The 288,358-nt window shown below is 42.3% G+C and overlaps 3 protein-coding genes, 2 non-coding genes and 1 pseudogene across 6 annotated transcripts; 2 read left to right on the top strand and 4 right to left on the bottom strand.

Moving 5' to 3' along the window:
• Positions 1 to 37,471: 37,471 nt before the first annotated feature.
• LOC102282079 (adenylyl cyclase-associated protein 1 pseudogene) lies at positions 37,472 to 39,330 on the top strand (annotated as a pseudogene).
• Positions 39,331 to 88,248: 48,918 nt separating this feature from the next.
• GTF2F2 (general transcription factor IIF subunit 2) lies at positions 88,249 to 226,517 on the top strand. The gene is made up of 8 exons (XM_070380272.1): positions 88,249 to 88,498; positions 102,711 to 102,784; positions 111,279 to 111,297; positions 112,492 to 112,636; positions 160,806 to 160,887; positions 200,714 to 200,813; positions 210,081 to 210,224; positions 223,252 to 226,517. Exons 1-8 carry the CDS (start codon positions 88,433 to 88,435, stop codon positions 223,369 to 223,371), a joined length of 750 nt encoding a protein of 249 aa, XP_070236373.1. The 5' UTR covers positions 88,249 to 88,432; the 3' UTR covers positions 223,372 to 226,517.
• KCTD4 (potassium channel tetramerization domain containing 4) lies at positions 145,379 to 146,200 on the bottom strand. The gene has a single exon (XM_005896751.3). The coding sequence runs from the start codon at positions 146,156 to 146,158 to the stop codon at positions 145,379 to 145,381; it is 780 nt and encodes a 259-aa protein (XP_005896813.1). The 5' UTR covers positions 146,159 to 146,200.
• A 50,457-nt stretch (positions 226,518 to 276,974) lies between the features above and the next one.
• On the bottom strand, positions 276,975 to 277,101 carry LOC138990306 (small nucleolar RNA SNORA31). Its single transcript, XR_011466417.1, has one exon. It is a non-coding gene; the product is annotated as a small nucleolar RNA SNORA31 (small nucleolar RNA).
• Positions 277,102 to 277,326: 225 nt separating this feature from the next.
• TPT1 (tumor protein, translationally-controlled 1) lies at positions 277,327 to 281,431 on the bottom strand. Of its 2 annotated transcripts, XR_011466277.1 has the most exons (7): positions 281,272 to 281,431; positions 280,963 to 281,036; positions 280,210 to 280,400; positions 279,745 to 279,850; positions 278,848 to 278,964; positions 277,900 to 278,079; positions 277,327 to 277,811 (listed from the first exon to the last, which is right to left on the bottom strand). XR_011466277.1 is itself a non-coding variant. In XM_070380273.1 (6 exons), the coding sequence occupies exons 1-6, from the start codon at positions 281,297 to 281,299 to the stop codon at positions 278,077 to 278,079; spliced, it is 519 nt and encodes a 172-aa protein (XP_070236374.1). In that variant the 5' UTR covers positions 281,300 to 281,431; the 3' UTR covers positions 277,865 to 278,076. The 2 variants fall into 2 exon arrangements, 1 of the variants encoding a protein (XP_070236374.1); XM_070380273.1 differs by lacking the exon at positions 277,327 to 277,811 and having other exon boundaries at positions 277,865 to 278,079.
• On the bottom strand, positions 278,150 to 278,281 carry LOC138990305 (small nucleolar RNA SNORA31). Its single transcript, XR_011466416.1, has one exon. It is a non-coding gene; the product is annotated as a small nucleolar RNA SNORA31 (small nucleolar RNA).
• Positions 281,432 to 288,358: the final 6,927 nt, after the last annotated feature.

Consider the following 288,358-nt stretch of genomic DNA (forward strand, 5'->3'; position numbering starts at 1 on the left):
GTGAGATTACTGAAGGGGAAGCTAGGGAAGAGATCAGGTCATCTTGTTAATTACTTAGTTTTCATTTCTACTACTTTGACCTATGGGAAGAACAGGTTAGGCAGAGTATTGTGTGATCAAAAGATTTGAAAGATGTGCTAGGGGCAGAGATGAGCAGAGCATAGGGGTGCCTGGTTTAAGGTTAGTGACAAGACAAAAGAGGCCTCCTGCAGAGAGTTCTTTCCTATCTAAAGCTGCTTACAGCCTGACCACACGTTCCAAAACCCTGAAGCATTAGTTCCGTGGTGTTTGAAGAATCGCACCAGCATGGTGGTGTACAGTGAGAAATATAATCAGGATTGGTCCCTGAATCAGTAGATACTAGGAAGTCCAGGGAACTGCACTTACCCCGGTTTTAGAAGCTAAATGGAGCCTTACAGAAGACAGTGGCTCTTGGTCATGTCATAAACATCACATAGGAATTGGCCTGATGGATCCTGACACCAAAGGTCTACCTTACTGGCCTTCGAGAATTCTCTATAAACATGTCTGTGTTCATGCCTTAGACCCTTGCGCTGTATGGTGAGTTTAAGACCTTGCTCTGTATGGTCTAAGAAAACCTGTATGAAACTTCGCTAATAATGGTCATCAGTTATCAGAATATTAGTCCATTGAACTCCTGTCTATATTACCAAATTGCCATTATTTAAATAGAGCTGTCTGGGATTTTTGTTTTTGTTTTCTCAGAATTTGTTATAAATTATTGTTCCTTTCCTCCTCTTAGGCCTAATTATTGAGGATTATATGCATCCTTTTTAAGAGCTAAATAGCACCAGATTAATTCAACAGATATCAGTTGATAGCAATTAATCTTTAGAATTCCAGGACATGACAGAATGTTTTCATTTAAGCACTGGAGAATACAGTTAGATCTGTGCCTTAATTTGTAATCCTTGAACCATCTCCATCAGAGTCACCTAGGGAGCTTGTTTAAATGCAGATTCCCAAAGCCACCTCTACTGAAGGGGAACCTGAGGTTAAAGTCAGAAGTCTCCATTTTTAACAATTATCTCTAATGAGTCTTTGTCAAGTTTGAGAATCACTGCACTTATTATGTATGTCCCTGTAAACCTTCCCCTCTCCCTGATACAGTCACTTTCCTATATTAAATATTCTTTAAAACATAATCATTTTATGTTACATGGCTATAATCACCAGTACTGATAATACTTGCATTATGAAGAGTGGAATATCATTTCGACTGAGTAAATTGATGCTTAAACATTTTCATTCTTCAAATATCTTTACCAGCCAGCTGCTGCAGGGTTTAAGATTATACTATCAATGGGAATTCAGTTTCATTAGATTTTGTGTAATCTTGGACACCTTTGAAAATGAGAAAGTCCCTGGGAGCAATAGTTAGGTTATAAGAACTCTGTCCTTGGCTGCCTAGGGGGCCCAGGAGATCACTGAACACCCTGGCAGTACAGAACGTTGAGAGGGTAAGTGGGCTCAGCAGGATGCTAAGGATGAAATTCAGAGTGGGTGCCTTGTGACTATTTTCCTCAGGGGAATTAGTGAATGTTATTGAAGTACTTTGAGGTCTTAGGTAACTGCTTTGGCAACTTAAGTATTATTTTAACTAAGCTAGCCAGGTTACATTTAGCTATCAATTTCTGCTTTGCTAATAAAAGAGAGCTATAGATAAAAGAATGGCAACCAGCAAAGGTACGTGATTACTTTAAGCCTGAAAAATGTCAAGAACCTATGCTAGAATATTGGAAAGCATTCTGAAGCTCATTTTCAAGTCTCTCTAATCACCTCCTTTCCACTGTGCGGCCTTTTATAGAACTTCCATTCCGTTTCCTCAGGATGGGTTGATGTTGGCCGATCAGGTCATATGATCAGGTATTCAGTACTAAAATTTTCCCTTTATATAATCAGTCCTCTGAGATAAAAATTAGCTTGTTCCTTTTATCACTGGACACAAAAGCAGAAATGGAGCTGCCAATGTATATAACTTAAGATGATTTTTATCTTTTTGAGTAATGGCTGAAAGCAACGTGTCTTGCTCCCCTGAGAGTACATAATACTTTAATACCTCAGCCACACACAACACGCTCTAAGAAAGCAATTCATTAACCTAAGCTTGCTACTTCTGACAGCAGGTTCTATGAAACTGGCCCAAAAAATCAATCTAGAAATTGTGGCCATTTTTCAGTCTTCATGTTAACTAGATATTTTATGGTCTTTTAAATTAGTCCTTTTTTCTTTCCAACAGCCTTATACACTGGTAATAAAAATTGTCATAGTTGGAAAATGAGACTCTTAGAGTTAAAAATGTTTGCCAGTCAAACGTGTTTGTCAATAAAGACAAGCGTTGACAAATGTGTTTGTCAACCCCATCAGCTTGTGTTAGTTGACCCACTCGTTATACGGTGGTGCTTCTAAGATAATAATGTGAAAAGATGGGTTCAGAGAATTTCCTTTTACCAGCTAATCATAAAGAGCTTTTTTTTAAAAAAAAAAATCACATTTATATTCTTGTTAATTAGTGCGTATCAATACCCAGAAGGACTGCATCTTCAGTTCAGCATTTATCAGAACTGAGTAATACCTGCGTTTAGGGGAATGAGGAGTGGTAGTTGAACAAGCATGATGTGGACCAGTTTAGACAACAAAAACCTCTGGGTCCGTGTGTTTGAAGCTTCAGCGTTCATCAGAATCCCCTGAGAGCTCATTAAAAATATAGACGCCCTAGCATCATTGCCGGAGATTTTGGTTGGAGCTCAGGCATCTATTTTTGACAAGCTTCCCAAGCAGTTCTAACGCACTTCAAAGACTGGTTTGGTCCAAAGATGGCACATTAAGATTTCTAGAATCAAAAACGTCAGCTTGCTGTCGTGCTGTGGCCACTGAGCCTCTTGACTCAAAGGACAGACAACAGGACTTCCCTGGTGGTCCAGTGGTTAAGAATCCATCTTGCGATGTGGGGAATGCAAGTTTGATCCCTGGTCAGGGAACTAGGATCCCACAGGCTGTGGAGTAACTAAGCCAAATAAATGAGTAGTGATGATGATGAGGAGAGAGGTAGAAGGCAGGACTCATTTCCCAGCCTCCCCTGCTGCTGGAGCACAAGTGTGTGTGTGTGTGTGTCTTGGGCTCTGCCAATTAGGGGCACCCACGTAGGATCCGGACTCCAAGAAGAGAAAAGTCAAAAGTAAAAAGGCACGTGTTCCCAGAATGATCTTATGCTGGTGGGGGCTAGATAGCCTGACATGTTGGAGGCCTGTGATGTGGTATGAAGCGGTGGAGACACTGGAGCGTCGCAGTGAGATTGGACATATCCCTGGTTATATAGCGTCTGGACCTACATAAACTGGCCAGATATGTTATTTTGTTTGCAACTAAGAGCTCTGAGTAACACAAGGGCATTATGCTCTGCTAGTTAAGAGCATAAATTTTGGAAACAACAACTTGAAATCAAATCCTGGCCTTGTAACTTGAGAAAGTTTAACTGTAAACTTGAGAAAGTTTCTTAAACTATCTCAGCTGTAATTTGTCTTAAAATAGGGGACACTGATAACTCCAATACTTCAGCCACCTGATGTGAAGAACTGACTCATTGGAAAAGACCCTGATGCTGGGAAAGATTGAAGGCAGGAGGAGAAGGGGACAACAGAGGATGAGATGGTTGGATGGCATCACCGATTCAATGGACATGGGTTTGAGCAAGCTCCAGGAGTTGGTGATGGGCAGGGAAGCCTGGCGTGCTGCAGTCCATGGAGTCGCAAAGAGTTGGACGCAACTGAGCGACTGAACTCAACTGCACTGATAACCTCACAGGTGTCGCTAGTGTAAAGAACCCTCTGCCAATGCAGGATACATAAGAGACATGGGTTCAATCCCTAGGTCGGGAAGATCTCCTGGAGGAGGGCATGGCAATGCACTCCAGTATTCTTGCCTGGAGAATCCCCAAGGACAGAGGAGCCTGGTGGGCTACAGTCTATAGGGTTGCAGAGTTGGACACGACTGAAGCGACTTAGCACACACACGCACACCTCACAGAGTGTTATGAGAATTACATGAGAAGACAGATCTAAACAATTAGCACAAAATCCAACGATAAATGATGGTTATCATTATTCCTGGATAATAGCCCTAGTCATTCCTTAGGACCTCAGAAAATTCCTACATTTATCAGGAGTCTTGGCAGCAAGTGAGAGAAACTTTAATTCAAACTGGCTTAGGCAAAAAATAAATAAACAATTTATTCACTCATGTAATGAAAAGTTCAGAAGGTAGCTGGGCTTGAGGTACGACTGGATGTGGACACCCAGGTCACGTCAGCAGGATTCTGTCCCTGTCCCTCAGCCTGCTTCCCTTGCGTGGACTTCATCTTTAGGTGGGCTGAGGTGTTGACACAGATAGCACCCCCTCTAAACTGGCAACCTCAGTTCAGTTCCGTCGCTCAGTCATGTCCAACTCTTTGCGACCCCATGGACCGCAGCACGCCAGGCTTCCCTGTCCATCACCTGCCAGCTTAGCAATGAATAAAAAAAAATCCTCTTTCCTACTAGTTCCAGCCAATAATTCCCAAGGACTGATGCTAATTGGCTCTAGGGATCAATTTTGGTCACTTGTTTACCCCTGAATCAATCATATATTGTCAGGAGGTCAGTCACCCAGTAGCCCAGGCTGGTGCACATTTCCACCTATGAAACCAAAGGGTGAGTTAAACCTGATCTAAACCACAGAGGCTGAGAACTTCTGAGAACGTGTGAGGGTAGTTCCCTAAAAGAAAGTGAAAGTGCTATAACTGGCGATGAGATAACCCATGCCACAGAGCACAGTATCCATATTGATTCATTTCCTTGTACAGTGGCAACCAACACAACCTTGTATAGCAATTATACTCCAGTTTTTTAAAAAAACTGATGCTTGCAATAGCCATCTTATTTTTTATTCTCACTAATTCATTAATAAGAAGATCAATTTTCTGTTTACCAAAATGGGATATCACTCATCTACCCATCTATTCACCTGTGTTCACCATCGTGAATCCCTCTTCATTAGGTGTCTGTTTTTTTCAGTTCCCGTGGTTATGAGTTTTTTGTGGGGGCTAAAGAGTAAGAGCAAGCACACACTGACCTGCTTCAGAGATGACTTAGCCTGGGTAGGTTCTGCCCAGTCAGTCAGCACTGCTTATCCCCTCTTTACTGGCATCCGTGAAATCTGGCATCAAGAAGTACATTTAGCACAAAGAAGATAAGAAATATATGGCTGTCACAGTTTATTCACCACATTCTGCTGCTGCATATAAACCCCAGTACAATTCCAAATGATTGATCTAGCCCTTCCATTTACAAACAAGGCAAGAAAAAAGATGAGAAGGCAATGAAAAAATGTGAGGAATTGCCACCCTCAACCCAAGTGAGAAAGCTTGCCTGACGTTGCCAATTTATCATGTACCTTGATAGAAGGCATCCAATATCTGAGGCAGCCCTTGAAAGAGGTTAGCCAAAGCTGGGGCCCCAGACTTCCAAATCACCAAACTAGAGGAAAGCAGGAAGGGAAATAGGAGTTGCTCAGATTTCTCTCTTGAGCATCTGGAGAGCTGTGTCTGGAGTGTCACCTCAGAGTGTGACCTTATTTAGAAGAAGGGTCTTTGTGGATACAATTACATGAAGGATCTCAAGATGAGATCAGATGGTCCCTACATCCAATGACCAGTGTCCTTAGAAGAGAAAGAGTGATTTAAGACAGCAAGACACATTGAGAGGAAGGTTACAAGAAGATGGAGACAGAGACTGAAGTTATGTTGCCACAAGCCAAGGAGCTCTACAAGCTGCTAGAAGCTGGAAGAGGCCAGGAAAAACTGTCCCCTGGAGCCTTCTGACTCCTTGATTTTAGACTTCTGGCCTATGCAATTTGGGGAGACGAATTCTAAGTTGCCAAGTCTGGTAGTTTTTTGGCAGCAGCAACTAGGAAACTAATATAACAAGATAGGGGGCTTCGCTGGTGGTCCAGTGGTTAAGAATCCACCTTGCAGTGCAGGGGACATGGGTTTGATCCCTGGTTGGGGAACTAAGATCCAACCTGCTGGGTATGTTGGATCAACTAACCCCATGTGCCACAACTAAAGAGTCATGTGAAGCAATGAAAGATCCCACGAGCCACAGCTAAGACCTGACACAGCTAAATAAATTTTTAAAAAAAAGGAGAAACAAATTTGCCTTCACATCCTCAAGCCCAAGGTGAAGCCTAGTGTTAGCAGCTTCTCAGCAGCCCTCATTGGTTGAGGGCCTGGTGGTCAGTTGATTTGTCAGTTGCACTAAAGATGCTGGCCTCTGATATTGATGGCTCCCTAAGAGAAATTGGAGGGACTGTTAGAAAAGAAAATGAATTCTGGGCAGGTAAAAATTTGAAAAAATGAAAAACACCACAGTTAATAAAAGGCCTGATATGAAATAGTCAAATATGGATTTTTAAAAAAATAAGTGTTGTCAAATGAAGGTAGTTCGTTAATAAATTGCTGTTTAAAATTAGCAAGTGGATATGTTGCCATAGTGCTGCTGGCCTCCCATACATGGCAGTTAGATCATGTGTAAATGTGTCATTCTAAAGAGACAAAAGGTGGAGTATTTTTCCTTACATGGGTAACTATTTCCAAATAGTTTTGTTTGTACTGCCTCACAAGCAGTTAAGCTTCAGTGTGGGCAGTAATGACGTTAATTTAGGCGATAATAATACAGATTATAGTTATTAGAATATGAGCTTTGAGTTCTCAGTTATAAGGCAGAAAAGGGTTCAGGACTCATTCAGACCAACTCAGTGCGTAGTTATAGCCCCCAAAGCTAGTAGAGTATTGGATCATATAAGAGAGAAAAGAAATACAAGGGAAATAGTTGTACTGCTCCCTGTTCTAGTTTCTATAACTCAAGGAAAGACATAATAGAGAAGCAGGAAGTCTACAGAAGAATTGTATTGATGAAGTCCTGTGAACAAATATTTTTTGAGCTCCCACAATGTTGGAGCCCCTGTTCTTAGGATGCAAAAATGATTAAGACGTGGTCCTCAACTTCACAGCCTAAAGAGAGAGAGAGACAGAAATAGCCATGATAACGCAGCTCGCCAAATACAAGACAGAGATACACGGAGAACACCAGGAGATCACAGAGGCCAGCTGGACCCACAGGGCGGAGCTGAGAGCAAAGCAGACAGAGGGCAACACGGGCGCTCAGGCAGTGATGGTGCTGCTGCGTGTGTTCAGGAGCGAGAGGGCCCGGTCTGAAAGGCAAGACAGTGGAGGGGAGACGTGCGGAACTAAGGGGAAATGATCTCGCTGAAAGGCTGGAGCTGGAGGATGGTGGGGACTTGCCTGGTGGTCCAGTGACTCAGGCCTCACACTCCCAATGCTGGGAGTTTGATCCCTGGTCCGGGAACTAGGTCCCACATGCTGCAGCTAGGACCCAGCACAGCCAAATAAATTAATAAAAGGATGATGAACAGGGATTAGCCGGGGATGAAGAGGAAGAGAAATCCACACCCTCTGAAAGTGGGGAGGAGGAAACGAGGGTGGTTATGGGTATCAGTAGGTTTTAGGTAAAGTTCAGAAGGATAAGGAAGATTATTCCTGGCATACTCAATTTGCTGAAATTGAAGTTTGTGTTTTTTTAACCTTGGGCTGTGTTGAGAATGTGATGAACACTCTGGACATTTTATCTCTTAAAAATGCACATTACCCAGATTCTTACCTAGAATTTATTTTCCCAGCCTTCGAATTCCAACCATGAGCTCTGGAGAGAGAAGCTGCACTCCACCCAGAAGAGACCGGTCATTTGCTGAGAGGAAGGGGTCAGGGGCTTGCAGATTTGGAATCAACCCTGAGGGCAAGGGAGATACCCCTACTCAGAAACCAGCAAAAGATGAGTTGTAGCCTTGATCCAGGTTGGGATCAAGTTAAGAGAAGTGGAATCCCAGGAGGAAACACAAGCGATGAATACACATTTCAGGGCTTCCCTGGTGGTCTAATGGTTAAGAATCTGCCTGTCCATTGAAACATGTAAAATATCATGTATGAAACGAGATGCCAGTCCAGATTCAATGCACGATACTGGATGCTTGGGGCTGGTGCACTGGGACGACCCAGAGGGATGGTATGGGGAGGGAGGAGGGAGGAGGGTTCAGGATGGGGAACACATGTATACCTGTGGTGGATTCATTTTGGTATTTGGCAAAACTAATACAATTATGTAAAGTTTAAAAATAAAATAAAATTAATTTTAAAAAAAAAAAAAAAAGAATCTGCCTGTCAATGCAGGGGATGTGGGTTCGATCCCTGGTCCTGGAAGATCCCACATGCCGAGGAACAACTAAGCCCCTGTGCCGCAACTACGGAAGCCCGCGCGCTCAGAGCCTGTGCTCCACAACCAGAGAAACCTCCGCAATGAGACCCAAGCAACACAACCTCCCCGCCACAACTAGAGCAAGCCCTTGTGCAGCAATGAAGACCCCGTGCAGCCAAAAATAAATTAAAAAAATCTTGAAAAACACATTCCAGACTGAGTGGGAAGGAAGAGAGGCCATGAGGAGACTGACAAGCTGGAGGGGGTGCTCTGTGAGCTGGAAAGGAAGCCAGCACGCACTCCCCTGCCAGAAGTGGGCACACCGTCAGCTCTTTGGAGTTGCTCTAAATTGCCCTGATTCCCCTCTCGGCCCATTTGTGATTCCACTGAACGTCTGCACCGCCTGCTTCTCCCTCCACATACAAACTTGCTCAAGCCTCTCCCATAATTGAAAGCAAAACAACAGCAATGAGGATTTCCTGGAGGTCTACTGGTTAAGACTCCGCCTTCCAGTGCTGTGGGAGTGGGTTCAATCCCTGGTTGGGGTGGGGGAGGTGAGACTAAGATCCCATATGCTGTGGGTTGCAGACAAAAAGTTAAAAAAACAACAACAAATGAATTCTTCCTTCAAGGACAAGGTCTCAAATAGAATTCAAGCTCACCTGTCATAGAAAGTTTTGAAACAGACACAAATGCGTAGAAAGCTTTTCAAATCACCTGGGTGGGTGAATAGATTACTCAATAAAAGATGTCTAGATTCCTGGGTAGACATGTGGGAGAAAAGATAAGTTGGACCTTTCGCACTGTAGATCAAAACGAATCCCAGAAATATCAAATATTTATATGTAAAAAAATGAAACCTTAAACACACCAGAAGAAAATGTGAGATGATTTATTTTGGTAGTCTCAGAATGGGCAAAGATTGCTTAAGGATAACATAACATCCAGAAGCCCTAAAATAAAACATTGATAAATTGGACTATATTAAAGAAAATTTCTGCATAGAAGACTCAGTCAGAAGACAAATGAATCTTTGCAACTCACATCACAAAAGCCTTATTTTAGCATTTGAATAACTGATAAAAGTCCATAAGAAAAGTTCAAACAAGAAAAAATTATCAGCGAGCAAAGGATATGAACCCATGAGTTCAAAACCTATCCATAACCTACAGGTTACGCTTCATCTAAGCCTAAGAAACAAAATAGTTCTTAAATGCATGAAAAGAAATTCAACCTTACTCATAAAAAAGAAATGCAAATTAAAACTACAATGAGAAATCATTTTTCAACTAATTGATTCAGATCAGATCAGTCGCTCAGTTGTGTCCGACTCTTTGTGACCCCATGAATCCCAGCACGCCAGGCCTCCCTGTCCATAACCAACTCCCAGAGTTCACTGAGACTCATGTCCATCGAGTCAGTGATGCCATCCAGCCATCTCATCCTCTGTTGTCCCCTTCTCCTCCTGCCCCCAATTGCTCCCAGCATCAGAATCTTTTCCAATGAGTCAACTCTTCACATGAGGTGGCCAAAGTACTGGAGTTTCAGCTTTAGCATCATTCCTTCCAAAGAAATCCCAGGGCTGATCTCCTTCAGAATGGACTGGTTGGATCTCCTTGCAGTCCAAGGGACTCTCAAGAGTCTTCTCCAACATCACAGTTCAAAAGCATCAATTCTTCGGCGCTCAGCCTTCTTCACAGTCCAACTCTCACATCCATAAATGATCACAGGAAAAACCATAGCCTTGACTAGACATACCTTTGTTGGCAAAGTAATGTCTCTGCTTTTCAATATGCTATCTAGGTTGGTCATAACTTCCCTTCCAAGGAGTAAGCGTCTTTTAATTTCATGGCTGCAGTCACCATCTGCAGTGATTTTGGAGCCCAGAAAAATAAAGTCTGACACTGTTTCCACTGTTTCCCCATCTATTTCCCATGAAGTGGTGGGACTGGATGCCATGATCTTCATTTTCTGAATGTTGAGCTTTAAGCCAACTTTTTCACTCTCCACTTTCACTTTCATCAAGAGGCTTTTGAGTTCCTCTTCACTTTCTGCCATAAGGGTGGTGTCATCTGCATATCTGAGGTTATTGATATTTCTCCCGGCAATCTTGATTCCAGCTTGTGCTTCTTCCAGTCCAGCGTTTCTCATGATGTACTCTGCGTATAAATTAAATAAACAGGGTGACAATATACAGCCTTGACATACTCCTTTTCCTATTTAGAACCAGTCTGTTGTTCCATGTCCAGTTCTAACTGTTGCTTCCTGACCTGCGTACAAATTTCTCAAAAGGCAGGTCAGGTGGTCTGGTATTCCCATCTCTTTCAGAATTTTCCATAGTTTATTGTGATCCACACGGTCAAAGGTTTTGGCATAGTCAATAAAGCAGAAATAGATGTTTTTCTGGAACTCTCTTGCTTTTTCCATGATCCAGCGGATGTTGGCAATTTGATCTCTGGTTCCTCTGCCTTTTTGAAAACCAGCTTGAACGTCAGGAAGTTCACGGTTCACATATTACTGAAGCCTGGCTTGGAGAATTTTGAGCATTACTTGACTAGCGTGTGAGATGAGTGCAATTGTGTGGTAGTTTGAGCATTCTTTGGCATTGCCTTTCTTTGGGATTGGAATGAAAACTGACCTTTTGCAGTCCTGTGGCCACTGCTGAGTTTTCCAAATTTGCTGGCATATTGGGTGCAGCACTTTCACAGCATCATCTTTCAGGATTTGGAATAGCTCAACTGGAATTCCATCACCTCCACTAGCTTTGTTCATAGTGATGCTTTCTAAGGCCCACTTGACTTCACATTCCAGGATGTCTGGCTCTAGGTCAGTGATCACACCATCGTGATTATCTGGGTCGTGAAGATCTTTTTTGTACAGTTTTTTTGTGTATTCTTGCCATCTCTTCTTAATATCTTCTGCTTCTGTTAGGTCCATACCATTTCTGTCCTTTATCGAGCTCATCTTTGCATGAAATGTTCCTTTGGTATCTCTGATTTTAAAAATTAAAATACCCTGTGCTGGCAAGGCAGGTGGGAAATTCATTCTCTCATACATCCTTGGGAAGAATGGAATTTAATGTGGCCTTTTTGGTAATTTGTCGACATTCGTAAAAATTGCATACAACAGAACCTTAATTCCACTGTTAGAAATTTAGTTCTACAAGTATGCTCACATAAGTGTAGAATGACAAGTCATTTTCAATTGAGCATTGTTTCTAATAGCAAGAAATTAATGTCCATGGAGGACTGCTTATAAATAAATTGTTACCTTCATTCTATGGAGCATGAGGCTGTTGTTTAAAAGATTCAGTCAGTTCTGTATATTCTGACATGGAACCATCTCCAAGAGGTATTAAGTGAAAATACTAAAGAGCATAATGGTAGACTACAAAAAAAAAAAAAAAAAAGGAAAGAAGGGAGGAAAAACAATGTCCATATGTGTGTGTGTGTGTGTGTGTGTGTGTTACTTAGAATACCTCTGTAAGGGTAATCAAGGAACCCATATAGTGTTGCTTCTGGGCCTGTAGAGAAGAAAATTTAATAACCAGGGTACTAAAATGAGAGATTTATTTTTCACTACATATTTTTTGTACTTTTCAATTTTATAATTTTTAATTATAATAAAAATAGAAACTCATATATCTTAGTGGATGAGCCCTGTACTCTCATGAAACTTTCATAATGTTCCAATAAAAATAAACCTGCTTCAATTTGCCATCCCTAATTAGTCCATTAAAACTGTTGTCATTAAGATTTCCAGTGACATTTTTGAAACTAAATCTAATGGTCTTTTTCAACTTTTCTGCAGTTTCGGAGTGATGACTCCCTTCTTGAACCCCTTTCCCTTCTGTGACCCCACTCTGTAGATTTGTCTTACAGGTTACGCTTGGTTTAAGTCTCTTTATAGTATTAGTCAATAGTCTTGTTAGCAAAGGGCAGAAATCCAAGTCGGACTACGAGAGTTTTGTTGGGGAAACCCTGAGCCATTTGTAGGCTGGAAGATGGTAAACACAGAGCTCAGGAAAGACAAGGAGGCTCTGGGCTTCCTGGGTCACTGGAACCTGAAACTCCAGCCCTTAGGACTGGTTTTGTTCTTCTTTGGGGGCGGGGGAGCACCCTGTGTGGAATATGGAATCTTAGTTCCCTGACCAGGGGTCAAACACACGCCCGCTGCTTTGGACGCATGGAGTCGTAACCCCTGGACCACCAGTAAAGTCCCAAGACTGGTTGTGTTCTCAGTCTGCTCCCCTTTGAGTTTCTGTGTCATCAGTCTCAGTCCCTGCAGGTTAATCTTCTCCACGTGCTGGAGAGTGCAGCTGCTGAACTTGACTTTTACAGTTTCAACCACACCAGGGAGACTGGCTCTTTTTTCATTTGGACGTGAAAATTCCCGGGGAGTTCAACCTGGCCCTCCTTTGGCTCTGCCTGGGCCCTGATTACTGCGTGCTCCATCCACGCTGGTGACCCATGCTCTGTGCTATGGCCCTCGTGCTTGTCAACCCCTTCCCCTCCCAGGACTCCAAGACCTGAGCCAGCAGCCTGTTGGAGCGTGCTGCAGGGTGCTGGGCTTCGGGCGGGCAGGATACCACCCCTCATCCAGTATTAACTCCTTAACTCCACCCTCCCACAGGGCTCTGAGCTTGTCCCCAGATGTACCCTGGGCATCAACAGCACCCCAGACACTGACCACAGGGGTGCTCAAAAATGGGGTGTCAGCACAGTGGCTCCACATGGAAAGATGACTGCTTTCTCCTGGGGTTCACCAGCAGATTGCCAGCCCTGGCCAGAGTGAGGGCTTCGTGTCTCAGGGTAAGATGAAGGAGCAGAAGGCTTGCCTTCCTGGCAGCAGGTCATTTGAGCTTCTTTGGGGCAGGGTGAGCCCTGGTATCTGGATCCTGATATTTGGAACTTAGCATCTGTCCTTCTGAGTCTGTGCTGGGAATGAAGGGGTGAGTCAGCTCTTCACCCCCTCCATGGGGACAGGGCAAGCTAGGTACACCCTGCTCCGTCCCCAGGTCAGGGTGTGTGAGTGCTCCAGCTGTGTATTGAGTGTTTTGTTAAAAAAACTCCTTGGGAGAACTCAGGCTTGGCTTGGGTCAGCGCAGCCGCCCACGCCTGGGTCAATGAACTGAAGCTGGAACAGAAGGGGCACTCTTGTTCTGGTTTGCATGGGGGCCCACCAGGCTTCCCTAGTGGCTCAGATGGTAAAGAAGCTGACCGCTAATGCAGGAGACCCAGGTTTGATCCTTGGGTCGGGAAGATCCCTGGAGAAGGAAATGGCTACCCACTACAGTATTCTTGCCTGGAGAATCCCATGGACAGAGGACCCTGGTGGGCTACGGTCTATGATGTTGCAAAAAGTCAGACACGACTGAGCAACTAACACTTCCACTTTCTTTCCCCTGCTTGCCAGCCGTCTCCACTTAGAAGTTCCACAGGTGCCTCAAACCCATGACCAACACAGAATTTCATTATCCACTTGAAGTCTTTGAGAGAACACATGAGAAATCCGTCTGCGGTTGCCGTGTTCCAACCTCCTCTCCTAGACCGTTATCCCTCTCTGTGGACGGCACCACCATCAATGAAGTCACCCAACCCAGAGCCTGAGAGTCATTCTTGAGCTCGGTTATGAATATAATGCCATAGAAATGACCTCTATAATATGCAAGCTTGATTCTATCCCTGCCCTACTTAAATCTTTCAATGACGCCACAGCCTTCAGATTAGGGCGCCATCTCTTCTGATGGGCTCATTGTTGAGGGGAAGACAAGGGGTATCTGTGCCTTCCTCCTCACCTGCGTTTGTGCCACTCTTCTCACACACATGTGCGTGCACAAGCACATGCTCACGCACACACGCATGCACACACACGCACACGGGCACACACAGCACCTTCTGCCCAGTGAACAGCCTGGACCCTCCAGGAGGCACCTGTCGCCTCTGCCCCGGATGCCCCATAACTGATGCTGTGCTGATGTTGTGTTGCACTGGGTCTAATATTAGCAGCTTCTTTTCAGCTCTTTTTCAACAGCACTGAGTCTTTGTACCTGCCTCTGTCAACAGAGCTGCTTTGAGGTAGCAAGTACATGAACTCGGATAAAGACAGCTGTTACTATGATTTATACTCCGGTTTATTTTGATGACAGAAACCCCTCTTGGATGAAACACTGTCATTTTTTAAAATCTTGCAACCTTGAACATCCAGCTTTACAATGTCTTCTAGCCCCATAGCTGACACAGCTTCCCCAGCCAGCGGGTGCCTCCCTCTGTCTTTCTCCCATAGTTCTTTGTACTCTTAGGAGCTGTTCGATTATTTGGTCCCCTCCCTACCCATCACTTTGCCGACAAAGGTCCAGATAGTCAAGGCTATGGTTTTTCCAGAGGGATGTGAGAGTTGGACCATAAAGAAGGGTGAGTGCCGAAGAATTGATGCTTTTGAACTGTGGTGTTGGAGAAGCCTCTTGAGAGTCCCTTGGACTGCAAGGAGATCCAACTAGTCCATCATAAAGGAGACCAGTCCTGGATGTTCATTAGAAGTACTGATGCTGACATTGAAGCTCAATACTTTGGCCCCTGATGTGAAGAACTGACTCATTGAAAAGACCCTTATGCTGGGAAAAGATTGAAGGCAGGAGGAAAAGGGGGGTGACAGAGGATGAGATAGTTGGATGGCATCATTGACCCAATGGACATGAGTTTGAGCAGATTCCAAAGGGAGTGAAGGACAGGGAAGCCTGGCTGCTGCAGTCCATGGGGTCGCAAAGAGTCAGACACAACTGAGCGACTGAATAACTATACCCAGATTGTGAATTCTGTGAAGGAAATAGCCTATATTTCTTATTAGTATTATTGCTAGGGTCTAGCTGAAATATAATAGATACACAGTAAAGTTTGTGAGAAAGAGAGGGTTGGGTGGAAGGATAGATGGATAGATACATTAATACATGGGAAAAGAATATTTTTGCTTCCTAAATGACAGCAAGTAAAAACAGCTTTTTCCGGAGTGAAGTAGAGATGGAAATGTTAGACCTACCACAAGGAGGCACTAGAGTTCCACATGGGTTCCTTCTGCCAAGAAAAGCCAGATTCAACCAAGGATCTTGACCCGGGCTGATGCCTTCTGACAGATGTCTGATGAAGCCAAAATGGGCCAGGAGGGGTTGCTTGAAATGAGGACTGTGGGGGAAATTAATGCAAAGTGATTACAGCACAGCTATAGCAAAGAGGGATGATCACGTTAAACGGACTCTGACACAGAAGGACTCCCCTCCACCTTTGGAAAACATCCCCCTCCTCCCCCTGAAGCCGTATCAGATGTTCTTGCCTCTCCCATTTTCCTCCTCCACTAATTAAGCAAAACACTCAGGCTCGTGATACAGCAATTTCGTTCTACTGCCATGATATTTCCCTGTTGAATCGTCTCTTCCTCACTCAGTGCGAATGAGGAAAATAGAACTGTCACAAATATTATCGCCATTTCCCCCCTTTTCTTCCTAAGAGGTCACTGAGATGTTCACCCCAGACTGTAGAACCCTGGATTTCTGTGTAGGCTGACAAAAGAAAAGAAAAAAAAATCCTTTTAAATTTCAAGTATGTATCTCTAACTCCTGTGAGGGACTGGGAAATGTAACCATGGAAACCAGAGCATGCCTGTAACCATGGGGACCCATTTAAACCAGCTGGGCCATTACCGTCTAGAAGCTGGTAGGGCTTTGACTGTTAGAAGGACAGTTAATATGGTTGGATGATTTCTGTTTAGGTGAGTGTTTTACAGACATTTAAGTAATTTCTGGGTACTCTTTTTCCATCTATTAATGTATCCATCCATCCGTGCATCCATCCATCCTTCCACCCAACCCTCTCTCTCCTACAAACTTTACCATCTACCTATTATATTTCAGCTAGGCCCCAGAAATAACACTAATAAGAAATAAATACTATTTCCTTCACAGAAGTGGAAATCTGGGTATAGGGAGGGGACAATTAGGTATAAGGAGAGTAACAGGGAGCCCCTGTCACTCTCCCTCAAATGTGGCTTTTTGAGAGATTTTCCTCTGTTAGGTTTTCTTACTTTTTTCAAGCTCGTGCCCACTTCAGTGGACGTGTGGAGTCTTAACCACTGGCCCATCAGGGAAGTCCCTACGCCAATTTCTGATGGATCTCCCAAATATTTTTCCCTCACCCTCCTGAGCCATCACTTTATCAGCAAGCAAACATTAATCACCTTGGTGTGCCAGGCACTGCTGGACCCACCATGTATGTATCCCAGAGGATCTGTCACATCTGCCTTAACGTTGAGCCAAGTCCTTGAATAAAGGATGCATTTACCAAAGAGCTCCGATACCATTGTTGGAGAAGGAAATGGCAACCCACTCCAGGATTCTTGCCTGGAGAATCCCATGCACAAAGGAGCCTGGCGGGCTACAGTCCATGGAATCACAGAGTCGGACACGACTGAACGACTAACACTGGTGTGTCTGTGTGTGTTGTCGCTCAGTCGTGTCCGACTCTTTGCGACCCAAGGACTATAGCTCACAAGGCTCCTCTGTCCATGGGATTCTCCAGGCAAGAATCCTCAAGTGGGTTGCCATTTGCTTTTCCCGGGGGGTCATCCCGATCCTGGAATCAAAAGCTTTAGTCCCTTGCATTGCAGGCAGACTCTTTGCCATCTGAGCCACAGAATTTGACTTTTGTGTTTCCAGGAAGTGAGTTGTGAACTAGCCTATTTTCATGTTGGAGGAAACTGTCACTAGCCAGTGTCACAGCCACGCTTCGCACAGTTCATAAACATTCTGTTTATCCGTCTCTTCTGTTCTTTCCCTGTGTGTGTCACAACCCCATTAGCACCCCTGCAACCACAGCTTCGAAGGCCTGATGATGGTTTGGTTTGTGAGCTGCTTTGTAGCGTATTTTTTACACCAGGGGGTTAAAAGGTGGACCGCTGGAGTCACACCCCTCGTGTCTGCCACTCACCAGCGTGTGACCTGAGGCAAATGCCTGGAACTTTCTAAACCACAAGTTTGCCTCTAGAAAAGGGAAGTAAACCCTGTCTTACAGGTTGTGTGTATGTGCTAAGTCGTTTCAGTCGTGTCCAACTCTTTGCGACCCTACAGACAGTAGCCCACAAGGCTCCTCTGTCAGTGGGATTCTCCAGGCAAGAATACTGGAGTGGGTTGCCATGCCCTCCTCCAGGGCATCTTCCCAATGCAGGGATCAAACCCAGATCTCTTAAGTCTCTCCTGCATTGGCAGGCGGGTTCTTAACCACCTGCACCATCTGGGAAGCCCCTATTACAGGGTCTTCAGTGATAACTTTGCACAGCTGGGAAGATTTACACAGCTGGCAAGCTTCATCTTCCCGTCTTCTTTCCTGATCCTCAGTCCACCCTCTCAGTTGGCATTTTCCTCTCAACACACAAGCAGGTCCAAGTCTATTTTCTCTTATTTAAAAAAAATCTTTTTTTTATTTTTTGCTGCCTGGTGGTCCAGTGGTTAAGACTCTGCGCTCCCAATGCAGCAGGGGCCGTGGGTTCAATCCCTAGTTGAGGAAGATCCCACTTGCCATGTGGCACAGCCAAAAAATAACTATTTAGAAAATAAGTTTTTTTTTTTTCTGGCTGCATAGCATGTGGAATCTTAGTTTCTTGACCAGTGATCGATCAAACCTGTGCCCCTCGCTCCCCCACTGCCCCGAGTTGGGAGCATGGAGTCTTAACCACTGGATCATCAGGGAAGTCCCTGAAAATTTTTTTTAATACTCTCTCTGATCATCTTCTTCTCTTTCCTTTTCACAACCCAGTTCCTAGAAAAAGTCTTCTACCTTTGTCCTTGGGCTTCCTGACTCTCCTCCACAGCAGACGAGGGAGAGGATTCCGTACACAGTCAGCTTCTGGACATTCTTCTGACTGGCTGGTGGTAAAGGGGAAAAGGTCGTATGTCTGGTGTTAACTTCATCAGTCTTCTGATTCTTGTCGGTTAAAATTCTCCAAGCCAGGCTTCAGCAATATGTGAACCGTGAACTTTCTGATTTTCAAGCTGGTTTTAGAAAAGGCAGAGGAACCAGAGATCAAATTGCCAACATCTGCTGGATCATGGAAAAAGCAAGAGAGTTCCAGAAAAACATCTATTTCTGCTTTATTGACTATGCCAAAGCCTTTGACTGTGTGGATCACAATAAACTCTGGAAAATTCTGGAAGAGATGGGAATACCAGACCACCTGATCTGTATTGTATGTATCTGTATTGTATCTGATTTGTATGCAGGTCAGGAAGCAACAGTTAGAACTGGACATGGAACAAGAGACTGGTTCCAAACAGGAAAAGGAGTACGTCAAGGCTGTATATTGTCACCCTGCTTATTTAACTTATATGCAGAGTACATCATGAGAAACGCTGGACTGGAAGAAGCACAAGCTGGAATCAAGATTGCCGGGAGAAATATCAATAACCTCAGATATGCAGATGACACCACCCTTATGGCAGAAAGTGAAGAGGAACTAAAAAGCCTCTTCTTGATGAAGGTGAAAGTGGAAAGTGAAAAAGTTGGCTTAAAGCTCAACATTCAGAAAACAAAGATCATGGCATCCGGTCCCATCACTTCATGGGAAATAGATGGAGAAACAGTGGAAACAGTGTCAAACTTTATTTTTTTGGGCTCCAAAATCACTGCAGATGGTGACTGCAGCCATGAAATTAAAAGACACTTACTCCTTGGAAGGAAAGTTATGACCAACCTAGATAGCATATTCAAAAGTAGAGACATTACTTTGCCAACAAAGGTGCGTCTAGTCAAGGCTATGGTTTTTCCTGTGGTCATGTATGGATGTGAGAGTTGGACTGTGAAGAAGGCTGAGCGCCGAAGAATTGAATGCCTTTGAACTGTGGTGTTGGAGAAGACTCTTGAGAGTCCGTTGGACTGCAAGGAGATCCAACCAGTCCATTCTGAAGGAGATCAGCCCTGGGATTTCTTTGGAAGGAATGATGCTAAAGCTGAAACTCCAGTACTTTGGCCACCTCATGCGAAGAGTTGACTCATTGGAAAAGACTCTGATGCTGGGAGGGATTGGGGGCAGGAGGAGAAGGGGACGACAGAGGATGAGATGGCTGGATGGCGTCACTGACTCGATGGACATGAGTTTGAGTGAACTCCGGGAGTTGGTGATGGACAGGGAGGCCTGGCGTGCTGCGATTCATGGGGTTGCAAAGAGTCGGACACGACTAAGCGACTGATCTGATCTGATCTGATCTGGGGCCTTCTTGCTTGTGGTCAACATGCAGTTAACTTCTTCCACCTGGTGGGGGTTTTAATATTTACACAACAATTCAAGGGTATGGTTCAGGATATTATCTATTTCCCTGGAAGAGGAACTGAAGGTCCTTGACTTTGTTTTATGGCTAAACTCCCGTTTTGTCTTGCTTGTCTCTTTCCCTTTGTTTCTGCATTTTCTCCCTTCTCTAGTTAAATTTGCTCTTTGGAACTCAGTGAAAGCCTAGGAGACTAAAGCTTTTCTACAAACAAGAGATGGGGGATATGGCCCGGGGGAGTGGGGAGAGTCTGTTCCCAGGAAGGCCCCAGAGTGCTCTGCTCAGTTTCGTGTCAGGAGCTGGGGTATAGCGATGGAATCGCGTGTTCTCTGCCGTCAGCTTGCTCATGGCCCAGCGAGGCAGACAGACACGTAACCATCAGGCAGGGAGAAACTGCTGTGATTGATTCTGCCTGGAGAGGGAACACAGGTCTCAATAAATATCCCAGATGTGGCATTTGGTCTGGCTTTCGAGGGGCAAATGTGTTTTTTCAAGTGGCGATGGGAGAGATCCACACCAAGGGAACTGAATGAACAGAAACCCTCAGGGTTTGAGGCTGAGGCACCTTGGAAACCATTGATTTTTCTCCAGGACACAGACAGCAACAGCCGAGCTGCTTGCTCAGAACAACATGGGGCATTCCAGAGCCTGAGGGATGATGCGTGGGTGGCTTGGGGGAGTGATGAGCAGTGCCCTGGGGCTGAAGCACACCATGTGAGTTGGGAGGTAGGGAAATAGAGCAAGGTAACAAAAAGTTAACTGTTTAAGAGTTGGACCACAAGGAAAGCTGAGTGCCCAAGAATTGATGTTTTTGAATTGCGGTGCTGGTGAAGACTCTTGAGAGCCCCTTGGAGAGCCCCAGCAAGGAGATCAAACCAGTCAATCCTAAAGGAAACCAACCCTGAATATTCATTGGAAGGACTAATATTGAAGCTGAAGCTCCCATACTTTGGCCACCTGATGCGAAGAGCCAACTCGTTGGAAAAGACCCTGATGCTGGGAAAGATTGAGGGCAGAAGAAGGGGAAGGCAGAGGATGAGATGGTTAGATAGCATCACTGACTCAATGGACATGAATCTGAGCAAATTCTGGGTAATAGTTGAGGACAGAGGAGCCTGGCGTGCTGCAGTCCATGGGGTCACAAAGAGTCAGACACGACTTAGCGACTGAACAACAACTACCACTGATCCAGCCTTCCTTCTCTGCCTTATCCACACCTTTGTCAGATACAGATGTAACTCTATAGCTAATGCAACAATTTGACCATCCATGTAGGTAACCTGTGGTTCCCAGATAGCTCCTCTTGCTCTCTCCTTCTCTTCCTCAAAGAGTGTTGAGTTCCACGGTTTTTGCAAACTTGTCACGATCAGGAAGAGCAGGGGACTTCAGGAACCTGGCACAGCAGCTCTTTTCCCTGGGGTGCTGCCTGCCATGCTGGTATCTGAGTCTGGAAATCCATGCTGACTCTAGTCTAACTCAGGTGAACCCAGCCCAGCAGCAAGCCCTGGATGATGAGCCCTCACTGACCCATTGTTCTGAGGTCGTTCTGTGACTCTCCATCAACCGAGGCTTGGGTGCTCTTCCCTGCACATGTCTTAGCTGCAAAACCACCTCTTTTCCACCCATCAAGCTCCTCAGCTACACTCTAGATGATATCTGGGCCACCTGGGAGTCGAGGGAGGCTTTGGACAGCTCAACCTCCACAACTCCTTCTGCCTCACCAAGATGAAACGCTGGCACTCAAGAGCAATTTCAAGATATTTACGAGCCCTCGAAGAGCTGTCTGCACTGTCCTGTTCATACGCAGTGGCCAAGAGATGGAAGCAACCCAAGTGTCCACTGATGGGTGAATGAGGGAAGAAAATGTGGTCTGCACGTGCAAGGGGAGATTATTTAGGCTTCAAAAGAAGGAGATCCCGTCACAGGCTACAAATGTGGATGAACTTTGAGGAGTTTATGTTGAGTGAAATAAGCCAGACACGAAAGGACAAATAGTGTGTGAGTCAAATTCATAGAAACAGAAAGGGGCTGGAGGGTGGGAGGGAGTTTTGTCTCATGGGGAGAGTTTCAGATTTCCAAGACCACTAAGTTTTGGAGATCTGCTTTACAACAGTGTGAAGGCTCTGGATACTGCTGAACTCAACCTAATAATAATGGGCCTCCCTTGTGGCTCAGCTGGTAAAGAATCCGCCTGCAATGCGGGAGACCCGGGTTGATCCCTGGGTTGGGAAGATCCCCTGGAGAAGGGAAAGGCTACCCACTCCAGTATTCTGGCCTGGAGAATTCCATGGACTGTACAGATCCCAAAGAGTCTGGGCGACTTTCACTTTCAACCTAATCATGGTTAACATGGCAGCTTTTATGTTATGTGTTTTTTTAACTACAGTTTTAGAAAGGAAAAATAAAACGAAAATATTTGAATGCTTAAAGAGCGCAGGCACGATGCAGTCCAAATGGACACCCATCCTCACAATCCCCATAAGGCTGTCAGAACTGGCTGCAAACCCCCAGGACAGCTCCCCAAGTGAAGACTGGCACAAGAGTACCCTCCCAGGCCTCCACCCGCCCCAACTTACTATGTGCCGTCTCCTCTCCAGACACAGTTCTGCCCACTCTGTTCTCTCTCAGGCCATTCTCTTCTCGCTCCTCTTTATTCTTCTCTCCACAATTTCTCAGTTCTGAAAAGGCTTATATTTCACCCTGCATGGACTATGCATGCACGCTTTTTACATGCAAGGGACAGAACTGACTCTGACATAGTTAAGGAGCAGAAAGCACTCATCAGAAGAATGTTGGCACCTTGCAGGGCCCCAGGGGGCACCAGAACTCTGCACCAGGCACCGAAGGCTCTGGAGCCAGGGATGGTGCTCAGGATAAGGCCTTAGAGACTCTGCTGTTGCTATGGACGCTGGACACCACAGCTTCCTCCACTGACAACACTGGCCATTGGGAGCAGCCAAGGTCACTGTTATCACCCAACACCAGAACGGACTCTGCGTAGCGCCTGCTGCTTCTGAATACCAGCTTTCAAATCAGAGTCAGGGTAGATGTAGCTCCCTGGCAAGTGCCCTCATATATATTTAAGGAAGCCTGTGAAATCAAGCCTCTCGTGCTTTCTGATTCTACACGGAGTACATGCTCTGCTCAGAGAAAAGGGCTGCAAAGTTTGGATGGTCAGTATGAATGGCATGCCCTGAATTTCCCTCACCTCTTATTTTTCTGTTTCTGTAGAGCACCACCCTTATGGCAGAAAGTGAAGAGGAACGAAAAAGCCTCTTGATGAAAGTGAAAGTGGAGAGTGAAAAAGTTGGCTTAAAGCTCAACATTCAGAAAACGAAGATCATGGCATCTGGTCCCATCACTTCATGGGAAATAGATGGAGAAACAGTGTAAACAGTGTCAGACTTTATTTTGGGGGGCTTCAAAATCACTGCAGATGGTGACTGCAGCCATGAAATTAAAAGACGCTTCCTCCTTAGAAGGAAAGTTATGACCAACCTAGATAGCATATTCAAAAGCAGAGACATTACTTTGCCAACAAAGGTCCGTCTAGTCAAGGCTATGGTTTTTCCTGTGGTCATGTATGGATGTGAGAGTTGGACTGTGAAGAAGGCTGAGCACCGAAGAATTGAATGCCTTTGAACTGTGGTGTTGGAGAAGACTCTTGAGAGTCCGTTGGACTGCAAGGAGATCCAACCAGTCCATTCTGAAGGAGATCAGCCCTGGGATTTCTTTGGAGGGAATGATGCTGAAGCTGAAACTCCAGTACTTTGGCCACCTCATGCGAAGAGTTGACTCATTGGAAAAGACTCTGATGCTGGGAGAGATTGGGGGCAGGAGGAGAAGGGGACGACAGAGGATGAGATGGCTGGATGGCATCACTGACTTGATGGACGTGAGTCTGAGTGAACTCCGGGAGTTGGTGATGGACAGGGAGGCCTGGCGTGCTGCGATTCATGGGGTCGCAAAGAATCGGACACAACTGGGCGACTGAACTGAACTGAACTGAACTGTAGAGCAGTACTTGCCTTGCTGTCCTAACCTTAGAGGTACAATTGTCAGTTTTAGCAAATAAAAATACAAGATGCCCAGTCAAATCTGAATTTCAGAATAACAGTGAATAATCTTTTAGTATAAGTATGTCCCATGCAATATTTGGCACATACTTTATACTAAAATAAGTATTCGTTGTTTATCCGAAATTCAAATTTAATAGGAAATTTAAATTAAATGCACTGTGTCTTATCCAGTGATTCTCCCTAGGGATATCTTTTTTATATTTTCTGGCTTCCCTAGTGGCTCTGATGGTAAATCTGCCTGCAATGCAGGAGACCTGGGTTCAACCCCTGGGTCAGGAAGATCCTCTGAAGAAGGGAGTGGCTACCCACTCCAGTACTCTTTCCTGGAGAATTCCATGGACAGAGGAGCCTGGCAGGCTACAGTCCATGGGATCACAGAGAGTCAGACACGAGTGAATGACTAACACTCTCACTTTTCACACTCTTCTACACTATACCAAGGCCTGCTTCCTAGGTTTGCTAAACATGCTAACATACAAAATCCATATTTAAAACAATAGTTTTAGCTGACAAATCCTGGATTTTTCCCTGTGTGTTTGTGTGTGTGTGTGTGTGTGTGTGTGTGTGTGTGTGTGTCTAGCCTCACCCCTCAGGGCATGTGGGATCTTAGTTGCCTGACCAGGCATCACACCTGCACCCCCTGCATTGAAAGCATGGAGTCTTAACCACTGGACCACCAGGCAAATCCCAATCCTTGTTTTGAATTCCCAAAACTGGAAACTATCCTGTCTTTCTCTCAGCTTTCCTCCCATAACAGATTTTCATCTCCTCCAAATCAGATACACACCTTTGCAAGGGGAAGGTTATGTCCTTTGGAAAGCAAAGGAGAGAAAGCACATTAAAACTGGAAAAAAAAAAGGAAAAAAGACCAATTACCCGGTTGCAATAAGAAGAAGTGGAGTAAACAGTGCAGAAAGATTCCATGAATTTTTTATACTGGGCTCTCTGAAATTCTAGGACCTCGCGTTTACTATGACTCACACTTAACAAGGCTTTCATTGGAGGTGAAATTATAAAGTAAATGAAACCGATTTTCCTGAGCAGTGTATGGAAATGAGTTTCTGTGAGTCAAAGATTATTGCTGCTCTCACCTCCCACGTGGCAAGGTGGATTCGTTACCCAAATGCCAATGTGTTCCCTTCATGAAAAAAGGCAAATGATTTTCAAAGCACCGAATTTCAATACACTATAGACATGTCCTATTATACCATGTCCTAATGTTACTTAAAGTCCTAAATAACACAAACCAGGCACACGATTTTGTCAAATTTTTCTAGGGAACACACACAAAGACTTCACTCATTTGCTTCGGTCTTCTGTGAGAAATAATTAGACCTTCCCAAACCAGCATCAGATTTCTCTGGGCTGCCAGACAAACCACAGTGGGATATTTCCAAACCACAGAAAATAAACAGTGTCTTTTAGGCCATTAGGCATGCATGTTAGAATGTATTTCACTCCGATCCTTGGGAAGAGAACTGATTGATGTATTTGCTTCAATTACGCCTTTTTTCAGTTCCTCAAATATGCCTTGTGCCTCTCCTTAGTACACGCAATTCTCTACTCATAGAACACTCTTTCTTGTTCCATCTAATCAAGTTCTTTAGATTTCTGCTGGAAAATGTCAATTCCGTGATGCCCAAGACTAGAGCAGGGCTCCTTTCTTATCCTCAGAGTCCACTCTACCATTCCTTCGTAGGCTTTATAAGTCCATAGCTGTGTGGGTTTGGGCTTCACGTCTGTCTCCCTGTGGTCTTTTGGAAGTTTTGGCTACGTGCATGTCAGCCAGAGACCACATCTTCCAGGCTCCCTTGCCGCTAGGTGTGACCATACGACCTGAGTGTGGCCAATGGGATGTGTTCGGCCTGAGTGTAGCCCTTAGAAGGAATGGAGCACACTTTCCCCATTCTTCTTCCTCCCTCTGGCAAACTGGAAGGCAAACATAATGATGAACGGTCTTTACTGGTGCAGGGATGAAAAGGATGGAAGAAGAGCAGGATGAAAATGGCAAGCATTGCCCCCAGAACCACCAGATCAGCCCTCACCGGTGATCAGGACCATTACTTCAGAAACACTGACGCTATGTGCTTGCTTAAGCCACTGTGCTGTGTTTCTTTTGAAAGCAGCCTCTATCCAGCAAATGCAGATTTGAACCCAAGGTTCTGTGACCCCAGGTTGCAAGCCTGGAAACACCACCCCATGATGTTTGCTCACACCATCCACCTCTTCTCTATACCCCTTACATCGTATATCACAGATCATGTAGAGGAACACCGATGAAAGTGTCATACTCCCTGGATCTGTGTTAGATCTCAGAGTAAATAAAAGATAGTACCCTCCAGGAGTTTGGTTTGTTGTTTTTTTTTTTTTCCATACTTCTTCCTCTCACTCCATTTTCATGTTTTTACCTCTGGGAGCTTCTTGTAAGGTCCTCAGGACCACCTTAATTTCTATTATTATAAATAAGTAATTTGACTTTCCCCATGCCAGGCAGCAGGCCCTTCCCCCATCACAGCTGGGAGAGGGGAAAGCCAGGCATGATCAAGAGTCTTGACTTCTCTTAGAGATAGCTTAAGGTTGTCTTTCCATCTGTCACTAATATGAACATTTCAGAAATGATGGCTCAAAGCTAAAGAGCAGCACTTGACCTGGGGAAAGACCTGCATAATTTTTTTTGGCCACGCTGTTTGGCACTCAGGATCTTAGCTCCCTGACCAGGAATCCAGCCCGTCCGTGCCCCCTGTGGTGGAAGCCAGGAATCTTAACCACTGGACCACCAGGGAAGTCCCCGCACAATTTTTTAAACTTAATTTAGTCTATAGCGCATATAATTTTACATCAATATGTATCATGTGCTATTATTAGTATTTTGGTACAATGCTCTTTTTTCTTTTCTACCTGGTTTCCGCCTTCCTTTCCCCTTTTCCTCCCTCCCTTGTAACACCAGCCATTCCTTCACTAAGACACACACAAAACAGATCACCAACCAAGTACCCATCCTCCCACATTTTCCTCCATGCTCACAGAATCACATACAGAGATTTGGAGGGGTTTTGTCATGGGGTGAAGTGAAGTCGCTTAGTCGTGTCCGACTCTTTGCGACCCCATGGACTGTATGTAGCCTACCAGGCTCCTCGGTCCATGGGATTTTCCAGGCAAGAATACTGGAGTGGGTTGCCATTTCCTTCTCCAGGGCATCTTTCCTACCCAGATATCAAACCTGGGTCCCCCGCATTGTAGGCAGATGCTTTACCGTCTGAACCACCAGGGAAGCCCGATACTGATACTGATACTGACGGAAAAAGGGAGCAAACACAGAGGGCAAGTCCTTCTCCTCTCGTTGCAACACCCCATCTCCCTGCAGTCCAGACTACATTTTACCAGAGGAGCCTGGTGGGCTACAGTCCATGGGGTCACAAAGAGTCGGACACAATGGAGCGCACACACACGGGTGATCATTTTAGGTCTGACGTGCTAAAATGTCAGTCGTTTGTACTTAGCTGTGAAAATAAAATAAGTAGTACAAAACTGGGGGGAAAAATCATAGTCAATTTAAAAGTTTCATGAGAAAGAAGCCCTATTCTGCAAGGGACCAAATGATTAAGAATGTGACTACAGGAATGTAACATACTTGTTTTTTCCTATTTCTATATTTAATCAAGATCAATCAGTCAGTTCAGTCGCTCAGTCGTGCCCAACTCTTTGAGAACCCACGGACCACAGCACACCAGGCCTCCCTGTCCATCACCAACACCAGCTTGCTCAAACTCATGTCCATCGAGTCAGTGACGCCATCCAACCATCACATCCTCTGTCATCCCCTTCTCCTTCTGCCTTCAATCTTTCCCAGCATCAGGGTCTTTTCCCTGATGAGTCAGTTCTTCGCATCAAGTCATCAAAGTATTGGAGTTTCATCTTTGGCATTAGTCTTTCCAATGAACACCCAGGACTGATCTCCTTTAGGATGGACTGGTTGGACCTCCTTGCAGTACAAGGGACTCTCAAGAGTCTTCTCCAACACCACAGTTCAAAAGCACCAATTCTTTGGCGCTCAGCTTTCTTTACAGTCCAATTCCCACATCCATATATGACTACTGGAAAAACCATAGCTTTGACTCGACAGATCTCTGTCTGTAAAAGTAATGTCTCTTCTTTTTAATATGTAATATTTTTAATCAAGATACATGTTCACAAACACCAGGCACTATGGCAACTGAATAGTATCAGTAGCAAATTTCTCAGTCCCCTGTCAGTTTTTTCTAGGTGGCTCATTATATGGAATACTGCTTTCCTGAGGCATACTCTGCCCCCAAATCCCACTCCCAAGACCATTCATTCACTTGGCAAATATTTATGGAGTGACTCCAGTATGCTAGGCACCATTCTAGACGGTGAACACACAGTGGTAAACAAGACGGAGGAGAAACCACTCTAGCTCTAGGGAAAGATACTAACAACTAATTACAGGTGTGTTTGGGTTTTTTTTTTATTGTGATTAAAATACATATAATGTAAAACTTGTTTAAGCCACTGCCTTGTGTGTCTTAATGAAGCAGCCTGTATGCAGGAGTGTAGTTAACCATTTCTAAGTGTACAATTCAGTGGTATTATGTACATCCACAATGTGGTTTAACCATCAACAACATCCATCTTCGTAACTCTTCTATTCAGTTCAGTTCAGTTCAGTTCAGTCGCTCAGTTGTGTCCAACTCTTTGCCACCCCACGAATCGCAGCACGCCAGGCCTCCCTGTCCATCACCAACTCCCGGAGTTCACTCAGACTCACGTCCATCGAGTCAGTGATGCCATCCAGCCATCTCATCCTCTGTCGTCCCCTTCTCCTCCTGCCCCCAATCTCTCCCAGCATCAGAGTCTTTTCCAATGAGTCAACTCTTTGCATGAGGTGGCCAAAGTACTGGAGTTTCAGCTTTAGCATCATTCCCTCCAAAGAAATCCCAGGGCTGATCTCCTTCAGAATGGACTGGTTGGATCTCCTTGCAGTCCATGGGACTCTCAAGAGTCTTCTTCAACACCACAGTTCAAAGGCACTCAATTCTTTGGTGCTCAGCCTTCTTCACAGTCCAACTCTCACATCCATACATGACCACAGGAAAAACCATAGCCTTAACTAGATGGACCTTTGTTGGCAAAGTAATGTCTCTGCTTTTCAATATGCTATCTAGGTTGGTCATAACTTTCCTTCCAAGGAGTAAGCGTCTTTAAATTTCATGGCTGCAGTCACCATCTGCAGTGATTTTGGAGCCCCAAAATAAAGTCTGACACTGTTTCCACTGTTTCCCCATCTATTTCCCATGAAATGATGGGACCAGATGCCATGATCTTCGTTTTCTGAATGTTGAGCTTTATGCCAACTTTTTCACTCTCCACTGTCACTTTCATCAAGAGGCTTTTTATCTTGCAGAACTGCAAATCCATACCCATTAAACGACTTCCCACTCCCTTCTCCCCCAACCCCTGGAAACCACCACTCTGCTGTCTGTTTCTATGATTTTACTACACTCAAATTCAAACACTGTAATTGAAATGGTACAGTAAGTGTTTTTATGAGTGACATTTGACTGATCATAATGTCCTCAGGGTCCATCCATATTGTATCGTGTGATAGAATTTCCTTCCTTCGGAAGGCCAAACAATACCTTATTGTATGTGTAAATATTTTATTTATTCCCCAGTGGACACTTGGGCTGCTTCCACCTTTGGGATAATATTTTTAAATTTGTTTCCCTTGACTTCTTGACTTTTTTTTTTTAAAGAAATTTAAGCTCCCACACTAGACTTACAGAGCCAGTAAGGACTGGCAAATTATATCTCCCACATAACTTTCACTACACATTCCCAAAGAGTAAATATATGTTTGAACTACTGTTTTTAAAATATTTACCAATGTTTTCTCTCTCTAGTGATTTCCTTGCCTCTCCTTGCTTTCTCTGTTGGAAAAGGTAGGCTGTGTTCATTGCCCCTGGACACCACATTTCCAAGGCTCTCTCTGATGGCTGTTGTTCAACACCGAGGGGCCTAAGGAAACAGAACCAGGCAGGACTCTGGGTATCTTAGCAGAGAGCTTCAGGGACAGATGAAACTCAAGGCAAAATAACCACCCTCAGCACTTCCTTTCCCCGCCCTCCTCTCTCCAACTATAGGCCTTTGCACGTGCTCAGTTGTGTCAGACTCTTTGTGACCCCATGGACTGAAGCCCATCAGGCTCCTCTGTCCATGGGACTCTCCAGCCAAGAATCCTGGAGTGGGTTGCCATTTCCTTCTCCAAGAGATCTTCCCAACCCGATGATCATACTCACAGCTCCTGCATTGCAGGCAGATTCTTTATTGCTGAGCCAGCAAGGAAGCCCTATAGCCCTTTAGCCCTTCAGAACTACTGAAACTTTGGGGCTCCCCAAGTTGACTGAAACTGTATTTATACCACCATGGTTGAATGGGATCTTGAAATAGACATTAAGTCATATTTCTGGCTCACCTGAGCCGTGGACTATCTCTACACCTATACACAATGAATGATTAATTTTTTTAAATTTATCTATTTTTACAACTTTGGCTGCCCTGGTTCTTTGTTTCGGCGTGCAGGATTTTCTCTAGTCGCAGTGCAGAGGCTTCTCTAGTTGCACCTGTGCGGGGCCCTTAGTTTTCAGACCAGGGATCCGACCGCAGTCCCCTGCATTGCAAGGTGGGTTTTTAACCACTGGACCACCAAGGAAGTCCCCACAATGGAAGATTTAATTACAATGGTATCACATGCTGTGAAAGAACGACTGGGTTCTTTGAACACCTATGACAGAGGCCTCATCTGAATGAGGGAAAGGGGATGGCTGGTGATCAAGTTAGGTTTCCTTGAAGTTTAGCTGAGAGCTCAAGATTGAATAGGAAGTATTTAAAGAGGATGTGAAAAAAATTTTTTTAATAAATTTAAAAAGTAAAATGGATATGGGTCAAGCACTGCTTATCTTCAATCCTGCTAGACCCCATATTCCCATGTTCCCTACCTAGGAAAAAAAAATCTCACCATTGCTTTGTTACCAGGAAAATTTTTCCAGCACATCACCTTGCAACAACCTAGTTTCCCAATTCTTATTATTAATAGTATTGTTGAGATGTCCAAAGCTCCTCGTGGATGTTATCATTTTCCAGGAGTTTTAATTCGAGAATTCTCTAATGTTTTAAGATGCCATCTTGGTCTTTGCAGCATATCTGCTAAACATCTGAGCATTCTTTATATAATACAGACCTATCAGCTCACATATTTTTCCCCCTGCGGCATTCGTATTCAATCTTAACACTCCTCTATCCTTTATCATGCAAAGCCATCATGTTGAAAAGCAAATAAAGGAAAAATATTTTTCCCACATCATTAATTGCTCCATTTTTAAGCAGACACAAACACTTCTCCTGTTTGGCTTTGAAACAGCTACTATGGCTGCCAGCTGGGACTCCTGGAGGCTTTAAGAATGTTAATCACTAGAATAAGCTTTGTTTTTTTAAGGAAAATAAGACTAAATTAAAGGCACACTCAGATATTTTCCCCCCTGGTTAGAGTAGACACAAAATGTGGGTAATTAATTTCTCAATACCCACCAGTGATTTTTTTCAGTTACTATTGATATAATTTTAATAAATTTTTATTGAAATTTTCAGTTCAGTTCAGTCCCTCAGTCATGTCTGACTCTTTGCGACCCCATGAACTGCAGCACACCAGGCCTCCCTGTCCATTACCAACACCAGGAGTTCACTCAGACTCACGTCCATCGAGTCAGTGATGCCATCCAGCCATCTCATCCTCTGTCGTCCCCTTCTCCTCCTGCCCCGAACCCCTCCCAGCATCAGAGTCTTTTCCAATGAGGCAACTCTTCCCATGAGGTGGCCAAAGTACTGGAGTTTCAGCTTTAGCATCATTCCTTCCAAAGAAATCCCAGGACTGATCTCCTTTAGAATGGACTGGTTGGATCTCCTTGCAGTCCATGGGACTCTCAAGAGTCTTCTCCAACACCACAGTTCAAAAGCATCAAGTCTTTGGCGCTCAGCCTTCTTCACAGCCCAACTCTCACATCCATACATGACCACAGGAAAAACCATAGCCTTGACTAGACGGACCTTTGTTGGCAAAGTAATGTCTCTGCTTTTCAATATGCTATCTGGGTTGGTCATAACTTTCCTTCCAAAGAGTAAGCGTCTTTTAATTTCATGGCTGCAGTCACCATCTGCAGTGATTTTGGAGCCCAAAAAAATAAAGTCTGACACTGTTTCCACTGTTTCCCCATCTATTTCCCATGAAGTGATGGGACCAGATGCCATGATCTTAATTTTCTGAATGTTGAGCTTTAAGCCAACTTTTTCACTCTCCACTTTCACTTTCATCAAGAGGCTTTTTAGTTCCTCTTCACTTTCTGCTGTAAGGGTGATGTCATCTGCATATGTGAAGTTATTGATATTTCTCCCGGCAATTTTGATTCCAGCTTGTGCTTCTTCCAGCCCAGCGTTTCTCATGATGAACTCTGCATAGAAATTAAATAAACAGGGTGACAATATACAGCCTTGACGGACTCCTTTTCCTATTTGGAACCAGTCTGTTGTTCCATGTCCAGTTCTAACTGTTGCTTCCTGACCTGCATACAGGTTTCTCAAGAGGCAGGTCAGGTGGTCTGGGATTCCCATCTCTTTCAGAATTGTCCATAGTTTATTGTGATCCACACAGTCAAAGGCTTTGGCATAGTCAATAAAGCAGAAATAGATGTTTTTCTGGAACTCTCTTGCTTTTTGATGATCCAGAGGATGTTGGCAATTTGCTCTCTGGTTCCTCTGCCTTTTCTAAAACCAGCTTGAACATCTGGAAGTTCACGGTTCACGTATTGTTGAAGCCTGGCTTGGAGAATTTTGAGCATTCTTTTACTAGCGTGTGAGATGAGTGCAATTGTGAGGTAGTTTGAACATTCTTTGGCGTTGCCTTTCTTTGGGATTAGAATGAAAATTGACCTTTTCCAGTCCTGTGGCCACTGCTGAGTTTTCCAAATTTGCTGGCATATTGAGCGCAGCACTTTCACAGCATCATCTTTCAGGATTTGGAATAGCTCAACTGGAATTCCATCATCTCCACTAGCTTAGTTCGTATTGATGCTTTCTAAGGCCCACTTGACTTCACATTTCAGGATGTCTGGCTCTAGGTGAGTGATCACACCATCACGATTATCTGGGTCATGAAGATCTTTTTTGTGCAATTCTTCTGTGTATTCTTGCCACCTCTTCTTAATATCTTCTGCTTCTGTTAGGTCCATACCATTTCTGTCCTTTATCGAGCCCATCTTTGCATTGAAATATTAGCAAATTATAATTTAACTATTTAGCCTAAATCTATTTTCTGAGCTTCAGGCTAATTTACAGTTACCTACAGTATCTCCCCTTAGATATCTCCTGAGCATCTAAAAGGAGAAAAAGAATTTCTGGACTCACAATTCTGACACCAAAGGTCTTCTTTTCCCACGCCAATTTTCCAGTTCTCTGTAGATATCAACTAGGTATCCTGCAATTCATCGTGATTCATCTGTAGACATCAACTGTGTATCCTGCAATTCATTTCAACTCTGACACTCTACATGAAGTTAGCATCAGATGCCACAATTTAAGGGTTCAGTCCCCGATTCAGACACCAGTCACAGGCCCAGGTTACCCCCTGTTGTTCTTCTGACCAATCAGCTAGAGTCAGGGTTCTCAGAACCTTCTTTGAGGTGTATAACTTGGTAGAAAAAATGGCTCACAGAACTCAGGGGAACATTTTACTTACTATTACTGGTTGATTGTAAAGGATGCAACTCAGGAACAATCGAATGGAAGAGATGCAGAAGGCAAGGGGAGGAGTGAGGGGTGTGAGTGTGCAGCTTCCATGCCCTTTCTGGGTGTGCCACTCTCTCTGTGAAACTGTTACCAGAGAGGGGACCCCTTTAGGACCCGAGAGTGGGCTCTTGTCTAATAGTCAGAAATGAATTGTCCAAGGAGACACACGTACTGACGTGACAAAGCCCAAGACTTTATTGGAAAGGGGTACCCAGGTGGAGAAGGGCAGGTTAAGGGAACCCAGGAGAACTGCTCTGCCATGTGGCTCACAGCCTCAGGTTTTATGGCAATGGCATCAGTTTTCCTGGTTGTCTTTGGCCAATCATCTTGCTAGTTGCCCGTATGTGGTCGGACTTGGGTCCTTCCTGGTGGCGCAAACATCTGTCAGCCAAGGTGAATTCCAGCGTGAGGGTTTCTGGAAGGTTGGCAGGACGTATTATGGACTCATGTCTCCTCTCTCCTTTCGGCCCCTCCCGAATTCTCCCTCCGTTTGTGAGACAACTCATGCAAGCTGTTATATGGTGCCTGGCCAAGGCAGACAATTTCTGTCAATGGTTCCCTAACAAAACTGTATCTCATATGAGACTTGAACTCCATTGCATCTCAGTGGGATGCAAACCCACCATCTCCCCACAGAAACGACATGAGTTATTGAAGCTCAGGTTATTTATGTCTCTGTGCAGAAAGTATAAAGTGAGAGACAAAGTGGTAGGTAAGAAGTGGATTTATTTAGAGAGATACACATCCTATAGGCGGACCTATAGGTGGTCCATCTCAGAAAATGAGAGCAGCCTTGGGAAAAACACACTCCACAGAGCGTGGCAAACAAGGCCCCACAGTGTGGGGATGGTTAGTTTTCATAGGCTGGGCAATTTCATAGGCCAACAAGTGCAAGGATTATTCAAACTATTTTGGGGGCAGGGGCAGAGATATCCTGGAATTGGCCCCCACCCACTTTTTGGCCTTTCACAGTCAATGTCAAGAACTGCCATGGTGCTGGCGGGTAGCATTTAGCATAAGCTAATAGCAAGGAGATCCAACCAGTCCATTCTAAAGGAGACCAGCCCTGGGATTTCTTTGGAAGGAATGATGCTAAAGCTGAAACTCCAGTACTTTGGCCACTTCATGGGAAGAGTTGACTCATTGGAAAAGACTCTGCTGCTGGGAAGGATTGGGGGCAGGAGCAGAAGGGGATGACAGAGGATGAGATGGCTGGATGGCATCACTGACTCGATGGGCGTGAGTTTGAGTGAACTCTGGGAGTTGGTGACGGACAGGGAGGCCTGATGTGCTACTATTCATGGGGTTGCAAAGAGTCGGACATGACTGAGCGACTGAACTGAACTGAATATATAACAATGAGTGTATAATGAGTTCAAAGTCTATTGGAAGTCGAATCTTCTGCCGTCTTGGACCTAGTTAGTTCTAACCAGTTTCTGTCATATCCTCAAAGGCTGTCGTTCTTTTAATGGTTGTGCCTAGAAAAACATCTCCTTCTGCTTTATTGACTATGTCAACTCCTTTGACTGTGTGGATCACAACAAACTGTGGAAAAATCTTCAAGAGATGGAAATACCAGACCACCTGACCTGCCTCCTGAGAAATCTGTATGCAGGTCAAGAAGCAACAGTTAGAAATGGACATGGAACAACAGACTGGCTTCAGATCGGGAAAGGAGTACGTCAAGGCTGAATATTGTCACCCTGCTTATTTAACTTATATGCAGAGTACATCATGCAAAATGCCGGGCTGGATGAAGCACAAGATGGAATCAAGATTGCCAGGAGAAATATCAATAACCTCAGATATGCAGATGACACCACTCTTATAGCAGAAAGTGGAGAAGAACCAAAGAGCCTCTTAATGAAAGTGAAAGAGGAGAGTGAAAAAGTTGGCTTAAAACTCAACATTCAGAAAACTAAGATCATGGCATCCGGCCCCATCACTTCATGGCAAATAGATGGGGGGACAATGGAAACAGTGAAAGACTTTCTTTTCTTGAACTCCAAAATTACTGAAGATGGTGACTGCAGCCATGAAATTAAAAGATGCTTGCTCCTTAGAAGAAAAGCTATGACAAACCTAGTAAGTAAGTAAGTGTTAGTCACTTAGTCGTGCAACCCCATTGACTGCAGCCCACCAAGCTCCTCTGTCCATGAGATTTTCCAGGCAAGGATAATGGAGGGGGTTGCCATTTCCTTCTCCAGGGGATCTTCCCAACCCAGGGATCGAACCCCGGTTTCCTGCACTGCAGGCAGATTCTTTACCACCTGAGCTACAAGGGAAGCCTAACAGCATATTGAAAAGTAGAGACAGTACTTCGCCAATAAAGGTCCATCTAATCAAAGCTATGGTTTTTCCAGTAGTCATATATGGATCTGGGAGTTGGACTATAAAGAAAGCTGAGTGCTGAAAAATTGATGTTTCTGAACTGTGGTGTTGGAGAAGACTCTTGAGAGTCCCTTGGACTGCAAGGAGATCCAACCAGTCCATTCTAAAGGAGATCAGTCCTGAATATTCATTGGAAGGACTGATGCTGAAGAAACTCCAATATTTGACCACCTGATATGAAGAACTGACTCCTTGGAGAAGACCCTGACACTGGGAAAGATTGAAGGCAGGAGGAGAAGGGGACGACAGAGGATGAGATGGTTGGATGGCATCCCTGACTCGATGGACATGAGTTTGAGCAAGCTCTGGGAGTTGGTGATGGACTGGGAAGCCTGGCATGCTGCAGTCCATGGGGTCACATAGAGTTGGACATGACTGAGTGACTGAACTGAACTGAACTTGCCCCCTTCCCTCCTGCCTCACCAACACCTCCATGTATTCACCAACTTAGAAGCTCTCTAAACCCTGTTGTTTAGGAATTTTTATTAAGGCTTCATTACATAGGCATGATTGACTAATTAATTGGCCATTGATGATTAACTCAATCTCCAGCCCCACACTCCTCCCCAGAGACAGGTGGGGAGCTCAAAGTTCCAACACTTCGGTCACAAGGTTAGTTCCTTTGGCAGCCACCCCTATCCTCCAAGCATCACTGCATTAGCATAAATGCACGTGAGGCAGAAGGACTGACTGTGAATAAAAAGGAAGTTATGAAGATTTTAGAAGCTCTGTGCCAAGAACCGGGAGCAGAGACCAAACATGTAGTTCTTATTTTTGTCACAGCATCTCAATGTCATCATGTCTAAACCTGAGACCTTGATCTTTCCCCATAAATTAATAAATATTTTTGATATCCCCTACGTACACACCCCATTCTTCCTTCCTGCCCAGTACGCTTCTCCTCACTCAATACTTCGTTGGCTCCTATCCATCTTTCAGACTTCAGCTTAAATACCACTTTGTCAAAAAAGATCTTCCCTGACTCTCTCCTATTCTAAGTGCTATTCTCTCAAGATTCCTGCATTTCTCTTTCATCTCACTTATTGCAGTTTTAAATAATGTGTTTGATGATTATTTGAGTAGTGTCTGGCTCGCCTGCTGGTGTGTTAAGTGTGAAAAAAAAAAAAAAGGAGACCTGACTCTTCCTGCCATCTCCCGGCAGAGCGCCTGCTGCGTAGTGGGCGCTCAGTGTTTTTTGATGAGGAGTGAGCTGTCTATAACTGTAAGCTCCATAGAAGTTGTTCTCATGATGATATGTTTTTCATGACAGAAGGGTTCTGCAATCACATAAGTCTGATGAATAACCGAGTTAAACAGTTTAGCAGATGTTTGTACTGCAGGATTTCGCCCAGCCCATAATTTGTCCAAGAACATGTGAATACAGTACATGAGAGGGGAAGTGAGACTGTAGAGCTCTTGTATTAGAGCACCTTTCAAGATAAGCAAACAGTAATGACTTACCATTTAGCTTAAAAGATACTCCTTTTAAAAAAATGGGTATGTATAGGCGCGAAGGTTGCTGGGCGGTTCTTGCCGGAAGTAGAGAGAGGCCAATCGCGGTCCGGAGGTGAGACAGAAGTCTGAGGTGGTACATTATGGCTGACATGCGAAATCTGGTAGAAAGATTGGAGAGAGTGGTGGGCCACCTGGAGGCAGTCTCCCATGCCTCTGACACACACTGTGGGTATGGAGACAGTGCTGCAAAAGGAACGACTCCATATGTGCAAGCATTTGACTCACTGCTGGCCGGTCCTGTGGCAGAGTACCTCAAGATCAGTAAAGAGATTGGGGGAGATGTGCAGAAACATGCGGAGATGGTCCACACAGGTCTGAAGTTAGAGCGAGCTCTATTGGTTACAGCCTCTCAGTGCCAGCAGCCAGCAGGCAACAAGCTTTCTGACTTGTTGGCACCCATCTCCGAGCAGATCCAAGAAATGGTGACCTTCCGGGAGAAGAACCGAGGCAGCAAGTTGATCAATCACCTGTCAGCTGTCAGCGAAAGTATCCAGGCCCTGGGTTGGGTGGCTATGGCTCCCAAGCCTGGTCCCTATGTGAAGGAAATGAATGATGCTGCCATGTTTTATACAAATCGAGTCCTCAAGGAGTACAAAGATGTGGATAAAAAGCATGTGGACTGGGTCAAAGCTTACTTGAGTATATGGACAGAGCTGCAGGCTTACATTAAGGAGTTCCATACCACCGGACTGGCCTGGAGCAGAACAGGGCCTGTGGCAAAAGAACTGAGTGGCTTGCCATCTGGACCCTCTGCTGGATCTGGTCCTCCTCCTCCCCCCCCCAGGTCCACCCCCCCCCAGTCCCCACCAGTTCAGGCTCAGATGACTCTGCTTCACGCTCAGCACTGTTTGCGCAGATTAATCAGGGGGAGAGCATCACACATGCCCTGAAACACGTATCCGATGACATGAAGACTCACAAGAACCCTGCCTTGAAGGCTCAGAGTGGTCTGATACGAAGTGGCCCCAAACCCTTCTCTGCATCTAAACCAGATCCCCCCAAACCAGTCACAAAGAAGGAACCAGCCCTACTTGAACTGGAGGGCAAGAAGTGGAGAGTGGAAAATCAGGAGAATGTTTCCAACCTGGTGATAGAGGATACAGAGCTGAAACAGGTGGCTTACATATTCAAGTGTGTGAACTTGACATTGCAGATCAAGGGCAAAATTAACTCCATTACTGTAGATAACTGTAAGAAACTTGGTCTGGTGTTTGATGACGTGGTGGGCATTGTGAAGATAATCAATAGTAAGGATGTCACAGTAATGGGTAAAGTGCCAACCATTTCCATCAACAAAACAGATGGCTGCCACGTTTACCTGAGCAAGAACTCCCTGGATTGTGAGATAGTCAGTGCCAAATCTTCTGAGATGAATGTCATTCCTACAGAAGGCGGTGACTTCAATGAGTTCCCAGTCGCTGAGCAGTTTAAGACCCTATGGAATGGGCAGAAGTTGGTCACCACAGTGACAGAAATTGCTGGATAAGCGAAGTGCCACAGGGTTCCTTGTCCTCTCCCTCACACCATGGGATAAATCTGTATCAAGACGGTTCTTTTTTAGATTTCCTCTACCTTTCTGCTCTTAAACTGCTTCTCTGCTTTGAGAAGCACAGCTACCTGCCTTCACTGAAATATACCTCAGGCTGAGATTTGGGGTGGGATAGCAGGTCAGTTGATCTTCCGCAGGAAGGTGCAGCTCTTTCATATCAGCTCAACCACACCGCCAATCCATTCTTAAGCAACTGCAGGCCAGGACAGGTGTGTTTTAGCTTTCAGCCTTTGGGGTTATTTGACCAACAAATAGTCTTTTGGGAAGACTATAGCAGTCCCAGGAATTAACAGGTCAGAATGTTCACACAAGTTAACCTTTTTCTAACAACGAGTGTGAAGGTAACAGAAGCTGATCCTAGTTAGTTCTTCTAACTTAAACTAACTATCACTATTGACAAGTGTGGCAAGGATTGCACGGGACCAAAGGCTGAAACTTGGCCATCTAGCATTCCTAGCAAAATGATTTCCTGTGAGCATTCCTTTTCTTCTGCATTCCATCCCGCACCTGGCCAAACCTGACCGTAGGTTGTCCTGTGTAGGCTGCTGTGGTGGTGCCCTGCATCCACCACATTTCTCTCTTGGGCCCCTGCCCAGCACCTTCCTACAGAGATGACTTCAAAAGAGTGAAAAAAAAGGAAAACTGCACCATTCCCAGAAATCTGGCTCCCTTTCTCCTTCCATTCTAGGTGCCCGTCTTCCATCTTCACTGCTTCCATGGCCCTGTCATACTCACAACTTTTGGCTTCTGTCTGGGCACCTGAACAAAGGACTAAAAATCTCCACTGCAGGCTGTTTTAGGTCTTGTGTAAAAGTCTTGCACAACCTTGCTAATGCAACTTTCAGTTTTTCCTCTAGGACAGACACTTTACCAAAATATGCAACTTTTTTTTGGTGGGAGAGAGATTGTCCTGTGATTTCTACCCATTTCCTGAGGCCTGTGGAAATAAACCTTTATGTACTTAAAGTTATACAGAAAATAGAATAAAATTAAAACCAAAAAAAAAATGGGTATGTATAATATCACCATTCTGTGGTCACTTTCTAAGCCTTCTGTAGGCTTTCATTTACTGTTTTTTTCTTTTTTGAGGCTTTATTGTTTTCAAACAGGTTTAAGTTTATAACAAAATTGAGAGGAAGATACAGATATTTCTCATATACCTTACACATGCATAGCCTCCCCTGATCAACATCACTCACCAGAATAGTATATTCTTTTAACCAAAGATGAACCTGCATTGACACGTCATGATCACCCACAGTCCTTAGCTTACCTTTTTATTCACTCCTGGTGTTATACATTTTATGGGTTTGGATCAATGTATAATGATGTATGTGCATTTAAGTTTCCTCCACGTTTTTGCCTGACTTGATAGATTATTTCTTTTCAGTGCTGAATAATATTCCATGGTCTGGAAGTACTACAGTTTATTTACCCTTTCACCTATTAAAGGACATCTTGATTGTTTCCGAGTTTTGGCAATTATGAACAAAGTTTCTATAAATATCCACAAAACCTGGTGCCTACAAACTGAATTCTATGATATGCAAATTGACAGTTGCCACTCTTAGGACTCTGTGGCTGCAGCTAACAAGAAGCAATTCAAGCTGGCCTCAGCAATAAGATCAGAAGTAGGCAAACTCGCAAAGACCGCTAGCTTCCTCTCCCAGTCCAGCTCTGCCCTGATAGGATTGCAATTATGCTGAAACAATTTTGTAAACTTATTAAAATTAAAAGAGCTCAACATTCTAATAGGATGAGACATAATAAAAAAGTAAAATATATAGAATTTTGATGCTAATAAATGCTATAGAGAAAAAGTGTATGGACCTAGAGACCTTTAAAGACTGTTGAGAGCTCTTATCTTCCTCTACAAGAGAGAGAGAAAGTGGTTGTGATTTGGTGCTTGAGGACATACTCAGAAAGAGGGAGGGATCTTTTCTTTCTTCTGATGACTGCAATCCTGAACTAAAGCCAGGTGATCCCCAGTGTGCTGGAGAAGGAAGTAGGGTTTGCTGGAAACCAACCAGAAATCAAGAATATGGTATCATACTGGTCTTAGGTGGAGGAAAGATAGAGATTTTATTTGTGCAAGAAAGTGCTAGGGGAAAATAAATATAATTAAAGATCTTAATGCAATTTACCCAGTAGAAGTCTGGAAAGGAGAGATGAATCTGGAAAACTGAAGTATCAGATCAGATCAGATCAGATCAGCCGCTCAGTCGTGTCCGACTCTTTGCGACCCCAAGAATCGCAGCACGCCAGGCCTCCCTGTCCATCACCAACTCCCGGAGTTCACTCAGACTCACATCCATCGAGTCAGTGATGCCATCCAGCCATCTCATCCTCTGTCGTCCCCTTCTCCTCCTGCCCCCAATCGCTCCCAGCATCAGAATCTTTTCCAATGAGTCAACTCTTCACATGAGGTGGCCAAAGTACTGGAGTTTCAGCTTTAGCATCATTCCTTCCAAAGAAATCCCAGGGCTGATCTCCTTCAGAATGGACTGGTTGGATCTCCTTGCAGTCCAAGGGACTCTCAAGAGTCTTCTCCAACACCACAGTTCAAAAGCATCAATTCTTCGGCACTCAGCCTTCTTCACAGTCCAACTCTCACATCCATACATGACCACAGAAAAAACCATAGCCTTGACTAGACCGACCTTTGTTGGCAAAGTAATGTCTCTGCTTTTGAATATGCTATCTAGGTTGGACATAACTTTCCTTCCAAGGAGTAAGTGTCTTTTAATTTCATGGCTGTAGTCACCATCTATAGTGATTTTGGAGCCCAGAAAAATAAAGTCTGACACTGTTTCCACTGTTTCCCCATCTATTTCCCATGAAGTGATGGGACCGGATGCCACGATCTTCATTTTCTGAATGTTGAGCTTTAAGCCAACTTTTTCACTCTCCACTTTCACTTTCATCAAGAGGCTTTTTAGTTCCTCTTCACTTTCTGCCATAAGGGTGGTATCATCTGCATATCTGAGGTTATTGATATTTCTCCCAGCAATCTTGATAGAAAATATAAGATAAAATAGCCACACACACAAAAAAAGCCAAAGAGAAGCAAATGAAAATTTTGAACTCACCATTTAGAAGGCAGAGACTCTCAGAATCTTAAAAAAATTAGTAAGATCAAGTAATGTTTTAGCTACAATAAGAGACACACTTTGAAAAGATCTAGGTAGATAAAACACAAAGTGATGGGAAAAGATTAAGGCATGAGAACTGAAAGATAACAAAGATAGCAATCTGAATATTAAAAAAATGGATTCAAAGTTTAAATGTCATAAGCAATAAATAAAAATATTACATATTGAAGAAAGGAACAATAGACCAATAAAATAATGATCACAGATCAACAATAACTCCAACATATATAATGCATCAATGAATAGAATCCCAGGGAGAAATAAAACATATCAACAGGTATTTTTAGAGATTTTAAACACAACATCTCTAGAAACTGGTAGCTCATTTTGTGGGGGCAGATAAGATTATTTGAAACTTTCATTTAACAAATATTTATTGACCACCTGTTACGCACCATTGCTCTAGATACTGGGGCTATGTGGCAGTAGCAATAGTTGCTCTGTTGTATCTGACTCCTTGTGACCCCGTGAACTGCAGTCCGCCAGGCTCCTCTAAAGATTCCCTGAGGAAAGGGGATTCCAGTATTCTTGCCTGGAAAATTCCATGGATAGAGAGGCCTGGCAGGCTACAGTCCATGGGGTCCCAAAGAGTCAGAAATGACTAAGTGACTAACACTTTCACTGGGGCTACAGCAGTGAGCAAAACAGTCAAAATCCTAACTTCCAAGTTTATAAAGACAGAAGCAAATCAGTGGTTGCCTGGGGCAGGAATGGAGGGGAAATTACTATAAACAGGACAAGGAAACTTTCTGGGCTGAAGAAAATATTCTAGATATGATGATGATTGACCCATAAATTTACCAAGTTAAAATAACTCACATTTTTATAAAACAAATGTATTGAAATATAGTTGATTTACAATGTTGGGTTAGTTTCAGGTACACAGGAAAGTGATTCAGTTACACACACACACACATATATATTCTATTATTATTATTTTAAATATTTACTTGTCTGCACCAGATCTTAGTTGCAGCACTTGGGATCCAGTTCTCTGACCAGGGATTGAGCCCCTGACACTGGGAGTGCAGAGTCTTAGCCACTGGATCACCAAGGAAATCCCTATATTCTTTGTCTTCAAATTCTTTTCCATTATAGGTTATTATAAGCTATTGAATATAGGTCCCCATGCCGTACAGTAGGTCCTTGTTGGTTATCTACTTTATAATATAGTAGCGTGTCTGTTTTAACCCCAAACTCCTCACTTATTCCTCTTCCCTTTTCCTTTCCGTAAGTTTGTTTTCTATGTTTGTGAGTCTATTTCTGTTTTGTAAATAAGTTTATTCGTGTCGTAATTTTAGATTCCACGCATAAGCGGTATTATATGATATTTGTCTTTCTCTTTTTTACTTCACTCAGTATGTATCATAATCTCTAGGTCCATCCATGTTGTTGCAAAGGGCATTAAAAATAACTCATATTTTAATGTGGGGAAATAGGCAATAAATAATAAAGAAGGAAAATATACATTGTGTTGATGGTAATAGGTGCTGGAGAGAAAGATAAAGAGGGGAATGGGAACGGGGAGGGAGGAGGAATTGCAAGTTTGAATAGAGTGGGCAGGGAAGACAGATGAAAAGGAGGCATTTAAATGACAATTGGAAGGAGGGGAGAGCACTTCACAGAGCCATCTAGGGGAAGATGTTCCAAGCAGAAAAATGAGAAAACAAACAAACAATCCAAAACCAAAGTATTGAAAACAAACAAGCTTAAGAAGTCAGAAAATAAGCAACAGGTCACACCCAAAGAAATCAGAAGAAAGAAATCAATAAAAATAAAAGCAGAGAACATCAACTTTTAGAAAACTAAAAGCTGGTTTTTTAAAACTGATCAAGAAAACAGTAAATAAGAAGCAACTAAATCACAAAATCAAAAAGAAAAATAACTGCAAACACAGCAGTTTTAAATAAAAATAAAATGAGTATTTGACAATCTAGATAAAAAAGATTCTTTCTGAAAACAAAAACAAAAATGTCAAAACTGGTACAAGAAGGAAAAGAAATTTGAAGAGACTAATAATAGTTAAGGAAATTGACATTGCTATCAAGGACATCCCCAATCTTACCCTCCACAAAGAGGCCTGCTCCAAATGGTTCTACTGTTAAATTTTTTAAAGACTACTTTTAAAAATTGTTGTTATTATTTTTATTACTTATTTATTTGACTGGGCTGGGTCTCAATTGCAGCATGTGGGATCTAGTTTCTTGGCCAGGCATTGAACCCGGGCTGCCTGATTGGAAGCTCAGAGTCTTAGCCACTGGATCACCAGGGAAGTCCCTACTGTTGAGTTTTAATGATTTTCGAGGAACAGAAAATAACCGTTATATAAATCATCCAGAAAATAGAAAAAGAAGGATAACACTTTTCCTAAGACTGGTGTAATTAATTTCAAACCCAGGCAGTATCAGGACAAGAAAAGGAAACCCGAGTCCTTTGTACTTCTGAGCATGGATGTAAAAAATTTTAATAAGCTATTAACCACCTGAATCCAACAATATATTACAAATTAGATACACCATTGTTAGGGGAAGCACACTGATTGAAACTGCCCACCCTGGCCAGGCACCATAGAAACCATTTGCATGAGTTGTTTTATGACAGGAGATCCTGGTAAGGAATACAGAAGTAATAAGCCACCACCAACAGGAAGAGTTTGAGAAAGGTTGAAAGGAGACACCGCATGTCCGTCCACTTCCCAGAATCCCTCTCGCTAGCATCCATCTTGGCTGAGCGATGTGTGCGCCACCAGGAAATACTCTGAATTAGAATGATTGGCCAAAGCCACCTGGAAACTAATCCCATCACCATAAAACCCGAGACTGCGAGCCACATGGCAGAGCTGTTCTCCTGGGTTCTCTTACCCTACTGCTCTCCACCCGGGTGCCCTTTCCCAGTAAAATCTCTTGCTTTGTCAGCAGATGTGTCTCCTCGGACAATTCATTTCAGAGTGTTAGACAAGAGCCCAGTTTCGGGCCCTGGAAGGGGTCACCCTTCCTGCAACACCATGACCAATTAGTGTTTATCCTAAGAATGCAAGAGAAGACAAAATTAAACTTCTACCAGTGAGTGACTGCCTGGAATATAATGAATGCTAGTAATATTATTGATTTTTATTGATTACGAGCTGACTCATTTGAAAAGACCCTGATGCTGGGAAAGACTGAGGGCAGGAGGACATGGGTTTGGGTGGACTCCGGGAGTTGGTGATGGACAGGGAGGCCTGGTGTGCTGTGGTTTATGGGTTCACCAAGAGTCGGACACGACTGAGCGACTGAACTGAACTGAATATTAGATGGTGGGAGCACAAGCTAGTACAATGAGTTCAGAAAATAATTTGACATTATTGTGTAAAGTTAAACATACAAGTAACTTCCACTTCAAGGACTATACCCTAAAGATTCTTAATTATATGCAATTGTAGACATATGGAAGAATATTGTTAGCAGCTTTCTTTGAAATAGCAAAAAAGGAAATTACATTTTTTTTGGATAAACAACTTGTGTTATAATCATAATGGATTGCTATTCAGTGGTGGGATTGAGGTAAGAAAATGGAGGCTCAAGATGAAAGAGGGAAAGTAATTTAAAACAGGAGAGAAGATTTGCACCATTAAATGAGCTTGGTGTGCTGTAATTCACAACTGACTAGGAAAGAAATGAAAAGGCAAGGAATTGTAAGGATACGATGTTATTTCATGGACCAGGGATATGACTGGGCTGGGCTTCAGCAAGCAACTGAAATTAAGGTCTACGAAGCTTCCAGATCTCTTTCTCATTCTCTTATCTCTGCATCTCCATGTGAATTTGTTACACTTTTCTCTTCAAGGATTTATTTCCTCTGCATCACCTGCAGATGATCAGTGAAGGCGGCTGCCTCATGCTTGTTAAATTTAAAAGTTTCAGCTCCAGCCACCTAATATGTATGACCTAATTCTTCCTGTATCCCAGTTACAGATTTTCAGAAAAAGAGATTCCTTTACAGGGTGTCAAGCACTAGCTGTAAAAACTGTGGATCCTACGATGCAAATACAGCTGCCAGAGGTCCACTCCTGACACCTGTGGATCGAGATGGCATTTCCCCAAAGCAGAGATCCCTGTGAGCCAAGCCAGTATCTACTTACAAATAACCAGGCTCAGAATCAAACTGACATTTGCATACAGGTGAGAAGACAAGGAGCTTGACTCTGATGCCCAAAATCTGGGTTTGCAAGCACAAACATTTTGCCTACACCCTCAACTAATTCATCATTTGAACTGATCCAGAGACATATTCCAGGGAGATCAGTAGGGCAGTTTCTAATATTGTCAGAAACAAGGAGGCATTAAATGAGCATCCCAGATGAGGAGTGGCAGGGCCCTTGGTGTGGCCCCTGCACCGATCCCATTGGTTCAGTTTGGTTCCATACTGATTCCGTACTGGGGGTCCCAAATGCAGGGAATAAGAAAGGCAGAGTAGGTGGGGTCAGATTGTAAATTACTTGGTATGCCTGACATTTGAATTTACTTTTGGCTATGTAGACAGTCCCTAAATTAGGTTCCAGACCGCAGGGGTGTCATGTGTCTTCTACCATTAAGGAAAATAAATTCAGAGGACTTAGCATCATCCCTAGGCTTCCCCGGTGGCTCAGTGGTAAAGAATCCACTTGTGATGCAGCAGACACAGGAGACACTGGTTCGATTCCTGGGTCTGGAAGATCCCCTGGAGGAGAGCATGGCAACCACTCCAGAACTCTTGCCTGGAGAATCCCATGGACAGAGGAGCCTGGTGGGCTACAGTCCATGGGGTCGCAAAGAGTCGGACTCGACTGAGCGACTGAACAACAAGGTACTGCTTACCTTGGGGCCAACTATAACCCAGTTACGTTCAGACACCAAGGGGAATAAAGAAGAAGAAAGAGATTCGCAAATAGTGTTCTGCTCTTACATTCAAACCACTTGTCTCATGAGTGAGAGGAAACTTTTCATCTTGCAAGTTACACTGTTCTCTGCTGGTTGAAAACCATCTCTTGTGTGAAATGTGGAAAGTCCTGTTCTGAAATTTGATGTCATGTTTACTCATGACTAGCAGTTGCCCATGAAAGCTGTTCACTTTTTGAATAAATTATAAGTTTGCCTCTGGACACGTAAACATCCCAAAGATTTATTTTATCTTGTGTCTCAAGAGAAGCAAATGGGACCAAACGAGCTGGCTGCTGATCGGGTGGCAGCCTGGAGGAAGGGGCAGTGTCGGGAGTGAGGGAAGGGGCCCCATTTCTGGGCACCCCTCTGCCTGGATCCATCTCCAGATTGCCACCTAAGTAGGGGCGTAATGGATTCAGGACTTTTCTAAGAGCACTTGCAAACATCCTAGTATTTACCCAGAAACAGACCCTCTGCTCTGAAATCTCCCCCAAGCTTTTCTGGTTATTTAAAACCTCTCACCATCCCCCACTTTGGGGAGGATGAAGGGGAGGTGCAGCCCACGTGGTCCCCCCTCTCCTGCGGCCCCTGCTCTCTGCCTCACCCCTCAGAACCCAACAGGATGTGTTTTTCCTTCCCTGTCCGCCCAGAAGGGATTTCCCTCCTGTCCATTCTCTTCCTTTCTGAATTCTCTATTCCCCTTCCCCTTGGGCATGATGGCCAAGGGGCTGTAGTGGAAGAATCACAGGCACTGATGAAGGGGCAACAGGAGAAGTGAATTGAAAACTAGCAGGTCCAACCGGTCCATCCTAAAGGAGACCAGTCCTGGGTGTTCATTGGGAGGACTGATGCTGAGGCTGAAACTCCAATACTTTGGCCACCTCATGCGAAGAGTTGACTCATTGGAAAAGACCCTGATGCTGGGAGGGATTGGGGGCAGGAGGAGAAGGGGACGACAGAGGATGAGATGGCTGGATGGCATCACCGACTCGATGGACATGAGTTTGAGTGACTCCGGGAATTGGTGATGGACAGGGAGGCCCGGTGTGCTGTGATTCATGGGGTCCCAAAGAGTAAGACACGACTGAGCAACTGAACTGAACTGAACTGAACTGAACCTTTGGTTGGGCTTCCCTGGTAGCTCAGTTGGTAAAGAATTCGCCTGTAATGCAGGAGACCTTGGTTCGATTCCTGGGTCGGGAAGATCCCCTGGAGAAGGGAACTGTTCAATCAGTAGTCATCTCTTTCCTTGTCTGGATCTCTTGCAGGGCAGAGTTGGGTTTGTCTTGGAGACTATTGAATCCCCAGCACTTAGCATGATGCTGTGTAACAAATCGCCTGGGATGCAGCTCCCTAATATATATATACATATTCATTAGCTCCCAGTTTCTCTGGATCAGGAGCCATGGCATAGCTGGGTCCTCTGTTCCAGGTCTCACAAAGCTCCAGTCAGGCATCAGTGCTATAAGATGGTCTCACCTGAGGCTCCAAGTGCTCTTCCAGCCTCACCTGGTTGCTGGCAGGATTCATTTCCTTGCAGTTATAGAACCCATGATGGCTTCTTCAAGTCCAGTAGGAGAACCCGACACTTTCAAGAGTTTCCTCTGATTCAGATCCACCCAGGTAATTTCCCTTTTGATTAATTTAAAATCAATTGATGGGAAAAAAATCCCTTAACCTTTGTGGTAAATACACAACCTCATCACAGGAATGACACCTATCATAGTCACAGATCCTGCCCACCTTCAAAGGGAGGGATTATACCAGGTCATTGGGTCGTCATCTTAGAATTTTGCCTACCCAAAATATGTGTGTTTAATTATGCACCAGATATTCTTCACCTTTTCTGTGTCTGCCCCACAATGGCTTCTTTTCCTCCCTGCCTCTTAATTTCTCCTCAGCTATTTATGGTCTTCTATAAGCAATACAGTTTTCAACTGCCTTTGTGTCGGTAGATACATTTCTATCATATGGAAACTCCGTATTACATATTAAAGTCCTTCCTTTATAGTACAACATGCATAATACAAAGCAATCATCACACCACAGTTTCACAGCGTGCCAGGCATAAATCCAAGGCAGAAGCTGTTGGATTGCATATTTTCATAATTCACTTTAGGCTTTAATTACAATGAAGCAATAAAAGAAAGATATAAGGACACTGATCTTGTGGCTGGTGTCTTTATCATTCACTCCATGTTGACAATTCCCATTGAAATTCAAACATTTCTCCCCTTGACTGCTGTTCTCTCAGTCTACTGAAAGTGTTCAAAACAAGTTACCTGCAGCCTTATGAATATCCAGCTCATTCTTCCCCACTTACTTCTCCTGAGACACAAAACAAAATAAACCTGTAGGATATGTATATCCTCAGAGACAAACTTTTAATTTACTTAAAAGTGAACCACTTTTGAGAGCAGCTGCTATTCATGAGTAAACATGAAATCAAATTTCAGAGAGGAACTTGTCATATGTCACACAAATAAACCTTTTAATTGCAACTTACGTAAAGCCAGACAACGTGGTAAAGGGACCTCCAGGACATAGCTAGGTTGTCCAGAGGAAACTTTTACTGTTGAAATATGAATATTTGGGGACTTCCTGACAGTCCAGTGGTTAAGATCCCACCCTTCTGCTACAGGGAGTGAGGGTTCGATCCCTGGTCGGGGAACTAAAATCCTACATGCTGTGCATGCAGCCAAAAAATGAAATATGAACATTTGGAACCACGGAGCCTGTTCACATTACCCTCTAAACCTGCCCCCTACAACCATTCCATCCTGTTGATTTTCCTTCCAGCATCCAACTTGAGTCACTAAAATGGAAAGAGGAAACAACATTTACAAAAGCATAGAGGTATGGGAAATGCGTCATGTGTGGAAATAAAAGCAACGAATCCCGTTGAAGTCAGGGGAAGTAGTGGGTGATGGGACTTGAAAGATACTGGGATCATGGTCATTCACGAAGGAGTTCGTGTTCTTCCCAGAGATGCTCTGAATGATGCCCTCTGCGATGGTTGAATGGTGGCCCCCAACCCCTGGCATCTGTGACTGTTACCTAATTTGCTGCTGTAATTGAAATATCTTAAGATGAGATCATGCTCAGTCATCCAGGAGGGCCCCAAATTCAACGACAGGTGTGCTTTGAAGGGACAAGAGAGGAGAAGGCCACATGAAGATGGAAACAGAGACTGGAGTGATGCGACCACAAGCCAAGGAAACCAGCAACCATGAGAAGGCAGAAGAGGCAAGGAAGGGAGTCTCCCCCTGAACCCCAGGGGGCAGGAGGTGTGACCTTGCCAACATCTTGATCTCGGTCACCTGGCCTCCAGACTGTGGGAGACTATATTTCTGTTGTTATCAGCCATCCAGTTCCTGGTTATTTGTGAGTGCTGCCCTAGGGAATACATTCACCCTTCTGCACACCCTGCTGTTTGTGGAGGTGTGCTATTCATCCTTCAGGCTCAGCTCGGGGGCTGCATTGTCTGTAAAGGCTCCCCTGACCAGCCCAGGTAGAGGTGGCCTTCCCTGCTCTCGGTCCCAGGTTTCCCAGCGGCTCTCACACTTCCCCCGCTGTTTCTCCCATTGCTCTTGTTTCATTTTCTGGTGACGCTCAGCTGTCTTCGGTCATCTCTTCCACACGGTCGCCTAAACCCTTCTGCGACGCTCTAGCTGGATTGCCAGGCCCCATTCCAGAGGTGTGACTAAAGCCTTCCGTTTAAGTGATCCCCTCACCTTCGCCTGCTTACGTGGGTTTTGAAGGCAGGGTAAAGCAGATTCAGAAGGGTCCTTAAAACTGTACCCATAGCAAGCCTGCAGTTATGCTTTCTTTTTTCCCTTTTAAAAAAATATTTATTTTATTGAATTGATTTGGCTGTGCCAGGTCTTAGCTGTGGCACACAGCATCTTCCATTTTCGTTGCTGCATTAGGGATCTTTAGTTGCAACATATGAATTCTTAGTTGCAGTACGTAGGATCTAGTTCTCTGATCAGAGATCAAACCCAGTCCCCCTGCACTGGGAGCTGGGAGTCGTAGCCACTGGACCTGCAGGGAAGTCCCAGATACCTTATCCTTCAGTGGCAACCTTCCCTCACCTTCTTCTACTCTTGCCATCAGAAATTGGTCCTCATAGCCAATCTGTCTTCTCTGTGATGAAACAGCTCATGAAAACTGTACAGCTGCCTTCCTGGGACAAAGGCCAGAACTCACCAGCTCACAAAATCTCTAATCAGAGGTTAAATAGCAATACGTATTTGGAAGTTCCATTGACACAGTAAAGAGTAGAATTCATGAACTCTAGGAAATGGTATATTCACTTCCAAAATCCTTTCTACTTGCCCTGTGTCTGGGTTTACCTCCAGCCCAGGCTTCTTGTCTCTGGCTTCTGGGACCTTCCTCTCAGAGTCCCCATTCCACCTTCCACCTCTGTAATCCTCTCCTCTGTAATGCTGATGATTCCATTCTGGCTTAGGGCTTTCTCTGAAATGCAAGCTCAAAAAAGCCAGAAGTCCATCCTCCAGAAGGGCTTCCCAGGTGGCCCTAGTGGTAAAGAATCCACCTGTCAGTGCAGGAGATGCAAGAGACGCATGTCCTGCATCCAGATCAATTGTTTGATCCCTGAGTTGGGAAGATCCCTTACAGTAGAAAATGAAGTGGCAACCCACTCCAGTATTCTTGCCTGGAAAATTCCATGGATGGAGGAGCCTGACGGACACAACTGAGCAACTGAGCGCACATCCTCCTGAAGGAGTTTCTCACCGGAACATCCTAGGGAAGAATTACCTCTCATCCCAAGCAGCTACTCGTACACCTCCTTCCAGCAGGCACAGCGTTTTCCTTGAGAGGTCCGGTGAAGGAAATTCCCTCCATCTTCTGAAACACATATATTAATAGCTTTTATAACCAGGGAAAAAGTTTACCAAAAGTTAGATAACATGTGTGAAAGCATGTATCATACCCATGTTGAAGTTAGTATGAAGGCACGCCTTGACTGTTGATAGAATTATGGCATGAGAACAGTCTCTTAGGAAGGTTGCAAGGATCTATCGGTGGTTGAAGATGCCTCCTCTTAGACCTGGACATCCTCCCCCTAAGGTTCTCCCAGGAGAATCTCTCAGAAGGACACCTGGATGTACATTGAAACTGCTGGTATAATAGCGAATACTAGAGCTGCTGCTGCTGCTGCTAAGTCGCTTCAGTCGTGTCCGACTCTGTGCGACCCCATAGACGGCAGCCCACCAGGCTCCGCTGTCCCTGGGATTCTCCAGGCAAGAGCACTGGAGTGGGTTGCCATTTCCTTCTCCAATGAATGAAAGTGAAAAGTGAAAGTGAAGTCGCTCAGTCATGTCCTACTCTTCGTGACCCCATGGACTGAAGCCCAGCAGGCTCCTCCATCCATGGGATTTTCCAGGCAAGAGTACTGGAGAGAGGGTGTTTATTGATAAATCGAAAAATAGGGAACTTCTCATGATTCAGTGGCTAAGATTCCATGACCCCAATGTAGGGGGCCAGGGATGGATCCCTGGTTAGGGAACTAGATCCTGCATGCCACAACTAAGAGTTCACATACCACAGCTAAAAATCCCGCATGCCACACCACAGATCGAAGATGCTGCGTGCCATAACTAAGACCCAGAGCAGCCAAATACATAAATAAATATTTTAAAAATAGTTAAATTAATGTCAGTACATTCACATAAGAATGTCCTAGATGTGTATATTCTGACCTGAAAGGACGTGTCTACATTGTTGAGTGTCTACTCTTCACCTGTGCCAGGTGAATTCACTCATGCTGCACTCACCACCGTATACCATAACAAATCCGACCTTATGAACTCATGTCATTTGGGGTAACAAGGGTAAAAATTTAGTCCAAAGTCTCAGTCCTCATCCAATCCCATGATCTCAATAAGCACTTGAGTTACTTTCTGCTTGGATAACTCTATGGTCTGGCTCTACAGGAAGAAGTATGGTTTGGGAAACTCCTAGCTCTGGGGGAAAAGGGACCTGGCCTTCTGCTTACTCTGAGGGTCTCACAGAGTGTCTGCTGAGTGTGGTTTGTCGTCAATTCCTATTCCCTGGACCCTTTGCTGGCATCAAACTCTCTCCTTCCCTCCAACCTGTACCCCAATTACTGTCAGAGTCATCTTTTTTTAAATATTTATTTATATTTATTTATTTGGCTGTGCTGGGTCTTAGCATACAGGATCTTCAATCTTTCTTGCAGCACACAGGATCTTTAGTTGTGGCATGTGAACTCTTAGTTATGGCATGTGGGGATTAGTTCCCTGACCAGGAATCGAACCCACATCCCCTGCATTGGGAGCTCAAAGTCCTAGCCACTGGACCACCAGGGGAGTCCCCAGAGTCATCTTTTCAGGTCGCTGCATCATATAGCAAACCTTAACACCTCCTCATTGACCTGAGGAGAAAGACACAAAATCTGAACATCATCTGAGTGCCCTTGCACATGTCACGGCTTTCTTCCCTTCCTGCCTCACCTGTGCAAGTCAACTCCAACCCCAGTCCCTCTTTCAGTTCCTTGAACACATCAGCTTTCTTGCCTGCCATCCTTCTGTATCCTGTTTCTCCTCGTTAATTCCTCTTTTTCCTCCAGTTCCTTTTCTTAGCTTCACTTTCTTTGATCTCCTTCATGCTTTCCTGGTGGTTCAGATAGTAAAGAATCTGCCTGCAGTGCAGAAGACCCGGGTTTGACCCCTGTGTTGGGAAGATCCCCTGGAGGAGGGCATGGCAACCCACTCCAGTATGCTTGCCTGGAGAATCCCATGGACAGAGGAGGCTGGCGGGCTATAGTCCATAAGGTTGCAAAGAGTCCAACACGACTGAGCGACTAATATCCATGTCCAGACTGAGCAACTGTTCATGTCCACAGTCCTTTGAAGCACAGTTGTAAGTTTATATTTATGACACCTATCATAGTTGTAACTTTATCACAGTACTACCTTCCTATTTATTTGTGACACTAAGGGGCCTGAACCATATCTATGTTAAGCTCCTGATTTTGATTATTGTACTGTACTTATATAAGTAAATGTTTGTTCTTAGAAAATATACACAGAGGTTTCAGTTCAATTCAGTCGTTCAGTCATGTCCAACTCTTTGCGACCCCATGGGCTGCAGCACGCCAGGCTTCCCTGTCCATACCCAACTCCTGGAGTTTATTCAAACTCATGCCCATCGAGTTGGTGATACCTTCCAACCATCTCATCCTCTGTCATTCCCTTCTCCTCCAGCCTGCAATCCTTCCCGGCATCAGGGTCTTTTCCAATGAGTCAGCTCTTCACATGAGGTGGCCAAAGTATTAGAGTTTCAACATCAGTCCTTCCAATGAACACCCAGGACGATCTCTTTTGTGATGGACTGGTTGGATCTCCTTGCAATCCAAGGGACTCTCAAAAGTCTTCTCCAACACCACAGTTCAAAAGCATCAATTCTTTGGCATTCAGCTTTCTTTACAGTCCAACTCTCACATCCATACATAACTACTGGAAAAACCATAGCCTCGACTAGACGGACCTTTGTTGGCAAAGTGATGTCTCTGCTTTTGAATATGCTGTCTAGGTTGGTCATAACTTTCCTTCCAAGGAGTAAGCGTCTTTTAATTTCATAGCTGCAGTCACCATCTGCAGTGATTCTGGAGCCCGAAAAAATAAAAGTCTGACACTGTTTCCACTGTTTCCCCATCTATTTGCCATGAAGTGATGGGACCAGATGCCATGATCTTAGTTTTCTGAATGTTGAGCTTTAAACCAACTTTTTCACTCTCCTCTTTCACTTTCATCAAGAGGTTCTTCAGTTCCTCTTCATTTTCTGCCTTAAGAGTGGTATCATCTGCATATCTGAGGTTATTGATATTTCTCCCGGCAATCTTGATTACATCCTGTGCTTCATCCAGCCCAGCATTTTGCATATTGTACTCTGCATAGAAGTTAAATAAGCAGGGTGACAATATACAGCTTTGACATACTCCTTTTCTTATTTGGAACCAGTCTCTTGTTCCATGTCCAGTTCTAACTGTTGCTTCCTGACCTGCATATAGGTTTCTCAAGAGGCAGGTCAGGTGGTCTGGTATTCCCATCTCTTTCAGAATTTTCCACAGTTTGTGGTGATCCACACAGTCAAAGGCTTTGACATAGTCAATAAAGCAGAAATAGATGTTTTTCTGGAACTCTCTTGCTTTTTCGATGATCCAACAGATGTTGGCAACTTGATCTCTGGTTCCTCTGCCTTTTCTAAAACCAGCTTGAACATCTGGAAGTTCTCAGTTCATGTACTGTTAAAGCCTGGCTTTGAGAATTTTGAGCATTACTTTACTAGCGTGTGAGATGAGTGCAATTGGGCGGTAGTTTGAGCATTCTTTGGCATTGCCTTTCTTTGGGATTGGAATGAAAACTGACCTTTTCTGGTCCTGTGGCCACTGCTGAGTTTTCCAAATTTGCTGGCATATTGAGTGTAGCACTTTCACAGCATCATCATTTAGGATTTGAAAAAGCTCAACTGGAATTCCATCACTTCCACTAGTTTTGTTTGTAGTGATGCTTCCTAAGGCCCACTTGACTTCACATTCCAGAATGTCTGGCTCTAGGTGAATGATCACACCATCATGATTATCTGGGTTGTGAAGCTCTTTTTTGTACAGTTCTTCTGTGTATTCTGCCACCTCTTCTTAATATCTTCTGCTTCTGTTAGGTCCATACCATTTCTGTCCTTTATTGAGCCCGTCTTTGCATGAACTGTTCCCTTGGTATCTCTAATTTTCTGAAGAGATCTCTAGTCTTTCCCATTATATTGTTTTCCTCTATTTCTTTGCACTGATCATTGAGGAAGGCTTTCTTATCTCTCCTTGCTATTCTTTGGAACTCTGCATTCAGATGCTTATATCTTTCCTTTTGTCCTTTGCTTTTTGCTTCTCTTCTTTTCACAGCTATTCGTAAGGCCTCCCCAGACAGCCATTTTGCTTTTTTGCATTTCTTTTCCATGGGGATGGTCTTGATCCCTGTCTCCAGTACAATGTCATGAACCTCCGTCCATAGTTCATCAGGCACTCTATCAGATCTAGTCCCTTAAATCTATTTCCCACTTCCACTGTATAATCATAAGGGATTTGATATAGGTCATACCCGAATGGTCTAGTGGTTTTCCCTACTTTCTTCAATTTAAGTCTGAATTTGGCAATAAGGAGTTCATGATCTGAGCCACAGTCAGCTCCCAGTCTTGTTTTTGCTGACTGTATAAAGCGTCTCCATCTTTGACTGCAAAGAATATAATATTTATATATTTTTTAAACATCAAAATGTTTAAATTAGTATAAATTTTAGAGGCCTGCTTAAAAGTTTTTATAGTGCAGATCAATGTCCTCAGCTTCTGGGTTTCTCTTGTGTCACCATACTGCACATTAGGAATACTAAATCATCACTCACTTTCAAGTGAAATTGGAAGGGCAGCAGACTTCTTTCTACCTCTGCCAACAGTCCTTGGCTGATGGGGATGGTACCACTACAGTATAAAGCTTTCCTTTTTCTTTCATCATAAGTGACTCATAAAGACTCATTTTCAACTCCTGATCTTGAAGATCAGTAACGCATGACAATGCACGCTCACAGAAGCACCTCACCCACTGAAGCCCTGTGTACTGCTTGTGAGTGCTTTCTGCATATTTTTGGAGGTAGACGTAAGACTAGAGAAGTGATTTGTGCTCTTCCATTCCCATTTTGGCATGATTTTTTAGCTTCAAACAATCACTTAGGAAAATCTTACCCTCAAATCTTTTTATTTAATCTTTTAAAAAAGTATTTATTTATTCAGCTTTGCTAGGTCTTAGTCGTGACATGTGGGGTCCAATTCCCTGACCAGGGATCAAACCTGGGCCCTCCTGTTTGGGGAGCCCAGAGTCTTTGCCACTGGATCACCAGAGAAGTCTCTGTCCTCAAATCTTGAAAGTAGAAATTTTTCAGGGGACCGTATAATGCTTTTGACTAATGAGAACAGAACATGTTTTAGAGACATCACTTTCTCTACCCACTTTCTTCTCTTCTGGATACCTTTTCTATTCTTCTCTACACATGGATCACAAATGCTTGTCATGATCCATGTACTTTTGGAGGGTTTTTGCCTATAAAATTTTGAGATGGTAGAGTTGATACTCTAAAGTTCTGCCTCACAAAATGTGAAGAAATCTCTAATATGACCTTAAAAAAAATCCCTGTTGCCTAAACTTAGTTAAATACAAAAAAAAATTATACTGTTACCAGTCAGTACCATAGTCTCAACCATTGAACCACCCAAAAAGTCCCAGAACCAGAATGGAATTCAGATTCAGCTGCTCACAGCTCAAAAGACCAATACTGGAGAGACACGTGTTGATTCAAAAGGAAATGCTGTTTTATTCAGGAAGCCAGAAACCTGGAAAGATGGTGGACTAATGTCCCCAAAACCATCCCCTTTGTTAGAGGACAAGGGTTTTAAAAGGAAGTTTCGGTGGTGTACAGGCAGGGTGGTTACTGCAGAACAGCACAATTAGTTCTGATAACCATCTTAAAGCTAGTTGCGTGGTGGTCTGGTTAGTGTCATCTGGATGGTTTTATGTGCAATTAATGTTCTACTCCAAAGTCAGCTCACTCCCACTTCACTGAAGCCAGTGCCTGGAATTGTGCAAACCATAAGTTCAGCACTGCTTAAGATGGAGGTGCTTTAGTCACACCTCCAGTCTGGTCATCGTGCAGTTAGCCTTTTTCCTCTGGTGGCTGTTCTAGTACAGATCAGGAATGTTCATCAGACACTGTTATCTATGTCCTTCAGGGGGGAAACAAAGATTCTGTGTCAGCTATAGAGCTGATCTCTTGTTTAAATTGTTGCCAGTTCTCCTGCCCCAACTGTTATCTTTTGTTACTGCATGTTCACATTCTTCCAATCTTAAACTCTTTTTTAAAAATTAATTAATTAGTTGATTTTTGGTTGTTCTGTGCTGGGTCTTTGTTGCTCCAAGTGGGCTTTCTCTGGCAGTGACAAGCAGGGGCTGCTCTCTAGTTGCAGTGCAAGGGCTTCAGTAGTTGCGCACAGGCTTTGTTGCCTGGCAGCAGGTGGGATCTTCCTGGACCTGGAATTGAACCTGTGTCCCCTGCACTGGCAGGCGGATTCTTAACCACTGGACCACCAGGGAAGTCCAGTCCTTAACTCTTGAGCAAGGCTTCTGTGACTCATGAAAGGCCTGACAGACTAAAGCTTTTCTACAAATGAGAGGCATGCAGAGAATATCCCAGCAAAGAGGTTAGGGTGGAGCAGGTCTGTCTAAGGAAGTCTCCATACGGCCTTGCTCGATTGTAATATAGATTCTTAAAGGAAACACATTTGCCTACCATCATGCTTCAGCCCACTGTAGAAGGGGAAGATGAGAAAAAGTAAAGACAGCCAGAAGACAGAACAGAAGACCATGAGGCAGACAGGGGAGTAGTAGATGATCAGACATTCATCCCTGGGGAACTAGGTTTCAGGAAGCATGAGGTGCTGAGCTTGCGCTTGAGAATAATGCATCCCCAAATTTTGAGTGCTGAGTATCTTGCTTACCTGACTCTACATCGGTACTTCTGAGTTTCCATTAATATGTGTACAGCAAACACGCAGATTGAGAGACAGTGGTCTTCTATGGACGTTGTTGCAAAGGGGCAATCACCCTGCGACAGAGGCTGCAAGTGTATTACTGAGAAAAGGAATGGAGTAAAGAATAGAGATTCAGGGAACAGGAAAGGATACTGAGCCAATTTTCCCAATAGCTTCTTTTCCCCCTCCTGTATTCTTCTCTCTAGCAGTCTTGGTCTTCCTGATCCAATATGGACCAATCTCTCTAGCCAGATGTAGAGTTGTCATTATGTCTTTCAACACCTTGTCTCCTGTGTTGGGTATCCTCTCACCAGATCTTATGTGCTTGATCTTACTGGTATATTACTAGACTATTTTGGAGAATAGCCTCCACTAGCTTCCTGAACAAAAAGGTACATGGAGGTTACTTTTTGAAACTTTACATGGCTGAAACATTTTTTAATTTCAGTATCAAATCTCACTGATAATATGGCTGGGACTAGAACTATGCATTGAAAGTTATATTCTTACATAATGTTTAAGGCAACACTCCTTTCCAATATAGTTGTTGAGAAACCAGAGAACATAATTTATTTTTTATGTTTTATTGTTTCCTGTTCCTTACCTCTTGCCCTATCTCCAAATCCTTCAGAATTTTTTGTAAAGGAGTTTACTCTTGGTATGTGTGTATATTGTTGGGAAGCCCAGTACAAAATAGCCGGTTGGAGGAAGTCCTTGGGAAAATGGCGAAGGGCCAGAAATACTCCAGCTTGCTTTACTCGGGCAGAAAAACATCTCCTGCCTTTGGATATGCCCGGCACCAAGATTTAATAATAAATATTAAGGATGTTGCTTGAGAAAACGGGTTATGGGATAAGCACATGGGTCACTTAGAGCGCGCTGTCCTTGAAATATTTTCACTGATTAGGTATTAACCCCGTACGCACTCTGCTGGCTATATACTCTAAGCTCTTTGTTCCTACTTCTATAAAAAGGCTTGACTGCAGAAATAAACTTGTCAGTCCTTGCAAGAGACTGTCCAAGTGTCCTTCTTTCAGGTTCATCGCTTCCAATTTTGGGGAGAAAATCCCCAATATATATATATATACACACACATGTATATATATACACTTTTCTATGTTTCATATATATGTATGTTTCATATATATATATATACCTTTCTATATTCATTTTGCTGGGTAATCTGAGAGAAAATCCCCAACATATATATATATATATATATATATATACATGTATATATATATACTTTTCTGTTTATTTTGCTGGGTAATCTGAGAGTATTAATACAAATACTTAAAGTTTTCTCTTAAATTCCTCTTTTAAAAATTCTTTATTTAGGTCTTGGTCATTCATGTTGGAGATCTTAGTAAAACACTTAGTGATCCCAAGCTGCCCATTAATAATAAAAAATGAGGCATTAAAATATCTGATTGGCTTCCTTTGCTTCTGGCCAGAGTGGAGTAACAGTGACCAGATTTATTCTTCTACTTGAAACAAAATTAAGCAAAAAAAACAGATATATAAAACAATGCTTTTTTTTGACAGGTAGCACAGGACAATGGTTTCTGAGAACAGGAAAAATACATAACATAAGCCCTCCAAATGTCCCAGCTTACTGCGTTTAGCAAGGTTGCAGAATTTAAGTTCGATACAAAAAAAAAAGAATTGTATTTGTACATACTAGCTATACACAGAAGATGAAATTTTAAAACAATGCACTTTACAGTCATTTCACAAATATGAAATATTTAGGGAAAAAATGTTGTCAATGGATGTAAAAGACCTGCATATTGAAAACTCAAAACACTGGTGAGAGAAATTAAAGACTTAAATAAATGGAGAAACATATTATGTGTGCTAATCAGAAGACTCAGTACTATCAAGAAGGCAATTACTTTCAAACTGAATTGTAGAGTCAATGAAATCTCAATCAAAATCCCAGCAGGTATTTTTGCAGAAATTGGCAAGTTATTTCTAAAGTTCAAATGGAAATGCAGAGACTAGGATAGCCAAAGCAATTCTGTAAAAGAACAAAGTTGGAGGACTAAGGACCTGATCTCAAGCCTTATAATAAACTACAGTTATCAAGACAGTGAGCTATTAAGGCAAAGATAGTCATATAGGTCAATGGAACAGTAGAGATATGGTCATATATGACATATATGGTCAATTGATTTTTGACAACGGTGTCAAAGCAATTCAGTGAGGAATAGATTAGCCCAATTAATTATCCTGGAAGAATTGGATTGTCACATGTAAAAAAAAAAAACTTTTACCCTTACCTAATACCTTTAATAAAAATCTACTAAAAATTAACCTAATGTAGAGTTAAAATTATAAAGTTTCTATAAGAAAGCATAAGAGAAACTTAATAACCTTGCATAGACAAAGATTTCATAAAGGACAAAAAGTATGAATTATAAGAGAAAAATCTGTTAAATTGGATTTCATCTAAATTAATGACTTTCACTCTTTAAAAGATGCTGTTAAGAAAATGAAAAACAAGCTATAGAGTAAAAGATAATATTCAGAAAACACGTATCTGACAAAGGATTTGTACCTAGAATATATTAAGAATTCTCACAATTCAATAACACAAGACAACCCAATTAAAAAATAGGCAAAATATTTGAACAGACTCTTAACAAAATAAAAGATATACAGATGGCAAATAAGTACATAAAAAGATGCTCAACACTATTCATCATTATGAAAACACAAATAAACACCACAATGAAATACCATTACATACCCACTATAATGGCTTAAAGTATAAAGACCATCATACCAAATGTTGCAAGGATGTAGATCAACTGGAATTCTCAAACAATGTTGGAAGGAATATAAAAGGAAATAATCATTTTGAAAAACAGTTTGACAGTCTCTTAAAAAGTTAAACATACATCTATGTTATGACCCAGCCATTTCAATCATGATATTTATTCAAAATAAATAAATGTATATATTCACACACAGGCTTGAACATGAATGTTCACAGCACTTTATGTTTAATATTCCAAATGTCCATCCATCAGTGAATGGCTGAACAAACTGTAGTATATCCATAAAACAGAACACTACTCAGCTATACAATAGTGAATTCTTAATATATGCAGCAACATGGCCAAATCTCAGAATTATTATGGTGGATAAAAGAGAGTCAAAAGATACATGCTATGTGATTCCACATATATGAAAGTATAGAAAGTGCAAATTAATCTGTAGGTCAGAAAGCAGACTAATTTTGCCTTGGCAGAGAAAAGGTGGGTCAGAGAGGATTGGATCACCAAAGCACAAAAGGAAACATTTTAGGATGACTGAAAGGTTTATTACCTTGGTTTTACAAATGTAGACATTGGGAAAAAATACAATTATACATTTAAATAAATGCAATATATCATATGTTAATATGGACTTCCCAGGTAGCTCAGCTGGTAAAGAATCTGCCTGCAATGTAGAAGACCTTGGTTCGACTCCTGGGTCAGGAAATTCTCCTGGAGAAGGAACAGGCTACCCAATCCACCACTCTAGGATTCTTGGGCTTCCCTGGTGGCTCAGATGGTAAAGAATCCACCTGCAATGCAGAAGAGTTGGGTTCGATCTCTGGGTTAGGAAGGTCTCCTTGAGGAGGGCAGGGTAACCCACTCCAGTATTCTTGCCTGGAGACTCCCCATGGACAGAGGAACCTGGTGGGCTATAGTCCTTGGGGTCGCAAAGAGTCAGACACGGCTGAATGACTAAGCACACATATGTCATATGTTAATATACCTTAATAAAACTTGGGAGGGAATTCCCTGGCAATTCAGTGGTTAGGACTCTGCACTTTAACTGCCAAGGGCCTGGGTTCAGTCCTTGGTGAGAGGGAACTACAATCCCACAAGGCACGTTGCTCGGCCAAAAAGATAAAGTAAAACTTGATTGGTTCCTTAGTGTGTGCAGATTAATTCAAAAGCTCATGTGATGGAACTTCCCTGGTGGTCCCAAGGCTAAGACTCTGAGCTCCCAATGCAGGAGCCTGGGTTCAATCCCTGGTTGGGGGATTGGGGGAACTAGATCCCATATGGGGCAACTAAAAGTTCGAATGTAGCAATAAAGTTTGAAGATCCCAAGTGCCAAAACTAAGACCATGGCACAGCCAAATAAATCAATAAAAATACTTTAAAAATGAAAAAGCTCACAGTGTTAAGTGGTCTCTGGGATTTTCCCTCCTGGAGAGGAATATTCACTGTTACTTGCATTCAATCCATTAATAATCCCAAGCTTATTAATATTTCAGTAATTAGTGTTCCTTTAAGTGTGTGTGTACTACTTACATAAATAATAAAAGTCATTATTTTGCAAATGAACTGTCTTCAAGAATTCAAACATCAATCAAAAATTTAGTCAATTAAATTCTTTGCAAATCTAATGCCTTGGATTCCTTTAAATGCAGCAGTTGGTTGGGAAGATCCCCTGGAGAAGGAAAGGCTACCCACTCCAGTATTTTGGCCTAGAGAATTCCATGGACTGTATACTCCATGGGTGGGGTTGCAAAGAGTCGAACACGACTGAGCAACTTTCACTTTAAAGGCAAGGAAAATATTTATATAGTATTTGTTCAATGATTGTTCAATGATGATTGAACAATGAATGTTCAATGATTACAAAATGATTGGCATACTCAAAAACATGATGAAGGAATTAGTACGGTTTGTCCCAGGGCCTAGCAGTAAGGGATTGGAGATACACGAAACAGTGGCCGCATTCGATGCATGATCCCTGGGTTGTTGGCCACAGCAGAGCAGGCTAGTCAGAGTAGGGAAAGGGGGGAATGAACACTCCAGGGAGAAGCTGGGGGAGGGGCGTCTCAGCATAAGCTGTGGTCTCCGGTAGGGAAATAGGTTTCCCCGAAAGCATGAGTAGGATGTCACCTTCTGTTCCAGCCAGATCTCGGCAGTGTCTGTCTGGCAGGGGTCTCAACATCATGACGTCAGTCCTTCAGCAAGGAGCCTTCAAGTCACCAGGTCTAGTAGTCTCCTTTCAAGAAGTAACTGTTACCTCAAGAGAGGGGACCCTGACCCTATCAGTTGCTCCTTCTGTTCCACTAACATACATTGCCCATCAAGTTCAGTTCAGTCACTCAGTTGTGTCCAACTCTTTGAGACCCCATGGACCGCAGCACACCAGGCTCCCCTGTCCATCACCAGCTCCCGGAGCTTGCTCAAACTCATGTCCATCGAGTTGGTGATGCCATCCAACCATCTCATCCTCTGTCGTCCCCTTCTCCTCCTGCCTTCAATGATTAGTTTATCAAAACTAATAATTATTATTATTTTGGCCATGCCACACAGCTCATGGGATTATTTTAGGTTCCCTACCAGGGATCGAACCCAGGCCCTTGGCAGTGAGAGCACCAAATCCTAACCACTGGACCACTTGGGGAGTCCCTCATCACAGTTTTTAAAAATATATAGAAGTACCTATAAAACCTAAAGCTTTTCTTTTTCATTAAGACTTAAGACATAAAAATGACAGCAACAACAAGTATCAGGGGGTCTGTTCTCTGAGGATTTTCCCTTTTTTTCAGGAAGGAAGGCTTCCAACTCCTGCCTGACTGGTACACAGTTGCTAGCATTCCAGGAGCAGGGCAATCTCATGGGGTTTCACCTCTCCGCGTGCAGGCTTCCCATGAGTCCCCCTCCTTTCGATACAGATCTTCACTCTTGCTTTCTGCAGAGCCTAGCGTCCTTTGATCCAGAGCCTCTGTTCTTTCAGTTTCTCTAGGGAATAGATCTTATCTCCGTAAGGGAGAGAGGGGGCAAGGCTAGGTGCTGGCAGGATGGGTGTAGGAGACAATCTGCAGAGGTGACCCCCTGGATTAGCAACATGTTTTTAACAGATTTCAAGGATTTCAGCCTTCTCAACATCCCATCCATGACCTGATGCCTTTTAGGCAAATCCTTCACCTTTCATGGGTAAATATGGCCAACACTGTCAGATACATACTGGATATCTAGTACATCCTTTGTTCTTCATTTGTAGGACATCAGTTACCTTTAAGACAACCAGGTGCCCAGTGTCAGGTGAGGTATTCACTCTTCCAGCCTTCCTTGTAGCCACAGAGACCAACTATTATCCCTTTTCTTGTAGGCAGCAGTCTGCTGGAGAGACTTTAAAAATGTGTTTTCCCAATAAGAAGGGATGGATGTGACTGTCACAAGGCTTCTCCGTTACCCATTCTTTCCCTGATACAAACTTGATCCCTGGAACTGCAAGGATCAGCTTATGACCATTCAGCACACAAAAGTCAGCCAGCTAAGGACTGCCAAGCAGAAAGACAGAGCCCAGCATAGAAAATTAGCTGAACCAATGCTGGAAACCACTTTCCTCTGGACCTCTTCTGAGATGAGAAAAATAAACCCTGGCTATTGAAGCCTCTGCTTCGTATATATTCCATTATGTGCAGCTGAACACAGCCCTAACTGATGTCTCTTTCCCCAGGCACTTAGATGGGACCTTTTTCTCCATGCAGCTGAGTCAGTCTCCATTCTTCCATCTATTTCCTAGCTTCCAAAATGGGGCTGAACTCTTTCCTCATTTGCTGTTTTTCTATTCTTAAAATATATATAGTAAGTCCCCTACATACGAACAAGTTTCATTCCAAGAGTGAGTTCATAAGTCCAATTTGTTCACAAGTCCAACAAAGTTAGTCTCAGTTCAGTTCCGTTGCCTAGTCCTGTCCAACTCTTTGCAACCCCATGGACTGCAGCACACCAGGCTTCCCTGTCCATCACCAAATCCTGAGGCTGGCTCGAACTCATGTCCATCAAGTTGGTGATGCCATCCAACCAATCTCATCCTCTGTTGTCCCCTTCTCCTCCTGCCTTCAATCTTTCCCAGCATCAGGGTCTTCTCCAATGAGTCGGTTCTTCATATCAGGTGGCCAGAGTATTGTAGCTTCAGCTTCAGCATCAGTCCTTTTAATGAATATTCAGGACTGATTTCCTTTAGGATTGACTGGTTTGGTCTCCTTGCAGTCTAAGGGACTCTCAAGAGTCTTCTGCAACACCACAGTTCAAAAGCATCAATTCTTTGGCACTCAGCTTTCTTTATGGTCCAACTTTCACATCCATTCATGACTACTGGAAAAACCATAGCTTTGACTAGATGGACTTTTGTTGCCAAGGTAGTGTCTCTGCTTTTTAATATGCTGTTTAGGTTGGTCATAGCTTTTCTTCCAAGGAGCAAGCTTCTTTCAATTTCAAGGCTTCAGTCACCATGTGCAGTGATTTTGGAGCCCAAGAAAAGAAAGTCTGTCATTGTTTCCAGTGTTTCCCCACCTATTTGCCATGAAGTGATGGGACCGGATGCTATGATCTTCATTTTCTGAATGTTGAGTTTTAATCCAGCTTTTTCATTCTCTTTCACTTTCATCAAGAGGCTCTTTAGTTCCTCTTCACTTTCTGCCATAAAGGTGGTATCATCTGCATATTTGAGGTTACTGACATTTCCTGGCAATTTTGATTCCATCTTGTGCTTCATCCAGCCTGGCAATTTGCATGAAGTACTCTGTATATAAGTGAGATAAGCAGGGTGACAATACACAGCTTTGACGTACTCCTTTCCCAATTTGGAACCAGTCTGGTGTTCTAGCTGTTGCTTCTTGACCTGCATACAGATTTTTCAGGAGGCAGGTAAGGTGGTCTGGTATTCCCATCTCCTTAAGAATTTTCCACAGTTTGTTGTGATCCACAGTCAAAGGCTTTGGCATAGCCAATGAAGCAGAAGTAGATGTTTTTCTGGAACTCTCTTGCTTTTTCTATGATCCAATAGATATTGGCAATTTGATCTTTGGTTCCTCAGCCTTTTCTAAATCCAGCTTGAACATTTGGAAGTTCTTAGTTCACGTACCGTTGAAGCCTAGATTAAAGAATTTTGAGCATTACTTTGCTAGTGTGTGAGATGAGTGCAATTGTGTGGTAGTTTGAACATTTTTGGCATTGCCTTTCTTTGGGATTGGAATGAAAACTGACCTTTTGCAGTCCTGTGGCCACTGCTGAGTTTTCCAAATTTGCTGGCATATTGAGTGTGGCACTTTCACAGCATTGTCTTTTAGGATTTGAAATAACTCAGCTGGAATTCCATCATCTCCATTAACTTTGTTCATAATGATGCTTCCTAAGGTCCACTTGACTAATTCCAGAACGTCTGACTCTAGGTGAGTGATAACACCATCATGGTTATCTTGGTCATGAAGATCTTTTTTGTACAGTTCTTCTGTATATTCTTGCCATGTCTTCTTAATAGGTATGACCTAAATCAAATCCCTTACAATTAATTATACAGTGAGAATGACAAATAGATTCAAGGGATTATATCTGATAGAGTGCCTGAAGAATTATGGACAAAGATTTGTGACATTGTACACAGGAGGTGATCAAAATCATCCCCAAGAAAAACAAATGCAAAAAGAAAAAATGGTTGTCTGAGGAGGCCTTACAAATAGCTGAGAAGAGAAAAGAAGCACAAGGCAAAGGAGAAAAGCAAACATATGTCCATTTGAAGGCAGAGTTCCAAAGAATAGCAAGGAGAGGTAAGAAAACCTTCCTAGGAGATCAATGCAACAACAACAAATAGAGGAAAACAATAGAATGGGAAAGACTAGAGATCTCTTCATGAAAATCAGAGATACCAAGGGAACATTTCGTGCAAAGTGAAAGTCACTCAATGGTGTCTGACTCTTTGCAACCCCATAGACTATATTGTTCATGGAATTCTCCAGGCCAGAATACTGGAGCGGGTAGCCTTTCCCTTCTCCAGGGAATCTTCCCAACCCAGGGATCAAACCCAGGTCTCCTGCATTGCAGGCAGATTCTTTACCAGCTGAGCCACAAGAGAAGCCCATGAACACTGGAGTGGGTAGCCTATCCCTTCTCCAGTGGATCTTTCCGACCCAGGAATTGAACTGGGATCTCCTGTATTGCAGGTGGATTCTTTATCAGGCACAATAAAGGACAGAAACAGTATGGATCTAACAGAAGCAGAAGATATTAAGAAAAGTTAGCCTAGGTACCCAACTAACACAACCAGTTATATAGTACTATATTGTAATAGGTTTATAACATTTTTCACACAAATAATACATAAAAAGCAAACACAAAAAATAAAACATTTTTTAATCTTACAGTACAGAGCCTTGAAAAGTATAGTAGTCCAATCCAACAGCTGGCATAGAGGTAGAGGGGCTGGTATCAAGTGACCAGGCAAGAAGAGTTGCTGACTGGAGGAGGGAGAGGAGGTGGGAAATGGCAGAGCTGGAGGGTCGTCAGCAGTGGGAGATGGAGGGCGAGCTGCAATTTTGCTCACACCTGACGTTGATGGCACAGATTCTGGTTCCCTGCTGGACCCATATGCATGTTAGCATCTCTGCAAGTTTGCAACTTGAAGGTTCGTATGTGGGGAACTTACTGTATCCATACAGGTAGCATCATTTTCATGGGAATTTGAGGAAGATGAAATAGGAAATAAATCTGTAGTTAACACTTTCAGTGTCTGACCAGAAGTTCTGTATTTCCCTGCTTTTAGTCATCCCCACCTGGTCCACATTCTAGTTTGAGAAATCATTCTAAATTGCAAGTCTTATCACAGTGTTCATCTGTTGAAATCTATTTCCTTTTGTTACCTAACAGTAACCCCAAGACTTGAAAGTAAAAGCTAAACTCCCAGCAGGATGGATGCAATTAGTTATTTTTCCCCAAGACCCTACTATATTGCCATGGGAGGAAGTACTAGCCCACAGTCCACCATTCCCAAAGAGGGAAATCACAGGCCATGGTTGCTATTAATAATTGATGCATGTTGTATCCGTGGATGCAGTGCAGATGAAAAGGCAATTAAGAGCCACTATTTTAAAAGATATTGTGCCAAAGAGACAGGAGTGGAGCCAAATAGAGATGCGATAAGTGAAATGTGAAGTCAGTAATGAGCTTGCTATTTCTGCCTGACATAAACTAGCTGGACAGAATGGGGTTTCTCGTTAGGGAGGAGTGAGAGAGAACAAAAGTGATTGTGTGTCCACTGTGATGGCCACCCACAGGTGGCCTTCAGCTAACCAGCCCTTTCAAGGGATTACCTGAGCTTTTAGACAAAAGCCCTGCTGCTTCCTGTGGCAGTTCAGTTCAGTTCAGTTGCCAGTCATGTCTGACCCTTTGCGACCCCATGGAGTGAAGCAAGCCAGGCTTCCCTGTCCATTACCAACACCCGGAGCTTGCTCAAACTCATGTCCATTGAGTCGGTGATGCCATCCAACCATCTCATCCTCTGTCGTCCCCTTCTCCTTCTGCCTTCAATCTTTCCCAGCATCAGGGTCTTTTCCAATGAGTCAGTTCTTCATATCAGGTGGCCAAAGTATTGGAGTTTCAGCTTCAGCATCAGTCCTTCCAATGAATATTTAGGACTGATTTCCTTTAGGATGGACTGGTTGGATCCCCTTGCAGTCCAAGGGACTCTCAAGAGTCTTCTCCAACACCACAGTTCAAAAGCATCAATTCTTCAGTGCTCTCAGCTTTTTTATAGTCCAACTTTCACATCCATACATGACTACTGGAAAAACTATAGTTTTGACTAGTCAAAGCTTCCTGGGGCAGTCCACATCCAATAACTGATTGACCGAGGGTATCTGAGTCAGCCTGGGGCCATTGTAACAAATGCCATAGACAGGGTAGCTTCAACAACAGACTTTCGTCTTCTTGCTGTTTGAGAACAGAAGTCCAAGATCAGGCTGCTATACGGTCAGGTTCTTGGTGAATGCTCTCTTCCAGATTTGCAGATGGCTGCCTTCTCAGAGTGTCCTCCCACAGTGGGGAGAGAAAGAGCTCCAATCTTTCTTTCTCTTATAAGGACCCACTAATCCCATCACAGGGCACCCTTATAACCACATCTAAATCTAATCACCTTCCAAAGGCTTCACCTCCAAATTCCATCACATAGGGGTTAGGTATTTGACAATGAATTTGGGAAGGACACAAACATTCAGTTCACAACAGACAGGAAAGAAGGCCTGGCCGTATTAGCCCTATTTGGGATGATCCTGAAGGGTCATTCTAACTTCAAAGCTAATAGGGGTTTATGCAAAAGCTACTGTGCCCTGGAATACTAACTTTCACCTGCTTTGCAGTTTACAAGTAGGTTTTTTTTTTTTCTTTACAAGTAGCTTTTGACCACATGTTCTCATTACCCTCTCTAATCCCCAAAAACAACATTGTGAAGGATCACTATTTTTCTGCTTTGAGGATAAGGTAACTAAAGGTCAGAGAGGGTACTTTCCCAGGGCCATATTGCTTATTAAAAACAAGGTGGTGGGGGGGATTTCCCTGGTGGTCCAGTGGCTAAGACTCCATGCTCTCAATGCAGGCCCCGGGTTCTATCCCTGGTCAGGAAACTGGATCTCACAGGCCACAACTAAGAGTCTGCATACTGCAACTGAAAAGCTCGCATGTCAAAACTAAGACCTGCTGCAGCCAAATTAAAAACAAAAACAAAAAATCTAGGTTGGAAGTGACATATAAGGAGGGTGAGTCGTTCTGAAAACACACAAAGAAATAAAAACCCAAAGGAAAATGAAATGAAAACGAAAGAAATGAAAATGAAAAACAAACCAGGAAGGAAATAGCAACCCACTCCAGTATTCTTGCCTGGAAAATCCCCTGGACAGAGGAGCCTGGCGGGATACAATGGGGTCTCAAAGAGTCGGATACGGCTAAGCAACTAAGGACACATACCATAGGCAGCATTGGAGAATTTGGCGCCCACAGCCAGACCACTCATGCTTCTATTTTCTATAGCAAGGCTGCACTGTCATTTCTGAGAGTGTTCTCGTTTATATGCCAACATGTTCGCAAGTTAGATTCCAAGGCCAGAGGCACTCAAAACATCCAAGAGACCTGCAGAATTTTAAAGTGTTGTCTGCCCTAATGAGTTTTCAGGTTTTTTTCTCTGGGAAAGTAACAAGCAAAGCTGCTGTAGTTCTTTCCCAAGCAATATGGCGCCCAGGACACCGAGATGCCAATAGTCTCCTTAGCAACCACCCAAAATTGAGTTGCTAGAAGATAAAATCCTGGTCTCTATTCGTGCAGCACATCACATGGGGTCAGGTACTGTTTATCTCTCAAGCAGAAACCACAAGTCACTGAGATTTTAATTGCGTCCTTCAGATCAGTAAGAAAAGAAATAAACCAGAGAAATGAGGGCAGCTACTAAGAAGCATGCAGTGAACATAAAACCTTGCACTGGCTTCTTTGAAGCATGTGCTTTTGTAAAGCGCTCTTCAGAAGCCACTGCTTACACACACACACACACACACACACACACACACACACTGTCTTAGGGCTTCAAACATTTCCTCCTCTTCATTATAATTCTAAACCCACAATCCAAGCTAATTAGGTGAATGTTTGCTTTGGGAAGATTTTTCAGTTACATAGTCGTTTGACCATTATACGCTTGCTTCATCCAGCATTGCTTTTAACAGCCCTGCTTCCTCAAAAGCCATAATATTGAGCAATCTTGGAGCCAAGGGATGTCTTATAAATCAATGCTATTCCTTTTCATTAAAATAGGCTTGCTGAGGCAGCAGGTGGTGACTGAGCTTGTAACCAACTGCCGAGTCCTTGATAGAATGGGATTTAAATTACATTTTCTGTTGTCTTTCTGAACTCTATTTCATGTTTTCATTTACTGGTATGTTCTTGGTAAAGTATATGTCAGGTGTTCATTAAGATTTAAAAGGATTGATACCCAGTGCTTTAATTAGTTTAACAAAAAAATTCCCCCAACAAATAATGTGACCCATATTGTTTAATCACCAATGTGTGTAGATTTACATGACTGGAGATGTTACAGGCGAAAAGCAGCCTGCTTCTCATATGTATAAAAAGAGGAATCTTATTTGGAAGGGTTAAAAAAGGAGCAACTTTATAAAATTGACAAAGGATTTCGTCTTAAAAATCAATTCTTTCTTTCAACCTTTGAAAAGAGTTGTTTTGGAAATCTGACCTCTGAGAGAAAGGAAATGACATTTTAAAATAATAGCTTTAGCTTTTGCTTTACTGGCTGCTAAAATGAAGGAATTAGACCAAAGGCGGGCAGTCTGGGGCACCTGGGACCAGTAAATAGAAACGGAGGTTAGTTCTTGTGTTGTACTTCTTTTTGTCATACTTTCTTTTACTTTTTTCTGTTCTTTTATTCTCCTCCCTATTTTGTTTTTTACTGCTGTTTTTGTCTGGAGAATCCCAGGGACGGCGGAGCCTGGTGGGCTGCCGTCTATGGGGTAACACAGAGTCATAAACGACTGAAGCGACTTGACAGCAACAGCAACAGCTATTTTGTTTTTTACTGCCTAAAGGCCTATTCATGGAATTTAAAAGATAAAAATGTTTCTAGTCCTGTGGTTAGTTTTTAAGTAGCAAGTTTTGGCTTGGTTGCCACAGATGAGTCTCTGCCGCTTTCTCTAGCCCTGTGGCTTACTGTTAGAGATACAACTTTGCAAGACAGGACAATGGATGCCTGGCATGCTATCAGAATCTCACTGTTTCTGAAGTACTGTGAACTTGCTCAGTGATTTGTGAAGCAGTTTTGAAAGTGGAGTCAGAGGACCTTGGAATCCTTAAGGAGGCAATTTGTCACAAGCTGTCAGTGGCAGCGGTGGGAGTTTTAATGTACATGTGCATACTTCTACTCTGATTTTAGGGAATTAGAGTTCTGATCTTAAAGGAATTTCTACACATACCCTACCCCACTTTCTCTGGCACCTGCTTTTTCTCTGCGGAGTTTCATGGTGCTGTCATCATGTGATGGTGGGAGAAAAGCCAGAGAAAAATAATTCCACCTGTCAAAGAATTAGATTTAAAAAATGCAAAATTTGAGAGCTAGAAGAGAGTTGAAAGTCTCTGACTTGCCTTGTTCACTGCTCTATCCCTGATGCAATGAATATTCAAGAAATATTTGTTGAATACATGAACGTATGAATTAACCACCCCCATCCCACCCCCATTCTCAAAGTTTCAAGTGCATATGAATCACGCGGGGATGTTTAAAATGCAGATTCTGATTCAGCAGGTCTAGGGTAGGGCTTTTAATTCTGCATTGCTTACAGAGCTCTAAAATGATGTGATATTGTCATCTGGGGAACATACTTTGAATATCGAGGTTCTAAACCATAAGCCTTGGGCTTCCCTGGTGGCTCAGAGGATAAACAATCTGCCTGCAACGTGGGAGACCCAGGTTCGAGCCCCGTGTTGAGAAGATCCCCTGGAGAAGAGGATGGCTTCCCACTCCAGTAATCTTGCCTGGAGAACTCCATGGACAGAGGAGCCTGGTGAGCTATAGTCCACGGAGTTGCAAAGAGTTGGACGTGACTGAGGGACTAACACACACAAACCATAAATCTCAAACTTCCCAGTAGTGTTTTCATCTTAAAATACACACAACTGATCTTTCCTATGGGGGTGGCTATTTTGTTTTATTTGTTAGAGATTTTTAAATTGGATTATAATTGTTGTATTTACAAATGAGCATCTGGGGACTGCCTGCATGCTCAGTTGCTCAGTCATGTCCAACTCCTTGTGACCCCATGGACTACCAGGGTCCACCAGGTAGTCCTGGTAGCCCATCCTGTAGCCCACCAGGCTCCTCTGTCCATAGGATTCTCTAGGCAAGAATACTGGAGTGAGTTGGCATGCCCTCCTCCAGGGGATCTTCCCGACCCAGGGATTGAACTTGCGTCACTTACGTCTCCTGCATTGGCAGGCAAGTTCTTTACCACTAGCGCCACCTGGGAACCCCTTGCAGACTGTATGTATGCTAAACAAACTGATTCTGCTAGTTGCTGAGAGAGAGAGAGGAACAGGTGGAAAACTAGCCTTGGTATCCTAGGAATGGAAATCATATAATTTCACTTTCATTACATTCTCTTGGAAGTGAATCATTATACAAGGGGAACAGGTCCTAGGCTTCACATTCACATTTTGAAGGAAGGAGTATCAAAGAATTGGGATATATTTTACTTTATTGTTCAGTTCTAATACTATTTTATTGAAATTTAGTTGATTTACAATGTTAATTTCTGTTGTACAGAAAAGTGATTCACTATATATATATACATATATACATTCTTTTAAAATATTTTAATACTTTAAATACTTATATAAATTAAGATTATAATATTAAATAAAATACTCATAACATTTTAACATTCTTTTCCATTATGGTTTCTCATAGGATATTGAATATAGTTCTCTGTGCTCTATGGTGGGACCTTGTTGTTTATCTGTTCTCTATATAAAAGTTTACATCTGCTCACCCCAGCCTCCCACGCCATCCCTTCCCCAACACCTTCCCCCTTTGGCAACCACCAGTCTTGTCTCTATGTCTGTGAGTCTATTTCTGTTTTGTAGATATGTTCGTTGTGCCATATTTTAGATTCCACATATGTGATATCATTTGGTATTTGTCTTTCTCTTTCTTACTTAATTTAGTATGATAATCTCTAGTTGCATCCATGTTGCAGCAAATGGCATTATTTTGTTCTTTTTTATGGCTGAGTAGCATTCCATTGTCAGAGAAGGCAATGGCACCCCACTCCAGTACTCTTGCCTGGAAAATCCCATGGACGGAAGAGCCTGGTAGGCTGCCGTCTATGAGGTCGCAAAGAGTCGGACACGACTGAGTGACTTCACTTTCACTTTTCACTTTCCTGCATTGGAGAAGGAAATGGCAACCCACTCCAGTGTTCTTGCCTGGAGAATTCCAGGGATGGGGAGCCTGGTGGGCTGCCGTCTATGGGGTTGCACAGAGTCGGACACGACTGAAGTGACTTAGCAGCAGCAGCTGTATTCCGCTGTACATATGTACCACATCTTTATCCATTCATCTGTCAATGGACATTTAGGTTGCTTCTGTGTTTTGACTATGGTGAATAATGCTGCTATGAACATAAGGGTGCATGTTTCTTGTTGAATTAGAGTTTTGTCCAGGTATATGCCTCAGACTGGGACTACTGGATCATATGGTAATTCTACTTTTAGTTTCTGAGGAATCTCAGTACTGTTTTCCACAGTGGCTGCACCAATTTACATCCCAACCAACAGTGCAGGATGGTTTCCTTTCTCCATACCCTCTCCAGCATTTGTTATTTGTAGACTTTATAATGATGGCCATTCTGACAGCTGTAAGGTGGTACCTCACTGTCGTTTTGATTTGCATAATGATTAGTGATGTTGAACATCTTTTTATGTGCTTTTTGGCCAAGTGCATTTCTTCTTTGTAGAAATGTCTATTTAGGTCTTCTGCCCATTTTTCGATCGGGTTGTTTGCTTTTTGTTGTTGAGTTCTATGAGCTGTTTGTATATTTTGGAAATCAAGCACTTGTCAGCTGCATCATTTGCAAATATTTTCTCCCATTCTGTAGGTTGTCTTTTAGTTTTGTTTATGGTTTCCTTTGCAGTGCAAAAGTTTGTAAGTTTGATTAAGTTGGGATATACTCTAAAATCACTGTAGAGTCATAGCCAATGGCAGCAACAGGAGTTGCCCAGGAAGATAGGCAGTAACTCACATCCAAAAGTTTGTTCTGGCATTCTCTCAATAGAAGTATTATAGTTTTCCTTTTTCTTCCCTGCTGCTGCTGCTGCTAAGTCGCTTCAGTCGTGTCCAACTCTGTGCGACCCCATAGACCGGCAGCCCACCAGGCTCCGCCGTCCCTGGGATTCTCCAGGCAAGAACACTGGAGTGGGGTGCCATTTCCTTCTCCAATGCATGAAAGTGAAAAGTGAAAGTGAAGTCTCTCAGTTGTGTCCGACTCTTAGCGACCCCATGGACTGCAGCCTACCAGGCTCCTCCATCCATGGGATTTTCCAGGCAAGAGTACTGGAGTGGGGTGCCATCGCCTTCTCCTTTCTTCCCTAGTGGAATTTAAATAGCACATAGAAAGTTCATCTAAATTCAACATAGTAACATAGCAGCTGAAACATATTTGCCCTAGTCTGCCTCTTCACACAAGAAGATATTAGTTAAATCTGCCTGAATATGGAGAGGAATTTTTACCCCAGCATTTGTCTCTCTACCACCTGTCAACATCACCTCTAGAGGCAATACAGAAAATCAGAACTGTTAAGTGCACTTTGTAAATCATCAGTGACCCGAGAAAAGAGAGAGGGAGAAGGAGAGAGGGACACAGAGAGAGATCTTTTAGTCACTGAGGGAAGAAATTCTTGGAAAGAATCCTCAGAGTAAATGAATAATCTGAGTCTAAAGAGTCACAGTGATTATTTCATTTAGAAGATGATAGAAGAGAAAAAGCCCATTGAAAAACAATCTGCATTAGAGTTAAGTGAAAAATGCTCAATTATAACTCTTGTAAGACTGATGGTCAATTCTTCTTCTGGGTTCTTAGAGAGTGTAGGAGTCATGATTTACAAAGAGCGTGTTTGACCTCAGGGAAAGCAATTAACATCCTTTTCACAGCAAAGCATTCATGGGGCTTAAGGTCTCTGCAAGCTGGAAGTAAAAGAATCAATGCAATAAAGTCAATTTAAAAGTGTGATTTACGTAATGCTCTCTGGATTCAGGAAATAGGGAAATTCTGATTATTTTTATTAATGAGGGCTACATAGGAACAAAAGGATATAGAATAATAAATAATTGCTAAGGGCTTTCTGTCCAGCTAGAGTTGAATCTGCACCTTGAAGCCAGAAAAATAAAATAGCAATGGAGCAGAAACATCATTAACTACTGACTCCTCTCAGGAGTCATTCCATCTTGATCAGTGTTGTCTTCCCAGAGGACAGTAAACAAATAACTTGTTTATTGGTTCCGAGGCATTGCAGTGATGTGCCCACATGGGGCAGCTACTTCCAGAACCGACTTGCTACCCAGCCTAGTTTACCCCCACGCAGAGCCAAACTTTAGTGTAAATTGAATAGCATTACTTGGCACTTGATTCTCTTAGTTTAGCAAAGACAGTGCCTTTCTTTCTGGATGTTTGAGAGGCAAATGCTGTAGAAATCCATTATATGGGGAAACAAAAACAGTTTGGCAATCAACCAGTAGCAAGTTTGGGAGCTCCAGTTTTAACAGGCTCTTCTTGATAGGTGATCAAAGGACGTTGTGGGAAAAATAAAACAGAAAAGGCCGTGACTTTGGGGTTAAAAGAGAAAGAGGATGCAAGCCTGGGTGTCAAAGTACTGCAGGTGCATTGAGAGCCCAACTCCCTGGAGTACTTCTCCAGCGCTCGGGATGTATTTTGGAATCCAAGTACTCCCACTTGGATTCCCCACCTTCATGTGATAAAAACCTTACACCTCCTTCACTCAGGTCTGTGCCAGAGTCCAGTTTTTATCTTCTGTCTCATGGGAATGATGTTGGGAAAGTTTTTACAAAGAAGGAATGGTAGAATTTGATTATAACCATTTTGCAATCCCTAAAGAATTACTGGGCTTCCCTGGTAGCTCAGTTGGTAAAGTATCCACCTGCAATGCAGGAGACCCTGGTTCAATCCTGGGTTGGGAAGATCCCCTGGAGGAGGGCATGGCAACCCACTCTAGTATTCTTGCCTGGAGAATCCCATGGACAGAGGAGCCTGGTGGGCTACAGTCCATAGGGTCACAAAGAGTTGTACACAACTGAGCAACTAAGCACAGCACAATGAATTACTGGCTGTAAGCGATACTCGTCAATGGCTGCCAATATCACGAAAAGAAAGAAAGCTAGACGTGATCTATATCTTACTGGTAGTGCATAAGAGCACATAGGAAGGAAGTTATCTTCACCTCCACCAAAATTAAGCCCGTCTGACCACACCTCAAGATCTAACTAGCACTTTGTAGAAAATAAAAGGGAAGGAGAAACATCATAAATGATACCCTGAAGACACAATGAGTAAAATGCAGAATGTAGCGAAGTGTATACTTGGAGACTTCACTGGTGGTCCAGTGGTTAAGAACCCGCCTTGCAGTGCAGAAGATGTGGGTTTGATCCCTGGTTGCAGAAATCAGATCCTACTTGCTTCGAGGCAACTAAACCCATGACCACAAAAGGTCTTGCATGACTCAGAGAATTCCTTGTGCGCTGCAACTAAGTCCCAGTGCAGCCAAATAATTTTTTTAAAAAAAGATAAGTGTATAAAGAACTATATCTAAGAAACGAATCTAATTTCTTTAACGATGAGACAGAGGTAGAGAATGAGACCGAAGAGACATGTCAACCAGTCACAGTGTATGGCCCTCATTTGGATCCCAATTCAGACGATAAACATTTTCGTCTTTAAGTGTTTTTTAAAACTGTGGCAAAATATACAGAATATTTACTCTTTCAAAAATTATATTTAATTTTATTAATATTTTGGCCACATCAGATCTTAGTTGCAGCACGTGGGCTCTTAGTTCCCTGGCCAGGGATCAACCATTAACCCCCTGCATTGGAAATGCAGATTCTTAACCACTGGAGCACCAGGGAAGTCCTAGAATCTTTACTCTTAACCATTTTAAAATGTACCACTCAGGGGCAGTAAGTCCGTTCACATTTTTGTGCAACCATCCCCATCATCCTGGTCCAGTATTCTCTCATCTTGCAAACTGAAACTCCACACTCATTAAACAACTCTCATCCCCCTCCGCCTCCTAACCCACTATTCTACCATTTTTTCTACTCTGTTTTTGTGAATTTGACTACTCTGGATACCTCAAGTCAGTGGAATCACACATACTTCTCTTTTTCTGACTGTCTTATTTCACTTGGCATAATGTCATCAAAGTTCATCCATACTGCAGCATGTGACAGAATTTCATTCCTTTTTTAAGGCTGAATAATACCCCATTGTATATATAGACCACATTTTGTCTGTTCATTCATCCCTTCTTGGACACTTGGGTTGCTTCTACCTCTAGGCTCTTGTAAATAATGCTGCTGTGAAAAAAAATATTTTGAATCTCTGACCAAAGTGATGTATAATTCTTTGCCCCTTTCCCTTTTTCTTGCTGGTTGGAAGATGTAGACTTTGTGGTCCATGATGTAGGTAAGGACAGCATCCCAGAGATGGTGAAATAATAAGACGGGAGAACCCTAGGTCTCCAGCAAGTATATGGAGCAGTTGTTGTTCAGTCCCTAAGTCATTTCAGACTCTTTGAGACCCATGGACTGTGGCATGCCAGGCTTCCCTGTCCTTCATTATCTCCTGGAGCTTGCTCAAACTCATGTCCATTGAGTCAGTGATGTCATCCAACTATCTCATCCTCTGTTGCCCTCTTCTTCTGCCCTCAATTTTTCCCAGCATCAGGGTCTTTTCCAATGAGTTGGCCCTTCACATCAGGTGGCCAGACTATTGGAGCTTCAGCTTCAGCGTCAGTCCTGCCAATGAATATTCAGGGTTGATTTCCTTTAGGACTGACTGGTTTGTTTCCTTGCTCTCCAGGAGACTCTCAAGAGTCTTCTCCAGCACCACAATTCGAAAACATCAATTCTTCAGCACTCAGCCTTCTTTACGGTTCAACTCTTACATCCGTATAGGACTACTGGAAAAACCATAGCTTTGACTGCTGCCGCTGCTAAGTCGCTTCAGTCATGTCCGACTCTGTGCAACCCCATGGACTGCAGCCCACCAGGTTCTGTCCATGGGATTTTCCAGGCAAGAGTACTGGAGTGGGGTGCCATTGCCCTCTCCGTAGCTTTGACTAAATGGACCTTTTTCAGAGCCATCATCAAACCAGTCATTACAGAAGAGATGAGTAAAGATAACGCTGACAAATCTATTGCAAGAGCTGTACCTGTAGAAAGGGGCCTTAAACTGAACTTTTTTGTTGTTTTTAAAAGATATATACATATTTATTTATTTATTTGACCACACCAGGTCTTTGATGTGCCTGTGGGATGATTTAATTGCAGGTTGTGGGATCTAGCTCCCTCCCCTGCATGGGGAACTTGAAGTCTTAACCACTGTATCACCAAGGAAGTCCCTAACTGAACTTTTCTTGACTCTACCTATTGATAGGGGAGGCACAGCTTTGCTTTAGCTAATATTTTCACCTTGCCCTGCATGTGGACATGATCCTGCCCCTGATGTTTGTAGATTTGGGTGGGAAGTCGGCTCCATCAATAAGGAAGCCTCTAGCCTTTGCTCGTAGCAGGGATATAGACATAATTCCTCATTGATATTCAGCCCACATGGCTTCCCTGGCTTTGAAATCAGCATACTAGTGAGGATCCATCTGTTTAATATGATATTTTAGGACTTAACTGTCATTTGTGATTTTTATCCGGGCACTTTGATCAAGTATTTCAGTGCTGTTCCCTAACTATAATTTTATTTAATATATAAAGTATGATATGACTGTTTTGGTAAATCATATATGAAAACAAATTGAATTTCATTATTGCAATGACAAATTAAATTTTCTCATGCTTTATTTAACACTTTATTCCCAGAGTAATCCCTAATGGGCAATTAAACTAACTTACTGAGACTGAGGGCTTCTAGTAGGCCACAGTAACCATATGTTACATCAGACATAAGATGCTTAACAAAAGCAATTCCACTGAATTATGTCATCCGCCAGGCAAAATACATGCAGAGTCGTGTCTCATCCCCAGAAGGAGCAAAGCAATGTGTGTTTATGTGTTTCTGTTTTGTTCTGTTTTCTGGTACTGAGTCATCACTTGGTAAATGATCCTATTTTTTTTTTAAATTGTAGTTGATTAACAAAATTTCATTAGTTTCAGATATATAACATGGTTATATATTTTTATAGATTATCTCCATTTAAAGTTATTACAAAATAATGACTATATCTCCCTGTGCTGTATCCTTGTTTATTTTATACATAGTACTTTGTATCTCTTAATCCCCTCCCCCATCTCCCCTACCTCTCTTCTCTCTGACCGCTAATGGCTAATTTATTCTCTGTATCTGTGAGTTTCTTTCTGTTTTGTTAAAAATTCATTTTATTTTTTAGATTCCAGGTGTAAGTGACAACATATGGTATTTATCTTTCTCTGTCTGACTTTTTTCACTAACATAATGACCTTCTTGATCTATCTACATTGTTGCAAAATGGCAGAATTTCATTCTTTTATATGACTCAGTAGTATTCCACTCCAGTGTTCTTGCCTGGAGAATCCCAGGGACGGGGAAGCCTGGTGGGCTGCCGTCTATGGGGTCGCACAGAGTTGGACACGACTGAAGTGACTTAGCAGCAGCAGCAGCAGTATTCTACTATATATGTACACACACACACACACACACACACACACACACACAGACTTCCCTGGTGGCTCAGTGGTAAAGAATCTGCCTGCTAATGCAGGATACTTGGGTTTGATCCCTGGGTCAGGAAGATCCCTCGGAGGAGGAAATGGCAACCCACGCCAGTATTCTTGCCTGGAAAATCCCATGGACAGAGGAGCCTGGTGGGCTACCGTCCATGGGGTCGCTAAAGAGTCACATGTGATTTAGCTACAACACACACACACACATCTTCTTTATCCATTCATCTGTTGATGGACACAGGTTGCTTCCATATTTTGGCTGTTGTAAATAATGTGCTAAGAACATTGGGGTGCATGTATCCTTTTAAAAAAATTAATTTATTTTTTACTGAAGGATAATTGCTTTACAGAATTTTGCTGTTTTCTGTCAAACCTCAACATGAATCAGCCATAGGTACACATATATCCCCTCCCCCTTGAAACTCCCCACCACCTCCCTCCTTAAAAAGCATGTATCCTTTTAAATTAGCATTTGTGTTTTCTTCAGCTATATGCCCAGGAGGGGAATTTCTGTATCATATGATAGTTCTGTTTTTAGTTTTTTGAAGAACTTCTACACTGTTTTCCAGAGTGACTGCCTCAGTTTACATTCTCACCAACAATGGACAGTCCCCTTCTCCACATCCTCACCAACATTTGTATTTGTAGACCTTTTGATGATAGCCATTCTGACAGGTGTGAAGTGCTATCTCCTGGTGGTCTTGATTTGCATTTCTCTAATGATTAGCAAAGTTGAGCATCTTTCCATGTGCCAATCGGCTTTATGTATGTCTCCTTTGAAAAATGTATCTTCAGGTCTTCTGCCCATTTAAATGGTGTTATCTTGCTACACAGCAAGGAATCACAAGATCTTGTCAATTCGATCTCCTAAATCTATCTACATTTTCCAGTTCATCTGCTTCTCATCTCCACTGCCAGCTTCCTAATGCAAACCACTATCCCCTCCTACATGGGTTAGTGCAGTAATGTCTAAACTAGTCTCTTGGTTTCCATTCTGGCCTCTTCCTATCCACCTTTTTCCCCCCACAATAGCTAGAGAGATCTTTTTAAAAATGTAAATCTGATTATTTTATACTCAAGCTTAAAACTCTTCTTCAGGGGCTTCCCTGGTAGTCCAGTGGTTAGGACTCCAAGTTTCCAATACCAGGGGCCTGGGTTCGATCTCTGGTCGGGGAACTAAGATCCTGCAAGCCACACAGTGTGACCAAAAAAAACCCAAAAAACCCAAATCCATTCTTCTTCAGGTGTGTATTTGGGCTGATCTCCTATTCTCTCTCCAACTGGTGGCACAGTCACCACTTCCCCGTTCACTCACTGTGCCCTGCCTGCTGGCATCCCCTCTGTTCCACAGACGCCAAGACACAGGTCCCTGCAGAGTTTGCAGATGTGTCTCCCCTTTTTGCAGAACACTAATGATCAAATAAATTATATTGAACATTGAGATAATAAAACCCCAAAACTCATCACCTCTCAATCATTTTACTGTGTCTTACAATGATCTGTGCTCTCTACTTACATTAATGTGCATTAGATGCTAATATGCATCTACACCAACTGTACACTGCAAATCAAGCAAACATTATAAAGCAAGGCTTTTTCTGGGTGTCAGAAAAAGCCAGTTGTTAGATATTTACTAGCGCAGCACTACCTGTAATAAAGCTTTTGTGCTTCCTTTCAATTATTTGAGCCAATAAAATTAATGAAGTTACCAAATAGTTTTCACATTGTAAAATCTCTTTGGTTTTCTCAGTCATGTTCCAACTCTATGAAGTAGGTATCATAATCTCATTTTATAAGCTAGGAAATAGGTGGAGAGATAATGAAGTAATTAGGCCAGGAGGCAGCAGAGTTATACTTGAAGCTACGACTCCACAGTGCATGCTCAACAGAGTGTTCCTGCTGACAACACGAAAACTATCGCAGGGGGTGTTTTTGTTTATTTGTGTGTGTGACTGGGGAAACAAGGACTCTATCAGGGAGGGTGGGTATTCTGTAAAAGAGAGAACTGAGGGGCTAAAGGAGAGGCAGGGAGAATTCAGAAATGGGGTCTTATAGCCTTGGCATGATACTATAGCAAAATTATCAACCTACACCATTACTAATGTAACTTACTTACCATTACTAATGCAGGGAAAATCTAATTAATTACCACATTGCCATATCCAGTTATAATTTTTGGATGAAAATCTTCACGCTAATAACCAACAAATAATAAGTCTGGCTCATTGAGAAGGATTTTGTGAAAGTTACCAAATTCCAGTTATAAGTAAGCACTCAGGATGTAATATACAACATGATAAATATAATTAACACTGCTATATGTTATACATGAATATTGTCAAGAGAGTAAATCCTAAGAGTGCTCATCAGAAGGAAAAATGTTTTTCTCTGTTTCTTTAATTTTGCATTTTGTATGTATTTGAGATGATGGATATTCACTAAACTTATTGTGATAATCATTTCAGGATGTATGTAAGTCAAATCATTATGTCGGGCACCTGAAACTTACACAGTGTTGTATGTCAATTACATTTCAATAAAACTGAAAGAAAAAAATTTAAAAGGAAGGATTTTGTGATAGTGTTTTTTGTTTGTTTTGGCCGTGTTCCATGGCATGTAGGATCTTAGTTTTCCAAACAGGGATTGAACCTGCGCCCCCCTGCATTGGAAGCATGGAGTCTTAACCACTAGACCACCAAGGAAGTCCTGTGATGGCGCTATTTTTGCCTGTGTGAATGCCCCTGGAGGTAACATTTCCTCTTGGTAGAATGTTCCTGAGTAACTACGAACAAAGAGAATTTCTGCCCTAGAGAGACATTGGGCCCATATGGGACAGCCAAGGACAAGAATCTGAGAATTGACTCAGCTCCTATTAATATCATTCTAATTCCCTCAACTCACTTGTAACATCCCCTCTGACTACTGCTTATCTTCTAATGGCTACCTAATAGCATTGTGGTGTTCTAAATTTACAAAACATGGAGGATTCCCTATTGTCTTCTTGAAAAATTTTCAGTCAACAGCGAGTTCTCGAGCTTCCCCTCCTTGACTTGCATTTGTGCCTTCAGTGATTAAATAAAACTTGACTAGTTAGTCATCTGGGAAAGTAAAGTGGTTTTTTCTTTTTTGGCCACTCTGCATAGCATGTGGGATCTTAGTTTCCCAGTCAGGGAGTACACTCTCGCTGCTGCAGAAGCAGTGTCTTAACTACTGAGTCACCAGGGAAATTCTGTATGCAGAATTTTGCAGTTTCTTTTTGGGTGCTGAGCTCTGTATCTGTCTGTGATGATTAATTTTATGTGTCAACGTGACTGGGCCTCAGGTGGCTCAAATATTTGGTCCAGCATTATTCTGGGTGTGTCCTTTGAGGGTATTTCTGAATGAATTACCATTTGAATCAACAGACTAAGTAAAGTAGATTGTCCTCCTCTATCTAGGTGAGCCTCACCCAATCAGTTGAAGGCCAAACTAGATGAAAAGGTTCAGGAAGAAAGAATGCACTCTCTCGGCCTGTCTTCAAGCTGGGACATTTATCATCTCCTGCCTTCAGATTTGGCCTGGAAATTACATCATCATCTCTCCTGCCTCTCAGGCCTTTGAACTCAGACTAGAAGCATACCTTCAGCTCTCCTGGTCTTCAGCTTGTCAACTGCAGATTTTAGGACTTCTGAGCCTCCATAGGGCTTCCCTGATAGCTCAGTTGGTAAAGAATCTGCCTGCAGTGCAGGAGGCCCTGGTTCAATTCCTGGGTTGGGAAGATCCCCTGGAGAAGGGAAAAGCTACCCACTCCAGTATTCTGGCCTGGAGAATTCCATGGACTGTATAGTCCATGGGGTCGCAAAGAGTCAGACACAAATGAGCGACTTTCACTTTCACTTTCAGCCTCCATAATCATGTGAGTTAATTCCTATACAGTAAATGCCTATCATCTAGCTGGACTTCCCTGGTGGCTCAGAAGGTAAAGCGTCTGTCTACGATGCGGGAGACCCCGGTTCGATCCCTGGGTTGGGAAGATCCCTTGGAGAAGGAAATGGCAATCCATTCCAGTACTATTGCCTGGAAAATCCCATGGACAGAGGAGCTTGGTAGGCTACAGTCCATGGGGTCGCAAAGAGTCGGACACAACTGAGCGACTTCACGTTCACGTTCACATTCAAATGCCTATCATCTAGCTAGTTAGCTAGCTAGCTAGCTGTGTACTTCTCTGGAGAACGCTGACTAATACAGATATTGGTGCTGAGAGTGATCCTAGAGAACCAGAATATTAAGGATGGGTTTTCTGAATTGGTTCTGGGTTTCTGGAATTGGGTGTCTAATCTCATTAGATTTAAAGATGCTAATGACTCTATTTCCAGTAGTAAAGAGAATACCAATGATCTCTGGCATGATTGGCAATGTGTGCTCTGTGCTAAGTCACTTCAGTCATAGCTGACTGTTTGTGACACCATGGACTGTAGCCCACCAGGCTCCTCTATCCATGGGGTTCTCCAGGCACAAATACTGGAGTGGATTGCCATGCCCTCCTCTAGAGGATCTTCCTGACCCAGGAATAGAACCCGTGTCTCTCATGAATGGCAATAGAGATACCTAACATGTCTGCACTGGATATACCTAACTGACTGAAAGCAGAAATCCAGGGAGGGACTTCCCTGGTGGCTCAGCAGTAAAGAATCCGTCTGCAGTGCAGAAGAGGCAGGACATACAGGTTCAATCCCTGGGTCAGGAAGATCCCCTGGAGGAGGAAATCGCAACCCAGTATTCTTGCCTGAAAAATCCCATGGACAGAGGAGCCTTGCAGCTACAGGCCAAAGGGTCGCTAAGAGTCAGATACGACTGAGTGGCTGAGCACAAGCCTGGCAATCCCAGGAACCTGTGTGAGAATCCCGTATTAAGGGTATAGGATCATGGTGGAGGAACATAAAGCTGGATCAGATCTGGCTGCAGGATCTTTTCCCATGTTGGCCTCCAAAGTCAATCTGTGAATCCATTTCACAGACCCCACATCCTCTTTTCCTCTAGTGGCCCATTAGCATTCTCTTAAAGCTGGAAGGAAATTTGAAAAGGACAAATAGGAGAAGTCTGTTCTTATTCAACAATGTCACAATGTCTGAGAAGGATTGTTCTTCCCAATCCCTGTAAACACACACACACATTTTAAGACTTCCCATAAGCCATAGATCAAGGTCAATGTCCTAATCCTTTACTCTGAAGTTCATTACTAGGGTGATCTAGGCTACATTAATTCTCTTCTCTTATGGTCTTATATTTCAATTTATTCCTTCTTCTTTTTTCTTTAAAGGAGTCAAACTCTTTTTAAAAATTAATTATTTATATATTTATTTATTTTTGGTTGAGCTGAGTCATTGCTGCATGTGGGCTTTCTCTAGGTGCAGTGAGCCAGGGCTACTCTTAGTTGAGGTTCACGGACTTCTCACTGCAGTGGCGTCTCTTACTGCAGAGCACAGGCTCTAGGCACAAGGGCTTCAGCAATTGCAGCTTGCAGGCTCAGTAGTTGTGGCTCACGGGCTCTAGAGCACAGGCTCCATAGTTATGGCATACAAGCTTAGCTGTCCCGCAGCATGTGGAATCTTCCCAGACTAGGGAACGAACCCATGTCCCCTTGCACGGGCAGGCAGATTCGTTTCATATCCACTGCACCACACAGGGAAGTCCAATTTATTCCTTCTATTTGATCAAAGCTTAAAGCAGCTCTCTTTATCCACTTGTCCTTTTTATATTTTTAAGGCCATTTGCTGAGCCTTAAAGATCACACAAGACTGTGATCTTCCTCTTTAACACGTGCCTGATCTCCTGTTTTTCCTGTTAGGTTTTCCCAGCTGATCTCAGAGCCCTGACAGCTTTTCCTAGCCCTAGGCTGAACAGACATAGAACTTCTTCAATTCTCGTATGGTTCTGATGCAGGATTCAATACGTCACTTGCCATTCTTACAATATCTTACTGTTTGTTTCTTTTCATGCAAATGTTCATTCAGCCAAAGCCTACTGAAATCTGACGTGGTGTCAGCTTGTGCCAGATGCTTTGATTAAACAACAAGAAAACCCACCATTTCTGCCTAGGAAGAGCCCATAGTCTAGAAAGCAAAGGCAATATGTAAACAAGTATATTATAGCTCATAGTCCTAAGTATCGCACATTGTGATGGGAAGAAAAAACGATCTTCCTCTGGGGGAGTTGATAGAAGGTCTCATAGGAAGAGACATTTCCATTAATCTTGAAACCTAAGTAGGAGTCTGCCAATCAGAAGGCAGTAGGGGAAGAATAGGGCATCTGAGTAAAGGGAATCTAGTGTGCAGAGGCTCTGAAATAATTGAGGAACATTCTGATATGTTCCAGGAGGTCTGATGGGTTAGGTGGGGCTAGATGTGTGGTGCATTGCGTGCACCACAGTTTGATGAGGTCAAACTGTGAGGGCCTGTGTGGAGAGGATTGAATTTTATTCTAGAGACAAGAAGAGAGAGGGGAGACTCTTTAAGCAGGGGAGTTGAACAATCATATTTTTCTGTTACATGTCTATTGTCATTGACCTCATGAAACGGCTCCAAACTTGTGGACACAGCCGGGAAAGGAGAGGGCGGGACAGACTGCCAGCGTAGCATTGACATGTATACACTACCATGTGTAAAAAGCTATTAATAGCTCGTGGGTAGCTGCTGTAGAGCACAGCGAGCTCAGGTCGGGGTTCTGTGACAACCTAGAGGGGTGGGATAGAGGTGTGGTTGGAGGGGGGCTCAAGAGGGAGGGGACACATGTATACTTAGATTCATATGTTGTCTTAGAGCAGAAACTAATACAACATTGTAAAGAGCTTATACTCCAATTAAAAATAAATTAAAAACAATAGCAAACAAAAAACAAAGGGCTCTGGGTTTTGGAGTCTCTTAAAGGGGTGCGCCCTACTCGTTTAATTGAAGGTGCTCAGGGTAGCCTTTCAATAAAGACCACTCTGCTAATTCATTTTATTTATTTCTCCTACCTGTCCTCCAAATGCTGTCTTTCTCTCCTTGGCCAGGATTGGACATACACTGACAGCCTTTGTCTCTTTAAACCCCGTTTTTCTATTTTGACACTTTGTTCTGTTACTCTGACCTGGTCTTTATATGTACTGCTGATGTTTGCGCCCATCCCAACCTCGGTTTTAATTACTCAGACACAGCCCCTGGAACTAGCCACGCCCACTCAAGAAGTTGCCCGCTGATGAAGTTTGTCCTCAGTAGCGCGCCGTAGTAACGGCCGCAGAGCGCAGGCGTGGTTCCCCGCTGCCGGCGGCGTGTGTTCGTCTTTCCCAGGGCTCCCGGCATCCCGGAAGTTGGACCGCGGGCTCTTCACAGTCAACCTCCGGCCAGGGTTCACCGTGTGCTTCGCTCCCTCGTCCCGCAGTCACCAGCTCCCCGGGCCGCTGCTCTAAGTCCGCAGGTCTCCGCCGGCGACGGACCCATGGCCGAGCGCGGAGAACTCGACCTGACTGGCGCCAAACAGAACACCGGAGTGTGGCTGGTCAAGGTAAGGTTTGCGTGGCTCCCGCTTGCGCTCCTTTTAAAGTAGTTTAAGTGACTTGAGAGGAGAAGGAACTGGCAACCCACTCCAGTACTTGGCTGGGAAATTCCATGGACGGAGGAACCTGGTGGGCTACAGTCCATGAGGTCTCAAAGGGTCGGACACGACTGAGCGACTTCACTTTCTTTCTTTCTATATGGTTCTTTTTGGAGAAGGAAATGGCAACCCACTCCGGTGTTCTTGCCTGGAGAACCCCATGGACAGAGGGGCCTGGTGGGCTGCAGTCTGTGGGGTTGCAAAGAGTCGGACACAACTGAGCAAGTAAACACACACACACACACACACACACACACACACACGTGACTTGAGACCATCTGTCACACCCACACACACACACAAGTGACTTGAGACCGTCCCACTTTCTGCGCCTTTTAAAGCTCATTAGGGCTTTCTCGTTAGAACTTCGCTTACCTCGAGAGGCAGGGTTGGTTGTTAGGCTTGTTTGCAGACGAGGACGTTAGTTCAGGGACACCCAGTGTGTTTTAGCCAACTAAGAGTCTGAACGTGCCTGGAATGGATCTCCTTATCCCACGACCTGGTTTTTCTGGGCTCCTGTCTTGATGGCCCCCCGGGTTGAGCATTTTACCCCAGACTGAAGACTTTCTTCATCTCCACTTGCTGAAACTGATTTCAGTCATCAATCTCTGTAAGAAAGTTGAGCGTTTGCTTTCTGGGTAGTTTTCTGAGCCAGAAAGTAGAACTGGTCTCTGAGTACCCTGGTGGCTCAGATGGTAAAGCATCTGCCTGCAATTCAGGAGACCTAGGTTCGATCCCTGGGTGGGGAAGATCCCCTGGAGAAGGGAATGGCAACCCACTCCCGTATCCTTGCCTGGAAAATCCCATTCAGAGGAGCCTGATAGGTTACAGTCCATGGGGTCCCAAAGAGTTGGACAGGACTAAGTGACTTAACTTTCACTCGTAAAGTGTTCTTTTAGGTTGATGGCTCTTATGGAATTCCCAGGAGAGCTGAGAGTGCTCTGAACTCAGGGAAGGAGAGACTGTAGACTGGAGTGTTCTTTTAGAGCTCGACTGGGACTCAGGTGAAACTGTCAGTTTTTTTTTTTTTTAAAGTCAGCATTTTGATTAACCCTTAGTAAGTACTTATTGGGCTTCCCTTGTAGCTCAGCTGGTAAGGAATCCACTTGCAATGTGGGAGACCTAGGTTTGATCCCTGGGTTGGGAAGATGCCCTGGAGAAGGGAAAGGCTACCCACTCCAGTATTCTGGCCTAGAGAATTCCATGGACCCTATAGTCCAAGGGGTCGCAAAGAGTAAGACACAACTGAGCAACTTTCACTTCTTCACTTAGTGAGTACACTGTTTATGCCTTACTTTTTCATATTGGGACTGTTGTTTCTTAGGCAGTTTTCATAAGACATGTGTATATTCAAAATGTGATTATGATAGTCTTGAAAACTCAAGTAAAACATAGAGACCTTTATTTGTTAGATTTTTGGAAAGCTTTTATCACATGTCTGAGTTTTTATCAGTTAAATCTGAGAGGCCCTTCCAGTCTTCCTCTCTGATGTAGCTCCCTTATGATTCAGTTCAGTTCAGTAGCTCAATTGTGTCTGACTCTGCGACCCCATGGACTGCAGCACACCAGGCTTCCTTGTCCATCACCGACTCCCGGAGCTTACTCAAACTCATGTCCATTGAGTTGGTGATGCCATCCAACCATCTCAACTTCTGTAGTCTCCTGCTCCTGCCCTTATGATTATTCACTAGCACGTTGAACCTGTATTAACATTCTCCAAAGCACACGCACAGTCATATTTTACGAGAGTAGGCGTCTTGCCTGTCACACCCAGAACTGTGTTTTGCGTAAGGTAAATAGCTCAGATAATGTGATGTATGCATGAATGAATAAATGAACTCTTATTCTTCAACCCTAGCCTTAATCTCTGGCACTGATTTGACTTATCACAGTGATATCAGTGTGATTTAAAATGATGGAGTAACCAAGTATCTCTCTCCTCCTGCATGCTAAATGGAGAGATATCATTAGGGAGATCTCCATTGCAGATGGAAAGAGCTTGAAAAGATGACGAGAGTTTGAGGTGATGTGTTTGTGCTTGGAGTGCAATAGATGCTCAGTACATGTTGTTTGCCTTACAGAGGTTTGGATGGGGGGCCCATAGTATCTCCGTAGCATACCATGGAGAGTGGTTCTGAAATGCAGGAGTGAAAATGCACAGTAATGTGGTGTGGGCTGGAAAACAAAGAGGACATCATGCCTGGAGTAGTGGATTGGAACCATATGACATTGTCACGTTGTGAAATGGGAATGTTTTAACTCTGCTGCTGCTAAGTCGCTTCAGTTGTGTCCGACTCTGTGCGACCCCATAGACGGCAGCCCACCAGGCTCCCTCGTCCCTGGGATTCTCCAGGCAAGAACACTGGAGTGGGTTGCCATTTCCTTCTCCAATGCATGAAAGTGAAAAGTGAAAGTGAAGTTGCTCAGTCGTACCCGACTCTTAGCGACCCCATGGACTGCAGCCCTCCAGGCTCCTCCATCCATGGGATTTTCCAGGCAAGAGTACTGGAGTGGGGTGCCATTGCCTTCTCCGGTTTTAACTCTAGTCTACAGGAAATGAGGAGAGTCTTGAAGGGTTTTGAGTAAGGCAGGGCTACAAATGATTCTTTTAGCGGGGGGAAAAAAAGCTTGAAGAGAAGATAACCAGAGTCAAAATTAGAAAATTATCACAGGATCCTAGACATTTGATAGTGAAGTCTCAGGAGTTAGGAAACTTTTTCGGCAAAAGTTGTCAGGATGCCGTGACTGACTAAATGATGATGTAAGAGAAAGTTACAAATCTAAACTAAAGTTAAGAAATTCTGGTGTTCTCTCTTATATGGCCATTTGAATACATTTTATCGCTTTAAAAAGGAGTCTTACTAATGATAGTTCAAATTAGAATTTTTCTGTTCAAATTAGAATTTGAATAGAACCGCATGCAATTTTAAATCTTTTTGGTATACATTCATAATTCTTATTATAAATCATGCCTTGAGTTCTGCTCTTTGAGGATTATTTGTTGCAAAATATGTGAGTTCCTAGAGTATCACGAGTTTATGGGCCATTTTTGCTCATAATTTGTTCATTATTAATTTCATCACTAGAAAAGTAAGGAAAAGGATAAATACTTTAAGTTATAGAAGATCTCTCAGAGTTTTAAGCAGTAAAAAAGTTATCTGGTGGAATCAGGGAAGACTTCATGGGGAAGCTGACATTTAAGAAGAGCCTATGGAGTTGATTAGTTAGGGGGGAAAAATGTTCTGAGCAGGGCTGGTGAGTGTTCAGGAAAAGGCAAATAGAGTGGAAGATTGTGTACCAGAATGTCCACTGCCTGTATCTGTTCTGACAAGTGGAATGCTGTAGGGAGAGAGCAGTTGGCCAGGTGATGGTGGTCAGGCACTCTCGCCCCATTCCACTCACATCCTACAGCTGGGATCATTTGTGGCACTGCGCACGCGTGTCGTGGTGTGGTCTATGTAAGCACCACCTGAAAAGCTCCTGTAGTCGAGGTGAGTCTAGTTGAGTCGGGCAGTCGGGCAGTTGCTGCTGCTCTGTCAGCCATTAGAAAATAAAGCATGTCCACGTTGCTGCTGCAAATAAAGACCGTCTGTGGTCCCTACGGTGCCTCACATCTTCATCCAGCTTCCCCGCTCGTGCTTTGCCTAACCTGGGGTCAGCAGACAGTGAGATACACCAAGACAAAGGCCATTTCTGGAGTTCTGAATACCTTAAATCTACAAGAGAATGATGATCTAAATAAGTTTTGATAGATAATAGACGTGACTGAATTTAACTTTACAATAGATATCGCCTGCTCAAAAAAACATAAACAACTACAGTTTCCCCTGGTCCAGGAGCTCACCCCTTGTAGTGGGCATCACCCGGTTCCTGCTGCTCAGTCTTTGCCACTGTCAGGTTGCCAGCCGGTCACAGGACTGCTGTTGCACACTGGACACCAGATCTCGGTCTAAAAGTGATATTTAAGAACATCGTAGCATAGTTCTATTGTTTCACTTCCAACATTTAGACTTCTGGAAAAGTCATCTTCTCTAGTTATGGTTGCCTGGATGGTAAGGGTACCTGATGGGGAAGAAGAGGAGATAAAGCTCACAGCGTTTTTAGGAGTGGTGGGGTTTTTGTAAGAAATGAATATCCTATCAGAGCTTGAATGATAAGAAAACTCTTTCTTAGAGGAAATGGACAAGTGGAGGTATTGACAAGCATTGTGGTAGGTTCGCCCAGCAACTTTATGGCCAGCATAAAGATGTGTTTCGGGTCCCATCAGCCTTCCTCCTATAAGCATTTTGATTGATGTTTGTTGGAGGAGAGAATCAGGACCGAAGGGACGGACCTCATCCTCTGTGAATGTTGGGTCCTCCATTCAGTAGCTCAGTTGGTAAAGAATCCACCTGCAATGCAGGAGACCCCAGTTCGATTCCTGGATCGGGAAGATCCACTGCAGAGGGGATAGGCTACCCACTCCAGTATTGGGCTTCCCTTGGTGCTCAGCTGGTAAAGAATCTGCCTGCAATGCTGGAGACCTGGGTTCGATCTCTGGGTTGAGAAGATCCACTGGAGAAGGGAAAGGCTACCCACTCCAGTATTCTGGCCTGGAGAGTTCCATGGACTGTATAGTCCATGGGGTCACAAAAAGTCGGACATGACTGAGTGACTTTCACTTTCATTCAACACCTCAAAAGCCATCAAGCTTAGCATTTCTTTTTTCACAGACAAATAAGCAGTTGGACATTGGCAGCCAGAGTGAAAGCTATCTCCCAGGGAGAGATGAAACTGGAATGGGTGATACCCCAAAGCCTTGGAGGAGAAAAAGAAACTTATAATATGCCAAGTATTTCACAAAGCAAACCTGTGAAGTAGGTACTAATTATCTATATTTTTCAGATGGTAAAATTGAGGCTTAGGGAGGTTAATTATCCTGCCCAAGCATGGAACAGTGATTCAAATTTAGGTCTGTATGGCTACAAAGCTTATGCCAGGAATAGGAAATGTGCTTTCCCCCCACCACTTGGGTCTCTTTAATGAGTCTTCTCCCTGGAGAACAGAAGTGAGGGGGTGGGGAATTTGTTTTTATGGCCTTGGGTCTTGTCAGCTCAATGCATTGACCTTCAAGACAAAGTGTGAGTAAAAGCTGCCTGATGTATGTTGGATTCCCAGGGAAGCTGGTTCTGAGGTGATGAGCATGCAGGGGTTTGTTACGCAGTGCTGTTGGGATCATCCCCTGTGGAAGGAAAGGATTTACGCAGGATTGGGCACAGGGTGGTTTGGTCCAGGAGGAGTGTGTGATCTTGGTCACCTCTTCAGTGGAAGCACTTCCAAAGAGAGCTAAGAACTGCTGGCTGTCTGTGGCCACACTCCCAGCGGCTCGGGGGATAGGCCTTCATTCCTCAATGGAGAAATGGGTGCCGCGCCAGTGTCCACACAGCGCTCTTAATTTGCTTGTATACCCTGGGAGCAGCATGGCTTTGGAGGCTAGTTGTTGGGGAACTAGATGAAGCAAAGCTGGCAAACAAGCTTAGGGAGCAAGCTCTGTACACGCCACCTCGGCCCCTTGGCTTCAAAGGCGCAGTTGCCCTTACTCTGTAGCTTGAGTGAGTGCGCAGGCGGATGGGTTTCTTCCACAAGCTTTCAGTGACCACCAGTCATTTGTTCTAGGCTCTGAGTACGTTACCATGAGCAAGAATGGACAGGGTCCATACTCTGTAAACTAGAGTCTGTAGTGCGCTCCCGGACACAGACCTCAGGCAATACTGGTCCTAATGAAAACAGTTACACACAGATAGATAAGGTCACTGAAGAAAGAAATACTGTTTTGTGAGTGTGAATAACAAAGGAACATAGTCTGGAGGTCAAGGGAATTTCTCTGAGAAAATAATGCTGAAGTGAGTCATTGGCTGTCACTCTCCCTGGTCTTGGGAAATCTGAGAAAACATCCCCTCTTGTACCTGTTCTCTTGTCTCCATCTGCCTTTCTTTAATGAATGTGGAGACAGTGGAAACAACACAGCTATCTCACAAGTGACAAGTTGACAGGAGTGTTTGGGGGAAATTTACTCAGAATAGAATTCAGATGTCCTCATCTAGAAACAAAGGTAATTATGTGAAGAGATAATATGTTAATTAGCTTGACTGGCTTAATTGTTTCATGTGCGTATAAAACCATGTTGTACACCTTAAATATACAGCTTTACTTAAAGATAGAATGTAATGTTTTAATTAAAAATATCAGCTGTCCAAAAAAATTGTGGAGCCTGGGAACCATATGTACCATTATTTTTTCCGTTTCCTTCCCCCTTTTTTTTCTTTAAATATTTGTTTATTTATTTTTGGCTCTGCTGGGTCTTCGCCGCTGTCTGCAGGATTTCTCTGGTGGTGGTGCCCGGGCTTCTCACTGCAGTGGCTTCTTTGGTTGCAGAGCCTGGGCTGTAGGGCCGATGGCCTTTGGTAGCTGCATTCGCTGGCTTCGTTGCCCTGGGGCATGTGGGATCTTCCTGGACCAGGGATTGAACTAGTGTCCCCTGCATTGCAAGGTGAACTCCTAACCGCTGGACCACCAGCGAAGGCCTCTTCCCAACTTAATGCGTTGGAGCTTTTGGGAAGCCCATTTCCATAATCTCTTGGTATAAAAAGTTATATATGAATGACATACTGTCATCATTGTATTCTAGTTTTCCTTACAAGGGTATAGTATTTTGGCAACCTTTTGAATTAAATAAGCTAGTAGGCTTACCTTAGGAACTTTCCGTTTTATTTTAATAATGATGACAATGCAGTATGAGTTCCAGACTTGTTTTTATCAATTAACTTCAGGCACATAATCTTTTTTTTAAGTTGGCCAGTTGCTTGTATTAGATTCAATTATTGTACTGAATATGATTCTTAAATTTATTTTATAATACATAGTTACTTCACTTAGAACTGTTGTCTTGTTTGATGGCCTGAATTGTGGTCTCAGGCAGTTTGACCACAGGGTCTTCTGACCTGGTTATGTATTGAAGAACTGCGGTCTCAACAGGAGCTCTGAAACATTCTTGTCTTCCCTTTACCTTAGCAGTGTGTCAGGGAACCAGCAATAAGGGGACAATGGCAGGCTGGAAAATGTTTCACTCTACGGGTGTTTTCCCCTTCTCCCCCTTATTTTAAGGTAGATCTCTGGAATAGGTTTCCCTTTGATAATGCAATGAGATTTATTAAAGTTTAATTCCATAGCCTGGATTTATTCTGATAACACCATCATTGTCATTACATTAACAGTAGCTAATGTTTCTTTAACAGTATCCAGTCATTAAAATAATAACTCTGTTGCTACCGCATGCTAGTCTGTTCTTCTGTTAGGGATGTGGCAGAGTAAGCAACGGAGAAGGCAGTGGCACCCCACTCCAGTACTCTTGCCTGGAAAATCCCATGGACGGAGGAGCCTGGTAGGTGGCAGTCCATGGGGTCGCACAGAGTTGGACACGACTGAGTGACTTCACTTTCACTTTTCACTTTCATGCATTGGAGAAGGAAATGGCAACCCGCTCTAGTATTCTTGCCTGGAGAATCCCAGGGACGGGGAAGCCTGGTGGGCTGCTGTCTATGGGGTCGCACAGAGTCGGACACGACTGAAGTGACTTAGCAGCAGCAGCAGAGTAAGCAAAATGGACAAAACAGCTGCCTCGTGCAGGTTGCATTCTAGTGAAGAGGGAGAATGACAATGAACAGGAAAGTGTATAGCAAGTGCTGAGTGCTCTGAAGAAAAGTAACTCAGGGTAAAGAGTGCAGAAAGTAGCTGAGGATGCTATTTTAATCAGGTGGGAAAGGGCCTCACCGATAAGGTGGGCCTTGAGCAGAGACCTGAAGGGAGTTGAATGCCCTTCACATATTTGGGGGAGGAACGTTCTAGACAGAAGTAACAGCAAATCAAAGGCCCTCAGGTGGGATGCTGCTGGGAACGTTGATAGATCTGTGTGGTTAGAGTCGAGTGAGTGAAAGTGGTAGGGGGTGAGGCTGTGGATCTCAGTGGACTGTATCATCTGAGACATTACAGGATTTTACAGTGAATGCCATGGGAGGCTAGTAGCCATAGAGAGGAGGCGTGGATGGCGATGGTGGAGCCGGACTGCCCTGGTTAGAATCCTGGCTTCACCACTGGTGATTGTGAGACTTTGGACGAATGATAACTTTTTGATGCCCTACTTGCTTCTGTGTGAAATGGGATAATAATAAAGTTGTTATGAAGATCAAGTGAGGTAAAATTTTAAAGTGCTTAGGAAAGTATCTGGCACGTAGTAAGCATTATGTAGATGTCTGTTAAATAAACCGAAAGGCTTTGAACAGAACAGTGTCATCTGACTTCTGTTTTAATATGGTCACTCTGGCTGCTGTACTGGGACTAAAGTGGACACGGATGATAATCCTACAAGAGATGATGGTGGCCTGGATTAGGGTGGTAGCCCTGGAATTGGTGAGAAGGACATGGAGTCCAGATATAATTTGAAGGTATTGCTGACAGGCTATGTCAGTTGATTGGATGTGGAACATGAGAAAAAGGAGCTATTCAGGGTAAATCCAGGGTTTCAGACGGAGTACCTGGAAGGATGGAGGTGACTTTTACTACATTATGGAAGGTTGCCGGAGGAATAGGTTCATGAGTAAGAATCAGTTCTTGAGTGGAGATTTTGAGTTTGAAATGTCTCCTGAATATTCAGATGGAGAGTTTGAGTAAGCAGCTGGTTGTATAATTTGGGACTTTAGGGGAGAGCTGTAAATTTGGGAGTTGTAGTTACAGAGGTGGGATTTAAAACCTTGGGATTGGATGAGGCTACGTAAAAACGAGTGTGGACAGAGAAGAGAGGCTTGAGGACTGAAATCAGGGCCCTCTCAGGTTAAAAGGTCAGGAAGATGAGAATCTAGGTATGTGGAGACCGAAAAAGGAGAGTGTGGAGAAGTGGGAGGAAAATCACGAGAGACTGTGGTGACCTGACGCCAAGTGAAGAAAGCATTTGGAGGAGGAGGAGACAATTAAGTCTCAGATAATCTGATAGGTCTGCAAGATGAGAACTGAACGTTGGCTTGACATTGCGGAGAGCTTTTTAAGCACAGGCAGCCGTGTTAGTGGAGTGGTGGAGGGGAGAGCCTGTCTAGAGCAGAACACAGCAGCAGAGAAGGAACTGTGGTCAGCCAGCAGAGACAGCTCACTCAGAGCCTTGCGGTGGAGAGAGGCAGAGACACTGGACAGCGGGTGGGAAGGATGAAGGAGCCTGCCCTTTCCAGGGGTGTGACCGAGAGTCCATTTGCTCACTTCCCCGTGCCTCAGTTTCCTCACTTGTAAAATGGAAAAAATAAACAGATTGTGTGAGAATTAAATGGTTAATTTATTTAAAACATTTAAATATATTAAATGTCACTTAACGTGTTTGTTATCTATTGCTATATAACATATCACCACAGGCTTAGTAGCATAAAATAGCACGCACTTTTGATATCTTAGTTTCTGTGGCTCAGGAGTTTCCTGGCGTGGCTTAGTTGGGCGGATGCAGGCAGGGTGTTACACCAGGGTGCAGGTATCAGCGGGTGGGGGTCATTGAGGCCATCTTAGAGTCTTCTGCCACGGTTGGTAAGCTCTCTGTTCCCTGGTGGCTCAGACGGTAGAGAATCTGCCTGCAGTGCAGGAGGTTTAGGTTCGATCCCTGGGTCAGGAAGATTTTCCAGGAGAAAGGAATGGCTACCCACCCCAGTGTTCTTTCTTGGAGAATTCCATGGTCAGAGAAGCTTGGAAAGCCACGTATAGTCCATGGGATTGCAAAGAGTCGGACACTGCTGAGCAGCTGACACTTTGACTTTGGACTTCCCTGGTGGCTCAGAGGGTAAAGAGTCTGGCCTGCAATGCAGGAGACCTGGGTTCAGTCCCCTGGGTCAGGAAGATCCCCTGGAGAAGAGAATGGCAGCCCACTCCAGTATTCTTGCCTGGAGAATCCCACGGACAGAGTAGTCTGGTGGGCTTGGGGTCACAAAGAGTTGGACTTGACTGAGCGACTAACACACACACATCACCATTGTTATTCTGTTGGGAGAATAAAGAAAGGACTGGAGGGGAGAAAGGGTAGCACTGAAGGAAAGACATCCTAGGCTAGACTACAGGCAAAAATTCAGTGCGCATGTGGAGAGAGTGGCCACAGTTCATCTTTTAAGAGGGGAGAGCAGAGTAGAAGGCTCCCCTGTGGCTAAGTGGTAGACTTAGAAGCTTTCAGATGGTTCAGTGGAAGAGGAAGTCGGGTTATCATCTTGGAAGGAAGAGGAGGCAAGAGGTGTTACAGGGTTGAGGAGTGACGTGAACGTGCGGCCTGCCTGCAGTGGCTTTCCCGCTGCAGGTGACTGTTGACCAGGGAGAGGGAGTTAAATCGCCCAGCATATTGAAGGGCTTACTTGATGTTAGTCGCCAAGGATTTCAGGAGAGACCATTTAGCATGGTTGTCTTTCTTCAGATGCTCAGGTGCAAGTGTGGAGGAGGAATAACAATCAAATAAAACAATACATAGATTAATTAATAAGATAAGCAATATTACTAGTATCACTTGGCTTTAGTCAGGGTTAGATTCTGCCAGGCCAGTATGATGGAGGGAGTTGGGGACAAGAGAATGATTATAATGATGGGCTGTGAAATGTAGTTCCATTTCAGAGAGAAGGGAAGACATAAGCAGACAGGGACAAAGTCAGTGATGTGAAGGAGGAAAGAATTGTTGGAGCCGAAGTACTGAGGAGATGGCCAGGGAGTTAGGAGATGGTGGTCAGAAGGGTTCCTTGAAATACAGTTTATGGAAAGGGTACTGTTCTTGATAATGAGAAAGTCTTAACAGTATTTGAATCAGAAACTTGGAATATGATGAAGAAAAGCCACTATCTTTCCCCTAAGGACTTTATTAATTAGGGAGTATAGCTTGCCATTGATTGTTAGAGCAGGCTGCTATCTGTAGAACTCCATTTCCTCTTTGTGTTAGAGTAATTGACAAGAAGATTTCTTTGGGCTAAAAATCAGACAAATCCAGAAGCAAAGGCTAACTTGTTAGGCAGGATTTCAAGATTGAGGACATGAGGACTATGTAATAATTTACATAGTCTGAGGATTCAGGGTTTTATTTGATGTAACAGTATTTGCCCAGATCGGTTTCACATCTTGTATTTAGTTCTGACAGGGAATGTTGACAGTTGCTTCTTCGACTCACCGTGACAGTACCTTGAGTTTCCTTTTGGGCACCACCGCTCTGCCTTTTCAGTCTGGTGATTCTAAGGTGTTGACTATCCCTCCCCAAAGGTGTCACTGGCTCAGGCTGGTGGTGCAGGGATCTCATCTCTGGCTCAGTAACAGGCCAGATGAAGGACCCTTGACCTGGTCAGAGCCACAAGAGAAAAACGATTTTGCTGGGGATTTGGGGAAGAACTCTTCTTCTTCAGGAGTGGCTTCAGCCGTCATGCTACATAGAGGGGAAGGCTGTCAAAGAAGTGAGTTAGTGTGATGAGGAGAAGAGCTGAGAGATGGTGAGAGTCCTGGTGACGGTATTTGAGCCCTTAATCAGGCCACCTTAACACTCCTTCTGGAATATTTAGTTACTTTTGCCAGTAAATCTTCTGTATGCCTCAGTGGGTTTTCTTCTCATCTGTAATCAAAGCAGACCTAATAGGTAGGTACAGTTATCATAAGAAATTTGCCAAATCCTGTAAGCTTGCATGAATAGTGGAGCGCAGTATAGTTGAAACTTTAAGATGTGGAATCTTCAAAACTCCTTTTCCTTTAGAGGATGTAAAGGATGGTGTAGCAAAGAGAGCATTTGACCAGTCTGGAGTCTTTGACTAATAGTAGCTAACCATGTCATTTCAGTCCTCTGAGCCTCGGTTTTGTCGTCTATAGAATGAGGAGAGTGGTGCAGTTTTGCGGGGTGATTGGGAGGATTAAGTGGGATTGTGGGTGTAAAATGGATAGCATGGCGCCTGACACCGTGGGCTCCCTTCCCCTACGTCTCTTCCAGGCTTCTGGCATGTTTTTAACACAGTAGTTGTTCGGTTTATTTTAGTGTGAGGAATGAACAAATACCATTAGGGTCTTCTTAAATTTTTACTCAGTTCAAAGCATTGCAGTTGAACTAATAGTCATGTGGTTCTTCTTGGAAATGAAACTTTGTTAGATAGGATTTTTCCCTTTGCAGCTTTGGAAGCGCTCTTTGACTCTGTTATACATTCATGTTATCATTCCAGACTTACTGTGGAAAGTAAAACTGACACCGGACACTCACTGAGCACTTGCTGTGTGAGGCGTTGCACTTCATACTTCACGTGGAGCATCGTATCCTCCAGAGTAGGGCCATCTTAAACTATGTACTGATTCCTGAGCTCCAACTGTGTCTTAGAAGAAATAACAGGTGGCCATACTAGGTTATATGCTCTTAACCTTTTGAGATTTTGATTGCATATATCTGATTGCACCCACAATATAGTGTATTGGTTAAAGCATAGGCATTGGAACTGGAGTGCCTGGATTTGAATCCTGGGTCCTCATTTGCCAGTTATATACCCTTGGCTAAATTTTATAATCCCTGGCTGCTCCAAATACATAGTCTGTGCAGTGGGGATAATGAATAGTACCTGCCTCATATAGATGTGAGGTATAAATGTTTGAAAAGTGCATATCACAGTGTCAGGAAAGTAGTGTTATATAAATGCTAGTTGTTACATTGAATAATTTCTTTTTATTTCAGCAGATCCTTCATCACATTAGTTATCTTATACATAATAAAACATGACTTTTCAAATCATCTTAAGCTCAGTAGTGTCTCTACATTACGTGTCAGTGTTATTCTCCAAGAAGCCTTTTCTGGCCGCCTTTCTCATCTCTGAACTTTTATTAGACTTGGGAACATAAATTAGCACTTCATTATTGTTAAGCTATATGCCCAGTTTTAGTTTTGTGTCACCAACTCAGTTGGTGTTAAGCACTTTGAGAGCTAAAATCATTTCTTACATATCTTAATATCTCTTTAGTGCAAAACATATAATCAGAGCTTGCTATTTAGTGGTCAGTTAGGACAGACAGAAAGAAAATCAGATCAGATCAGATCAGTCGCTCAGTCGTGTCCAACTCTTTGCGACCCCATGAATCGCAGCACGCCAGGCCTCCCTGTCCATCACCAACTCCCAGAGTTCACTCAGACTCACGTCCATCGAGTCAGTGATGCCATCCAGCCATCTCATCCTCTGTCATCCCCTTCTCCTCTTGCCCCCAATCCCTCCCAGCATCAGAGTCTTTTCCAATGAGTCATCTCTTCGCATGAAGTGGCCAAAGTACTGGAGTTTCAGCTTTAGCATCATTCCTTCCAAAGAAACCCCAGGGCTGATCTCCTTCAGAATGGACTGGTTGGATCTCCTTGCAGTCCAACGGACTCTCAAGAGTCTTCTCCAACACCACAGTTCAAAAGCATCAATTCTTCGGCACTCAGCCTTCTTCACAGTCCAACTCTCACATCCATACATGACCACAGGAAAAACCATACATGGCCTTGACTAGACGAACCTTTGTTGGCAGAGTAATGTCTCTGCTTTTGAATATGTTATCTAGGTTGGTCATAACTTTCCTTCCAAGGAGTAAGTGTCTTTTAATTTCATGGCTGCAGTCACCATCTATAGTGATTTTGGAGCCCAGAAAAATAAAGTCTGACACTGTTTCCACTGTTTTCCCATCTATTTCCCATGAAATGATGGGACCAGATGCCATGATCTTCATTTTCTGAATGTTGAGCTTTAAGCCAACTTTTTCACTCTCCACTTTCACCTTAATCAAGAGGCTTTTTAGTTCCTCTTCACTTTCTGCCATAAGGGTGGTGTCATCTGCATATCTGAGGTTATTGATATTTCTCCCGGCAATCTTGATTCCAGCTTATGTTTCTTCCAGTCCAGTGTTTCTCATGATGTACTCTGCATATAAGTTAAATAAGCAGGGTGACAATATACAGCCTTGACGTACTCCTTTTCCTATTTGGAACCAGTCTGTTGTTCCATGTCCTGTTCGAAGCAGTATATCACTTTATGCTTAAAAGGATTTGTTAGCTTGTTGCATCCAAAACCTAGTTTAATAGTGTTATATTTTGTTTTAGGTTCCTAAATATTTGTCGCAGCAATGGGCTAAAGCCCCTGGAAGAGGTGAAGTTGGGAAGCTGAGGATTGCCAAGTAAGTTATTTATGAATTTTTGACATTTTATGAAACTTGTTTGAATTTATTTTACAAGTACTTTTAAATGTAATTAGAGTTCTTTTTCAAACAGAGAATTTATCTGGAAAATAAGAAATGATGAGCTTACCAAGGCTTGTTAAGAGCTGGTTAGGTGCCCTGTAAGGATTTGTGTGTGCACATGCGCGCACACACATATACTCCTCTAATGACAAGTATAAATATCAAGTACAATTTGCTGCTAAAATCTATTGGCAGTAAAGTAGCAGAGTATGTAGTTCCCTCATCCGTCCTCTGCATCTTTGAGGAGGTATGCTTGAGTTGGCCATAGAAGGATTTTGCCATTGTGCCACCATACCTATTTATAGAGGCTTTGGAAGAGGGTAGGGAATACCTCGCAAACAGCACAAGAGTGTTTGGTGTTTCCTGGTTGAGGAACTGGCCTTGTTTGAAAGGGAAGCCCCTGTAGCTCAGCTGGTGTCAGCCACAGGCCTTGTGTTCCCTTCTTTCTGTCCATTCATTCATAGTCCAGCTCTAATCCGATATCCACGCCCACTCCTCCACTGAAACAGCTCTTTTCTGCCACCAGTATCCTCCTCTTTATCACTGAGTTTTTGCTTGTTAACAGACTACCCCAAAGTTTAGTGGCTTAGAACAAAACCATTTTATTTGTTTTTAATTCTATGGGGGCAGTTCTAGACAGTTCTTGTTGTGGCTGACCTGGCTGGTCTTCCTGGCTAGAATGATCTCGCCTGTGTGTCTGGGGTTGGTTTACTGTCAGCCGGGGCCGGGTCCACCTGTGTTTCATCTCCATTGTGTTCATTCCCATGATGGTGAAAGAGTTCCTATAGCGAAAGAGAGGGAAGCCCCACGGCACAAACACTTTGCAAACCTGTGCTTGCATCATGTTTGCCAAATGGAACTTGCAGTAGACTCCGCCTCCAGGTGGGATTTGCGGGAAAGAATTTGTTGCCTTTTTTAAAAAAAATACAAAAACAGTCTACCATATTCATGGGCTTCCCTGGTGGCTCAGTGGTAAAGAATCTGCCTGCAGTGGAGGAGATGTAAGAGACAAGAGTTTAATCCCTGGGTTGGGAAGATCCCCTGGAGGAGGAAATGGCCACGCACTCCAGTATTCGTGCCTAGAGAATCCCATGGACAGAGGAGCCTGGCAGGCTACAGTCCATGGGGTGCCAGAGTTGGACACGACTGAGCACAAGCACCGCATCCGTATTCTAAGATGCAAGGGTCAACTAGCAGCCCTTCTCGGTGGACCTTCAGCATAACTTGACAGAGTTGATCACTTCTACCCTCACACCGTGCTGTTTTCATCTCACTTCTGAGACATCGCTCTGTTGGTGGCTCCTTCTCATCTTCTCAGTCTCTGAATGTTATTTGAACCCCCCCTGGAGGTGTTCTTTGGAGGAGCAACGCTATGTTCTTGGATGACGTCGTGTCTTTAAAGTAAGAAACTTTGACACTTTGTTGTGTTTGCCCCTAAGTACTTTTTGTCCTTTATCTTACTTACTTTTGTTTCAGACAGATCTTTTAGTTCTTCCTTTTGTTTTCACAAGCCATATTGGAAGCAGGCCTGCTTTTATATCCAGAGTTCTGAAATTAGGTAGAGAACGGTAGAATCTTAAGAAGCTACTAACATTTAATAGCAGAACCAGCGTGAATTCAGTCCTTTGAGTGGTAAGAAAACTCAAGCAGCTTCCAGTTCTGGCCCTGTCACTTACTGTCCGTGAGACTGTGGACAGACACTTAATCTTCTGAGCTTAGATTCCCTTCCTTTCCCTACCATGAATATTGCATTCCTGAAAATCTCTGTGTACAGAAAATACCTAGTTTAGGAATGTACAATCTTTCTCTTGGTGTGAGGAAGAGGGAGTTAGTATGGGAAATAGAGTCAAAGGAGCTGAGGTGTAGGGAGACCTATGCAAGCCCTGAAGGTGAAAGTGTAAGTCACTCAGTCGTGTCCGACTCTTTGTGACCCCATGTACTTGTCCAGGCCAGAATACTGGAATGGGTAGCCTTTCCCTTCTCCAGGGGATCTTCCCAGCCCAGGAATCGAACCCAGGTCTCTCGCATTGCAAGTGGTTTCTTTACCAGCTGAGCCACATGGGAAGCCTGTGCAAGCCCTAAGTACTGCTTTGACGCCTAAAGCATCTATTAAAGATAGCACGCTAACTAGTCAGTATGGGTGTGCTGCGATTTTTCTTGATCACTCTTTGTTTGGAAGAAAATTTCAAACGTGTCCTTAGTTTAAAGCAGGTGTTTTATATGTCACATCCAGTATGCCTAGGGTAGCCGTGTCCCCATGTTGTGGCCGGTTTACATGTTTTACAGTTTACGAAGTTTTCTGTGCAGTTATTAATAGTATCCCTTCTTTTACTCCCAGAGTATCCTGGTCTTGGCAATAAACTGTATGTAACTTCCCTGCTGGCTCAGGTGGTAGAGAATCTGCCTGTAATGCAGTGAGACCTGGGTTTGATCCCTGGGTTGGGAAGATCCCCTGGAGGAAAAAATAGCAACCTACTCCAGTATTCTTGACTGCCCTGGTGGCTCATATGGTAAGGCGTCTGCCTACAATGCTGGAGACCCGAGTTAGATCCCTGGATTGGGAAGATCTCCTGCAAAAGAAATGGCAACCCACTCCGGTATTCTTGCCTGGAAAATCCCATGGACAGAGGAGCCTGGCAGGCTATAGTCCATGGAGTCACAAAGAGTTGGACACAACTGAGCAATTAATACACACTTGCCTTAATAATAACAGATGTATGTGTATTTTCAGTTCAGTTCAGTCTCTCGGTTTTGTCCGACTCTTTGCAACCCCATGAATCACAGCATGCCAGGCCTCCCTGTCCATCATCAACTCCCGGAGTTTACTCAAACTCATGTCCATTGAATCGGTGATGCCATCCAGCCATCTCATCTTCTGTCGTCCCCTTCTCCTCTTGCCCCCAATCCCTCCCAGCATCAGGGTCTTTTCCAATGAGTCAACTCTTCACATGAGGTGGCCAAAGTATTGGAGTTTCAGCTTCAGCATCAGTCCTTCCAATGAACACCCAGGACTGATCTCCTTTAGGATGTGTATTTTATATGTAGATTAAAAGCCTAGCAGATTTTTTGCTGCTGCTTCTAAGTTGCCTCAGTCGTGTCCGACTCTGTGCAACCCCATAGATGGAAGCCCACCAGGCTCCCCCGTCCCTGGGATTCTCTAGGCAAGAACACTGGAGTGGGTTGCCATTTCCTTCTCCAATGCATGAGAGTGAAAAGTGAAAGGGAAGTCACTCAGTCGTGTCCGACTCTTAGTGATCCCATGGACTGCAGCCCACCAGGCTCCTCCATCCATGGGATTTTCCAGGCAAGAGTACTGGAGTGGGGTGCCATTGCCTTCTCCGGTAGAAGAGCTAGATGCTGTTAATGATGAGAACAGATACATAGTGATTGGTTCCCCAAGATTTCTATAGAAATGCTTGAAAAGAGCTTGTTCTGGAGTATGTCTCCTGACTATCTCATTTATGTTTCTAATTTACTTATTTTTCATTCTTCTTACTGATTACTAGAGTCACTATTAAATAAGTGTAGGATAAGCGAGGAATGGTTTAGCAGTGCATGTGACTAGGTTATCAAGACTTAATTTCAGCTAAATAGGAGTCATCAAAGTTTTGTGGCTGTAAACAAAAGGCTTCATTTATTGGACGATTGTTTCGAGTGAAGTGGGCTGATAACCCACTTTTCTCTGTCAGTTAGCTTACAGGGCAGACATTGTGTCCCATTTTCAGTGCTATGCTTAGAGACATGGACAAATAAGTTCATTCAGTGGAGTAAGACTAGGACAGTGAGAAAACGAAAATCAGTTTCCTGTGAGGAGCATTTGAAGGGACTGTGGCCGTTCAAGAGAAGATCTAGGGCAAACCAGGTGAAACTCTCTTGTTTTTAAAAACTGCTGCTGCTGCTGCTAAGTCACTTCAGTTGTGTCTGACTCTGTGCGACCCCATGGACAGCAGCCCACCAGGCTCCCCTGTCCCTGGGATTCTCCAAGCAAGAACACTGGAGTGGGTTGCCATTTCCTTCTCCAATGCATGAAGGTGAAAAGTGAAAAGGAAGTCGATCAGTCGTGTCCGACTCTTAGTGACCCCATGGACTGCAGCCTACCAGGCTCCTCCATCCATGGAATTTTCCAGGCAAGAGTACTGGAGTGGGGTGCCATTGCCTTCTCCGTTTAAAACTAGAAGATGTATAATTAAGTATTGATGTTTAGAGGCAGAGTAACCCTTTATGGGTTATCTGTGTGGTTCAAAAAACATATATTTGGGGAAAAAAATAAAAAACAGCTAAGGTTTTAAAAAAGCAATGTGCCATACTGATAAGGAGAGTATGGACTCAGGAGTCCGTCAGCTCTGGGCTTTATCCAGACCTTGTCATTTACCAGCCATTTGACTCTGGGGAAGTTGCTTATTACCCTTTCTTGTTTCCTCATCTGTTAAAAGGAGATGGTATTAATACCTCATGGATTCAGTGTGTGTAAAATACTTAGTAAGTGTTCACGTACTGTCATAACTACCCAGTACAGGCATAGACTGCATCATGTCTGATGTCTTCTCTCCCGCTCCGATCTCCCAGAGTTAAACAGCAGCAGCAGCTTCCTGTGCGATTGGCCAAGAGCTGAAAGAGGGCTTATGGAATAGAGGAATCGAGAGTGGCAGAGAGGGGAGGGGGAGACGCACAGCTACGAATGCAGCTCTTCCTCAATGTGGTCTGTTAACACCTGAGAAAAAGGAGAGTCTAGTTATGAATAAGCTGAGAATAACAGCCTACTCTAACAGTTGCTAACATTTGGGCCATTTTCATCAAGCATTCCCCACCACGTCCCTAAATCACTGTACTTGCATTTTTTTTAATACCTTTGAACATCTGATGGGTACTGCATTTTAATTTGTTTACAGTTTTGCTTTAATTTTACAACCAGCCTTTCTACATAACCATCCTGCCTCAGAAAACTTCAGTTTTTAAAATCTTTGATAAATGTCATGTTTTACTGACAGTCATACAGTCTGTGCTAATACAGCTTCTCTCAGAGATTTATTTCTAAACACATTTAACATTCAAGGTTGTGGGGGCCCACTAATAATGGAAAATATGCAAATAAAAATCAGTGAGATAATTTTCTGTTATAAAAATTGACTATGTTTAGAACAGAGTTACACTGTGGATAGGAGTTTAAATCGGTACAAACCTTCTGAAGGGCAGTCTGGCAACACACATGTATATTAATGCACATATATATATGTACACACACATGTACGTATATATACATGTCTCATACACACAAGCGCAGATATGCACTGCTACTCAAAACAAAGCAGAATAACAGTCCACTGTTTTCTCTGCCAGTCAGCTCACCGCGCAAGCATTATGTTCAGTTCTTGGTGCTGCCCTTACAGAAAGACGTTGAGAGACTCATCTCGCAGAGGGGGACTCAGACAGTGAGAAAGCTAGGATGTTAATAATAAAATCCTCATGCCTTTGACCCAGCAATTCCATCAATTTCTAAAACCTATCCTGTGGAAATAACAAGTGTGCTTGTTATACTCGTTAGTGATGCAAAGATTGATACACAAAGATAATTGTTTCAGCATGGTTTGTTATGGAGAAAAATGAGTAGCATTCTCAAATTTCTTAGTAAGGGATTAATTAAGTAAACTGGGGACATTTTAAAATTGCTTAATATTTTTAATTTGAAACAGTCTCAAGCAGCAGAAAAGTTGGAAGAACAATATAAAGAACTTTTCCACCAGATAGGTCCATGTAATACAGCATTCTTCTGTGACTTTTCAGGAATATAATTTGAATACGTTCCTGTCTTCTAATGTTGCATGCATTGATATTAACAAGAGATCTTTATAAAGTTAGAAATATCCAAAGCCACATTAACTGTTTCATTTTTGCTATGATTTTAATAAATATTTAAATCTAAAAGAAAGCAGTAAGGTTTCCCTTAGGGATATATCTCCTAAATTCAGAATGTGTTAAAGTATGTACCTCACTGGGGAAAATAAAGAGCTACTTTCTGACAGGGGCATTCTCTTTGGCAGTCACAGTTCACCCTTTCAAATCTATGAATTAACCACCGAATAGTACTACTGCCTAATCATCAGACTTCACTTAAGAGTTGCCAGTTGTCTCAATGATGTTTTACAGCAAAAGGATCCAGTCCGCAGTCTTGCATTACCTTCTGTTGTCAGGTCTCTCTAGTTTTCCTTAATCTAGGAATCCCGTTACAGTTATGAAATCCTGTTGTAATTGCTCATGGATTGGAACTGGTTTTGTTTCCCCATTAAACTGAGACCTTGAGGATAAAGACCTACACTCATGCCGTGCGTTTGTCACAAGGCCCTGGATGTGCAGCAAACGCTGAGTGGCGGTGAATGAATGAACCACTGAAAGAAGGCACAGGTTGGAACTCAACCTAGTGTTACAGAGAAATAGTACTTTCCCAACTGGTCTTCATGTCTATTCTGTTTGTATTTTTTGGAATAAGTTTCTTGGATCATGTCTTTCTACTTGTTATATTTTTGTTCTTAATCACTCAGCAAACTCAGTGATTGATCATCAGCTAATAAATACCTCATATGAGCTTAGGGAGTTTAACACTTTAAGTTTGAATATAAATGTTAGATTTGGAGGAACTTTGAATATGGTACTTGTTATGAACTTTGTACTTGTTATTCTTTTGTAGCATTCCATTGCACAAAGAATAAAGTCTGTGCTGTGATATTAGAGATCATTTATGGTCTGGTTCCATTTTTCCTTTGTAGTTCATCTCCTACTATTCCTTATTTTGTACTTTCCCTCACAGCCAAATCTGATCACATTTTTCTGATCAGACTCTTCCATGACTTTGCATAGCTCTTTACTTTTGATACTAGTTCAAAAGTTGCCTCTTGCTGAGCCAATACTTACCTCTTAAAATAGAAGAGATGGTGTTCTCCTGTCTGATCCTGGCATATTGTGGCTCTCTTAATTAAAGTTTATTTCATTTTATGGTTATGGATTTAGCTTTTGTATCTTCTGCTGGCTAGCAAAGGGGCCCTGCACTCAGTACTTTGCATATGACAGGTATTTAATACATATTTGTTTTTTTTTAATTAGGCTATTATTAGGGAGTACATTGATCCCATATTGGTAAAAAAACAATTTAAAAACATGTAATTCAAGTAAATAAAAAATAGTATGGGACTTCTCTGGTGATATAGTGGATAGGAGTCTGCCTGCCAATGCAGGGGACACAGGTTCAATCCCTGGGCCAGGCAGAATCCACATGCTGAGGAGCAGCTGAGCCTGTGAGCCGCCCCTACTGAGGCCACATGCTGCAACTACGGAAGCCCGTATACCTCGAGCCTGTGCTCTGCAACGAGAAGCCACTGTGCTGAGGGGCTCCGCACACCACAGCTAGAGTAGCCCCTGCTGTCTGCAACCAGAGAAGGCCTGTACACAGCAAGGAAGACTCAGTGCACCCAAAAATTAAAAGCAAATTATGAAAAAAGATAGTAGAGAAGGATATTTACTGTAGCTAATAGTAGAAGATGTTAGCAGTAGAATCTTGGCTAATTTAAAATTTTTTTTGGCTTGTCTGTAATAAAATTATTTCTGTATGAGCATATTATTTAATAGCAGAGAAGATTGCTTATAATTTTAAAATAATAATTTTTGATCTTTAAAATTTTGTTAAGTAAATGAAACTTCTTTAGCTGGACAAAATAAATAGTAAAATTTGTTGAAGTTCTCTATCTGGTATTAAACATGCCATTCACATGCTGCTGAATGCTAAAAATACTCAAAAGTTAAAATAAGAATTGTAATAAGATCGTTATTTGGCTAAAATATTATTAGGGCAGGTTGTTATAGTGTTAAGAGACACGAACTTATAACATCTAAAATATTCATTGGTGGGACTTCCCTGGCAGTTCAGTGGTTAAGCCTCCATGCTTCCACTGCAGGGGACTCAGGTCTGATCCCTGGTCAGGGAACTAAGAACCTGCTTGCAGTGCAGTGCGGTCAAAAAACAAAATGAAATATTCGCGTGGGATTAATGTGAATTTTTTTCTCCTATAGGATTATAAATAGAATAGTTAGGAGAACTAAGAGAAAGTGAAGTTGCTCAATCATGTCCGACTCTTTGTGACCCCATGGACTGTAGCCTACCAGGCTCCTCTGTCCATGGGATTTTCCAGGCAATAGTACTGGAGTGGATTGCCATTTCCTTCTCCAGGGGATCTTCCCGACCCAGGGATCGAAGCCAGGTCTCCCGCATTGTAGACAGACGCTTTACCGTCTGAGCCACCAGGGAAGTCCTAATATTAATCTCTGTAAATGTAATATTTTAATGTACATATGAAGTTGTGTTTCCTTTATTAATAGTTCTTAGCTTACATTTGGAAAAAACATGAAATTAAATAATTGAAATGTTTTCTTTTCTCTCTTTCAGAAATCAAGGAAGGACCGAGGTAAGATTATTTCTATGGAAATTTTATTTAAAACATGAGATTATTTTACTATGCATTAGGGTTAGTAAAAAGAGGGTAGTGTTTGCTCTGGAAAACTCCACATGAAACTGGTGGCTGGTCAGGAAAACATAGTAGAGTGTAAATGCCGCTCTTGTGTGGGTGAATAGGCTCCTTTCTAGTTGCTCATACTTAGCATTTTTCTACTTTGACTTAAATATCCCCTCTCTTAGTACTATGAAAACTAGTATTGCTTCAGTAATACTTTAACATTATTTCAGAGTGGCAAATGTATTTGACACAGATTTTTGAAGGCCTTAGATTTTGACCCATTGAGTCTAGGACATAATTTGTGGTACCTGTCACATACTAGAGAGATACTTAAATAATACTTCCTAATCTTTCTGTGTGATTGAGAGATCAGCACTTTATAAATCCCTTTGATGAAAAATGTGGGGAGATATGGTAAAAAGCATTTTGAAAGATTGGGTCTTTCAAAAAAGACCTACTGGGTCTTTTCATTCTAAACCTCAATATTGAGTTATCCTTATACATATTTAGTTGTATTTGTTGAAATATTTGAAAGTAAAACAGCACCATGTACTCATATGGTAGTCATTGGATCTAAAAAAGAAAGCCATCCTCTGCTTATGGGAGTGTTTAAGCTTTCTGAGTAAATAGATCTCTTCCCCCTGCTTCAAGCAGTTGCTTTCTTAATACTTACTGTTCACTCATTCAGCAAATATTGGTTTTCTTCTGTGTGCCGGGCATTTTGCTCGGACATGGGTAGATGAACAAATGGATGGATGGATAGTTCTGTTTGTATATCCATCCATCCACCTAATATTTATTTAATGTATTTACGGGTATAAATATAACAAGACATGGTTCCTTGACCGCAGATACCTTAGGGAAACAAGTTACTTCTGTTTTACAAATAGAATTTTTTCAGCCGTAGACTAGAGGAAACATTTGAAAGCTATCTTTATAATGGTATATTAACCCCATTGTTCAGACAAATAGGAATAGATTTATGACTAATTATTAAAGCTTATTTGATAAAATTTTTTAAAAGTGCTTCATAAAATGATTGGAAAAGATTCACATTAAAATATTTGATTTATAGTCACAGTTTCTGTACAGATACTTTGAATACAAAAGTATATTGTAATAAGCTTTCGTTAATGTGTCTACTAGGTTTCATTTACTTTGAATGAGGATCTTGCAAATATTCATGATATTGGTGGAAAACCGGCTTCAGTCAGTGCTCCTAGAGAACATCCATTTGTCTTACAAAGTGTCGGAGGACAGACATTAACCGTGTTCACTGAGAGCTCCTCAGGTGAGTGGGCGTAGAATCATTTAAATGCAATTCCTGGACTTGTTGTGTAGATTATCTCTCTCCACACACTCTCGAAGGTCATTACCAGGGCTGTTCCACCTATGGTTCTGTCTACCTCTAATTCACATCATGGTACTTCTCTGCTCGGTGCTCGAAGTCCTTTCCTGTGATTGATGAATTTTTGACTGTTACTGGAAGGGTTTAATTTCCATTTGGGGCATGAAGAAATAGAACAAAGCAGATGGAAGAGTGTGGTGCATCAAGCTGTCTTCTAGGATGTTGAGGAAACAGTATTATGAGTTTTGCCAAGATAAGGTCATCCTTGCCTGTTTTGGTAAATTGATATTCAGCAACTGTAAATTGTGTTTTAAAATATACTGCTTAACTCTAGGGAGTATTTAGTCAAAATATAGGAAATACTTTGGCTCTTGTGCGCTTTCTGTATTTCTTAATGCATAGGGATTGACTTCTTTTAATTGGTATCGACTTCTAAGAAGCTTTGCATGGTTTTAAATTTTGTTTGTTTGCTCTTAAATGTTTTAATAGCTCAGTAAAAGGGGAGCAGGTGTTTCAGTTTGTGAATTAAATATAGAGGGGACTTTTTTGGTGGCGTATGTAAGAGTATATGTTCATTTTCATTGTTTCTTGGTTTTTAAGCTTCACTGAATTTGCAATACTACTAGTAAAGCAACAGGCTACCTCATTTTAACAGAACTAATTTCTCATACCTAATTCAGAAAGTTTATTTGGTTGTATAAAAGAAAAACATGCATGGTTTGTTGTATTTTCATTAAACATTACAAAGAAAGGTATAAGAAATTATATGTTAAGAACATTATTGTTTTAACAGAATATACAGTTGATCCTTGAAAAATGGGAAGGTTAAGGACACAAACACTCACAGTTGAAAACACAGGTATAGTTTACAGTGGGCTCTTCGTGTCCAGGGTTCCTCCATGTTTGTAATTGTGTGTGCTCGAAGTCAGCAAGTATAGATTGAATAGTACTGTGGTTTTTACCATTGAGAAAAATCCGCATTTAAGTAGACCCTTGAAGTTCAAACCCATGTTCTTCAAGGGTCAGCTGTACTCCAGCAAAGTTTCGTGGTGTCGTAGATTGCCAATATCTGCATAAACTGATGTCAGAAAATCATTGGGGTTTTTTTTCCCCTTGGATGTAGAATTTAAAAAGTGGTAAATTGTAAATTTTCTGTCATGTGGTTTAAAGTTAAGGAAGGTGGAATTGTTATTTACTCAATTGTGTCCAGATCTTTGGGAGCTCATGGACTGTAGCCCACCAGGCTCCTCTGTCCATGGAATTCTCCAGGCAAGAATACTGGAGTGGGTTGGCATTCCTTTCTCCCAGGGATCAAACCTTGGTCTCCTGCGCTGCAGGCAGATTCTGTACCATCAGCCACCAGGGTTTGTTTTATTTCATTATTCTGTTGCCATAATTTTCAGTGTAATATTGCTGGAAGTAGAGAACGTTAAACATATGCATTTTCTCCTGGAGAAGATTCAGCCATTCAACAAATATTTATTGTGTGGTACGTTGTGCAGGGCACAACATAGGCACAATTAGTCTACCAACTGGTTGGATTTAATAAGACCTGTCGAACCTGTGAGGTTTCCTCTACCTCTATGGTTGTTCCTGGAGTGGAAGAGGCGTGGCACCAAAATGATAAAAAGGAAGCAGTCTGAAAAAAAAGCCTGAGGTGGGGAAACTTGTAATTCCTTGGTAGAAAAAGGCACCCTGTTTCAGATTTTTTACCTTTTATCAGGTTGGTGGTTTTTCTGAAGTATAACTCATCGCTGGTACTTACACAAAAGACGGTGATTTAGAAAGCTGAGGTTTGTTATCGTCAAAATTAATCTTTCGTATTTAATCTTGTAAATCCTTTCGGTAGTGTTGTGCTCTTTCTGAACATGTTGTATTCACATTTGGGGTTACAGTGTACTCCAAAGTGAATATGGCTTTATGAGGATTATCTTGCCGGGAATATGGAAAAGGATCAAGATTGTCCTTCTTCTGGAGTTTGTACAGTATGTTCTTTGTAGAACTGTGATAATGCAAGTGAGGTCTATGTTGCCGTTAGATGGTGCACACTCCAAGGCAAGTCTTTGGTGCCTAATGTCATTTGTTCTGTCTCATGTCATTGTTCCCTAACTCTCTTTGCACCTTTCTTTTTTTCTATGTATACTTTTTATTTTATTTGGCTGCATTGGGTCTTAGTTACAGCGTGTGGGGTCTAGTTCCCTGACCAGGAGTCTAACCTGGACCCTCTCTATTGGGAGCACAGTGTCTCAGCCACTGGACCACCAGGGAAGTCCCTCTTTGCATCTTTCCGTGGTTTAATTTCCTTGAGGACAAGGGTGGAAGCTGGAGGCTATTGTAGTAATCCGGGGAAGGCATGACAGAGATTTGATCAGCGTGGTAACAGTGACAAAGGTCTAGTCTCTCACCTGATATCCCATCCCATCCTTCGTTGTCTTAACAGACAATCCACTTGGATTTCTCATCACCTGAAATGCAGAAGATACAAAATCAGATTGACTTCTTCATTCCTTTATTCTCCACATGTCCGTATCTCTGTCAGTGATACATCGTTCTTCTGTTCTGAGCCTCCTCTGACTCTCACATTCAGTCAGTTGCTTATTAGGTTATTTCTATAGTAGAAATACACATTTCCTTCTTGTTTTTCTTTTTTTTTTTAATATTCGTTTTTATTCATTTGGTTCTGCCAGGTCTTAACTGCGGCTCGTGCCTGTGGTATCTGGTTCCCTGACGAGGCACTGAACTTGATCCCCCTCCATTGAGAGTGCGGAGTCTTAGCCGCTGAATCACCAGGCATGAACCACGTACACATTTCTTGATACCGTTTAACCGACTGTCCTCTGAACACTTCAGCCGTCCTCTCTACCCTCCAAGCTGCTAGAATCCCTTCTCCCTCCCCAGAGCCTCCCGACACTGCTGCCTCTCCTTCTTCCCTTATTTTTCTCTGCCAGGGATTTGTTTGCTTTTTATAGTCGTAACCAGCTTTCCCTTTATGACTCCAGTCTTTGTTGATTCTTCCTTCATCTAGACTTTTATGGCAGTAAGGTTTGTATTACTCACTTTGTCCCTGAATTAAACCTTATGGGCAGGGGACCATGTCTCATGCTTATTGCCAGAATGTCTCATATAGGACTGAACACAGCACTTGGGCTCGCTAAAGCAAATACGTATTGAAATAGTTGATTTTCTCCTAAGTATTACTGGTATTCTAAAGGTACTCCTTAGACTGGTTTTAACTGATATGGCTTGTTAGTGACAAAGGGTAGATTTTCTTATTTCAAAGTTAAGTCTTAAGAACCTTGAGATTCAAAATTGAATATTAAATTCCTTTGTTCCCTACGTTATTTCTTGCTCATTATATTTTTATTCTGGCACGAATGATTCTTTTACTTTTTCTTTGCCAGTCAGATTAGTTCAGTGCTGTGTGATGTGACACTTGGTTGACCACTAGACACGTTATCATAGTGCTTGGTGCATTTCCTGTGTGCTGAGAATCAGTTATATAATTTTCAGAGGTTTGAATTAAGCTTTATGTGTATCTGTGTGTGCTTTACAGCATTCAAACTACAGCTGTTTTCTTCTGTTGAATTTTTTTCTTATCACTGCTTTTACATGATTTTTGCTGTTGTGTAAATTATCACCGTCTGCATATTGCTAGTTGCCATTGCAGTAGAACTCTGAGGTTTTTTTTTTAAGTATAGTTGATTTACAGTGTTGTGTTAATTTACAATGTTGTGTGTTAATTTCTGCCGTACAGCAAATGATTCAGTTATATACACATACATTCTTTTAAAAATTCTTTTGGTTTATGGTTTATCATAGCTGCATGTGCTGTACAGTCAGACCTTGTTTATCACTTCTATGTATAATGGTTTTCTGTGTCTGTGAGTCTCTCTCTGTTTTGTACATAAGTACCGTATTTTTAGATTTCACGTATAAATGATACCAGGTGACATTTGTCTTTGACCTGCTTCACTTAGTCTGATAATCTTTAAGTCCATCTGCGTTGCTGCAACTGGCATTATTCCATTCTTTTGGGGCTGAGTGGTATTCCACTGTGCATGTGTAAATGCTGCATCGTCTTCCTCCATCCGCTGGTGGACATTCAGGTTGTCTCCATGTCTTGGCTATTGTGAGTAGTGCTGCTCATAACTATTTGGTTTAGGAAAATTGAAGGAACTTTTTGTTAATGTTTACATCTTTTTTGTCATTAAGCAGTGATAGTTAACAAACGGACAACCTATTGTACACTTATTTTGTCCACTGTGTTGAGTACTCCTTAGCAACTGTTTCACACAACAAGCCTATGAGGTGGAAACCACTGTCATTTAACTGATGAGAGAAACAGGCTTACTTAGGATATAATTTGACCAACATGCAGCTGGTAGACCTGTGCCCTTAATCATCATACTGGTGGTTTTCAGAGGGTAGGTGCAAAATTAATTTTGTGAGTAACTGACAGCATTGAAAAAAAGAAAGAAATTGGGAGGAAAATGAACTTTTATATTTGGGAACATTTCAAACACATGCTGAAGTAGAATAATATAAACTCACCCAGCTTTTTTAAGGTGCTGTTGGTGATTAAGAGGGGCTTCCCAGGTGACTCGGTGGTAAGGAATCCACCTGCCAAGCAGGAGGTGTGGGTTTAATCCCTGGGTCGGGGTGATCCCCTGGAGAAGGGAATGGCAACCCACTCCAGCATTCTTGCCTGGGAAATCCCATGGACAGAGGAGCCTGGCAGGCTACAGTCCCTGGGGTTGCAAAGAGTCAGACACGACTTAGGGACTAAACAGCAGCAGCAGTGATTAAAAACAAATTACTTTTGTAAAAAGATAGTTCCCTTTTTTCAAATATGTTTGTACCCCTCATTGTCCTGCTGCATTTTATTTCTAAGCCTTTATAAAGTCTATAAATCACTGTGATTTTATCTAAATGATACATTGCTTCACTTATTATAAACCTCAGTTCCTTTGTAAATTGCCTATTGGGTTTGTCCTGCAGAAACAAAAATAATCTGTCTGATCATTGTCTGCAAATTATGAGTATGTTTTTAACCTGCCACTTTCCATATACAAAGCTGTGTTTATATATTATGTAGTGCAGTGATTTCCACCTGGGAGGCTGCTTTGCATCATCTAGAGACATTTTTGAGGACTTACTTCCTTGGTGGCTCAGTGGTAAAGAATCCACGTGCCAGTACAGGAGCTGCAGGAGACTTGGGTTCAGTCCCTGGGTCAGGATGTCCCCCTGGCGATCGAACTGGCAACCCACTTCAGTAGTCTTGTGGAGAATCCCATGGACAGAGGAGCCTGGCTAGCTACAGTCCATGGGGTCACAATGAGTTGAACATGACTGAGTGACTTGAGCACACACACAGAGACATTTTTGACTGTCACCCTGGGTGCGTGTTCCTGGCATGGAATAATTGGGGGTGTCATCAAACAGCCTGCTGTGCACACAAACAGCTCCTTGTAGCACAGAACTGTCCAGCCCAAAATGTCAGTAGTGCCAAGGATGAGAAACCCTCCTCTTGTAGAAAAGAAGGTGTTATTATAAGTGGACCACCTATTTGGTATAACTACTGGTGAGATTAAAGTTATAAAATAAAAATGTTTTTTTTTTTTTGACGGAGCCAACGGGAGTGATGAGAACCTGTTCACCTCCCCAGTAGCTGGTTTTTTTGTTCTCCTGTTCTTCCCCTGCCCCTCCTCCTGCTGCTGTTTTTATTCCTTTTGACTTATCAGAAGAAATTTCTGTGCTTTTAGGGGACTGCTCTTGAGGTTTTAGCTTAACTTTTAGTTGGAGCATTTATTCTGTTTACATTTAAGATAACTGTCAGTGTGTGTATTCCTATTGCCGTTTTCTTAATTGTTTGGGGTTTGTTTCTGTAGGTCTTTTTCCCCCTTCCTCTTTCTTTCTCATCTCTTGTGTTTCCCACCTAGAGAAGTTCCTTTAGCTTTGTTGTGAAACTGGATTGGTGGTGCTGTGTTCTCTCAGCTTCTGCTTGTCTGTAAAGCTTTTGATTTCCCCATGGAATCTGAATTGAGAGCCTTGTGGGTTGATTGCTCTTGGTTGTAGGTTTTTCGCTTTCAGCACTTTAAATATATCCTGCCACTCCCTTCTGGCCTGCAGCTTAACTTTTCATTGTGGAAAAAAAATTTAAGCATATGCGAAAGTAGAGAAATAGTATAGTGAAACTCCATGTGCCTGTCATCTAACTTCGGACTTCAGCATTTGGTTGGTCTTGTTTCAGCTCTTGCCCAGCCACTGTTCTTTGTACCTCACAGGGTCATTTTAAAGACAGCCTCACACAACATATCATTCCACCCTTAAATTCTTAGTACAAGTCTCCATAAGGATTCCTTTTTTAAAGATACATAAGCACAGTACTGTTACGGTACCTAAAAAAAATGGGCATTAATTGCAAAATACCATCATAGATGTCACCAGTGGAGACTGTTTAATGCTCTTGATTAATCGTCTTTCTTGATTTTTTTTCCCCCTCTTTATGTTGTGTTTTCTGATTTATGGTTCAGCTGTATGTGAAATCACAGTGGTTTGCAATTTTATAGCCTACGTTATCCACTTGAACAGGTACCACTGGAGAAAATACAATTCATCAAGTCATTTGTATTACTGCGAAGGCATGGAGCAATCTTTCTGCAAAACTGTTTGAGGAATTTGGCTGACAAAGAAGTGACAGAATAGAAAATCATTTTTAGAGCTGTATGTACCAAGGCACCGATGTGAAATTTGTAACACTGTTGGAGGGGAAAATACTTAAGCGATGTTTACTGAATGTTATGCATTATTCTCAGATTGCATAAAATGTTAACAAATACATACATTTAGAAACAAAAAGATCTTGTCAATGCAATATGACCAAACTCTAAAGAAATAGAGGGCTTGTAAAAGAAAAGCTAACAATAAAATAGAAGCAGTATAAGAATTTATATGATGACCAGACTAAAAGTGTTACTAATTCAATATGGTTTCTTTGAGTGGGGAATGTACTAGTGTATCTCGGTAAAGCAGTAGGGACATACAGTTTGTATATAAAGCTCAATTTAAAATGTTACTTTCTTGTTTATTTCTTTAAGCATAATTTTACTTATTCCCTCGCTGGCTGTGCTGGGTCCGTGTTGCTGTGCGGGCTTTCCTCTAGCTGCGGGCAAGCAGGGGGCTGCTGTCCAGTCATGGTACGCAAGCTTCTGTCTGTGGTGGCTTCTCTTGGTGCGGGGCACAGGCTTCAGGGCACGCGGGCCCCAGTAGCTGGGCTCCCAGGCTCTAGAGCACAGGCTCACTAGTTGGAGTGCGTTTGCGTAGTTGCTCTGAGGCACGTGGGATCTTCCCGGATCAGGGATAGAACCCGGGTCTCCTGCACTGGCAGGTGGATTCTTTATCACTGAGCCACCAGGGAAGCCCTGGAATGTTAATTTCTTGAAAAATTAAAGAAATTGATCACAAAGAATAGAGAAACCAATTTCATCTAGGTCGAATTTAAGTTTAAAATAAACCTCTTGAAAGTTAGGTCAGTTTATTTGTCTTTAATGCAAAATGACTTAGTAAACGTTTTAAAATTCTGGAATAAAACCTCATTCCTCCATGTTTATACCAACTTGTTAGAAATAGGCAGCTGTGGCCTGGCCAGAGGTGAAGCACTGATAGAGAGCCAGTGTGCTTTTTGAAAGACTGTTTGAAAGGAAATTCAGCTGAAGCCTTCTTTAAAAATTTATTTTAAGGACCGTGTGTGTGTGTGTCAGTCGCCAGTCTCTTGCTTGTACTGTGTCATTAGCTGTTCCAGAAGAAGAGGGTTGGGGAGCCCTGCAGACACATACTGTTTTCACATTTTTTTCCTTTTCCTTTAAAAGAGCTTTTCTGGAGAATATTTTATGGTTGGAAGTTGTAGCCTTCTCCTGCTCACAGAGAAAAAAGCACACCACCCAGGGTTATTTACAGCTTTGGTTTCTTTTCTGTAACTACACACAACTTCATGACTGTGAGGATTTGGTAGATTTTTTTCTTACTTTGTAACTTGTTATGTATCACAGCTAAACAGTTTTTTGAGAAGAGCCCCTATATTGTTCAGCAAAGGAAAAATATCCAGTGATTTGGAGCGGTTCTCAATCTCTTTTCTGTGTCTTCTAGGTGAAGGGTGATGTTCCTTACATTCCCAAGTTAGGGACAGATTGCTGTGGTTTAGGAATTGTGGCATATGTGTCATAGATGCTCTGGGTGCTCCCCCAACCCCACGACCCGTCAGCCCTGGCCGTTCTGGGCACACTGGCCAGTGTCTAAACCTCAGCATCTCTCTGTGTCTCTGCTGGCCGGGAGGGTGGGTCAGAAATGACAGGGTGTCAACCCGCACTCTGGGAGCCAGTATTGGAAAGGACTGGGTGAGTGAACACCCAGCCCGCTTAGTGCCCAGGTAGGGTAACCCCAGGCACGCGCCCTGCGCTGTCTCACAGAGTTCTTCCGCACGGCGGCCACACCCGTCCTCAGTGCTGTGCAACTGGTACCTGTTTTCTAGATGCACCTCTTCAACGACTTCTTTCCCCTTCCTGTCTCTTTTCTTCAGTCCTCTTCCAGTGTTTCCTGGGATCACCTGACCAGCAAACTACTTGGAAGCCTTTGGAGCTTCTGGAGGAAATAGTAACCAAGATACTAACCAAGATAGAGATAGTAAACTGTAGCTCTCTCTTTATTCGAGAACTGAAAATGATGTCTTTATAGGGGTTACTTGGCACCACCCCCCTGCTTTGACCGTGCTGCTCGGTTTATGGGATCTTAGTTCTCTGATCAAGGATTGAACCCATGCCCTCAACAGGGAAAGCCTGGACTCCTAACCACTGGACCACCAGGGAATTCCCTGGCGCACATGCCTTTTTAAAAAATCATGGACCAAATGTGGTATTATAATCCTTTTTAAATTAATATCATACTTCGCAACTGACCATGTATACTCACACTAGTATTTTTGTGAGAGTTCTGGTGTGTTCTCTGATCCTCAGCCCTCTCTCTTGGAGGGTCTGTGCATCCGAGAGATTTTAGACCCTAGTGTGTTTCCTGGGGACACCACACATGAAGCAGACTCCAGTCGGCCCAGATGTCCCAAGGCTGAGGTTCAGGAAGGTTTTACCCAGGAAGTCGAGGTGCGCTTTCTGGCCACATCAGTTTTCCCGTGGCTGTGTCACTGCCTCTAATCACCGCCTGTTTCTGCTGCTGTCCCCGTCAGTGCCGGCCGCCAGTCTGGCCACTGTCATCTCCCTCGCCTGCCTCTGCTCCACCAGGGTGACGGTCACGCTGCTGTTGCCTCCACTCGGCTTCTACCCCATCTCCCCGCAGGCCCCGGGGATTCTGTGCTGCTCACCCCTGCCCTTCTCTTCACCGGGACTCTTCTACTTCCCCTCTGAGCTGTGGTTGTGATGCTGGTAAAGTTTGCTCAGGTGCTGCTGCCTCGCCTCTGTTTTGGATTTCAGCACCCAGTTTTTCATTTATGCAGTTTCTCTGTATTCTCCAGCTTTTTGAAATAACTACTTCAAAGCCACAGACCTTTCCCATTAGAATATAATTTACTCAGGAAGACAGTTGCAAGGGAAAAACAATACACAGTATCTCATTATCGGAAAAAAACTATCATTTGTTGGGGACAATTTTATTTCAAGACTGTACAATTCATGAAAAGTAATTCAAATAAATTAACTGCATCACTGATTCAGCTGGCATTCACTTTCCACCAAAGCCTGTACTTGCTTCAAAGTCTTGTCAGAAAAGAATATTAAAAGATGTCAAGTGGGAGAAAGAGAAATTAATTGGAGCCTGTGTGATAACTTCACCAGACTATGTGTCTCACAAAGATAACCACAGTCTCTCTGTTTAAAAAAAAAAAAAAAAAAAAGGAAGAAAAGAAAGATAAATAAATAAAATACTGGAACCATGACCCATGACTCTGGTTGATTTCTTAACATGTTATTAGTCGTTTAGAAGTTTAATGTTTCTGATATTGTAGTATTTCTAAATGGTACTGGTTATGTCAAGTAAGACTTATGCTTGAAAGATTAAAAAAAATGTGTATTAGGAAGGAAACAAAGTTACTCAAGATATGCAAGCAATTAGTGTAGACAATTCAGTGTTGAATCTGTGAATTCAAACAGCTTACCTACTAGTGTTTTCTGTTTTGATCTCAGTTGTGTTTACATGAATATATTCACTTTGTGAAGACTCATCAAAGCTGGAAATTTATGATTTGTGTACTTTGCTTCATTAAAAATTTTATTACCAGAGAAGGCAGAAAGCACAAGAAGAAAACACAATTTTCTAAAAAAATCCAGCAGCCAGCTCTCTTGGTTGGTTCAAAAAAGTTAAATCACAGGTGTTAAATCACATTGCGTTAGTTTGCCAGGGCTGCCGTAACAAAATGCCACAGACTGAGTAGCTTAAAAAACACAGTTACTTTCTCACCGTTCTGGAGGCTGGAAGTCCAGGATGAAGGTGCTGGCAGGTTTGATTTCTTCTGAGGCCTCTCTCCTTGGCCTGCTGACGGCTGCCCCCTTACTGCCTCTTCACACGGCCTTCCCTCTGCACACATGCACCCCTGGTGTGTCTCTTTGTGACCATTTCTTGCTGTAAAGACACCAGTCACGTGGCCCACCCTAGCTCTCGAATGCAGTAACTGTGGAGCTGCAGTGTACTGTCTTCGTCTCCGTCTCGGTTTGGTTTCTCCAGAAGCTCACCCTGTGGGTTATGGGACGACACTTGGTCGGGAACCCGAGCATGCCTGCGGCGCAGGGTGATGTCTGCCGCGTGGTTCACGTGTCGCTGAAAAGTAATGTGTACTTGAGTCGGTGGAATCATATTGGCTGAATTTATAGAATTAGGGGTGCCATTTCAATGGCAGTTTTCTCACAGTATTAGTGGAGAGGGAAATGCCTGTCGCCCCAGACCATTTCTGAATGGGAATGTGTGTATGCGTGTGCACGTGCGTGTGCGTGCACGCACGCACATGTGCAGGGTTGTGGTAATGGAACATTGGTTGGAAGAGACCTTATTTCACTAATAGAGGTAATTCTGACATTCAAAGATGGTGGCTCTGCTGCACGGTTAAAAGGAGAGTATACTGATAGAATAAAAAGTCATAGACTGAAGGGGAGTTATAGTCCTAGGCCAAAGGTGTTTTAGGACAAGATATTCAAGGATATATTGGTTCATTATTAAAGTAAAATAGAAACCAGCAAGCTTTGGACTGTTGAAACTGCTACCTCCCAGCTGTGATATCTTTTACCTTGGAAAACATGGCTCTTGTCACCCTTTTTTTGTTTGTTTGCTTTTTAGTTAAATTTCAAAGGTAGAAGAAGAAGTGCTTAAAGATTATCAGGTCCAGCAGTGAACTCACAAATTGCTGTGTGTTACGGCTACTAGGATAGAAAAGCCTGGCAGGCTGCAGTCCACATGATCCCAGAGTTGGACACGACTGAGTGACTAACACACGCACACGGCTACTGAGACACTGCTGGTATGACAATGAACCCACCTGATTTTATTTGGCTAGGTTTTGTTTTTGTTTTTTTAATGAATACTGAGATTTTAGACAAGGCATTTCTTCAGAGGACCAGGATAGTAACCATTATTCCTTATTATACTTAGCTGTTTTGCATAATTATTTTACCTGCCCCATCTCAGAAAACATATGGATTGGAGACTGCCTAATTTTAGTTCAGTCTCTTTTTTTGAGGCAGGGAAATTGTTCTGAATGCCTTTGAGCAGTAGAACTGGAGACCAGTTTTTGTTATTCTGTGTCCATCTCCTTCCTGCCATGGAAAGAAGTGAAGAGATAAGTAAAAAGCCAAGTTGTATATCTTTGGACATAGGACAGAATGATAATAAGCACTGTAGTTTTTGCTCTAGCAGTCTGGATAAAAGTGAAACGTATTTAAGTAATTTGGGAGATCCTGTCAGACTATTCATTTTGCACCTCTGGAGTAAGAAACGCTGTAAATTTTCCTTTGTATCTGAAGTTAGGGGAGATTAAAAGAAAAAATTCCTGGAGAGGGAATCTTAATATTCCTGAAGCTACCAGACCCATCTTAGGGGTGGAATTGTATAGTTTATTTGGCTAGGGAATTAAGAAATTAGACAGTGAAGACTAACAGGGTGTTAATGTAACTGTGACTTAGGGTGAAAAGCACTGTGACTCACTGTCTAAAACATAAGGGTGTGTGCGTGCGCGTGCTCAGTCATGTCTGACTCTGCAGCTCCATGGACTGCAGCCCTCCAGGCTCCTCTGTTCATGGAATCTTTCAGGCAAGAATACTGGAGGGGGTTGCCATTTCCTCCTCCAGGGGATCTTCCTGGTCCAGGAATTGAACCTGCATCTCTTACATCTCCTGCCTTGGCAGGTCATGCTTTACCACTAGCGCCACCCAGGAAGCCCATGTATAGCCTGTAAAAACTCATCATTTGTACACTGCTTCACAGCATACTTTTGCAATACTGTCACATGATCCTCAAGAATGCTGATAGGAAAAATTAATCACCCAAGATGGGTTAAGTGGATTTAATTTGACCACCTACTGTGAGATCATTATTAGACCTGAGCCCTGGGAACGAAATGTTTAGAAAAGACACACAGTTCTTTATAGATGCTAACACAGAGTTAGCGTCTATACAGGAGGTGGCAGGGGTGGTGGCTCACTGGGAACAAAAGAGAAGACGCAGGAAGTTACCCGGGATGACAGAAGCTTCGCCAGGAACCCAGCTTGAGTTAAGACCTGAAGTATTAGTTGGGGTTCTACTTGGGCAAGCGAAGCATGCCTGTTGCCTTCAAGCAGCATGTGTGGAGGGTTGAGAGCAAGATGGGGTTGAAAATTTCCAAGTGTAAAAGGATGAGGCACAGAGTGAGGAGAGTTGGGACTAGGTGTGCATGCCCATCAGAGTGACAGTGGCCTGAGCTCTGATGACGACTGCTTTTCCCTGCTCTGCTAAAGGGAAATGGTAGTTCCTAGAAGTTTGTGAATCCTGGTGAAAATGCTTTGGGATCATTAAAGACTGGTAGCATCCTCATATTTCAGGGGAGTAGGGGCTGTGGTGCAGAGCAGCTTAGACTGAGCAGTGCTATTACAATAAAAGTTTGAATGAAAGAAGGGGAGAAGAGAAGTGATTCAATGCCTAGAATTTGTCAGACATTGTCATTTTCAAACTACTGCACAATTGCACTCATCTCACACGATGGCAAAGTAATGGCTCAAAATTCTCCAAGCCAGGCTTCAACAGTATGTGAACCGTGAACTTCCTGATGTTTAAGCTGGATTTAGAAAAGGCAGAGGAACTAGAGATCAAGTTGCCAACATCTGTTGGATCATCGAAAAAGCAAGAGAGTTCCAGAAAAACATCTATTTCTGCTTTATTGAGTATGCCAAAGCCTTTACCTGTGTGGACCACAGCAAACTGTGGAAAATTCTGAAAGAGATGGGAATACCAGACCACCTGACCTGCCTCTTGAGAAACCTATATGCAGGTCAGGAAGCAACAGTTAGACCTGGACATGGAGCAACAGACTGGTTCCAAATTGGGAAAGGAATACGTCAAGGCTGTATATCGTCACCCTGCTTATTTAATTTATATGCAGAGTACATCATGAGAAATGCTAGGCTGGATGAAGCACAAACTGGAATCAAGATTGCTGGGAGAAATATCAATAACCTCAGGTCTGCAGATAACACCACCCTTATGGCAGTAAGTGAAGAGGAACTAAAGAGCCTCTTGATGAAAGTGAAAGAGGAGAGTGAAAAAGTTGGCTTAAAACTCAACATTCAGAAAACCAAGATCATGGCATCTGGTCGCATCACTTCATGGCAAATAGATGGAGAAACAGTGAGAGACTATTTTCTTGGGCTCCAGGATCACTGCAGATGGTGACTGCAGCCATGAAATTAAAAGACGCTTGCTCCTTGGAAGAAAAGCTATGACCAACCTAGACCAACCTCTGCTTATTGAAAAGCAGAGACATTACTTTGCCAACAAAGGTCCGGCTAGTCAAGGCTATGGTTTTTCCAGTGGTCATGTATGGATGTGAGAGTTGGACTATAAAGAAAGCTGAGCACCGAAGAATTGATGCTTTTGAACTGTGGTGCATTGAAGAAGACACTTGAGAGTCCCTTGGACTGTAAGGAGATCCAACCAGTCCATCCTAAAGGAAATCAGTCCTGAATATTCATTGGAAGGACTGATGCTGAAGCTGAAACTCCAATAGTTTGGCTAGCTGATGCAAAGAACTGACTCATTTGAAAAGACCTTGATGCTAGGAAAGATAGAAGGCAGGAGGTGAAGGGGATGACAGAAGATGAGATGGTTAGATGGCATCACCAACTTGATGGACATGAGTTTGAGTAAGCTCCAGGAATTGGTGATGGACAGGGAAGCCTGGCGTGCTGCAGTCCATGGGGTCACAAAGAGCCCAACACGACTGAGTGACTTAACTGTAATGTAATTCCAAATGGGTTAATCCTTTTAAGGACTACCGTTTTCTCAGGAGAGACGCCATATCATTTTGAAGTTAATTGCCATGCAGCCACAAATATTTTGTGTACATTTCTATTTCATCTTTTTATTGCTAATGCTGAAGTATTGTTCAAAAGACAGCTGTTAACTTTCTTCAAGTGTTTCATTCATTCACGAATAGTGGCTGTTTTCGGTATTATCTCTCATTACTTTTATTCAATACAGTACACAGTACTTATACTGTAGCACTTGAATATTTATCATTCTAAAGTTTAATTTGCTTTGAGTACTTTTGTGAAGGATTTCACATTTTATGATCATTTGTTTTACACAGTTACCCTCCAGTGAAAAGAATTTGCTTTACTAGTGCTTTGCTCTTTGAGGTCTTTCTTAGTTATGTTAATCACTAACTCTATTTGAAACCAGTTTTTAATTGTCTTGGTTAACATACTGTCTAATCGACTATGCAGATTGTTCCCTGAGTATAGTAATGTTTTATGAATAGTAAAAAACACATTTAATCTGCTTTAGATCTAACTAGATGATACATATTTGATACAAGTTGGTAAGAATTTCCATTTTAAAACACTGCCTTATTGTGGAGGATACTACAGTGCTGTCTAAACTGTGTATGAATTTAGATTTATTTGAAAGTCAATGGAACCATTTCTGCAGAACCATAGATATCTTTGTAAAACTGATTTTGTAGTATTTTAAAACAGTTCTTTGGAAGTTTGGTGCTTAAGGTTATATTTTTATTTATTTCTTTTTTCTGAGATGATTAATATACTGTCATCATAAGAGTTTGTCTAAAAACCTCCAGAACTAACCATGGGGCAATTGGATATCTGTCAGTACCAGGTAGGGAGGGTGGGACAGAAGTGAAAAATGTGTACCTTAATTGTATTCTCGACTCCTTCGTTTGATTTTTCCTTCTTCCCCAAGGTATATGGTCCACTAAGTCTACATTAAGTGATGTGTGGCCTGTTTATCCAGGATTCTTAGTAATAATGGAATTGGACAAACCAATGGCACCCCACTCCAGTACTCTTGCCTGGAAAATCCTATGGACAGAGGAGCCTGGTGGGCTGCAGTCCATGGGGTCGCTAAGAGTTGGACAAGACTCAGTGACTTCACTTTGACTTTTCACTTTCATGCATTGGAGAAGGAAATGGCAACCCACTCCAGTGTTCTTGCCTGGAGAATCCCAGGGACGGGGGAGCCTCATGGGCTGCCGTCTATGGGGTCGCACAGAGTCGGACACGACTGAAGCGACTTAGCAGCAGCAGCAGCAGATGTCCAAAAACAAGTTAACTGGTGAAGTAAATTATGACATCATGTATTAGAATATAATTACTGATTTGCTTTTAGAAAATTGCTGTCTGCTGCGCCACCAGAAAGTCCATGTTTTTTTTTTTTTTTTTTTAATGGAAAATTTCAAACATAGTGAAAGTGAGGTCGCTCAGTCATGTCCGACTCTTTGTTTGCCATCCTGTGGATTGTAGCCCGCCAGGCTCCTCCATCCATGGGATTTTCCAGGCAAGAATACTGGAGTAGGTTGCCATTTTCTTCTCCAGGGGATCTTTCCGACCCAGGGATCGAACTCAGGTCTCCCACATTGCGAGCAGACATTTTACCCTCTGAGCCACAAGGGAATCCTGGGGTCAAACATAGTAAAGAGAATAATAAAGGAATCTTAATATACTTATTACTCAGCTTCAAAAATTAGCAACAGGGACTTCCTGGTGGTCCAGTGGTTAAGAGTCCACCTGCCAATGCAGGGGACACGGGTCCAGTTCCTGGTCTGGGAAGATCCAACATGCTGTGGGGCTGTTAAGTCCTCATGTCATAACTGCTGAGCCGGCAAGGCCTAGAGGCTGTGGTCTGCAACACGAGGAGCCGCCGCAGGGAGTAGCACCACTGCTAGAGAAGAGGCCCCACTCCCTGCACCAGAGAGCCCACTCACTGCATCAGGGCCCCGTGCAGCCAAAAATAAATTTAAAAACAAGATGTGTGTAAGAACATTGACCACAGCCAGCCAGTCCTGTTACATTTTTATCTCCCTTCCTTACCTCTCTTATCCTCTGCTGGATTACTGCAAAGCAGATCCCAGGTTTATCACTTTATCTGTGCATACATTACGTGTTTGGTCCTCAGATCCTGCTCCTTCTTTAAGGATTGCTATATTCCTTCTTATTTAAAATGATATAAAATAAGAAATAGCTCTGAAGTAAAAAAATTATTGTCTGCTTAAACATTATATTGAATTTCTTAATTTTTAAAATTTCCTATTTTGTTTACAAGTAAATGAGATGTCATTCAGTGGTCTTATAAATGAAGAAGTATTTGTATAATATTGCCTTTTTTAATAGAAGAGCTTTATTGATCTGTAATTCACCTAGTATACAATTTATCCATTTGGAAGGTACAATTTGTTGTTTTTTAGTGTATTTGCAGAGATGTACACCCATCACCAAAACCAGTTTTAGAACATTTTTATCACTTCAGGAAGAAACCCCAATTACCTATATGGGAAAAGAATCTAAAAGAGAGGGAATATATGCATAACTAATACACTTTGCTGTGCAGTAGGAACTAACACAACATTGAAAGTCAGCTGTACTCCAATAACATTTTTTTTATAAAGAAGAAACCCCATACCTATTAGCAGTCACTTGTTATTTTCACTCCAAACCCCCATCCCATCAGATCAGATCAGATCAGTCGCTCAGTCGTGTCCGACTCTTTGCGACCCCATGAATCGCAGCACGCCAGGCCTCCCTGTCCATCACCAACTCCCGGAGTTCATTGAGACTCACGTCCATCAAGTCAGTGATGCCATCCAGCCATCTCATCCTCTGTTGTCCCCTTCTCCTCTTGCCCCCAATCCTTCCCAGCATCAGTCTTTTCCAATGAGTCAACTCTTCACATGAGATGGCCAAAGTACTGGAGTTTCAGCTTTAGCATCATTCCTTCCAAAGAAATCCCAGGACTGATCTCCTTCAGAATGGACTGGTTGGATCTCCTTGCAGTCCAAGGGACTCTCAAGAGTCTTCTCCAACACCACAGTTCAAAAGCATCAATTCTTCGGCGCTCAGCCTTCTTCACAATCCAACTCTCACATCCATACATGACCACAGGAAAAACCATAGCCTTGACTAGCCGGACCTTTGTTGGCAAAGTAATGTCTCTGCTTTTGAATATGCTATCTAGGTTGGTCATAACTTTCCTTCCAAGGAGTAAGCGTCTTTTAATTTCATGGCTGCAGTCACCATCTATAGTGATTTTGGAGCCCAGAAAAATAAAGTCTGACACTGTTTCCACTGTTTCCCCGTCTATTTCCCATGAAGTGGTGGGACTGGATGCCATGACCTTCGTTTTCTGAATGTTGAGCTTTAAGCCAACTTTTTCACTCTCCACTTTCGCTTTCATCAAGAGGCTTTTTAGTTCCTCTTCACTTTCTGCCATAAGGGTGGTGTCATCTGCATATCTGAGGTTATTGATATTTCTCCCGGCAATCTTGATTCCAGCTTGTGCTTCTTCCAGCCCAGCGTTTCTCATGATGTACTACTCTGTGGTGGTTTATTCATTTTCTTTGCTATATTCCACAATGTGTATTTAGCTCAGTTTATCAGTTTTTACTGTTACTGGATATTTGTGACTTGTTAACAGTATTGCTGTCAACTTTTTTTACTTGTGCCCTGGTACATAAATTTTTAAAGGTATATGGACTTTGGTCACAGAGTAGATACCTTCACTTCCCGTTGATAATGCCAAACTGTTCTCCAAGAAGTTAATACCAGTTTACAGTCCCATCAGCAATGTGTGTGAGTTCTTTTTGTTTCAATTCCTCTCCAGTCTCTCCAGTGGTATTGACCTTTTTAAAAAAAAAAAAAGTTAACTGGTATTATGGATGTGTAGTAACTTGTCTTTGTGGTTTTTTCCAACATTTCACTGATTTCTAATAAAGCTGAATCCCTGTCATATATTTATTGTCCATTTGGATTTTCTGTTTTGTGAAATTCATTCTTGTTCAGATCTCTTGTCCATTTTTTATTGGATTGGCTTTTCCTTTTGTTTGTACTCACTCTGTGAGTATAGCCTCCTGGGATTTTAATTTTTTATGGTAAGAAGTTTCTGTTAGGCTTTCCACCTTATGCAGGCTCTGGATTTTAATTTCTGTCCCCCAACACTTGCCTTGGGCATCCTAAACAAAGGGTCAAGTTTTCTGATTGGCCCATGACCACAAAGATTCTTGTTTTCCCTATCTTTGGAGCTTGGTGATCATTTATTATCTTGTAGTCTCTTTTAAAAAAAAATCTTTCTCAAATCTGTTGCAATACTCCTTCTGTTTTTATGTTTTGTCTTTTGGCTGCAGCGTCTGTGGAATCTTAGGTCCCCAAGTAGGGACTGAACCTGCACCCCCTGCATTGCAAGGTGAGGTCCTAACTACATCAGCGAAGTCCCCTCTGGTAGTCTTTTTACTACTTTCAGGATTTTATTCCGCTTTTACAGTTGTTTTACAGGAGGTTTGATCTAAGTAACTTAGCCCATCATTATAGGAAATAGGAAGAAGTATAGTTAATTTATTGAATTTAACAGAATAAAGATAACTGAAGAGAGAGTTGCTGAGTGTCAAATAAATGCGTCTTTTCTACAAAAAACATGAGTTCCCAAGAGCTCCTTCTAAAGTTGGGAGTTGGAAGTGTGGATTCTCTGAGCAGAGAAAAATTAAGGAATTAGAGTCATTACATTGTTTATTTTTTTTTAACGCCAGGGTTCACTTTTTGACAGTCTTGTTGATTCTGTTATGAAAAATTAGGAAATTATTTTCCTCACAATTTTATTCGTTGTATTGTCACTTTCTGCCATAAGGGTGGTGTCATCTGCATATCTGAGGTTATTGATATTTCTCCCAGCAATCTTGATTCCAGCTTGTGCTTCATCCAGCCCAGCATTTCTCATAGTGTACTCTGCATATAAGTGAAATAAGCAGGGTGACAATATACAGCCTTGACGTACTCCTTTTCCTGTTTGGAACCAGTCTCTTGTTCCATGTCCAGTTCTAACTGTTGCTTCCTGACTTGCATATAGGTTTCTCAAGAGGCCGGTCAGGTGGTCTGGGATTCCCATCTCTTTCAGAATTTTCCACAGTTTATTGTGATCCACACAGTCAAAGGCTTTGGCATAGTCAATAAAGCAGAAATAGATGTTTTTTCTGGAACTCTCTTGCTTTTTCCATGATCCAGCGGATGTTGGCAATTTGATCTCTGGTTCCTCTGCCTTTTCTAAAACCAGCTTGAAACTCTGGAAGTTCACGGTTCACGTATTGCTGAAGCCTGGCTTGGAGAATTTTGAGCATTCTTTTACTAGCGTGTGAGATGAGTGCAATTGTGTGGTAGTTTGAGCATTCTTTGGCATTGCCTTTCTTTGGGATTGGAATGAAAACTGACCTTTTCCAGTCCTGTGGCCACTGCTGAGTTTTCCAAATTTGCTGGCACATTGAGTGCAGCACTTTCACAGCATCATCTTTTAGGATTTGAAATAGCTCAACTAGAATTCCATCACCTCCACTAGCTTTGTTTGTAGTGATGCTTTCTAAGGCCCACTTGACTTCACATTCCAGGATGTCTGGCTCTAGGTGCATGGTCACACCATCGTGATTATCTGGGTCTTGAAGGTCTTCTTTGTATAGTTCTGTGTATTTTTGCCGCCTCTTCTTAATATCTTCTGCTTCTGTTAGGTCCATACCATTTTTGTCCTTTATTGAGCCCATCTTTGCATGAAATGTTCCCTTGGTATGTAATTTTCTTGAAGAGCTCTCTAGTCTCCCATTCGATTGTTTTCTATTTTGCACTGATCACTGAGGAAGGCTTTCTTATCTCTCCTTGCTGTTCTTTGGAACTCTGCATTCAAATGGGTATATCTTTCCTTTTCTCCTTTGCTTTTCCCGTCTCTTCTTTTCACAGCTATTTGTAAGGCCTCCTCAGACAGCCATTTGGCTTTTTTTGCATTTCTTTTTCTTGGGGATGGTCTTGATCCCTGCCTCCTGTACAATGTCACAAACCTCCGTCCATAGTTCATCAGGCACCTGGCGTGCTGCAGTCCATGGGGTTGCAAAGATGACTGAACTGAACTGATTGTCACTTTATTAAGGTTTTTAAGATAAGCATTCTGTTCTGCAGCTAATATTCTGGTTATTTAACCTTACTATTAATTGGATAAATAGATTTGCACTTTGCTTCTAATCTTTTGATCATACCATCTTATTCCTAAATTATTTGTTTTTATTTATCTCTTCATTGTCTAGATTTTAACAATAAATCCCCCTTTTTTCCCAGAAAGGGTTTATGGATGACTTTAGCAAAATATCCATTATTTTCTTTTCAGCTCCATTGTAGAATTTTAATCTCCATTTTAGACCTGCTGCTTTGTGTCTGTTTTCAATATGTAGTTATAATTTTATATAGAGAGACAGTGATATACCATATATATAAGGCATATATCTTTCATTTCTCAAACACTTCTAGGCAGTTAGTAAATGTTTATTTTTAAACTGGCAGTGCACTGTAGTGCTTTTGTGGAAGAATTGATTTACTTATTGAACCATACTTCCCTTTTTGGTCCCCTCCACATTTCCTGTCTTTATTTCCTTTGATGTCCAAATCTGATTTGTAATAAGTTTGCTTTGTCTTAATTATAAACTCTGATTCAATTTGGTCAGTATTGCTTATATCCTGGGAAAATGATTGGTCCTTTTCTCTAGTTTTATGTGTTTGTAGTGAAGTGGATTGGACTGTTATTTCTGTGGGCTTATACAATTGAAGCCTGTTAATTATCTTAAAGTATTGCTTTAATAAATTTTTATTCAATAAAAGTTATTCAGTTAATTTTTCATGTATGTGTCAGTGTTGTTTTCAGAAGGTAGTGTGACATGCTGAAGGCAGGACTTCTCAGAAAGAAGTATGTTTTTGTATGGGTGAATTGCCAATCTCTCGAGTGTTATGTGCTATATATAGTCCTAAGAAAACCAAAAGTGCTCTTCAGATAGCCTGGCGTCGATTTTCTTCGCACACCTCCCTCCCTTCTTGCTGGCTGCCTCGAAAGGGAGGGGGTCACACATTTCAACTAATGGCAGCTTAGAATTTATTTATTCATAGTAGCTTTAAGGAAAGTCATTGTCATTGTTTCAAAATAATAAATCAGAGTCAAAAAGCTGGCCTGGAGAACTTTGGGGAGAATCTTTGAATGAATAGCTATAAGACTATTTAAAATGTTTCAGTTACTTACGCATATAAACATTACTTTCTAATGTGCTTAAAAACACTTTTTTGACGAGCTGAGTACCTCATCTCTGAATCATGTTTAAGTTGTTTGATGAACATTGTTCTTCAGAGATGGAGGAATGAATCAGTTTTCTACTCTTCAAAGCTGAGAGCAGAATGTGTGTTGACGCAGTGTATGTGGCGGTAACTGAGAAGGGGTTCTAGAGCCTAACTGCTGAGTGAAAACCCTGCTCGGTTTCTCATTAGAAGCTCTGAGGTCTTTGACACACTTCTTTGCCACACTTTATAGTGTCTTCATTTGTAAATTAGGTGTAGCAATAGCAGTATTTTTAGCACAGTGCCTGGCATGATTTAATGCTCATCTGAACCTTTTATTTATCTTTAATTGAATTTTTATTATTTTTATTTTACATGTATAATATGAGCCTATAATTGTGTGGGCTAGAATTTTGAGCAGTGATGAACAATAGACTTAAAGATGTAAGCGTCTTCGGCTACAAGAACAGTTTTAAATAAATGTCCAGGGTAAACGTGTTTTAAAAATATGAGTCTAAGAAAATGAATTGCTTTGGCCTGTATCAGCTTACAATAAAATTTAAAAGATATCTGTCATCAATGTGAAGCCAAGGAGATGTTATTAGCAACTTGAGTGAGATGTGTGCTCAATCCAGAAAGATTGACAGTCCAAGGACTGACATTGGTCCTGTCCTTCTCTATTTGATTTTATAAAATTATGGTAGGAACTGGGGTTGCAGGCATCTTCCTTGATTGTTTCAGAGTAAGAGCACTTCTGTCTCTGTCTTCATCTGTTTAGTTATTTAATGCACTCTGAGTGACTAGAAGCTAAAAGATGCCTGAGTTCCAAGGCAACGTTTGGGTTTTTTTTTTTTTTTAAACTATGTTGATCTTAGTTGACATCTTTCATTTATTTGTTTACAGATACTCAAAATACTTTTTCTTTCTGACGAACTTTTTTTTTAAAGAAGATATTGTTTTTCATGTGGACTTTTTTTTTTTTTTCAAGTCTTTATTGAATTTGTTACAACATTGCTTCTGCTTTATGTTTCTTTTTTTGGGCCTTGAGGCATGTGGGATCTTAGCTCTCTGACCAGGGATCAAACCCACATTCCATATATTGGAAGGTGACCTTTTAACCACTAGACCGCCAGGGAAATCCCTTGATGAACTCTTTTATGCTGTGTTCTTGCATTTAAGTTTTCTAATAATTTATAAATAATTTGCCACCCATGTGGCTGTGTAAAATAAGATTTTAAGCAACAGTAACTCAATTTTATCTTTTAAAGCTATGCAATACAAAAACAATTAATATGCATTTAGAAGTAAATTTAGGAGAAGGCAATGGCAACTCACTCCAGTACTCTTGCCTGGAAAATCCCATGGATGGAGGGCTCCCCATGGTGGGCTGCAGTTCATGGGATCTCGAAGAGTCAGACACGACTGAGCGACTTCACTTTCAGTTTTCACTTTCATGCACTGGAGAAGGAAATGGCAACCCGCTCCAGTGTTCTTGCCTAGAGAATCCCAGGGATGGGGGAGCCTGGTGGTCTGCTGTCTGTGGGGTCGCACAGTCGGACACGACTGAAGCGACTTAGCAGCAGCAGAAGTAAATTTAAATAAATCTGTAAATATGTGGATGAGTGTGTATTGCCTGTTAAGGAATCATCAATTTTGGCTTATATAACCAGAAAAACTCACTTATCATTATCCTTTAAGTCATAGGTCATTTGTTTACCTGGTTATTTTAAAAAGTATGTGAGCTATAGCATCTGCGCTCCAGTATTTTAACTTAAGTGTTAAAAAAGCTAGCAGTAGCTTGTCTTGATCCTTCTGTTACCATGTTCTGGAGGGAAAATGTATAATTATTTGAGTAGTTTGCCACAAGCTTATTAATTTGGAAAATTGAAGATATTACTAGCTACTTAGGGAACAAATGGCCACCCCGCTGGTTAAAGCCTCAGGCCCCTCTCTGGGTCTGAAGGTAGCTCATTCTGTAACTTTCTTCTTTCACATCTTACTGTTTCTAAAAAAATTGGCCATGTCTGTCTCCCAGCTTCCACAAGTTCAAGTTTTCAGACTACGTTTCTCTTTCTCAGTTTTCTTACTTCATTCCCTCCCAGAAGACTCTGAAGCATAGCATACAAGATGCTTTTTCATCCAGAGTATTTTAATTGCTTGATACTGCAGGGAAACAGGAGGATTATTCACTTCTCCATTCACCCTCACACACACCCCCACGCCTAAAGCAGGGGCGGGGGTAGTAGTACAAAAGCTGACTATGTCAGAGAAATCTGTAGAGTTGTTCCTTTGCTTACTTAATATATAAGCACCCTTCCCCTCCATCCATCTGCATAAAGAAATTTAGTTATTCAGTCCCTTAGTCATGTCCAAATCTTTGCAACTCCATGGACTGCAGCATACCAGGCTTCCCTGTCCTTCTTTGTCGCCCAGAGTTTGCTCAGACTCATGTCCATCGAGTTGGTGATGCCATCCAACCATCTCGTCCTCTGTCACCCCCTTCTCCTCCTGGCTTCAATCTTTCCCAGCGTCAGGGTCTTTTCCAGTGAGTCGGCTCTTCACATCAGGTGGCGATAGTATTGGAGGTTCAGCTTCAGCGTCAGTCCTTCCAGTGAATATTCAAGGTTGATTTCCTTTAGGTTTGACTGGTTTGTTCTCCTTGCTGTCCAAGGGACTCTCAAGAGGTCTCCAGTACCACAGTTCAAAGGCATCAGTTCTTTGATGCTCAGCCTTCCTTATGGTCCAATTCTCATATCCATACATGACTACTGGAAAAACCATAGCTTTGACTATAGAGACCCTTGTTGGCAAGAACTTTGACAGAAATTGGCAAAAAACTAAGAATTTTTAGTTCATTTTTAGAAATCAGGTAGCTATTTTTCTGGATTTAATCTGATGATGATTCTGGACCTGAATGAGGAAAATCTGCCTGGCTTACAGAGGTTTCTCTCTAGGTTAAACTTATTCCTGGACCTACCAGTTACCCCTTTTCCTTTCTGTGGTTGTGGCTACACACTTCTCATCCATAGAGTCTCTGCTCTAGTGTTGTTGTTTCTTTTCCGTGGCAAACTGACTGGATTCCCTTTTTCATTGACTTTGTCGTCGTCCAGTATTTTAAGCCAGGGTTTGATGTATGACGTAGTCTAATGAGTGGAGAAGCTAACCTGGCCTCAGCATTGTCTCGCCTGTTGTCAGGGCTCACGTCCTTTGCAGAATCTCTCACTCAGTTCCTGGTGTGTGGTCTGAAGGTGGTGTTACGCAGTAGCTCAGAGCTTGGCGCTTTGGGGGTTGCTTGCTAGCTGTGTGCCTGTGGCAAGTTGCCTAACTCTATTGGTCTGTTTTCTCATTGATAAAACAAGATCTTTAATACTGCCCACCTCTGTCTGTTAGACATCCTAAAATATCAGTGATGCAAATGTGTTTTTCTTCTTTGTACAGAAATTCCAAGGTAAGAAGTCCAGGTCTGGTGTGGCGGTCCCATGGTTGCAAGCAACTGTCTGCCATCACTAGTTTGTGGCTTCCATTCTCAAGGTGATCCAGAATGACTGCTGTGGTTCTAACCATCACATCTATATTCCGGGCAGCAAAACGGAGGCAGTAGGGCAAGTCAGAAAGGCTCACCCAGCGTTGTGAGAGGACCATATCCAGACTCATACCCTGTCAATTTTGCTTCTGTTCCTTTGGTCAGAACTTGATAACTTGACCTTGCACTTACAGAACATCAGAAAATACCAGTTTTTATCTGGGTACAGCTGCCACCTCAGTGGAATTTGGGTTCAGTTACTAACAAAGAGGGAAGAATGGGTGCTGGGAAAGTAGCAGTCTGTGCACCTCAGAGATAGAGGAGACAATGCATGCATAGTACTGAGTGCTAACTGATACAGAGTACACCTCCGTGAACGCAGGCATTGTTATGATTTTTGCCAAAGGTCAGATTACCAGCAGGTCCCACGTTTTCTTATTCCTTTCTACCCGTTTATGTACTTTGCAGGGTAGTATGGTCTTTTATAGTATCGTAATACCCGAAACCAAAACAACCACAGGTGATTTCTTTGAAGGGTAGAGGTAGGTAGGTAGTAGTTGCGCCCCTGTTGGAAAACCATTCGTCTCTGTAGAATAGGTTTCATCTTTTTTGCTTCATTAGCCAGTCTTAACATTGGTGGAGTTGATACATCCTTTTTTTTAAAAAAAAAAAAAAGAAAGAAATCTGTTTCTTTTTCACTGCACTGGGTCTTTGCCACTGTGCTCGGGCTTTCTGTAGTTGCAGCGAGCGGGGCCACCCCTTGATGCGGTGTGCAGGCTTCTCACTGCAGTGACTGCTCTTGTTGCGGAGCACAGGCTCCAGGCACACGGCCCTCAGTAGCTGGAGCAGGCACACTCGGTAGTTGTGGCTCGTGGGCTTGGTTGCTCCAAGGCATGTGGAGTCTTCCTGGGCCAGGGATTGAACCCGAGTCCTCTGCATTGGCGGGCAGGTTCTTATCCACTGCTCCACTAGGGAAGTCCTATATGTCTTTTTTCACTTTGATTTTTAAATCTTCAACTGCTTTTCCTTCCCACTACTTTGAACCAAAAAGGCCACTGTTAGTACATACTCCTTTTTGTTTGTTTGTTTTTTTAAATAAAGAGAATTAATTTACTTAAAAATGTTACATCCTTTTAAATTGTCTTAGGGTGATACAGAATGACAATTGGGAATGATTTTACTTAATGCTTAACTTTGCTTCATTAAACAACCTCAGTGTTACCTACCAAAGTTTTGTATCAAGCTTTACTATTTTCCTATATATTCATTGTGTAGTGAATTTTATAATATACAAATTTTTGTTATATAATTGTAAGAGAGAGAGTTGAGCCTTCTTGCCTCTTATTAAGTACAGTCTACCTTATATCCAAATAATTAAATTTTGGTAAGATAGGAAAAAGAGAGGAGTGATATATAACTGGGAACCAAAATGACATTTTGATAAAGCCTGCCTTCAGTTTTCAAGGTAGCTGAATATCTGTATATTGAATCCCAGTGTTTCTTTCTGGTTGTGTTGTGAAAGGCAAACATATATGTGTCATAAATGCCTGTGGGTTTCAGTTTTTGTTTCTCTTTTTTTTATAAATCAGTCACCTGTGACTTTTAGATTCTTTTGCTTGGTATTTCTATCTAATAGTCATCAACCTTTATTAATAATTATTTCTATACACAGTGATATAGTCTTTCCTTTACATGGATAGGAAAATGCACAATTCAAAGTAGTTTTCTTAGGATGTCTACACTTAAATTTAATGTTTTTAAAAATAAATATAAATAAAAATTCATCAAATGATAGGGTACCTGAAGTAAATGCTAAACATTGTAGTTCTTTGTAAAACCACCTTAAGTCATAGAAGTTTATCAGACTCAAGTAATCATTAAGATTAAAGTTTGTATCACTCAACAGTTTTAAGAAACTTTAATATTAGTTAACAAACCTCCTATAACAAGGTAAAATCAGTAGCGTGGAATTTTTTAAAAATCAGACTTGCCCAATTTTATACTTTATGTAGAAAAATATGTACTGAAGATTCTAAAAGGCTGTCATCAAAATAACTTTTGAAAGATTGGGCCTGTCTTCAAAAAGGAATTTGTAAAATAACTTAATCTTTAAAAAAAAATTAGTAAAATTTGCTGTTAAATGTAACTGAATATTCTGGAGTCCTCAGTTTGGAAAAACCTGCTGTTCTGTTAGGTTAACTGCATCTTGTTTTATTTATTTTTATTTTATGCTGGGGAACAATTTTTTAAGACATGTAACAAGGAAATGTAGTATAATTGTTTGACTTTTTTTTTCTTTCTTTTTTAAATTTTATTTTATTTTTTACTTTACAATATTGTATTGGTTTTGCCATATATCAACATGAATCCGCCACAGGTATACACGTGTTCCCCATCCTTTTTAATATCCAGTATGTTTTCGAAAATGTGTAGTAATTTAAATAAATTTAGAGTTACTATATTTTATGTAGAAAATGCTTGATATTGCATAGTTTTTGCATTCTTGGAAGGAAGTGTAAGTTATTTATAATAGCTTATAAGACTTCCATTAATATTGGTGACTTCTGTTTGATTTAAACTCTTGAACTATTGTGTATCTTTGCAAAGAGGAGAAGTAGGAATACAGTCACCTCTTTATAAATTAGGCAAATTCAAAATTTCATCTTAGATATTTCCTTCTTCCCAGCACATCTTTCTTTATCATCATCCCCTTGGTGTTTGTTCACAGAAGCAAATTAATTTTATTATTAACTTAGGCAAAATATGATTAGGAAGATAAGTCTGCTACAGAGGTAACGATGATATTTTTCAGAGCTAAATACAGGGGAGGGGCAAAGGGGGATGGATGGACTGGTTGTTTGGGTTTAGTAGATGCAAACTGTTATGTGTAGAGCGGATAAACAACAAGGTCCTGCCTTACAGCACAGGGAGCCATATTCAGTTATCCTGGGATAAGCCATAATGGAAAAGAACATAAAAAAGAATGTGTGTGTGTGTAACTGAGTCGTTTTGCTGTACAGCTTATATTAATACATTGTAAGTCAACTCCAATAAAAAAAATTTAAAAAACAAAATATAAATAATTTCTAAGTTGCATGCTGTTTTGGATAGTTCGTATTACATCTCTATTTTATTTGCAAGATTATTATGATTCCAGTGCTCTGATTTTAACCTTGACTGACACCATTGCAGCTTAAAGCATTTGATCATAATTTATTAGATAGGGGTATCTTTTAAGAGTGTGATATCACGTTATTCCTGACGGATTTTAAATTGCTGAAAACAGCTGTAGTGATTAGTTTGCTCTTGTAGATTTTGCATATGAAGCTAGGAGATAAATGTCCTAAGAAAAATTTACCATACGTATTTTTAAACTAATAAAGATGAAAACTGCATTTGCCTGGAGCAATTTAAAGTAGAGCCTTGTATCTTATAGAATTCAACACAGTATTAAGCTTGCATTTGTTGAAAGTTCTCTGTCTGTTCATGTCTAAGTTGAAAACCTAGTTAATGTAAATGTGCGTTTTTGTGCCTGTTATTCATGGTTATGTCATGAAGATACTTTTGCACTGGATAAGATAATAACCAGGCTATAGAAAGTCTGTGATGGGCTAGGCATTTTACATGTTGCTGTTCAGTTGCTCAATTGTGTCTGACTCTGTGACCCTGTGGCCTGCAGCCTGCCAGGCTCCTTTGTCCATGGGGATTTTCTGGGCAAGAATACTGGAGTGGGTTACCATTTCTTTCCCTGGGGATTTTACATGTAATTTAGAATTTAATTTAAGCCATATAAATGCCCTATCAACTGATCATTACTATCTGTTTTACTGTGAGGATGTTGAAGTTCAAAGAAGTGAAGAATATTGCTTATGGTCATGTAAGCAAATTAGGGGAAGTTAATTGAATTTGAACCCAGGTCTGACTGCAGAGCCCATATGTGTTCCACTGTCCTATATTTTTTCCTCATAATAAGTTCTGTGGTCTTTATAAGCCATAAAAAGTAACCCCCCTTTTCAGCAAATCTGACATGTGAAAATCTAGATTTGCCAATATACAAATTTGGGATATTCTTTATTCTTGTGAGATGATTCATCTCATGTTCTTTAAATGACACGACATGACATTTAAAATATTATTTGCTTTCCCGAAATCCATTTTTTCACTCAACATTTTAAGAATACCTGCATCGTGAGATTTTATCAAGTGAGGCAAACCTCTATTTTGGTGTTCTTTGTTTAGCATGTACTTCATGAATGCCTGCTCTATGCCAGGTTCTAGGTGTTACAGAGATAAATGGCCTGCGAAAGCATAGTTCCTGCTGTCTCTGGAGCTGGCATAACTAGGTTTCAAATACTGGTTCCACCTTGATCTCTCAGTAACTGTAGGATCTTAGCAGGTCCCTTAGCCCTCTAAGGCTCTCTCTTCATCTTTCTTAGGGTTATCGTGAGGATTAATTGAGATAATATATGTTCATAGCATGGTACCTGGCATGTGATAAAACACTAACGTTACCTTTTAACATCTTAAAAATAGCACTTGAAATATAAATACTTTTCTTTAAAAAAAAAACACAAAACAAGTTTAATTAGTATCCTGATCTTCAGTCTGAGACAGTAGTCATCATTTCTGTATCATTTGAAGAGTTGTGTAAGCATTTCCCTTTGTTCTGCACACTGCCATACACATTTTAGAAATACAGTATACCTTAAGCTGTATGTTTGTTTTTTATATTTTAAGGGTAATGCTAGAATCACTGTGTGGTATAATTCCAAATACACACATATATATGTTAGGCATATGGCAAGTACAGTAACCTGTTTTCTTATTAGCTTTCTTCTGAAAAAGAAGATAGAGTCACTTTGTGATTTATTCTTTGGAACAATATGAGAAAAGATTTGAGGAAGAAGTTCGTCATTGATTGCAAACAAAAATGTTGTGACAACTTCACTCTGACTTATAGTAGGCACTTTGTACAATTACTTGAGTCTTTTGAATGGGAAGTATTTCTCAGTATTTTTTAAAGTAGTGAAGTTTAAACACTAGGTATTTCCATTGCTGTATACCTGAAACTAACCCCACATTGTAAATCACCAATATTTCAATAAAAATTTTAAAAACTAGGTATTTCATGTGCACTTACAATATGTAGACACTTGAATATGTAAATACCAGTGCAAGTGATTTTGAAGATATATTTATGAAAATTTTTGCAAGAGTAATCAATCTGCCTTATTTCCTTCTAGATTACTAAATGTTTTAGGATATTATGATTTATCAAAAGCTTAAGGAGGAATTAAATGCATTTCAGAAATGATTTTTTAGACATGTTCAAAAAAATCAGTGACAGATTTCCTAGAGTAATGGTTTCCATCAATAAAATTTTGTTATAACAGTTAAATTTTCTTTTGTGAACTGATGCAAAAGCCTCACTTATAATACTTCTAAGGAGATTTGTACAAACTATATCTCCTGTAAAAAGATGTGTCAGGGCTATTTTTATTATCTGAAATGAAACCTTGTTAGAGAAAATCTTACTTTGACATTAAATCATTACCGTGTTTTTGTTTTTGTTTTTTACATTACAAAGTCCAAATGCCAAGGAAAAGTCAACTCATAAGCTGGAGAGGTATGTAGACAGTTCAATTATAGTGACTGATAAAATAGATTTTAGTATTTTTTTTCTGTTTTCATAGTTCTTTTGAATCCTGATTAAGCCTTTTTAAGTACATAAGGGATAATTTGATGTTATAAACTTTTTTTCTTGTTATACAAAAAGAAAATTATGCAGTTGATGTAGAGATTTTTGTTTCTAACATGGATTTTTAAAGGACTTTTTTGTACAGTAGGTTTTAAAATATTTCTTTTAGTATGTACAGCCAACTTTTGTATTACCTTAGATGTTGTAATGGGAAGTCAGTTACAGTTCTGAGTGAATATTAGCTCTCCTGAGTTTTTATGTATAAGCAAACTTTTTGCATAGATGCTAACTTCTGTAACCTCAGTTAAGATTTTCAGAAATATTTTGTTAAAGTTTATTAAAGTCAATATTTAATGACCAGTTTTAATGGTTAAATTCTAAAGGAGTGAATTAAGATGTTATTTGTACTTAGAAGTCAGAGAAAATAAGTGGCATAGAAATAAATGATTTAGCTGTTCTTTGCGAGCAAAAAATGTTCTCACCTTTAAAGCTAACTTTCTTGATTATTTAATTTAGATAGCCATACGTAAAACCCAATTTTAAAAAATAACTTCTTGTTTAGCATGAACTAAGGAAATGATCACAAACTCATTGAGCCTGAGATTTACCATCAAAAGAGGTACTGAAAAGAATCAATAAACTTCTTCCATAGGAATAATGTTTAGTGTTACTCATGTGTTATTTTTGAGCTTGAAAGATGAGATATTTAGGATAATTCTGAAAATGAACTCTCTTCATTATTCTAATACTGTATACTCTATTGAGAATAAGTTACCCATGCTGTATTGGAGTTCAGTCTGCAAAGGAATGAATTGGCTGATTTTTGTCACTTGCAAATCCAGCCAGGGTTACTATAGCCTGTAGCCTGCCAGTTGACTGCATCAATGCATAATACTGTGTGAAGTCATTAAAAGGCATATTTGTTTTAAAAGTGACACATGTAACTTTTTACTATAATTATTAACTATAAGCAAAGAAGTTAGTCATGCTTTCATTTTTTTTATTGTCATCAAGCAGTTTTCTAGGAATTTTCAGCAGTATTTCAATCCAGCTATAATTCTAATATGAAATACAGAAACTATGAACAAGCTTTTGGTGCCTACCATCAAAAATTAAACCCATAGCTTTAATGCTTACATCTCATTTTGCTTTCACCACAGCTCTGTTTTAGTAGATCTGCACATCTCTCTTGCTCTCAATGGTTAATTTTATCAGTTCAGTTTCTTCGTAGATTTTTGCCATGAGTAGAAAGGATTTAAAGTCTCATAGTCCCTTAAAATATTTTATTAACCTTTCCTTGAAAGAATGAGAGATAATGTACATGCTTGTTCATTGTACAAGTACCCAAGACATTCTGATTGAAAGACAGCTTAAGGAAAAATAAACAAATAGCAAAAGCATTCCGTCTTTATTTACAGTATGTAGGAGATCACTGTTTTCACTTTAAGTGTACGTCTGATCAGCAGGAACACCTAGAGAAGGACATCTTTAGCGATAGAATTTACATACCGTTAGCTCACAGTAATTGATTAGCAGCAGGACTCTGAGTACAGAGCTGGTTGGGCACATTATTTGGGATGCCTTTGATGCCGAGGTTTTCCGAAGCTTGCTGGCTGCATGCTTGTTGCCTTTGTTCGTGGCACAGGTAATTACTTGATAAAATGAAGTGCATCGCTGTGAACAATTGACCCTTTGGAGCAGTCCAGGCTTGTCAGCAGTCTAAAACCACACTTTAAGGCCATCATTATGGCCTCAAACTTAAGAGTTTCCAAGGTGCAGACAAAGGTGTTGTCTTCCTTCAGTACCAGTCGAGTGCCATTTTCAGACTTTATGAAGTATTTAAATTGAATGGTATTTGATGATATAGAAAACTCCTCAGGAAAGCCATCCAGCCTGCTTTTGGACACCAGGACAATGCGAGATTTTATTTTTGATATGAAATCCGGAGCATTACAGAAGATTCTCAGTCCTTGTGAGCGATCATGGTTATCTGTTATTTCCAAGAAAGTGGTCTCCCTGGGTGTCAGCTGTTCTTTTTCCCACCTGGACTTCACTTCCTCCGCCAGTCCCTTGAGCTGAAAGAATTCTGCTTCTTGTGCAAGAAGTTGATTTTCTCGAAACCCTTCGGGCAGTAGAAGTTCTCCATTTCGTAGGAAGTTTAGAACATGCCTGAAGAGGAGTCCATCCCTGTCTATGAAATAATGACCATCGGCATCAAACGGGCAGAGAATTTTTCCATTGACTATACCTTCAAGGAAAGTGTCTGGGTACTTGGTCAGTGTTTGTTTCTGAGTGATGTATAAGTATCCACCAACGTTGAGGGTCATCAGAGTGGATTTGCAGTTCTTTCCCTGGTCAGCATCTTCCAGGCTGTTGTGTTTCCCTTCATAGTCCTTTTCTTTTTCTCTCCTGTTTATTTTACGCTCCATTTTTGAACACGCTATTTCAGCTTGTTCTTCTTGGCGTTGAGATTTTTAAAAAAGAAACACTACCACACAAACACGCCTTTATTCAGTCCCAGCCTGGTGATGGAATGGAAATGCTGGCAGCATCGCCTGCGCTGTCAGCTCGGTTTTGCAGTAGGTGGCGTATCAGCTATGTATGCAGGAGCTTTCTGGAGTAAGAGGGAAAAGAGATAATTTGCATTTAACCGTATCAGGGAAGGAACCTGCTGTGAAAAGGTTTTCATAGATATTCTTAGACATAAATAAAAGTTACTCAGTGAATTGAATTTCCTATGGGCAGTTAAGCAGTTATATATATTTAATTCTCCAGCTAAGTGTGAATTTTTATTCACTTCTCAGTGTCAAAATTAAGTAGGCAGGCTTAATATTGAACAATACTGTGACCTTTCAGAGAATAATATATGTGGAATTGCTATCATATTTTAAAGTAAATTATAAGTAGGAAACCCAAAGAGAAAGGACCTAGGTGTATAGAATTTTCTCTCCTGTAAAAAGTCACACATTTCACGGTGGTAGTGTCATTTTAGAAACAAAAATGAGAATACTTAAACCCGTTATTTGTGACATTGTACTTAAGTTTAATTGGATTTGCATGTGATTCTGATTTGGGGAATCAGTAAGTGAGAAGAAATTTTCTTAATGTCTTTCAGCAAAAGGTTCTGTTATTTTGGCTTTTTACCCTGCAAGTAAAACAAGTCAAATAAACAGACTTTACGGTATTTTTTTTTTTTTTTGGTTAAGATTTCTTATGAAAAATTCATAAGCTTGTTTCACCCTAAACACACTGAACAAAGACTTGGACTGCTGTGGAAAATACCGTAACCGTGTGTCTGTGTGTCTGTGTGTTTGTGTGTGTGTGCACGAACGAGTGCTCCCTCGAGAAGATGACAGAGACAGTTTCAAAATACCTGCTATAAAATAATATCATGGGCCAGATTAGTTGGGTTTCTTTTGCTGCTGCTGTTTTTTCCCCCCCAGTGTTCACAAAAAGGGAGAGAAAAGACCAAAGCCTGTTGCCTTTTTTTTTTTTTTTTTTTTTTTTTTGAGCTCTAACAGTGTGAGTATGGTGTTTTCCCCTGCCCCCTTTCTTTTTTTTCCTTCTTCCCTCGTAAATTGCTTTCCAAAACATGTTAGGGATCTGAGTTTTCATTTCTTGAGTTTAAAGACCCAGTGGTAAGAAATGTGAACATGGTCCCCAGTACACTATTATTTGGCTGATCTACCTGCTAAATTATTCTGAGGAACTACAGAATTAGACTTTAGATTTTGTCAAATTTATTTACATTTTTTTTACATTAAAGGTATTTAAAAATTTTCAACTTTGATAGAAGTGGGCTTCCCTTGTGGCTCAGCTGGTAAAGAATCCACCTGCAATGTGGGAGACCTGTGTTTGATCCCTGAATTGGGAAGATCCCCTGGAGAAGGGAAAGGCTACTCACTCCAGTATTCTGGCCTAGAGAATTCCATGGACTGTATAGTCCACGGGGTTGCAAAGAGTTGGACACGACTGAGTGACTTTCACTGTCACTTGATAGAAGTATTATTGGCAGAGATTCTTCTAAAAAGGTTTGCATTGTGTTTTTTCAAAACAATGTTAGATTTTCTTCAGATAAAAAAAATTTGATATTTAATTACAGCAGTTTGAATTTAGTGTTTAGGTATCATTGAGCTTATCAAAAGTTGATTGAAAAAAAAAGTTCATTGAAATTAAACTAGAAATCAAAGGCATAACATTTTTAGGGCTGAGTTTTCGCTGAGAGGACTTCCTTGGTGGCTTAGAAGGTAAAGAATCCGCCTGCATTACAGGAGACCCAGGTTCAGTCACTGGGTTGGGAACATCTCTTGGAGAAAGGAATGGCTGCCCACTGCAATATTTTTTCTGGAGAATTCCATGGACAGAGGAGCCAGGGGGCTACAGTTCATGAGGTCACAAAGAGTCGGACCTGACTGAGCAACTTTCACTTTTGCTTGGAGACCATGAAATTGAGCCAGAGAAGATTGCATTCTGGAGAGTTTTTAGTGTTTTATCTAGAACTTTATAGCTTCTTGATAGTAAGCCAACACTTTAGACTAAATCTTCCTCTCAGCACCGCATCATTTAAGAAAAGTTTACTGGTATATTCTAACAATTTCATGTGTGTTGATTTTGTGGTTTGGGAATCAAGTCTTACCTATGGATACAACTTTTTCTGAAATATGGAATAGGTTTGGGGCGGGGGGCGGCACAACTTTAAAAATGGAATTCTTTTCTTAGTAGTAAATGTATCTGAGTAGCAAGCACATAACAGCACAGCCAGCAAAGGCATGCCAGTTTCACTTACAGGTATAGTCCTCTTTTAATGAAGTTTATGATGGTTTAGTCACTAACTCATGTCCACCTCTCACAACCCCATGTGCTGTAGCCTGCCAGGCTCCTCTGTCCATCGCCTGGATTCTCCAGGCAAGAATACAGGAATGGGTTGCCATTTCCTTCTCCAGGGACTCTTCCTGACCCAGGATTCAAACCCGGGTCTCCTGCATTGCAGGCAGATTCTTCAACCGATTGAGCCATGAGGGAAGCCCACCCCAGGTAGTGTAGCAATCCTGTTTCAGTCACATGAACGTCTATTCTACCTATCCCAGTCCAAAGAATCCTCAAAAATTCATTTGTAGTAATCCCTTTTTTTAAAAGAAAGAAAAAAACTTTGCCTCATTGAAGTAATTGGTAGACCTTTTTTGTTTTTTCCCAAGTTTTTTGTGGATATTCTTAATTGCTTTTTTTAACGTCTGTAAGGCCCATTTAGAAGACTTCAGTGAAGCTTCCTAAACCAGTTTTTCTCATTCAGAAAAGTTCTTAGGTTACTTTGACTTCTGTTCTAGAGGTCGCAACCACACAGCTGTTTACAGTGCACGCGGGACAGCAGGACCAGTAGAGCGCAGCTGCAGCGTAGTGGGGACTGCTCAGGTTTTCTTTGTATGTTTAAGTAAGGTGAGATGGTTGGATTCTGTGTAAGCCTTGGTCTGCTGCATTTTACACTGTGGCCGTTTACCGACGCCTTCCTGGGGAGCCCTGGGGCTAGTGCTGCTAGAGGCTGGGCCTTGCCGTTGGGGACCTGAGGCACAATGCTGACCTCTTCAGCCGTCATCCCCAGGGCCCCCTTACACCTGCTGACTCGCTCACTTCTGCTTCCTGATTTTTAAACCTGCTGGCGTGTGTCTTTTTTCCTTCTGGCTTTCCTTGACCGTGAACCACCCTGTCGTGTGCCTCTAACCCTTGACTGCCCTTTCTCACTCTAGACTTCACTCTGGCCTTCTTGGCTTCTGCAACCTGACATGAAAGATGTGTTTGCCACCCATGGCGGGGCAACAATAGTGTAACAGAAGGCCTGTCTTAGTGCCTCGCTGGAAGCTGATAAGAATCTATAGGACTTTTTTTTTTTAATGTCCTGTTGCTCCCAACTTGCAGTCTTAAGAAAGAAAAATGGTACCCAGGAGACCCCGCCTTCTCTGTGTTGCTCCACTCCATCCGCATCAAAGCAAGGTGATTGCAGTTTACATTAATCACAGGGCTTTTGTTGCTCATTGCCGCTGTTACAGTGCGTGTGCTTCCGAGGAGAAAGCCAGGTTGTCTTTTTCTTAGTCTATTCTAAGCTTATATTTACTTGCTTTGGGGGCTAGAGGGTGGGGAGAGTCATGTCAGTCAAATCCACACAGCCCGAAAATTGTAAAAACGGTGCTTCGATAACTATTCCGAGGCGGACATCCATGGGTTTGTGTGACCATGTTCCTCTGCCTCACTGCAGATCCAGACTGGAAGTAATCAGTTAATTGTTTAAGCAGAAGGGCTCAACCTACACAGCAAAGATGAGCTCGTTTGAATGCACTTGACCGCTAGACTTGAAGATTTCATATGCAGAAAGGTGTTTTTTTTTTTAAGTGTCTATCATAGACATCTGTAATCACACATATAAAGTTTGACCAAGTTTAGTCAACTTTGAAGATGTATTTTCTTGCATACATCTATGTATCTGTTTTTCCTTCATTCAGCTCTGTTTTTTGCATTAGTTCAGGTTGCTGTAGTATATACATATTTCACTGCCTCTGGATAACACAGAGTATTTCACACCTAGACACTCAGTGAATGTTGTTTTTGATTCCTTGGTGATGGACCCCCAGGCTGCCTCAGTCCCTTGCTGTGGTGAACAGTTTAAGGCATGTCCTCTTATAGGTGTCTGTGGAAACTTGTGTGGTAGACACCCAGGGGAGAGCTTTCTGGGCACGTTCAGTTTCACTTAGCACTCCCAGATGACTCCCAAGATGAGCTCTAACAGGGCACTCTCGCACCAGCGGTGCCTGTGGGTTCCTGTTTCCCCGCATTTTCTCCAGCACTTGGTGTTATCTGGCTTTTGTTTTGTTTTTTTAGATTTCACATAGGAGTGATATCAGACAGTATTTGTCTTTTTCTGTCTGACCTGTTTCACTTAGCATAAGTCCGTGCTGAGTTGTGAGTCTGTTCATGTTGTTGCAGACAGCAGTGTTCCTTCTTTTGTATGGCAGAGTAGTATTCCATTGTGCATATGTATATGCACACACACCGCATCTTCTCTAGCCATTCATCTGGGGATGGACCCTTAGCTTGTTTCCATACCTTCACAGTTAGAAATAATGCTGCTGTGGATATCGGGGTCCTTGTATATCTCTTTTCAAATTAGAATTTCCTCTGAATATATACTCAGAAGTGGAATTGCTGATTGGTACAGTAGCTCTGTTTCTAGTTTTTGAGAAACCTCCATACTGTTTGCCCAAGTGGCTGCACCAGTTTACCTACCCCCAGCAGCGTATGAGGCCTCCCTTTCTCCATATCCTCACTCCCCAGCGTTGCTAATCTGTGTTCCTGTTGGTGATAGCCAACTTGGAGGACTTAAACAGTGTCACTGACAGGTTCTTGTTCCAAGTATACTCATTGGTTAGGCCCAGTGCCTTACCAAATTTTAGCAAAATCTTTCTGCTATATGGTGATGCCAATCTTCCACTGCCTGCATTAGGCAGAACTTACTCCAGGCCAGTGGGAATTATCTGCCAGCTCTTGATGGGAAATGAGGTCATTGTCAGCAGCGTGATTGACACAGAATATGCCAGAGATGTTTTCTTGCCATAAGGAAGTAGAACCTTACCAAGAAGATCTCTCTCTTGGTTAGAAGATAAAAGATTTGGTAATTCCCCTATACTCAACAGATCACTCTTTTATGAAATTCAGACACTCCTTTTCAAGGAAAACGGATGAAGCTGCCTTTATTAAAAACATGGGGTTTCTGGTTCTTCATTCTCTGCCTCTACCAAATCTTTTTGATTATTTTTACCTGCATGCATTAATTCCTTTTTTTTTTTTCTTAAAAAAAAAAAAAAAAAGATGATTTCTTGTTTCTGCACTAAGAAAGTGAAGCCAACTACAGAAAGAGCAAGAGCTGTTAATTTTTACTTAAACCTGTCACTGTGTCTCTGCTCTGAACTTCTCCATATTTTTTGAGACTTATTAATTTGGGTCTTTTGTCTTCACTTGAATTTGATACCCATCTACTTGATCTGCAGTGATATCTTTATCTGTTCATTTTCCAAAATCTGGCTAACCTTTGGCCATCTGACTTTCATGTCCTCTGATTACTTTTTGGCTTGACCTTCCTTTCACAAGCTGAGTTTTGTTTTTTAATGTATGCGTTTCTTGTTTTTCATAGCCTCCTGTTAATAGCATTGAATGTGAGAAATACTCATTTTGATATTCAGCTATAATTATGTTACTGTAGTTTCTTTTTGGTGTTGAAAAATAAAAATAAAGGAGACAGTGTTATGTATTAACATAGTTTAAGAATCACGGATTTTTCTGTTAACCTAATTCTGTTTAAATACAAAAACTTTAGTTTTGTTTTGAAATATGAAAGTTTTCTGTATTAGATGTTGTCTGGTCCTGGGCTTCATCAGCACAGGTACTGTCTCTCCCACCTTGTGGAGCTGACTGACCACAGTATCTCACCAACTGTGCAGAGTGTCAAGTCCTCCTAGGACTCATTCACTATAGCTTCTGGCGGAATGGTGATGTGGATGTGTGATTCCATTTGGAGGAATAAGCTTGTAAGTGTTTTACAGCGTTGAACTGAGTCTTCAAAGAAGCCCAGGAAACTGCTGCTTCAGCAAATTTTTAAACCCCATTTGAGGAGTGTAGAAAAGATTAAAGCGCTTTGTGTCAAAAGGAGCACACGTAAAAAATGACTAAAGGAGAAGTTCTGACAACATTCCATTCCACTGTTTCTTTGCTTTTCATTACAGAGGCAATCTTGGAAACACTTTACAAATCATGCTAATTCATATTTTAAATGTACTTTGGGAGATGAGTATTGCAGGGAAACCTGTGTTTTATAATTCTGTAAGCAAAAGTCATTTGAGCTTTTAAAATGAGTGTGCTCTTTTTTTTTTTGAAGTGCAGACTATGCATTATTATTCACTGGAAAATTTTATTGTAACTAGATGAGCAAAGCGCTTCTATGAGCCATCAAATGAACACTGAAATTATATTATCGTAGAGAACTCATTTTTATAGTGCTATTTGGCAAAACAGAATTTTGCCTTCTCTCTCAGAAGGAGATGTTTTAAGTTTATAATCATTGTCTACAATCTCAAAATGAGGGGTATGACTTTGAAAAATTGTAAAGTGAATATTGCTATGAAATCCAGGACCAAAAGAGTTTCTGCCCCCAAATGCTGTCCCTTACCACTGTCCCTCATGTTACCATCTTCTCTTTAGATTCTCCTGTGTCTTTAGTGATGAGATGGTCGAGGGGTGAGGGGGTAGGGAGGTGGGGGCCTGAACCAGCAGGACAGGATATGATGGTTCACAGGAGGACATGGAGTTTCTTACAGAGAGTAGAGTGATTGTAAATCTGGGATGGAGAACTCTATCATATGGCACACTTTTTTACATCTAACATTTCTGTAATTGGGGTATGTCTTAAAATCATTGACTTGTAAAATTTTCACGATAGTATTTTGTCTTTCTTGCTGGCACATAAGGTAATGGTGAACATTACAGTTGATGGCATCTTAGATTTGATGGCATATTTGGGCAATTCTGTAAGCTGTTGTCCCCACACCACCAGAAAATTCAGTTACCAGAAAGACAGGGGAAGGAGAAGGTGTTGGGGGAGAGGAAGGAGAAGGTGTTGGGGGAGAGGAGGAGAGAAGTATCAGGGCACCAGTTCCCAGCTCTGCCTGCTGCATATTAGAGTTGCCCAGTGAGTGTGTAAAAACACTTCTTGCCCACACAATGCAATTAAGGTAGAATCTCTTGAGAGTGGACCCTGTAGTTTTTAAAAAGCTCCCCAGGTGATTCTTAGGACCAAGCAGAATTGAAGAACTACTATATTCAGGAAACTGATGAGCTCAGGAAAGCGAACTTACCTCAGAGGAGTTCTTAATGATGAGGGCGTAATTTCTACCCTGTAGTTACGAGGATCACTTCCTATTAAAGTATCTTGAAATAGTATCTAGAACTAAACTAGTGTGTGGTATTAGTACTGTTACTAAACATGGTGAAGAGAACTGGGATTATTGAGGATGAAATTAATGAAGCTTGAATCATATTCAGTGATTAAAAAATGTGTCATCAGATTGTCTCTAAGTGTTTTGTTCATGTTGTGTCTCAGCTATACCACAGGCTTTCTTAGGTACAGGGGCCTGTAGTTTTCTTCTCTTGTGCCTCTCATCACACCTTGCACCGTGTTTGGCACTATTTACCTATGCAGCCCTGTGGTCAAAGCCTTTTCTCCTGGAGACTTAATCTTTCCTGGAAGGATTTGTTTTTCTCTTCATATAATCATGGTTGCTATTGTTCTTGAATTCTCTCTCATTTCTACTGCAAGTGGATAGCACCTTTTGAGGAAGGTTTTACTAAAACAAGACTATTTTGGTACTATGGTTTTCTTTTTCATTTATTGTTATAGAACGGTATTACTTCATTTTTTTCAAATGAAAGTTTTATTTCTGGGTTTTATTCAACCTCTTACTCTTGAAAGCGGCTTTTAGGTTAGAGGTCATGTCTGTTTATATATATCATGCCCATGTCTGTATTTGAGAATTTATACTGATTAATTATATATATATAATTATACATATTGTGAATATTAATTATGTATAATAAGCAAAAAAGGAGACTTACTGTGAAGTACAGGAGGAAAAATAACTTGTGAACTTGCTTCATAAACATTAAAACACAAATGTTTATTTTTAAAATGTTGTACACTAAGTTATTTCTTTGATCAGAAGTATGTTATGGCTTCTGTGGACCCATAGAGCAATCCAGACTCCTTTGTACATTTAAATCATCTGTCTGATTTTGTACCTTAGGTCACACTTTTCTTTCTTCTCCTGGGCAGCCAGTCTTGTCATTCACAGATACTCTTTGGTGAGCATTACAACATCCCTTGTACAGGAATGTACAGAAACCTTCTTTCTCCCAGTCCAGAGGGGAGAAGGTGAAGAGCAGTACTATGAATGAGGAAACTGAGATGTTTCCTAATCCTAAATCTAATCCTCAGATTATGGTTTCAGTATTTGATTTAAAACTGGGACTTCCCAGCTATTCAGGCTTGTTTATAATTTGAATATTATTATAAGAAAACACTATATAACATAATTTGGGGGAATACTTAAATGGCTGCTCATTTTGTTGCTTTTGAAGTAATACAATTCTGACTCTGTAGGCTTACTGAAATCTGAGTATGATCTTTTATTCCTAAAATTCCTGAATATAAAATAGATCAGAACATCAATTCACAAATTTGAATACAATTAGAAACACCTTCTTAATAATAGCAAGGATCGCAACTTTGCCCAACTGGTTTGTTAAGATGCCAAGTAGCTTATATTAATAGGCTTTACCCCAACCACAGGCAGAAACTGCTAGAAAAAGATTTTAAATGAGAACAGTGGAGACTAGCAGGAATATTAAACAGTGGTTTACCTTTTAAATGCTCTTGATCTCTTGAAATACTGTTTCTTTAGTCCTTTTCCAGAGAGGACAGACACGGGTGTGAGGTAAAGAAGAATCAGGGAAGTAGCTTCAAGGCCTCAAGGATTAGCCCAGAATCTTGACTTTAACCTTGTCTGTGTTTTAACTTGAGTTGGCAGTGCTCTTAAAGGCCTCCATGTTGAACTGGATCCAGAGTGGTCTCGTGGAAATGAATGCCTATAACTTCCTGATGCCCAGCGTCTTCTTAACACACTGCTCTCATTACTTACGTGCCAATGTTAATAGGCACCCTTCCTGCTTACCTGTCACTTTAGCTTGTTTAGACCAGCCAGGCCCTTAACTTGTAAAAAGTGCCAGTCAGTTGTTTCTGCTGGGTTCTACATCATTGTGTGTGTGTGTGTGTGTTGCTCAGTCATGTTCGAGTCTTTGTGACCCCATGGATGATAGCCCGCCAGGCTCCTCTGTCCGTGGGATTCTCCAGGCAGGAATTCTGGAATAGGTTGCCCTTTCCTTCTCCATCATCATACAGAAGTATATGTCAAATTGAGACAGAGAGTAGGAAGGTCCAGCTTAGAAAAGAAGTTTGTGTGTTTTCAAGTCCTGGACAGCTTCTCAGCATTTTCCCTTTGTCATTCCCAGAAAGCATTTTTCTCTTAATTCCTACTCAAAAAAAATTTATAATTATATCTAGGTCTTTTAGAAAGTATTAGGGCAAACAGAATAGATATTGATGAAACAATAAAACATCTTCAGTTGGAGGGAAGGGCCAGTTTTGTTTTGTTAATTTTAGTGAAAGAGACTTGGAAGAGATCCCAGTGACTTTCCTTCTGCATACAAATGCCGAGACCCAGAGATGTGAAGTAACTTCTCCAAAGTAACTCCGCTGTTTAGTGACAGATTTAGAACTGGGATGCTTCCATTCTTGTTATAAGAATGCACTTTGTGTAACTTAGCCTTTAATACTTTCTCTCAACTTTTTTCTGAAACTAGGTGGCAGTATATAGATCAATAAAATACCATCACAAAGGTGTGTGTTCATACTCATGAAGATTCTTTGGGCTGCAAGGAGCAGAAACCAGTAAGCAAACCAGTCTAGCTCAAGAAGCGGGGGAGGTGAGAAAATTTAGAAGAGGTCCTGGAATAGTTCCCAGAATCTAAAGAAAAGTTGGACAAATGGCCAGGCCTAAGGAAAGATAACCCTCATGAACCATAATAAATTCTACTTAGTACGGTAGGACTAAGGACTGTACTTAGGACTGTACTTACTTAGGACTGTAGTCCTAGAGGACCAGTAGTCCTTCCAGTAGTTGAATTAGAAGGTCGGAAATCATGAAATGATAGCCGAATGTATTCCTACTGCCTTAAACACTGTAGGACCCACCAATGCACATTTAGTCGCCAGTGTGCATGGAGGACAAGGCCTTTGCCCTCAGCATAGGACACTGATTGTCTGATCTCTTTTTCTTGTGGAAAGTAAACCCATAATTTAGTTTAGATTTTTATTTTTGGTTTCTTGAAAAAGGAGCAAGACTTTAGACACAGTGAGACAGTACAAATGTAGAATCCTTCAAGACTTTCTCTCTTCTGGTCTCTAGTTGTCACTCCAGTACCTAATTTGACAGGTTTTTAGCAACTTATCTTTATATCACATCTTGCTGTTCTTTAGTTGTTCGGACGACTCTTTGCAACCCCATGGACTGTAGCCTGCCAGACTTCTCTGTCCATGGGTTTCTCCAGGCAAGAGTACTGGAGTGGGTTGCCATTTTCTTCTGCAGGAGATCTTCCCGACCCAGATCAAATCCTCATCTCCTGCATTGCTGGCAGATTCTTTATCACTGAGCCACCAGGGCAGCCCTTATCACATCTTACAAAGCATTAAACTTAGGTTTCATAGAAAGTCTCCCTCCCCCATACTCATAATTAATAGGATTATATAACATAATCAAATTGCATAATTACTAACAGTAAAACTAGCATAAACAAGTTCTAGCATAGCTTGAGCAGAAGTGTGTGGGAGTGATAGAGATTAACCTACTACCCACTAGCGTATAGCAAGCTCTGGGCATCTGTCACCATATTTAAGAGGGAGATTGAGAGCCGTGCTAATTTAGAAGTGGGTTAAGTGGAGGCCTAGCAGAAGTGCTCCTAGTGTGTTAGAGTAGTTTATACACCTGTCTCATTCCAGCAAGCTCCCAGAAAGTAATCTGGAAGCCACTGGGTGGAGGGCGAGTCCCTGGAAATCAAAACCATTTTCCTAATGATATCAAGCGTTTTTGCCTTTTTCACTCTGATTTTCTACACAGTTTTCAGTTTTCATTTCTAGTATGGTCAATATCAGTAGATAAAATCCACATAAAAAGTTCTTTTGGATCCTCACATTTGTGAATGGCTGCACTAGACTCTGCTCCTTGAGGGCAGGAGCCAATTTCATATTTCTGAATTATTCCTGATGTATTTGCATAATCTTTTACATAAAAGGCACTCAGTAAATATTTGACAAATGTATGAAAAAAAGCTCATTTTTCAAGTATTTACAGTCTTTCAAACTGAACCAACAAAGTAGTTTTAAGTCATGGTTTCTGTATTAATGAATATGATCTGTAATTAACAGCAGTGGTGTGCAAGTGAGTGCTTTCAGCTGTCTTAAAATGTGATATATAATAGCTTTCCCCTGAAATCTTAAGCAGTGTTTTAGAGAAGCAGCACAGTTTAGTGAGGGAAAAAAAAAAATGAAAGCATGTTCCTGAGAGGTTTTAAAAGTGTGTGATGGTTTTATATCTTGCTTAGGGGGCTATAAGTAAATTTTTTTTTTTTTTTTCCAAGAGAGGGGAAAGGGCAAAGAGTGAACAGAGATGTGGCCTTATTTAAGAGCAGCCAGTTGATGGAAATTTTCATTGCTGCTGATGAAGACCTTTCCTTTCACTTGAGAAGCTATTTTAGATTTGAAAAGAGAATATGATGGACAGGAAATCATGGTTTGGGAAGTGAATGTTGCTGCTTTGAGTGACCTTGTTGGAGAAGGATGATGATGAGTGGTGGCCAGGTGAAAGCAGGTAGGTGCTTTAGATGCCTGCTACTCTTTCAGACATTATAAGTGTGAAACGTCTTCAGCAGAAACTTTTAAATAAAAATTAAATTCACCTTGTCCACCCAAGAGTGCTGTGCTGTGCTGTGCTTAGTCGCTCAGTCCCTTCTGACTCTTTGCTACCCCATGGACCGTAGCCCGCCAGACCCCTCTGTCCATGGGGATTCTCCAGGCAAGAGTACTGGAGTGGGTAGCCTTTCCCTTTTCCAGGGGATCTTCCGAATCTAGGTCTCCCTCATTGCAGGCAGATTCTTTACCAGCTGAGCCACCAGAGAAGCCCAAGAATACTGGAGTGGGTAACTATCCCTTCTCCAGAGGATCTTCCTGAACCAGGATAAGAATACTGGAGTGGGTAGCCTTTCCCTTTTCCAAGGGATCTTCCGAACCAGGGTCTCCTGCTTTGCAGGCAGATTCTTTACCAGCTGAGCTACCAGGAAAGCCCCCACCCAGGAGTAGGTACTGTTAAATAAGTGCGGAACATTCACAGATGGTATTGAAAGGTAGCTTCTTAGTATTCAACATTAGTAAATACATGGGTATGTAAATTATCTTTGGAGACAGTATTCTAGATTTATTTCATTTTTTAAAAAGGATTAATTTATGTTTCAGTAGTGAGCTATTCTCATGCATTTAAGTCCCTGTAGATTGGAGTCATTCCCAAATCTTGTGATTGTTACGACAAGAATCGTTCTAGCTTAAACTTTCAGCTTCAATAGAGGGGCATGCTTGAATATAAGATTTGTTTTTGCTTTAAGAAAATTCAAATTTTAATATTACTAAATTCATTAGTAAGAGGAAATTACTTTTAGAATTTAAATTTAATATAAAATAATTCCAGCCTGCTTGTTTCCTTCCTGCCATATTTTGGTATAAGGTAGACATGCTTCTCATCATCACCCTTTGCAGTCGTCTGTCACCCTGTACCTTGAGGTTTGTGTTTATGTTGCATCAGACTATTGAATTACTGTGTGTTTGCAGTTAGTACTTAGGGGCTGTAATAAGGAGTTCCAGGATTTTGGAGACAAAATCAGAAAAGGTCACCATAAAATTTTTGGTGTGTGGAAGACCTCATTTATGGATATGGATATGCTGGATCTCTGTTGCTGCGTGCGGGCTACTCTCTAGATACAGTGCTTGGGCCTGTCATTGTGGTGGCTTCTCTCGTTATGGAGCACGGCTTCGTTAGCTGTGGCTCTAAGGTTCAGCAGTTGCGGCACTAGGGCTGTAGAGCGTGTGGGCTCAGTAGCTGTGGTGCACAGGCTTAGTTGCCTCGAGGCATGTGGAATCTTCCCAGACCAGGGATCGAACCGATGTCTCCTGCATTGGCAGGTGGATTCTGAACCACAAGACCACCAGGGAAGTCCAGAAACTTTTTCTCATATAAATCATGTGGGCGTGGTTCCATCTGCATTTTATGTTTTGGTCAGTTTATCTGTTCGCCCAGTGAACTGTATGCTTCTTGAAGACAGTACTGTATCTCAGTCATCTTCGATTCTACAGTGCCTAGATGGTTCCCTTCGCATGGTAGGCACTTTGTTAATGTTTGTGGAATGTATGAGGTCATTGGCCCTCAAAAGATGGATCATAAATGCATTGCTGAGGAGCCAAAGGAGTTCCTGAATCTCTCCTGGATACTTGGGTGAATTGTCTTAGAAATATGATTGAACCGTAACTGTTCCTAACCATAGTCATCCATTTCCAGAATGCACTAAGGCTGGTGCCATCGTGGGTCAGTCATATATGCATTATCAAATAAGATGAGATCCAAAGTGACTTGGTGCCTGGTAGGCGCACAACAGTAGGTGCTAACTTTTGTTTCTCTTGAATATTGTATCAGGGTCACCGTAAGAATTCTTACTAACAGTGGGAAAATTTTTCCTTCTGTTTGGACAAATGTTCATAGCAGTTAAAAGCTCTCATTTGGCCACACCCATATTAATCATTTTGCTGAAAAATAGAAGTTAGAGCAACTGGCAGGCGGAACTGGTATTCTATATAACCTAGGCAAGAACCTGACTAGTTTCACAGTATTTTTTAGGCTAGCTGTTTTAGTCAAAGTGTATTCTAGAATTTTGTTTTTTGGACATATATGTATACATACCCACACATTCAAATACGTGTATGTATATACCTTTGATTTAGTGCTTTAGACTTTTTCAGAAGTTACTTCTCTGTACACCCTTCAAAGATGATATAGCCTGTACACCCTTCAAATTTTTATTTGACTTTATGCCCTTTTAAGCCACTCTTTAGAAAGAGCTAAGTGTTTAAAAGCTGTTATTGGCAAGGGGCTGCAGCAGTCTGTAAATAAACCTGACAGGAGCCCAGTGTTTCACTACAAGTTTTTTTGCTATTCTGATCAGTGATACCACTATAAACTTAAAAATATTCCTTTTCTTTTCTTGATTTATATTATTGACTATATTTGATTGTGATCACTGTTACTGTGGTTAGTATGTCAAAATACAGTCTTGAAAATGATAAATGTTATCTAAATACATTTGTTAATTTTTTTCTTTCCGTTCAAGATAAGCTTTCACTGGAAGGAATAGTGGTACAAAGAGCTGAATGCCGACCTGCTGCCAATGAAAACTACATGAGGTTAAAGAGGTTGGTGTTTATTACTTTAAAACGATACCTGGTGTGTTTTTTTTTCTTTTTTTTTTTTTTTAGAATTGAAATACATATATTAGATTGCCTGTTGACTACATGAAAACAATGGTTATTGTTGCAAGTGTTTTCTTCAAAGCTTGTTTGTTTTTAAAATCAAATAAATAAGAACAAATTTTTAGTTACAAAATAAGTAAGTCATGAGGATGCTGACTATAGATAATAATAGTTTATTGCACATTTGAAAGTTGCTGAGAGAAGAGATCCCAAAAGATCTCATTGCAAGAAAAAACAATTTTTTTCAACTATGCTTGCTGTCGGAAGTTAGACTTACTGTGGTGATCCTTTTCCAGTGCGTACGCTTGACTGAATCCTTACCGTGTATTCCTGAAACTAATACAATGTCAGTCACATTAAAACTAAACTCAGAAAGAGTTTCTTCAGTAAGGGGACTTTGAGGACGTAGGCTGTTAATTTGGGTTGTATTCAGCTACTTTGTTCCTATAACCTGGAATCAGAATTTGTAAATGTCTTTTTCTGGTTGTCCTTGTAAATCTTGATTCTCTGAAGACATGTTACAAGATCTTTGCACCATTTTATTTTCAAGGGCTATAATTTTCCCATGATGAATGTGTATCTAAAATACTATACACTAAAAAGCAAGTATAACTAGTTGCTAGAATACCATCCTTTTTTCTTAATCTACAGAGAACTTTTATAAACCATTACCTTGTTAGAGATTTTGCTTTGGTGTCCCTCCTCCACACTTTTGGACGTGGTTATTACCCTTTTGTAATTCATGCTTAAAGGTTATGATTGCAAATTCTTGGTACTTCAAATTTTGTGATTTTCAAAGAGTCAACAATTTTTTAAACTTGGAAGAAACGTATTGTACTTGTTTTATAGTTTATATTGAATGTATTTGAATCCCCCATATAGTCTTGAATTACACATTTTAAAATTTACCCTGTACTTAACTATGTGAAATAGTAGTGAACAAAACAAAAGAATCTCTCTGCGCTCATGGTGCATACATTTGAGAAGGTTGTAGCTGCACTGAACTGGTAGTTGGGTCACACTTCCAAGAGGCAGCCACAGCACCTCTGAATATCCACATTGACTGAACTGGATCAGCTCTCAATTTCACATCTTTTAAACTCCCCTGCCCCGCCCCTCTCAATTAGATCAGATGTCTGTCTCTTGGGAATGAAACAGAGACTAGTTTTCTTGTCCAATAACTCTTCTAATTTCAATTCCTCCCCAGGGCAAGGGAAAGGATGACAATCAAAATGAAAAATTTTTATAACAGTAAATAACTTTGGAACACAGGCAGATGTTCCTCTTTGTTTTTAGCCTATAAAGTTTATTATGTAATACAATTCTTCTTGAGAATTTATCGTCTTCAAATAACTACTGAACTTGGAAAATGCAAAATCTGATTACTCAGCTCTTTGCCAAAATATTTTTCTGTGGTCTTAATTTTCTTTAAAAGTTTCTAAAGATTTCTGGTGATCAGATCAGGCAAGTCACCTGCTGTGTTATGAAACGGCTGCTTTTTCCTTACCAAAGAAGATGTTAAAATTGTTTAGCCTTTTGGAGTATGCTGAAAGACCAGCTATCATATAGTTCAGTTTCGTCAGTGACTTAAGGAAACAGGGTAATTCAGGAGATGATAATCATGTGAGTTTCATAAATAGATGCTATATGACATAAGTCTTGAAGGCTGAGACTTTTTTTGACCAAGTGGGAAAAGATGGGAATAAGAACACTTTAGACAGACAGACAGGCAGGTACAGAGACCTGGGGAAAACATCAGGGACCCATGTAGGGACCTGTATGTGGTTCTACAAGCCTGGAATGTGGGGTTTTTTCCATTCAGAGCAAACAGAAGCTGCAGACTTAGGGACTTCCCTGGGGCCTCAGTGGTTGGGAATCTGCCTGCCAGAGTGGGGGACGTGGGTTTGATCCCTGGCCAGGGAACTGAAATCCCACTTGCCACAAGTCAGCTGAGCCCATGCACCACAGTTACTGAGCCTGCGTGCCCTAGAGCCCCTGCTCTACAACAAGAGAAGACTGCAGTGCGAAGCCCTCGTGCCACTCCTAGAGAGCAGCCCCACACGCTGCGGCGGAGAAAACTCGTGCGCAGCAGCCAAGAGCTGCGCACCACAGTGGAGACCCAGTACAGCCAAAAAAAAACTGAAATGTTTAAAAAAAAGAAGCTCCAGCCCTTTTTTGAACTCTGAACTTAAATATCCAAAAGCCTGGTGGGAAGTCCAGTTGACGTGTTTCAAAGATGTCAAGAACTGAACTCCCAGTCTTGCCCCCCCCAAACCTGCTCTGAGCTCATGCCAAGTCTGTCCTCCCATTTTCTTAGTCCAAAAGCCCTGCTTACATTTTTGACTCCTCTCTCCCACCTCACATCCAATGTGTCAGAAAAATCTTCCTGAATGTACCTTCCAAATATTACACAGCTGCTGTCTGACCATTTCCCAGCACCCACATGATCTGCCTTTGTGTCTCATCTGGATCACGGCCAGAGCCTCCTAGCAGAGTTCCTGCTTCTGCCCTTGCCCCACTGCTGGCAGCACAGTAGCCAGAACAGTTCTTGTAAAACCTGTCAAGTCGTGCCATTCCTTTGCTCACCTGTCACTTGCAATGCTTCCCATATTACTCAGAATAAAACCCAAGTCCTTGCAGTTGTCTGCAGGGACCTCCATGGTCTGCCCACCCTTCTCTTCCCCTTCTCCCCATCTGAACCTGCTGTCTCCCTCCCCTTGCTCATCTGCTCCATCCACGCTGATCTCCTAACAGCCCACAAGCATAGGCACACTTCCATATGAGGCCTTTGCACCGGATGGTCTTTCCTGCCTGGAGCATGCTTTCTCCAGATAGCTTCATGGCTCGCTTCCTCACCTCTGTCACGTCTCTTCTCAAATTCTACTTTTTCAATAAGGCCTGCCCTGACCACTCTATGCTTGTGTATAGCACGTATTACCTAATGTAATTTATTTACTATATGTGTTGCCAGCTTTGCCCCAGAGCAGTTTAAGCTCCCATGGTTTGTTTTTTGTTTTATGTATACTTGCTTTTTGTTCACTCATACGCGCACAAACATACACCCTGAGTGTCTAGAATAGTTGGTGACATGTAGTAGGTAGACAGGAAATATGCGTTGAGTGAATAAATGGCGGGAGAGACGATTAAAGAGTCTCTTATGCTTGTTAGACAGCTTGTTAAAGAGCCATATGTGCTGTGGTAAGAAGTTTGGACTTGGTGTGCTATTGCTATTAAGGAGGCACTGAAGAATTTTAATCTGGATGGAAAGTGAAGGGACTGTGTTTTTAGAAGGGTCATTCTCGCCATGGGTTCCCAGGTGGCACGGTGGTGAAGAATGCCTGCCAATGCAGGAGACACAGGAGACTCAGGTTCAGTTCTTGGGTCGGGAAGATTCCCCGGAGGGGGAAATGGCAACCCACTCCAGTTTTCTTGCCTGGGAAAATCCCATGGACAGAGGAACCTGGAGGGCTACAGTCCATGGGGTTGCAAGGAGTTGGACACGACTGAGTGAGTGAGCATACACACATGCATTCTGGCCATGGTGCAGAGACTGAGACCAGGGAGGGAAGTTAGAGGCTGGCGTCATAGTCCAGGTACAAAGTGTCAGAATGACTAAACACAGTGGTTCTAGGCCGAAGGGAGATGAGAGACTTAGTTTGAGGATGTTTGGAGGTAGAGTCGGCAGGACTTGATAAGCCCATCTCAGACTTCCTGAGTTGTGGGACAGGGGCTTTCTCCAGACCCAGACTGATCATGGTGGCTCTTGTGTTGTGGCCAAATGCACGTCCTGCTGTGAGGCTCAGGCTAGCTCTCTGCCACCCTGTGTAATGTGCTCACGAAGGCAGAGGGGTAGAGATGCCCTTAGAATTTCAGTCCGATTGACAATTTATGTAAAAAGTTAAAAAAGCAAGAAGTACTTAAACTTAGGAAGAGTGAGCATAGCATAGTGAAGTCAGTCATGTCCGGCTCTTTGCAACCCCATGGACTGTAGCCCACCAGGCTCCTCCGTCCATGGGATTTTCCAGGCAAGGGTACTGGAGTGGGTTGCCATTGCCTTTTCCAGGGGATCTTTGGGACCCAGGGATCAAACCCGGGTCTCCCGCATTGTAGGCAGATGCTTTACCGTCTGAGGCACCAGGGAAGACTAGGAAGAGTACCAGTGAGTAAATTACCAAAACAGGAGAGTAATCTGAGCCTTAAGTCGTAGCTCATGTATTTTGTTGATCATTAGTCAACATTTTCAGACTCCTTCTGTGATCACTGGAGAAGGAAATGGCACCCCACTCCAGTATTCTTGGCTGGAAAATCCCACGGACAGAGGAGCCTGGTGGGCTGCAGTCCATGGGGTCGCTGAGTCGGACACAACTGAGCAACTTCACTTACTTACTTACTTACTGTGATCACTAAGACTCAGTTTAAAAAAAAAAAAAATCACTAGATACTCTTCTTACTCTAGAGAGCTTTCCATCTTTGAACCTCATCAAAACACACAGAGCGGATTATCTAAAGATCTTTATTGACAGTGCAGTGAGGGAGGAACACAAACGTGGTGGCACTGTTGATGGCAAGTGGAAAGACAGGCGGCCGGGTGTGGGTGCTGTCAGAGCGGAAGTGTGTGAGAGCAGAGTCAGCAGCTCGGTGTTTCAGATGTCCTGTACTGGACATTTCACACATTGAGTCAGAGAGTTTTAGGGCCTTCTTTTTTCTTTTTATTGGCTGTACTGCGTCTTTGTTGTCCTTTGGGCTTTTTTCTAGATGCAGCGAGCCGGGGCTACACTCAATTTGCGGTGCACGGCTTGTCATTGCGGTGGCTCCTCTAGTTGCGCAGCACGGGCTCTAGGGCCCTCGGGCTTCAGGAGCTGCGGCACGTGGGCTCAGCACCTGTGGCTCCCAGGCTTAGTTGCTCAGAGGCGTGTGGGACCTTCCCAGATCAGGGATCAAACCGTGTCTTCTGCGTCGGCAGGCAGACTCTTGACCACTGAGCCACTCTGCAAGTCAGGCCTTCTTCTGTCTGCCTGCCCTTGAATGACATTCAGGCGTTTCTGATCACCTGGCTCTTGTCTCACTTCCTGGCTTCACTTTCAGCTCGTCTCCTTCACTTAGATGCCCGGCAGTTACAGCACACTAAAGCTGTTTTCCCAGATGCGCTAGGCCCTCATACATTTTATGCCTGTGTAACATGTTGCATCCTTTACCTAGAATGCCTTAGCTGCCTTCTGCCAGGAGCCTTTAAAAGCAACCCAGGCGTCACTCAGAGAAACCTCGTGCCTTCTACTCCCCAGTCCAGGCAGGATCCTGTGCTCCCCCGTTCTGTTCTTCTTCACTGGTAGTGTATAAATGTCTGCTGCTGAGGTGTACATGGTTGCATCTTCTACAACATTACAGACTTCATAAGAACGGAGAATGAGAGCTCTGTTTTTCTTCCTTGCCTGTTCGCTTTCCCTTCTTCCTTTCCTTCTTGTATGTTCAGCACTTGGCGTAGTTCTTTACAAATAATAGATATCTAGAAGTATTTGTTGGGTTGAAATGGATTTAAATAAAAAGGGAAGGCAAAACTAGGTACAGAGACATGGAAGTCAGCAGCATTCAGCTTCTTTGTTTAACTTCTGCATGTTTATGTCACTAATTCAGCTAAAAATCCTTGTCTCGAAAGTTTTTATTTTTAATTCTTTCATTGTTTGTGGGTCTTCTTAAAAAACCTAGTAAGAAAAGCCTCTCCCTCTGGGAACAGAGCACTGGTTGCAGACGGCTTTCTTCCCTGTGCTAAGACTCCAAACAGCAGGGAGCAAGATGTGATTCACGCTCTCTCCCAGGGAGAACTGATCCTGTGGTATCTGCCTTGTCTTGTTATGAGGCAAGCAGAAAGGACCCTCTCACTCAGTAGATCTGTATATAATTTGTGGGGAGTGTAATTCATGCCCAGAGAAGTATCTGCAAATAAAATTTTTGCAGTAACAGCACCAAAGCATTTTCTTTCCACCACATTTAAACTTGTCCTTGGAGTTTTTACTTTTCCCCATATATATATATCTCATAAAGATTAATTATTTTATAAATGATTTTTCTTATATATTAGGATGATGATCTTATACCAGGTCCCTTTATATTTAAAAAAGAAGTACAAGATGGGTTGTAAATAGGATATGCTAAGCGTTGCTTCAGTCGTGTCCGACTCTGTAACCCTATGGGCTGTAGCCTGCCAGCCTCCTCTATCCAGGAATTCTCCAGGCAAGAATACTGGAGTGGGTTGCCATTTCCTTCTCCAGGGATCTTCCCCACCTAGGGATGGAACCAGCGTCCTTTAAGTCTCCTGCATTGGCAGGTGGGTTCTTTACCACTAGTGCCACCTGGGAAGCCCTGTAAATAAGATGATTATATAATTAATCATTTAAAATGGGATGCTTTTTTCTTTTTAATTTATTTTTTAATTAATTAATTTATTTTAATTGGAGACTACTTTACATTATTGTGGTGGTTTTTGCCATACATTGACATGAATCTGCCCTGGATGTACATGTGTTCCCCATCCTGAACCACCCCCCACCTCCCTCCCCATCCCATCCCTCAGGGTCATCCCAATGCACCAGCCCCGAGCACCCTGTCTCATGCATCAAACCTGGACTGGCAATCTGTTTCACATATGGTAATATACATGTTTCAATGCTATTCTCTCAAATCATCCCACCCTCGCCCTCTCTCACAGAGTCCAAAAGTCTGTTCTTTACATCTGTGTCTCTTTTGCTGTCTCACGTATAGGGTCATTGTTACCATCTTTATAAATTCCATATATATGCATCAATATACTGTATTGGTGTTTTTCTTTCTGACTTAATTCACTCTGTATAATAGGCTCCAGTTTCATCCACCTCATTAGAACTGATTCAAATGCTTTCTTTTTAATGGCTGAGTGATATTCCATTGTGTATATGTACCACAGCTTTCTCATCCATTCATCTGCTGATGGACATCTAGGTTGCTTCCATGTCCTGGCTATTATAAACAGTGCTGCGATGAACATTGGGGTACACGTGTCTCTTTCAATTCTGGTTTCCTCAGTGTGTATGCCCAGCAGTGGATTGCTGGGTCGTATGGCAGTTCTATTTCCAGCTTTTTAAGGAATCTCCACACTGTTCTCCATAGTGGCTGTACTTTGCACTCCCACCAACAGTGTAAGAGGGTTCCTTTTTCTCCACACCCTCTCCAGCATTTGTTGTTTGTAGACTTTTTGATAGCAGCCATTCTGACTGTCGTGAGATGGAACCTTATAGTGGTTTTGATTTGCACTTCTCTGATAATGAGTGATGTTGAGCATCTTTTCATGTAAAACAGGATACTTTTACGAAGGAAAGTAGGCCTAACTAGAGAAAAAGCCACACTGAGACAACACTGTAAACTGTCCCAGATAAACTGGGATGTAAAATGACCCTTACTGTGAATAGCCTGGATAAATTAAAATGCCAAATTTAAAACAAAAACTTGAAGAGTCAAATACTGAAAGTTCTGGCGATTAGGAAACATGTACCACAAAATCTAGAACGTTCAGCTATGGCTGAACTTAAGCTTGATGTGATTCCCAGTAGCCACACAAAGTTGGGCATATGACAGTGTTCTTTTCATGTTTAAATGTATGTTTACATAATATTAATGTAAATTTGTATATAAAGTTTCTTACACAGTAAAATGAATAATAAACTAAAATCAGTTTTATAGTAAAACAGTTAATTGTTAATAAAAACTGAGGTCATAGAAGTAACTCAGAGTTCAATAAAGGTAATTTTATGACCAGGGAAATAATAGTATTGGATTTTAGCTTTCTGGTGATCTTATTTGAAGCACATTTTATTGAACAGAGGTTTTGACAAATATTGAGGTTAATGGTTAGTATACTAGTTATATGCTTGCATTCGTAAGTGTCAGAAAATCCAACGCCAACTCGCTTAAAAATAAAAGACATCTATTGACTCACCTGAATTGAATCCAGTGGCGCTGTGCACTTCAGCTGCAGCTTTACTTAGGAGTTCTCAGTGTCACCAGTGTTTTAGTTCTGTTCTGAGTTTTGGGGCCCATTTTTCTCCAGCTCCCCTGTTTTCAGACTGACCTTTCTCTTGGTAGCAAGACAGCCACTTGCAGCTCCCAGGATTATCTGCCTCTTTTTTCATTATTAAGCCCCAGGAGCTGAGTGACTTTGTCTTCAACCAACCCTTCACTTCCTTCCATGGGCCATCATGGATTCTGAGTTTATCCTGGAACCAGTAAATATGTCAGTGAGGATGGGAAGCATGGATTAAGGCTTTGAGCCCACCTGTGGACATGTATAGGAGGGAGGGTCAGTCACATCCAGAACACGTGGCTGCTGTTCTGTACGGAGGGGCTGGGGTGGGGGCGAGGCCTGGGGAGGTCATCATCAGATCAACAGCAAAACTGTTCTTACCAGAAAAAGCATCTTAGGTCAGAAACACTCATCCAGGATGTTTGCATCCTTTGTTGCTTCCTTTTGGGGAATGACCGTCTTCTCTCTCGTGAGAAGGTCCAGATTTTTATTAGAAAGCAACTCTGGACCTATGAAGATGCCTTAACAGGGTGAGATGGGTGAAAGGTCAGGCTCTGGGGTCTCACTGCGTGGTTTCAGAGACTGGCTTCCCCAGTGACTGGCTGGCTGAGCTTCGGCGAAGTACATGGCCATTCTGCGCCTTCATTGCCTCATATTTTATAAAATATGATAGTGGCATTTATGTCAGGGTTGTGATAATGATTAAATAGCACTATATAATATATGATGTGTCTGACACAGAGTACTCAGTAAATATTAACTATTATGTTTATGACTTACCTGAGTAAGTACTCCTGTCCCAGAGATATTCCCAACCCATCCTGGTTTGTCTTTAGCTCTCATGATAAAAAGAGACTTGCACACAAAGATTCTTTTTGAATTCCTGCCCTGAGGTAGATAAATTAGTGTAATCAAGTTTAAATTGGAAATAGGGCAGAAAGAGAGCTAGAGCTGAGAAAAAGAACGTGAAGATTTTTTTTTTTATTAGAGACTTTGTGGTAATAATCCTCTTTTCAAAACAAAATCTGTAAAGTAGTGGTTTAGATGTTCCTAGATATTATCCAGATTCAGACCCAGGGATCTGAGTTCACTTTCTCTGCATAATCTTCATCTACCCTTTTTTTCCCCTCAGGGACTCCTTAATGTGCCCAGCATCATGTATAGATCTGAAAGCCCTGGAGTTGTAGTGTGTAAATCTTCTAGATGTTCAGAATCTTTATGAAAACTATAAAGGATACTAATCTTGAAAATTTCCCAAGTTGCCTTTGGAAATCTTATCGTCCCCTCCTGCAGTGATGCTTTGGCTGATGGCTCTCCTGAGGCAACCAAATGTGTGATTTTGTAAAACATGGGGCTGTAAGTCGTCTTCATCAAAGATTTTTTGAAGGACCAGGGGACTGGAAGTCCTAAAGAACCCACCCAAGAAGGCAGCTAGCTTGCTTGGCTGTAAGCATGCCCTGTTCTCACATCCTTTCTCCTCGAAGTGCACCTTTTTAATTAGCACTTAAGAGTGAAGGATTATGTGAAAGAAGCTGGATGTCTTCACTGAAGTGTTAATACAATAATTTTTAAATATATTAATAGATAGCTGTAGTAAACTTGCAAAAATACCAGTGGGATAGAAGTACCACGAAAAGCTAGTCACGGTGTTTTATCCAGAGTTTTTTAAAAGGCCGCCACAGGTCCTCATGGGTAATGCTGTTTGGTGCAAGCAAGCTTCTTAGGGAAATTAATGGTAAACGTGGTCCTTTTCCCTCTGAAAAGCCATAGCAGGTGTCCCCACAGCCCTTGAGCTGTAGACTGCTCCTGAAGGCTTAGTATTTTGATGAAATAGGATTTCCAAATGATTGTAAAAAGTTGCTGGGAGTATATATGTGTATGTATGGAGGAGAAGGGGACCACCTGGCGTGGTGCGATTCATGGGGTCGCAAAGAGTCGGACACGACTGAGTGACCTGATCTGATCTGATCTGATGGATACACACACACATATACATAATTAAACCATTGGCATAATTAAGCAACAAAGATTTTATATAATTTCCTTTTTTCAAGTCTTCAGATGTTTTTACCTTAAGGCTGGAGGAGGAGAGGAATATTTTTTCATCATCTGGGTACTGTTCTTTCTCCCTGGACATCGCTTGTCTTTGGAATTCCCCGCCTCTTCTGCCTGCTCTCTTGGTTCCTCAGGCTTCTAACCCCTTCTTTGCTGCCATTCCAGCTCAAGTGTGCACTAGTGCAAAACCAGTCGTTTCCCATCTTCCCTGAGTTCTCTCCTGTCCCCCTGTCTGCAGTGCTCTTTCGTGCTTTCCTGCTTGCCACACTCCTGTTCATCCTTTCAGATTCAGCTCAAATGTAAACCTCTCCAGCCATTTCTCCCCACACAGGATAAAGGCATCATCTCCACCAAGTTCCTGTAACGCTATACATTTGCTAGTAAACCACTAATCGCATTTCGCTTCTCATTTTACTTTTACTGTTTCTGTTTACATCTCTACCAGATAGTGAGGCCCTTGAGGGCAGGGACTATGAGCTCATTCATCTTTGCTCCAGCAACTTGATGTTCAATAAAAAGCTAGTAGAGTAATTGACCAAAAGTCAGCGTTTTCAAGTTAAGAATTTGCAGTCTACCTTGATTAATGAATCTCTCCAGGATGACTACTCTTTTAAAAATGCATTTAGCTGTATTTAAGATTCAAATTATAGGTCCTGAGAAACAGTATTGGCATGTGGTGCTGTTTCTACAAAGCTTCACAGCTTTGCAGGATAAAAATACCTCAGTATACAATTTCTCTTTGTTCACTCACAGTTGAAAATCAACAGGGCTAAACCTTAGGCAAAACTGTGAAGTATGGAAAGTTTATCTTTATTATCCCAGTGTCTCCTTTCTTCATTTCTTTTCTTCTTAGTAATACTATCTTTAGGCATCTGCTTTTTATCCTGTTCTGATCTTTTTTATTCTATCAATTCTGAATACATTTGAAGAATGAATGGGCGTAAGTCAAACTGGGCATTTGATTTTAAACCTCTTCTTACTAAATGTGAAATAATAGCCATCAGGTTACCTGTTTAAGGTATTTGAGTAGGGAGTCTTGTCTTTTTTTTTCATGAGGAAGTAAAGTCATTGAAATTATACCATTTTTAGGTTGGCCCAGTACACACATTGAGTAGTCCTTTTCATTTGTCAGGGGAACTTAACCTCCAGAATAACCATCTCTGTGTCCTGGCTCCAGTGGGTAGATCTGACCTGGCTGTAATTGTTGGAGATATGTTCTGAGAATTTATCACTTGCTGCTGAATTTTGACCGCAAAAATAGCCAAATGGTCTTAGGCAGAATTGGGGCCACCCCTAGTCCATATGATGCCGTGTACAAAATTTTAAAGGTGATCCTTCCTCATTTGTATCTGTCAGAAGTCATGGTAATTTATGTATTTTGTTAAATAAGCCATTACTACCATCTGCCAGAAAATCGCCACAGTAATTAGACAAGTCTTCGCTGTCTCTGGTGTGAATGTGCAGCACCACTGTGCACACTAAACAGACGGAGCTGGGAGGGAGCTCTGCTTCCTGGTTTGCTGCAGGCCTCCACGTCCTGTTTTCCTACCAGCTGATCTGAAGTTTAAGTTGCTTGCCTGATCCTTGAAGGCACTGGATTTTCAACTCTTGGTTTGTGATTCCCTGAACCTTTTGAAAATGAAGGAAAGATACCACGTGTGCCTTTATTAGGAACAAGGCTCCCATTTAGTTCATTGAATTGGTAGGAATAATGATAATCAAGCCTTTAACTTACTTAGGAAGAACTAGTCTAAACTTGGGATGATCAGGCTTTAAATATTCTTAGTAGTTTGTCAATCAAAGTACAAGAAAACCGGACTCATGAACATCTATATATTCTCTCTCTTGCTTGAAGAGTGTAATGCAATTGCAGTGAGATATATTGTTTTTATTAAAAAAAAAAAAAAAAACTTGGAATTTTTTTTTAAGAATCTTCAATTTATATGTAGAGGAAGAAAAGATATTGTTTACAGATTTTTAAAAAACTGCTTAGGGGAAACAATTTTAGGGATCACACACTTAAATGGCTTCATATTAATTAGATGTTTATTTTAGTTACTTTTTTTTTAAAGTCTTATTTCCATTTTCAGAAATGAGACTATTGAGTCATAGAGAAGTTGTGGTTGCCCAAGCTCACAGTTTGTAAATGACAAAGCTGGAGTTTGAACCGAGATCTAATTGATTCCAGTGTGTTAAATGGCAGGCTGACTCTTCTGGCCTTTATTGTTTCAAAACGTTGCCTGGCTTATCAGTAGGAAGAAGAAACGGAGCTTGTTCTTTTTCTTTCCTCTCTTGTTCTGGGTGATCATTGCATTGATGTCCCTCGGTGTAAACTATTAATAGTATCGTTAGTACCATCATTCTATTTCATTATACAATAGGGTAACATTTATGTATTTATATATAAGATATAAAGTGGCTTCATTGTTTCAGTTTAGATTTTTTGATCTAATTTCAGAGCCTAAAACTTAACACTGAACGTTGCTAGCATAACTTAATTGAATTTTAAAGCCCCGTGTATCTGTAAGGAGAGAGGTAGAATATTAAGTGATTTTGTGTCTGTGGAGTTTGTTATTTTACTTTTGTGATATTTATGTGAAATTTATAGTACTTTGAGTAGTTTTGATGAGCTGGTAGTTGAGCTATTTTTACTAGTTTTCTTTAGTATACCCTGGTATTATAGTTGTCATGTACTGTATACTGATGTGTGTGTGAGACTTTGAAGACCACTGAATGTCTGAAACTTTTCTCTTATAATATGTTCTGTATTTGAGGAAAACTGAAAAGATGAAATTGGTAATAATAATGTTCACACAGAAACTTTTCAAACCAAACAATAGTAGACAGATGGGAAAAACAGGGGAGAAAGATGTAAGCTTATACAAAACAAAATATGTGTTCCCACTAAAATGTAGTTCCATGAGGGCAAAGCTTTTTGTCTGCTTTATTCACTGGTGTATCTCTAGTGACTGGAAGAGTACCTGGCACCTAGTAGGTGCACAGTGAATATTTGTGGGATGAAGAAAGGAAGGAATGGGACTTAGGCATTGTCTCACAGGCTGCCTAGAACTTTGATCACAGGGAGACACGCTGCTGCATGCCAGGCTGATTTATCTACTCTTGTCACTTCCCCATATTTCATAGCTTCAGAGCATTATTTATTACTCATTTGCTCAACAGATATTTACTGAGCATCCAATGTATATACTAAGCAGTGTAACATACAGCAACCAGAGCTTATTCATTTTGGGAAGTGGATCATAGATGGGTACTAAATAATAATTTAGATTATATGATTGTATATAATAAGAGAGGTTGACACAGGCAGTAAATTTCAGGTTTCAGAAAGTATTGATTTGGTGAAGTTAAGAGAAAGGAGTCAGAGAGTTTGCCTAGATGAAGACAGGGAGGGAGAGATTCTAAGTGGAACAGCACAGTGTAGTTTGAGATCAATCAATAGGAGTGTTTTAGGAAACATAGATCAGCCTGGCAGATTAGACAGAGGGCTGACTGTAGGGTGTTTCAGTGTTACACTGAACAAGCAGGTGATCAGTGAATCACTGATAGAGCATATTTCACCCAGAGGGAGATTCCTAGGTCTCCTTCATAGCTTTGTCCTTGGCACACTCTCCTCACTTGGCCTTCAGTTGAGTTCAGTCACTCAGTCGTGTCCAGCTCTTTGAGACTGCAAGGACTGCAGCACACCAGGCTTCTTTGTCCATCACCAGCTCCCAGAGCTTGCTCAAACTCATGTCCATTGAGTCAGTGATGCTATCCAACCATCTCATCCTCTGTCGTCCCCTTCTCCTCCTGCCTTCTATCTTTCCCAGCATCAGGGTCTTTTCCAGTGAGTCAGTTCTTCGCATCAGGTAGCCAAAGTATTGGAGCTTCAGCTTCAGCTTCAGCATCAGACCTTCCAATGAATATTCAGGACTGAGCTCCTTTAGGATGAATTGGTTTGATCTCCTTGCAGTGCAAGGGACTCTCAAGAGTCTTCTCCAGCACCACCATTCAAAAGCATCAATTCTCCGACACTTAGCTTTCTTTATGGTCCAACTCTCACGTCCATACGACTACTGGAAAAACTAGGAGTCTTTGTAGCTCCTGCTTCTCTCTTTAACTCTTCCCTTCCTATGTTATCTTACTGACTGATCCTATCCCCTTTAAACAGTTATAACAAAGGAACTCCAGAATTTGTATCTCCATCCCAGACCTGTCTCCTGACCTTCACACCCATACATGTACAGCATTCCCCTTGATAGTGCCACTTGGATATCTAACAGCATCTCAGCTTCACAGGCCAGAAATTGGATTCTTGGTTTTTACCCACCCCCAGCCCTAACACAGTCTTCCCCCAGTCTTCACCATTTCCACTCAGTTACTCGGGCAAAACACCTGGGACTTGTCCTTGAGTTCTCTTTTGACAGGAACATGCAGTCCATTATCAGGGTCTACCAGCTGTACCAACACCATTCACTGACCTGCTGCGTATGACCACTGCTGCTTCATTGTTCTGCCTTCTTCACCTGTATTTAGGACTGACTACCTGATTGCTTCCCTGGTGGCTCAGACTGTAAAGAATGTACCTGCAATGCAGGATACCTGGATTCAGTCCCTCAGCTGGGAAGATCCCCTGGAGGCGGGCATGGCAACCCACTCCAGTCTTCTTACAAGGAGAATTCCATGGACAGAGGAGCCTGGCGGGCTACAGTCCATGGGGTCACAAAGAGTTGGACCCAACTGAGTAACCAACACTTTCACTTTCACCTAATTTGCAAGGCCTGTTGCAGAATGAAGTACAGTGCCCCTTGTTCATAAATTATTAAGAATTGCAGAATGGTAACAGCATTGCATTGTCAAGTGCAAGGCCCTTAAGTGCAAGACAAGTGTGACTGCACAGGGCACTTGCTAGTGAAGCTGGCCTTCCCTCTGATAGCAAATGCCTCCTAACTAACGGCTCCCTGCTGCCCCCTATAGACAATTCCTCACGTGGCTCTCAGAGTCATCAGATTAGATCAGGTCATAGCATTTCCCTGCTTAGAATTTACGGGAATCCCCCATGCTCTGGCCTTCCAAACCCAGTGTGATCTGATCCTGAAGCTTCTTCAGCCTCTTGTTCCACCGTACTCCTCTCTCATTCCCTAGGCAGCCCCAGTGGCCGCTTTCTTGTCCCTCAGAGCAAGAGCAGTCCTCTTGGAGGGCTCTTTCAGCCTAAGCGTGAGTCTTTCACCAGCTCTTAATGAGTCACCCTCCTTTCCAGTATGCCAGGTTGCATGTCACCTCCTCAGATAAGTCTTTCCTGACCACTCCTAGGTGAAGCAGTGAAGCCTCCTCCTGTTACTTACTGCACCATTACCCAGTTTTATTGTATTCTTAGCACTTGCTACTCTGCACTATCTTTATTAACTCTTAGTTATGACTTATTGACGATATCCTTGTCACCTAGCATAGCACTTGCCACAGGATAATGTTCAATAATTATTTGTTGCATGAATGAATATTTCATAGTCTTTAGCCTCTTACATTTTGGAAATTTTAGGTTAACAGTGTTTTTCCTTTTTCAGCTCTAATACTTTTTTATTTGTTGAATTCTCATAAAATTGAATTAATTTATGTTTAATTTATAGATATTCCGAAGTTAATTTTAAAATCTGAAGTTTGTTTTTTTTTCTTCTCCTTTAAAATAGCATGACACATTCTATATGCTCCATAGCTTGGACAGGAAGTTAAAGGTGCTGTTAGCTGTTAAAGGTGAAGTTAATAGTATAGCATGAATAGGGTTCCCCCTCAGAATCAGTATTTTGCATTGTAATACCAAAGGTCTCACAGCTCAAGCTTCACAGGTTTATGTAAAGCCATTTATTGTGTAGACACTGAACACCTATCATATACCAGACACCCAGGAACAAAAAGGTAAGACATTTTCCCTGCCCTTGAATTGCTCATTTTAGAAAACTTGTCCTCTGATACGCAACATTCTTGTGTAGTTTCAAAAGAAAAGCACTAACTCTACTTTATGAACTACACTCTATCTTCTAGCTCTTAAAAAGCCTAACTGCGTGGTCCAAAACGATGCTACTGTATAGAACAAACACATACACTTTATGAAGCTAACATGATTGTGAAATATTTAATTTACAAATCTGTTGTTTCCCAGTACTGTCTGGTACACACACCAGTTTTGGAGGAGGTGGGTGTGGTGGTGACCAAATGCTGTGGTTCACAGAATTTGCAGCGCTTATTACATAATTACATTGAATGCCATATGGCATTTTATCACAGCTCATTAAATTACTAGGGGCTTATACTTCTACTTGAGTTATCTTTAGTGTGTTTCCGTAGCACTGTTTTTTTGTAATATAAATTTAAAGTCTTTTTTGTAAAATATTCTTCAAGATGAAAATAATTTGTGGTATACAGAACCCTGGACTTTTCCAGAAATAATCCCCATGTGGCTTCTAAATGGTGACTAAATGACAGGTATACACTATAGAGTTCTTCAGATATAGAAAATAGGGCTAACTACCACTGACCATGTCAATAAAGAGATACCAAATTATTTTTTTCTAGGACATTTGGTTTTGAAAATTACCTCTTAGTATTAGCATTCACATCTTTTTTTTTCCTGGAACTCCACAGATGAATGGGTTGTTTCTAATACTTTTCCAAATAGCTATTGCTGAATTCTTTTTAAAAGTTTGTGACTTTAAAAAAGAATTTTACTTAGTTTTAATGAATGATTATAATTATTTTACACATGATACCTGTATCCATACCTCATGCACAAAGTTTACTGGGAACATAATTTAGCCTACTCTAACTTGTTTTCCCTCATGAATGCCTATTTTTGAGTTACGTGGTAGCTGCCTCCAGATACCATCAAGAAGAGTGGGTCCTTTACCCTTTCTCAGGATGGCCACAGAGTATTGTATTTTGTGAATTCTTCTGATTATTTTATATAGTTCTTCACTTCCCTCTTAGCAGCTATCATTTTGTCGTGTTGATTGCGTTACTGTCAGCTGCAGCCCCTCTCTTCGATCTGATTTAGTGTTTTTAATTTCCTGTGAGCTTGGAAACCAGTTTTAAAATTCTATTAGGATGAATGATGTGCGTAAAAGAAGACCAAATCGACTATGAGTGAAGGTCTAATGGGCTCACCTGTGAGTCAAGTGCCCAGAGCTGTCATATTTGGCCTTGTGACATCTGTTTTGGTTGCTGAGATGCTCTTTTTGCTTCTTTGCTGGTACTAGTTAGGACAGATGTCATTCTGTTTAGTTAATCACAAAACAGAAAAACATGTAGAATATCTCATTTTGGAACCCTTCCTTTGATCACTTGGTCTTTTGTACACTGTACTATCTATCTGAAACTCAGGTATATAATAAAGTATTGCTAATTAAATTAACTGACATCTTTCCACGTGCTTTGCCATGAGACTGAGTCATACAATTTAATGAACTCAAAAAGCTGTTGATTTCCAAAGCTTGTTTCTCTATTCTTTAATCAGATTTCTATCATGGATGAAGCTTGCAGTTTCAAAATCAGTCAAGCATTGACAACATAACAAGAAAGTCTGCAGTTAAGGCCAGTGTACCTTCAATAAATCTGCAACATGCATAATGGGATATGTACTTTGTCAGGCATTGTCCTGGGTAGGAGGCCTAAAATGAATAAGGAAAACAGGGTTTCTGTGTTTAAGAGGCTTATGTGGTACCCAGTCACTCCCAAACTTTTTACTGGTATATACAGATCACCTGGGAACTTTGTTAAAAATGTTGATTCCAGGGCCCAGTCTCCAGAGTTCTTGTCTCAGTAGATCTTGAGTTGGGAGTACAAATACGCATCATTATTAGGCAACTTGATGATTCTGATGTAAGTGGTCCTGAGAACACATTTTGACAAATCTAGTGTGGCTGATAAGGAGTTCTTCACAAGGAGGTGTGCAGTCTTCAGATGATATGTAGGCAAAACAATATGTTTCTGTGTTTAATCTGATCAGCATTTCATCTGTAATCTAATCTATCTCAAGAGTCTTACTTTTTAAATCACTGGCCTATGTTTCTACTTTGTACCTTTATGTTGAGATAAAATTACTGGAAACAATGATTAAGTCTAAGTAGGGTGATTTCTTGTCTATTAAACCTCACCAACAATTAATCTTTTCCATGAGAATGACATTGACCTATGACAAGCTGTCTCCCAAAGATAGGCTATTAGAGTGGTAGAGTACAGACAAAGCATTTCTACCCAACAGCTTCTTTAGAAATCAAGGTCATGATCAAGCAGAATGCATCTTGAAGTGTATGTGAGAAACTGGATCAGTAGTTGCCTTCAGAGAGAGGATCTGGATGTCTAGGAGAGACTTTTTTTTTTTTTAAGTTGAAGTATAGTTGATTTTTTGGAGAAGGAAATGGCAAACCACTCCAGTGTTCTTGCCTGGAGAATCCCAGGGACAGGGGAGCCTGTTGGGCTGCCGTCTATGGGGTCGCACAGAGTCGGACACGACTGAAGTGACTTAGCATAGCATAGTTGATGTACAATATCGTGTTTCAGGTATACAGCATGGTGATTCAGATTTTATGTATATAATATATATACACACATACACACATGTTATATATAGTATAGTTGATTTACAGTATCATGTTTCAGGTATACAGCATGGTGATTCAGATTTTATGTATATAATATATATACACACATACACATGTTATATATAGTATAGTTGATTTACAGTATCATGTTTCAGGTATACAGCATGGTGATTCAGATTATATACATACACACACACACGTTTTATATATATATATAGTTGATTTACAATGTCATGTTTCAGGTGTACAACACAGTGATTCAGATTACATACATATACATACATATGATATATGTTACATATCATATATATACACACATACACACATGTTTTTATATATATATACTATAATTGATTTATAGTATCATGTTTCAGGTGTATAGCATGATGTTTCAGATTTTATGTGTGTGTGTATATATATATACACACTTACACATGGTAAGATTCTTTTCCCTTATAGGTTATTATTACAAAACGTTGAATACAGTTCCCTGTTCTATACCTTAGGTTTTTGTTGTTTTTCTGTTTTATATTTGGTAGTTTGATATGTTACTCTCATCCTCATAATTTATCCCTCCCTCCACCCACCCCCTTTCCCTTTGGTAACCATAAGTTTGTTTTTTGTCTGTGTGTCTCTTCCTGTTTTGTAAATAAGTTCATTTGTATCATGTTTTTAGATTCCACAGATAGGTAGTACCATATGATGTATGTCTTTCTCTGTCTGACTTACTTAGTGTGATAAATTCTAGATCCATCCATGTGGCTGCAAGTGGCATTATTCCATTTTTTATGGCTGAGTAATATTTCACTGTGTATATATGCCACATCTGCCTGATCCATTCATCTCTTGATGGACAGTTAGGTTGCTTCTTAACCTATGTCTCAGTTATTACAAATGGTGCTGCAGTGAACATTGGAGTGCATGTATCTTTTGAATTAAGAGTTTTCTCAGAATGTATGCCCAGGACTGGGATTGCAGGATGATATGGCAACTCTATTTTTAGTTTTTTAAAGATCCTCCATACAGTTCTCTATAGTGGCTGCACCAATTTATATTCCCACCAACAGTGTAGGAGGATTCCCTTTTTTCTACACTCTCTCCAGCATTTATTATTTGTAGACTGTTTAATGATGACCACTTTGACTGGTGTGAAGTGATACTTCTTGGTAGTTTTGATTTGCGTTTCTCTAATAATTAGCAATGTTGAGCATATTCTCATGTGCCCATTGGCCATCTGTATTTCTTCTTTGGAGAAATATCTGTTTAGGTGTTCTGTCCGTTTTTTGATTGAGTTGTTTGGTTTTTTTTAAATTAGGTTGTATGAGCTGTTTGCATACATTGGAAATAATCCCTTGTTGATCACATCATTTGCAAATATATTCTCCCAGTCTGTAGGTTGTCTTTTTGTTTTACTTATAGTTCCCTTTTCTGTGCAAAAGCTTTTAAGTTTAATTATTACTATGTCCCTGAAAATATTTTTTTTAATTCTTACCTGTTCTGTCTTCCATGTCAATTTTAAAACAATTTTTTTCCAAATTAAAAAAATTCCAATAAATTTTTATTTTAAATCTATAAAATTATTTGGGAAAAATTAGCTTCTTAGCATATTTAATCTTCCCACTCAGAAACTCAGTAGTTCTCTCCATTTATTCAGGCCTTCTTTATACTTTCAGTAACAATGTGTAATTTTCTTTATATAGAGCTGAACATTTTTGGTAAGGGTTGCCCTGTGTGTTTATATTTTTGTTGCTATTGTAACTTCTTTTCCCTTAAAAAATATGTGGCTGGAATATAAGACAGCTGCTTTTGTACATTTGTACTCCTTCTAGTCTGTCATTGTTCAGTTGTTTCTGTTTCTTTAAAGTACATTGTTATATTGCCTGCAAATGTATGCTGACATTTAAAAAATATTTCGTTAGCTTTACATACAGAGAAGGCTATGGCACCCCACTCCAGTACTCTTGCCTGGAAAACCCCATGGACAGAGGAGCCTGGTAGGCTGCAGTCCAAGGGGTCCCGAAGAGTCGGACGCGACTGAGCCACTTCACTTTAACTTTTCACTTTCATGCATTGGAGAAGGAAATGGCAACCCACTCCAGTGTTCTTGCCTGGAGAATCCCAGGAACCAGGGGAGCCTGGTGGGCTGCCATTTGTGGGGTTGCACAGAGTCGGACACGACTGAAGCGACTTAGCAGCAGCAGCTTTATATAAAATAATAAAATTTCTGTGTTCTTAAATTCCTAATGTATTGATCAGAAATAGACAATAACTTTAAAAAAAATGATTCAGTTTGAATTTATTGATTCCTCCAGGGGGAAAAAAGAATTCAGCATGGAGGAACCTAGGATGTAAGGCTGGGTGATTTTTCTGAAACAGGTATCACATGGTTTCACAAGTATGTGCATATGTGAAAACGCATCAAATTGTACGTTTCAAGTACCTGCAGTCTATAGTATGTCAGTTACACCTCAATAAAAATTGTTTTAAAAACAGTATCACAAAACCTTTGCTTGAGCCAGGTTTCTTACTGATAATCTTGCCTTCATTTGCTTTCATTGACAATTTCTATTATAGTTTTTGCTAATGAACTTTCAAGGAGTACAGTTCAGTAGTTACCATGGTCCCTGACAGGTAATAGACACTCTGAATGTATTAGATGGAATGTAATTGAGTAACATTAGATTGCTTTTCCTTTAGTACAGTGCTTACAGCACTCGCCTTGCAGGGAGAACCACCAGGCTCCAGGGAGAACTGTGAGCCATCAGTAAAGAACAGGGGAGACAGAGAGCCACTTCTGAGTAAGGGCTGGCTTTGCTGGGGAGGCAGTGGCCCAGGAAGGAGTTTGCCAAGCAGAAAAGGAGGAGTGAGTATAGAAAACAAGGTGGCAAATGCCACAGGATCCTCAGACGTTCTAGAGGCTCTTTTGTTTCAGGAGCAGTCTGTCTTGCCAGGTGGCACTAGTGGTAAAGAACCTGCCTGCCAGGAGACGAAAGAGCCATGAGAGTTCCATCCCTGGAGAAGGGCCTGGCAACTCACTCCAGTATTCTTGCCTGGAGAATCCCATGGAGAGCCTGGTGGGCCACAGTCCATGGGGTCGCAAAGAGTCAGACACGATTAAGCAACTTAGCACACACGCATGGTCTTGCCTACTCTTCCAACAGCTGGTAGCTCTTTCAGGTTGGTTTCTCCTCCAGTACCTGACACCGGGCCTCGCTTATGTTAGGTCTGCAGAACCCTCTAGAATTCAGTGTCACATGTTCACTTACTGTACTCACATGCTGCTCTGCCTCTCCACTCACTGGTACTGCACAGCTTCTGTTCATCTCCTCTTTGTTCTCCCTGATACCAGTCTCTCCTTACCCTGCTTCATTCTCCGTATCGCAACCAGAATCAACCTTGATTTTACAGTGATTCGTTTGCTGTAGTCCCCATGTTTAACAGCTGACTCCCGATAGCTTTGATTTGGCATAACAATGTGATTTCCAGTCTCATTTGTGTGTCTTGAGCAATGCTGATGAAAAAGCCATTCAAATGGGAAGGAAAGGCAGCTGTCTTCTGTGGAGTAATGTGCACAAGTCACTGGGCTAAAGAGGACAGGATTAGAAAGTCCTGGTCGAAATCCGGGAAGATAAATCGAGGTGTCCTGTAAGTGTGGCTTTTACACTTGGATGTTTATACCAATCAAAACAAGGACAAACACAAGCATAGCATTACCTCGAATTTACTAGAAGTCAGCCATAAAAAAGAAGGAAAATCTGTCATTTGCAGCAGCCTGGAAGCACTTGGAGGGTATTATACTAAGTGAAATAAGGCAGAGAAAGACAAATGCTTTTTGGTATCACTTATATGGAATCTAAGAAGTATAACAAACTAGTGAATATAACAAAAAAAGAGGCAGATATGGAGAACAGACTAGGGGTTACTCACGGGGAAGGAGAAGGGGCAATGTAGAGACAGGAGAGTAAGAGATACAAACTATTAAGTATAAAATAAGCTCCAGGGGTATGTTGTATGACAGGGGGATATAGCCAATATATTGTAATAACTGTAAGTGTGTAACCTTTAAAAATTGTGAATCCGTATATTGTATACCTGTAACGTATATTGTACATCAAATATACTTCAATAAAAAAAATTAATTAAAAAAAAGTCAGGATATAACTAACATCATTTTTGTAATAAACTTAATATGATAAATTTATATAACATATCACTAACATAAAAAATAGAAGCACATCTTTATATTTAGCTCCTATATAGTGTCAGTTAAAAGTTCTTAGAGGCAATGTAAATTCATGAGGAAAAGACAGAAACATTGGGGTTTTTTAGTATGTAGCCTTTGTTTTTAGAAGATTAGAATAAGAATATGTGAAATGCTACATGATTTAAATTCTTTGAGATAAATCTAATTTCAGCATTAATCTTTTGTTTGTGTTACAGAAGTTCATATCCAGCTTTTATTTTCATTCTTGGATGTAAAGTTTAAATTCTTCAAAGTTGAAACATAGGCAGAAATATTCTTTCCCTCCTTTCTATTCATTTTCTTGATGGAGAGAGAGTGAGACCATATGGCCTCGAACCCCGTTCACAGTGGAAAGTCTGAAGCAGTGATTCAGTAGGGACTCCTTTCTCCCTTTGGCATCCTATATGATAGTCTAAATGACTCTCACTTTTTCAGATCAATGTCAGGGTCACTGCAGCTGGTCCTAAACAGATATTCTTGAACCTGACCACTCTTCTCATTTCCCCCCAGCTTTCATTTGGTTCTAGTTAATCTCACTTTTTAATTTTTCAAAGGTTGCCAAAACAGCGTGTTAAAAGTTACCTTATATTTTCAGAAATTCTCTCTGAATCCCAGCCCACACTGATGGCCACATCCTGCCAGATATCCCTCATCTATTATTCCAGCATTTATAGTTTCATGGAGTCTCTAATGAAGTAGCCATTTGCTTGAGTTGCTTAGTCTCCATAGCAACAGTATCTTGGTTCGTGTATGCCTGGGTAGCTTCTTACAGCTTGACATGATATGCAGCTAATATTTCTGATTTTTCCTCAGAAGCAACTGGAAATTTGCAGAACGATATTTTAAAATTTGCTGAATAGAAGTTGTTTGATTCCACTGTTGTATTCTCTTGGCGCCCATCACATAGTCATAGGATCATAGACACTTTAATTTGGAAAAATGATTCATACTTGCAGTATGTATCACAGGGACTGGCTAGAGAAATGCTGCGTCTATCATCATAAGCAGCTTACTTAATCCCTGACCTAAATAATTTTAGGAGTAAAAGAAAGAGAGCCAAGGTTAGCAATTGGGGCTGCTTGATGACTTGGATGCTTAGCTTTAAACATCTTAAATAATTCTGGTTATAAGTATTCAAGTTGCAGTATAATAAATATGAAAATGGGAAAGTACTTATCACAGTACTTTTTTCAGTCTTTTATTGTCAGATTTCTGTTAGGTCAGCCTCTTTGAACTGCATTACCTCATTTATTTCCCCTCCTAAACACCCACTCTAAGTTCCTTCCGTCACTACTGAAGCTAACAGTTACATAAATCTGTTTTCATTTTTAAAATGGGTTTTCTTCAGATTTCACATAGTGAAAACATGCACCTTGCAGAAAATACACATTCTCTAATACACATTATTTGGACAAGACAGTGTAGCCTGTTGTGATAGAATTCATGGTTTCAAGAATCTGATCTCATCTTAAATGATAAAAAATTATTGCTGTACCATCTGTTGTAGAATATGTAAAAGCTCACTTAAAACCACCAAGTTCATTTCACACCTCAATTGCTTTTATCAAACACACTCCATACTTTAACCCCTACCTCATATGTGAATAAATGAAACCCACAGATGCCCCCTTCCCTTTAGTTATCATCTTGATCTGTATATATGCAGCAAACTCAACAAATTCTGACTAATTTCTTTCTTGGCTCTGAATATTGAACCTGAAGAAGCACCAGCATATTTTAGAATGTGTTCATTCAAATATATATATGTACATATACATACATACTTTTTTTTTTTTTCACTTTTTCCTGCCCAACTCAATTACTGAATGAATTGCACTAGGAGACCAAAGTTGCTGTCTGAGAGTGTTACCTTGGATTTTTCTGTGGACACTGACTTCACCCTCACTTTTAGCTAGCAGCACTGGAGGGACCTAAGGGCTTCCCTGGTGGCTCCATGGTAAAGAATCCACCTGCCAGTGCAGTTGGGAGATGTGGATTCAATCCCTGAGTCAGAAGATCCCCTGGAGAAGAAAGTGGCAGCCCACTCCAGTCTCTTGCCTGGAAAATTCCATGGACAGAGTAGCCTGGCAGGCTACAGTCCGTGGGGTCGCAAAGAGTCAGATGCGACTGAGCACAGGTGCACACCAAGGTTGCCGTCTGAGCATGTTCCCTGTGGACGTTCCACGGACCCAGACTTCAGCCTCACCTTCAGCTAGCAACACTGGAGGGATCTGGGGGAAAGAGCTTGGTATAAAACTGTTACCACAAAGGGAGAAAGAAAGCAAGAGTTTGTTTCCGTAACTGCTATTCCGCCTCATTCAGAATGTCTATCAAAGCAACATTTACAAAAGTTAATGACTCGGATCATCATATAAACAGTTTAACAAAATAAAATGGATTTTGTCCACATAAATAGCCTCTGTAATAACTTCTATCATCCATGCATGTTGATGATGCAGAAAATATTTTTATACATTTGTTTGGGGCCCATAAAAGTAGTCATTCTCTGACTAATAGGAGCTACATGAAGCTCCTGAGGAGCCTGATATCCCTAATGTTTTATAGGAGTTAAAGAGTATAAAGTAAGTGACTGAAAGGTAAAAGCATCTCTTAAATAGCGCTAGCAGTGCAAGTAAAACGGCACACAGAGTCTGAATCCGTAAAGCATCAGGGCTGTTCCTGCCCACAGCTTGTTTTAGAAATGGTTTTCCTATATGCTTAGCTTTTTGTCTTTGTACTAAGACCAGCTATAAAAAACCTAGACTTGATTTGAACCAGATAATGTTTTATGTATTTAGAAAAACCAGGACTGAAACATTTCTATAATGCCTTCTTCTCTCTACTAATAGCAAGAAAAATTATTTTCTTAAATTTATAAAATGATATATTCAGTTCTTAATACATCTGTCCATAAGCTCTATAAAAGAAAATTTGCTAGGTAACTTCATGTCAGTGTTCACAGTTCCTCACCAAATGATAACCTAGCTGGAAGCCTATTTATCAGTCAGCAGATAAGAAGTCTTAGGAGCTTACAGAAGTGGGGGCTGAATGTCTCTTGATAGGGCTGGCAACATGAACTGCCAAAACTGTGAAAATAGGGAATCTTAGGGTAATGATTACTCTCAGCACTTGATCAATATGGTAACATGAGCATTAGTGTTTCTGTTAGGAAACTGAGTTAGTTTTTTTATATGAACGGTCATCTCTAGCAGTTTCTCTTCTACTTTTTAAAGCATTCTATCCACAAAAGTAGAACCCGTGTGAGCCTTTAAGCTCTCAAAAGCAAATTCAACTTTAAATTAATGAATACATTTCAATTCTTAATGAAAAGAAAAGGCTTTTGCATTCCGTTTCTTAAATACTTGATTATTAAGGTGTTTACTTTAAATTAATGAATATATTTCAGTTTGTAATGAGAAGAAAAGGCTTTTGTATTCTGTTTCTTAAATACTTGACTATTAAGGTGTTTTTAATCAAGATGTATGATATGATTCGAGAATATTCAAGGGCTTGGCGGTGCCCAGGACCCCACTCTGAGCTGCCACAGTGACTGCTTAGCCCGCAGTTCCCTCCTCCCATCGTCTCGGTCACACATCCCTGTGGGGTTCTATGAGCCCTTGTTGTTCATGGGGGCTCCACCAGGAAGCAGGAGGCAGCAGTCAGTTCCTGAGCTGTGGGGGAAGCTCAGGCAGGAGTTCCTCAAATCAGTACTGAGGCAACACCTGCCCTCTGTAGAGGAGAGTGGTCTGGGAGAAGAGGTGGATGGCAGCATCTGAGTGGCATGAGTGAAGTGATGGTGTCAAGACCTCTACACGGTATCTACGTGGATCCACCTCACACAGAAGTCTATGAGGGTCAGTGTGCATAAGTGTTGGGCCAAGCAGTTAAAGGACATAAAAATCTAAGCCAATCATTAGACATTATGGGCAGAAAGGGGCCCAAGAGTTATTGTTTAATGTCCCCTGAAAGCATTAGCCTCTTTGGCCGATGAAGTGAAACAATACGTGTGAAATAATCTAAAGCTGTATGGAAAAAAATCTAGAGAAAACCAACTAAAAATGTCCAGGCAGTGTAAAAGAGGGCCAAGAGAAATAGATAAAGGGAAGGAGGGGAACAGTTAACTTCGTTCAGTTGTATCCACTCTACAGTTGGTCTCCCCATGTCCTGGGAGGAAAAATATATAACCTTCTGTAATCATGTTTTATATGAGGAAGACGGGAAAAGATTTTTCAAAACTATTTAGTTTTAAATGGTTATGTATTATCTGTGTAACTTAAGATGTTCTGCTCAAGTGCATTTTTCTACTTTTGTTAAACTCAGACTCATGTTCTGGTCACTGCTGGTTGACAGTCATCTATGAGAGACTGATTTGAGTACCCTAAGGATTAACTCCAAAAATACTTTGACTGCATCTAAAATTCAGTAAATTAAAAAAAATTCTTATATATAAACAGTTACCCAAAACTGTAAGCTCCCATATTTTTAATATGTCCTTTGATGCTGTTTAATTTTAATTTGTTCTAATTAGCACTTTTATGAACATTACATGTTTTACCTGCAGCTGAATGACATTTAGAAAGAAATGTTCTTATCCTTGAAGACATCAAAGACAATGAAAGAAAGTGCTTTTTATCTGATGTAGCCAGATACCCCTATCAGGATAAAGGATGAACTTAGTTTCCATAAATCTTAGTTTTAAAATCTAATTGGTGAAGCAGATTATTATTAAAAGTTGTGCTTATTCACATAACTTCCGTACATTTCTGTTTAGTGTGACTATTTGAATGATTACAGTAAGGAAAATAATAATAGAATGTATTGAATTGTACTTTGGGACAAGCCACGTTTAAGTGTTTAAAGATGATCTCGCATACTTCTGTTGCTCTAATTATCATTTTTTCTCATGAGAGTGCCAAGGTGTTGAAGAGACTGGCTGACTTGACCACGGTAGCACTTGGTAATAGAACTAGACCTTAAAAGCAGAATCTGGTTTTAGATCCGGCCGTGTCATGGTGTCTGGTACATTCTCTAAACTAAGCATTGTTCAGAGCCATTCTGGGTGCCATAGGTTTGCTTTCATCTTTGATTTTTATTTTTAATGGGAAATTATTCAGCATGAATCTGAATTAAAAAGGTATTTCTTTGTTGCTTTTTTGAATACAGTCATCCCTGGGCATCCATGGGACATTGGTTCCAGGACCCCCTGCAGACACCAGAATTCCAGATGTGCATGTCCCTTATACAAAATGAAATTCACAGATGTGCCTGTCCCTTAAATAAAGTGGTATTAATACAGTTGGACCTTACTATCCACGCGATTTGCATCCTCAGCTACAGAAGGCCGGCTGTATTGAGTTATAAATACAGTTCCTCGTCCTTTTTACCCACCACTCCGGGAATCATAGCAAAATATTTAGGCTTTTTACTTTTCTTGGAGTATGGAGAAGAGAAATAAAAGTTCTTAAAAATGAAATGAAACTAATATTTTTGTCATTCATCATCCATTGGAGTTTAGGGTAATTTTCAGGAGTAGCTACTTGGACATGTCTTGAGAACTAACAAATGATCCCTAACTTGCTAAACTATTTTTCCTCTTAAGTTTCTACTTTGTGCCTGTACTAAAATATTAACTATTTGATTAACAGGAAAAGCAGAAGCAGTAAAGGGTTTTTTACCTCAAACGCTGTTGCTTCCTTCTGCCCCCACCCCCTTCCGCTTTGCCTGCCCTTGTTCTTCCCCCATCACACACACACTTACATTGAAATACAGTCTTTCCAAGGTGAAAAACAGTTTGCTTTCAGGAGATGGTATAAGAAATCATGCTTGACATGGTTTAAAGAAAAAACACATTGCAGTGAGTAAGTTGCAGGTGACCAAAGTTCATAGTTCTTCAGGCACTGTCTATCAGATCTAATCCCTTGAATCTATTTCTCACTTCCACTGTATAATCGTAAGGGATTTGACTTAGATCATACCTGAATGGTCTACTAGTTTTCCCTACTTTCTTCAATTAAAGTCTGAATTTGGCAATAAGGAGTTCATGATCTGAGCCACAGACCAAATTTCATAATTATTTGAACAAAAGCTCCAGGCAGTGTAATGAATCTTAGGTACCCTTTTGATTCCCAGAGTCACAAGAACTGGTTGCGTGTGCTGTCTTCTGCCCCCCTTCCTCCAGCTTGGGCATCTGTATGGGACTTGGGCGTGACCAGAGTGCTGGAGACGGGGAAGTAATGCCACTGCATAGGCTGAAGGTGGGCTTCCCTAGTGGCTCAGATGATAAAGAATCTGCCTGCAGCGCAGGAGACGTAAGAGACGTGGGTTCTATCCCTGGGTCAGGAAAGATCCCCTGCAGAAGGGAATGGCTACCCACTCCAGTATTCTTGTCTGGAGAATCCCATGGACAGAGGAGTCTGGCAGGCTACAGTCCACGGAGTCACAAAGAGTCAGACATAACAGTGACTAACACAAACAGGCTGAAGGTAGCTACTGAACATGCCTTCAAGTTTAAGATAGTAAGTAGATTACTTAAGGAAAGACTATGAGAGTAAAGGAAATTATATAAGATAGTAAAAATATTTTGGCCATTGGGTGAGATACTTATATTTTGGACTATTGAGTGGAGATTCTGTGTCTTTTAGCTAATGGAGGATACTCTCTGGAATGTTGGTGATGTATGCTCTTCCTGGAGAAGTGACAATTTGACAAGGGATTGACAGTCTTACAGTGTTTGGCTGTAAAACAAAAAGTAGGCAGTAATTAAAAAAACAAAACCAAGACACTTATAAAGTGTCTTCATTATGCTGTCATTTACTTTACCTTACCCAACACATACCCAAAAACTCGTGGGTGACTTGTTTCTAACGAATGTAGGAGCAAGCAAAGCCCATTGTGAATTTTTATTCCCTCACCAGTGAAAGAAATATTCTATGTCTGTATTGTCTTGTGGTATCCACATGTGTCTGTTGAACACTTAACATGGCTGACATGTCTGAGGAAATGAAGTTTCAGTTTAAATAGTTGCATATCGCTAGTGGCTACTCTGGAGAAGGCAATGGCACCCCACTCCAGTACTCTTGCCTGGAAAATCCCATGGGCGGAGGAGCCTGTAGGCTGCAGTCCATGGGGTCCCTAAGAGTCAGACATGACTGAGCGACTTCACTTTCACTTTTCACTTTCATGCATTGGAGAAGGAAATGGCAACCCACTCCAGTGTTCTTGCCTGGAGAATCCCTGGGATGGGGAGCCTGGTGGGCTGCCGGCTCTCGGGTCGCACAGAGTCGGACACGACTGAAGTGACTTAGCCGCAGCAGCAGCAGCAGTGGCTACTCTATTGGATAGTGCAAGTAGATAATGGAGTTTTTTCCCTTTGTTGGGTTTTTCCTACAGAGTGAAAATTAAGCCTTATGTATTTTACAGTCTCTTCTCTTAAATGGCAGATCTGGGTGTTAGCATGTGCTGTGCTGTGCTTAAGTTGCTCAGTCATGTCCAACTGTTTGGAACCCCATGGACTGTAGCCCACCAGGCTCCTTTGTCCATGGGGATTCTCCAGGCAAGAATACTGCAGTCAGTGGGTTGCCGTTTCCTTCTCTATATTACTGTAAATCTTATGATATGACGTCCAGATTACCATTATTGATTAATTGCAGCCTAAAACTTGTCTTCTTCTCATCTTTTTTTTCCCTCACTTGCTTATTTAACACATTTATATTGCATGCCTAATTTCTAGGCCCTGGGAATATGAACAAGGTCCCTATTTTCATGAAGCTTAAAATAATTAACAGGTATTTGTAAGACACTTAAATTACTTAATTTTAATGTTTACTCTGTGTAATCCTTCTAGTAGTCCTTCCAGGTAAGGATATGTTTGATTACTTGTCAGTTGCAAGTGCTGAAATTTTTTCAAATCCACATTCTAACAGACAAATATGTATTGGGTTGGCCAAAAAGTCCGTTTGGGCTTTTCCTTAAGGTTGTATGGAAAAACCCAAATGAACTTTTTGCCCAACCCAATACTGTTAATACTATTACTGTTCCTCTGAGAAACTCTGTCCTGTGGAAGCTTCCTGTAAATGTACTGTCTTTTTTTTTTTTGTACTGTCTTAAAACTAGGCAGCATCAGAACCTTTTGGTATTAGTAGATCCCCTGGTTATTCCCTCACCTTGCCTTCCCCCTAGCCTTCTGCCTGCCCGCTCCTGAGCTGGGCCTTCTTCTGAATGTTGCATCTTGTTTTCTGACTTGGGGCCCAGAAGGTGTCCTCTTGTTCACAGGCAGTCCCAGCACTCTGGCTGTTCCTGCTTCTCCTTGCAGGGACACTTTTCTCTCGCTTACCCTGCAAATGTCAGCCTCCTGCTCCCCCCTTGGGAAGCACTGTTTACCTCCTTCACTGCTTTACTCCCTCCTTTTCAAAAATGAAATCAACATCGTAAGATAATTTACCTTCTTTTGTGAAACCTGTCATTTTAAGAATAGCATAAATTGCAGTCAAATGTAGCTGGAGCACAAAGGATAGATGAATGCAAAAGTAATGATATTTACATCGTAAAATGACTCCTACACATTGGCAGTTGCTGATGGAAACACTTGTTCAGTGATTTTGGAGTTGCTTAATTCTATACTTGACAACCAGATTAGCTAGGCAGTATTACTTAGGGATTTTTGCTTAGGCAGGAGAATAGTCTATGTGTATATACTGCTGCTGCTGCTAAGTCGCTTCAGTCGTGTCCTACTCTGTGCGACCCCAGAGATGGCAGCCCACCAGGCTTCCCCGTCCCTGGGATTCTCCAGGCAAGAACACTGGAGTGGGTTGCCATTTCCTTCTCCAATGCATGAAAGTGAAAAGTGAAAGGGAAGTCGCTCAGTCATGTCCAACTCTAGCGACCCCATGGACTGCAGCCTACCAGGCTTCTCCACCCATGGGATTTTCCAGGCAAAAGTACTGGAGTGGGGTGCCATTGCCTTCTCCATAATGAGGCGTTATTGTGGAATTTGTTAATACGGGATTCAGCCTTTTCTCCTGTGATATAATTGTCCAATAAAGGTGTCATTTGTTCACTTGCTTAACCAATATTCGTTGTTACTTTTATATAGGATGCACTAAGTGAGATCAATGAAGGATTAATTGAATAAAATATGTAGACTTGTCTTCCCCAGTCTGCCAACAGCTTAGAGCAATAGAAATTTGGCTTTTTTTCATTGTTTTAGATTTTGACATTTGAAATATTTGGAGGGTGTTTATACTACATTTTTATTTGAGGATTGAATTCCCATTACAGTGTGTAAATTGTAATACACCATAATGAAGCTCTTTAATAAGGTGGATTATGAACCATAATTATAGCCAGTGGCTAGTGACATTGCAGAAGGCAATGGCACCCCACTCCAGTACTCTTGCCTGGAAAATCCCATGGACGGAGGAGCCTGATAGGCTGCAGTCCATGGGGTTGCTAGGAGTCAGACACGACTGAGCGACTTCCCTTTCACTTTTCACTTTCACGCACTGAAGAAGGAAATGGCAACCCACTCCAGTATTCTTGCCTGGAGAATCCCAGGGACAGGGGAGCCTGGTGGGCTGCCGTCTCAGGGGTCGCACAGAGTCGGACACGACTGAAGCGACTTAGCAGCAGCAGCAGCAGTGACATTGATGAAATAGGAATCTTTTTTCATTGTTGTAAAGAAGAATGTATTGGACTTCTCTGGCAATCCAGCAGTTAAGACTCCGTTCTTCCCATGCAGGGTGTGTGGATTCGATCCCTGGTCAGGGAACTGTGATACTACATGCTACTTGGTATGACCAAATTAAAAAAAATAAAGAATGTGCTCTTTTGTACGTGTCTGTGTAGAATTGGGCTAACTGAAAGCAGGTGGGTACCTTCAATTTCCCCAATAAAGGAAAATTGCTTTTTTTGAGATTAGTTGTTATACAATATTATATAAGTTTCAGATATACAACAAAGTGATTCATAATGTTTAAAGGTTATATTCCATTTATAGTTATTACAAGAGAATTACTTGTTTTTAACTAAACTCAATGAACTTTTAAATAGAGGTGTTACTCAGTTATATGGCCTTTTTGGGAGTGTATAGATTAACTACTTGAGGCTTTGGGTTAAAAAAAAGAAAAGATGTGAGCTCCCATTGTTGTGCTTTTAAGATTGAGAAGATGTATGCAGAGCTTTAACACAGTTTCTACAACATAGTAAAATACTTTCTAGATGTCTGTTGTTATGGTTGTTTTATTAGTGTTTTCAGTCTTAGGTTATTTAACCCTTGAGCTTTTCCTTTGATTGGAAAGTAAGAAACTGACCCTTTATATAATATTCTAGAAAGACTGGTAATTCAGTGAATCCTAGTCTTCTAAGACTGTGGACATATATTCTAAACTGTCCGGAAATGGTGGTAGTAATTAGCACCACACTTTTGTTTTTTAGTGGTTTGTAAAAGTAGGGTCTATCTGTGTCCAAATGATCATATAGTGATATTTTTCTATTATTTTTTCTTGAAAATAACACCATGTTTTTAAATTTTCTGAAAAAGTTAAGACTCTGTTTAAAAAAAAAAAAGATTTATATATTTTTGGCTGCGCTGGGTCCTCGCTGCTGTGCGCTCAGGCTTTGCCCGGTTGTGGCGAGTGGGCACTACTCCTCATTGCAGCGTGCAGGCTTCCCACTGAAGTGACTGCTTTGGTTGTGGAGCATGGGCTTAGTGGCCTTGCAGCACGTGGGATCTTTCTGGACCAGGGATCAAACCCATGTCCTCTTCATTGGCAGGCTGATTCATAACCACTGGACCACCAGGCAAATCCCAGACCGATTTCTTACATGATTGGGACAGTAAAACTTTCAGCTTTCCCCCAGTCCAGCCCCAGACCTCTGTGTGTAGTTTGCTGTTCAGCTGTGCAAACCAGATATTTTTCACATTGTACTATTTTGTACAAGCCTAGTTTTAAACCTTATTTTGACTCTGAAGGCATGTTGAGGTCAGTGATGTTTAATTTGGTACATTGTTCAGTGGTGAAATGGAGTTGCAAATTGTTCTGACACTTCATGGGATAATGTTAAATGAATTATTTAGTGTTAAGTAAAGAACCCTGCTAAATTATTTTAAACTATTCAAGTTAATTAAAGTATTTTAAGGTTTAGTTCTTCAAAAATATATTTTCCATCCATAGGTTAACCTTTTGAATTTTGAATCATAAGATATCCTCTTTTAATTAAAACAAAACCCTTGAACTTGACTTTTTAAATGTATAATAAGAAGGTTAAATTTTTATATGAGCTCTTTCAAAAAAAAGTTAATTCAGTGTTTTCCTTTATATATTTAAAAGATTGAATACTTTGAGGATAAAAATGGCATGACACTCTATGAAAGATGAAATTGGCTGTTAGAACTTCTGCATTAGAATTGAAAGGAAACCATGCCACCTAAATCTGAATCAGGATACAGTGGCTGAAATAAATTCTAGTGTAAGAGTATGACAAGAAATAAGCTACCATTTATAAAAACGCACTTAACCTAAATACAGTGAAATCCCAAGGTATTTTCAAGCTGTGAAGTAATGGGAACAATCATTTAATGTGGAAAGAAGAAGCCAGTGCATGCCTCCCTCCTTGAATGTCTCATAAGATCAAATTGTGGAGCGAGGTGATTGAAACAGAAAAGATAATTTAGTGGCAGCATAACAGCTAGATTACCATTTAGAGAGGCCAGGCCCCTGAGAACTGATTGCATTAAGGGGATAGGCCTAAGGTTAGAATACAGAGAGAGGTGTTCAGAAACAGGCTGCCACTTGTTTTTTTTTTTTCCCTCCAAAGGATTTACACATGCGTAGTTCTCAGTTCTGGAGAAGGCAATGGCACCCCACTCCAGTACTCTTGCCTGGAAAATCCCATGGGCAGAGGAGCCTGGTAGGCTGCAGTCCATGGGGTCTCAAAGAGTCGGACACGACTGAGCGACTTCACTTTCACTTTTCACTTTCATGCACTGGAGAAGGAAATGGCAACCCACTCTAGTGTTATTGCCTGGAGAATCCCAGGGACGGGGGAGCCTGGTGGGCTGCCATCTATGGGGTCGCACAGAGTCGGACACGACTAAAGCGACTTAGCAGTAGCAGTTCTCAGTTCAGTTCAGTCACTCAGTAATGTCCGACTCTTTGCGACCCCATGGACTGCAGCACGCCAGGCTTTCCTGTCCATCACCAGCTGCTGGAGCTTGCTCAGACCCATGTCCATCGAGTCGGTGATGCCATCCAACCATTTCATCCTCTGTCATCCCTTTCTCCTCCTGCCTTCAATCTTTCCCAGCATCAGGGTCTTTTCCAATGTGTCAGTTCTTCGCATCAGGTGGCCAAAGTATTGGAGCTTCAGCATCAGACCTTCCAATGAATGTTCAGGACTGTTTTCCTTTAGGATTGACTGGTTTGATCTCCTTGCTGGCAACCCACTCCAGTACTCTTGCCTGGAGAATCCTGTGGACAGAGGAGCCTGGTGGACTGCTATCCATTGGGTCGCATAGAGTCAGACATGATTGAAGTGACTTAGCATGCATGCATGCGTTGGAGAAGGAAATGGCAACCCACTCCAGTATTCTTGCCTGGAGAATCTCAGGGACACAGGAGCCTGGTGGGCTGCCGTCTATGGCTTCGCACAGAGTCGGAAACGATTGAAGTGACTTAGCAGCAGCAGCATAGTTCTAATCCTTTGTAAACATTCCTATACCTATCTGCAACCATTCATTTCTTTCTAAACATTTGTCTGTCAGTCACTTTGAGACGTCTTCTTGGCTTGGAGGAGTTGTTTCCACCTAGTCTTTTGGGCTTCACCTCTTAGGAACGTGGGCTGACCTGCTTCAGCTTACCAAGTGAACATCTTGGAGTTATTCTTTACTTTGTAGCAGCACACAGTCAGTTGTCATAATACCAACCCCCTGTCCCTCTTTAGTCCCGCAGATAACCAGTTATAGGTAAGCATTTGTTTAATGTTTGTCTTCCACTAAGCAAGTCTTTTCTTGGTAGACAGAGGCACCCAGGAAATATCCTGATGCTGGGAAAGATTGAAGGCAGAAGGAGAGGGGAAGACAGAGGACGAGATGGTTGGATGGCATCACCGACTTGATGGACATGAGTTTGAGCAAGTTCTGGGAGATGGTAAAGGACAGGGAAGCCTGGCGTGCCACAGCCCATGGGGTCGCAAAGAGTCAGACACAACTGAGCCACTGAACAACAACAAGAATAGGCACCCAGTAAAGATTTGCTGGATGACTGCCTGTAAGAAGCTTCTTCTAAAGTCTGGGCATGGCACAGCTTCAGCCATAGCAATGCACGTGTAGGAGAACAGTGGATTGAGCTGGAGAGGGAGCAGGGACTAGATCCCAGAATGACATGCAGTCATGGGAAGAAGCTTGTGCATCACCCAAGAGCAGTGAAGAGGCCATTGAAAGATTGTAAATCGAAGTCCATCTGTGGGTGGATAGCTCCCTTCTAGGGCTCTAGCTAGTGCTTTTTTCCTAGTTTATAGAAACTCTACTTGGCCCATGAAAACAAAGTAACACAGTAAATACAATTTATGGTTACATGTACAGTAAATTTCTGAAGACATTTCTAGAGTACATTTTTTACACTTCATAAAATTATGATCTTATATAGTTAATATATATGGATTTGTAAATAATTGAAAGAATTAAAATACTTATATTTTAATACTGAAATAACTATACTCAATTTGGCAATCGCAGTTAAAAACAAAACCAGTAGTATTTACAGCTTTCAAATTAAAAAAGCAATTGGTAGGTCTCTAATATTTCCTGAGGAATTTGGTATTATATATCAAATCTCAAAGAAAGCCAGTGCCAAAGAATGATCAGATTACCCTACAGTTGCACTCATTTCACATGCTAGCAAGATTATGCTCAAAATCCTTCAGATTGGACTTCAGCTGTACATGAACTGAGAACTTCCAGATGTACAAGCTGGATTTAGAAAAGGCAGAGGAACCAGAGATCAAAATTTCTAACATCCACTGGATCATAGAAAAAGCAAGGGAATTCCAAAAAAATATCTACTTCTGCTTCATTGATCATGGTAAAGCCTTTGACTGTGTGGGTCACAACAAACTGTGGAAATTTTTTAAAGAGATGGGAACACTGGACCACCTTACCTGCCTCCTTAGAGGCTCCTGTGTGCAGCACAGGAAGCCACAGTTAGAACCGGACATGGAACAAAGGACTGGTTCCAGATTGGGAAGGGAGTACATCAAGGCTGTATATTGTGACCCTGCTTATAGTAACTTCTATACAGAGTACATCATGCAGAATGCCAGGCTGGATGAAGCTCAAGCTGGAATCAAGATTGCCTGGAGAAATATCAACAACTTCCGATACCCAGATGACACCGCCCTTATGTCAGAAAGCAAAGAGGAACTAAAAGCCTCTTGATGAAGGTGAAAGAGGAGAATGAAAAAGCTGGCTTAAAACTCAATTTTCATAAAACAAAGATCATGGCATCTGGTTCTGTCTCTTATGGCAAATAGATGGGGGAAAAGTGGAAACACTGACTTTATTTCCTTGGGCTCCAAAATCACTGTGGAGGATGATTTCAGCCACAAAATTAAAAGATGCTTGCTCCTTGGAAGAAAAGCTATGACAAACTTAAAAAGCATATTAGAAAGCAGAGATAACACTTTGCTGAGAGAGGTTCATATAGCCAAAGCTATGGTTTTTCCACTAGTCATGTACGGATGTGAGAGTTAGACCATGAAGACAGCTGAGTACCAAAGAATTAATGCTTTCAAACTGGGGTGCTGGAGCAAACTCTGGAGAGTCCTTTGGACAGCAAGGAGATTAAACCAGTCAATCCTAAAGAAAATCAACCCTGAATATTCATTGGAAGGACTGATGCTGAAGCTGACACTACAATACTTTTGGCCACCGATGTGAAGAGTTGACTTACTAGAAAAGACACTGATGCTGAGAAAGACTGAGGACAAGAGGAGAAAGGAGTGACAGATGATGAGTTGGTTAAATGGCATCACTGACTCAGTGGACATGAGTTTGAGCAAACTCCAGGAGATAGCGAAAGACAGCGAAGCCTGGTGTGCTGCAGTCCATGGAGTTGCAAAGAGTTGGACACGACTTAGTTACTGAACAACAACCACCTAAAAATAAGCAGAAGGAAACAGAACAGAAAGTCCATCCAACAAATTAAATAATAATGTTATAAAAAAAGAAACAGTTACCTTTTATATGACAAGTTGTTCCTTTGAAAGAATTTTAAATGAAAATTATTTTTAAAGTCCCATTAAAAGAAAGTGATATATTATGTTCAACATATATTATTTTTAAATGAGCAACATTTTTATAGCTTTCAAACTAACCTTCCCAGAAACAATATTTCTTTTTCCTATAAAAGAAGTATACTTACTTTTCTGATTGTAAAAGTGATAGATGCTTATTACAGAAAACTTAGAATATATATGGGAATCTTAAATGCCTTCATTCTGATCTCTTCCCATCTTTCATGTGAAGTTCCACTTTCTTTAAAACTGTATCTTCTTTTTTTCGTCTGTATCAAGTAGATAATTTTCTAATATGGTTCTCAGTTTCTTTGCTGTGATCATTGCATCGTTCCTTTGGGGTTCATTTAACTTCTTGCTGAAATGAATCCTTGAGTAGTTCTCTTGGTGAGGATCTATGTTTTTGTATGAGTATTTTTATTTCATTCTTACTCTTTGATTATAATTTAGCTAGACATGGCTGGCAATTATTTTTCCTGTAGTGCTTTAAGTTAAGAAGTCTGTAGGTACAGTGGTGCCTTTTGTCCTTTAAAAATAGTTACTTTGGAAAAAAGTAATCATTTTGGAAAGCTATACCTTTTCCTGCCTTAAAACGTTTTTGTTTAGATTTACTGTCTTCATATACCAGAATAATTTAATTTTTAAAATAAGTAAATGGTTGACTGTGAGTCACTTGGTATGGTAATATATGTTACCTTTACCTTTACCTAATATATTTACCTTTTGTTGTTCTTTAATTGGTAAGTCATGTCAGACTCTTTACAACCCTAAGAACTGTGGCCTGCCAGGCTCTTCTTGTCCATGGGATTTCCCAGGCAAGGTACTTGAGTGGGTTGCCATTTCCTGCTCCAGGGGATCTGCCCACCCAAGGATGAAATCCACGTCTCTTGTATTGGCAGGTGGATTCTTTATCACTGGGCCACCAGGGAAGCCCACGGTAATATTTAGTCCAAAACAAAATCTCCTAAGATTGCTATTTGAATATGTACTAGTATTATATTTTATAATATGCTCTACATAGTGTCATATGTTTATTTTACAGTTCTTTTTCCAAAAGCGCTATTTTTAGTTGCATTTTAGTTTAGATGGATCATTTATCTGCACTGTCCAGTGAAGCAGCTACTGGCCTGAGTGCTGATGTGTCCTGTTTTTATGTACTTTTGTCAAATGATTGGAAGTTTTAAATAAGTACCTTGATTAGTTTTAGACCATATAACTTAAGATAATTCATTTTTACATGCAGATTTTTTTTCCATAAATTTAAAGCTGATTAGCTTCTTTGTTTTAAAAGTTAAGGTTTGACTGTACAGTATATGATTTAGAAGGAAGTTGTAGAAATAAATGAGATAGTTTGTATGTTTAGTTGGTGGTCTGTTTTCCATGTTATAGTCACATACAGTGTGTTTTTGAAGTATTAAGGCTGATATATCTTCTTTATATGTGAAGTATTAGGTCTTGATAAAAAGATTATCGGAATACCTGTTCAGGTTTCACTCTAATAAACAAGTAAGTTTGTTGATAATGCCTTCTGTTTTTCAGATTGCAAATAGAAGAATCTTCCAAACCTGTAAGGCTATCACAGCAGCTGGACAAAGTCGTGACAACCAATTACAAACCTGTTGCTAATCATCAATACAATGTAAGTCTTCATGTCGTTCTTCATTCTGGTCTGTCTTTAATGTCATAGACTCTTAGGTTTTGAAAGGACCGTAGCAGTCACACACCTTGCTGTCAGGTGCTTGAGGTATCCAGGCTTAGTGGGCAAGATAACAGTTTGCTGAGCACAGAAAAGGTATTCACTCTATAGCCAAAGTCATACAATGAGAAGACAACCACTGCTGAAATGACTCCTGAAAAGTTTTTCAGAGAAATAAAACATTTCTTCAGTGTTTCTAATGTTTTGAAGCATAGTATCCTTAAAAATATATATTAGCTTTAGAGTTTTTTCTATACCTTTATAACTGAGAGTAGGATCATGAACCAATGGTCATTTTTCCCATTATTAAGATTGCTTTCCCTAGTTTCAGCTTTTCTAGGAATTTTTACAGCCTCACACTACTATGTAAAGTGTGGGCTGCCTGTATGTAAAAAAACTTTTTCATTAAAGTGTATTGTATGTACTATATTTATTATATTATTGGGAAAGGAAATATCAACCCACTCCGGTGTTCTTGCCTGGAGAATTCCATGGACAGAGGAACTTGGAAGGCTACAGTCCATGGGATCGCAAAGAGTTAGACATGACTGAGTGACTAACACACATTTTATGAATATATAGTGTATATATTTGTACACATACACAGTGTGTGTATGTATAGTACACACATGTATACATCTTACACCTGCAGTGTAAGGAGAAAGTGATGATTTTCTGAAAATAAAAGGAAGTCCAAGTTAAGTCAAGGAGCAGTTGAGAGTTGATACCTTTGTGTCCTACTTTGTTTCTTGAGATTTCCCCTTGATACTGAATTTAGGAAGAAATAAATACTCTTTTTTAAGTTTGGCCTTTAAGTTACAAGCTTATCAAATGATGCAGGTTAGTATCTGCCCAACCACTACTTTATGATATTTGAATATCTTACAGTTATTTTATAAAGACAGGTAGCAAATGTAGACGCCTCCAGGGCCAAGCAGGCATCTTCTTGGGTAGGATGCTGAAATTTAAGAAGGTAAATGGTAGAGACTATGATGAACTGAAGTGCATGTGTCCCTTCTAAAGACATCCAAATTTTAAAAATTGCTACACTGTTTCTATTGTTTACAATAGGAAAAGACTAGAAACAAATGTCCAAAAATAAGGATTAGTTCAGTACTTTAACAATTGTTATTTTTTAGTGCTAGGTGCTAGGGTGATTTTATCCTGATTTTCTCTTTCATGAAATCTTTTTGAATTCTTGGAATTGTCAGTCTTTTTGAATTGTTGGAACTGTCACAGTGAGTACCTATTGTCTGAATCATTACAGTGGAAGTTTTACAGTGTTAAGTTTTTCTGTTGCGATGGGAAAGGGGGGAAGCTAGGAAAAAGTGTTGGTACTTAGCATGACAGTGGCCTACCACAGTTACATAAGATTTGTCTCCTCTGAACAAAAAAATGTTTGTTTGTTTGTTTTTAATGCCAATTTTATGCCTGAGATACGTACTCTTGGTGAACCAAATAAATAAAGTTTCTGTCTTCAAGGAGCTACCATTTTTTTCAGTTTCTCTGGTCATGCCTTTTCAGACCCTGTTTGGGTATAATCTATATTTCCTTTGACCTAGTGAGTCCACATTTTTAAATTGCAATTGTTTTTTTCTTTAGTTCCATTACAAGGGTCACTCTTGTCATACTGCTACATACCATCCTTTCTGAGGCAAAAGGAAAGTCTCTCTTAGGTCAGAGCTGGCACTTTGGCGTGTATCAAAGCTCTGACCTCTAATTCATGTTCAGAGTGATGTTGGCACTATATCTACCTGGCAGGTATAGAAGGATAGATTCCAAGTGTCATATTTTTGGAGTGCTTTTCATTGCTGTCTTTTTAGTACTAAAATAAGTACAAATACCTTGTATTCTGAACCACTTGTTAGGATATAAAGCCGTCACATCCCTTTTAAAGAGACTCTTTAACGTCAAGTGACATTTCAGTTCATGGTATCAACCTTTGTTAACGTTGTCATAGCGTTAATGAGTCATTAATATTAATATAATTATAGTGATGAGTCATATACTCTTTAATTAACAAAGATTGACTGTAAGCTACCATGTTACACTGCTTGAATGTTTAGTGATTTCCGCCGCCCCCCAACTCCATGAGAGTGTATCGGAAATTGGTGGAGGCGCCTGCATAGCTCTTAAAAGCATAGACAGCATTATAATAAAATGCTAACTATAATAAGAGTATAAAGCTTTTGTTTTTGTGGTCAGGGAACTAAGAGCCCACAAGGCACGTGGCCGGGGAAAAAGGTTTTTTACTGATAGAGTCATATAATCCAAATATAGAGTCACTGATGTATAAGATTCCTTTCAACTGCCTCCGTCCCTGACTGCAGGTAAGGGTGCCTGTGTATGTTCTGTGTTCTGGTTGACTTTGTGGACATCATTATCCCGCCTGTGTAAATGCCATAGCATTCTTTTATGTAGTCTCCAGTCATAGGACCTTTCTCATAAGGAATCCCTTTTCTCATAAGAAATTGTGCCCTCTACAAAGACAGAAATATAGATCAATGGAACAAAATAGAAAGCCCAGAGATAAATCCACGCACATATGGACACCTTATCTTTGACAAAGGAGGCAAGAATATACAATGGATTAAAGACAATCTCTTTAACAAGTGGTGCTGGGAAAACTGGTCAACCACTTGTAAAAGAATGAAACTAGAACACTTTCTAACACCATACACAAAAATAAACTCAAAATGGATTAAAGATCTAAACGTAAGACCAGAAACTATAAAACTACTAGAGGAGAACATAGGCAAAACACTCTCCAACATACATCACAGCAGCATCCTCTATGACCCACCTCCCAGTACAGCCACTATGGAGAACAGTGTGGAGATTCCTTAAAAAACTGGAAATAGAACTGCCTTATGATCCAGCAATCCCACTGCTGGACATACACACTGAGGAAACCAGAATTGAAAGAGACATGTGTACCCCAGTGTTCATCGCAGCACTGTTTATAATAGCCAGGACATGGAAGCAACCTAGATGTCCATCAGCAGATGAATGGATAAGAAAGCTGTGGTACATATACACAATGGAGTATTACTCAGCCATTAAAAAGAATACATTTGAATCAATTCTAATGAGGTGGATGAAACTGGAGCCTATTATACAGAGTGAAGTAAGCCAGAAAGAAAAACCCCAATACAGTATACTAACGTATATATATGGAATTTAGAAAGATGGTAACAATAACCCTGTATACGAGACAGCAAAAGGGACACTGATGTATAGAACAGTCTTTTGGACTCTGTGGGAGAGGACGAGGGTGGGATGATTTGGGAGAATGGCATTGAAACATGTATAATATCATGTATGAAACGAGTTGCCAGTCCAGGTTCGATACACGATACTGGATGCTTGGGGCTGGTGCACTGGGATGACCCAGAGGGATGGTATGGGGAGGGAGGAGGGAGGAGGGTTCAGGATGGGGAACACATGTATACCTGTGGCGGATTCATTTTGATATTTGGCAAAACCAATACAATATTGTAAAGTTAAAAAATAAAATAAAAATCAAAAATACAGAATCTGTAACTCTTCTAAAAAAAAAAAAAGAAAGAAAAGAAAAAGTGCCCTCTGTTGTCTAGACAGTGGTCTCAGTGCTGGCTGTAGACTAAAATCACCTGGGAAGCTTTTTAAAAAGAAAATACCTTCAGAGATTGGTTGTATTGATCTAATGTGGAGGCCTACTATCTTTAAATTTTTTACCTAGGTAGTTCTGGCATTCAGCCACTGATCCAAAGAGACAGGAAATCTGTCTGTCTCTTGTGGCATGTCTGCCATCTCCTGTGGCATGGGGAACAAAAATGATACCTAGAAGGGAAACCAGGAAGTCTCTTTCCACTAAACCTAAGGCTTTTTAGAAAGAATTAGTATCTTCTTGTCTCTATTATCATCAACTCCCCACCCCACCCCCCTGCCCCCAGCTTGGAAAGAAGACTTCTCTTTGCCTTTTCTCCCCACCCTGGCAAGAGCTCCTGGTCTGAAAGTGATAGAACATTAGAAGAAACTGTTTCATTCTGTGAGTGACCAGTTGTGTTGTCTTAATCTTCAGAACTAAGGTTGTTGGGGGTGTTTTTTTTTTTGGCTTTTTTTTTTTTTTTTTGGTTTTTAAGTATTTATATATATATATAAATTTGGAATTTTGTTGATTAAAGTGGATGCCTGCAAGACTGAATCTAAAGGCCTATTCAGCAGTATTTGCCTACTGTATTATATAGTCTAGTGTAAGAATACTACATGGTTTAAAAAAAAAATGCTGCATGCTTTGTCCATTTGAATTTGCACACCAAAGACCGAAGAATTAATTTCCTCCCAAGAGATAACAACACATTAGGCAGAAATAGAAGCATAGGGGGTGGGGGAATCTTTCATAAGGATTTAAAATGCAAACCATGATATTCAAGCCTGTCACGCTCACTTTAAAAGTTAAAAACCTCCACAAAGACTGTCTTGACAAAGCAATCAAAGTATTTCTGCAAACAACAATCTAGAAATTTACAGACATCTGTATTATAATATTTTAATTAGAAGTGGGTGGCATTTATAATTTTAGTCAGGGATTATTGTTTCAGTAATGACAGTTGAACAGCCCTATACCACATCCACAATGGGTGTTCAACATTTGGTTGCAGTTCATTCTTGAATAATTGGTTTTATATTTTGAAAGTAAAATTGTATATGATGAAATTGGGGGATTATAAAAATTTGTACCTGGAGATGAAAGTTCTTTCTGAATTGACATTTCTGTGCAGCTGGTGATGCCTTAGTTTATGGTCACTGGGGGCAGATATCAGTAATTAAAATTCATATAACACAAAAGCTATTTCTAGTCTAATAACTAGCCTAGTAGTATTTTGTGGCTGCGAACAAGTTAGAAATCTGATTGCTTTGAGTGTCGTTTCCTGAGACTGCCAGTGCAAAACAAAATGCCCAAAGGAAAAAGAGCTAAGAGGAGAAGAAATAGCATTATATCCAAACAGTAGTCTTTTCCTAGACTGGTGCATATCGTGTGTTGTGTATTTGTGAAATTAATTTTTAGTACAGAGTTATAAGTACAATATTAAGACTTCATTTGTACACTGATGAGCTTAGAAAAGAGAAGTTACCTCAGGGATCTTAGTTTTGGCGTGAGTATAATTTGTTGCTAATAATTTCATGATCATGGGATCATTTTAGTCCCTTTTTATAGTTATATGTACTTTGGAACCACCTGATACCACAGAGCAGAATTGGGGTGATGTATCTCTCTTGAACATTATTTAAAAAAAAAAAAGATTTAAATAATGCAGTACTACAAAAATTTTATTGAGCAATTGATAGGCGTGGTTAATGCAGAAAGATAAGCATACAGGTCTTGTGTGTTTTCTCCCCATTTTAAAGGAGGAGAGCACCAATGTTAAATGCAGTGTTTTTGAGATTGAAACATGTAAACCAAGATTTAAAAAGAAAATTTTCTGTGTAGAATTGGTACTTTTCTTACTGCTCATTAACATTACAAATCACAACCTAATCTGACTCTTAATCAATACCTTCAGTATTGATTTTGAAGTTTCTTTCTAATTTATTCTCAGTTCTTATCTTTAGTCCTTTTGGGTCTGACCTATGGCTTTTAGGGTTGGGACAACTTGATAACAGACGCTTAAGTTTTTCCTCTCTACTGCCTACTGGACTGTATGCCCTCTCTAAAGTGGACTGTCTTGCTTTGGTAGTAGAGTCGCTCAGTCGTGTCCTACTCTTTGCTACCCCATGGACTGTAGCCTACCAGGCTCTCCATCCATGGGATTTTCCAGGCAAGAGTACTGGAGTTGGCTGCCATTTCCTTCTCCAGGGATCTTCCTGACCCAGGGATGGAACCCAGGTCTCCCACATTGCAGGCAGACGCTTTACCATCTGAGCCACCAGGGAAGTCCTATCTTGCTTTACCAGCATGTTTTGTTACTTGAAAACATTTTTCCTGTTCATCTTCCTAGCTTCTCGAGTCATTTTACATGAGGAAGAGAGGGCTAAGAGTGGAAGCTGAATTTGCCATAACTTCTGTTTCCTATTCCCTGAATTTAAATTTTTCCATCTTCTTTCAGCATAAATTAAAGCTGGGATGGAAAAGAAGAAAGAATACGGTACAACTGTGGCTCCATACTGAGAATACAAAAGCATAGCACTAGCCTTTTGCTAGGTTCCCTCTCTGTCTTGTTTTTCTTGAGGATCAGTTGTTGTAGCCACGCGTTTCGGGAAACAAACTCACTCAGAAGGACAATGCAGATAGTGGAGTGCAGTTTATTACACCGGCAGGCCCAAGGCAGAGTCTCCTCTTAGCCAAGGACCCCGACCAGCATGTGTGAAAATCTTTTATACCCCATGTGTACGTGTCTGAACCCACCACTCCAAATTCCTTGAGACTTACATAAACCAAGGAAAATACAATCCCAATAACCCCATCATCCACGTGCTATGTGCTCATGTGCTCAAACAGTCAAACAATTAGCCAATAATCAGTAAACCCGAGGTTACACTCCAATAGATACAGAAAAATTTATGGCCTCTCTGGAGGAAGGGGTGATTAGTATATGTTTTCTCTTAGGCGATGAGTAACCTAGATACGATCTTCAAGGTTCCTTCTGTCTGGAGGGAGTCTTATCCTTCTGTTGTTGTTTTCATAGGCACTAAACAGAGTTCAGAGTCCATTGGAAAGGTGGCTGAGTATGATCAGCATGAACAGGCCTAAGATGGAGTCCAGGCCCTTTGAATTCCTTCTTCACAGTGACCTTTCACTGAATGAAATCCCACACCCCACTCAGGCCTTTAAGAAGGAAATAGGCTTTCTCCACTCTTCCTTTGTCTGATTCTACCTCCCTCTATTTTGTAGATGCCAAGTTTCTTATCTTCCACTTGGTCGGAGTAAAGGGTTATCGTATCTTCTTCCCGTGGTCCATACTTTTATACTCTTTCCTCTGGCCCTGCTTTCTACACTGTCCATCACAGTGGACAGAGCAAACCCTTTCAAGCACAGTGCAGCTGTGGAAGGGAATTTCAGGATGCAAACTGAGTACAGTTATAAACGGGGGAAAATATGACATAGTTTAGACATTGGTCAGCAAAGCAAGGCTTAAATGTGCATCACTTTAAGGTATTCCATGCCGTTGTTCCTCTTTTTAATCCAAAGAGCCTCCTTTTTGTAGATGTGTGGTTTTGTCTTGGTCTATCATGCTTTCTTTCTCCATCATACAGCCACTGTCTTAGTTCTCTCCTCCTTTTAACCCGAGAGAAAGAAAATTCTGTCTCGAGTGGCCCCCAAGTCCATCTCTTTTGGTCTTGGCTATAGCTCTGCAGCCTCCTTTCTCGTGGAATCAGGGCAGAATCTGTACTTCTGCCTTTGACCATAAGTGCATTTTTTTTCACCATACAGTGAAAAAAATATTTTTTCAACAATACAGTCTGTGCCCTGCATTTACGCTTTTTTCCCAACGTCATGAGTTGTCCTAGGTAACTCTGTGGTCTCTTTTACTACATTACTACATTTAAAATACTCAAGGCCCTCTGTATACATTTTAACACACGAGCCTTAAGAAAGGGATACCTTTTGAAAGAGAGTATCTTATTTACTCCCATATTTTAGTGCAGTTGTTGTTGTTGTTTAGTCACTAGGCCGTGTCCAACTCTTTTGTGACCCCCATGAACTGTAGCCCATCAGGCTCCTCTGTCCATGAGGTTTCCCAGGCAAGAATACTGGAGTGGGTTGCTATTTTCTTCAGTTTTAGTGCAATACCAAGCATCTAATTCATGCTTAATCTATTGAGGAGCTGAATGGATTTCAAGTTTTACTCTCCAGGTATACATATCACAAAAATTAAGACATTCAATTTAGCTCTTTCTTCTTGTCTAGCTCCTAATTTTATTTATTGAAAGACCAATACTGTTGTCAGAGTTACTTCTTGCCTCTAAAGTCTCTGATTATATTTAAGGTATATTTTTAGTCTTAACATCAATAGAAATTAGATTTTCTCTCTTTACGTCTCTCTTGTTAAAATACAGAGAATAAGCCTAACTATATGAAGCTGGAATTTGTACATAATTCAGTTGTATGTTTTGATATGCATTTCTCCATCTTTGAGGCTAGTCTCTCTCTCTCACAGTAATTCTGTTGATGCACAAAAGATTGTGCTCTGACAGCTTTTACGCAGCCTGCTGATGCTTTATTGACCAGGTGGGCTGCTGCTGCGGTCTGCATTGTTGTTTAGTCGCTAAGTCGTGTCCACCTGTTTTGCGACCCCACAGACTGTAGCCCACCAGGCTCCTCTGTCCATGGGATTCTCCAGGTGAGAATACTGGAGTGGGTTGCCATTTCCTTCTCCAGGGGATCTTCTTGGCCCAGGGATCGAACTCGCATCTCCTTCATTGGCAGGCGAGTTTTTTACCACTGAGCCACCAGGGAAGCCCTACAGTTTATATATATATCTGTCCTCTAACAAGTTTCTGAGGCTTTATCAAGATAAAGTTAATAAAAAAAAAGAAAAATGAAAAGCTTAATCAACGGACATGAATGCAAGCAAATTGCGTGTTTTCAATAAAGAGTTAACTTTTTTACAAATGCACATATGTCTGGATGGTAACACCATTCGTGCCATTGCTTGCTTCATTTTACAGAAGAAGCAAGTTCAAGGAGGTCACGGGGTTGGGAGGAGAAAAGGCCACCTGTCACCACCCTTGTTCTTTGGTTTTTACCAAGATTTCCCAATTTACCAAGATTTCCTCCCTAGAAAACCTGTTGTCTGATCTCTCTGCCCCTCAGCCTTCTTCCTGCCCTGAAAAACTCTCATTTTGAAAGATATTACCTACCAAATGGCATAGACAGATAAACTCTTTTACTGTATTTTGGGTAATCAAAAACAAAGAGTTGCAAATAGACTTTGTGATCCACATGATGTGATTTCGGTGAAGATGGGCTTTGGGGGAGGAAATGGACACATTACATAAAGCTTTAGGGAACAGTGAAAATGGTTTACAGGTGGGCACTAACCTTCCTGAAGCCTTAAAGGTCTGAGGAGCCCTAGGAGCAAAGAAGGCCATAGATACTGAACTACCGCTCTTTGACCTGCTGCCTTGCAATTTAAAATCTAATAGTGGAGGATGGAAAAGAGTACCTGTGTTTCAGAGTGAGCACATTGAATTGATGCCTTCGGGATTTTTGCTTTCTTCACATAGATTGAATATGAAAGGAAAAAGAAAGAAGATGGAAAGCGAGCCCGAGCTGATAAACAACACGTTTTGGACATGCTGTTTTCAGCTTTTGAGAAGCATCAGTATTATAATCTGAAGGACTTGGTGGACATCACAAAACAACCTGTGGTATGTATATGCTCACATTGATCCTTTAAATAGGTTTAAACAGGCTTCATTAACACGGCTTTACTGAAGAGAAGCGTGTTGTGAGTTAGTAAGTTCACCTGCACCTATGCTGGTGCTGGGTCTTGTTCCAGCATGGAAAAGCTGTCTGCTTGCAGTCTTTTTTCTTCCTTCCTTTCCTCCCCTTTTCTTTCTTCCCCTCTCTTCCTTTCTGTTTCTTTTTTAAATCTCAGCTTCATTGTTTTAATTTTAAATACATTTAGTATCAATAGTTCATATGAAGAAGAGGCAGATTTGTCCTCCTTTTGATCTTTGACTGATCCTTGACATTAAGCCTAAAGTCTCTTTGTTTATAGCATTTCTAGTCTTTCATTTGTTCTTCTCCCTCCCTCTAGAAAAGCTCAACTTTAAGAGTCACTGTTTTTTCACAGTGAGTGTTTATCCCTGTCTTGTGAACTGTTCTCTGTGGATTTTTTTTTAAATCATCTAGCACTAACATTAGGTCCTTTCAAACTTGAGCTGTAGAGCCTCACAGTGCTCGTTGAGATTATGCTTGGGTTGGCCTAGTCTCCATTTTCAAGGAAATTTTTAATAAATTGATGTTTTAGAAAATTTTTGTTCTATAAATAATCATTTTTTAATCACTTCTCCAGACGTTTGTATTAATACCTATCTGAAAATAATCTGTGTTTCTAATCCATTTAAAATGCTGGAAACAAGGAAGGTATCGAAACCCTTTCTCTAGTCTTTGGGTCACATTTCTTTCCATTTAGCTTTCTCACACCTAAGCTTAGCAAAGTGGCAGATTGAATTATAGCAGTATTTTACTTACAGGTTTTTAAAACTTAGGTGGAAACCCCTTTATTCTTGTCCTCTTACCCAGTTTCCTTTATCATTTTATCCACCTTGCCAGGATGCCCAAGAATATGTTAATTCTAACTGCTCCATTTATTTGCCTTAGAATATGGAACAAGATAACCAGTTTTGTAAAATATTTTAACATAAATGACTCCATGGTTTGTTTTTTTTATGTATTCAAAGCTTCAGGAAATTATTTCTGAAACTTCAGTATTGATGGTGCAGTTTCCCACTTCTGTAGAGATTTCTTTACTGTTACGCTTCATGCTTTCACTTTTTCATTAAGAAAGAAATTTGAATTCCAAAAGACCTAAATACTTTTTCTTTAACCAAAGAGAAGGAAAGTGCTCATGCTGGCAGTATTATCAACTCATCTTAATGACTTCACTCCCTTCAGCATCAAAGCCTTAGAAACAGCATTCCAAGCTAGATTAAAAAATTTGAAATAGAATAATTCATAAGCTAAACTCCATTTCTTCTGCTTTTAATGAAGTTTATCTTTGTATTTTTATATATACATGAAAAGGCTATTCCAGATATTCTGGATGCAAATGACGTAGTCTCATAGAATAAAACACACACACAGTTAGATGTGGGAAAGTAAGTGTTTGTAGAGGGACATTCAGATAAGTGCTAAGGAAAGCTCTTTCTTTGCCTTAACATGGAATGACATAATGTTTCTAAAGTTTATTCATTTTGCAGCAGAGAAAAAGGATAACTAGCTTTCTCTCTGTCTTGGCTGTTCAGATAATTTTTATGTGGTGGAACTCAGTGACTCTCTTAACAGAACCTCTTAATTCATGGTCAGTAGGTGGGCTTTAGGAGATCCAGCAACCCCCTGAATATGTACAGAAATGTGTGGATTTTTGGGGGGAGCAGATTTGTAGTTTATGTCAGATTCTCAGAGAGCCTGGGAACCTCAAAGAGCTTGAGAACAACAGATCTAGAAACTGAAATATTTTATAGTAGTTTTATTAATTAGGGACTAAATTGCCTGTACAGCATTAAGTGTTTGAAGGCAGGTTTGTATATTGTTCACATCCCTAAATATTCATACATTCCACAATACAGTTATGGTAGCAATCCAATAAATATTAGATGAAGTGATTTAAGGAAAAGGAGATGGTGACACCCTTTACCTTTTAGGGCCACCATATTTTCCTTGGGTGGATTTTGACAGACCTCCTGTTGTCTGTGGCAGGAGCGGGGTACAAAGAGCTGTCTCAATAAAGCATAGAGTGCCAGAGCTGCAGTTACTCTCGTGTAGAGGAGAGGACAGGACATGGTCACATGGGCTCTAGTCCTGCCGTTTACCTCGGTGGGATCTGGAGAAGTCACATCGTCGCTAAAACTGAGGGAGCTGGACTGGATAATCATCGTGACGTCTCCCAGTGCTCCGTCTATGATTCTCTCCCTCTCCTGTTCCATCTCCTCTCCATCTCCCACTCACATTCAGACTGAGCTGGCAAAGCCCGTTGACCTAGAAAGTGGCTAGAGCCCAGCTCTCCTCCGTGTGGGTAATTCTCTCTTTTAAAAGGGTCACAGGACGTAAGTCGGTCTGTACTAATGGGCTTCAGTACACACACCCTTACTAATTTGATTTTAGTCTGAGCAGTACCAGGAGAATGAAGGAACCCAGTGTAGCATTAAAGTCAGTGATCCAGGAAGGAGACTTCCTGATGGAAAGAGCACAGGACTGGGAGTAACAGGACCTCAGTTCATGTCCCAGTCCTGCCATTTAGCCAAATAGCCTCAGGTACTTGAATGCATTTAATGGTTTAATACATTATATAATTTAATATTTAATTTACTTGATATATGACATTCTTAATATAAAATTTACTAATATATTCAAGTTAAATGTGTATAATATTATACTTTGTAAATTTGTCTTAAAAATACCTAGTTTATAGGTTCCTTGTAATAATTTTAATGTTTATGAAAGTTGCATTTGTCAACAGCAAAGTATTTTGCTAATATTTATTGTTAGTATTATTAAACAAATTTTTGAGCCCTGTGTAAAAGGGAGGAAAAGAGATCTTCTTGGTGTTGAGTTCTTTAGTCAGTGCATTTAATGACACGCTCTGGTTTTCTGCAGCCCCCAGCGCCTCTCTTGATACCAGATTTCTGACCACGATGTGCTCATTTTAACACGTCCTCTTTGTTATTAGCACTACTACTATATTCTTAAGTTACCATCTGCTTTCTGACCTTTAGGATGTCATTTTTGACATTCTGAGTGCATCTGAAGTATTTTCTTGTTTTTCCAGTTCCTTCCCTTCCAGTCTTCTTCCTAAAAACCTTCACTCCTGCAAGCGAAATTATTGATTAGAGAAACTGCCCTTAAGGGCCAGCCTGTATCCTTCATTCACCAGTGTGTGACTTGCATAAGCAATCAGAGAGTTAAAGTTACTCATTAAGGACAAATAAGCCAATTTTAAAAGGCCAGGCTCTGGTAACTGATAAAAAAGTAAGAAACACAGCATCCATTTAAAGGAGTGTTTTCATGAATTTTAAATTTTGACTCCCCACCATCCCCCCGCCAAAGTAAAATATCAGAGGAAGCCTATTATTTCTCTGTTGACAGTCTTTGCTCTTTTACCTTAAATGTGTTATGTCAAGTCTTTCTTCATATTTTATTGTATCTGTAAAATAATAGCATAGCAGCATTTCCTTCAGGAATTCAAGCCATTTAAAGCTTTATGTAATTGTTCCCTTTGAAACCCCAGACTGCCAAGACCACTATGAGCCCAAGCACCCTGTTCTCCAGCACAGCACCCCTTGCCCAGGGTTTCTCCAGACATCCATTTCTGTTTAAAGTGTCATCAGAAATCAGCTCTAATTGTAACTGAACCTCTTCATTTTCTTGTGCTCCGCGTCCATTTGATTTCAGGTCAAGATTAAAGGAACTTTATCTTTAATTATTGATGATCCCTTGTAAATCAGCAGTCCCCAATCACGTCGACTCAGTGGACCATTTGCCTTTAAATTCAGAGTGTGTAATTGAACAGTTTGCATGCTTTTATAAAGTAAGTTCACATCAACAAGAAAAATGAGGCAAAGATTTGCATGGCTTTGATTTTGAAGCAGCTTGGTACCCCTAAGCTTAAGTTGCCCAGAGCTAAATAATGCTCAACAGGCCGTTGCTCGTTTGCTCAAAATAGGCTTTTAATAAAGCCAGTGCAGCAATAAGGTAATGTTAACCTGATCCTCAGAGCTTGTTTCCAGACAGGCCTGAATAGAAATAAGTGGAATTTGGCATCAGTAAGATACAAAAAGATAATGTTTTTTAAAGGGAAAAAGTGGCTAAAGAATTTGATATACTTAGCATTTCTCCTGTCAAAAGATAAAAGTTTATTTACAAGCATATGTTGTTATAGACCTGTCAGTTGGCTGGGACTTGTTCAGCTGCAAGAAAAGAAAACTGAGCTCAAACTAGCTTAAGTAAAAATACAGTGTATTGGCTCCTGTAGCTGAGAAGTTCAGGAATGCATCTTGCTTTAGACATGGCTGGATCCAGCTGCTAATACTATTTAGTTAGCCCAGTTCCTCCCCACCCCTCCCTATCTCTCCTCATCATTATGTCTTTCCTGGGTGTTGTCTTTCTGCTCGGGCAGAATCTAGCCGTGTGGTAGACAAAGTGGCCTCCTGAAGCACTTCACAGCCAGCAGCCTCAAAGCATACGGAGAATGTCTGCCCTGATTATTCCAGCAGAAGCTCAGGGAAGATCTTAATTGCCGCGCCAGGGGTTGGATGTTCATTCCTGAACCAAGAGGATAGGGTAGGACCGTCCATTGGCCAGGCCCATTGCCTCTCGCACCCTTGCGGCACACTACTTGGCTTGGAAATAGCACCCGCTGAGCCGTGGTCATTTGCTGTTACCTCAGATTTAGTCTGTTGAAAACAGAACTCTTGATTTCTACATCCCTCCAACCCCGACCCCCCAGACTGCCCCACTGCAGTAACAACACCGTGCCCCGAGTTGCTCAAGCCAGAAGTATACTACTCCTCTTTTCTCTTCATGACGTCTGTGTCGCATACTATGATACATACGTATCCTGCCTCTCTGGCTCGGAATCTTAAAAGGTGAAAGTAATCTTAGGGACAGTTCAGTCATAGTCCTAGAGCAGGAGTTGCCTAGTGGCCTGAGCCCAGGTCTTACTGCATCGCCTCTTCTGTTCAGACACGTGTATATCCAAAGACAAACTCAAAAAATGCTTTTCTGACAATGGGAACCCCTTTTTAATGACAGGAGGGGGGAGCTAATTTCTCTCTCAGACTGCTTTGAAAATGTCTGTATTATTAAGAATCGTCTCACTAGTCTCAGCCATACACATGGAAAATGGAATCTAAGCTCTGTGCTAGCTCATTCAGTTCCTGACCCAAGTAAAAATAGGGCATTTTTTTTTCCTCAGAAGCCAACACAACATTGTAAAGCAATTGTCCTCCAATTTAAAAAAAAAAAAAAACACCTGTTTTTTTGAAGTTCAGTGTTTAAAGTTCATTCCCAAATGAACTGCTAAATAAGTGTTTTTATTATATGTCTTGTTCTGACATAGGCTTTTCCTTTTTTACGTGATTCCTTTTCTCTTTTTTCCCCCGAATCTTTATCATTTCCTTTCTATTCACATATTTCCTTTCAGTTCTCTCTTCATTTTTTCTATAACTGGAAGTTTTTAATTTCAAATGGTATTACCAAAACTAAAAAGACCACCAGTTGCCCAGCAAAGCATATTAACTAGTGACAGCCCTTTGTGAGACTTCCATTTTAAAAAATAATTATTTGTAGCTGCTGGTTAATTCAGTAGGTTAGAGTGTAGTGCTAAAAAATAATTATTTGCTATCTTGTTAATTTGAGCCTTACTTAAAAGTTTTAGAGTATGAAATGTCCTATTAAAATAAATTATTAACTATGTTGAATATAAATGGATAAAATTTAAATGCATTTATAAAATTTTAATGCTTTCCTTATGAAGAGAAGGTTCTAATAACTAATAGATTTACTACCAAGTTTATTATGAAATGGCAACATTTTCTCTTTTAATTTATCCTATGATTTGTCTCAGCCTTTTTATTTTATTTTTTTACCTAATTCTGAATGAGGTGAAATTGGGGGGTCAATTTGTTAGTATAACCAGTCATTATTTTATATGAAATACTACGTAGATAAAAGCAGTATCTGACATAGGCTCCCAGTAAGCAAAATTGGGCATTATCTACATACAAAATCTAGAGTTTTTAATTAAGCAGTAGGCCATACAATTTGTGTTTATTCTGGAAATGTCATTACCCATAAAATCTCCTTCTCTACCTTTCCAGTCCCATTTGATTTTAAAATAAAATGAATAAAGGTAAGAGGTAAAAAATAAATGTTTAAGCTCATTAGCTGCCTCCTCCTGGTTTCTTGATCCCTAAAGCAAGTCCCTAAAGCAAACTGGAAAGCCAGACTTGTTTCAGGCGTGCCGTCTTGTGGGAATTATCTTGGGGAAGAAGTCGTTTTCTGTGTGTTGGTCTCTACCTAAGAGCAGACATTACCCTGTGGGCTTAGATAAGTGTCTGAAGCTTCTGATCTCTCTAGCTCAGCAGGGGAATTGATCCCAGAGGCTACACCTGTTGGCAGAAAACCTTAGGTGCCTGCCTGGCTGGCCACCTCCAGTTCTGTGTTGCAACAGAGAGTGTTCCTTCTAGAATGTGCCAAGACGGATATTCTAATTCCATCATATTTTCCAGCCTGTATGGACTGATCCAAAGAGCTTGCCACTGTTAATTGGAAATTTTACTTTACCCAGGGTAATTTGGTAATAAAACTGGTGTTATCTTAATTTGTTGTCAGCTAGAGAGGTCTTTTTTTCCTCATCAATTTAAAACCTTGTTTTCAGTACAATTGTGGTTTTTTTTAAGTTACAGTTCAGTGGATTTTCATATATTCACATAGTTGTACAACCACTGCCACAACCAATTTTAGAACATTTTAGTCACCCCTCAAAGAAACTCTGTACCTGTTAACAATTTCTCCTGTGCACCCACCCCCTCCCCAGCCCTAGCAAACCACTGATCCCCGCTATGTCTCTAAAGATTTGCCTGGTCTGGACATTTTCCTATGAGTAGGATTGTATGATATGTGGTCTCTTATGACTGACTTCTTTGATTTAGGCATAATGTCTTCTCAAGTTTCATCCATGTTGTATCACGTATCAGTATTTTCTTTTTTTATTGCCAGATATATACCATTATATGAGTATACAGCGATTTGTTTATCCATTCACCCACAGATAGTTGTTTCGTCTTTCTGGCTCCTGTAATAAGGCTGATATGAACATTATGTACAAGTTATTGTGTGAACATATTTTTATTTCCCTTGCGAGTTGAACTGCTGGGTCACATGGTAACTCCGTTTAACTGAGGAACTGCCCGATTGTCATCAGTTATTTTTTAATCCTTAGGCAGCAAGCGCTTTTATATACTGTTGCATTAGAGTAAAACTTTACTGTCTATTCTATATATATTAAGGGTGAATAATGCCTCATCATCTAGCTAATTTTCTAAAAATTGTCTGTGGTTAAATAAATACCTAAAGACTCTCTTGCTTGCCATTTAATTTCTAGCATTGTTTCCAGATGGACTAATAATGACTGTCAATTGACATCTTCTTATCCTTTGTACAGTCTAAACTACACGTCAGTCAGTAACCAACACAACATTGTGAAGCAGTTTTCCTCCAATTAAAAAATAAAAATAGCTAAACTACTCATCACACCAAATGCAGTTAGTTTCTGTAGTTCTAAATGTGAGAATTCATATTTATATTTCAGTAGAAATTTTTTTCATCTTTATCTAGTTTTGAATATCTTTTGATTGTATTTTTCTAATTAACGTTTTTAACATTAACTATATGTATATATGTATGTTTCTCCCCCAGTTGGTAGCCATAATATCCGAGCCTTGGAATACTTTGCAGTATTCCAAGGTTAAGTTATGTTTAGCATACAAATAAACTAATACAATTTAGAAAGCATGTCTTTAAACATAGTTAAAATTCAAAGTTGGCCCAAAGGTAGTAAACTTTATCTGAAATATGTAAGCATGTGAGTCACTTGCCACCGCTGGACAGATGAAGTGTTACTGAAAGTAAGATGATTTACCAGCATATAGATGTTAATGCAGCAATAAATTTCTTATTTTAGAGTTTGGACTAAGTGGGGAGGGCTGTGGAGTGGGTAGGGTTTATGGCTTGACCATTTCATTACCCGTCATCTCTGTACTCCTTAGAGTTTTTACAAAGGGAGGAATGCAGCCTGAGGGACCCTGAGAGGAAAACAGGGCAGAGACTAGTATAAAAACAGAGACGAAACCAGCAGGAAAGGGGGAGAAAAATGCTGAGATGGCCCAGGTTCCAGAGAAGCCCTCAGCACCGCCTTCCCTCCCCCGTTCAGGGTTTTCTCTAAAAGAGGGAAAACATAGGTTGCCTTTGTTCACAGCTTATGCATAGTATGTAGTTTGTTTAATTTTTTTTTAATGAAAGAATGCTGTGCCTTGGAGCCACTGACCTCTTCATCAGTACGACCTCTGTTCTGTCAGCCTTGCTTACAGGAGTCACAGTCAGTCATACAAAATCACATAAATATGAAGTGATACTTTGAAATGATCACAGAACTGATCATGGATGCCCTTGCCACTGGGTCAGTGTATAAAAAGCGTATAAGCAGTTTCCCTTTGGTGACTGTTAACCAGTGCCATCTTTTGGTGTAGATTTATGTAATACACATTCACTCCAGCCTTTGGGGACTGTTTTGTGATGAGAAGTCTAGTAAGGTAGTATCTTTATCTTACCTAAAAGCATTATTATTTGGTGATCAGCTCTCTGTCAAAGATATATGTTTTTTGTTTTTTTTTTTAAATCAACTTTTAGGAATTAGGTATAATTAATTCATTATTATCTGTGGTAATGCTTAACACTAAATTTTATAATGAAATGAAACAGATAAATCCTCCATTTGCAGTAGAGGAAAAGATGATATGAAAAATGGCAAGGGTGGAAGGTGATAAGGAGAGTGAAGAAGAGAAGCTAAAGTAGGCTACCGTGACTAGGTGTGTGCCTTGTGACTAGGTTTGTCTTAATCTTGGGGGAGAAATCAGGAATTTGATGTGTGAATTTCCAGCCTTTTGGCCACCACAGTTTCGTCTTGATCCACAAATGCATAGCACATCCTCCTCAGTAGACTTCTGGGCTCCAGAATGTGCCTTGCCTTCCCTTGCAAGGAGGCTGTAATGTTCTCTCCCTTTTTTCTCTGCATTCAGACTTGCTGTAAATACGCCCCCACACATTCTCTTTGATGAAGACGTGCTGGACTTGAGCCAGTTTATTATTTCAGCTCTTGTTCTGCCAAACTGCCCATAGTGGGTAATGAGAAATCTTTCCAGTCCTATGTGACATAAAGGTGATCTTCTCAGTTCTAAACTCCTTTGTTTAAAATACAAGTGGTTAGGCAAAAGATTAAATTGCAGAATCAGTGTTTAGGGCTATTTAATGCTAAGAGGAGAACTAGTCCCCCTTGGTCTCCACACAGAATTGCCGTTTAGTTCAAATGATCAAATATCCCTCCTCAAAGAACCTAGCATCTTGGCTCCAGCCCCTTTCCAGTGCTCCCATGATGTCCTACATATGTGTCCTTGTTCCTGGGCTTCTGTTTTACTTTATGGTTGCCTGCTCACATGCCCTTGCTTCCCCCGTACACACCCGGATCTTAAGCTGTGAACTCTGAGGACGAAAACAGACTGTGTGCCACTCAGCCTGGTGCTCAGATCAATCTAAGTGTGAAGATGCACATGTTTTTAAAAGGGAAGTCCGATTACCAATTAATCTTCTGTCCTGCTAAAACCTTTAAAAATTTCCACCCCAGTTAGCTTTGTCTCAATAGTGTTTTAGCACCACAATACAAATGTTAGTAGTAAATTCAGATTCAGGTAATACAGTTTTACCAATTTTTATTTCTCAAACAGGGTCATTGCTGTATGTGGTAGTGAGACGAGAAAGGACAACAGAGCTAGCAGGGTTTATTCCCTTGGGCCGTCTAAGTGATCTCCCCCAACAACCACCACCCCGCTGCAAGAGCTAAACCCTCCTCGCCCCTCTCTTAACTCTGAAGCATACCCGATTCATTCAGCATTCGTGTGCCCCGTGCCTCTGACGTGCGCTCAGGCCCTGCGGTGGCCGCACAGGGTTTGATGGGAGAGACAGGCGTGCACACAGACAGCTCTGATGCTGTGAGGGCTCTCCCTGGAAGTTCACACCACATGAAGTGTAGATCTGAGAGGTGGGACCGTTGGAGAAGTTTCCTTCAAAAAAGTGACATTTGCACCAAGTCTAAAAGGATGAGGAGTTCTGATCTGAAGGAAGAGGATAAGCCTTACAGGGAAAGCAAAGGGCGGGGAACAAGAGCGTGCAGGCACAGAAATGGCCAGTGCCCGGCCAGGAGGTACTAGAGGATGAGGCCAAAGGGAAAAGAGAGACCTGGGTGGATGCCTGCAGGAGAGTTTGGAATTTAACCTGAAGGCCAAAGGGGAAGTCAGAGAAAAGTTTAAACAGAGAAATGACATAATCTCCCTGTTCTTTCCTTGTGTCCGTCCTTCTAGGGTTTTCTGACCTTGTTTTTCTCTACTGTCACTGCTACTCTCTCTGCTAATGCTAATGCCAAGTTAACTCAACTGGTTCTAGTCGAGTGGTCTTAGGTTTGGGATTTGGAACATTGTCAAACTTCCGAAGTTTGCCCCTTCTCCCACCCCAGAAGAGAATTCTGTACCATGACCCTAATCCCATCTTGTTAACTGACAAATTAATGGAGCCCTGACTATGTCTTGGCATTCTTGTTAAAAAAAAAAAAAAAAAAAAAGTGACATCTTTATATTAAAAAAAAAATACTCCTTAACTTTATTATACTAATGCAATAAAATGAGAGTGAAGGCAACTGACTTTGTACACTTAAGACACTCAGTATTTTGTGTTTAGCCCTCTCTAGGCTTTTCATCTTCTGTGCCCGGGTTATGTACACGGGCATGGTAGGCTTGAGGAGAAGACAGTGTCTGTCTGGCAGCCACAGTGCTCCTGGCACTGCTGTCTTCATTTTTGAGCCTGCACTGTGTCCCCAGTTGTATGCTTGTTTGCACCCAGGGTCTAGCCATTCGCACAATAAACCGTTCTTTGGAATTTTACAAAGAAATCATTCATGGCACCCAAACTGAAAACCAAAGCCCATCCCGTCATTTTCCATTTATGAATCCTGTTTAACTAGAAAGTCGTTTATGAACAGTGTCCCATGTTTTCTATGCAATCTGAAGTAGCAGATGGCAGGCATGCATATTACCTGGTTGTCTGAAGCCTACTTCAGTAACTCGCTGACTCATTTACACGGGTCCCTCGTTGGAGCCAGCTACAGAAGGCGTGGGAAGCAGGCAGGCGGGCAGGCCTCCTCCTGGGGAAACCCAGGCCTCCACCGATTCATTGCTGCCACCTGCTGGGGTGGGGAAGCCGCTCAAGTGAGAGCTGAGCCATCCGGGCCGTTTGAGAGACCTGTATGTAGTTCCAGTGCTAACCAGGGACCCCTAAATAAAAGTTGAAACTGTAGAGCAGTGCACCCGTCAGTGTAAGGTGGTGTTCGGTGGTGTTCGATGGTGTCGGTTAACACACACTCTCCAGCAACCGTGAGGCTCAGAAAACTAAATAACACTGCAAGGACCCAAGATCCCAGAGCGTTAGAGCCAGAAGAAGCTTTTGAACACTTGCTGTGGACTTCAGTTCAGTCAGGCTCCAGGGGCTTGTGAAATGCAGTTTCCCAAGCCTGGTGCCAGAGATTTAATGGACTCGACCTACAGCAGGGTTTAGTTCACAGGCCCCCATGAAGTTCTGATGCAGGTTGTCTAACATCACACTTGAGAAAGGCACCACCTTCAACATAATCAAGCCATTATCAGCCATTTTTTAAAATTAGTGCCTCATTTCCATAAATTAAAAAATTTATATCCTATTACATCTTCCATCAATGGGATGAGTCACTGTAATGTACCTGTAACTTGTTCTATGAAGCATACACACAAAAATTCTTGTTTGGCTCATTGGTTGTGTAGGGGGGCGGGTGGGATTTGTTTTAAATGTTTAACTTTTCTCTCTTCCCCAAGAAGGAAGTACTGTAATTTGTATTGGTTTATAGTGAAATGTTTTTTCACCTTGGGCATTGGCAAGCAAAGGTGGGGTTTGATACTACATTTTTCATAGCCATCATTTCCATGCCTCTAGTGATCATTGGAGAAGGAATTGGCAACCCACTCCAGTGTTCTTGCCTGGAGAATCCCAGGGATTGGGGGCCTGGTGAGCTGCCATCTATGGGGTCGCATAGAGTCGGACATGACTGAATCGACTTAGCAGCAGCAGTGATCATTTGGGTAATACCTGAATTTTCAGGTGCCTGAAATACCATGATTCAAAGTTCTGACCTCCATCATTTCTCACCTCTATCCTTTGGTGGACCCAAGCCCAAGAAAACTGCAGCCCTCAGGGTTTTTAACATATCTTGTTCTCCCTTCCTCTGTCTAGGCAGCCTTGGCCACATGATACAAACAATATTAAACATACATAATGACTTATCTTATTACACAAGAAAAGCAAGTGGCCCAATAGCAAATTTGAGAACTCACCTTAGAACTGAGAATTCTGGGTGCCTGTCATGTGCTTGCTTCATAGAAAAATAACATATGCTCCTGCTTCTAAAATGACTGTTTCCTATCCAAGAATAACCCTGTCTGACTGTGAACTCAGTGATACCACGGAACTCGGGAGCTCATTACACTTGGTATACTGTGTAAATTAAGTACCAGCAAATGTATTTCCTTCTAGACTCTCTTCTTTTTCTTTTTTTTTTTTAGCTCTCAAGGGCTGCTGGCATTCAGGACTTCCAAGCCCTTTAATACAAATAATCATATTTAGTGCAGATATCACGTATTGTATGCAGATAATCAGAAAGGCAGTTTATTGAAATTCATTACAGAGAAATCTAATGGGGCTTTCAGAATCATAATTTTTGTTACTTGTAAATGTAGTTTGGTGTATCATTTTATTTTATATTTTGTTTCCTGCCTTCTTTATCTCATCTGTCAAGGTTATTTTGGTTCTGTTTTTCAGTCGTACCTGAAGGACATCTTAAAGGAAATTGGTGTTCAAAATGTAAAAGGGATCCACAAAAACACATGGGAACTGAAGCCAGAATACAGACATTATCAAGTAGAAGAAAAAAGTGATTAAGAAGATGCGAAGCCCGCCTAACAGAACTAAAGGATGATAAACTGAGAAGACAGCCTTGAATCCTTGAGCACTATCTATTATAGGGGGGAAATGACTGGTACTTTAATTTCTCTAGGTAAATTTTTTAAACAATAATTCTTGTAAAGTTGCTTAAATGATTTTTGAGGCAAAAGAACACCTTTATTTATATACTTGTATTAAACCAGATTATTCATGATGGGGTGGGGAGTTGAAAGGTTTTTCTTTTTAAATATTAACTTTAAAATGTAAAATTAGGAAATGTTTTCTAAATGAGGACTCCCTGTCTTTGCGTGAAGAGTTGAAGTGATATAGATCCAAAGTGACTGGCACAGCAGGGAAAAAAAGTAGGCAAGTACAGAAACTCTGAAAAAGAACTAAAGAAAAGTTTCTTATTCTGAAATTGTCAAAGAGCAAGGCTGTCTTTTTTTTTTTAAACAGGTGGTTGTGTCTCGTATTTGCACATATTAATGAAAGTATAGCATTTGGGTGTGTACTAAGGTAGCAGTTTGTTTTGTTTTGTTTTTTCTTTTTCAACACAGCAGTTTTCATCATAGCATACTTAACCCTAGTGACAGCGACATGAGAAGTGGAAAACGTCGTGGTCACTTCTTTCTTTCCTGTTTTCTTCTTTTAAAATAATTAGAAATTAAATGCTTTTCCAATTCGGGATGTACATCCCCCCTCATAAGCTTCTCAAAGATGTTTACTGCACACTCAGCGAGCCTGTATTGACTAGTGTGTGACAAAGGCTGTTTACCACTAAAGGAGGGTTGTAGGGGTAAGGTTGATGTGTACAGACAAACAGGTTAATGCCAGCTCCTGGGGAATGAAAGTGTTTCTTTTGTCTTTCTTTTTAATTAGTTTTAAATAAAAACAATACCTGTCCATGGTATTACATAGCACAAAATGTTATTATATATCAGGCAATCCAAAAGCATACCCACGAATAAGATCACCAAAACGAAAGAAGCTTTAGCAAACTAAACACAATTAAGAATTTATTTTTACTTGTTAATTTTATCAGCTGTTTCTGTATGCTTACAACCAAGAAGCAGCAAATGCCAAAATTGTTTAATGTTATGTAATTAAAAAAATCATGGAAATAATCTGTCCACTGAGATAAATATTTTCCTGTATTATTTGATTTTTTAGCAGCAGAATGCTGAAGCTGAGTACCAGTGCATTAGATTTTTTGTCCTGGAATTCACAGTGAAATAAAACTAAGGAAGGTTGTCCCCTCCCCTCTCCCACCTCCAGTTGTCTTATCCTGCCTTATTTTGCTGCAGTAACCAAACACTGTATCTCCATTACCTTCCTTTTTTTTTTTTTAAGGTGTTTTTTGTTTGGTTTTGATGTGGGCCATTTTTTAAGTCTTTACTGAATTTGTTATAGTATAGCTTCTGTTTTATGTTTTGGTTTTTTGACTGCAAGGCATGTGGGATCTTAGGTCCTGAGTCAGGGATCAAACCCACACCCCCTGCATTGGAGCTGTAACCACTGCACCACCAGGGACATCCCTACATTACTTTTCAGTTCCCAGTTGCTTCAGGTTCAGTGTAAGCAAGCAGATGGGTAATGGTGTGACATATCTGTACATAGCTGAGGATTCTGGGCACCTGTTATTTGCTTTGTTCAGAGTATATGCTGCTACTGCTGCTGCTAAGTCGCTCCAGTCGTGTCCGACTCTGTGAGACCACAGAGACGGCAGCCCACCAGGCTCCCAGTCCCTGGGATTCTCCAGGCAAGAACACTGGAGTGGGTTGCCATTCTTCCCCCAGACCTTGTCTTCTTGGGTGTATGACACTGCTCTGAAACAGACCTGTGTCTCCTCTACCCCTGCCTTTTGTTTTTGTAGTGACAGCACCTGCCAGAACTTGCTGCTGGTAGAGTTGCCAGGGCAACTTTGTCTCATCTAAAGCTGTGCTTCGGTTATTTTCTGCCAACTTGGTTCTTAAGCTTGTTTTAGTTACCTGGTACCTTATCACACTGACAGTATCTTATCTCTTAAATATTTATTATCTATTCAGTAGAATAGGTGGTAGACTGGTGCCATTCCTGATTAATTTCTTGAAATTGCTTTCTCATTTATACAAAAAGACAGCTGTTGGTCAAGAAGGAGATTCTCTCTTCCACCTAGGTTCCCTTTTTCTTTTATTTCAGGACCCTCTTGCTCTGATAAACATGGTTTTGGCAGCCCAAAATCCTAAACCCTTATAACCACTGTGAGATGGCAAGAGAGGAAGGCTGATGAGGGAGATATACACCGGGTAAGATGTCCCATCGTAAGACAACAGGATCAGATCAGTCGCTCAGTCGTGTCCGACTCTTTGTGACCCCATGAATCGCAGCACGCCAGGCCTCCCTGTCCATCACCAACTCCCCGGAGTTCACTCAGACTCATGTCCATCGAGTCAGTGATGCCATCCAGCCATCTCATCCTCTGTCGTCCCCTTCTCCTCTTGCCCCCAATCCTTCCCAGCATCAGAGTCTTTTCCAATGAGTCATCTCTTCACATGAGGTGGCCAAAGTACTGGAGTTTCAGCCTCAGCATCATTCCCTCCAAAGACATCCCAGGGCTGATCTCCTTCAGAATGGACTGGTTGGATCTCCTTGCAGTCCAAGGGACTCTCAAGAGTCTTCTCCAACACCACAGTTCAGAAGCATCAATTCTTTGGGTCTCAGCCTTCTTCACAGTCCAACTCTCACATCCATACATGACCACAGGAAAAACCATAGCCTTGACTAGACGGACCTTTATTGGCAAAGTAATGTCTCTGCTTTTGAATATGCTATCTAGGTTGGTCATAACTTTCCTTCCAAGGAGTAAGCGTCTTTTAATTTCATGGCTGCAGTCACCATCTGTAGTGATTTTGGAGCCCAGAAAAATAAAGTCTGACACTGTTTCCACTGTTTCCCCATCTATTTCCCATGAAGTGGTGGGACCGGATGCCATGATCTTCGTTTTCTGAATGTTGAGGTTTAAGCCAACTTTTTCACTCTCCACTTTCACTTTCATCAAGAGGCTTTTGAGTTCCTCTTCACTTTCTGCCATAAGGGTGATGTCATCTGCATATCTGAGGTTATTGATATTTCTCCCGGCAATCTTGATTCCAGCTTGTGTTTCTTCCAGTCCAGCGTTTCTCATGATGTACTCTGCATATAAGTTAAATAAACAGGGTGACAATATACAGCCTTGACAAACTCCTTTTCCTATTTGGAACCAGTCTGTTGTTCCATGTCCAGTTCTAACTGTTGCTTCCTGACCTGCATACAAATTTCTCAAGAGGCAGATCAGGTGGTCTTGTATTCCCATCTCTTGAAGAAGACAACAGGAAGGCCATATGTAATCAGTGAGATTGTTAAACTCAACCAGTGCAAACACTTTGGGGATATTTTAACTGACAAAATGTAGTAAGATTGTGGTTGCTTGGCATTGGAAAGATTTGAAATCACATGTTACCAGTAGTATCCAAAGTGATATATCTTTAAAAAGTGAGCCAGTTTAGCTCTATGGTATCAGAAGCAGCTCTCCTGGATTTCAGCAGAGGTGCGTTGTTCCTGATGGTCTGTGATCACATTTTCTTTGAAGCCTTTTTCATCACCATTGGTACACATTAATGAAAATAAGAGGAAACAGTGCCTGGCAATGTATTAAATGCTCTAAAATACTGTCTCGTTTAAAGAATTAGTACTGAGAAGTAGATAATGTCCATTTTATAGAACCATTTCCTGCCTGACATATTATCATGAGTACCAGTCCTTCTTTAGGAGAATTCTGCCCTTTTGGGATAAAGTGAATGCTAGAGTATACCTTCCCAGAAGCCCATGAGTCTCCCTCACTCCCCCTCGTCTTACCTCCAAACCAGGAAAAAGGCGATCAAAGTGGCGACCAGTGGTCTTTGGCATCCCCTGCCTGAATCCGGACACCCAGCCCTTCCTGACCCACAGAACACGGTTACATCATCTCCTTTAAAGTCAGGCTCCTCTTGCTAACTTATAATCCCTGTTACACTTCAAGTACCCACGTAGGGTGTGCAGCGTTAGAGTGGACTCCTCGAGCTCCATGGGCTTCCAGGATGAAGTGGAATGTGACGGGAGGACACTAGCTATGGCACCAGCTGAAAGGTAGCTGCCTTCGTTCAGACTTCACTTGCTGAAAGCTTGCCATTCATCTCACTGTATTGGCCATTTTCCATGGCATTTGTGTGATGGTCCAAGAGGTGACAAGCTTGAGTACCTTTTTGGTTCGGTTTTCATTGCTTTGACATTTCGGCGCATGCTCCTAAGCCTAATATCTTTTTCATAGTATGTAAGAGGAGGGGTCAGAGATCACTTTGTAGCGTTACTCTTCTTCTCATACTCCCATGCTTGCTTCTTTCTACTTCCTTTCCTTTGAGCAGGTGCCACCATTGATTATACAGTAGCATGATGTAACACCCGACAGACTGACAGTATAAGTCTATGATGGTTTATCATAAGAAAATTAACAGCTTCTCTCTGATTTTGTTGGAAATCATCTAAATTAGAAAAGGACTTTTTCAATGCTGTAGCTTCCACTTTAAACTGTTTACTGAACTCTTGTTGTGTGCCAGACACTCTGCTAGGCATTTGACTCCTGTGACTCGTGTAATCCTCACAACAGCCCTACAAAATGCAATTCGGGAGACCCAGTTCCATCCCTGGATTGGGAAGATTCCCTGGAGGAGGGCATGGCAATCCACTCCAGTATTTTTGCCTGGAGAATCCCATGGACAGGGAGCCTGGTGGGCTACAGTCGATGGGGTTGCAAAGAGTGGGACACGACTGAGCGACTAACACTTTCACTTTCTTTCAACTCATGTAATCCTGACAACAACCCTACAACATGTGTGTGTGCATGTGCTAAGTTGCTTCAGTCCAAACCAACTTTTAATGAATTGTGTGTTAGAGGTTTGAGGTCCCAATCATTTGTCACCACTGCAAATGCTAATCAATAAAGAAGATAGGAGTTAGAAATAGACAGGGTCAAATGACTCCTTTTTGAAGCCCAGTTACTCCTAGCTGGCCTGGAAGGCCTCCCTAAGAGCTGAGGCTGGAGTAGAGCTTTCTGTATTTATCCTTTTCCTCACTTTGTGGTTACTAGCCGCCACTAGTGGAGAAGGCAGTGGCACCCCACTCCAGCACTCTTGCCTGGAAAATCCCAGGGACGGGGGAGCCTGGTGGGCTGCAGTCCATGGGATCGCTGGGAGTCGGACACGACTGAGCAACTTCAGTTTCACTTTTCACTTTCATTCATTGGAGAAGGAAATGGCAACCCACTCCAGTGTTCTCGCCTGGAGAATCCCAGGGACGGGGGAGCCTGGTGGGCTGCCGTCTCTGTGGTCCGTCTTCAGTCGGACACTACTGAAGCGACTTAGCAGCAGCAGCAGCAGCAGCCGCCACTAGTGGGTGTTTGGCCTGGCTTACCGTTTGCAGGTGAAAAATCTGGAGTGGCCGGAAGAAGACATGCAAATGGCCAACAGGTACATGAAAAAATACTCAGCATCACTACTCATCAGGGAAATGGAAATCAAAACCACAGTGAGCTATCACCTCGCACCTGCTAGAGTGGCTGTCCTGAAGAAAGGCAAGAGATAAGAAGTGTTGGTGAGAATGTGGAGAAAAGGGACCTCTTGTGCACTGTTGGTAGAATATACACTGGTTCAGCCCTTATGGGAAACAATACTGAGGTTCCTCAAAAAGTTAAATATAGAACTACTGTATGATCTAGAAATCCCACTTCTGGGTGTGTATATACCCAAAGGAAATGAAAACAGTTCAAAGAAATATGCGCACTCCCATGTTTATTGCAACATGATTCCCAACAGCCAAGAGATGGCAACAGCGTAAGCAGCCATCAGTGGATGAATGGATAGAGAAGATACAGTATATGTATGTTATGCGATGGGATATTATTCAGCCATGAGAAGAAAGAAAGCCTGCCATTTTCAACGTGGATGGACCATGAGAGCATTGTGCTAAATAAGTCAGAGAAAGACAAATGGTGTATGCTGTCACATACATGTGGAAGGTAAAAAGGCTAAACTAGTAAAACAGAAAAGTGGTGTTTTCCAGAGGTTAAGGAGGGGATAGGAGAGATGTTGCTGAAGGACACAAACTTGGAACTAGTAGTAAATAAGTCCTGAGGAGCACAATGAGTAAAGACAACACTGCTGTGTTATTAGCAGTAGTCATCAAACTTGCTCAGAGACTAGATCTCACTTAAACCACAACAGAAGTAGTCATTACATTACAGAAGAGCTCACTATACTTCATTGGCAATTATATCACAGTATATAAATTATCAAATCATGTTGTATTCCTTGACAGTGTTTCTGTATCAGATATATTTCAATTAAAAATAGTAAAGTCAAAACACCTGAGATTTCCAGAGGCAAGCACAGCCTATCATGCTCGCCCATGAACAGTGAATATTGGGACTCGAGAACAGAGAATGGAAACAGGATGAAGACAGCTGTCTCTGAGCTGTCTGTTGGCACTGTTAAGGAATCTTTGTTAATTCAGTGGAAATAGAAAAGGTGAGCTTTGCAAAAGTCATGTATGATGGGATGCTAGGCGTCCAAAAGAGTTCTCAAATGAATCCCTTCCTTAAGTCAGCCTACTGCGCAGTCCCCCCTCTAGACCACTGATGACCTTCTCCTCACCCCAGGGACACAGCCGAGACATTAAGGAGCATTCATTCAGCCGTGCATTCTCTTAACATTGTCACATGCGGATCTCCAAAGAGACCAGTATAGCATGAAACTGCTCATAGCACTTCAGAAATAAATACTGGTTTCTCATCAGTGATGTTGAAAGGGAGACAGAAAATTCTATAGACAGACTTCTTGATGGTCCAGCAGTTAAGAATCCACTTGCCAATGCAGGGGACATGGGTTGGATCCCTGGTCTGGGAAGATTGCACATGCCTTGGGGCAACTAAGCCCACGCACAGCAACTACTGAGCCCAAGTGCTGCGAGCACTGGAGCCCACACATCACAGCGAAGAGCCCTGTCCCCGCCGCCGGCTGCACCCAGAGGTCCCGCACAGCACCAAGGACCAAGAGCAGCCAAAATTAAAAAAAAAAAATTCTGTACAGGAGTATATACTTATACAAATAAAATACTTACATCTAGACTGTATAAAGGTCTGTCAAATACAAAACAACCCAATTTAAAAGTGAGCAATGACTATACACATACACTTCACCAAGAAGCTACAAAGAAGCCCTTGAAAAGCTGCTCAACATTGTTGGTCATTCAGTTCAGTTCAGTTCAGTTCAGTTGCTCAGTCATGTCCGACTCTGCGACCCCATAAATTGCAGCACGCCAGGCCTCCCTGTCTATCACCAACTCCTGGAGTTCACCCAAACTCATGTGCATCGAGTCGGTGATTGCATCCAGCCATCTCGTCCTCTGTCATCCCCTTCTCCTCCTGCCCCCAATCCCTCCCAGCATCAGGGTCTTTTCCAATGAGTCAGCTCTTTGCATGAGGTGGCCAAAGTACTAGAGTTTCAGCTTCAGCATCAGTCCTTCCAATGAACACCCAGGACTGGTCTTGGATCTCCTTGCAGTCCAAGGGACTCACAAGAGTCTTCTCCAACACCACAGTTCAAAAGCATCAATTCTTCACAGTCCAACTCTCACATCCATACATGACCACTGAAAAAACCATAGCCTTGACTAGACGAACCTTTGTTGGCAAAGTAATGCCTCTGCTTTTGAATATGCTATCTAGGTTGGTCATAACTTTCCTTCCAAGGAGTAAGCGTCTTTTAATTTCATGGCTGCAATCACCATCTGCAGTGATTTTGGAGCCCAAAAAAATAAAGTCTGACATCTGTTTGCACTGTTCCCCATCTATTTCCCATGAAGTGATGGGACCGGATGCCATGATCTTAGTTTTCTGAATGTTGAACTTTAAGCCAACCTTTTCACTCTTCTCTCTCACTTTCATCAAGAGGCTCTTTAGTTCCTCTTCACTTTCTGCCATAAGGGTGTGTCACCTGCATGTCTGAGGTTATTGATATTTCTCCCGGCAATCTTGATTCCAGCTTGTGCTTCTTCCAGCCCGGCGTTTCTCATGATGTACTCTGCATAGAAGTTAAAGAAGCAGGGTGACAATATACAGCCTTGACGAACTCCTTTTCCTATTTGGAACCAGTCTGTTGTTCCATGTCCAGTTCTAACTGTTGCTTCCTGACCTGCGTATAGGTTTCTCAAGAGGCAGGTTAGATGGTCTGGTATTCCTATCTCTTTCAGAATTTTCCACAGTTTCTTGTGATCCACACAGTCAAAGGCTTTGGCATAGTCAAGGGACGACCCAGAGGGGCAGGGGGAGGGAGGAGGGTTCAGGATGGGAAACGCGGGTATACCTGTGGCGGATTCATTTCGATATTTGGCAAAACTAATACAATATTGTAAAGTCTAAAAATAAAATTTAAAAAAAAATCAGTCCTGAATATTCACTGGAAGGACTGATGCTGAAGCTGAAACTCCAATACTTTGGCCACCTGATGTGAAGAACTGACTCATTGGAAAAGACCCTGATGCTGGGAAAGATTGAAGGCAGGAGGAGAAGGGGACGACAGAGGATGAGATGATTGGATGGCATCACCAACTTGATGGACATGAGTTTGAGTAAGCTCTGGGAGTTGGTGATGGACACGGAAGCCTGGCGTGCTGCAGTCCACGGGGACACAGAGTTGGACACGACTGAGCAACTGAACTGAACTAGGTTTGTCATAGCTTTCCTTCCAGAAGCAATTTTGCAAATATTTTCTGCCATCCGGTGGGTTTCCCTTTCACTCTGTTGATTGCTGTCTTTGCTGAGAAAAATTCCTTTAGTTTGTTGAAGTCCCATTTGCCTGTTTTTGCTTTTGTTGCCCACACTTTTGATATTGTAGTCATCAATATGTCATCAAAACCAATATCATGAAACTTTTCTCTTGCTATATTCTACGAGTTTTAGTTCAAGTCTCATGTTTAAGACTATTTTGAGTTGATTTTTGTAATTTAAGGGGAAGTGTCCAATTTCATTCTTTGGCCTGTGGATATCCAGTTTTCTCAGCATTGTTTGTTGAAGAGACTAACCTTAAAAAAAATAAATAAATAAAACCACCACAAAATAATGTTACACACCTACCAAGACGGCTAAAATTCTGGAGACCTGACAGTACCAAGTACTGACATGCACAGCACCTGGAATTCTCACATGAGAATCCCTCATGGGAATACAGAATTATATAGGCATGCTGAAAAACAGTATGGCATTTTTTTGGCAAGTTAATCATACCACCATATAGCCTGGCAATCTCACTCCTAAGTATTTACCCAGGAAAATAATATGTGCATACAAAACACCTGTACACAAATGTTTAAACAGATTTGATCCTAATTGCCAAAAACTGGAAACCACCCAAATGTCCACCAGCTGGTGACTAGATAAACTGTAGTGTAGACAGTGAATGAATACAGCTCACTCAGCAGTGAAAGTGAAGGACTGCGTGATACAGCCATTTGGGTGAATCTCTGATCCCTTGTGCCAAGTGAAAGAAGCAGGAGTTGGTAGAGGGGTGATGTACAATGTACTTCCAACTGTATGACATTCTGGAAACAGGAGAACTAGGGGGATAAAAATGGGCCAGTATTTGCCTGGTATTGAGGGTACATGAGGTTTACTACAAAGAGACACAAGGGAACTTTTGCAGTCATGGAAATTATGATCATGGTGGTGGTTACATGACTCTTAAAACATAATCTGCACATTTAAAAGGATGGATTTTACTGCATATAAAATATCCCTCAATACCCCTGGTTTTGGAAAATTAAGCAGGATGAAAACTAGGAAAAATATCCATCAACAAGGAAAGGTTAAACCTTGACTCATCTGTATTATGGAGTGTCGGCAACAGTTAAACCATGAGACACGTGAATGCACTGCCCTGGAGACAGCTCAGTATTGTTGAGAGTGAAAAGCGAGTTTCGTAACAGTCTTCATAGTAAGGTCTGTTTCTATTAAAAATGGAGCAAAATATGTATTTCTGCATGAGCACACGTATATAAAATCAGAAAATGCGCTAAACTGTTAACAGGCAACCTCTAGGGAAGAGGGCAAGGGGGAGTCTTCACACGCATACAGTCAGACCTGTCTTTAGTGTCCATTGTATCGCACCCTTGTTTATAAGGAACTTGAGCACCTGCAGATTTTGGTATCCAAGGAGGCTCCTGGAACCAGTCCTCAGAGGTACTGAGGGATGGCTTTCCATCATGAGAGGGATGGTATTTTTATAATGATAGTATATAATGACGAATATTTGAGTATGTGTGTGTGTATATATATATATACACATATATATGTCCGACACTATGTGACCCCATGGACTGTAGCCCGCTAGACTTCTCTGTCCAAGGAATTTTCAAGGTAAGAATACTGGAGTGGGTTGCCATTTCCTACTCCAGGGGATCTTCCCGACGCAGGGATCAAACCCATGTCTCCTGCATCTCCTGTGTTGTTAGTTGGTTTCTTTACCACTGCGCCACCTTGGAAATTCCTTGCTACACTGCATATATTTTAAAAGGAGAGCATACCTTTTATGAAATAACTTAAAAGATACTCCACTTGTACCTCATTGGGTGTAGGGGTTAGAGAATACCTCAAGTCTCCCCGTCAAGGAAGAACCTCTCCCTCAAGGACTAAATGTGGAAGAGAGCCTGGACTTCATCAGACTCTTACTGAATGTCACCTGTTGCGTCCTAGGTGCCACCCCAAGCAGCTGCAGCGGGGGAGCCGAGTGAGGCTTCAACCCATGCTGCACTGCAAGCCCCAGGTATCTGTGGATCACTTCTGTCAGGGAAGGACCTGAGAATTAGGACAGTACCATTTAGAGTGTTGGAGAGAGGCCTGCCCTATTGCCTTCACCAGTTCTCCTAGGATTAACAGAGGTCAGTTCCATCCCCCAAAGGGAAGAAAGTGCCCATTATGTGCAACAATGAAGGCCTTGAATTCAGTCCACTGGGAGAGGACCCACAAAGTTACTTACGCTTGCGTGTGCTTGTTCAGTCTTGTCTGACTCTATGACCCCATGGACTGTAGCCCACCAGGCCCCTCTGTCCATGGGGGTTCCCAGGTAAGAATATTGGGGCAGTTTGCCATTTCCTACTTCAGGGGATTGTCCTGACCCAGGGATTAAGCCCTTGTCTCCTGCATTGGCAGGCAAATTCTTTACCACTGAGCCATCTGGCGGAGAAGGCAATGGCACCCCACTCTAGTACTTTTGCCTGGAAAATCCCATGGATGGAGGAGCCTGGTAGGCTGCAGTCCATGGGGTCGCTAGAGTCGGACACGACTGAGTGGCTTCACTTTCACTTTTTACTTTCATGCATTGGAGAAGGAAATGGCAACCCACTCCAGTGTTCTTGCCTGGAGAATCCCAGGGACGGGGAAGCCTGGTGGGCTGCCGTCTCTGGGATCACACACAGCTGGACACGACTGAAGTGACTTAGCAGCAGCAGCAGAGCCATCTCGGAAGCCCATACGCCCACAGTACATTGGGAAGATGAGTGTCACTGAACAAAGAGAAACCTATCACTTTAATTTGCTAAATGTATGAGAAAGCAGCTTTGAATGATTACTTCCTACTGTAGTAGGGGAGGCAGAAGATCTGTTTGGAAAGCAGAGCAAACTAAAGTAGATTCTCGACTGTCTCCATGGGACTGTGGAAAAGCTGAGGCTAGAGTTTGAGGGAGCTTGAGCTGAAGCTCCAGCTAATGTCAGCCCCGCAATGTGCACTTGCTCGTGCCTCGGGGTGAGGAGCCCAATCCCTGCATTGAGCCCACTGTCTGAGAGATCAAAGGACTCCTGCCGTGCTGGGCGAGCCAGGCTTCCCATGACCACAGGCAAGTGGACGTGTTCAGATGCAGTTTCTGGAGGTTGTGAGCCCTTATTACTCACCAAGCTATATATCTTCTTAGAAAATAAAACTCTTAAGTCACCCTCAGACAGCACTGCCAAGTGAAACCTCAACAGCATGTCAGCCAGTTCCAAGATTGCATCCTGTTAACCACCTACACACACATTTGTCCGAAGCCCACAGACCCTTGCCTGCAGGCCTGGTACGCTGAAATGGGAACACCTCTGTGTGTGGATGTGTCGAGTCTAATCAACTGGGAAGGGACACGAAATAACACTTTTCTGTTGGGCTCAACTAGTTTCATGATGATCTCATGAAAAAATTTGAGTGTGTCAGTCAATGCTCGGGAATCACGTGTCTTAGGAACGAACTTGGAGAGAGGCCAGGAAGTCAAACCAGAGTTCACCTTCTCCATCATGTTTGATTACTTATTCTTGCCAGGTGTTTTCAGGTGGTCATCACGTGTTCTAGGGTGGAGAAACTTGTGGTTTAGGGGACGTGGCTGCATGGAGACTGCTCAGTGGAAGTGGGTGTACTTGGTGAGAAGCTGGTCAAGTTGAGCTTCGACGTATTTCTGGCTTTAAGACTCCGTGTTTCTAAACCATGGGCCTGGCCGAGCTGGCCTGTCAGTCTCACCTGTCGTGAAACTGGAGAGGGGTTTACCGTTCTCATTCTGAGCTTCTGCCCATAGCACAGACCAGCTACAACACGCACGCTGAGTTGTACACATCGCCGTCCTGCTGTGAACAGATGGCAAGGCTCTAGACAGGCGTGTGTGTTCCAGGAAAAGACCGCTCACTACCTGGCTTCGCAGCATCACCGGCCCCTCACTGTGGGCCCACCTGTCTCTGCACATCCTGCCTGCTCCTGGAAAGACTCCTCCGTCCCCCAGCCCTCACCAGACTCCGCCCTACCCTGTGCTCTTGGGTTGGAAGAGGGAGAAATCCACTCAAGTTGGCTCAGAGGAAGCAAGAACAGCCCTCGGGGAGTGGGGTGGAGCGTGCCCTTCTTCCCTCCATCTTGGGCCATGAGGTCTCTGCCTTTGGTCTGCCTGCCTCCTGAGCTCTGTGGGCTGCCCTGGCTCCAGAGGTCTGTGTACCCCCAGAAGTGCTGCTTGTACTTTGCTTTATCCTCCACTCTGGCCTCACTTTCCCACTATTCGGCTCAGCTTCTCATAGCTGACTGACTTAACTCTGGGTCCTCTCTGCAGATTTCCTACAGAAGTCAGATTGCTGCCCGCTTACCCCTCATCTGACCAGCAGACAGAAGCATGTGTGTCAACAGAGCCCCCTCCCGTGCAGGGACGGGGGCCTTCCCAAGGAGGCAGGTCTGCTAGCTGAGCATCTGCGAAAGGTGCCCTCTGCAAAACACTCAGGAACCTTGGGTCCCCGCTCCAGGGCGTTCCTCTCTGTGGAGGAGAGTCTGTGCCTGGAGTCCCAGCTGAAGAGAGAGCACTGGGGACCATCCACCAGTGAGCCTCAGGTAATAGTGGAAACTCTGAGGAAAGCACTTTACAGTTTAAAATTCCTATGACTCCCACGTAAAGACAAAAGAACGGAGACTGCTCAACCGATGGAAGAGAAGGTGATGTGCTTACATGAAGATCCAGCTAATAAAGGATCATTTCACTCGCACTATGAGCAACAATTTTAAAGTATTTGAATCCTAGTTCTGAGAAGGTTAAGGTGATCCTTGTGTTCACACAAGGTCAGTTTTCATGCCAGTCCCAAAGAAGGGCAATACCAAGGAATGTTCAAACTACTGCACAGTTGCACTCGTTTCACTTGCTAGCAAGGTTATGCTCAAAATCCTTCAAGCTAGGCTTCAGCAGTGCACGGACCAAGAACTTCCAGGTGTACAAACTGGCTTTAGAAAAGGCAGAGGAACCAGAGATCAAATTGCTAACGTCTGTTGAAGAAGGCAGGGGAATTCTAAAAAAGCATCTGCTCCATTGACTACGCTAAAGCCTTTGATTGTGTGGATCACAACAAACCGTGGAAAATTCTTCAAGAGATAGGAATACCACACCACCTTACCTGCCTCCTGAAAAACCTGTATCGAGGTCAAGAAGCAGCAGTTACAACTGGACATGGAACGACAGACTGGTTCAAAATTGGGAAAGGAGTATGACAAGGCTGTATGTTGTCACCCTGCTTATATAATTTATATGCAGAGTATATTGCTGGGCTGGGTGAATCACAAGCTGGAATCAAAGTTTCCAGGAGAAATACCAACAACCTCAGATATGCAAATGATACCATTCTAATGGCAGAAAGTAAAGAGGAACTAAAGAGCCTCTTGATGAGGCTGAAAGAGGAGAGTGAAAAAGCTGGCTTAAAACTCAACATTCAGAAAACTAAGATCATGGCATCTGGTCCTATCACTTCATGGCAAGTAGATGGGAAAACAGTGGAAACAGTGAGAGACTTTCTATTCTTGGGCTCCAAAATCACTGTGAATGGTGATTGCTGCCGTGAAATTAAAAGATGCTTACTCCTTGAAAGAAAAGCTGTGATAAACCTTGACAGCTAGGTATTAAAACGCAGAGACATCATTTAGCTGACAAAAGTCTGTATAGTCAAAACTATGGTTTCTCCAGTAGTCCTGTGCAGATGTGAGAGTTGGACCATAAAAAAGGCTGAGCACCGAAGAAGTGATACTTTTGAATTGTGGCATTGGAGAAGACTCTTGAGAGTCCCTTGGACTGCAAGGAGATTAAAACAGTCAATCCTAAAGGAAATCAACCCTGAATATTCATTGGAAGGACCAGTGCTGAAGCTGGAGCTCCAATACTTTGGCCACCAGATGGGAAGAGCTGACTCACTGGAAAAGACCCTGATGCTGGGAAAGATTGAAGGTGGGAGGAGAAGGGGATGACAGAGATTGAGATGGTTGGATGGCATCACCAACTCAATGGGCATGAGTTTGAGCAAGCTCTGGGAAATAGTGGAGGACAGAGTATCCTGTCATGCTGTCATGCAGGAAGTCTCAAAGAGTCGGACACGGCTTAGGGACCGAACAAGTGTGTGCCAAAAAGCGCTTTGAAATCTCAGTGTAATGGCTGTTTCTGTCCCCATTCTACAGACACAAAGGCACAGAGGTGAACCATCCCCAGCCCCATGGCCTCTCCAGCCCTGGATTCTCAAACCCACCTAGTCATTGTAGCAGTCTTGAGTACAGGCTGGAAAAGTCCAGACACAGAGTGTTTCAGAAGGGAGTGGGTTTAGTAAGGACAGAGAGCAGGGACAATGAAGGCACTGCAAATGCAGTGGGTCGACCTGACCAGGGAGAGTCACGGGATGCTGTTAGAACAGCAGGCCAGCTCAAGGGAGAGCTGACGCCTTTTGTGGGCTAGTAGCCAATTTTTATAGCTTCAAGACAAAGGAATTCCTATTGGAGGGTGGCATTGGTTAAGGCACTATAGGGTGAGTACCGGGAGGGGCATTTTTGCCTGATTTGGGGTCAGGAACCTTACTAGTGATGATCAAGGGGCTTTTGGCAATGGTTACAAAGGGGCTCAGTCAGTTTCAGAGGTGACCTTGGTTCTGGGCTCTGTGTCTGTGGCCTTGGATCAAGTCCTCACACCTGTGACCTTGGGCGGGGACTCCGTAGTCCTCAGAATCATTGGGGGTGGGGATGACATGCCAGGTGCAGACTGCCTGGGGCTACCGGAGAACTGAGACAGACCCCTTGCAGTGGGGCTGTTGCTTCATACTTTAATGAAGTTCCACAGTTCCTTCTAATGATCAGCCAGATCTGGAAACAGTTGCAGTCGTCAGAGTTTTCAACCCAGAAACAAATAAGGGTGGTTGTGCTCTCCTGGCCATGGAGGGCTTGAAGAGAAGTTTCCAGCTTTCCTGAGAGACCGCAGTGGTGTCTGCTCTGTAAGCATCACAACCTACCCTGAGGACCAGAGGAGGAGGCCACGCTGACCAGAAGCCACCTACGCTCACCTGAGGCCCCAAGAAGAGAATACCACCTCTCAACAGGGCGCAAGGGTTAAGTGAGAGCTTATACTGCTTGTGGTTCAGTGTCTGCCCTGTAATACATGTTCAAAAATGTTTATTGTCGAATCTCTGGTGACGCAGATGGTAAAGAACCTGCCTGCAATTCAGGAGACCTGGGTTCGTACCCTGTGTTGGAAAGATCTCCTGGAAAAACAAATGGCAACCCACTCCAGTATCCTTGCCTGGGGAATTCCATGGACAGAGGAGTCTGGTGGGCCAAGGTCCATGGGGTCTCAAAGAGTCGGGCGTGGCTGAGTGGCTAACGCTTTCACACTTCCTGTTTCCAGAGATAGTGTCACTAAAGGACAAAGGTACCTGCACTTGGCAGCTTTCATTTGTAGCCATTTCACAGAAAACGGCTGAAACCGTGAACAGGGGTGAAAAGCAGACCTAGGGAATCCAGTGTTGATCATGGCAATTGCTTTTATCAAACAGGCAGAAGAGTAACTCCAGTTTGAGGTAAAACAAAGGTAAATATTGACTGGCCCTCAAGCCTTGCAATCTGGTGTGGAACCCTGTGGGTGCAGGTACCCCAGGGCCATGTCTCCCCAACCCCCAGCAGGGCCTCTGGAGTGGGCGAGTCGGTCCCCCAGGTCACTCCTGGGGGTAAAGTAAACAGTGCGGGGAGGAAGTGCTTGTCCCCCACTGCCCAGTGGGCATAACCTTACCCTCCACACACCAGTCATCTAACAGTGCGGGGAGGAAGTGCTTGTCCCCCACTGCCCAGTGGGCATAACCTTACCTCCACACACAGTCATCTAACAGTGCGGGGAGGAAGTGCTTGTCCCCCACTGCCCAGTGGGCATAACCTTACCTCCACACACAGTCATCTAACAGTGCGGGGAGGAAGTGCTTGTCCCCCACTGCCCAGTGGGCATAACCTTACCTCCACACACCAGTCATCTAACAGTGCGGGGAGGAAGTGCTTGTCCCCCACTGCCCAGTGGGCATAACCTTACCTCCACACACCAGTCGTCTAACAGTTAGGGGAGGAAGTGCTTGTCTCCCACTGCCCAGTGGGCATAGCCTTACCTCCACACACCAGTCATCTGGGAGTTTAGGTCCTTCGGTTCCTTCCGTGTCGGCTCTGACTTCCTTCCTCTTGACTCACGCAGCTAGGAGATGTGAGCACTAAGAACAGGTGGAGAAAACGCCTCTTCTTGGTCACTCCTTGGAAGACAGGCACTTCCAGTCATACCCTTAAGTCCTAGACACCTTGGGGTCCACAGTGGTGAAGAATGGAAGGGGTGTGATGCTCAGAGTTCTCACTGGGTTGGTGCCGTGGTTGGCATTCGTGACACAAGGAGACTTGGACACGTCTGAGCTGGGCAGTCCCTCACCTCAGTGGGTAGCAAGGAGCCTGGACACGTGTTTGTTTTGGTGCACCAGTTGGCTTCTCACACCCTGAACGAGTTCCATATGAGAACATTATCATGGATGAGGTTTATAACATAAACTGTAGCTGGAAAAGTTATTCGCCGCCTTCCATCTTCACCATGAACTGAGTGCACAGCTCTGTTATTTATCCAAGCAGAGACTGCACACCTACACAATCCACTTTGAGTTTGGAGAGGGCGGTTATGCTCATGAGGGCTAACTTGCCAAATCAATCTAAATCAGGTTGAATAGCAAAGCCAGCAGGCGGGCTGAAAACACGCGAACTGACCTCGGAGCTCAAAGGGTGGGAAAGAGCGGGATCCGGTTGAGAGCCAGCAGCGGGGTCAGCCGAGGGTAAAGCATCCATCGAGGGAACCTGCCGAAGGCAGTCTGCAAGCCCCATCACTCAGGCCTGCAGGAGCCTCCACTAGTTTTCCTGGCACCTGGCACCATCCCCTCACTTGGCTGCAGAGAGACGTGATAATGGGGGCAGAAATAGCTCCTTCCTCTCGAGTGGGGAAGGAGAGAGGAAGGGGGAGGGCATGTGCTGGCTGAGAAGTTAGCGATTTCCTGAGGGCTTGGACTAAACCAGTGTAAAGGGAAGTCTGTGTGTGTGTGCACAGTTGCTCAATCATGTCCGACTCCTGGCAACCCTTTGGCTCCTCTGTCCATGGGATATTTCAGGCAAGAATACCAGAGTGAGTTGCCCTTTTCCAGAGGATCATCCCAACCCAAGGATCGCATGTCTCCTGTGTCTTCTGCATCCTGGAGTCTTGCATTTTGCCATTTGGTTCAGGACCCATTGTCCAGAATTTGAAAGAAATTAGAAGGATATATATAAATCAGACTGTGGAAGTATTCAAATTAATGATTAATGAGAGCATATCTTCTAATTGCACTGCTTCAGTTGATCATGTATAGGCAATGTGAACCACACCCATCCTCAGAAAATGTGTGAGGTCACTTCCCGTACAGATGAGAAAGGGGTTGGAGAAAAGAGAGAAGAGGTTCTGGGGCAGAAACTCTGGCTCAAATTGCAGCTGTTTGGAACCGGTCTCTATCTTGCATTTCTCCCTTATAAAGGGTGGGATGTCCCTGATGGCTCAGATGGTAAAGAATCTGCCTGCAATGCAGTAAACCCAGGTTTGATCCCCAGCCTGGGAACCTGGGTTCCCTGGAGAAGGGAATGGCAACCCACTCTACTGTTCTTGCCTAGAGAACTCCACGGACAGAGGAGCCTAGTGGGCTACTGTCCATGGGGTTGCAAAGAGCAGCTAACACTTTCACTTTCTTACAAAGGGTGCAGCACAGTGCCTACCTTCCATTGCTTCCTGTAAGGGTAAAACACTAGTCTGTCAAAGAATATCCACATGTTAATTATTTTATTAGTGTGGGCCGTTTGGGTTACAAATGACAGTCAGACCGGCTTAAGCAAAAAAATAGGCATCTGCCCCATGGGCCCAAACATTAAGGACGGAAAAGCAGCGGTGTAATGGTGTAGTTTACAGGCCCTATTTTTTTTTCTCTCTTTCCTTTTTGGCTGCACCTTGTGGCATGCAGGATCTTAGTTCCCCGACGCGGGGTTGAACCCGTGCTCCCTGCAGTGGAAGCGCAGAGTGCTAACCACGAGACCACCAGGGAGGTCCCTATAGGCCTGTTTCCTGAATACTCATTCCATGATGTTATAATTTCTTGGAGGCTTATCAGTAAGGAACTTAGCTGGCATTCTCCAGATGACTGCATTCTGATAGTACAAGTACTGAGCTTACAGAACCTGGCAGTTCTGCACAGGCTGGCGGTCAGCATGTCCCCTGTGTCTCCTTTCTCAAATCTCCATGCTTGTACAGCCCTGACCTCCTGCTCCCCAGCATCACTCTGTGGGCAAACATGCTCAAGAGGACTCAGGAGAATTCTTCTTGTTGCTGCACTGAATTGCCTTCTTCAAGAAATGGAGTAACAAGTTCCAGGGAGATGTGAGAATTGTGAGGCAGTGGCAGTGCTAAAACTCCTAGGCCCTGGGGAAGAATTTGTGTGAACATGACTTCAAGAGAAGCTCAGGCTGCCTGGCCTGGTGGATCAGTGGCGGGGAAGGTGGAGGAAGGAGACCCCCAGGAGGGAGACCCCCAGGCTGCGGGCAAGAAGCCATAGGCAGATTGCTCCTCCTTCCAGGTTGGCACTTGGAGTCAGTGTTGGGCCCTTGTCGGGCACACTGCTTGTCACATGTGAGACATTTCATAAGTACTTGTTAAATGAGTAAACTGATGAAGTTGAGAATTAAAATGGAAATGGACAAGAAGAGTAGATCAGAGAGGTTCTGAAGAAAGAAAGAACCAGAATTAGTAACCTATATGGAGGATGAGCAAATTAAAAAGCAGAGACATTACTTTGCCAACAAAGGTCTGTCTAGTCAAGGCTATGGTTTTTCCGGTGGTCATGTATGGATGTGAGAGTTGGACTATAAAGAAAGCTGAGTGCCGAAGAATTGATGCTTTTGAACTGTGGTGTTGGAGAAGACTCTTGAGAGTCCCTTGGACTGCAAGGAGATCCAACCAGTCCATCCTAAAGGAGATCAGTCCTGGGTGTTCATTGGAAGGATTGATGTTGAAGCTGAAACTCCAATCCTTTGGCCACCTGATGCGGAGAACTGACTCATTGGAAAGGACCCTGATGCTGGGAAAGATTGAGGGCAGGAGGAGAAGGGGATGACAGAGGATGAGATGGTTGGATGGCATCACCGACTCAATGGACGTGAGTCGGGAGTTGGTGATGGACAGGGAGGCCTGGCGTGCTACAGTCCATGGGGTCACAAAGAGTCGGACACAACTGAGCGACTGAACTGAGTTGATGGAGGATAAGGGAGAAGAAAGATCCAAAACGAAATGACGATTTGGGTATTTTTATTTGTTTACTGAGGATTGGTAGGGAAAGGGCTCCCCAGGTGGCACTCATGGTAAAGAATCCATCTTCCTAGGCCGGAGACATAAGAGACACGGGTTCGATCCCTGGGTTGGGAAGATCCCCTGGAGGAGGGCATGGCAACCCACTCCAGTATTCTTGCCTGGAGAATCCCATGGACAGAGGAGCCTCGTGGGCTACAGTCCATAGGGTCAGAAAGAGTGGGACACGAACTGAAGCGACTGAGCATGCAGACATGCACAGCAGAGAAAAGCATTGACAATTCCCATTTGGACGTGGAGATTCCGACACTGCAGTCAGGGCACCCAAGTTGAAGATGCGGTACTGAAGGCTGGGGGTCTGCAAGCAGCAGTCAGTGACATGGAGGTGACAGTTGCTGGAAGTGGGGGAGGTGAGCAGAGAGAGATGGGAAGAGTTTGGCAGGAAACTGATGTCATCAGAAGATGGTGGTGTTTGATGATGTTTTCATGGAGAGATGTGGGAAGCCTGGGCCAGGTGGAAAGGGTGGGGAAGAATTCCCTCATGCCCTTAAGAAATAGCCCCTTGCTTCATGCCACGTCCCAAGATGTGCCCAGGGCTGGTGGGCATATTCAGATCCACATAACCCACTTCTGCTGCAGAGTATTTCTGAGGTTTGTGGGAAGGACAAACCCTTGTCTTCCTTAATTTGACTTGAGGGACTGAGGCTTCTGCGTGTCCTGGGTGAGAGGGTATTGGGAGCCTTGAGTGGGTAAAAACGTAGAAGTCCGGTTTCAGTATTGTCCTGGTGCCCAGCAGTTCTGTGGAAGGTTAATTCTTCCCTCTGCTGGAAGAAACTGAGACCCTCCAAAGGGTCTCAGCTGCCTGCCCATCAGTCCCTGACCTGAAGGGATCCAGGCATCCATGAGCAGCCACAAGCTGTGATCTGACAAAAGCGGCTCCTCTCTCCCTTCAGCGCCCTTCCTGGTCCCTGTGTCCAGCTCATCAGTGCTTTCTCCTTCAGTGTCTGCCCCCAGCTTCTGCTTCTCACCTGGCCCAGTGTCCCTCCCGCAAAACCCAGCTCCTCCCCACCACATCACATGAGTCCCTGAGCTCAGCCACCTGGAGATACCTCCTGCTCAGAACCCCTCTGATTGGAAGTTACTGGAAATAATTTGTTCCACTTTTAAATTGATTTCTCACCCCTGCCAGTTAGGAATGCATGACCCAGGAGAGGCAAGACAGGGATAGGGGATTAAGAGGAACAAACGACTATGTATAAAATAAGCTACAAGGATATATTGAAGAGTACAGGGAATATAGCCAATATTTTAGGTGCAGTATAATCTATAAAAATAGTGAATCTGTGCTATGCACTTGAAACTATTTTAAGTATTGTGAATCAACTATAATTAAAGAAAGCATGTCCCTCGTAGAAAGTTGAGAAAGTATAGAAACATGTAAAAGAGGCAGAAAAAAAGACTGTCTATGAAATAAATTGTTGTTGTTGCTTAGTCTGTAAGTCACGTTCCACTCTTTGGGACCCCATGGACTGTAGCCCACCAAACTCCTCTGTCCAAGGGATTTCCCAGGCAAGAATACTGGAGTGGGTTGCCATTTCCTTCTGCAGGAGATCTTCTCCACCCAGGGACTGAACCCACACCCCTTGCATTGCAAGGTGGATTCTTGACCACTGAGCCACCAGGGAAGACCCATCTGCCAGTTCTTCTTGGCTCACCCCCCAGCCCTTCCTGGCCTTTTCTTGCTTTTCCTCTCTGACCTTGAACCTGGCCTGCTTGCTTCCCTGACTCCCTCCTTCATGCAGAGAAATTGATGACAAAAGTGAGAGGCCTCAGGAAGTTTATTTTACTAACTTTTTTTCAAATGTACTTACAAAAGTATACTTTGCAGTGTGTATGTATACATATATTATATGTATACATATATACACAAATAGACTCATAGCATACATACTCTTCTGCAAGTTGCTTTTTTTTACTTAATATACAGTGGGCATCTTTCCCTATTAGCTTCTAAAGCTCAGCCTCCTTTTCACAGCCTCATAGGAATTATAAGGATGTATTTATGATAAGCCTCATAGGATTTATGATGTTACTTAAATATTTTGCCTTTCTAGGTGTTCAGGCTTGTGTTTCACTTTTTAAATATTTTATGGATTTATTTATTTGGCTGTGCCGCGTCTTACCTGCAGCACACGGTATCTTCAGTGCATTTGGGTTTCCGCTTTGCTGTGTAAACAGTTCTTCACTGAACCTCCTAGCCCACGGATCCTCATGTTCTGTGGCCAAACCTCTTTTAGGAGGCACCACCCTTGAATAAGGGACTAGCGTCTTTAGGAGGAGGGCTTCTCAGTTGTGCTGGTGGTAAGGAATCCACCTACCAGTGAAGGAGACTCAGGTTCGATCCCTGAGTTGGGAAGAAGGAAATGGCAACCTACTCCAGTATTCTTGCGTGGAAAATTCCACGGACAGAAGAGCCTGGAAGGCTACAGTTCATGGGGTTACAAAGAGTCGAACATGACTTAGCAACTGAACAACAGTTGACGCCCAGCCGCTGTGTGTGTTGCTAAGCGATCAGCTAGCACAGAGAACTCGCAAGGAAAGCAAGAAGTCCCTAGACCATCCCCACCTCCTCCTGCTCAATCTCTTTTTATCTCGACCATGACTTCTACAGCTTTTTGTTTTCCTAGAATTTAAAATTGCCCTTTGTTCTCCTCTCTGTCTTTACCCTCAAGTGTTTTCAAGTTTTCAGTCATGCTGATAATTCTGTAGAGTTCCTCTTTCCCATCTGGAGCCATCAGTCATCTTTCTCCAAACTAGATCATCCTGCTGCCCCCCTGGGAGTTCTCATCGCTTTTTGTTGTTTTCATCCTCAAGTAGCTTCCTAACAAAGGATATAAAGGAAGTAACTGTTCTCAGTCTGAAATATCGGAAAATGTCTTTACCCCTTGCTTCATTGGCTGGGGATAGAAGTCCAGTTTGAAGTCATTTTCTTCAGAAACAGTAACACATTGAGCCATTTCAGTTTAGCACCCAGTATTGCTGGAAAGGCTGCATATATTTCCTTGTGGGTGAACACTTGGTAGCAAACAGTACGCAGTGTGTGTGTAGGCTAGGAGGGCACAGGGCTCCAGATTGAGACTGCCTGACTTCCAGCCCCAGCTCTGTTACTGTTTGCTGCCCGGATGATCTCAGTGCCCTTGTCTGTGGAATAGGACTGATCATAATACCTACTCAGAGGACTGTTGTAAGGATTGAAGAGAAAGAGTGCTTAGGAGAATCCCTGGCACGTATTAGAGCTCCTGGGACTAACAGTCATATTTTTCCTTATTGAAGCTTTGTATTTTCCTTTATCTTCAGTTTTCTGACATTTCACTAAATGTGATCTGTACTAGGACACATCAGACAATTCATATCTGATATACTGAAATACTTGATGTGACATAAGATGGGTTTTTTAAATTTTTTGATGTTTACTGAACTCAACACTTGATATTGCATTCAGTTTGATGATGTCCCTTTAATATATCTGTTATATTTCTTTGCTAATTTCATTTCCTCCATTTTCTCTGTTCTCTCTTTTTTGATCTACTATTAGAGGTCGATTCCTAGATTTATTCTTTAAGGGTTTAACCATTTCTCTCAATTTCCTACATTGCCTTTTTATATATATATAATTATTCATTTGGCTGCGCTGGGTCTTAGCTATGGCACGCAGGGTCTTTTAGTTGCAGACTGTGGGATCTAGCTCCCCGCCCAGCGGTCGAACCCAGGCCCCTTTCACTGGGAGTGGGGGGGTCTTAGCCACTGGACCACCTGGAAGATTTCCTCATCTTTATTTTACAATCCTTCAGGATAAGATTTTTTAATCACAGTTTTTCCATCTCTAAAAACTCTGAATATTGTAATTAGCCTCCAATTAAAATAATTTTTAAAAAAACGTGATTTTTCATGTTTCTCAGCATCTTCTTCTTTCTCAGGTGCGCCCCCTTTGTGGCTTTCTCTTAGGATGCTAATTAGAGGGTATTGTTGCTGTCGCTCTTTTCTGTCCCCTGAATTCCGTCTGTTTTCTGTTTGTTGTGAACTACATCTTTCTCTTTTGTGCTAAAGGTTTTCCTAATGATGATTGCTTATTTGTTCACATTTTTTGAACAAGGGAATTGCATGTTTGATAGGAGCTCTGTGTGTGTGGGCAGGATCTTTGAACTAACAGACTTCCCTTTGTGGCAAGCAGGTGGAAACCTGGCCATGGTTCTGGAGATCCTGAAATGCCAGCATGTGGAGAACCTAAATATGGGGCATCACCTGTTCTCACTGCCCCGATGTTCCCCAGAGTTTATTCAGTTTTTTTTAAGAGAAAAAATCCTATATAATGTCATGTTATGTTTCAGACAGTGAGATCACAACTACCCAGGAAAGTAAATATCATCTCAGTGTTTCAGAGGGATACATTTAGCCTTGCTGCTGCTACTGCTAAGTCACTTCAGTCGTGTCCGACTCTGTGTGACCCCATAGACGGCAGCCTACAAGGCTCCGCCGTCCCTGGGATTCTCCAGGCAAGAACACTGGAGTGGGTTGCCATTTCCCTTCTCCAATGCATGAAAGTGAAAAGTGAAAGGGAAGTCACTCAGTCGTGTCTGACCCTCAGCGACCCCATGGACTGCAGCCTCCCAGGCTCCTCCGTCCATGGGATTTTCCAGGCAGGAGTACTGGAATGGGGTGCCGTTGCCTTCTCCGACATTTAGCCTTAGAGAGGTTAAATAAAACATCCAGGGTCTCGCAGCCAATGTGAAGTGAAGGGAGAATTAAACTCAAGTCTCTCTAACTCCAAAAGTCATATGCTCCTAACCACGAGAGGTGGGTGGTTTTGGTGGAGCTTGGCTTACAGCCCTCCCCCACAGATCGATCTTTGTTCTGGTCTTATACAGATATTGGAGGATCTTAGTGTTGAGAGAGTCACTTTGCTTTTTAGCCTCTATTCAGCCTTAATCTTTATCCTCAAGAGAAACAGCCAGATGATTCCCTGGATGTTTGTTAAACTTGACTTTCTTGACAAAAAGAAAGGCTCTTGACTTGGCATTACCCTTTCCGGCCCTCTCCCACTGAAAATGCAAAGCGCGATTGCACTTAGGCACGTCCTCTGAAGCTGAGGACGACTCTGTCGGAATTGTGGCAGCGCCACAGTGCGCCGGGGCCCATGGCAGAGCTCTCTGATGCCTGGGCACTGCCTCTGCTCTGGACGGAAGTGGAGGCGCTCTGCTGCGTGCCTGGCAGAGCCTTTCTCTCTTGACTTTTTAATCCAAAGTGAAAGTGAAAGTTGCTCAGTCGTGTCCGACTCTTTGCGACCCCATGGACCATAACAGTCCATGGAATTCTCCAGGGCAGAATACTGGAGTGGGTAGCCTTTCCCTTCTCCAGGGGATCTTCCCAACCCAGTGATCGAACCCAGGTCTCCCGCACTGCAGGCAGATTCTTTACCAGCTGAGCCGCAGGGGGAGCCCAATGTCATCCAAGGTTACTGTGAATTAGAACTGAGTTCTCAGCCATCCTCCAAGTCTGAGGTTGCTTAGACTCTCTCTGCCTTAGAGCCCTTGTCTGTGAAAACAGAAAATAAGACTCATTCCAGGAACTGTTTAGGGATGACCAGTGTCAGGTCATACAAGAAAAGTCTTGGGATTGTTTATGTTTATTATTATGAAGCAAAGTGAACCAGTAACTCCCTGAATGAGCTTATTGAATTTTATTGTTTAATGTAACTTGTCATTTTCTAGACAGTCTGCATGCAGAAATCAACGAGAGCATTCTCAACTAGAAGGTAGAAAAGTTCTCCCTAATATGTCGGTTTTTACAGTTGTGAGATACATATACCCTGTGTTTCTGTGTATATAGAGATATATACCCTGTAGATATATATATCCTATGTATGTGTATACATATATGTGTGTCTATATATGTGTATCTGTGTGACTCACACACACACCCAACACACACCTCTCTAGACACTGTTTTTTGATCCACAAAGGAGAGGTCTTTATTCTCATAGGAAAATAAACTTCCGGTTTACCTTTAAAAATCGATTTAAGCATACATCTGAAAAACAAGAACATTGACATTAAACATGTAAATGTGCATTTGAAAAGCTGTTTAAATATACATTTTGGAAACAAAGTGAGTGGTAGTCAGCCTCCAAGAGGCTGTGCTGTGACCTCCTGGTATTCACACCCTTGGGTAGGTAGTCAGGCCCCTCCCACACTGAATAGGACTGACTTGTATAATCTTTAGAGTGTTGAGGAAATAATAGTGTATGACTTCCAAAGCTCGACCACAAAACATATCGTGACTTCTCCCTTACTTTCTGCTGGATCTCACTGTGGGGAAAACTAGATGCCTATTGAAAGTGAAAGTTGGTCAGTCGTGTCCGACTCTTTGTGACCCCATAGAGTATGCAGTCCATGGAATTCTCCAGGCCAGAATACTGGAGTGGGTAGCCTTTCCCTTCTCCAGGGGATCTTCCCAACCCAGAGATTGAACCCAGGTCTCCTGCATTGCAGGTAGATTCTTTACCATCTGAGCCACTGGGGAAGCCCAAAAGCCTATCAGGGCACTCAGATAGCCCTGTGACGAGATCCACAGAGCAAGGAATTAAGGCTTCCTACCCACAGCCAAGAGAGCAAGCTGCTTGGAAGTGGATCTTCCAGCCCAGTCAGACATTCAGATGATTGCTGACTCAGCTCATATCTTGACAACAACAGTCTCATGTGACAGCCCCCAAGCTAAAACTGTCTCAGTCGAATCTGAATTCTTAACCTATAGAAACTGCAAGATAATAAACGTTTATTGTTGTTTTAAAACACTAAATTTGGGGGTTCTTTATAACACAGCACTAGATAATACAGTGAGTCACAGTAAACAAGATGAAGAAAATTCTGATATATATTTGAAAATAAAAAGAACCCTTGTATTTATTCAAAACTCTTAACTTTTAGAACATATGGCAAAGTTCTCCTGATTAGGTGGGGTTGGTTTCACTCATTGTTCTTCTCTGTGAATGTACGCATCTCCTCATTCATACTTGTCTATTCACTAGGCTGTGGTTACACCTTTCCTGGGATAGTCATTGTCGACCTTTGCTGTAAGAATCCTTGGAGGTAGACAAGTGGAGAGGGAGGCGAGAGGGAAATTCCTACTGATTGACAGCAAACCGTAGCTGAGAACAAGGTCCAGACGTTCTCGTCCACCAGTGAGCCAAGTCATCTTCCAGTTCCTACTGATGGTCCTAGGGTTATCAGCCCTGCTTTTCCAAGCCACTTTCCGGGAAGGAGACCCTCAGTGTTCAACCATCATGGGCTGAAGCTGTGTTTTAAATTGCAGCTTGCAGTTTGGTAGGAAGCAAGCTTGGGTGCCCTCTGGTGGCCTTCTGTCAAACTGTACCACCCAGACTTTTCTGGGCCCTTTATTTCTATTTTTTAATATTTACTGATTTCTTTTTGGCTGCACTGGGTCTTCCTTGCTGTGTGTGGGCTTTCTCTAGTTGCAGAGAGTGGGGGCTACTCTCACCCCACTGTGGGGAGATGTGTGGGCTTCTTATTGCAGTGGCTTCTCGTTGCGGAGCACGGGCTCTAGGGCGCCGGGGCTTCAGGAGTTGCAGCACATGGGCTCAGTAGTTGCAGTTCCCAGGCTCTAGACACAGGCTCAATAATTGTGGCGCAGGGGCTTAGTCGCCTCGTGGAATGTGGGATCTTCCCCAACCAGGGATTGAATCCTTGTCCCCTCCATTGCAAGGCAGGCTCTTAACCACAGGACCACCGGGGAAGCCCCTGGGCCCTTTATTTTTAAGCACCTTGGCCACATAGGAGTGAATTTAACCCATTTTCTATACATACATTATGTATACAGCAGCTGGAAGTGTGGTTTTACCACATAGATAAAAATCTTACCTCCATCCTTTTGTTTTTTTAAACCAGTTGCAGACATTTCTCATTCCTTCCCACATGTATCTATACCTTCGTGGTGAAACTAATGGGTTATGGTTATTGCCTGTACAAATTGTAATAAAATCATAACAATCCTACTGCCCAGTCTATCTCCTGGGAAGTCTTGGAGAAGTGGTTGCAAAATTGATTAAATTTTTCCTGAGTGCTAGAATAGCACTCAACTCATGCTTTCCAGTTTCAGAAGCGCCTGGCACAAGATTTCAGATATTAACTATCATTTTGTTTACCCTTCCCACCCTACACCCTTCAGTTCAGTTCAGTTCAGTTCAGTCGATCAGTCATGTTTGAACTCTTTGTGACCCCATGAATCGCAGCACGCCAGGCTTCCCTGTCCATCACCATCTCCTGGAGTCCACTCAAACTCATGTCCATCGAGTCGGTGATGCCATCCAGCCATCTCATCCTCTGTCATCCCCTCTTCCTCCTGCCCCCAATCCCTCCCAGCGTCAGAGTCTTTTCCAATGAGTCAACTCTTCCCATGAGGTGGCCAAAGTACTGGAGTTTCAGCTTTAGCATCAGTCCTTCCAAAGAACACCCAGGACTGATCTCCTTTAGAATGGACTGGTTGGATCTCCTTGCAGTCCAAGGGAGTCTCAAGAGTCTTCTCCAACACCACCCTTACCAAGTCATTATTTTTCCTGCTTTTGCCTTTTTTGATGAAAGGGTAGGAAAAATACGGGCAAAATATAATCGAAGATACGAAAGAGTGATAACAGATATTGGTATGAAGAGCTTTACATAAGTAAAGACAATTCCGTGGTGAGGAACATGTGCTTTGCACAGTGATACTTAATATGCTGGGAAAGAATAAATTCATAATAAGCATGCTAACCACTTTGACCATCTTAGAATGCCCACACCATAAATTGAGAACAGAATTAGACTGAACTTAATGTACCAACAGCTCCATTCCCACTCATTTCCAAAGGAACGTTAGGTAGCTTTCTGCAAAGATGTATTTGGAAGCAAAAACTACTTCTCTCTTCACTTAGCCTTCAGGCCTTTCAGTTATGAGATGAGCGGCATCCATTTACTGTGTACCACCTCCTTTTGTAAATGTTCACCGTAATGGTTTTTTTATTAACACTTTATAACTCTACTGTTGCTAAGCAACAGGCCAAGTCCGGGCTCTTCTCCACCAGGCCATAAAAATATCTGCTTAGTTTTGGTTCCGAAGGCAAGTTGACTATATCAAAAAGGTGCTCTTCGTGGTGGTTTTCCTCCTGACCTTCTCTTTATTACCCTGAACCGCTACCAGCAGGGACTCCGCGAAGCTTCAACACATCTCAGAGCCGCCGCCGCGCAGCAGGTGCCCCCTCCAGGCCACATCTCCTAGCATACGCGGACTCGGGAGAAGGGAGAGTCAGGCAGGGCGGTTCAACTGCGAGGCCAATTGTCTGTTCATTTTCGTTCTCCTGAGCCAAAGAGAACAGCCGTTTGAATTATACAATGACTGCAGCTGCGGCGGCCCACACTCTGTAATCAGAGATGGCCACTGCTGGTCAGAGTGCCCGGAAAATGGGCTGGAGAAGGAAGAGAAGGCGGGTAATGCTGACGGCTGCCTTTTTAAAAATCTGGACAAGTTCGAATACATTCTGCTAGGAAAAGGCAGTATAGGAGAAGCTAAAAGGTGGGGGCGTCTCCCGAGCAGCTTTTGTCTTCCTCTTAAAAGCAGTGGCGCAGAGCCAGCTGCTGCCCCCCGGGGACCGCGCCGCGCCCTCCGTCTCTGTCTCCACCTCCCTCCCCTACGTTTCTCAGCCGAGAAACGCGCAATCGGGACGAGGGTCCGGCTCCGGAGTCTTCGGGCCCCAGCCCCTCTCTTTCCTGCCGAAGGGGCGCTGGCGTGGCATCGCGGGGCGGGGAGGAGGCAAAGGCCGGGGGGCGCGGATCGTGGGGTCTGTGGCAAAGGCATTTCCCATGGCCGCCCGGTCCTCGGACAGAAGCGGCGCTCTTCCAGCGCCGTGGGTGTTCTGAGCCCGGGTCTTGGAACTTTCTCCAGGATGATCTGCGGGCAGAGGGGAGGGCTCCAAACCACAGGTTCCACGAATAGCTTCTTAAACCCTTGTGATTTCCTAAGAGATGAGAGCTTTAGGGGCAGCTTTTGTTCAACAGCTCTCAAAATAGCTCCAGAGGATACAGGTGAACTGCGTTTTGGGTTTTGTTGCTGTTGTTTTGGTCTTGGCCGACCCGCAGGACTTGAGGGATCTTGGTTCCCCCACCAGATATTGAACCCGCGTCCTCAGCAGTGAAAGTGCGGGCCTCCTAACCACTGGACCAACAGGGAATTCATGAACTGTGTTTCTGGTATTCATTCTAAGTCGATTTCAACCGCACCTGACTTTATAGTAATGGGAATGACTTCTGTAAAGTTCCACAGGATGGGGGCTAGTTGCAGCGCAGGGAGGAGGGATAGGGGGGTGTTGGGAAGAGATGCAGTTAAGAGTGTTGGAACTTTCAGCCTGCTCCCACTCCTCCACCCCCCAGACCACCAGGAACCACCAGGGATAGAAGAGGGGCTGGAGGTTGAGTTCAGTCACCAGTGGCCAGGGACACCATCAATTATGCCTATGTAGTAAAGCCTCCATAAAAGCCCCAAATGACAGAGATTCCAGAAGCTTCCAGGTTGGGAACACATCCACATGCTGGGAGGTGGTGGCCCTGGAAGACGACATGGACGCTCTGTGCCCTTTCCCACATACCTTGCCTTAGGTGTCTCTTTCATCCAGCTGTTCCCAGATGACAGTATTCCTTGGTATCATAGGGGGATTGGTACCAGGATCTCCGTGAATACCAAAAGCCATGGATGCTCAAGCCCCTTATGTAAAATGGCCTGTATTTGTATATAACCTACACACATCCTCCCATGTTTAATTTTTTGAAAGATATATATTTAAATTTTTACTTATTTATTTGGCCCCTGGGATCTTCAGATCTTCACTGTGGCATGTGGGATCTTTAATTCTGACATGCAGACTCTTCTGTTGTGGCATGTGGGATCCAGTTCCACAACCCAGGCCTCTTGAACTGAAAGTGGGGAGTCTTAGCCACTGGACCACCAGGGATGCCCCCTCCCATATACTTTAAACCATCTCTGGATCACTTATATTTAAAACAATGTAAATGCCATGTAAATAGTAGCCAGCATGCTACTACTTATTTGAATAAATTCAAGTTTTACTTTTTGGAACTTTCTGGATTCTTTTTCCTTTCTTGCATGCAGAAGCTGTGGTTATGGAGCACTGACTATGTATCTTTTTATAGCAAACTGGTAATCTGAGAGAGTAAAACATTCTCCTGAGGTCTGTGTACTGCTCTAGCAAATTAATCAAACCCAAAGCCGGGTGGTGGTGATGGAACCTCTGATTTATAGCCAATCCGTGACCTGCACCAGTGCTTGGCATCCGAAGTGCTGGGGGGAGCAACCTTGCAGGATTGAACCCTTAACCTTTGGAATCTGATGTTTTCTCCAGGTAGATAGTGTCAGAAATGGGTTGAATGGTACAACACCCAACTGGTGTTGCAAAATTGCTTAGAGAGAGGAAAAACCTACACACATCTAGCAGCAAGAGTATCAGAAGTGAAGTAGAGTACTGAGTGTAAAAGAGATACAGGAGTGTTTTTCCTGTCAGTTTTTTAATTCACTTTTCTATGAATTCACGCTGATTATATTTTACAAAGTTACTGGTTTATGACAGATTGGAAATATAAAGAAATCAGCCCTTTACCTGAGATAGTTTGGGCAGCACTGGACTAGAGTCAGAACAATGCAAACCAAGATTTTTGATTGATGGTTTACACTAGATTATTGGGGAAAGGAGAGAGGGAGAGAGAGCATGTGCACACACACTGATTAAAAGTTGGCTATTACGAAAGTTGTGATTTGCCCAAGGTGTGGAAATGTGGAAGGAGTATGAGCAGCAAGGGTGAGCGGGACTTAAGGTGGCAATTTAATGATAGTATTATAGGCTTCAGACTCTTGCCATGCACCCAGGACCTTGTACTATATTCAGATTAAAGTCTCAGCTGCTATTAAATAAATGAAGAACAAAATAATGGGGGGGAAATTGAAGTTTTGTTTTTCTAATGCTAACTTTCTCCTATAACCTGGAAGGTTATAGCTACTTTCAGATTTTTAAAAGAAATTGTTTATACACAAGGGAAATGTTGTAAAGAAATCTAAGAAAGAGAAGGAAAGGCTAATGTAACAAGATGCTGCAAGGGAGCGTCACTGTGTGATCTCGCATTGCGATGGGTGACAGGTTTTGGGCTGTGTGCCTGACAACGCACCATGTCGTTATGTAATAAAAGACACCCTCCTCCAGGCCTCTCCGCCTTCACCAACATACACAGCTACTGTGACTGCACAGAACACACGGAGGCACAGGGGTCCAGACACATTCCCAAGGCAAGACGACAATCAGTTAAAAAAAAAAAAAAAAGACAATCCTTGTAACACAGGGAGCAGATGATCTTCTTGAAGACTGGAAAACCGTGACTCAGGTCTCCTAGTCTGCCCGGGTCCAGGCTCACTACTCTGTAAGGGCACCTAAGATTCTGAGATTCTGATCCATGTTATGTGAAATTATAACACCTGTGTAAAAAACCATTTCAATCCATAAAAGATGGTACAAATATGAGAAAGGTATTTGATGCTCCCTAACTGATGTTGTAAAAAGCTTCTGTGTGCTTTTTTCACCGCTCGCCCAGTGTTACCTGCGGACTCCCAACACCCAGCCACATACTAACAAGGTGGGCTCTTCACATTCAAGTCCTGAGTTAGATGCGCTGAGCTATGGGCATGTGCTGCTATCATGGCACAGCCAGCTGACACCTTGTATGTGAACTGGCTCCTTTGGTGACACTGTTAGCTGTTGGGCATCAGATAATGCTAAATCTCACCTCCCAAGAAGCATGCCCAGGAGATCTAACATTTGAATAATAAAAAATTCAGAAAGTGAGAACTGAGAAAGTGGAAGGAAAAACATTTTTTTTTTTCCAAGAAAATCCCTAAGAAATTAAAAACATATGCAAGTTAAAATGACTGTCAGTCATGTACAAAGACACTTACCGAGGAAATTCAGAACACCAAGAACAAAGAGAAGATCCTAAAAGCTGCAAGAGAGGAGAAGCAGCAGTTGGCATGCAAAGAAGTGACGATTAGAATGGCGACTTCTCGGTTGCAACACCGAATCTAGAAGACAGTGGCTTTCTGGACAATGTCAAAAATCTGACAGATGATTCTTCCCAGTCTTAGCCAAATTATCAATCATCAAATGTGAGAGGAGGGTACCCTTTGAAATAAGGATATTTTATACAAGTAAAGTCTCAAAAAAAAAAAAAATGTAACCTCCCAATAAGCCATAAGAGAGCTGCTTCACCAAGACAGAATTTAGGTGTGTAGTGAAGGGAATCCAGGCTGAGGGCAGAAGTCTCCATGTGACCACAGGCAGCAGGTGTGGAAACTGGTCTGGACTGGAGCAGGAAGGAAACAGGCTCCACGAGAGAGCCCTCCCAGAAAGAAAAAAAAAAGTGGGCCTAGTAGGTCCTGGAACACTTTGAGTTTTGAGAGGAAGTTTGCATTTCTTGCAGAGAGCTTAAAGGATGTATTAGTGATGACCTCCTAGAAAGCAAAGCAGCAGGGAATATGCGAATTACTAACTCCAGCTGTGAAGAAGGCTGAGCGCCGAAGAATTGATGCTTTTGAACCGTGGTGTTGGAGAAGACTCTTGAGAGTCCCTTGGACTGCAAGGAGATCCAACCAGTCCATTCTGAAGGAGATCAGCCCTGGGATTTCTTTGGAAGGAATGATACTAAAGCTGAAACTCCAGTACTTTGGCCACCTCATGCGAAGAGTTGACTCATTGGAAAAGACTCTGTTGCTGGGAGGGATTGGGGCAGGAGGAGAAGGGGACGACAGAGGATGAGATGGCTGGATGGCGTCACCGACTCGATGGACGTGAGTAGTTGGCTGTTCAGTGGTTAGGCCTCCGTGCTTCCACTGTAGGGGGCGCAGGTTCGATCCCCGTCGGGGAACTAGGATGCTTCATGCCAAAAGAAAGAAAAGCTACTGAGGGAACAGCTCAGGAAGGACTTCCTAGGACACCGTAAACACGTTGGCTCTTCACTCTGGGAGATTTGTGAAGCCACAGGAGCATTTTAAGCAAAGAAGAGGATGATCAGAGTTGTTCTAGAAAGATCAGGTGTTAAGATTAAACTGTAGATTGGTCAGTTTGGAAGCAGGGAAGTCAGTTAGCAGGCTCCTACGGTTATCCAGTCAAGAGCTTGGATCAAGCCGGTAACCATGCAGGTAATGAAAAGCAGACAAGTTCCGGATATATTTTGAAGGTAGAGTCCCTAGGATTTGCTAATAAACTGGATGTAGAATGTGAAAGAAAGAAAAGTCAAAGATGAAGCCAAGGTTTCAGGCTGAACCACTGGAAAGATGAAGTTGTTCATTTGTTGAGATAGGGAAGGCTGTGGCTACAGGAGGCTGTGGGGGTGATATTGCTGGGTAGGTGGTTGGATATATGGGTCTGAAATTCAAGGCAGAAGACATGGCTGGTGGTATAAATGTGGGAATTATAGTTCTAATGATCAGAACCATTTCTTTGTCTTCTCCTGAAAGTGAAAGTGTTAGTCACTCAGCCATGTCCAGCTCTTTTCTGACCCCCATGGACTGTAACCAACCAGGCTCTTCTGTCCATGGGATTCTCCAGGCATGATTACTGGAGTGGGTTGCCATGCCCTTCTCCAGTGGATCTTCCCGACCCAGGGATCAAACTTGGGTCTCCCACATTGCAGGCAGGTTCTTTATCATCTGAGCCACCAGGGAAGCGTTGTCTTCTCCTGAAACGGTAAACAGTTACCAAAATACGGCTGCAGAATAAACTAACCCCAAACTTAGTGGCCTAAAGCAACCACCATCTGCTTAGCTTAAGCTTCTGCAGATCAGCAGTTTCGGCCGAGCTTAGCTGGGCGGTTCTGGTCTTGTTTCATTTTGGCCAGGCTATCTCGTGCATCTGCGTCAGCTGGCTGGTCAGCTGGCAGTTCTGGGATGATCTCGGCTGTAAGGAGTCACTGCTCGCCTGCCTGGTCTCTCATCCTCCAGCAGCCAGCCCTGGATGGTTCTGGTGGAGGCAGAGCTCCCAGAGAATAGAAGTGCTTAAGGCCTCTGGAAGCCTAAACTTAGTCCTGCCACACTGACGCTTCTGCCAATCTCCTGGTCAAAGCAAATCACAAGGCTGGAGGTGGAGAGGCAGGCAATAGACTTCATCTCTTGATGGAAGGAGCTACCAAGTCACAGAGGCAGGAGTCCAGAAGGACCAGCGGGGCCACCATTCATTCAATTTACCACATGTCTCAACTCTAACATGTTTTAATACTGGGGTAGGTTGCCATTTCCTACTCCAGGAGATCTTCCCCCACCCAGGGATCGAACCCATGTCTCTTGCATCGCCTGCATTGGCAGGCAGATTCTTTACCATTGGTGCCACCTGGGAAGTTGTTTTCAACTCAACCAGGTATATATGTATATATATATATTGGTCTCACTGTGCTGCATGCAGAATCCTGGTACCCTGACCAAGACTCGAACCTGTGCCCCCTGCAGTGGAAGCGTGGAGTCCTAACCACTGGACCATCAGGGAAGTCTCCAACCCAGCCATATTGAAGTTTGGAGTTGTCTTTTCTCTCTAAGAAGGACTTAAAAAGATCTGCCTGTGACAGACAGGAAATAAGTAAAGTTGGTCCAGTTTTTGGCTCCAGCTAGAATCTCAGTGGGAGGGAGGCAGGGTCCAAGAATATCAGGACACAGTGAAGTGGGAACATCTATTTTGAGGACCTAAGCACGAAGAGGAGGGAAACGACACTCTGCAACCACATCACGAGGCCTGCAGAAGCCATCAACTGCAGGCTGGGATTTCCTTGGTAGTCCAGTGGTTCAGAATCCGCCTGGCAATGCGAGGGACATGGGTTCAGTCCCTCATCAGGCAACTAAGATCCCACATGCCGAGGAGCAACTAAGCCCATGAGCCACAACTAGAGAGTCTGTGCGCTGCCACGAAGATCCCACGTGCTGCAACTAGAACCCGACGCAGCCAAATAAATACTAAAAAAAAAAAAGCACAGGCTGAAAGACCCCACATATTGTCCATACTTTCACACAGCCCCTTGCCTCTAGGAAGGGATGTGTGAAAAACGTTCCAAAATGATATCCAGTTTTGCCACTTTAATCATCCCATAAAAACTTATTAGCAGGTCGTGTCAGTGCCTGATAACCTGGTGGAAATTCCTTGTTTTTCCTGTCATAAACTCTTCTTTCTGCAGCAGTCTAAGCCTGGATCTTCTTTGATCTCAGATTCTCAGAAGGGAGAGGATGATAGTATTGGTTGCTTGGATATCTTTAGCATCAGCCAACTAGGTGTTCCTTCTCCGTGTAGACAAAAGCACAATCAGTCGATCTAAGAAAGAATTGGAAAGTTTTATTCAAGCCAAATTTGAGGATTATAATCCAGGAAGAGATTCTCAGAAAGCTCCAAGAACCGTCCTGCTCATTAGAAGTCAAGATGCAGTTCACATAAGCTTTTTGAGACCGAGGACCGTGCGTCAAAGCGACGCATTATTGACAGTTTACACGATCCGGATCTAATCGCCATCGAGGTGGGTCATGTGACTCCTTGGAAGATCAGGAAGGAATGTTATCTTTTAAGGCATTGTCTTAAAAGATAAAAGATGCTAGGAGAACACTGTTCGTTGCAGTTGAGCAGGTATTTCTGTGGATGGTAGAGGTTTGGTCCAGGCACAAGGCAGATACACAGTGCACAGCAGGGGGAAGAGAGGGGCCAAAGGGCAGAGAAGATCTTTTCTGTTTCAATTTTTCTCGTCTTGCCATAGAATATGCATTTTATTTCACATCCTAATATCCTGTCAAAGAAAAAATTAGTCAGTCTAAAAAAAAAATGGAAATTCATTTCACTAAAGCCAAACCGAGGATTAGGACAAGGAAACAACCTCTCAGAAAGTTCTGAGGACTGTTCTGCCTGTTAGAGGTCAAGTTATACAAATTTTTGAGACAGAGGGCTGTACGCGTTATAGACCATTTACACAATCCAGATTGCACTACAGAGCGAGTACTGGGTCAGGGGTCCTCGTGGCCTCTTACAAGACTAAGAAAGAAGGTTATCCCCTAAGAAGTTGTGACTTTTGTTGAGATTAAGGAAGGTTATCCTCCGAGGAGGTCTGGTTAATGTAAATGCACACACGCATAAAAGGAGAGGGAGGAGGCCCGAACAGGCAGAGAACAGTTTTATGCTTAAATTCTTCTCACCTTGCCATGAAATACGAATCTTACTCCATCAGTTCTTGGACACATTTTCCACCCTCCACTCCACGGCCAGGCATCTGCGGGAAGGGCTGTGACCTGGCATTTCCAGCCCCAGGTACAACAGCACAGCCTTTCAGGCACATTTCCAGCATTTCCTCCAGAAACAGACCAAAAGCGAAGGCATCACCCTACAAGACTAAAACCAGCTTTGCATTTTTAATGTTCTGTTTTGGAAATAAGAAGAACACGAACACACAGAGGGAAGATTCATACAGTACAGGAAGATGCTAGGCTCACCAACCCCTTCCCTTTGGTGGCACCATGTAGCTTGTGAGATCTTAGATCCCCCACCAGGGATCAAACCCACACCCAAGGCAGTGAAAGTACCGAGTCCTGACCACTGGAATCCCCAGCTCACCCATTTTAGATTTTTTTTTTTTTGCCTCACCACGCAGCAGGTGGAACTTCCCTGACCAGGGATCGAACATTTACCCCTTGCAGTGAAAGCTCAGAGTCGTAACCACTGGACCTAAGCACCAGACTTTCAGGGAAGTCCCAGCTCACCCATTTTAAAGTGACATCTAACAACTTGTTAACGCTGAACGAGAATCTTAGAGTGGCTCAGACAAGCTTGAATAAAGACTCAGTGGCCTAAGGGCTCAGGAAGAATAGATGTATAGAAGATGGGAAGACCTAACCAGTCCATTCTAAAGGAGATCAGTCCTGGGTGTTCTTTGGAAGGACTGATGCTGAGGCTGAAGCTCCAATACTTTGGCCACCTCACGCGAAGAGTTGACTCATTGGAAAAGACTCTGATGCTGGGAGGGACTGGGGGCAGGAGGAGAAGGGAACGACAGAGGATGAGATGGCAGGATGGCATCACCGACTCGATGGACGTGAGTCTGAGTGAACTCCGGGAGTTGGTGATGGACAGGGAGGCCTGGCGTGCTGCGATTCATGGGGTCGAAAAGAGTCGGACACGACTGAGCGACTGAACTGAACTGAATCATCTCATCTTGGACTGCTGCTCTGTGGCTTTGGGGGTCTGGGCCAGTACTGGAGTCAGGACTCAGGGCTCCCCGTCCAGGGTTTAGTCCACAGGCCTGTGTTGTCAGCCGTCTCTCAAACTGCTGAATGCATGATGGCAAGGAGATTTTGAGTGAAAATAAGTTTTGAGGACAGTAGTAGGTAATGCCCATGAGCTAAAACATATTTTTGAAACATTTTATCAAGGCTGTGTAAAAGAGAATGTGGGGACTTCCCTGGCGGTCCAGTGGTTAAGACTTCACCTTCCAGTTCAGGGGTTGCAGGTTCAATCCCTGGCCCAGGAGCTAGAATCCCAGGTGCCTTGTGACCAAAAAAAAAAACAAAACCACAAAACATAAAACAGAAGCAATATTGTAACAAACTCAATAAAGACTAAAAATAAAAAAAAAATTTTTTAAGAGAATGTGAACAGGCATCCCATATTTTGCACCTGATTCACAGTAGAGACCGGTGTATAAGAATTTCCTGGGACCTCCCAAGTGGTCGAGTGGTTAGGACTCCTTGCTTTAACTGCGAAGGGCACACATTCAATCCCTGGTTGGGCCATTTGGCATGACGGAAAAAAAAAAATTTTCTCATGGTAAAGAGATTCCTATGATATCCTCCATTTATTGAACCATTTACTAAACCAGAGTATTAGTCTGCATTTTCTAGAGGAAGATACTAAGGCCTGGAGAAGTTAAGATGTTGCAGTTGTCACAGTTAGTACAGGTTGGGGTTTCAGTTAGAACCCAGATTTCAAGACATCAGCTCCGTGCTGTGCTCATCCTACATGCTTTCTTCCAGGATTTGAAATAATGACTTTTTTCTTAGGTTTGCCAAATGAATGCAAAACGGTATCATCTTCCATGTACTTTAGCAGGCCTAAAATGGAATTTCAGAAAAAGAAGAAGGAAGGAAACCACATACGGCACAAATCAGATGCTGAAACATCTGGTGTGCAAAGTGAGAGAACAGTGTCACAGTGTATTAATAAGTTTCCTCCGTGTGCAGCAGCACCCGCGTCTGTGGGGGGCACAGCTGAAAGACAGGAGTTTCAGCTAGTAGAAAGTCCAGCCCAACATGAGTTATGTGTGTACTACTGTAAACTGCCCCCTCCCCCCAAAAATGTAAGTTTAAGTGCATTAAAATGTTGACATAGCCTGTGGAAAATGAGGCCAAGCCACCTGCAGAAATGCAAGGCTCAGGGCACGTTGGCCAAGAGGACTGTAGGTTGAGGGCCCTGAGCACTGAAGCGGGGAGCATTGGTGACTTCTCTCTTATTTATTTTTTATTTATCATTTTTGGTTGCGCTGGGTTTTCGTTGCCGTGGGAGGGCTTTCTCTAGTTGCAGCAAGCAGGAGCTACTCTTCATTGCAGTGTTTGGCTTCTCCTTGCGGTGGCTGCTCTTGTTGCAGAGCACGGGGCTCTAGGCTAGCAGACTTCAGTAGCTGTGGCTACAGGCTTAGTTGCTCTGTGGCATGTGGAATCCTCCCGGACCAGGGATCGAACCCATGTCCCCTGAATTGGCAGGCGGATTCTTATCCACTGGACCACCAGGGAAGTCCTCTTTTTTTTTAATATTAATGTTTTTCCTTGGCTCTCCAGGTGTTGGTTGTGACATGCAGGGTCTTTAGTTGTGACATGTGAACTGTTAGTTGCGGCACGTGGGATCTAGTTCCAGGGATCCAACCCAGGCCCCTGCATTGGGAGGGAGGCGTCTTAGCCACTGGACCACCAGGGAAGTCCCCATTCGTTGACTTTTGAGACTTCTTTCTACTCTGGTGCTTTATGTTTTGTTCCAGCAAGAGAGGGGAACTGTGAACTAGCTATGCTGATTGTCTGCTGTTTGGTTATCTAGTGAAGTCATTCCCTGCCCATAGTTCCTGCTATAAGACTGGTTCTTCAGCCCCAAGCTGGTGACAGAGTCTCCAAAAGGACTTTTTAAATGTAGACATTCTGATTAAGTAGGTGTGGCATGGGGCTCAGCTTGTAAAACATTGAATTCATGTAATGAATAACACATTCACATGAATCAAGGTTACAAAAAGTCCACAGTTACAGGAAGTCCACTCCTTCCTGGAGTGTTTCCGGTTTCCTTCCAGAGATTTCCTATCTTTGTGTATCCTTTGTGTGCTAAGTCGCTTCAGTTGTGTCTGACTCTTTGCGACCCTGTGGATTGTAGCCCACCAAGTTCCTCTGTCCATGGGATTCTCCAGGCAAGAACACTGGAGTGGGTTGCCATGCCCTTCTCCAGGGGATCTTCCTGACCCAGGGGTCGAACCCATGTCTCTTAATAGTCTCCTGCATTGGCAGGCAGGTACTTTACCACTAGCACCGCCTGAGAAGCCCTTTGTATCCTTTAGAGACATTCTACGCCCATACTAGCAAATAAGCTTTTTTTTTTTTTTTTTCCTGAACACACTGTTCTGTACTTTGCTTTTTCACACAAAAATATTTTTTGAAGATTATTTCATAGCAGTACATGAAGACTTCTTCATTCTTATGATTGCATATCATTTCAATAAACAAATATTTCAACCTGCACAACACCTGCTGTGGGTGTGCATTCCCAAAATTCACCTGTGGAAATTCTAACCTCCAATGTGATGCTATTAGGAATAGGGCCATTGAGAAGTGATTAGGTCATAAGGGTGGACCCCTCATGAATGGGATTAGTGTCCTTACGAGAGACCCCAGAAAGCTCCCTCACCATCTTCCACCACGTGAGGACACAGTGAGAAGATGGCCATCTCCAAACCAGGCAGTGGGCCCTCAGCAGAACCCGATTATGCTCCAGCCTCCAGAACTGTCAGGGACAACTGTGCCATTCAAGCCCCCCGGTTTATGGTGCTTTGTCATAGGAGCCCACGTGGACTGAGACAATGCCATAATTTATTCAAACAGCCCTCCATCACAATCACAAATGATACCTCAAAGAACAGCTTTCTATATACACTAGTTCATTTGCAGTGATTATATAAGTAGAATAAACTGCTAGAAAGGAAGGTCATGGTCAGTGGTTATGTGCATCTGTGATGTGATGTGTTAGTTTCGGGGCTGCTTATTTCTGTTGTGTGCAGCCTCCACAACAGAGGAATAGCACAGTGTTCTATCTGCAATCTGATGGGTCAGAAAGAATTACTGTTGCTGTTTTTAGTCTCTAGGTTGTGTCCAACTCTTTTGTGCCCCCATGGACTGTAGCCCACCAGGCTCCTCTGTCCATGGGATTCTTCAGACAAGAATACTGGAGTGGGTTGCCATTTCCTTCTCCAGGGGATCTTCCTCACCCAGGAATCAAACCTGCATCTCTGCATTGGCAAGTGGGCTTTTTACTGAGCCACCAAGGAAGCCCATCAGAAATAATATCAGAGTGCAGTTTTTACTTGTATTGCTTGTATTCTGAGTGAGGAGGAGTCTCTTTTCTGTGAACTCTCTGATTATACTCCTTGCCCATTTTCCTATAGAGTTGCTGTTCTTTTTCTATGAGTTTGCATGCTGGAAACAATTCTTCAAGACTTTCATACTCCAGTTTGGTCTGGGTCTTCTGAGAAAAAGGCATATTTGGGTGTTTTTTTTTAATTGAAGTTTAGTTGATGTACAGTGTTATCTTAGTTTCAGGTGTACAGCAAAGTGGTTCATATATATTTTGTTCTTTTTCATATTTTTCCATATGGTTTATTACAAAATACTGAATATAGTTGCTGTGCTATATAGTAGGACTTTGTAGTTTATCTATTTTATGTTTGGTACATTGTATCTGCTAATCCCAAACTCCCAATTTATCCCTCCTCCTCCCCTTTCCCCTTTGGTAACCGTAAGTTTGTTTACTATGTTTGTGAGCCTGTTTCTGTTTTGTATATAAATTCATTTGCATTATTTTTTAGATTCCTCATGTAAGTGATATCATACAATGTCTGTCTCTGTCTGACTCACTTCACTTAGTATGATAATCCCTAGGTCCATCCATGTTGCTGCAAATGGCCTTATTTCATTCTTTTTACGACTGAGTAGTATTCCACTGTGGAGAAGGAAATGGCAACCCACTCCAGTGCTCTTGCCTGGAGCATCCCAGGGACAGGGAGCCTGGTGGCTGCCGTCTATGGGGTCGCAGAGTCGGACACAACTGACGTGACTTAGCATAGCATAGCATTCCACTGTGTGTGTGTGTGTGTCCCTGTGTGTACATACATGGATAGGTTGATAGATAGACCACATCTTCTTTATCCATTTATCTGTCAGTGGACTTTTACTTTGCTTCCATATCGTGGCTATTGTAAATAGTGCTGCTATGAACATTGGAGTGCATGTAACTTTTTGAATTCAAGTTTTCTCCAATATATGCCCAGGAGTGGGATTCCTGGGTCATATAGTAACTCTGTTGTTAGAGTTCTAAGGAACCGCCATATGTGCTGTGTTGTGCTTAGTCGCTCAGTCATGTCCGACTCTTTGTGACCCTGTGGACTATAACCCTCCAGGCTCCTCTGTCCTTGGGGATTCTCCAGGCAAGAATACTGGAGTGGGTTGCCATGCCCTCCTCCAGGGGATCTTCTCAACCCAGGGATCAAACCGAGGTCTCGCACATTGCAGGCAGTTTCTTTACCATCTGAGCCACCAGGGAAGGCCCAGGAAACTGCCATACTGTTCTCTGTATTAGCTGCACCAATTTACATTCCCCACCAGAAGTATAGGAGGGTTCCTTTTTCTCAACATTCTCTCCAGCATTTATTATTTGTAGACTTTTTAATGATGGCCATTCTGACCAGTTTGAGGTGATACCTCATTATAGTTGTTGTTTGCATTTCTCTAATAATTAGTGATGTTGAGCACCTTTTCATGTGCCTATTGGACCATCTGTATGTCTTCTTTGGAGAAATGTCTATTTAGGTCTTCTGCCCATTTTTTAATTTATTTATTTTAATTATTAAGCTATCTGAGCTTTTTGTGTATTTTGGAAATTAATTCCTTATCTGTCACATTGTTTGCAAATATTTTCTCCCAGTCCATAGGTTGTTGTGTTTTCATTTTGTTTATGGTTTCCTTTGCTGTGCAAAAGCTTTTAATTTTGATTAAGCCTCATTTGTCTATTTTTGCTTTTATTTTTATTGCCTTGGGAGACTGACCTAAGGAAACATCAGTATAATTTATGTCAGAGAATGGTGTACCTATATTTTATTCTAGGAGTTTCATGGTGTCATGTCTTATATTTAAGTCTTTAAGCCATTTTGAGTTTATTTTTGTGTATCATGTGAGAGAGTGTTCTAACTTCACTGATTTACATGAGGCTGTCCAGCTTTCTGAGCACGACTTGCTGATGAGACTGTCTTTTCTCCATTGTATATTCTTGCCTCCTTTGTTGGAGATTAACTGACCATGGGTGTGTGGGCTTATTGTTTTTGTTTCTAATTCTGTTCCATTGAGCCATATGTCTGTTTTTGTACCAGTTCAATGCTGTTTTGATTACTGTAGCTTTGTAATATTGTCTAGGAGGGTTATGCCTCCAGCTGTGTTCCTTTTGCTCATGATTACTTTGGCAATTCTGGGCCTTTTATGGTTCTCTATAAATTTTAGGATTATACATTCTAGTTCTGTGAAAAATGTCATGTAATTTGATAGAGATCACATTAAATCTGTAGATTACTTTGGGTAGGATGACCATTTTAACACAATTAATTCTTCCAGTCTCCAAGAGCATGAGATAGCTTTCCACTTCTCTGAATCATCTTCAAATTTGCAAGGAATATGTTTAAATAATAGACATCCTTGGAATGTAGAGACAGGGTATCCCTCTGAAGAGATTTGGAGATGTAGCTCCTCAGAGATACCTTAAACTAGAGATATCTTCCCATTTCCTGCAGAGACTTGCCTGCATTCCAGGTATGTAAATAATGTGCTTATCCAGAGGGAAGGATGGGCAGATATGTTAGTAGCCTTGTAAGCTCCTAATGCTGTAGTGCACCCCACTGCAAGCGCTGGGACCGTCTGGCCCTCACCATGTCACTCTGTTGGGGGTGGGGGATGGGACCCAATGCAAGATGCTGCTCTGGCCACTGTTTTTGCTGTGAGTGGTAGACCATTATCTCTAACCTAGAGGTCTTGTGTCTTTTTAAGTATTTTACTTACTTATCTGGCTATGCTGAATCTTAGTTGCAGCATGCAAACTCTTAGTTGCAGCATGTGGAATCTACTTCCCGACCAGGGAGCAAACCCGGGCCCTTGCATTGTGAGTGCAGAGTCTTAGCCGCTGGACCCCCAGGGAAGTCTTTTCATAAAATGTACATGGAACTGTGGTAGGCTAACTTGTTAGCTTGAAAACAGGGAAAGTTTAAGATCCTCTTCAGTTTCCGACTTAATGTATAGAAACCCCTCTGTCTGTTATGTGGCATGCAGAGTTCCATCTGTATTTGGAAAAATCACACCAGGATATTCTGAAGCACCACCAGGGAGGAGACAAGGGCGCTGCATTTTTCCGGATTCAGCAAAATGCGCATCTCCCACCGTGGGATCACTGGGACACAACCTGGGGATCCAGGATGGATAAGAAAAAGCCCGTCATGCAGCAGCCAATACAAAGAGCATAACTGTTAATTCCAGACACTAGGGGAAGCTAAGCATTCACACACGTGAGGTGCTCTGAAAAATAAATATTTCACCATTAAGACAGAAGAGAAGCATTTTGCATTCTTTGCAATTAGGTACCTTCACCTTTGACTCCGTAAGGGACTGCTGGGACCAGCGGCTTGTGACGCAAGCACTTCAGCAAGAAGATACTGCTGTCCTACAGACCACACATTCTGGTCTGGTTATCCACTTTCCCAAACTTAGAGACTGTGTTTGAAAACAGGAGCCACACAGAGAAATTGAAAGCTCACTATTTACCCCATCAGCAAATCTGTACAGAATGCCATCGGCAAAGAAGGGAGACTGACAAAACCCCCTCCTTGATTTCAGGAATAACAGTGAAGCAAAGACAAGGAATTCAGTGACTTCAGTAACGTGGAGGACAGTTACCTCACTGGAGCACGGAGGGTGGATGGAATGGTTGGAGGAATCAGTAAACTCTTCCAAGATAAAATGCAGTGAAATCTTCAAGAAAAGAACAAGACTTCCGTGCAGCAGGTCAGAATCACTCTGCCTGCGCTCCCCCTCGCAGCAGAGAGCGGATGGTAAAAAGAGGCAGGGAAGCTTGAACAGGTAAGCAAGTGGCCCAGCTGTGAAGGGTTTTGTACAGAATTTCATTATAAGTTTATATTGAAGGAAATGGTGGGTGGCTTCCTTAAAAAAACAGCTTTCCATTGGCATCTTCCCAAGCTCTACACCTAGATGCAAAGTGCATGCGTGCATGCTGAGTCGCTTCCATCAGGTCCGACTCCGCAACTCTATGGATTGTAGCCCGCCAAGCTCCTCTGTCCATGGGATTCTCCAGGCAAGAATACTGGAGTGGGTTGCCATGCCCTTCTCCAGGGGATCTCCCCAAACAGGGATCAAACCTGCATCTCTTACGTTTCCTGAATTGGCAGGTGGGTTCTTTATCACTACAGCCACCTGAGAAGCCCCAGAAACAAAGCAGAAAGAGTAAATGCAGTCCCCAGCTAGCAGGGTGTTTTTTTGTTTTTGTTTTACTGTAGATAACACTTTATTGAATAGTTGAAATTTGTTAAGAAGGTAGATCTTAAGTGTCCTCACCACAAAAAAATATGGTGACTCACCTGGCAATTTGGACACACCCGCTTGGTGATAACCCTGTGGGAATTCTCTATCAGTCATTCCATCAAATGGGTCATTCTCACAGCCTTAGCTTTGACTGAGGAAAAAAAGCAGAAGTCGGTCTAGAATGGGAAAACTGCTCAACCCCTAAAACCCCCCTGTTCTTTGTAGGCGTCCACAGCTTTTCTCCCATCTTGGAGAAGAGCCAAATGTCAGGCTCCATCTGGTCAAAGCTCACACTTGCACTTTAGTGTACATGAGTGAATCTGAGTATATACTGGCCAGCTGCCTACTGTCTGCACAAGAGAACAAAATTCACTGGGACCAATAAGCCCCCTCCACTTCTGGCCATTTTACCCGGCTCCACCTGCCTGGTTACCAGCTTCCAACAGAGCACACTCACCTCTCCCATCCCCCGAGGCGTGAATGCAGGCAGATGGGGAGGGGGCGGAGGAAACTGCTTCAGGCACAGGCACCCTGAGGGGACAGGAGAGAACATCCGGCAAACTTAGTGCAGGATTTGTTTGCCTTTTATTTTATATTGGAGCATGTGCGTGCGTGCTCAGTTGCTAAGTCGTGTCTGACTCTTGCGACCCTATGGGCTGTAGCCCTCTGTCCATGGGGATTCTCCAGGCAAGAATACTGGAGTGAGTTGCCATGCCCTCCTCCAGGGGATCTTCCCTACCCAGGGATCGAACTCGAATCTCCTGCAGGTGGACTTTTCACCACTGAACCACCTGGGAAGAGCCAGTTAACAATGTGACAGTTTCAGGTGCGCAGCAGAGCAACACAGCCATACATACACATGGATCCATTCTCCCCAGACTCCCCGCCCATCCAGGCTGCCATGTAACATTGAGCAGAGTTCCCTGTGCTCTACAGTAGGTCCTTGTTTATTATCCATTTTAAATTTATCAGAGTGTACACGTCAATCTCAAACTCACTAAGAAATAGCTAGGGCATTTGGCACGTCCCACAGGATACTGAGAGAGGAAGCTTAGCAATAGCTGGAAGGGGTTTTGCACAACTCTCCACTCCATAAACCATAGGGCTAAATAACTCCCTCAGAAACACAAGCCTCCAGGATGCTCTTGGGATGCTAAAATCTCCGCTGCTCCCACATTCACACTCAACCCTCCTCCTCCCTTGTCTGTGGAGCAGGGAACAGGTGGCACATTACTTAACCAACTTTCAAAAGCTTAGTCACTTTGGCTTTTAATAGATGCCAGCAGTTGGTACTTGCCATCCTGCTATTACAGCAATAACCAAGGGTACTGCCACCCAGCCCGTGTTCCACCTGACAAAATCCATCCATGTGGCATCAATACAATGGAGGCTTTGGCAGGATGGGGTGCCGGCGAGGTGATGGAGAAAGATATTGTAACGCACCACACCAAGAGTTGTTGACTGGGCTTCCAATTTTGTGCTTGCCATCTGCTGATACACACCATTCCTTCTGTGTGGGGCAGGCACGAGTTGTATTTTCCTTTTAACTTCATCTGCAATAACTGTCACCCTTTCACCTGCCAGTTTTCCCCCCTAGGTTGAATATTAGTTTAGATATCTGACTCAAACTATAAATTGGCAGTTCTTGAGGGAGACTTCCAAATTACTCAAGAAGGAAATTACACATTTAGCTCTGTTTTGAATAGATGTCCACAAAATACCAACTTTCTCTGTGATTTGCCAAATTTCTACCAGCTGCTCAGGGAATGGCAGATTATGCACTTGGTGGAGTAATTTGATAACCCTGTCCTGTTGTCAAGACCATGGGCAAGCTGTGTTTGATAATAAGCTAGGGTTCTCCCGCTATCTTTAAACATGAGGAAAATCACCAAGTACACAACTGGATTTCTGGTGTCAAACTAAATGACAGAAACTCGGGACTAAGTAACATCTACTTGCTCTATGAGACTATTTAAAATACTGTAAACTTTAAAAAAATTTTGTTTTAATTTCTATTAGAAAGTGAAAGTTGCTCAGTCAGACTCTTTGCGACCCCATGGATATACAGTCCATGGAATTCTCCAGGCCAGAATACTGCAGTGGGTAGCCTTTCCCTTCTCCAGGGGATCTTCCCAACCCAGGGGTCGAACCCACGCCTCCCGCATTGCAGGCGGATTCTTTACCAACTAAGCCACAAGGGAAACCCAAGAATACTGGAGTGGGTAACCTATCCCTTCTCCATTGGATCTTCCCGACCCAGGAATCGGACCAGGGTCTCCTGCATCACAGGTGGATTTTTTACCACAGGGAAGCTGCCGATTTCTATTAGAGTATAGTTGATTTACAGTGTTGTTTCTGCTATACAGCAAAGTGAGTCAGTTATACATATGGCTTCCCTGGTAGCTCAGTTGGTAAAGAATCTGCCTACAGTGAAGGAGACCTAGGTTCGATACCTGGGTCGGGAAAATCCCCTGGGGAAGGACGTGGCAACCCACTCCAGCATTCTTGCCTGGATAATCCCATGGAGAGAAGCCTGGCAGGCTAGTCCATGGGGTCGCAAAGAGTCAGACACGACTTGGTGACTAAACCACCACCACTCTTTTTTTAGATTCTGTCCCAACATGGGTAATTAGAATATTGAGTAGACTTCTCTGTGCTATACAGTAGGTTCTTAGTAGCTATTTTATGTCAATCCCAATCTCCCGATTTATTCTTCCTGGCCTTTCCCCCTGGTAACTGTAAGTTTGTTTTTTGCACCTGTGATTGTTTTGAAAATAAGTTCATTTACACCATTTTTAAAGATTCCACATATAAGCAACGTCATGGTATTTGTCTATTAGTTCATTCAGTGTGATCATCTCTAGGTCTGTTCCTGTTGCTGCAAATGGCATTTCATTCTTTTTATGACTAATATTCCATCGTGTATGTATAGATACACACACATATACATATGACTCTTCTTTGTCCATTCACCCATGGATGGACATTTAGGTTCCTTCCATGTCTTTGCTATTGTAAAGAGTGCTGCACTGGGGTGAACATATCTTTCCAAATTAGTTTTCTCTAGATATATGCCCAGGAGTGATATTGCTGGATCATAAAGTGAAAGTGAAGTCGCTCAGTCGTGTCCGACTCTCTGCGACCCCATAGACGGTAGCCTACCAGGCTCCGCGGTCCATGGGATTTTCCAGGCAAGAATACTGGAGTGGCCTGCCATTTCCTTCTCCACAGGATCTTCCCAACCCAGGGATCGAACCCGGGTCTCCTGCATTGCAGACAGACGCTTTACTGCCTGAGCCACTAGGGAAGCACTGGATCATAAGGTAGCTCTAATTTTAGTTTTTTAAGAAATAGTGCAAATTTTTTTTAATTGTCTTGGCCACACTGCATAGCAATGTGGGATTTTAGTTTCCCAACCAGGGATCAAACCCTTGCTCCCTGCATTGGAAGTAGTCTTAACCACTGAACCACCAGGTAAGTTATAGTACCGTAATCCCTTGACAGGTGATTGTGGCCTTAGCCCTCTCCCAGTGAGCTACTCCTTTGGATATTTGCTTCTTTCTATAACCTTTAACACTGCACTACTCTAAAGGAAAAGTCCTGGAGTAAAGGAGTTCAACATACGCAAGTGAGTTGCCTGGTATGAGTTCTCATTTCTCCTAAATGGTGAGTCATATATGCAAACGCACAGCTTACGGTGCTCCCCCTCCCTGCTCTACCTCAAAGCTCAGAAAAGAGCACCACACATATATAAAGGAAAGCAGATGTCAGGTGTGCCCTGGAGCAGGAGTGGGGAGGTCATTGAAGGAAAAACCTCTGAGCAAGCAGTTACTTTGGAAAGAATCCCAACCCCTCCCCCAGGCCCATAGTTGGCATTTTTCTCACTTAGTTGTATGGACTCCTGCTAAAACCACATCCACTTGAGGCTTTCAGTGCATTTTTAGCAGCACAAATCCACAATGTGCTGTGCTTAGTCACTCAGTTGTTTCTGACTTTTTGTGACTCCATGGACTGTAGCGCTCCAGGCTCCTCTGTCCGTGGGGATTCTTCAGGTAAGAACACTGGAGTGGGTTGCCATTTCCTACTCCAGGGGATCTTTCCAATCCAGGGATTGAACCCAGGTCTCCTGCATTGCAGGCCGACTCTTTACCATCTGAGACACCAGGGAAGCCCTCAATGTACAAGCTCTCAAAAAATAAACTGGAACTTGCTGGTAGTTGAAAACATGCCCCCACAGTATCAGAAATCTGCTTTGGACAGCCAACAAGCATGCAGTCCACCAAACCACCACTGAACCAAAGGATGGACCTGAAGGACTTCAATCATTTTAAACTATCTGCAAAATCTATCAAGATGGCTGTCACAGCAGCTGCTTTAATTCAGTGAAAGGTGCATAGCATCTTTTTCTTGTGTATGCTAAAGTCCTTTAGTCAAGGACTTTTCCTTTGGAATAATACAATGTTAAAGGTTATAAAAAGAACCAAATATCCCAAGTAGCGCTCATTTTTATACAGTATCAAAAGAAAACTTTTTCAATGCAGTGATTTTTAAGTATCCTCCACAACCCCAGAGGGTCATAAATCTAGCCCCAAAGCAGCAAGTTGGGCCCTCAGTTCTTATGGACAAAGTCTGTGGTAACAGGCACCAATTGCCACAAAATGAGCTTTTGGAAGAAAAGGCTTGTGGCCCATGAGGGGTCATTAGCCAGACTTTTCTCATAGAATTAAGAGTTGTATGGTATGACCTAAATGCAAGTCACCAGTCAGTAGGATGTCGTGTCAGTTAATTCAAGTCCCCTGGTTTAAATTCTGTTACTGAGAGGGTTCTGGCTGCTAGCCCAGGTCGCAGCTCCAAGCACACACATGCAGATGGTCAGAACTTTACAAGGAGGCTTTGTTATCAGGATTTTTTTCAAGTTGGTTGAGATTTTTGCTGCTCTTCTTGCAGTTTTGCCAGTGTAGTTGTAGTTATTGGTTAAACCCTAAACCCTGCAGTTCAGATGGAATTTACATCAATGCAATATTTACCAGTGACCTAATTAGGTTATTTTTAATATTTATATGGCTGCTCTGGGTCTTAGTTTCAGCATGTGGGATCTTTAGTTGTGGCATTCGAACTCCCATAAGACGTCTGGGCCACCAGGGAAGCCCACTATGTACAAGCTCTCAAAAAATAAATTAGAATTTGCTGGTGGTTGAAAACATGCCCTCACAGTAGTGGTGACGCCACTTACGGGATCAGCTTCCCGACCACGGATCGAACCCAGGCCCCTGCATTGGGAGTGGGGTCAGCCACTGGAGCACCAGAGAAGTCCCCCAGTTAGATTTTAAGAAAATCATGTCTAATGGCTTCAATGAGTTACTTACGTATCTATAGTTTAAGCAGAGGCACACGTAATAAGAACACGTACTCCTTGAATGATTACATCTCACGGGCAACGTGCTGCCCATGAGTTTGCTCTTCTCTTGAGCCAGTCTCAAGTTTTCTTCCCTACAGCTGAAACCCACCCCCTGCCAAGTCTACCATTCTGTCACCTTACTTGACTCATTTACAACAGGCAACCCTGTGGACTTGCTCCTTCCTAAAATGGGTGTCCACTGGGCCTCCAGGCGGCCTCTCCCTTGGTTTTCCTACATCAAAGGCAGTTCCCTCATAATCACTTTGCAGGTTTTTCATATTGACCAGTCTCCACGTTGGAGGGCTGAGTCCATCCCATCTAGGTGACCTCACTCCGTGTTTTAGCTTCAAATGTCATGCATTTGTCCCAGCAGACATCCTTCTAGACAACTTTGCTTTTAGAAAAGACGTAGCTACATAGTACCTGATTCCACAAATCGAACAAAATCCAGAGAAAATTTCTTCTATAGAAAAAATAGGTTACAACTGAAAACAGCATTCAGCATTTCTTTTGCAGTGAGCCCTCAAGAGACAGCATGCACCCCACAACTACACTCAGCATCTCTGTATCAAGCTGCCGTAGCGCTGATATATGAGCATCTGTGCTTATCTCAATTTATTCTATGCATCCATTAACAAGATGCATCTGCCCTGAGTTTACTGCTTTGCTTTATACCATTTCTGCTCTAAGAAAGGTTTCATAGGAAGGCCCTACTTCAGAGCATGGGAAACCTGTATCTCTGGACAAATTCTCCAGCTCTCTTCCTGATTCACCTGAGTCAGCATCCCAGTCTAGCCTGTTCAAAACTGAACCCTTGATTTCCTGTACTGTCTTCCCTGTGTTAACTCCTTTCTTCCAGATGATCAGGTCAAGACACTTGCCATCCCCCTTGTATCTTTCACCTCATTCAGCACCTTAGCAAATCCTCTTCTCTAACTTCGAATCACCTGTCCAACTACTACCTTAGACTAAGCCACTCTCTCATATTGTTCATCACTGTTCTCTTTGCTTCTACCTGGCCACCCAGCACCCAAAATGACCCTTTAGATCAGATCACATCACCCTGCCACACAAAGCCCTCTTGGGGCTTCGGTGTGATTTGGTTTCTTTTCCTGTGCACTTCCTTCTCTAGCTCAGGTCCTCCTGCTATCTTGGGCCCAGCATCCCGGCCACCTTGTCCCCTGAACCTGTCAACCACACTCTACTTCAATTTACTACTCTTTTGCCTGGCATGCTTTGCTCCCAGATACCCACATAATCTCCTTCCTTTTCAGCTTCCTCTTACTAGACAGTGACACAAAACACATGCCTTCTGATGTGTACAGGAAGTAGCTACCACCTGTTAGCCTCGCAGTTATCTTGACCCAGATGACACTAACTAGAAAACGATCCAAAATAAGCCTTCTTAGGCAACTCCAGTATTCTTGCCTGGAAAGCCCCATGGACAGAGGAGCCTGGTGGGCTACAGTCCACGGGGTCGCAGAGTTGGACACAACTGAGCTACTAATAGCAACCCACTCCAGTACTCGTGCCTGGAAAATCCCATGGGCAGAGGAGCCTGGTAGGCTGCAGTCCGTGGGGTCTCGAAGAGTCGGACACAATTGAGCGACTTCACTTTCACAGGCAACTATTTGGCCTCTCTCCACTCCTAGTCTCTGTATTGCTATTCCTGTCCTTTCAGCCTTCTGCATGCAAGCTCATGCTATCAGGTCACAGCTTATGCTACTTCTCCCACTGTCTTGTCACCTTCATAGCACTGACCCCTGCCTGAACATTCTCCCACTAGTTTCAGAGGTGAGTGGTCTCCTGTATCACTGGCATGTTGTCTACACTATTTACAATAGAATGTCTAAACTGCCTTCAGCATGACTGCGGTTTCCAAACAATCATTTGGACTGCCACCAGGGGGCACTACCAACCTGAGGCCCTGCACCATCCCATGGACTCCTTGTGTCCCTTGCTTGTAGGGTTCCAAGTTTGGCCCTGTGTTCCCCCATTCAATCTGGGCTGCCACATCAGACAGGCAGAAAGCGCGAGGATGTTTTTCTTGCATCTGTAGTGTAAACCTTAGCAGACAGTAACTGCTTCAGGTCTGTCAAATAGATGCGTTTTCATATTCTGATGCCCACACCTTTTTACAGATAAAACAGAGCATTTGCTTTTCTCTCTGCCCACCACCTACTCCACAGTCCATTTATAATTTCATCTTTTAAAACAATGGCCCATAAATCTTTCCTATAAAGGGCCATGTGGGTACCTCAAGGCTTGCAGGCGGCCTTTAGATCTGTCACTAATATTTTCTAGCAATGTCAGAACCAGCCAATACCACCCAATACAGGGCATGGTAGTGTCCTAGTAAAACTGGACACAAACTTTATTTTCTTCATGTCCCATAAGCTATTGTGAACCACTTAAAAAATATAAGCACCACCTTAGCCACAAAACAGGTGGTGGGCGAGCCAGTCTGTCAACCCTGTTCCAAGGAGTTTGACAAAATATTCCAGACGTCTAGGTTTCTCTAGAACTCAGCTCTAAAATAAGCTCAGACAGTACTTGGCTTCCAACTGTGTTAGTCTCTCTTTATTCTTTTGTAAACTCTTCCAGATAACCACTTCCATTTGTAGGTGATGAAACGCGTGAGCAATCCACTTCAAATGCTGGCTGGCACTGTCATGAGCATGGTCTTTCCCTTTACTCCAAACTCAGTTACTTCTGACTCTTGTATAGTCCAAGTCCCGGAAGTGGTTTCACTGTAGACGTTATCTGAAGGTGCTTTCTAGTGGTAGGCTACAACCAGACTCTAGCTGCTCCAGGAAGGCTACAAGGATGGATTTAGATATGACATATTAAACTAAGAGGCATTCTTTCCAATGAGTTTAAATGCGTTTTATTTTTAGACAACCTACATGACACGTTTTCTCAAAAACAATGCCTCCGCTCCAAATAAATCAACGTTCAAAACAAATGAAGAGCTCGAGATGACATCAGTCCCATCTGTCTAAGTCCTGGTGTTGTGTGGATGAAAAGCAGTGGCCAGCCAGTTATGACGACAGGTGATTGATCCAAAGTAACTGCCAACTTTGTTACTAGGAAAACAAGGGAAGAGGCCATTAACACACCTTTCTGGCATGAAAGTATCTCAGTTTCTAGGCTTCAAGATGTACTCCCCTATTCAATCCGAGCTGCCACACACACGGACAGACAGAAAGCGCGGGGATGTTGCTTTTGCATCCTAGTGCAAACCAAAGGAACAACTGCAGATTGTTCAAGGTCTATCAGTGGATGCAGAACCATCCTTACAAATCAGAGAAGTCGTTCTGAGAAGGCCCACCCACCCTATTCCAACAGAAACCTCACACATTCTTTGAATAATCCCTTTGGCAAAACATCTGTACTGTCCTTTGACATTTCTGGTCACTGCTGCCCCTGATCCTGTTTAGGGTAGATTGTTTTTGCACCAAGCAGCTTGTGGATTTTAGTTTCCCAACTTGGGACTAAACCCCAGCCCTTGGCAGTAGCAGCCCAGAGTCCTAACCACTGGACCACCAGGGAATTCCCTAGCATAGCCTTAAATTTATTTTACTCCTAATTTACATGGAAGCTACTGAAAGCCAAGATAAGTGAGTGGCTTCATTTCTCCTTTAGCAGTTCCTTGCGCAGCAGATATTCATTTAATTTTACTAAAGCAACTGGCCATCGGGTCAGCAGCCTGCTCTAAATTGTATTTACTAAAAGCTAGTAACATCATGGCCTTTCCAACCAGCCCCCAATTATCATTAAGTGGTTTATTTGCTAAAAGGTTGTAATACCTCCATTTTTACATGACTGATTTCAACACACTTCTTTATACTTACACATTTTTCCATCTCTAAACCATCCTTAAAGAAAATCATATATGGGGTTACACCATCCTCACGGTAGTCCAGCAGAGCAACCATGCCATCTGGATTCATGTTTTCACCAATAAAGAACTTAGGAAGCAAACAAATACCCAGAATTAGATTATACAGGACTGCATTGTATCAAAACACACAAAAAAATGAAAGGATTCAGAACACCAATATCTAATCGAGGCACTATTTAGTCAGCAACTAATGAGTTCTAATGAGGAGGAAAATGCTCACTAATCAAACTTCGGGTAATGCAAAGTACTAATAATCAAAAAAGAGTTCAGAGCAATCCAGGGACACTGAGCTCCCTGGAAACCTAACCCCACACATCTCAGTCTAAACCCTACAAACAAGGCTGTTTACATAGTCAAGCACAGAGAACACAAGGCCCCCAATGAGAAGAGCACATCACATGAGAAGTTATCGTATGGCCAGAGGATGTGTGAAACTGGAAAATCCAAAGAGCCAGGTTGTGTCAGTAAAACAAAGTCACTGGAGCTTCTCAATAGGACAAGCTCAGATCAGAAAGGGCTTCAGTGGCAACAAGACATACTGGTGTTGCAAAAAGAAAACCAGAAGACTACTTCAGAGTACACAAGTAATTCCAAACAACTGGGAAATGTTGAGTCGAATAAGATTTTGGAAGCAGAAGACAAGATCTGGAAACATGCTTGCTTAGGAGCAGAGAAGGCAACTCCCTACAGCCCAGACTGCTGAAGTAAAATCTGTCCAGTATTTAAACTGCTCAGAACACAGAAAAATAACTCCAACTTAATTACATCAGAGGCTCATCAAGTAACTCATGTTTTGCTCAGTTAAAATTATACAATCCTTTGATCCAAATATTTTAAAGTTATTTACCTGATAGTTTTTGAAATTAGCAAGGATGTGCTTGATTTGTTCTGCAGCCCCTGTCATAAAAGGTTTTACTCTTTCTGGTCTCTGTTCTTCAAGTTTCCCTTTGATTCTAAAACATATTGACATATTAATCAGTTCTGAGTGAAGTTTCCATTCAGTAAAAATTCCAAACTGAAACCAGCAAAATATCACGGGGATTACACTCACTCATAGGAGGGATGTTTTAAGACTTCCTAACTTTGAATTTCACCTCAGCTTATTCTGTACCAAAGGACTATTCTAAAAAAAGTAAAACCACACTGCACCCTCCAGTATCCTCATATTTATAGAAAAGCAGCCCCCCTTCTGAGCTCATCAATAGAAAAAAGCCTTTGACAAGCACGCCTGCTGTTAAAAATCTCAAAGCAAGTCAACCCCTAAATCCTACAGGATTTTCATACATCAATTGGGTGTGTCAGTATCACTTACGACTTCATGTAATCTTTGATGTACTTCTTGTAGGCTTCTTTTGTGAAGCTGGTTTCCTGCAAGTGATGGTTCATGACAATATCGACACCAGTGATTACTGTGCTTTCGGTACCTTCGCCCTCGGGGCCTTCAGCGGAGGCATTTCCACCAATGAGCGAGTCATCGATGTTACCCTCTGTCCTACTGACCATCTGCATTAAGAAAAAGTTTAGTCGCTAACACATCCTCGATCTTACCATAAACGCATCGAAAAATCTATGCTGGCAGCTCTTTCATCAGTCATCCCTCAACACTTAATTCTCGTTGAAAACCATGAACACTACGGGGCGGGGGGAAATCCATGCCCTTCGTTTTCCTGAAACATCTCAGTTCAACAACTCTTCGTTGGCCCAAACGAAAAAAGGGTCATTTACAACACAGTGCAAATTTTGCATGGGCTGTCGGGTTGCTGAGCAAAGAAAAACCGTGCAGACGCTAAAACGCTTGGGTCGCCCAAACCGGAGATAACCTGTCTGTCCCGGACCGCCTGGGAGGATGGGCGTCGAAGTGGCGGACCTATTTCCAGGCTCAGCTCCGCCTCCAGTTTTCTAGAAAAACCCGAGCCCGGAAAGAGAGTCTCCTCCGCCAGGAGGCAACGGGGAGGATTGCACAACCTCGGGCGGGGGAGCGGCGGAAACCCGAGCCCGCCCGGCCTCGCCTCCCCCCTGTGCCGCAGCCACGGCCCCGGCCCCGGCCCCGGCCCGGCCGACTCACCTTCCCCTCCACCTCCAGACACAGCCCGTCCGCGACCTCCCGGATCTTGTAGATGTCGGAGAACATCTCGTCATCTGCTCGGGAACACAGACCCGACCGTCACGAGGCGCCCGCGGCCCGAGCGGGCGCCATTTCCCGCGCCGCGCCGCCCCTCCCCGGGCGCCCCGGGCCCCGGCGCGCGCCCCCAAGGAGCGCCCCTCAGACCCACGACAGCGGCGGCGGCGGCAGCGGCGACCGACCCCCCGCCTCCACCCATATGCCGCCGCGTGCCCTGCGCGCCGTGTGAGGGGCAGTGCAGTCCCGACTCACGGCTAATGAGGTCCCGGTAGATGATCATGATGGCGACTGGAGGGAGGCGACAGCGGCGCTGGCTTAGCAGGAGCCCGGAGCTCAGGGCGAGCGCAGTGCGGCCAGAGCGGCGCTCGGGGGGAGGGGGGAGCGGGCGGAAAAGGCCGACTCTGCCGCTCCCCGACCTCATATAGAGGGCACGTCCCCCTACGTCATCGCGCGCGGCGCCTCCGGAAGCGCCGCGAGCGGTGACGCATCACGCAGAGCTGCGCGAGGGGCGGGGCCGCAGCGCTCGCTGTGGGGGAGGGGAGGGGCGCATCCGGGGACTTGGCCCCGGGGTACAAGGCCACGCGTTCCCCCCGGGCTCGCCGGGCGGTCCTGGGAAAGGGGAAGGCAGAGGAGGGGGTGGGGCGGAGAGAAAATGCCTGATGGCGCGAGGGAGAGGAATGGTAGGTGAGGAGCGCGCGGGAGGAGGGAGGAGGAAGGCGCTCCCCGGCCCTGAGTGGTGGAGGCGGCGCCTCAGGGTTGGCCCTGGTAGGTGCCAGGCCCGGGTGGGGCTTAGATGAAATCTCAAGTTTCCGCCCCAGGCCTAGTGCCGCGCAAGCTCCGGCTGTTTCTGGGAACTGACATCGTCAGCTGCTGTGAAGGACTTTGCGTTTACGGAGGGTTCCCTTGACGATGAGGGCTGAGGACTTGGCTTGTGACCAGCCCCTGTGATCTCCGAGGACCTTACAGAACTTTTCAGCGCTTGTCCCAGGGCTGCCCCACTTCGAGTTTCCGGATTCCTTTGTGGGGCGGAGCCAGGTCCGGTCTGTGGGACCCACTTCGGCCTGCCAGCCCCCTGGGAATGATCGTGGGGGGCGTAGAGTCTGCAAGGGGGCTTGAGAAGGAAGGAAACTGTCAAGGAAGTTTGCACAGCTTTCCTATCTCTCAGTTTGGTCGCGTGTTTGAAAGCTTGTGGTTCCTAAGGCAGCTAAAGAATCTTCCTGTTTCTGTTTTGCGCTTAGTCTAGACTTAAGGCCTTTGAAAAAAAGGATGTGTTGTCACATTAAAGTGTAGTTGAAATAAATTTAAAAAATAAAAATAAAGTGTAGTTGAGATAATAACCCAGGAGCTAGAAGGTAAACATATAAAGAAGGAGCTTTCCACCTGCCCAAATTTTATTTGGACTTTAGACTCAGTTACTCGGTACTAAAAAAAAAAAAAAAAAACCGGTTTAGTGACATCTTTGGTTTAAAGGCAAATGAGTATGAAACCGGAGAGATTCTTCCATTCCATAAATATATTTGTGCTCTGCTGTGTCCCTGGCACAGAGGTCCCAATTGTGAACAAGTTAAATCCAGTTCAATCCTCACAGAAAACTTCATTCTGGTAAATAAAAAATCAGACAGTTGTAATAACAAACTTCCCCATATGCACCAATAAAGCATTCCACAGAATAAGGGAGGGCAACTGTTGCGAAAGAATAGGTAGGGCACAAGTCAGTGATGGAGGAGTCAAAAGGAGCCGGGAAAAGGGATCCTCCCTGGAAGAAGGGGTCTGGGGCTGTACTGGACACCCCCAGGGGACCCTGCAGATACCTGAAAAAAAGCTAAAACTGGAATGAAGGGGATTTGAAAACAAATGGACGTCTTCTGATAAATGGTCCACTAAGGATCGCTGAAACCTCTTGATTATTTCTGAGATGTGTGAATGGAACATTATTATCCCAGGCATAGCACAAGTTAATTATTTTCCTCAACTTTAACTTTTCAAGTTATTCAGAACCATTCCCATCACTCATACAGTACTGTCAAACATTTTTCCCTCTACTCCTTTTCTGGTTTTATGTCCAATTAAAAACGTCCCCCCTCAAGTTTTGTAAGACAGCCACAGTGAAAAAGAGAACTGAAGAGATTAGAATCAAAGCACCCTAGCCTGAAATCTTGGGTTTATCTGGTACTTGTCCTGTGGCTTTGGGAAAGTCAGACTCCCTAAGTCTGAGCATAGAATGCAATTTCTATGAGTTAAAAGAGTTCGGGGAAGTTAAATAAGATAATGAAAAATGACTAGCATCCTCAATAGGTTATCAGTAAATATTGGTTGAACTTGGGTGCATAATTCTTTCCAATTTTATTACTTTTCAAAATACTCCTGAAACTATTCCATTAACCCTATTTTATTTGGAAATATCTGGAGGATTTAGTGGATGTATACTGTACTAAAAGGATTCCTAGGTGACTCTATCAAGAATCTGCCTGCCAATGCAGGAGACACGGGTTAGATTCCTGAGTTGGGAAGATCCCCTGGAGCAGGAAATGGCAACCAACTCCAGAATTTTTGCTGGAAACATCCCCATGGATAGAAAAATCCCTGGCAGTCTTCAGGGTCGCAGAGTCTAACCCTACTGAGTGACTGAGCACACATACTGTGCTAAAGACATACTTCTATTAACTCAACAGTCATAGTGGATTCCTGAAAGAATTCAACTTGTGTCCATAAAAGATTTCAATCTCAGGGTCATATTTGGTCATATTTGGACTTCCCTCGTGGCTCAGATGGTAAAGCGTCTGCCTACAATGCGGGAGACCCTGGTTCAATCCCTGGGTCGGGAAGATCCCCTGGAGAAGGAAATGGCAACCCACGCCAGTATTCTTGCTTGGAAAATCCCATGAACGGAGGAGCTTGGTAAACTATAGTCTGTCTGTGGGGTCGCAAAGAGTCGGACACGACTGAGTGACTTCACTTTCACTTTCATATTTGGTTCAGTTCAGGTCAGGTCAGTCACTCAGTCATGTCTGACTCTTTGGGACCCCATGAATTGCAGCACGCCAGGCCTCCCTGTCCAACACCAACTCCCAGAGTTCACTCAAACTCAATGTCCATCGAGTCAATGATGCCATCCAGCCATCTCATCCTCTGTCGTCCCCTTCTCCTCCTGCCCCCAATCCCTCCCAGCATCAGAGTCTCTTCCAGTGAGTCAACTCTTCGCATGAGGTGGCCAAAGTACTGGAGTTTCAGCTTTAGCATCATTGCCTCCAAAGAAATCCCAGGGCTGATCTCCTTTAGAATGGACTGGTTGGATCTCCTTGCAGTCCAAGGGACTCTCGAGAGTCTTCTCCAACACCACAGTTCAAAAGCATCAATTCTTATTTGGTAGGTGGTCATGTATGGATGTGAGAGTCGGACTGTGAAGAAGGCTGAGCGCTGAAAAATTGATGCTAATTTAAATTTCAGAATATTTTCTAAACTCCATCTTATGGTCTACAAAATCTGTGTTGTACTTTGAAAATATCTGCTTAGAACACCAATGATACCAATAGTTTCGAGAAGATTAGGCACCACTTACAAGCCACTGACAAAACTGCGAGGATCTGACTTTTATTCCAGCTAATTGGCTTTTACTTAGGCATCATTTGAATGTTATTACATTTCATTCCTTACAGCAGTGATTTCTAACAAATCTAAGATTGTCCCAAATTTTATAGTTTGGCATCTCTTGCAATTAAAGATATTTCAAAGACAATGTCTTTTGATCTCTTTACACAAGTACTCACATGAAAAAAGCAGCTCACAGGGTCCTCATTTTTTAGCTAGGGATTGACTACTTGGCTTAAGCACATAAGAGTTTATTCTCTCTTATTAAAAAAAAAAAAAAAATCAAGGGTATTGACAAAAAAAAAAACGCAGAACCTGAAAGTTAAGAATTAGGTTTTACTTGGCTAACTAAAGTGAGAACTTAAGCCTGGGACACAACCTCTCATATAGCTCTGACAGTCTGCTCCAAAGAAGTAAGGGAGAAGCCAGGATCAGTTCAGTTCAGTCGCTCAGTTGTGTCCGATTCTTTGCAACCCCATGGCCTGCAGCACGCCAGGCTTCCCTGTCCATCACCAACTCCTGGAGTTTGCTCAAACTCATGTCCATCGAGTCGGTGATGCCATTGAACCATCTCATCCTCCCGGCATTTCACGTGATGTATTCTGCATGTAAGTTAAATAAGCAGGATACAGGATAGGTAGGAGTTCTTGCAACAAAGACCAGGTAGTGGGAATATCAAAAGATTAGTGTTAGCTAAAGATAACCAAGTATCTCAAGTTAAGGAAAGTGGAGCTTTTGTTTTTATGGGAAAGCTCACTTTCCCCTTATCCTCCTGCCTTCAATCTTTCCCAGAATCAGGGTCTTTTCCAATGAGTCAGTTCTTCCCACCAGGTGGCCAAAGTACTGGAGCTTCTGCTTCAGCACTGGTCCTTCCAATAAATATGCAGGACTGATTTCCTTTAGGATTGACTGATTTGGTCTTCTTACAGGCCAAAGGACTCTCAAGAGTCTTCTCCAACACCACAGTTCAAAAGCATCAATTCTTTGGCACTCAGCCTTCTTTATAGTCCAACTCTCACATTCATACATGACCACTGGAAAAACCATAGCCTTGACTAGATGAACCTTTGTCAGCAAAGTAATGTCTCTCCTTTTTAATATGTGGTCTAGGTTGGTCATAGCTTTTCTTCCAGGGAGCCAGCATCTTTTAATTTCATGACTGCAGTCACCATCTGCAATGATTTTGGAGCCCAAGAAAATAAAGTCTGTCTGTTTACACTATTTCCCCATCTATTTGCCATGAAGTGATGGGACCAGATGCCATGATCTTAGTTTTCTGAATGTTGAGTTTTAAGCCAGCTTTTTCATTCTCCTCTTTCACTTTCATCAAGAGGCTCTTTAGTTCTTCACTTTCTGCCATAAGGGTGGTGTCATCTGCATATCTGAGATTATTGATATTTCTCCTGGCAATCTTGATTCCAGCTTGTGCTTCATCCAGCCCTGCATTTCACGTGATGTACTCTGCATATAAGTTAAATAAGCAGGAGCCAGGATAGATAGGAGTTCTTGGAACAAAGACCAGGTAGTAGGAACATCAAAAGATTAATGTTAGCTAAAGATAACCAAGTATCTCAAGTTAAGGCAAGGAGCTTTTGTTTGTATGGGAAGATGCAAGAGTCTGGGTTCACTGAAATCATACCTCACCTATCTGGGGCCATTCGCCTGCTTTCTCATCCTGAGTCTCCACGGGGTATATCATTGGGTGGGACGGTGGTGGGAGGTGGGGTGGTGCTGCTGCTGCAGTGGCTGAGGGCTTGACAGCTGTTTGTCTCCATTCTGAGTTCACTCCAGGTTCACTGTCCAAGGTGGCTCTAGTGGCTTGATGACTGCAGCATCCTTTGATTACTGATGGGGCAGGCAACATTTTTTCATTGTTGAGGGGTGCAGTCAGACTGAAATTATGAAGCCATGGTGGCTTCATAGGCATCACAGACCCAGGCTCTTCCTTTCTTCTCCATCATCCATATAGTCTATAATAGGTGCTGGAACTCCAGCCATCACATCCATCTTGCAGGCAGCCAGTAGAGAGGAATGGCCACAGGACTACATCCTAGCTTATGTTTCTTTGCTGTAGGGCGGAACTGTCCAAAAGAACTTTATGTGACAATGGAACTGTTCTGTATCTGCTGTGTCCAACACCACAGCCACTAGACCACAAGGGCACTTGAACTGTGGCTTGTGTGACTATGCAACTGCATATTTACTTCTGTTTCACTTTAATTAAGTGTAAGTATCCATGGCTAGTAACTTTATTGGGCCACAGAGTTCTATAGTGAAAGCTCTGTGAGGTGAGGGACATCATTTTGCTAACCCCAGCTATCAGAACAGAGCCTCACTTGATAATTCTTGATGCATAAATGGATGAGATGAAGCTTTCTTCATTTCTCTCTTTTTATAAATCATTTGTTTATTTTTGGCTGTGCTGGGTCTTTGTGGCTGTGCACAGGCTTTCTCTAGTTGCAGCGATCGGGGGCTACTCTCTAGTTTTGGTTCATGGGCTTCTCGTTGCGATGGCTCTTCTCGCGGGGAAGCACCGGCCCTAGGTGTGCGGGCTTCAGTAGTTGTGGCCTGTGGGCTCAGTAGCTGTAGCTCACAGGCTCAGTTATTTGTGGTTCATGGGCTTAGTTGCTCCACAGCCTGTGGCACCAGGGGTGGAACCAATATCCCCTGCACTGCAGGGCGGATTCTTAACCACTGGACCACCAGGGAAACCTTTCTTCATTTCTCTTAATTAGATTACGGCTAATTCCATTTCAGTTAATTAATTGGATTTTGCATATGTCCAAAACCTGGTATCACAGTGCTTTTCAAACTGAGAATTGAGAAACAATTTAGTGAGTAGTGGCCAACTTTATTAAAAATGAAATAAGATACAAAAGAAAAGAGAATCACATGTAGTAAAGACGAGCATTGTTTCATGGAACTTTTGTTTTAAATTTATACGTGTGTGTATGTATTGGATCTCAACATAAGATGTATTTTTTCATGTGGGTCTAGGCCCAAGAGATTTGAAATCCTTTGATTTAGGCAAATTTTCTCTTCAAATATATTTCTTGGCAGCATCAACTGTGCAATTTTAGTGGTACATGTCCCAAGATTTGGTGAACACTTATTTTTGACTCTGGCACCCTTTTGGACAGGGATCTTGTCGCCTTCTATTTTGTGAGATTCTTTATGCTTAACAAGAGAATACCAAGGCCAGCTCCTAGCAACATCTAGGTCTAGCTGAGAGTACAGATTCCTGTCCTCGTAAGTGAAAGCAAGTGACATAACTAGTGTAACTTATATCGTTTTGGGTTTTTTTTTAACTTTTTATTTTGTGTTGGAGTACAGTCGATTAACTATGTCGTGACAGTTTCAGGTGAACAGCAAAGGGACTCAGCCACAATCCATTGGTGTTTTTGATGAATGTAAAATGATCACTAAAATTTAAGATATTTTTAGGCATTTGGATATTTCTTTTTGCTTTGAAAAATAGAACTTTGTTCTGATTATAAAAATAATAAGCAAGTTTTCAGTGCAATGTTTACAGTTCCTTCTTTTATGATACTTGGAGTCTATGATCTCAAAGCATGTTAAACAATTCTGCCTTGGTAATTACAAGGTGTTAACATGTGGAGAGAAATGTGTAATGGAAAGAAATGAGGCTTATCCTGGCTGTGAAACGCATCTTAACGTATTGTAGCTAATGCTGGAGTATGCTGATGACATGCGGGACTATGAACAGCAGGTCTCTGGGAAGAAGGCAGCT

Source organism: Bos mutus, chromosome 12, assembly GCF_027580195.1.
Source record: "Bos mutus isolate GX-2022 chromosome 12, NWIPB_WYAK_1.1, whole genome shotgun sequence".
In the NCBI taxonomy this organism is placed as follows: Eukaryota; Metazoa; Chordata; class Mammalia; order Artiodactyla; family Bovidae; genus Bos; species Bos mutus.

Bases quoted from the DNA above. Each gene is read 5' to 3' on its own strand.
- KCTD4 (XM_005896751.3), bottom strand. From the start codon at position 146,158: ATGGAGCGTAAAATAAACAGGAGAGAAAAAGAAAAGGACTATGAAGGG.
- GTF2F2 (XM_070380272.1), top strand. From the start codon at position 88,433: ATGGCCGAGCGCGGAGAACTCGACCTGACTGGCGCCAAACAGAACACC. The intron at 88,499-102,710 runs GTAAGGTTTGCG...ATTTTGTTTTAG, and splicing joins CCGGAGTGTGGCTGGTCAAG to GTTCCTAAATATTTGTCGCA. The intron at 210,225-223,251 runs GTATGTATATGC...TCTGTTTTTCAG, and splicing joins ACATCACAAAACAACCTGTG to TCGTACCTGAAGGACATCTT.
- TPT1 (XM_070380273.1), bottom strand. From the start codon at position 281,299: ATGATCATCTACCGGGACCTCATTAGCC. The intron at 279,851-280,209 runs GTAAGTGATACT...AATATGTTTTAG, and splicing joins ATCAAAGATTACATGAAGTC to AATCAAAGGGAAACTTGAAG. The intron at 278,965-279,744 runs GTAAATAACTTT...TTGCTTCCTAAG, and splicing joins CTAATTTCAAAAACTATCAG to TTCTTTATTGGTGAAAACAT.